At 52.3% G+C, this 273,968-nt stretch overlaps 16 protein-coding genes across 33 annotated transcripts; 6 read left to right on the forward strand and 10 right to left on the reverse strand.

Annotated features, from left to right (window-relative positions):
• The first annotated feature begins 6,826 nt into the window (after window positions 1–6,826).
• On the forward strand, window positions 6,827–84,876 carry AXIN1 (axin 1). Of its 4 annotated transcripts, none has more exons than XM_071444376.1 (10): window positions 6,827–6,953; window positions 14,920–15,891; window positions 53,418–53,558; window positions 60,981–61,077; window positions 68,952–69,089; window positions 74,502–75,055; window positions 77,330–77,506; window positions 78,092–78,337; window positions 83,482–83,652; window positions 84,425–84,876. In XM_071444376.1, exons 2-10 carry the CDS (start codon window positions 15,014–15,016, stop codon window positions 84,549–84,551), a joined length of 2,529 nt encoding a protein of 842 aa, XP_071300477.1. In that variant the 5' UTR covers window positions 6,827–6,953; window positions 14,920–15,013; the 3' UTR covers window positions 84,552–84,876. The 4 variants fall into 4 exon arrangements, with proteins under 4 accessions (XP_071300477.1, XP_071300476.1, XP_071300479.1 ...); XM_071444375.1 differs by lacking the exon at window positions 6,827–6,953 and adding an exon at window positions 12,722–12,926; XM_071444378.1 differs by lacking the exon at window positions 6,827–6,953 and adding an exon at window positions 12,722–12,926 and having other exon boundaries at window positions 83,485–83,652.
• A 1,815-nt stretch (window positions 84,877–86,691) lies between these two features.
• PDIA2 (protein disulfide isomerase family A member 2) lies at window positions 86,692–90,054 on the reverse strand. The gene is made up of 11 exons (XM_071444382.1): window positions 89,711–90,054; window positions 89,105–89,311; window positions 88,671–88,804; window positions 88,457–88,594; window positions 88,267–88,383; window positions 88,063–88,188; window positions 87,790–87,984; window positions 87,362–87,482; window positions 87,075–87,256; window positions 86,912–86,995; window positions 86,692–86,816 (listed from the first exon to the last, which is right to left on the reverse strand). Exons 1-11 carry the CDS (start codon window positions 89,943–89,945, stop codon window positions 86,736–86,738), a joined length of 1,620 nt encoding a protein of 539 aa, XP_071300483.1. The 5' UTR covers window positions 89,946–90,054; the 3' UTR covers window positions 86,692–86,735.
• A 146-nt stretch (window positions 90,055–90,200) lies between these two features.
• Window positions 90,201–94,150, reverse strand: ARHGDIG (Rho GDP dissociation inhibitor gamma). Of its 2 annotated transcripts, XM_071444388.1 has the most exons (6): window positions 93,855–94,144; window positions 92,584–92,769; window positions 91,583–91,666; window positions 91,416–91,492; window positions 90,815–90,878; window positions 90,201–90,722 (listed from the first exon to the last, which is right to left on the reverse strand). In XM_071444388.1, exons 1-6 carry the CDS (start codon window positions 93,925–93,927, stop codon window positions 90,523–90,525), a joined length of 684 nt encoding a protein of 227 aa, XP_071300489.1. In that variant the 5' UTR covers window positions 93,928–94,144; the 3' UTR covers window positions 90,201–90,522. The 2 variants fall into 2 exon arrangements, with proteins under 2 accessions (XP_071300489.1, XP_071300490.1); XM_071444389.1 differs by having other exon boundaries at window positions 91,416–91,666; window positions 93,855–94,150.
• Window positions 94,151–94,940: 790 nt separating this feature from the next.
• RGS11 (regulator of G protein signaling 11) lies at window positions 94,941–100,236 on the forward strand. Of its 3 annotated transcripts, none has more exons than XM_071444383.1 (17): window positions 94,941–95,084; window positions 95,862–95,958; window positions 96,275–96,325; window positions 96,400–96,506; window positions 96,579–96,630; window positions 96,731–96,789; window positions 96,934–97,010; window positions 97,123–97,204; window positions 97,325–97,393; window positions 98,034–98,063; window positions 98,146–98,207; window positions 98,426–98,539; window positions 98,622–98,737; window positions 99,343–99,430; window positions 99,534–99,672; window positions 99,737–99,819; window positions 99,891–100,236. In XM_071444383.1, the coding sequence occupies exons 1-17, from the start codon at window positions 95,025–95,027 to the stop codon at window positions 100,015–100,017; spliced, it is 1,413 nt and encodes a 470-aa protein (XP_071300484.1). In that variant the 5' UTR covers window positions 94,941–95,024; the 3' UTR covers window positions 100,018–100,236. The 3 variants fall into 3 exon arrangements, with proteins under 3 accessions (XP_071300484.1, XP_071300485.1, XP_071300486.1); XM_071444384.1 differs by having other exon boundaries at window positions 98,040–98,063; XM_071444385.1 differs by lacking the exon at window positions 94,941–95,084 and adding an exon at window positions 95,099–95,209.
• A 1,131-nt stretch (window positions 100,237–101,367) lies between these two features.
• Window positions 101,368–122,157, reverse strand: FAM234A (family with sequence similarity 234 member A). Of its 3 annotated transcripts, none has more exons than XM_071444391.1 (12): window positions 122,109–122,157; window positions 115,276–115,577; window positions 114,060–114,173; window positions 113,728–113,916; window positions 110,070–110,200; window positions 107,104–107,236; window positions 106,529–106,667; window positions 106,092–106,232; window positions 105,657–105,735; window positions 105,077–105,229; window positions 104,198–104,300; window positions 101,368–104,029 (listed from the first exon to the last, which is right to left on the reverse strand). In XM_071444391.1, exons 2-12 carry the CDS (start codon window positions 115,532–115,534, stop codon window positions 103,818–103,820), a joined length of 1,653 nt encoding a protein of 550 aa, XP_071300492.1. In that variant the 5' UTR covers window positions 115,535–115,577; window positions 122,109–122,157; the 3' UTR covers window positions 101,368–103,817. The 3 variants fall into 3 exon arrangements, with proteins under 3 accessions (XP_071300492.1, XP_071300493.1, XP_071300491.1); XM_071444392.1 differs by lacking the exon at window positions 122,109–122,157 and adding an exon at window positions 119,676–120,133; XM_071444390.1 differs by lacking the exon at window positions 122,109–122,157 and adding an exon at window positions 118,470–119,394.
• A 118-nt stretch (window positions 122,158–122,275) lies between these two features.
• On the reverse strand, window positions 122,276–141,758 carry LUC7L (LUC7 like). 4 transcript variants are annotated; one of them, XM_071444395.1, is made up of 11 exons: window positions 141,560–141,636; window positions 140,529–140,967; window positions 139,713–139,807; window positions 134,643–134,741; window positions 133,851–133,961; window positions 133,110–133,253; window positions 132,536–132,712; window positions 131,759–131,847; window positions 127,369–127,398; window positions 126,042–126,206; window positions 122,276–123,765 (listed from the first exon to the last, which is right to left on the reverse strand). In XM_071444395.1, exons 2-11 carry the CDS (start codon window positions 140,536–140,538, stop codon window positions 123,624–123,626), a joined length of 1,062 nt encoding a protein of 353 aa, XP_071300496.1. In that variant the 5' UTR covers window positions 140,539–140,967; window positions 141,560–141,636; the 3' UTR covers window positions 122,276–123,623. The 4 variants fall into 4 exon arrangements, with proteins under 4 accessions (XP_071300496.1, XP_071300494.1, XP_071300495.1 ...); XM_071444397.1 differs by lacking the exon at window positions 140,529–140,967 and adding an exon at window positions 124,981–125,042 and having other exon boundaries at window positions 123,564–123,765; window positions 141,560–141,758; XM_071444393.1 differs by lacking the exon at window positions 140,529–140,967 and having other exon boundaries at window positions 141,560–141,757.
• A 2,731-nt stretch (window positions 141,759–144,489) lies between these two features.
• PERCC1 (proline and glutamate rich with coiled coil 1) lies at window positions 144,490–147,026 on the forward strand. The gene is made up of 2 exons (XM_071444684.1): window positions 144,490–144,752; window positions 146,299–147,026. The coding sequence occupies exon 2, from the start codon at window positions 146,331–146,333 to the stop codon at window positions 147,024–147,026; it is 696 nt and encodes a 231-aa protein (XP_071300785.1). The 5' UTR covers window positions 144,490–144,752; window positions 146,299–146,330.
• A 675-nt stretch (window positions 147,027–147,701) lies between these two features.
• On the reverse strand, window positions 147,702–168,118 carry CLCN7 (chloride voltage-gated channel 7). Its single transcript, XM_071444398.1, has 25 exons — window positions 167,901–168,118; window positions 160,949–161,020; window positions 160,313–160,384; window positions 160,015–160,080; window positions 159,294–159,426; window positions 158,812–158,921; window positions 158,074–158,154; window positions 157,554–157,616; window positions 156,807–156,890; window positions 156,587–156,680; window positions 155,623–155,687; window positions 155,091–155,207; window positions 154,725–154,779; window positions 154,174–154,234; window positions 153,568–153,706; window positions 153,232–153,325; window positions 151,888–152,057; window positions 151,526–151,577; window positions 150,684–150,811; window positions 150,455–150,540; window positions 149,823–149,955; window positions 149,671–149,730; window positions 149,156–149,332; window positions 148,974–149,054; window positions 147,702–148,843 (listed from the first exon to the last, which is right to left on the reverse strand). Exons 1-25 carry the CDS (start codon window positions 168,027–168,029, stop codon window positions 148,757–148,759), a joined length of 2,409 nt encoding a protein of 802 aa, XP_071300499.1. The 5' UTR covers window positions 168,030–168,118; the 3' UTR covers window positions 147,702–148,756.
• Window positions 168,119–168,828: 710 nt separating this feature from the next.
• Window positions 168,829–170,510, reverse strand: PTX4 (pentraxin 4). Its single transcript, XM_071444399.1, has 2 exons — window positions 170,312–170,510; window positions 168,829–170,186 (listed from the first exon to the last, which is right to left on the reverse strand). The coding sequence occupies exons 1-2, from the start codon at window positions 170,438–170,440 to the stop codon at window positions 168,936–168,938; spliced, it is 1,380 nt and encodes a 459-aa protein (XP_071300500.1). The 5' UTR covers window positions 170,441–170,510; the 3' UTR covers window positions 168,829–168,935.
• Window positions 170,511–171,356: 846 nt separating this feature from the next.
• Window positions 171,357–177,476, forward strand: ECI1 (enoyl-CoA delta isomerase 1). The gene is made up of 7 exons (XM_071444400.1): window positions 171,357–171,463; window positions 171,721–171,867; window positions 172,824–172,951; window positions 173,528–173,674; window positions 174,537–174,658; window positions 175,416–175,594; window positions 176,975–177,476. Exons 1-7 carry the CDS (start codon window positions 171,424–171,426, stop codon window positions 177,139–177,141), a joined length of 930 nt encoding a protein of 309 aa, XP_071300501.1. The 5' UTR covers window positions 171,357–171,423; the 3' UTR covers window positions 177,142–177,476.
• A 232-nt stretch (window positions 177,477–177,708) lies between these two features.
• LOC139598248 (deoxyribonuclease-1-like 2) lies at window positions 177,709–180,930 on the reverse strand. Its single transcript, XM_071444402.1, has 8 exons — window positions 180,781–180,930; window positions 180,397–180,485; window positions 179,324–179,407; window positions 179,107–179,207; window positions 178,915–179,027; window positions 178,493–178,647; window positions 178,262–178,358; window positions 177,709–177,759 (listed from the first exon to the last, which is right to left on the reverse strand). The coding sequence occupies exons 1-8, from the start codon at window positions 180,928–180,930 to the stop codon at window positions 177,709–177,711; spliced, it is 840 nt and encodes a 279-aa protein (XP_071300503.1).
• Window positions 180,931–182,489: 1,559 nt separating this feature from the next.
• LOC139598364 (deoxyribonuclease-1-like) lies at window positions 182,490–185,535 on the reverse strand. The gene is made up of 8 exons (XM_071444685.1): window positions 185,389–185,535; window positions 184,875–184,963; window positions 184,637–184,720; window positions 184,399–184,514; window positions 183,526–183,638; window positions 183,104–183,258; window positions 182,927–183,023; window positions 182,490–182,631 (listed from the first exon to the last, which is right to left on the reverse strand). The coding sequence occupies exons 1-8, from the start codon at window positions 185,533–185,535 to the stop codon at window positions 182,578–182,580; spliced, it is 855 nt and encodes a 284-aa protein (XP_071300786.1). The 3' UTR covers window positions 182,490–182,577.
• A 2,605-nt stretch (window positions 185,536–188,140) lies between these two features.
• INTS15 (integrator complex subunit 15) lies at window positions 188,141–197,023 on the forward strand. Of its 2 annotated transcripts, XR_011681841.1 has the most exons (7): window positions 188,141–188,421; window positions 189,297–189,518; window positions 191,176–191,341; window positions 192,980–193,507; window positions 195,093–195,132; window positions 196,285–196,672; window positions 196,711–197,023. XR_011681841.1 is itself a non-coding variant. In XM_071444403.1 (6 exons), exons 1-6 carry the CDS (start codon window positions 188,230–188,232, stop codon window positions 196,454–196,456), a joined length of 1,320 nt encoding a protein of 439 aa, XP_071300504.1. In that variant the 5' UTR covers window positions 188,141–188,229; the 3' UTR covers window positions 196,457–197,023. The 2 variants fall into 2 exon arrangements, 1 of the variants encoding a protein (XP_071300504.1); XM_071444403.1 differs by having other exon boundaries at window positions 196,285–197,023.
• Window positions 197,024–198,935: 1,912 nt separating this feature from the next.
• NAA60 (N-alpha-acetyltransferase 60, NatF catalytic subunit) lies at window positions 198,936–219,015 on the forward strand. 2 transcript variants are annotated; one of them, XM_071444411.1, is made up of 7 exons: window positions 198,936–199,073; window positions 210,170–210,285; window positions 211,966–212,095; window positions 213,263–213,359; window positions 215,449–215,683; window positions 216,407–216,590; window positions 216,967–219,015. In XM_071444411.1, exons 2-6 carry the CDS (start codon window positions 210,176–210,178, stop codon window positions 216,561–216,563), a joined length of 729 nt encoding a protein of 242 aa, XP_071300512.1. In that variant the 5' UTR covers window positions 198,936–199,073; window positions 210,170–210,175; the 3' UTR covers window positions 216,564–216,590; window positions 216,967–219,015. The 2 variants fall into 2 exon arrangements, with proteins under 2 accessions (XP_071300512.1, XP_071300513.1); XM_071444412.1 differs by lacking the exon at window positions 198,936–199,073 and having other exon boundaries at window positions 212,025–212,095.
• Window positions 219,016–219,546: 531 nt separating this feature from the next.
• On the reverse strand, window positions 219,547–222,334 carry NUDT16L1 (nudix hydrolase 16 like 1). The gene is made up of 3 exons (XM_071444410.1): window positions 222,060–222,334; window positions 221,424–221,684; window positions 219,547–220,495 (listed from the first exon to the last, which is right to left on the reverse strand). Exons 1-3 carry the CDS (start codon window positions 222,282–222,284, stop codon window positions 220,097–220,099), a joined length of 885 nt encoding a protein of 294 aa, XP_071300511.1. The 5' UTR covers window positions 222,285–222,334; the 3' UTR covers window positions 219,547–220,096.
• Window positions 222,335–222,760: 426 nt separating this feature from the next.
• On the reverse strand, window positions 222,761–273,345 carry MGRN1 (mahogunin ring finger 1). 5 transcript variants are annotated; one of them, XM_071444407.1, is made up of 18 exons: window positions 273,128–273,345; window positions 265,714–265,832; window positions 263,391–263,479; window positions 256,475–256,621; window positions 246,857–246,974; window positions 243,331–243,397; window positions 240,462–240,514; window positions 238,215–238,262; window positions 235,151–235,219; window positions 234,949–235,020; window positions 233,091–233,250; window positions 230,161–230,270; window positions 226,758–226,981; window positions 225,644–225,767; window positions 225,121–225,170; window positions 224,443–224,543; window positions 223,875–223,919; window positions 222,761–223,404 (listed from the first exon to the last, which is right to left on the reverse strand). In XM_071444407.1, the coding sequence occupies exons 1-17, from the start codon at window positions 273,213–273,215 to the stop codon at window positions 223,879–223,881; spliced, it is 1,680 nt and encodes a 559-aa protein (XP_071300508.1). In that variant the 5' UTR covers window positions 273,216–273,345; the 3' UTR covers window positions 222,761–223,404; window positions 223,875–223,878. The 5 variants fall into 5 exon arrangements, with proteins under 5 accessions (XP_071300508.1, XP_071300505.1, XP_071300510.1 ...); XM_071444404.1 differs by lacking the exon at window positions 223,875–223,919; XM_071444409.1 differs by lacking the exon at window positions 234,949–235,020 and having other exon boundaries at window positions 273,128–273,344.
• Between the last annotated feature and the right edge of the window lie 623 nt (window positions 273,346–273,968).

Here is a 273,968-nt window from a genome sequence, read left to right on the forward strand (position 1 = left end):
TGCCATAGTGACGATGGGATGGAAGGACCAGCATTTGGTCCTGGCTGCAGCCAATCAGGCTGGGAAGCCCAAGCTGCAATATAAAGTAAAGATTCCCATCTTCCAGCCACGCACTTGCCAAGAAAGGGAAATAGGTTCAAGAGTCTGGGGAAAAAAGTGCTGCGGCCGGCGGCAGGCAGGCAGGGCGGCTGCTCCCGTCATGGCGGACTGCGAACGCCCGGGCAGGTGAGAATCCAACTCTCCCCATCTCCCGCTCATTGTTCTCCCGCGCCGCGCTCCCCGCGCCGCCCCACCCCACCCACGCCGCCGCCCCGACCCCCTCGCCCCGGCACCCACAATGGAAGCCCCCTTCGGGTGGGAGACAAAGAGAGGCGGGTGGAGAAAGGCTCCACCATTCTCCCCAAATTGCCATCGTAGGCCTTTCAAATCAAATTTCGCAAAGCAGCTTCATCAAAGGCCCCCGGCTGAGAGGCACGAGCCCCCATATTCCTGCCCCCCCGGCAGGTCTGGGGTGGTGCGGTGATCCCATACAAAGTCGGCACCGCTCCAGAAGTGTCTTTGCAAAAAAAAAGAAAAAAGGAGGGAAAAAAAAGGGGGGGGATATGGAGATAAAAAACGCAAGCGAGAAAGAACGGCGCCTAAATTGCTCATCGTCTCCCCATCTCATTACTGGCGACTTCTGAGGACGGATATTTCCAAAGGCTGCAATGAAAGACTTGTGAATGGAGCCCCCCCGGATGAGATCAAAGCCCAAGGCTGGGACGCCAGGGTGTGCCGGAGGAGGGGGCGAGGGCCAGCGGCGCCGCAGGATGCTGGGGGGAGCCTTCCTCCCCTGCTGCCGCTGCCCTCCATGTTTCCCGGTGTCGCTGCCGCTGCTGCCTGACCCATCTTGCAATGGAGACCAGGGACAGTGGCCAGATCCCAACAGCTGGAACCGAGACGAGCAAACTCCATTGGCTCACAGTTCGACAACTCTCCCAAAATTCATGGTTAATAAAGGAGCTTATTCCGTCCGGGACCTCTCCAGACACCTCGAATTGCAGATGAGCGGGTGGCTTCCCCACCGCTGGAGCCCACTCCTTGGGTCTCATCTCTCCTCACACCGCAGCATCGCCAGCCTGGTGAGCCACCAGCAGAAGGGCCGAGGACAAAGGCAGGAGGACAGAAGTTGTGCCACTTTCCCTTCTTGCTGCCTCCCTTCAAACGCGGGCTGCTTTCTTCTGCTCAGTGATAAATTTGGCTGCGGGCGGCGTTCCCACCACCGGCACCACCGGCAGCCCCATCAGCGGCACCGAGAGCAAACTCACAGATGGTAAAATAAGAGAGTCGTGTAGGGTTCAAAGAGACCTTCAATGTCAATTGTTATATTATTAGGTAAACTCCAAGAAGAAAATCTTTTAATCCACTGTGGCTAATCCAGTCCACTTTTGTTGGCCAGGACATATTCAGCATCAACAAAAGGCTCTGGCCGACGGACACCGGCATACATAATGTATTGATAACTGCGGGAGCCGGCTCGGCGGCAGAAAGAGCCACTGCTCGGGCCAGCAGCAGGGGCCAGCAGAAGGATTTGCCCGACTTTCATCAGTTTTGTTTTCATTTCAAAGAACGCGGCTGATATTTGCACTGTGCTGCTTACCAGGGGAGCACAAAGAGGGCAGGGATGTTCCCAGCTCCGGCCAGCCCTGAAACCTCACCCGGATCCTGCCAGGACCTCAGTGGGACCCTCTCCCCTCAGTGCCTCCCCAGGGCAGCGGTGGCACAGAGGGCTGCAAGGCCAGGTTGGTTCCGGGCCTGGTTTTGGGGTGGTGGTTCCCGTGGGGAGTTGGCAGCTGGGATGGCTCCCCTTAAATTAGCCATGGCCTGGGATTTACCCTGGGATGGTGCTGTTGCCCTGGGATGGGGGAATCACCTTCCTCTAAGGACATGGGATACAAGTGATGTGGGAATAGAAGTGTCCATGCCGTGAAGAGCCGGCGCCGTGGGGAGGAGAAGTGGAGATCACACCTGGACTCGCCTTGTCTTCCCAACACGGCACAGCAGAGACCAGAGCCAAGGAACCTGGAAAGGAAACAAAACCAGCAGCAGCAAAGGGCAGGTGGGACACGAGTGGGGACCACAGCCTGGCTGATGGGGGTGTTGGGGCAGGAGAAGGTGGGAGCTGGTGGGAATGAGCTGAGAGGGGTTGAGGTGGCAGCTGTGGGTGCTGCAGGTGAGCAGGGCACCCTGGCCACCCACCCCTCCCGGCACTGGGTATGGCCTGTGCTGAGCAATGGGCTCCCCTGGGGCAGCTCTGGGTGAGGGTCCACACCTGGCCCACAGCAGGGCAGGAGGGCCCACAGTGGTTGAAAACAGCTCTGAACTACATGGCTGGACAGGCATTGACAGGGCTTGCCCAGGGTTTTGTCCTCATGACAAGGGACAGCAGAGGAGTCCCTCTCCAGAGGGTGGGGAGCTCACTGCACCCCCAGATGCTCTCTGAGGTGGGCACAGGCATTCATCCACTGGGACAGTGCTTACAAGGCACTGACAGGCACAAGTGACCCAGGGAGGAAACAGCCTCACAGGGATTTGGTTGTTACTGCGAGCTCCAGGTCAAGCTGTTCTGCTCTTACTGCACTCACAGACACTGGGAATCCTCCAGAACTCCTCCAGCAGGGTTAAATGCCAGAAGCTCCTGCAGGGAATGGATGCACAAGCAGTGATTAAGCTGAGAAAGCTGTGAGTCACCAGCCCTGGACAGACCATCCTGAGATCCACCAAGGCATCCAAGAGACAGGAGTCAGGGATGTGGGTGCCACCCTGAAGCAGAAGCTCTTTGGAAGGCTGAAGAGCAGTGGGGGCTCACTGAGCCTCGCTGCCCAGCCCAGACAGCTGCTCTGATCATCACCAAGGCATTCCCAAAACTCCCAACTGCTCCACATGGTCCATCCAGAGGTCTGCCCAGCACAGAAGCTGCCAGGCCACATTGACACATGAGGAGCACAAATCACCTGGGAGACAGAGGACAAGAATTCAGGCTGAATCATTCATTTTCATCAGGCAGAATTTTCATGGCAGGGGTCTCTGGGCAGCTGTTGAATGCAAGACTAAGATAAATGGGCTGAGCTAAGATATTCAGCTTTGGAGACCTGAAAATACCTCTCTGTTGTGAAGAGGGAGACATGGACCTCCTGGGCACACACCTCTGCTGCATGTCCCACTGCAGGCCAAAGCTCAGGTGGGCTGGGATAACTTCTGGCATTGACTGGTGTCTGGTGGGACATTGCCCACAGGGTGGTCACCCAAGACCATGGGCACTCACCTCACAGCCCTGGAGAGTCACAGAAGTGTGGGAAGAGGAACCAAAGTCCTCTGTGACACATGTTCTCCATGACATGTCCTTGGCACACTAGGGAAGATGCTGCCAACAGGAAAAGTCTAAGTCCAAGGTCTGGAGATTCTGGAAGATCTACAAGTCCAAGATTTGGAGTTGTAGATCTGTTTCCAGATGTGTTTTCTCCTGTTTTGAGCCTCTATAACTGTAAAGAATCAGGATGAAATACAATACAAGGTTGGATTTGCTCACATTTGCCAGCTATGGGTTGTCTGGAGGCTGGACACTGTGCCAGCCAGCATGTGTCCATGGAAGGACTTCTGACAGGAGGTGCACTGGTAAGAGAATGCCCAGCAGGACAATCAAAGTGGGAATCTGTTCTCTGGGAGAGCACCAGGAGAGCCCTGAGGTGAGATGGCCAAGGCAGCAGGGGTCTGGATGCTGTGAGCTCCTGCTGTGGGGAAGAGGAGCTGCCCAGGCTGAGGGCCACAGCAGGGGCACGAGGGGTGGGAGATGGTTGGACATGAGGTGCTTGGACACGACCTGGTTGGACACCAGGTGGTGTCTTCAGCCCTGCAGAGCAAGGGAGTGGCAGGAGCCTCCGTGTCCTGATGGGGACAGGGGACAAAGGGCTGGGAAGCAGCTTCTGTGGAAGACAGCCCAAGGCTTGGCTTCTGGAGGAGATGGGGCACTCAGAGAGGCCTGGCCTGATGCTCACATCTCCAAGGAGCAGTTCTGGTAATCTCTTCCCCAGGAAAGTGGGATGCTCATGATCACAATTCCACAACTCCCCCAGCTCCCAGGCATTCTGTCCTGGAGAGGACTTGGCTCTGCTGTGGTTCACCTGCCTGGCACAGGAAGGGAGATTTTAGGAGAGAGGCAGCCAGGCAGAGTTGCCAAGTGGTGAGCATGGGTGACAGGCCCAGAAATGCTGGCAGAAGGGGACAGGGAATCCCATGGCTGACATCCAGTGCCTGTTTGCCTTGGCTGTGGAGCAAGTCCTGGATCCCTCCAAATACAGAGATGCCCCACTTCTCTGAGCTTCCTCCCACAGTAAATGATTTTGTGAGCAATTTCTCCAGTTTTCTGTCAGGATAAGACTAACACTTTTCATATCTGTTCACCTCATGCTGGAAAGCCTCAAGATGAGTCAATGCCAAGCCCTGGGCTGGGCTTGTGTTAGGGCAGTTAAAGCAGCAGAAGAGTTTGGAGATTCTCCCCTGAGTGTGTGGAAAAATGTCACCCCCAGCTCATCAGCCAGGACTGTTCCCTGCAGGAGGAAGCAGGTCAGCCCCAGGCACTGATGGGTTGTGTCCAGCATTTTGGCTGGTCAGGACCTCAGCTGGTGTCCATCAGTGCTGAGCCTTTCCTGTTCCACCCACTCCCACCATGGAGGAGGAACGCCCCAGGGAAACCTCCAATGACCCTTGGGCAGGTCACTGGGGGTGGAGGGGCTCCAGGACCTTCTGGTGCTGAGCCCTGGCCACCTTCACTGGGTGCTGGTGACAAACCAGGGGTCCCAGCTCAGCCATGAGGGGTGGCCCTTGCTGCAGAGGTGGCACAGGATGGTTGCTCCAAGGAAGGGCCACCTCAGAGGGAAGATAGCCAAGGAGAGCAGCCCCACCTGCAGCTGGGGATTTTCAAGGTGCTGCTGGCAAGCAGGAGGTTGGGAAAGGGGTGCTGGAGGCTGGAGTCTCTGTGTGGGTAGAGGGAGATCCCAGAGGCTCTGTGGCTATCCTACAGTGAGCTGAAGGAGCAGAGCCTCCCAAAAGTTCCTGCCAGGACTGGGGGTCCCCCAGCTGGGGCTGGCCAGTCCCCCTGGCCTGGAATACACGTGGTCCTGCAGCACACACGACGTGTTGTGCCACAGAAGGGCTCTGGCTGGCAGACTGTGACCTCCTGCCAGCACAGCTGTCCTGCCTGGCACAAACAGCCACCAAGGAGCCCACGACTGGCAATTAGCCGCCAGTGGCAATTAGATTGTGGCTGCTGGGCTGCCTGGGCACCCAGAGCCAGCACTTCCCCAGAGTATGGGATCACTCAGAGGAGCGTTTGGGGCACCCAATGCCCTGTCTGAGGAGCTCGAGGCTGAGAAAATCATTCTGCAGGAGAATTAAGGGGTGGAAATGCTGTGGGGCTTCCCTCAGCAGTGCCCAACGTGATCACAGGGACCCTTTGCCCAGGGCTGGACCCTGCTGGGGTTTGGACCTCAGCAAACCAGCCACAACCTCAGCTGCTGTTGTCACTTCATGGGCTCAGAGCTCTCCTGGTGAAGGACAACGGTGAGTTGGGACCTAAACCGTACCTCAGGCACCGTGCAGAGGTAAAATTCTTTCTGGAGCTTGCCCTGGATGCATGAGCGTTTCTGAGATGTCCTCACAAGCCTCCCTGCACCCAGCAGAGCCGACCATAAAGCCGTGGGCCACTAGGTGGACTCACAACAAACCAGAATTGCGGGACAGAGCAATTCCCTGACCGTCTGCCTCAAAGCCGGGGAAAGCCTCATCCAAGCAGAGGCACCGTCAGCGACAGTCGTCCCAGGAGAGAACACAGAAACAGCGGCGTGTCCAACTGGCCACTGCCTGGCCGCCAGAGGTGGAAAATTAGCCAAAACATAGACACCAGGCCTGCCTTGTCTCAAAAATTTTGCCATCTCTAAGAGAGAGGTGACCCTCCAGGAGGAGTGAGCCAGGACCGTGGGGACCAGCTCTCCAAGCTGCTCTGCTGATGGAGATCACGTCCAAAGGGTCACACTGGAAGTCCTGGGGCTGCAGGACACACATCAAGGCACCACCAAGCACCGAGGGGGCTCTTGCCAGCCGAGCTGGTGACCCCAGTTAAGCCAGAAGATCTTGCCCAGCATTACAAATCAGGTCTGTGAGAGTGGAGCAGGCAATATTTCTGCACTGACCAGCCTTCCCTCACCTTCCAGCAGCCCAGGTCACAGTCACTGATGGCTGGGTAAAGGAAATCCATCTTTCCCAACAGAATTAAGCAGGTTGAATTATCACAGGCTGCTCTGGGATAACCCTGCTGCAGGAACCAGCTGTTTCCATGGAGCTGCTCCTTGTGTTCTTCCCATCCCATCCCATCCCATCCCATCCCATCCCATCCCATCCCATCCCATCCCATCCCATCCTACTGTGGGGACACTGGAGCAATGGCCTGGGCAGGTGGGTGGGCCCTGGCTCTGCAGTGGGGCTCTGGAACAGGGACAGGGTTGTTCCCACAACTGCTGCTCCCTCCTGCCTCAGCTCTGTGAGCTGGGACCATTCCAGCAGGGATAACCCCTCCAGAGGCCCTGTGCTCCAGACAGAGCACACCCTGCTCCAAACATCTCCCTCTGACAGAGAGGCAAGATGTGAAGTGTGTCCCTCAGGACCACAGGAACAGGTTCCACTCCTGTGAGTGGGGAGCACAGGGTGTCCCTGCCTGGCCCAGCTCCCCTAGAAACATCTCCTGAGCAGGGTGGTCCCAGCAGGGATGAGCTGACCTCTCTTCTTTCTGCAGAGCGACATTTCTGGGATGTGTGTGGATGGCATCCCAGCCCTGGCACCCCGAGAGGAGCAGCGAGCCTGGTGGTCTGGAGCATGGAGAGGCAGCAGTGCAGGGCACAGGCCCGGGCTGGGCCCCAAAGGTGGGTGCAGGAAGGTGTGTGGGGTGTCCCTGGGGGTGCTCACCTTCACTGGCTGGGGATGAAGAGTGCTGGGCATTGGTCGTGCTGGCTGAGCTCCTGTGCCATTGCTTCTGGCAGAGAAGTTTGATCAAAACCAGGGGAGCTGTAGGGTCTGGGATGTGGCAGGGATCTTTCAGGGTCATGGATGTGGCAGGGTCTCAGATCTAGCAGGGGTCTGTGAGGGTCTCTGTGCTCTGTCAGATATGGGAACCTTTCCCCAAAAGCAGCACACTGGGGAGGGTTGGGGGACACACCAAGGGCCTGGCACCCTTATCAGTTCATACAGTTCTATGCCACAGCCCTGAGCTGGGATGGGAGCCCAGAGCTTATCTGGGGTGGGACAGGAGTGAGAAGAGAAGCCCATGTGAACAAACTGGGCTTTGCCCAGCCAGGGCAGAGGAACATGAGCTGATATGGTCACTGGCTGTTCCTGGGGTTATGAGTGGTGCAAACCAAGCAGAGGAGAGTGGCCATGAGCTGCTGTGACTCTCCTTAGGCTGGCTGGAATGGAGGAGAAGGAGTATGGGGAAAGCTGTGACCAAAACTCCAGTCCTGAGCCCAAGCATGAGGCTAGAGGTGGCTGACAGTCAGAAAGGACCTGGAGTGGGCTGAGGGCTGGTGGCAGGAGAGTCACAGAAGTGTGGGAAGATAAATAAAAGTCCATGTCAAGCTCTCTGTGAGGAGGGTGCTGGGTGAGCAGCCTCTCAAGGCATGGTATGAGCTTGTCTGTAATCTTTTTTTTGGGGAAACATCAGGTTTGGAGGCTCTATAATCCAGCAGGAAGGACAAAGCAGAGCTGGGGGAAAGAGGCTGATGCCAGGGAAGCACAAAGAGGAACACCTGGAGATGAAGGCAGAGCAAACCCCTGGGAGAACAGGCCAGGGTGCTGGGACACTGCAGGGGCTCAGGGTTATGTACTGGGGCTTCCATCTGCCATTTGGGCATCTGCACCACCATGGGCAAACACTGGCAGCTGCAAAACCCAGTTCAGACTGCTGCCTTAGCTGGTCCAGGCCCTTCTGCCCCTACATTCCTGGAAGAAGGTCACCCTGGCCACAGTTTTTGTTATTTTTATGTGAGCAGTAAAGGTTTTGTCCCATTCACCTGCTCCAGGCCTGTACCCCAGCATAAACAGGGGATTTGCAAGCAAGCACCCATGTGGGAACAGGAGTGAACAGGGAAACTGGGATGATTTTTCTGGAGGGGAAGGATCTGAATGCCCAGAGCAGCCAAGCCCTACAACCTTCTCACTGCCTGGAACAGGCTCCACCATGGGCTTTATGAAAGAGCAGGATCTGAGTGAAAAGGCATAAACTTGGGGTCCAAACAGTGCTTCATCCTTTTTACCCAGTATTAGAAGAAATGTGTTTGCCTCCTTGAGCTGGGGAATCCAAAGAAGGAGGCACACCCAGGCCACCTGTGGGACCTGCACCCGCAGCTCCATGGATGCTTTGGCAGGCTGGCATGGCCAGGGTGGGCAGATATCTTTATGCCCTGCAAGAAGGGATGCTGTAGTGGTTGAAATCAGCATAACTCACTTCCACTCTTGCCCCCAGCCCTGGCACAGCTGTTTGTGGGCATCCTCACCGCCCACAATGAGATCTGCTCCATCCATCCCTCCCAGTGAGGCAGGCACTCTCATCCAGCCCCATCCATGGCCACTTCTCTGCTTTGTTCTCCTCCCAGCCTACCCTGTGGCTCTGCTTGCTTGTCCCCTCAGTGGCAGTGCTACTGGGCTCTTGGTGCCTCATCCCATCCAGGCTCTTTGGGATACTTTGGGTTCCAATACTTTTATCTAGAATGCTAATACATTTTCTTCCTCCTATTCTGTAAGCATCATCTTGCCACTGGTCCAAGAGAGAGCTGTCAGCCACCTCTTGCACCCCAGGATATTATTTTCTTGGCATCATTTTTTTCTTTAAATCGTTAAATTTTTAAATCATTATTTTCATTGTTGGTCATGTAGTCAAACCCTGGGTCCTGCCTCAGCACTGAGGGTGCTGCAGGCCCGAGGTGGGAAGCAGCACATGTGCTTTGCCTCTGTCAGTGATCAACGTAAGACCTCATATTTCAGAGTATTTCTATTTATCCCCTAGTTCCAAAAAGCTTTTAGAATAAAACCACCGAATTTCGGCATGGCTGATGACCTTGCAGGATCCTTTTAAATGGCAGCCAAAGGTTGAACAGCACCATCTAGTGCACTCCCTCCCGAATCCGCCAGCGCCACAGGGACGCCGGCTACACCCACGCACATCCCTGCGCTGGAAGGGAGCGCTGCAGGCTGGCAGCCCACCAGGCATCACCCCCCGGCACCGGTCAGACCCACCTCGCCCTGGAAGAGCCAGTGAGCCGCTACAAAGAGGAGAATTCATTTGGGAGGACTCTAGTCAGTGCTGAAGCTGATCCAAGCGGTTTCAGGCTCTGCAGATGGGATGTTGGAGAGCTTGTGGGTCCCAAGCTACCTTGGCAGGAGGGGAGGTTGTTACAGAGCACATCCCTTTGCAAGGAGGCTCTGGATTTGCACCAGGGCTGCCTGCATGCAGCACAGACTCTTCAGACCAAAGGCTCAGAGCAGTTCCTTTTCTCCAGTGTTTGCTGTTTGTTTCTTCCAGGCAGACAGGAAGGTGTGCATTGGGAGCTGGAAGTGCCCAGCACCCCAAGCTCACATGGGGCCAGCCTCAGTGGCAGGGTGACACCAGGGGTGCACAAAACACCACTGCCATCTCAGTGGTGGCAGTTTTGGTGTAAAGGTGATATTTGGGGTGAAAGGCAGAGAGAGCTTCATGGTCAGCTGATGAAGAGGCAAAACCAACCAGGTTTGGCTAATTGGCCTCAAAGACCTTGCAGTCTGATTCCTCCAGCACACAGCCAGGAATGCTCAGTGTGGTTTATCACCTGTTTGATGCCCTCAGATAAATCTGGAAGTTATTTTGGCCCCTGGTATAGTGCAGGGTTAAGCCTCCTCATCATGAGCCACCTGAGGGGTAAAAGGCACGGAAGGGGCTCCAGAGGGAGCCCAGGGCCCTCTCAGCCCCAGGCATCCCTGCTAGAGGACCAGAAAATAATGATGCACCATGAAGGCTTGGCATCAACCTGTGGAATTTGCTTCTTGTGGCCTAGGAAGGGGCAGCTGCCTGGCTGCCTTTGCTGGAGCAGGGCAGGGGTGGCTCTGCTTTCCCTGGGAGCGTGCACAGAGTGATCCTGCACTGCTGGAAGGGACATCCAGTTGTTCTGGAGATCCCTTGCCTCTCTGTGTGCCTTGGGGGTGGAATGGGGGCTGATCCTCACTCTGGGCTGTGTCCCCTGAGCTGGGGGAATGTGCCAGGAGCTGGTGGGAGCAAGATGAGCCTCCAGCACTTCTCCCACCTCCCCATGTCCAGCCCAACCCGAGGAGCAGTAAGGAAGGTCAGGGAAGGATGGCAGCATGAGGGAGGGCATGTCAAGCCCCAGCACTTCAACCACCTGCATCCTGCTGCACCCAAGCTCATTGCCCACCACCTCAGGCTCTCCCTTGCCACGGAGAAATCTTGCTCTGGTTTCTCAAATGAACTCAGTTCAAGCCATGAATCTTGCTGGGCCTTCCCCTGAGAGGTGAAAAGCTCTCTAACAGCTGATCATCTCTCATCCATGAACTGGCTGAACTGGAGACACATCTGGGGCTCCTTTAAACTTGCTGGGGAGGCTGCGGGCCTCAGCTACTCCCCTGCAAAGCACTTTTAACTCTCCTCCACCTTCTCTCGATTTCTCAGCATCCTTTCCACAACACAGATGCTGGAACCCTCCTGCTGTGGCACCCAGTCCTGTCCCAGCTGGACATCCCCCCTGCTGCTCCCACATTATCCCTCCTGCCTCCTAAACTGCCCCCATCCTTGCCAGATCCCGGGTTTCCAGCAGAAGGGCCCTGTGTTCAGTGGACAGACCCTTTCACAGCTGCTCGCATTCAAGCACGTTTTATTTGCCAGGGACTCAGCTTGTGAAGTTTTCTACAGCTGTCTTGACCTCGTCCATGTCTCCTGCCCCTCTCATTTCCCTCGCCCCGGCGTTTTTCTCAGCAGGGCTTTTTAATCTATTTCTAGACCATTGATGGAAATACTGAATAGCACTGGGCTTCCCATCCAAGCCTGGACACCCACTGAGTGCGCTCCCATTCTGCAGGGATTCCCCATTGATGGCTGTCGGTTTGCCAGCTCCCAGCCCCTTTAAGGTGTCCCTCTTGATGTTGTATTGTGCTAATTTTTAATCAGAATAGTATATGGATTAAGTCACATGCCTGAACAGAGCCCAGGTCTATTATTTCTATGCCATAACCTTTATCAGCCAAACTTGTAATCTCTTCAAAGGATGACATCACAGTTTGACAAGAGCTATTTTCTGGAAACTAGGCTGATTGCATTAATTATATTCCCATCCTTTAATTCTTTACCAGCTGAATCCCACATCAGCTTTTCTATTTTTATGCCTGAGATCAGCATTGCACTGTTATGTGTAAATCAGCTCCGAGCATCGTTCACATGAGTGCAAGGAGCCACATCATCCTGCCAGGCTCTGTGCTGGGGTGGGAAGGGGAGTGGCACTGCCCAGAGTGAATATTTGGGAGCTTCACAAAGCTGGAAAAAAATGTTACATTTTCAAAAGTGTTCCCTAAATGCATTGAGGCAGGCAACTGCGGCAGCATGACCACATAAGAAAGCAGAAACAGTCCCTGTTGGAAACTATACTGAGTTATTTCTGATTTTCAGAGGATTGTCTATTGGCTTGTTTGCATGTTCAGTTTTTAGGATGGGATCTAGGGTCTGCCTGGCTTGGAGTCTATCACTGCTTTCCAGGGAAGACACTTGCTTTTGCACTTCCCTGTCATGCTACTCTCATTTGATCTCTGCATCTGGCAATTCACTTCTTCTCCCTTCAGTGTCCCCAGTACTGCAACCTCAGAGCTGGTGCACCCTGCTGCACACAACCAAACACGCCCGATTTGGGGAGTCTCCACGTGGTGTGACCCTTTCCAGTCCATGCAGTGCCACCTCTTGGCCAGCCCCTGGTTTCTCCCCGCGGCAGTTGCTTGGCTCAGAGAAGCAGGACACACATTGCAGGAGACACATTGCAGATTTCAAACCAGCTCCAGTTGTTGTTGGAGGCAAGAGCGCCTGCTGGACCGGTGCCCCTACACCCCTAGGCCATGGTGCGAGGTCCAAACTGCACAAAGCTCAGGTGTGTCATGGTGTTCGACACGGACAGAGCCGTGGAGGCTGGTGGTGTTTGAGGGTTGATGCCCTTTCTGGGCAGAGCCCTTCGACGAGACCCCGGAGGTCTCCGAGGTTTCTCTGGGGCCGTCTCTGCCCGGGATGCTCACGGGCTCCCCTCATCCAGGGCCGGACGAAGCCCCGGAGGTGCCTGCCCAGCCGGGGCTCTGCGGGAAGCCGAGCCCGAAGCCTCGGCCATGTGCCGGAGCTGTCCGGGGAGCTCAGCTCGTGCACTTCACAATGTGCGGCGGCTCCCGGCAATCGAGGCCTCCCCGAGCCGGGACCTCCGTGCTTCCCCAGGCCGGCCCTGCAGGGGTGCGGGGCCTGCAGCCGCCCCGGGCCCCGCGTGCCGCCGCGCCGCCTCCCCGGGCCGGGCCGGGCGGGCCGGGCCCGCTCCGCCCCGCTCCGGCCGCCGGTCCCGCAGTACCGGGCGGGGGCGCGGGGGGCGCGGCTGAGCCGCCGTGCCGGGCTGGGAGGCAGCGGCGCAGGCGGAGCGGAGCGGAGCGGGGCTCGGCTCGCTGCTGCTGCTGCTGCTGCTCTCGCTCCCCGCCGCCGCCACCAGCCTGCGGCCGCGGCCATGGGCGTCCCGGGCCGCCCGCTTTGTGCCGCCGCCGCCCCTCCGGGCCGCCGCCGCCGCTGAGCCGCATGGGCCGGGCCCCGCGCCGCCCCGGGCCGCCGCCGCCGCTCCGCGCGGGTGAGTGAGGCGGCCCCGGCCCAGGCCCTGCGCCGAGGCCGCGCCGAGGCCGCCGCGGGCGGGAGCGCGGGGCCGCGCCGGGGCCGCGGAGCCGGGCTAGGCCGCCCCGGGCGCGGGGGGGAGGCCGGGCGGGCCGGGAGGGTGAGCGGGGCCGGGGGCGGCGGCGGGGGGGCGGCGCGGGCCGGGTCCCGCGAAGTTGCCCGGGGGGCGGCGGGGGCCCCGCGCGGCGCCCTGTCAGCGGCGGGGCCGCCCCGGAACCCACCCGGCCCCGCGCCTCCCGCGGGCCGGCCGGGGGTCCCCTCCGGAGCCGGGCGGGCGGCTCGGCCGGGCGCCTCGCGTGTCCTCCGGGAGGCTCCCCGGGGCTGCCCCGGCCGGGGCGAGGAGCCAGCGCCGCCCCGCCGCAACAATGCCCGGCGTGGCTTTGGGGCTGCGGTGCCGCTGCCCCGGGGGTCCCCTTCGCCCGGCCGGGGGTCACCGGGGACCTGCACCGCAGACCGGGGGCCGAGTCCTGCGCTCGCTTCCAGACGCGGGGTGAAAAGCGCCCAGAACCGCCCCGTGGTGCCAAAGCCTAGCCCCGTCCCGCGGTGCCAGGGCAGGGGCTGCGTGCCGGGGGCTCGGGCCGGGTGTGAGCGCGGCGCTGGCTCCTGCCGCGCTCCTGGCGGGGCCCAGCCATCCTCGCTGGCCGCTCCTGGGCTCCCTGGGTTGTTTCACGATGGACAGGTGGGCTGTAAGGTACAGCATCGGCGGCGGTTCTTGATTTAGCCAGGATCAAGAAATGGGGGGGAAATGGCAAAGCATCCCAAAGATGTTCGTTGGTATGGGGTTTGCTTTGAGAGGGAGGGCGAGCTAAAATGTGTCTTTCCTGCTGTGTTTTTACATGCAATTGAGTTAATCCAGTGCAAGGAGTAATTTGTGATGCTGCTGGTGCTCTGCAGTACTTGGGGCTTAGAGGCTGAGGCTGTTCTGTAACACAAGGCTTTTGCTACTCGCTTTAAATGATGAGGTTAATTTGTTGAGCAGCAGAAGTAGCAACCCAGGGATTGCTCTTTTCTTCCTTCCCTGCCTTCCCCATACCTTCCATCCTCCATATTGACTCGTTTCTCTTCTTTAAAAACATCGTACTTGATCAGGTTTCCTTGTCAAGGTGGTTTTCTCATCTTCCTTTGATGACCTGAAATTTTCCCAGGCTTGTAGCATGCAATTTTGTTAGCGTAAATGAACCTTTTCTCAACGGCTTGCCTACAAAAAGCAGTGCTAGAACTGAGCTCCTGTACTAACATGCCCATCTGAAGCAAGAATGCAGTCCAGATGCCCAAAATATTAGGGTCAACGATGCATCTGGATTCCCCTAGAGCTAGACGAGGCGACGCGGCGTATTTCTGAAACAGCAGAGATTTGTGAGGAATGTGGCGCTGGTATGTCACTTGAGCATACGAAAGCCACCTGTGTTTGATTAAGGTGCAGCCCTGCTTTCAGCACTAACTGGATGTTCTTTAATAATAATTTTCACAAGCCTTAAATTCCTGTTTAAGGATAAGAATTTCCTAGATTCACAGCCAGATAAAAACGTGTTGCCTTTGTATGATCCGGTATGCGTCCTGCACAGGTAGGCAGTGCAGAGGAGCTGGTGGCAGTGCAGAAGATGGCATGTGCCCTGTGGTACCTGGGTATGGATCTCTTGGATGTGGGCTGCCACATGCCAGGGTCATGTATAAACCACTGGTGTTGGGAAATTGGCTGATGTTTTAGCATAGTGTCAGCTGTATCAGTGATGCCAAATTCTGGATGTAAAGTTTTGGGATATTCTGTAACTGTCATTTTTAGCCTCTGCCTGCTTTGAGCTCGATTCTGTGCTCTCAGAAGTTACTAAGCCATTGATTCTGCTGAAAAAGAGGTGTTAGTACAGTAAAGGTGCAGAGCATGACCACTAGTTTGTTTTCTTAGGGTGTTTGTTTCCAGTGTTACTCACTTACTTTTTCCTCGTCTGTTTCAGCCAAACAAACTTGTTCACCTTGGAGCTACAAATATTGGTGATTTGAGATTGGCGCTCATCCCCCACTGCTCCCACGCAAGCAAGGACCAGAAAAATGAATATCCAGGGGAAGGGCTTCCCCTTGGACCTCGGAGGAAGCTTCACTGAAGATGCTCCAAGGCCACCAGTTCCTGGTGAGGAGGGGGAGCTCGTGTCCACAGACCCAAGGCCAGTTAGCCATGGTTTCTACTCTGGTAAAAGTGATGTGGTCAGAAACGAGACGTCCACGGCAACACCGAGGCGCTCTGATTTGGATTTGGGGTACGAGCCCGAGGGGAGTGCTTCGCCAACTCCACCCTACCTGAAGTGGGCCGAGTCACTGCACTCCTTGCTGGATGATCAAGATGGCATCAACCTCTTCAGGACTTTCCTGAAACAGGAGGACTGTGCAGATCTGCTGGACTTTTGGTTTGCCTGCAGTGGCTTCAGGAAGCTGGAGCCGTGCGTGTCTAATGAGGAAAAAAGACTCAAGCTGGCAAAAGCCATTTACAAAAAATACATCCTCGACAACAATGGCATTGTGTCCCGGCAGATCAAACCGGCCACAAAAAGCTTCATCAAAGACTGTGTCATGAAACTGCAGATTGACCCTGACATGTTTGACCAGGCCCAAACGGAGATTCAGTGCATGATAGAAGACAATACCTACCCTTTGTTCCTTAAGTCGGATATTTATTTGGAATACACAAGGACAGGTGGGGAAAGTCCAAAAATTTATAGCGATCCGAGCTCAGGGTCTGGGACAGGTAAAGGGCTACCTGGTTATCTGCCAACTCTGAACGAGGATGAGGAGTGGAAGTGTGACCAAGAGGCCGAGCCCGAGGCCAGCAGGGACTCGGCTCCTTCCAGCAGGCTGACACAGAAGCTGCTTCTGGAGACGGCCACGCAGCGCGCGGCCTCGGCCCGGCGCTACAGCGAGGGCAGGGAGTTCAGGTAGGTGGGGAGTGGGCCAGGGAGCTGCCATGGGGGATGTGGGAAACCTTGGAAAAGCATGGGGAGCACCCACATTGGTACAGGATGGCATTGCTGAGTGGGTCGATGGAGTGCAGAGCTTTGTTTGAAACTAATCGCAGGTTGTTTTAAAGGTATCTTTGGCTGTTCCTGTCTGATAGTGCCAAATCATCCCTGCAGCATGTTCTTCACCTGGAGAAACTGCTGCTGGAGGTGTTCTGGAGGCAGGTAGGGCTTGGTGGGCAGTGCAAAGCCATGGGTAGCCCTCATGCACTGCAGGTGGCTGGACAAGCTGCAGTGCCAGGTTTGCTGCAGCCTGCACCAGCAGAAGGTCAGTGTTCAGGTACTGTAACATGGGCAGGTAAGCTGGTGGTGACACTTCCTGTGTAGAAATTGTCATGAGCCACAACTGGGAGCTCACAGGAGATAGATACCCTCACCTTGGTGATGTGGGTAGGAGTGAAACAGCATTGATGGTGCTCCCTGATAATGGTACTGCTTTGCATATGCGATTTCCAGCCCTGAATTCTAACGGTGTCAGAGTCAGAATCCCCAAATCCAGTTAAAACCATGCCCTGCTGAAGCTCTTCCCATCATGAAAGTAATTGCTGGGTTTTTTTAACTGTAGGACTGGCACAGTTCTGCAGCCTGTTTTTTTCTGGGTCCCCCACCCACTTCCAGCCAACATGGATTTTGAAACTTGCTGAGAGCTCAGTTAAAATTCCAGACAATTAACTTAGCAGGGAGCTCTCTGCGATCAATAAGCATGTGTGTGTCTAACCCTTGCTGAATCAACAGAACCCAGCCAGAACACATTCCTACTTTTTTTCCCCCCCTTTTTTAAATAAAATCTCCTTGTTTTAAGACCTGCTTAGGCTAAAATCTGACGCTTTGTGAAGATTACGAAATGAAGTAGCTGAACTGTCCTCTTCAAAGGCTCCTGCCTTATGAAAAGCATTTCTGTGTTTAATCTCCCTCAGCCGTCCCTTTAGGCTGGCAGCTGGAAGCGCATCCCCCCCCACGCAAGGTCTCGGCGCCTTTCAGCTGGCAAAATGTTCTCGGTTTGATTCTTGTTTTCTTACAGATTTTGAGGAGGGGATGTTGCATGAAACTCTTGGGGAGGGGGGGAAAAAGGGAATTCATGTGGGCTCCCGCTGCTTTAATCAGGAGTCAGAAAAAAAATATCCCAGTGTCTTGGGACTTTCCCATGGAATTAATAAAAACCTTGAAGTGCATTCCACTGAGCAGTTGGGTGCTCACCATAAATGAAGGATTAGAAAAGTCTCTGATTTAAGTATCTTTTTATTTAAGCAATAATGGTGTTAAGATTGAAAACAACTTACTTGAGGGTCAGCTGTGTTTAGTTTCCTTACCAGAGCAGGTAGTAAGTAAATCCTCTGTGTGACACTGAGCTGTTTAGCTCCAGCTTCAAGAAAAAGGTGCACTTCACCCATTATCTGAATATATCTGTGCCAGGTTGTAAAATTGTGTAAGAAATGTGCTGTGAAATAGAAGTGTTTTGAAGTAGAGTTCATCAGTCCTGGGCATTTTCATAGCAGATTGGAACAACGTGAAATAAATCTTTACCTGGAGGATGGAGATCAGAGAAAATGTGTGGCTATTAATTTGTAGTGTCCAACAGCCTGTCATTGTGGCTACTGACACTCTGCTGACCTGTGGGGTAGGGAGGCGAGGAAATGTTTGCCCTTCTCACCAGAGCAGGAGTCACTTCTCAGCCTGGAGAAGCTGAAGATAAGGAATTTATTTTATTTTTCAAATGCTGGTCTGTCAGCTTCTGTGGTGTCCAGAGCATTGCCATGGAAGATGTTGCTGAACTGCATAAGTTCTGCATTTTTTAATTCTAAAGACTGCTCAGATATTAATTTATGAGGTGATTGTTCCTCTTTGAGCAAGCCCTTGTGGTTGAATTAACCTTCTTCCTGGATCTTGTATAGCAATAGCTGTCTTGAACAAGCTGGTTTTTAGGGAGTTGTTGTTCATTTACTTTCTCACCTGAGGAAGTGTGCTGGAAGCTGGGGAAGCTGCTTGCAGCAGGAAGCAATGGCTGTGTGCAGCATTTGAAAAACTGGGGCCCAATTTATTTTGAAAATTTCCACAAACCCCTTTTTTTTTGGCATGTGTGTGGAAGAATTTCTCATTTCTCTTCTTTGGGGAATGTTGAAATAAGCTGTTTTGCATTATATCTCAGGGCCTGTTTAATCTTCCCAAGATTTAACTTCTATTCCTTGGCTTCCATGGAAACCCTAAATAAAGAGGAATCTAAGCAAATGCAGTAGAAGTATTTCTCTGTTAGCAAATGAGCATCTTGAATCAGCTCCAGGATTTTTTTTCAGCAGAAAGTTCATAAATCTTGATGCAGTAGCTCTGCTCTCAGGAGAACAAATGTAAAAAATTCCTCAAATGGCAGAAGACAACCCATTATTAGCGCTGGATATTTTTGAAGGTGTGCAAATGTGCAGGCAGATTTGAGAATACCCTGAAGCCAAAAGCATCACTGTTACCCACTGTGTTTTTGTATGCGTCGGAAAAGGCCAATAGTCATTATCGTTAGGCTCCTGGAAATTAATTGGACATTGGTTATGGATCAGTGAACTTCAAAGAGGGCAACCCCCGAAGATCTCGGGCATTAACTCGCAGCTTCCGAAAGTGACACTAACATGGTTGTGAGGGCGGCTAAATCGTTCATTAACCTTCTTCCGACACGCCGGGACGGCGTTCCTCGGAGCTGGGGAGCAGAAATTAAACCTGTGCCTGAGAGCCGCCTGCAGCCTGCTCTTGGAGCGCTCCAGGAAAACGCACAGCCCCTGAAACAGCTGGAAATGTGGTGCTCAGTGGTTTGCTCGTGTCTTTTGCTGGGGTGGGTTTCTCATGCTCTCTGTGTAGCTCTGTGTGGGAAGGGGCTCCCATCCCATTCTCAAAGCATTGGAGAGCAGCACTCTCACAGGCCTTGCCTTTGCTGTCTTCTGTGGTGGGAATAGCATATGGTGTTACCTTCCAGCAGCTGTCATCTCTCCTGAAAACCAGGCAAACTGAGAGATTTACATTAATTCTGCCAATTGTTTTGGGTTTTGACCCATTCCATGGTGTGTATAGTATTGAAGAGGAAGCCCGGATGATGGTGATTAGAGGACACATGGTGGTGGGTGAAGTCTCCAGTTGCTGGATCTTGAGGAGTGTTGGTGGTGGAGCTGCTGGACATGGATGGAGAAATTTCTCAGCCTGGGAAATCTCTCAGCCAGGCACACTGAGAGACTTACATTAGTTCTGCCAATTGTTTCGGGGTTTGACCCATTCCATGGTGTGTATAGTATTGAAGAGGAAGCCCAGGTGATGCTGATTAGAGGACATGTGGTGGTGGGTTAAGTCTCCAGTTGCTGGATTTTGAGGTGTTGACCCATTCCATGATGTGTATGGTATTGAAGAGGAAGCCCAAACGATGGCGATTAGAGGACTCGTGGTGGTGGGTGAAGTCTCCAGTTGCTGGATTTTGGATTTTGGTGGTGGAGCTGCTGGACACAGATGGAGAAATTTCTCAGCCTGGGATTTGATATACACAGGGGGTTGGTTGTTTTTTTAAAGAAGTTGGCTCCAAGCTTTAATTTCCACAGTGCTGAGCTGACTAAGCTCACCGCGTTTCACAAGTGTTGGTGGTTCAAATGAAAAGGGTGGGTGATGTGGTTCTCCAGGCTGGTAGGAATCACCAGGAGAGTCCTTGTGCCTGTGCCCACGCACTGGCAGCCTCTCCGGACACGTGGGAGAGCAGCTCTCCCCAAAACACACAGCCAGCACTTCACCATGGGGTGTGCAGAGGAGGCAAGAGGAGAAAAGCTGAAGAAGCTTTAGAGGGATGTGATAACCTCTGGTGTGGGACAATGCAATGACAAACTAACGTGTAGAGGCTGGTTCAGGGAAAGTAAGGATCTCTCTGTGGCTTAGGCAGCATAAACGGTCCAGCGGTCAGAAGCTGGGGCTGCATCAGGAAGGAGCTGGCTGAAGTTTAGCTGGCAGCCCTAATTTTGAGGTTGGCAGCTTCGTTCATAATTAAATATTAAATTGCACACCTCTGACTCAAGACTGTGTGGTGTTGAAGGAATTGGTGTTAATTGTACTGACCGGTTGGAAAACTGAGGATGCAAAATCAAACACTGGTACAGGAGGAGTCGTATTTAGAAAATTTAAAGATGTGTTACTCTCTTACTGATGCTTCTTTTACCTGGAGAGGCAGCACATGCATCTTGGACTTAGGCTGTTGGAGCTTCGTGGGAACTTGTTTGCAGGAAGAAATCAGCTGCTGAATGTTAGATCCATATGTAAAGTTGGGAATGCTTGTCTTGAATTAAACTTGCTGGGCCCACAGTATCATTTGTAATCAGTACAACCCTGTTTGGAATCCTTGTAGAGCAGTGGCTATTTCCAGTTTTAAAGAAAATAAGTTGCAGAAGAATAGTTTGGGTTCTGCATTGTTCTTGAGAGAAATCAGTGAATCCAGCAGGGAGGGGGTCTGGTGCTAAGAGCTCTAAGTGGTAATTTAGTGGCTGAAGCACTCTAAGATACACAGGACAGAGACTGATGGTGTTTTTGCACAAAAGTTAATGCCAGCTTTTTAAAATATATTGTTAAGCTGATGAAACTTCTGCATGGAAATGCTTACATTACATTAGCAGTGTAAAGTATTTATGCTAGTGGTTGCCAAATTTTAAAATAGATTTTATTTGAAGAAGAATACCTTTTGTGCCCATAGCTTTGCCTCCACACACAAATCAAGATGAAGAAGTGGTGTGTTTGTGTTTGGTTATAGATCAGTGCTTTGGCTTCTTATTAAAGACAGGTAGTTAAGCTTTTAGCACTCTAATTTGATAAATGAGTAGTGTTTTCTTCCCTCCTCCAGCAAACAAAGCCTTGTTTTGTTGTGATTGAGCTTTATTTGGGTTACAGAATATTTTCTTTTAAAAGCCCAAGAGGGAAGTTATGTCCTCCTTTTTGGTCCTCGGGAGATTCAGGTTGGACATGGTGAAAAAAATCTTGGGAGCATGAGGGGTGGGAATCTCTGTCCTTGGAGGGCCTTGTAGCTGGGTTAGACAGAGCTGTGGCCTGCCTGGTCCAGTCCTGGTGATGGTCCTGTTTTGTTGTGTGCTTACAATGATGGCACAGAGCACGAAACTCTATATTTTGAGAAGACTGGTTTGAGTTCTGCCTGGTTTCAGAAAGAATGGGATGTTAAAAGGTTGAGTGGGAGCTGAACCAATGCCAGGATGCTGAGAAGTGCACCCAGGAGGTGGCCACGGGGTGGGAACACCTTGGTTTTGATCTGCCGTTCAACTTGGCTTTATGTTTTAAGAGTTTCTTTGTTGTTGCTATAATGGACTAATCCCTTGAATAATTAGTTGCCATTGGATGTTTTAAAAATGACTGCCTCTTGGATGTTTTCCTTTAATAGTCTGTTAGATTCTGGATTTATTAACTATTGAGACAGACTGTGAAATCCTGTTAGGGCAGACTTTCTTGGTGGAAAAGGGACTGAGAGTGGTGTGGGGGTGCTGGGGGAACACATGCTGGCCCCATTTTAGGTTTGAGCTGTTGACTTCCCACCTTCCCAAGAAGTCCTGGCTGTGTCCTGAACTGGGTCAGTGACTGCTGGAACACGTTATGGTCTTGGGTCTTCCCTAGATTTGGGGCTTCAGAAGGTGCTCCAAGAAGTTACAGCACTGTGGCTGGCTGGTGCAAGGCCAGTCATGCAGTCACCACTCATTTAAAATAAATCATGGACCTGGTTTTATTACAATTGGTGGAAAAATCTGGTTTCAGAAGTGACTGTGTGTAATGCAGAAAATTGCTATGTTTAAAAAAAAAATCAGAACAGAGGTGCTGATATCCTAAATCGGTTCCTGGATATATCATTGGATTATTAGGCTCATCCTTAAATCCATTAAGCAAATTACAGTTAATCAGTCAAATAAAAGAAGAAAGATCTTTTGCAAGGCCCTGTCTTTTGAGCCAGGCAGAAGCTGTAGTAATATTTTAATTTTCCATCTGTCAGTGAATGTATTCAGTCACTTTGCTTCCTTATGTGGAGGATTTGAAATTAGAAACTGAGGTTAATTATCTGCATTAAATGAAATATGTGAAGACCACAAAAGCAAAAACCTTCACAATTTGGTATGGTCTGTTAAGCTAGGCAGGCTGCTTCAGAAGGAGAGGGGTTATTTTTCCCTGGTTTTGTTCCGATTGAAGGGTTTTAGTCACAGTAATTGAAATGATTAAAAAGTCAAATTGCTGGTGAATATAATTCTGAGCATCTCTCTGAAAAGCTGTGACACTTGTTTGAGAGCAGGGGTTTGCTCAGCCTGGCCTGGCAGCGCGGAGCAGCCTCTATTGTGCCACCCGGGCGTGGCTGAGGCTGATTGTCCTTGGTGCCACTTTATCCACCTCTTCCATGGCAATGGGATGTTGGAGCTCTGCTGCAGGGATAGTAGAGATGATTTGGAAGTGGAACAATGCCAGATGAAAGCTACACTTTTGAACTTATCAAATACAAAGTATGTCTAACACCATCTATCCTAACGCTATAAATTAGTTAATTAATGCCTACTTCACTTGAAAGTGCAGCTTTGGACTTTACAAAGGTCATGCTCCTGGAAATACACATTCCCACAGCAGTCAGCTGGCTTTGAGGCGATTGGTTTGTGAAAAGGCTCATTTATTCCTTGTTTGCAGTACACACATGGCTCAGGTTTGAGTTCCTCTGGGGGACTGCAGTATCCATCTCCGCTCATCAGGTGCAAAGCTGCCCCTTCCTTCACTGGTGCAGCCCTGAATGCCCAGCTCAGGGAACTTCAGGAAAGGTCTGACTCTTCTGGAGACCCACACATCTTGTTCCCCTCCTGTGTACCAGAGTGAGCTGCTTTGCCTGAAGTCATACTCAGAAATTAAATTGTTGCAGGTCACACTTGTGTGTAAAAGCAAAACCATCATTCCTCACAGCCCTGGTCTGGATCCCTCACTGTTGTAAGCCAGTAATGAATTTAAGTAGAATCACTGCAGTTTTCAGTCTGATAATCCGAATTCTATAAAACCCACATGGAAATTGGATTTTACCTTTGAAGACTCCAGAGTACACTTTTGTGGTAAGACCTGGAATTTCTTGGTCCCCTGGCTCCCAAGATACAACCTGTCCTCAAAGTAGCAGTTTTTTGAAGGTCTTCATCTGATCTAAATCGCTAATAGATGAAGAGCTTTCATCTATCCTGATGATAAGCAGTGGAGAGAGGCAAAGCTATAGCTAGAGGAAAAAACCTCTTTGAAATACCTGAGTGAGACCTACTGGTTAGCAGCACAGCCTCATGTTAGTCCCTGGATCTACCTCCAGAGCTAATGACCAGAAACGACTGGGTTTTATCCTTCATCCTTCCCACCCCCACATATTCCCTGTCCTGTTGTAGACCACAGAGTCAGTCCTCTCCCTCTCTCCATTTCTTTTCTGGAGGTTCAGTTTTCTGTCCTTTATCTCCAGCACATGTTTAGAGGAATGCTGGTGCTGGAATAAGAAGAGCAGTACAACTGGGCAGGTGGGATTGCCTTTTTTCCAGCACTCTATGTTTAGGTTGGGTTAGGTCTGCTAGAAAACCATGTCTGCAGTGTTTAACAGATTCGCCCTTTTGGGTCATAAATTTTGGTTGTTTGTTTGTCTGGCAGTCAGCCTGTTGGACTGGGAGAGGTTTGTCTGGAAGAGGAGCTTCCTTGTTCTGCCATTGCTGCCAGCCTGGTCCATTGTGGGATTGATTGCTTGGATAGCCAAGGACCAGACAAGCTATGGCTGCACCATCCCTGGAAATGTCCAAGGCCAAGTTGGACAGGGCTTGGAGCAATCTGGGATAGTGGAAGGTGTCCCTGCCCATGGCAGGAGATGGAACAAGATGAGCTTTAAGGTTCTTTCCAACCCAAACCATTCCATGATTCTATCAACCTCTCCAAGGTTTCACAAGCAAAGTGTGAATCAGAGCCAAGTCACTGAAGAGCTCCTAGGAAATACAGGTAGGATCCATGGAGGGAGGTGTGGGGACTCAGGATCCAGCTGTAGTTTCTGCATTTGATCAGTTTTGTCCTGGCTCTGCTCCACAGAAGTAAGAGCTGTAAAACCATTTGGCACCAGACATGCAAATGAGAGCTGGGATGAAGCTTCTGTTACCCTTGAGGATCCCAAAAGAGGAATCAACAAATAGAAATTATTCTATTAGCAGGGGCAAAGTTCACAGGTTAACCATCGTGTCAAATCAATGAAATACAGCCTTGATCTCCTGCACAAGGCCTTTATTGTGTACAAATAAAGACTGCCTGAGCAAAGACAGCAAGTTCTTGCACTGTAACATTTGCAGTGTGTTGGAGAAAGGGAAGCTCTGTACAGATGGCAGCACGAAATGTCTCCGTTGGACATCGGCTTCATTCCTGCTTCAAAAGATTGTAAAACATGACCTTGGAACCTTCTTACTCTCCTTATGGCCCTGCTCAGATTGGATTTCCAAGGGGCATGTACTTTTTAATTTTTTTCATAAAATTTGGAGTCTCTGGCTAAGAGGTCTGGTCTTTGTACTTTTAATTCAGTCCATGTGACTGTCGTAACATTTATTTCTTAGGAAATGAAAAGTGTTCCTTCTTGAGCAAAGCCACAGACAGAAGCTGTTGGGTAGGCTGGCAGCCTCAGGTGTGCAGCATGTGTCTCCTGCTCATCTAGTGCTCAACCAAGACCATCACCACAAGTCCTTTGTTGCTTGGTCCATGACTCTACCAGGAAAAGCAGTGAAAGAAAAGCTGCCTTCTTTGTTGTGGAAATACTGAGATTTCGTGTGTTTCTGAACATCTGCACATTCAGTGGAACTTGGCTTTCTTCTCTTGGGAAAAGCTACTTTGAAAAGGCTCCTTGAACTTCTAAGACAGACCAGTGCTAGCAAAACGAGATGGAAATGGGCAGCAAAGGATGTGTGGATGTGTCACTACAGCAAAGGGTTTGTCACGTTGTAAAACAGCCGGGCTGATTTTCCCCTCTGGATATATGCAGTGAAGTTTGTGACCCGGGGGGTTTGAGTGCTGCCGGCTGGGGAAATCAGCCCAGCTGGGAATTTAGGAAGGCAGAGCATCCCACTGCCCCCAAGCATTGGCTTCGGGCCTTCCCCAGCCAGGGCTGGCACAGCCTGCAAAACTGATCTATATAAACCTTCCTCTTTCTGAAGAGGGGAAGCTTTCCAAATGGGCATGGGAAAAACTTTCCTTTGGTAATCCTGGAGATAACAGGTCATGCAGCTTCACCCAGTGATCCTTGCACAATAACTTGCGGTCAGGCTGAAGTGTCTATTTTAGAAAGGCATCCAAGTGATGAGAGGGAGGTCATGCAGCATTTTTGTTATCTCTTCCCATGGTTAGTTACTCAGTGTTCCCAGTGTGTTCCTTATTGCTCACTTTTTTTCCCAGCTTCAGTTTCTAGCTGCTCTGTTTTGGTGTTCTTTGCTGGCTTTGGAGGCTCCAAAAACCTCTGCATGTTTGAAAAAAGCCCTGCTGAATGGGTGTGAATGTTCTCCTTAAGTGGCAGCAGCTTTGTTATGGGAGGCCTTTTGGTTTTATTAGACTTTTCAACCCTCCGGTCGACTGTTAAACAAGCTGGAGCATGTCATGGTTGACAAACCTTCGCTCTGGTCTCAGACCTAACCTACCAGTTTAAAGGCAGTATTCTTTTGTGCGCAGGTTTCTGGGTGGGGACCATCGGGCTTCTAAGGGAAATTAATTGTGGCCTTTCTTTATCCCCCCCTACCCCCCGCCCTCCACCTCAAATAAATTAAGTTTTGTGCTAACTGTTCTGTCACTTCCAAAGGCCCGGAAGAAATGTCAGCCTTTAGGTTTTCTGCTACCTGAGGTACTCAGCTGCACACTGAGAGTGCAAGTAGGTGGGAATGTGTAATTACATTATAAACAAAATAGCTGCACGATCAGTGTCAGCAACTAAAGATAAAATGTAGGAAGTTTTTTCAAGTGATTCATCCATAATTATTTAAAAACATGTTGAATTTATTCTTAAGCTTTGGAGGAGAATTCTTGCAAGGCTGGCGTTTGCTGCCCGTGATGTTTATACACCTGAGTAAATGCCTGTCTCAGCAGTTTGTCCATGTTGAGTGCTCCAGATCTAAATCCCTTCAGAGGTAAACTCAGCACACCTTTGTCTCTGCTGGCCTTGCTGTCTCCAGGCTTTTCACTGGTGAGGTGGAATCTCTTGTAGCAGTGGCTGGCACCAGGATGGGCAGAGAGACAAGGCTCACACCATTCTAATATTTGTTGTAGATTAGTTGTCTGTAGGTTTAGGTGGTGGCAAAGGCTGGATGGCACAAACACACTGATGGACTAGTGGAGAGATGGTGGGGGAGCAGCTTTGTGTGCCCACAGCCACGACAGCCAAGCTGCATCTGCTTTCCTTTTTCTACATTCTTCCAGCAGTATGTGTTGTGTGAATTGTTGGGGTCTGGGGGAGAAGGGAGGGAATTCCTTTGGATGATCCCTCTCAGCTGCAGCAGTCTCATTTTAGAGGTGCTGGAAGTCATGGTGCTTTTCCTCTGATAGTGTCATTGCAGGTGCTGGTGCTTTCTGCCCAGCTGGGCAAAACTGAGTATTTTTATTTTCAGTATTTTTATTTTATTCAGCCCTGTGCTGTAGAGTAGAGGAGTACTTGTCCCATGCTTCTCTCTCAGTGATTGCCAAGAAGTCGGAAGTGTGCTGCACTGCCTGAAAGCAGCTGGGGGTTGTTGTTGTTGTTTTTGTGCTAAGCCAGCACTCTGCCCGGCTCACCGGCCCAGATAACATCCAGCAGGGCAGGGCCCGTGCCCGCGTGGCCGGGAGGGCAGCTGGCACCGCAGTGGGTGGCACTGTGAGCAACCAACGCCTTGCAGTTTCATCAGGTTCAGGGTGCGCTTTCCTGCAGCCAGAGGCGCGGCACGGGCACTGCTCCACCGCAGCACAGCTGGCAGAGGTGGGGAAGGGTCTCCACAATGGGCACCTCGAGTTGTGTCTCTGCTCCAGAGATCAGCAGGGCACCCCTGCTCCCTGGGATGAGTGATCAGTCAAGCTCCGCTGCTCCATCGTGCTGTGTGGCTGGAATAGATGAGCAAGTTTGAGGAAGGCAGAGACTCCAGCGCTTGTTCTAGCCCCTCTTCTGCCAAAGCCTGCTGCCAGTAGCTGCAGCTTTAGTCAAGAGCTCAAGGATGCTTTTAATCTCCTGCAGCAGCCTAGGCAGAAAGATCAGCTGGCCCTACCGTGGTCTGTTTTCATTTCTAAATGCAGTGCTGGAGCCCCTTTCCTCAAGACCTGGCTATTCTTTCCAAAAATCCCTGACTTGGGTGCTCCCCACCTGACTGCTCCAGTGCTTTTTGGAGCTCCCGGAGAATGAGCTGATATCCCACTGGTTTTATAGTGAGGGTGCTGGCCCTGCAGTCCTCCAGAGCCTGCCCACAGCTATTCCACATGCTAAGAGGGGTAGGTGCATCCTGCAGCTCACTGGATTTGCCTTCCCAGCAGTAGGATACACTTGAGAGGCAGCAGTTGCTTGGCCTCAGCGAGGTCACTTGGGTTTTGGTCGCTGGTGGTGACGCCCTGAGTCAGCTCCACATGGATTGCTGTGTTTCTCACCTGGTGTAGGTTCTTCTGTCCAGAGCCATCAACCACGCTGCCAGCAGTCAAGCTAAGAGCAACTCTTTTCCTTTGTTAATTGCTGGCTGTGGCTTGGCACCAGCAGTGTCAGAAACCCTCCCAGTAGCCCATCTTGGGCTGTGGACTCCAGTGTAGTGTGTTGCCTCGGGTGGTACAGAGTGGCATCATCCTCTCACTTCCCAACTTTTGAAATCATCCTAGAAGCTTGAGCTGAAGAAAGGGGGTGGGACTGGAGCCAAACCTCATTCCAGGTGGGACAGTAGTGGCAGGAGCACCTATTGTCCACAAAAATGTTTCCAAGCCACAGAAGGCAATTAGCAGGGAAGAAAAATCTGGTTCATTTAAAATTTGAATTTTTAAAATAATTATTCTTTTTTAATTTAATGAACGCACATTGATATGCCAAGTAGACAAAATTGGGATTGCAAAAGCATCTGAAATCATCTAACCAGTGTAGTTACTGACTTAATAAAACAGGCAGGTTTGTCAAACAGGAGTATATTCAGTCCTGAGCAATAGCTGAGTGTGAACAGGGTGTAGAACCTGGAGTTGCTCTGCCTTTGGCACAGAGGACAAGGAAAACAGTTCTGCAGAAGGGCTGAGGGATCTCCTTCTAACCACATTGTTACCAATGCAGTTATGGTAGAGATAGAGTTTGAGAATAACTTTTTCCTTCTTTTAGGATCTCCTGTTAGTGTTGCAGATCTAAACTTTGTATTAAGCTGTCAACCCCTTCATGCCTTCACAAGGAGTTCATGAGGTCTCCCTTTGATACAGGGGACCCTTGTGCACCAAGCCCCCTCTCCAGCTGACACTGCAGCCATGGTTTATATTCGTGTCAGGCTGCTGCCTGTCCCAGGCTCTTTCAAACAAATTGATGGCTTTCCTTGAGTTAATCTTTCCTCCTTGCTCTTCCCATGGTGTTTATGATGCAAGATCACAAAAGGCTGTTTCAGTATCTGGCCACAGCTAATCAGGGGTTTACCTCTCTCACCAGATTTCTCAAAATATTCATGTTCTCAGTAAGAACATCAGCAGTGGTCACCTTACCTGGTATAGACAGTAGTCCCACTTCAGACTGGAGGTTAGACTACTCTGCTCCTCCAAAGCTCCTTTCCAATGAATACCTCTGTGATTTTAGTCCTTAATTGACTGCCAAGGAAATTGTGAGAGACTTCCAACAGTTTTTATGCAGCAGCAAGCCCTGCAGAAATTCATATGCTCCTGTGGTTAAGTAAAGGCCGTAGCAGCTGAATTGGTGGCCGGAAGACAGGGAGCCATCACTGCAGAGAACCTTGAAATACAATACAAGATCCTTGCTCTGAGGTAAAATTCCAGTTCCAACAAACCATATGAGCAAGGAAAACAATCCCCCCCACCAAAAAAAATGCATTGAAAGTGAGGGATGCAATTGCTGTACTATATCAACCTATCTACATAAGGTTGCATCCTTATCTGTCTCTCCTCCTCAGTTCCTCTTGGGATGCTTTTAGATCTCCTGTCTAAAAAGCTGTAAATGAAAAAGGCATGTTTTCTTTCCTCTCCATCATTTAATGGTATTTAATTTGCTGTTTGATCCTGATTCTCCTGCCTTGACTGTGTGCAAGCCACAGTACTGGGTTGCAAATAAAGGACATGACAGTTCCTTTAAAAACTATAAGGCTTAAATCAAGTTATGCACTATTAAAATCAAGCATATTTTTCAGATAACATAAATAAAAGCAATAGATAATTTTTTATTCTTGTTTAGATTTGGTATGTGTGTTATGATCCTCCCATTCTTTAAATGAGCTAAAATGTGTTCTGATAGTTAGTTTATCTTTACACTGTGGTGACCAGAGTCCTACATCTCACCTTCGAGGCCAGTGAAGGTAGAAATAGGTAATGAACTATTTTTAGAAATCAGCAGTGCTGCATTCCGAGAATTCCTGCAGTATTTTTCAGAACCAAGTTTGCAGGTTTTGAGCACAGATAGGGAAATATGTCATCTGTGTAAATTGCTCTAAATTACCTGCAATTTGTTGGGAGTTGCCATTTCTAAGTACTTACTGCAACTCTAGATATTTGAGGAAGCTTTTGATTATCCTGTGCTTGTAAAATGTAATTGGCTATTTCTTAATTGTTGTTCTCTGTGAAGTGTAATTACCTGTAATGTAGAGCTTTTTATTTGTCAATGCCACAAACAGGAAATCAAGAGTGTCTGATTGAGATAAGTTTGGGGACTCCACCACAACTTGTAATTGCATCAGATGACCTGTTTGCTATGGGACTGGTCTCTCCTGTAAAGTCCTGGAGTTCTTCAAAGAATCTGGAAATCTTAAATACCATCTTTATATATTGTTGTGCAGAAGTCTGGCTTGTACTTTCCTAAAACTGTCTTCAGAGAGCTGCTGTCTTCTTAGCACGGTAGTGGCATCTCTTTATTCAGTCATAGTGCATGAAGTTTCAGGAGGAATAGGCTGATTTAGAATTAATTTCTTGGATGTAGTTAATTAGAAGAAATTGCAGAGCTTGCTGATGTTCATGAATACCTTAGAGAAGTCAGTTAATTAAAGCTTAGCAGCCTGAAGGAAGCTGATAGAGACAGAGAATCCCAATCCTTGTTGGTATGTGATGGTACCTGGATGTAGAGAATAGGGTTGTACTGAACTTTGGTTTGCTGCAGACTGAAGGCATGTCTGATCCCAGTTGGACATCTCTGCTCAGGGAGTTGGTCCTTGTGTCCCATTGCTGCTTGGCTGCCCTTGACCCAACTGTGGCAGCATTCCTCTAGGATGAGGGCATGTGTGGGAACGCCTTGGATCCTGGGGTGACCTGGGCTTGGGGGATATGTCACACGACCAAGGTCTAAACTCTTGTCTCACTGGCTCTGTGCCATGCACAGTCATGCTCAGGCTTTTGTTGTCGTCATCTTCCCAAGCTGCATCTGTCCTGGCGGGGACATTAAACGTTATTACTTAATTGAACTTAAATGAGTCTGGGAACTTACTGGGAAATTCTTTGAAGTTCTGGGTGGGTTTTGTGTTTTACAGCAGGAATAGAACCAGGTATGTTCACCTCTCCTTTATCTCCACCTGGGTTTGGCTGTGTTGACCCAGTGCAGCGCTGGGGAGCGGCGCAGGGAGACATAACATAGACTGACACATCCAGGCTGGGGCTCTGCATTCTGTACAAGGGGTTGCAGAGACACAAAGGGAAATTAGAAGCCCTCTCATTGCCCACTGCAGGCCTGGGAGGTGCTGTGCCAAGGCAGGCTGGTGTATGGACAGCTCTGCTTCTCTACCTGGGGTTCCCAGAGCTTTTTTGTATGTGTGTTTTCCTTACATGCAGTCTGTGGGTTTCGGTATCCTCCTCACTGTGCCTTTAGAGCATGACTGAAAAGTGAAAGCCACTTGAGTGTGCCCTCCAGGAGCTCCTGGCCAATTCTTTCAGGAGCTTTCTCCAAGCTTTCTTTGGAGGAACCTCCTGAAAACAAAACTTGAAAATAAAATCCATCTTCTTGCTAAATTAACTGCCTGCAAACACAGAATTATTTAATTTTAGTTTTGCTCTTTTGATGGTGATCCGGTGCCGAACAGTTCTCAGGGAAAGGAGTGAGTCAGCTTGCCCAACAGTGACTCTATTGATAGATGGAAGGAGTGGCCCTCAAGTCTGTCTAGTCATTGTTGGTGCTTGGCTGGAGCGCCAGGGGCTCTGAGGGCAGGCTCAAACACCTCTCGCCAGCCGGGGGAGATCAAACGCTCTGAGTCAGGCCACAGAAAATCATGATAGGGCCCAAACTAATTAAACCTCTTTTTTTTTTTCCCTTTTTTTTTTCCCCGAACCCTGTTTTGGGAACGGGAAGGAAAGGACACACACACACTGGGGTGTGTGGGACCTGCCAGCTCTTGTGTCCTTGCAAGTTGACTTTTCTTGTGCCTCCCAAGCTGTTGTAATGGAAACTCTTCCTAGTCCCTTCTCTGCTCTGGAGTGATGGGATCTGCCAACTTTCTCCTCTCTTGATATCCTCTCATTTCTCACCTCTCTTTTGTAAGGGCATTGAAGCAGACCTGGAAAATAAATCCACACCATTCTTCTGTATCCCAGCTTCTGGTTATTTTTTAATTCAAAATGCACATTAGCCAAAAAATGTTTTAAGAGAGGCTTTAATTATTTCAATATTTTTTTGTCATTTTGATCAAGGTGGGAGAGGCAGGAGGTAGCCAGATGGTGACAAGTGCAGCTGTGCTTCAGCCACACCAACACCTTTCCTTTGGCTTTTCCCATCTCCTTTCCCAAGGCATGGCTTGCTGTTAAACATGAGGAACCACATCCATGAAGCCCACAGCTTCCAAGAGAACTTTGGCTATAAACCAAACCTTAAAGGTTATGGATGTGAAGCACCATATCCTACTAATGTCCCAGGTCTCATGCTTACAGTGCTGTCCCATGCCATTCCTTGAGTTGGTACTGTCCCCTGAGCAAGAGAGGGTTACAACAGGCACCAAGAGCCTCAAACTTCACTGTGGGCTATTAAATGCAAGTGCCACACACTTCAGTACCTCAGGCCATCCTGCCCCAAGCTTTCTTCAGGTGCTCTGAACATGTGGTGTTCACCTCCCATCTCCCAGGCACCAGGAGCAGGCCAATTTTCAGCATAACGCACAATCTCAACTATTTTATTGCTTAATTTAGGCCATAAAGTCCCTTTGATGTGTTGTGTAATGCAACGTTCATTCTGAAAAAGTGGGTGGAGTAGCTTTATGGTATTATAAAAATAAATAAAATGCCTGGCAGGATTTTGAAACCACATGGTCATTCCTCCTCTCTCTGCAGATAAGTTGATTGTTGAGAGAGAAATCTTGCTTAATATCTAACTTTGGGTGATTTATTTCTCCAGAGTCCTTTCATCTCCAGCATGTATTGGGTTATCTGTGCCTTCTAATCTGATTGTTTTAAGTGTGATCAAAGAAACCAAGAGAATGCACTTTATTTTCCCACTGTATGAACAGAATGCTGTTTGTACAGTGCATTACATCACCTGTTCCTGCTGCTCCTGAGTCCTGCACCAAATGGCTGCGGTATAAATAGAAAACAGAATGGACTTGTAGGGGGTGATGAAATTTGTTCCACTTGCCGAGTAAAACAGAGTTAACTCAATGAATGCTTTCTTCACGCCCAGCTCTACCTCAGCACACAACAACACAGGGCTGAAAATGTTTGGAATAACTCACTTGTGTATGGAGCTGGCATTTGGCAGCCTCAAGGAGCTGTGCTGAAAATCCACGGGAGATGGCAGGCAGGGAGTCTGCCCTGTCGTTGAAATTGCTGGGATTCTTTCCAGGCTATGCAAAGGAAGTTTGGGTTTGCATCAGCACCATGGTGTTGTTGTAGCTGCCACGGTCCACAGGCAGGGTCTGTTGGCAGAGGTGGTCACCATCCTTGCTCAGGCTTGGTGCTGCAGGATCCCTGCACACCTGGAGGGCTTTGCCATCCCAGACAAACCCCTCTGTCAAAAGCAGCTTGCTTTTGGAAGGTCTGAAGGATGCAGAGCATGGAGACCCACCTGGCCGTTGCAAACTGTTTATTTCTGGGGGATAAGCAGGAAGGAGCAGCTCTGATTTTCATGGAGGTCCAGGAGATGCCTCTGATGTTAAGCCTGGAAGCTGCATTTCTCTGCTTGATTGTAAAAGTGCCAAATTGAAGAAATATTTTTTTTCTGACTTGTCTTAGTGCTTCATCACCCCATAACATCAGTTGTGTCCATGGAGGACAGTTGTCCTCTCTGCAGCTTTGCCACGTCTCCCCTGACTAATGTCTTCTGGCCTTTTCAGGGGCACTGAGCAGGATTTTCATTCCAATTATCTAATTGATTAATGTATTTAACTTGGAACATTTGCTCTCAGCCTGTGTTTGACTTTCAGTTTCTGACTTCTCTTGTAGACCAGGAGGGTGATCTGAGGGTCTGGACATTTCCTTGCTGGCTTTTCCAAGCAGTAGCTGTTGGCCTTAAAAAAAAATTAAAACCAAAAAAAATTCTCTCTCCTTACTGACCTTGCCTTGACACACCTACAGGCCCTCATGAAAATCCCACCCTGAGTAAATAGTTCACGTTTTTATTCAGAGGAGAACTGCCATGCATCAGAAGGTCAGGGAAATCATTTGAGAGATAAGGTGTTTTTATCTTAAGCAATTAGTCCTTAGTGTTTGGTTGGGTTTTTTTCATTTTCTAATTGGATTGGAAGTTGTTCTTGTCCAGCATGTGTTTGCTGTAGGAATACTGAACTAAAAAAATGCCTAAAGCCTGTGCTCCCCTACCCCATCGTGCTCCTGCCACCCTGGGAAGCAGAAAGCCAGGGCATTTCTGACATGCCATTCCAGCAGGATGAGCTTGGGGGCCACTATCTCCCCATCAGCCTCCGGGTGCTGATCATCTGATACTCATCAAAGTTTTGCCCATCCATCGCTGGGCTGCTGGTGGTTTTCTCTGTCTGTAGTCCCCAGGATGGAGGAGCAGGAAGGAACTGGGGAGAGGACAGAAGCATGGAGTTTTCCCTTTGGATGTTGCCACAATGTGGGTTAGGCAGGATTAGCCTGGACTGCTCAGACATGGCTGGGTCTTCTCCTTGCTGAGCCATCACCTGTGCAGTGGGGAATTCTTCTCTGAGCAAACCAAGCCACTCTGCAGTTTCTTTCTGGTGAATTATAGGGGCAGGATGGCCTGAGGTACTGAAGTGTGTGGCACTTGCATTTAATAGCCCACAGTGAAGTTTGAGGCTCTTGGTGCCTGTTGGAACCCTCTCTTGCTCAGGGGACAGTACCAACTCAAGGAATGGCATGGGACAGCACTGCAAGCATGAGACCTGGGACATTAGAAGGATATGGTGCTTCACATCCATAACCTTTAAGGTTTGGTTTATAGCCAAAGTTCTCTTGGAAGCTGTGGGCTTCATGGATGTGGTTCCTCATGTTTAACAGCAAGCCATGCCTTGGGAAAGGAGAGAAAAAGCCAAAGGAAAGGTGTTGGTGTGGCTGAAGCACAGCTGCACTTGTCACCATCTGGCTACCTCGTGCACCAATGTAAGATTGACCATGGCTTTCCAGTGTCCCTGCAGGGTGTTGGGCAGTAGGAATGACTTACCTGGCCTTGCCCTACACACAGGTTTGTCACCTCTGGGTGCAGTGGGACGCCAAGCTGGCTCTCCACAGACTCACCAGCAGCCCTGTGTTCCTCACCTCAAGGTCATACTGCAAAGGTTGCCACAGCCAAAACCCTTCTGTGTTGTTTGCACAGTGCTGGTGTTTGGAGGCCCCTGCTCCCTCAGCTGAGGAGGGGAAACGCTGGGACTTGTGTTAGGGTGGGGATTTTCCAGCCCCTGAGGAACAGCATCTTCCTTGGTGACATTTCAACTTTCCTTTGGTGCGATTGGATGGTGGGCAGGGACATCCCTCAGCAGTGGCTGGGAAGCTCCTGTGTCTCTGAGCCCTTGTGTGTGACAGGGACTGAATTCTGGGCTACCCACTGATGATGATGAGCTGAGCTCTCTTTATGGCTGTTTTGTTGCTGTTGTTGCAATCGTAGAGGTGTCTGGTTGAACTCTGCAAGCTGATGGACACAGTCCTGCACTGAAATAAACTGCTTGAATTCACCTGTTGGGGTATAAACTCTAACCCTAACCCATCTTGTGCTCCTTCCACAACAGAAATCTATAGTTCAGTGTGATACACTATTAGATTTTTTCCCCCCAGCTGCCTTATGAAAAAGCACTTAAACACATCCAGAGGTGTGAATTACAGCTGATGTAATTAATTTGTGTTTGTGGGCCTGGCCCCCTGCAGTCTAGCTGGCAGTTAAGAAGAACAAAAATCTAATCTTAGAGAAGATTAGGAATTCTTTGACAAAGGTTGAGCCAGGGCATAGTGCCTTATCATTTGTATGATGTCCTGTGGCAAATCTGTAATTTAAGTAGGCAGGTTGTTCCTAAACCAGCAGTATCTCTAGTCACCTACCTCGTTTTTTTGCAAAAAGTGTTTAAAATGGGCATAAAACAAGACTGAGGCAACTCTAGATGCTTGTCACTGCAGAAGTGCCCATTGCAGGACAGTCAGAGCCAGAGCCCACTGTCACTTCTGAAGTCTGTCCTTCCCCAGCCCATCTCCAGGCTTGTCCCAGCCCTTCTCATCCCTCCCACCCTGGGGTGAGTGAGCAGCACAAACACTGTGCATTGGAGAGGAGGCAGGGAGGGGGCAGATGGGCCAGCAGGCAGTTCCAGCAGGCAGCCCTGCCCTCCCTGCAGGCTGCCTTGGTGTGCTCAGCCCCAGCCCGGCTTCAGGAGGATCTGGTCCCAGCACACTTCCAGCCAGCATGTCATGGCAAGCTTCCCCAAGCAGCAGTTTCCACTTTTCCTCTTTGGTGTCTATTGTTTTCTTATTTGGGGAACTGGAATCCATTACTGAATTGGAAATGTGGTTGGCATCAGCCTCTGATGCAGGATGGGTTTTTACCTTTCAGATTGGTCTGAGCTTGAGCACATCTTCCCCTGGACAGCTCAAGGGCTGCACAGCTCTCCTGTGACCCACTCACATGGGCAGTGATGCAGCACTCACTGTCTTCACTGCTGAAAGACCATCCCATCCAGTCTCAGGAGAGCTGCAAAGAGCTGGCTTGGGCTAAATCAGGCAAACAGGCCCTTGGTCACAAACTGAGTTTCCAAAATGAGGAGGTTGCCTGAGTGCTAATGGTTTACATTTAGTCATTTAATGCATCAGGAATAGGTTACATTCTGAATTATTTTGATTTCAGTCTAATAACGTCAGATTTCAGTGTTAATAATGTCTCTTTGAATGAAAATGTATTTCCAAGTCGCTTTAAGTATTTGCTAGCACAGTAAGTTGAACACATATGTGAAAGAAAGGGCCATCTGATGAACTGCTATTGTTCTCTTAATTCAACCCACCCCATTTGGGCCACTCGGCATGAATGGCTTTGTGTTTGCTAATAAAATCATGCTATGTTCCCTGCAACATATGTTCTGCATGTCCCAGCTAGTCAGCAGCAGTAAAACCTTATTTTTATAGGTTTATAATGTTACCTTCTCAACTGTGGCTTCTTTTAGATACAGCAGTGCTCCCAGGTTTGGCCTTGGCACACTGGAGCACTCAGAGGTGGCCACAAGCCCCTGTTTCTGGCTCATCTCCTCCCTCTCCCCCCTGGCAGCTCAGGCACTTGCTCCCTGCATGGCTCATCAGTGAGTGTGTGCACCTCCTCACCTAAAGGGTGCTGTGTCAGCAGCCACTGGATGAGAAATAGGAGTGTTCTCCTTGGCCTGCATCCTCCTCTCCCCAGAATGTTTGGATGAGGCCAGGTTGCTTCTTGGACTGTCACAGAGAGTGGCTGTGGGCTCCACAGCCCTTTTACCTGCTGGGCTTAGGAGACACAAAGACAATGTGGGAAGTGCTCTGCTGTTTTATCATCCCAGGAGAGCTGCAAGCTGTCCTGACAGTTTCTTTGGGCAGTCCCTAAGACAGAGGGATGAAAAGCAACCTCTTCCTTAGCACAGCATCTCAGAGAGGGCTGCTCTCAGCAGTTGGCTGGCAGTGGTCCTCCACAAGCTATGTCCAAGCTGCAGGGAATCAGTATGCAGAGCAGTTGCTCCCTCTCCCTGGCACATTGTTTTTTAAGGACTCTAGGGTAGAGGGGATTAGACCAAGTTCTTGGAGGAGGAGAATAGCCAGCAGGGGATGGCTGGTCATTTTTGTTCCTTTTGTAGCACAAACAATCTCTGCCTTACTACTCATAGGGCTTGTGAGCCTTTGTGATATTTATTTGGCTGAAAGATTTGGAGACCTCTGGTCTAGATAGCTCTCCAACTGAGAAGGGGAATTTAGGCACTTGTGATAGTGTGGCCAAAGAAATTGCAATAAATATTTGGGAGATTTTAGTGTTGGCATTCATCAAGAATGGTTTAGCAGAACAAAATCTTTAGTGGAAAGGATGGAAGTCCAGCTGAAATGACAAAGATGTGCCTGGGCTGGCGTTGGCACATCTTCCACACTTCAGGGATTAGAAGGAATTGTGTAATAGCAACATAATGATCTGCAGAATTGGCTCATTTAAACTTCAGCTGCTTTTGTTTAGGAGATGGACTTAAAATCTGAAACTGGGTCAAAATCTTTTCTTGCTCTAGAACTAAAAGTTCCACACGTTTTAGACTTAAGTTTGAAGAGCCCTCTCTCACTGCTGTTCAGCCAACCCTCCTGGGCTGAATTTCAGCCAGACAGGTGACCTTGCCCTGCTAGTTCTTGTCACTTGGGACAGTGTTGTTGATCAGAATCAGATTTTCTAGGGTCTGATGATCTCCAGCGCATCCTCTCCTGCTGATGGAATCATGGCCCTTGGTTCCTCTTTAGGACTGATAGAAATGTCTTCTCTCTGAGGTGAGGAGCTGAGCAGGCACAGTTCTGGTCTGTCTCCTGGATTCTTACCACGTTTGCACTGAAGGTCAGAGTTTTGTCACTTTGTGAACTTGCCCTAAACTACCAGCAGGACACAAGTCTTCCTCTGCAATGGCATTCTCCCCAAAACTGAAGCCCAAGTCGTTGAGAGCTGTTGTGGGTCTGTTTCTTCTCTGTTTGCAGCAGAAAACAAAATCCCTAAAACATTTTTTTTGAGTGCAACTGCATTTCCAACAGTAGAAGAGGATTATTCTTCCTCATTCCAGGGTCAGCTTGTTGCAGACATGCATGGCCTTCTCATCTCCTGGGGTTGGCCCCAGTCAAGGAATTGTGCAGATATTTCTTTGCTCCAAAGTTCCCTAACTTTTCCCAGATAATACAGCCTGCAGGGAGAAGGGTTTGCAAGATCAGTGTCAGGAAATAGCTGACACTATGAGAAGTCCTCTTCTTTACTTCTGGATAAAGCAGCGTGATAATTTACTCTGACTGCTCACCTGGAGTGAGGTAGGCAGTCCCACCAGGCAGTCACCCTATTGCTCACAGGAAAGGAACAAAGTGATCCTGCACATGGAGAATCCATGGCACCAAGTAACCAACAGTGGAATTCATAAATTCCTTTATTATTTGCTAGAAGCTGCAAATGCATCTGCAGAATACACAGATATCTGTTACCATCTCGAGCGAGGAGATGATGCCATTGAATGTTAACAACACACACACAACAGAGCAGCCTCTTCACTGCCTTGCAGAGTGAGTTTTACATCACCCTGTGGATGTACACAGAGCCCAGCAAGGTCACTGCTAGAATAAAAACCACTGGCAAATACTGTCCTCTGTTGCCTGGATGTGACAAAGTACCAGCAGCAAAGGTTGGCAGCAGTGTCACTTTGCTGTCACATCGTGTCCCACCACTGCAGCTGCAAATGGGCAGGCTCAGACAGACATTGGTGTCACAAGTTCCTGCATGTTGTGATTAATTCATCTAAACAGTTTTCATACATGGGTTCAGGGACGGGTGCTTTCATCAACTTTGTGATCAAAATGTGTGCCAAGGATATTATGAGTCATATTCCAGACTCACTCGTAGTTTTGCAGAGGGGATTAATGGGGATGTTATAATATTGCTCATTTATGCTATAGGCAGAGCTGGCAGCAGTGGCTGTAGTCATGGTTGCCCAACATTCCCCATTATATAGAACTTTGTTGTAGTTGCTCATATCTTTATCAGACTGTGTTGTTTGGTGTTCTTCCATGCTGAGATTCTGCCTCAGGCTGAATTATTTTGGCAAATTTTAGTAAAAACAGAGGGGGAGGAAATTACATTGTTTTGTTCATGTCAGAGTCTTACAATTTATTTTACATTGATAACCTTCCAGTTTTCCCACTTTGAAGCAGGGGTTTGGCAAGTGGGTTGCTGGAGGTGGGAGGGATGCTGGCAGCTTGAACATGTATTTTGCCATCCATGTGAGAATTTATTCAATGTGACTGAATTATAAGCTTGTGAAATGGCAAGCTCTATAGAAGATGGTTTAAAATTTTGGCAGTTAGAGTATCCAAAAAGTGTATTTACTCTGATGGTGCTCATGGCTAAGACTTCAGAGACAGGAAACAGCAATTCCTGCTGCTGCTGATCATGGAGCCTTCAACACTCATTGTTAGGTGAGCCAGCTCTCTTCTCACAGCCTCCAGAAAAGGAACTCAGAAAAAAAAAAAAAAAAAAGGCTTTTTGTGCAGTGATGGGGAGGAGGTGAAGAGGGGGAGTTCCTCCAGCAGTGAGCAGGTGGTGTTGGGAGCTAGCAAGAGAAACTGTACAGGGTGTTGGAACTGGGAAGGGGTTTTCCAATCCCTCCCAGAGCTTTTGGGTGCTGTAGCTGAAACTGCCTGTACTTCAGCCTTCTTGCTTTTTCCATGCATGGGGTGGCCTGAGCCAGAGGAGCCAACAGAGCAGGTAGGAAGGAAAGTGCACAGGACATCTGCATTGCTTCTTGTGTCATTGCAAGGCCCTGTAGGAGCAGAGACAGAAGATGCAAGCAGCAAAACAGAGGTATTTCTGTGCTGGCTTTTGCCAGAGCAATGCTGGAAGACACAAGCTCTTCTCCCTGGGAGAGAGTCACTGTGTGTGCCTCAGCTTTGTCTGCTGTTTGAGACCCAGATCAGACTTGCTGAGCATGCATCAAGGCAGAACTCTTTAAAAACACTGAGTATTAGGCCCAGAGCATTTCAAATTGAGCACCCATGTCTTAAAAAAGTTGTGACAATTTCAGCATTGCAGTTGGCTTTTTGTGCATTAGAGAATGATGGATTTTCCTCTCTCCAGAACAGCAGCACAAATAAATACAAGATAGACTTGTGGAAATTGCCAAGAGGAATCTCCAGCAAAGTGAGTAATGCTGCACTCAACATAAGATTTGGGTGATGTTAAAGTACAAAGAGGGGGAAAAATAAGGATGTGAATCTATTTATCCTATGCCCTGAGCAGATGAAGTTCTGCAGAGAGGAGATGAGATACGTGAGCAGAAGAGATATGTTTTGAGCAGAAGATAAATTTTTTTCTCCTTATAGATTGCTTTTCCCTGCTGTCTTAAGAAGAAAGCATCTAGAGCAGTGATGCATTCCTGTAGTACCTGCCTGGTCAGTGGAATTCTGTGTGTATGCTATGGCCCATATGCACTCAGTAACAGATGGTGGGTTTGTGTCACACAGATGGGCTCCAGTGTTTCACAGCTCTTGTGCTCCAGGCCATACACAGAAAACAGCCTTTCCCTTCATCTGTGGAATTTCATTTCTGGTTATGGCACGTGGCATGATTGCAATGTGGCAGTGGGTCAGACAAGCTCCAGTGCTCTGCTCCTGCTCTAGAAGAAGAAAATGGTGTCAGCAACACATGATGTCAACTGAGAGTGATTGTAGGCTCACACACTGCCATCCAAAATGCAGAACTAAACCAGGTCTCACCTCTGGGGTGACAAAAATGTGCCTTTTGCAATGGTCCTGTGCTGTATTCAGTGTCTGGAAAGTTGTCAGCTGGAGCATTTGAAGTGATTGTAAGATCTTCTTTCCATGCAGCTTTTCTGCTGAGTCAGTTATTCAGAGCACTTAAGAGTCTCTCCACACTTCCCCATTTTCACTAATTATCACAGTGTCTCTGGGGCATCCCTCCCATATTGAATTTGGTTGGGTGTCAGCAAGCACCTTGTACTCAGAATTTCTGGAGGGATTAAAAAGGCATCAATGGAACACACAGTTTGCTCATCTAGCCTTGTGTCTTTAAGAAACTGAGGTAAAAACCAAATACAGTCATCTTTTATCTGAACAGTGGTTAATTTGTTTAGAATAAAAAGCACATTGCTTGCATTGTCACTTATTCTTCCTATGTGGAGCTGTCAACTGGTTTTAATTGTATAAAGATAAACAGGAATGGAACAAGGCTTCAAACAGTTCTTTTATGGCACTTGGAGTGGACATGGTACTTCATCTATATACCACAATAATGCATACCAGATGAAAAGATACTGTGGAATTTGTGCAATAAAGGTAAAAGCCCATATATCTGCCTGTTCCAATGGATGAGAACCAAAACAGAAAAAATCTTCAAGGCAAAAATAACAACAAACCCCAGCACAGTTCTTGAAGTCAAATTTCACTTGCTGTGAAGTGCCCCCAGGAAAAACAAGTACAGGATTTGCTGAAGCAGTGGCTAAACCTCATAAGGGGATGGACCACAAGTATCAACCTCCCAAACAGTTAAAGGTGTTTCACCTGCCCCCAGGTCTGGAGTTTAGCTGGACCCTTTGGTACTGCTGTGTCCCAGGAATGCCCTGTGAGCTCCTGTGCAATTTGCCTATGAGCAACTCTTTTATTTTTGATTTTTCCCCCCTCTCTTCCTCCTTCAGCTGATTTTCTCAACATTTTAATACATGTTTCAATGAGGTGAGCTGGTTCTTGCACCTTGGATTATTTAGAATGTCTCTGGAGATGTGTCACCCTCAGCAGCAGAGCATGTCCTTGGAGTTACAGTCAAGGGATCACTGAGCCACCTGCCCTGGCTCCCTTTGGATGCTGGTCTCCTCCATCTTTCTCACTGCTCTGAAGTTCTTTGCTCTTGGATTGCCAGTCAGACACCAAATTTAGATCCATTTGTAAAAGAACAGCCATGAGAAATGGGAAACTGAGTCCACTGACTTCATTCCTTTTTAAATATGACTTTGTGTGACCTCGGTGCAGCGATTGATGGTTTGGCTTCCAGGTCTGGCTGGAGATGCAAGGTTTGGTGACTGTCCCAAAACTAGGACAGTGAAAGAATACTTCATGCTCACCATCTAAGGAAAAGTTACTTTAATCTTTGTTTAAAAGGAGGTCTGTTTGTAGCAGCTTCATAAGACTGTCTTCCCTCTGTATGCCTATTTTCCAGGGACAACAGCAAGTTGTTTCCTGCTAGTCTGCTAAACTCTTAAAAAAGAAATAAAATAAGTATCTCTAGAAAAGGAAATACCCTTTTTAACAGCATCTGTCTCCCTTAAACACAGTTTCTGTGTTTTACATTCCTTCTGGTGGTTGTTATTACAGTTCTTCTGAGGATTTGTCATTGCTGTCAACCTCTAATAGACCTTGTCAGAAGGACAACATGACTTAGCCCACCCTCCTCTTGCCCCAGCCCCTGCATTATATTGGCCAGGTCGGCTTGAGCTGTGAAAGGAAAGTCAAGATTATGAGCTCCCAGTAGTGACCAGCAGACTGAGTTAGGATTTATACTTTTGTTGTGATGCTGACATCTCTGTGGAGCTGAGCAATAAATAATAGAGCAAGTTTAAAAGCTTTTTGCAGCTTGCCAGTATGTTGTTGTTGATACAGCCTGCCGTTTGTTAACATCTAACAAGTATCCTTTAATGACCCCATTTGGGGAGCCTGTGAGGCTCCAGAGCACTGCTAGAGAAGCTCTGTTTTGTGGTGTTGTGCTTCTGAGACCTACTTATCTGTCATGGTTGCAATCAGCTGATGCTTATGAACTCTTGCTCATTATAAAGTACTGATTGGAGGCAGAAGTCTTCTGCAGGGGTGCTTCTTTTCTGTCCCAATCTAATGGTCTCTTGACTTTTAAACTTGAATGTGTTCCCTAGAGGGAAGTAAAGTTAAATAAGACTTTGCAGGAATTTTTAATGTGAAGGTATGAAACGTCTTTGTGAAGGTCTTTTGCTCGACTGAGTTGTTTTTTCATGTGCTGCCAATATCTGATCCCACTTCTTGACCTTTAATATACACTGAGAGAGAAGATTAGGATGCTTCTAATCAGCTGAATCTCCCCTCTGGGAGCACTATTAAATCTTGACTCTCAGCTTTATCTCTGCCAGGTCTTGCCAGCCCTCCATGGTTTTGGTTTTGTTAACAGCTGAGGTCAGGGTTCACTCACCTCAAAGGTTCTTGTTCAATGGGGGAAGTTTCTTGGATCATTTTTGTAGGAGTTAAGACACCAGCGAGCAACTCTGCTTGGAGGCAGACCCCTTCTCTTCATGTGCCTTGTGAGCCAGACCTTAATCAGTGAAATAAAGTCTTTTATTTAGTGCAGGATTACTGCTAATTCTGCCCACCTCATCATTAGCAGGGCTTTGTCAAAGGTCTTCATGAGCAAAGCTGAGTGGTTTTGAGGTGCTGAGTTAGGTGCCTCATAGGCATTCAAAATACTACCTCAGCTGGTTTCCTCTGCCATCCAAATTTGTAATTTCATTAAAATTCCAAGTTTGTTGGCAATGAATTGGTAACAAGTATTGAGTTTCATACCATTGTTTTGAGGGGAATTCATGTGAGGCTAGCAAGTCTGTGGTTGTGCAGCTCAGCTTATGTTACACAGCCCAGTGGTACAGGCAGGCGGTTTAATGTCAAAGTCCTTGTAAAACAGAGCCCCCCTGAGCTGCATATCTTCCCCTTTCATTTCAGCCATCTGCAGTACCACTGTTGTGATTGAAGTATTGGGAAATTTATCCCTGAAAGCAATACAACAATTGCAGTGCTGGGGTTGATGCCCTCCTGAAAAACTCTGGTGGTCCAAGGAAGGACTGAGCACCCATGGTCTTGTTTAGCCCTTGGATTCCCGAGGCTCCCATTCCCTAGGGTGCTCCATGTACCTGTGGATGTGCCTGCCCTGTTGTACCTTTTTGAACGCTCCAGAAGCTCTGTAGGTATGCAGGAAGGCAGGGAATGATCTGGAGTCATTGGCCAAAGCTGGATGCTTTGTTTCCATCCAAAAACTTACTCATTCTACAGACCTTGGTCTTAAGTTACTGAACTTGCAGAGAAATCTGCTTGTAATTTCTTTCTTGTAAGCCCTTTCTTGTTGAGCAGAAATTTTGGCAAAGAAGAGTCAAGTCACTGGAGAATCCCCAGTTCTGCCTGGTTATACCAGGCCTCCTCAGATCTTTCCTTGGAACAAGCAGGCAAGAGGAAATACTTTCCATTTCAGAGAAGCGTGGACAAACAACATTGCTTCAGACAGAGAAGAAAAGTGGCAGACGGAGTTACAGTGCTGAATCCTGCTGGCCAAAAGCATGCTCTTGCCTTTATTCAGTCATTCCTGGAACACAGTGTTCTTATTGTATTCCTCCTCACCCCGCTCAGTGCCTCTCCTCGGGCTCAGGGCTCAGAGATGCCCCAGCCACGGTGCTGGCAGGTTTGGGGGAGTTAAAAAAAGCATCAAACGCATCTGAGCAATGGAACCTCTCCCTCCTTGCCTGACGTCGGGGAAGCAAGCGTGTGTTCTGAAAACCTGGATCCCGTTAGAAACGTTCCTGCTGTCTGGAAAACAAAGTACTCGCTCGCCTGGTTTAGTCATTAAGTAAATTTGTGGTTTGGTTGAGACAAAAAATAATGAAGAAAAGCTGTTGAAATCCTGGGATTAATTTGATAGTTTGCAGGCAGTTGTGTTTTTAAGTGGAGCTGCTGCCTTCTTTGTGTTGTGAGCAGACCCAGGTACAAACCTGGGCTTCCCTCTTTCCCTGTGCCTCAGAGCCAGGCATTTGGAAGTAATTTGTTCCACGAAGGCGCTCTCGGTGCGGGCGAGGGGGCGAGGGGCCGGGAGCCGCCGTGCCGTGCGTGGGTGTCGGCACAGCCGGGCTGGAATGCCGGGACAGCTTCGGGCTGCCCGCTCCATCTGCACAGGGAGCACAGCCCGGGCTGCAGGCAGGGATGGCTGCCTTGGCATGGCACGGAGGGCTCTGAACCTCGGGAGGTTCACTGCTGTTACTCCGTCTGTGGCATGGTGGCCCCTTCTGGGAAGGATTATTTCCTCTGGATCTCCTTTGTGTCTCCCGGCTGCTCCGCCTGCCTTCCCAGGGAAGTGAAACCGTGGGGCTAAAAGCAGAGAGGCCCATGTAAAGACTCCCACAGCACTTTGCAAAGTGTTTCCCCTCTCCACCAGCCCCAGTTTACCTGGGACAGTCACCAAGGAAAGCAGAGAGCAGGGAGCTGGCACTGAAATGCTGTCTGAAATGCCTGCTCTGTGTGTTCATCCACTTAACCACACATATATATGTATATATATGAAATCACTTGTATTAAACATAGATGTCATTTCAGTCTGAGAAGCCAATTAGCAGAATGGAGAGCTCTTGCCAATCAGCCTCTTGCTGAATTTTCCCCAGCTCTCAGTTTAAGCAGGGGAAAGGAGACTGCATTATCAGCCCTCTCTACCTGTCTCCATGCTAGTGATCCTGATGCCCCAGGGACAGCACCTTTGGAGGGTCAAAAAATCAGGGATGAGGACTCAGGTCCCACTCATTTCAGGGGTTAACATGCTTGGATGTTCAGCACATCCCTGCACAAGCTTGATTCTGTCCCTTCCAATAAAATATTAAAGCCAGTTGTCCTGTGATGTGCTGTCTGGCAGAGGCAGGACATGGAGGTGAGTGTGGCTCATGGGTGGCAGCAGTGTACCCTGGATATCCAAAATGCACACACACTGCTGGGTTTGCCTTTCTTTTGTAGCTTCTCTAATCACTACAGCAGCTTTTGGATGCAGCCTGGCTGCTCTAAAGCAGTGAGGCGCTTGTTCAGCTGCAATTAATGCAGCCAAATATCCTGTATATTTTATAGAAAATTTCCCTAATATTGTCAGCATTTCATGATGGATAAGGATTCATATGAATCATGTCATCATTTTAAAAACCAAACAAAACTACTATGTTATGGTATAAGCTCAGGCTAATATATTGAAATTAATCTAGGCAGATACCTGTTATTGCTAGATATGGAACAGAATGTTCTGCAACATTTGCTTTATTTCAGGAAGATGATCCAATTGTCCTGTTAATTGTTGTGCAGACATTGTGTTGCCCATTTTTTTTCTTTTTCATTTTAATGAATATCTTGTGCTTTGAGCTATTAAATAAATGAGGTTTGTGGTCTTATTCTAGGGAAGACATGCATTGTTTTCAGGAAGGACTTGCTTTTATTGTTTGTCACACTCAGATTTTTGCAGTTTTGATTTTAAATCTGTAACTAGAGGACAAAATCCTTTATTACATTGGGGTGATGAGTGAGCCCAGCCTCGCCCTCCATTGGGAAGGAGGAGCTGGGAGGGCTGGTTTGGAGATTCACAGTCAGATGAAATCTTGAGGGACTCGTTCTGCAGTTTCCTTGGAACACAGTGGTTTCATCCTGTTGTCTGAAAGCCTTTCCTAAGAAGGTTAGGGTGGCGATAGGGCAGTACAGCCACAATATTTAGCCTATCTAGTCCTTATTTGCCTCCTAAGGCAAACATTTTATTTCCTGTATTTCAACTTCCTTCCTAGATCCTCTCCCCCACCTTGCTGTATCCTATGATCTTAATTACTGGTTGCAATTAATGCATCCTCTGTAAATTAGTTCTGCCTGAGAAGTAGCATGTCCTTGGTAAATGCAAAGGAGTTAGAAACTGGAAACTCAGTCTGGTAAATCTTGGATTTAGCTTTTGTAACTGTGCTTTAATACTTCACAATAATTGCTGAAGCTCCCCATAAAATAATCTTCATGTAGTCCTAAAATGGAGTTGAGCGCCTTAGAAGAAAAAAGAAGAGCCCTTATCTGTACTTTTAGTTACATTTTTATTTATTTCCCTTCTTCCTCTGGTGTGGGAGGATGAATAGGCAGGGAAGAAGATACAGATTTGCAAAGGCAAGGAGTGCTAAAGAGCGTCGTTTTTTTCATCAGCTTTTAAAAGCCAGACTGTAATCATAAATTCCCTGATAGCTGGAGCATGCAGAAGTCGTCTTTAAGCCTACAAGTGACAGGCTGCTGTTGCTTTTCAAACTTCAGATTTCATTTTTTTGTAAGACACAACTTTGATCTGGTTCCTTTGTAATGCTCTGCAGAGCGCTGGGGCTGCTGCGCTCGCCGGCTGCAGAGCTGGAAGTGAACTTTCTTGGCAAGAGCCATCTGGAGACCTCAAAGAACAGATTAACTTGTCCAGAATTGATGTGATCTTTGAAGAAGCTGCCCTTGCCTGGAACACATGTGATTAGCCTGACATTGGCAGTGATAAAGTTGAGATGCACAGCAGCATCTGAGTACCCAGAGTAATTGGGAAGAGTGTTAAGTGGAGAAACCCCAACAATCTGCAATCAGATTATCAGGTAAATCCCCAATTTTAACCTCTTGAGCCAACTTTGCATCTTTAGCATAGATCAAATCCAGTCAGGAGTGAAGGTTTTCAGCTTTGCATCTTCATAGACTTTTTGTTCTTAGCTCCAAAACATTCCCATGATAATGGTTTGGGAGAAGCTGTATGATGCAACTTCTGTGATAGTTGTTGGTACCACGGATTGGAAATAGACTTTTCTGTTCAGGTGGTGGATTAATGTAATCTTGTAAACTGGACTCTGTGGTGGATGCTGCTGTAATCCCTTGTTTAAAGGGGACCCTGCTGCTGGGACACTCCTGTCAGCACGTGCTGTTTAGAAATGCTGAAGGGATTTGCTTTGGCTTGTACATCATAAACCAAGATGTGCAGCTTTTCATTTGATTGGCTGGTTGTGATATTGAAATCTGGAACTGCATGAAGGATATGACAGTCACCTGCTTGTTGGTGGATGTAAGTTTTGGAAGTAAGTGGCTAGCTGGAGACTCAGCAACCTGGGATTCTAGAAGGACTTTTTGTTTCTTGCATGGAAGTAAGTAACTTTTTTAATTTTTTTTTTTCCCTCACTGAATAAATGGAACATGTCAAAATAACGAGCTGGAAGGATGTCTCAGCATTAGACTGCATCCTCCCAGTCACAAATGCAAAATGACCAGGGACACCAAATAAGAGTAATGCATGCTTAGTGATGGTTTCCTAGAAATAGTCATCTTCAGAAACACAGGACTGCAAAAGCTTGAGCTAATTTTTCAGAAGTTGGTGTGAAAAAGCAGGGTGGGAGCACAGAATGAGTAGTTGGGTCCCATTGAGTTGCAGCCCTGATCTGTGGTCTCAGGGCACCATCCTTCAGCCCAAACACCACCCACCAGAAGAGGAAAGGAGGAATGGTGTCCTGCTGTGAGGCTGCTCACCACAGTGCAGGAGGGAGGGCATCTCAGCTCCTCCACCTGCCATCAGCTCTGGTGAGACATCTGGAGCTTCTCCAGAGCCCATTTTGGGCTGTCCTTCTGTGGGACTTGCCAACATCCCCAGAACTCCTGCAGCTCAGAACCTTCCACAGTGAAAGTTCACTTCTCATGAAGTTCAGGGGTTATGGCATCTGGAAAATGGGATTTCTCCCATGTTGAAAATGAGCTGCTTACCAAAGCTCTGGTGACCAAAACTTCAGACTATGGCATGGGAGGGAAACTTCTGCAAGAACTGTTTAGGGAGAGTGCATTGGAGTTTTATGGTCAGCTTTGTGAGTTTTTATCTTTTTGATTTGCTAATACTGTGTCTCAAACAGCTGCTTCCTTGGTAGTGCAGGGGTTTGGAGGAGCATCCCATGCCACCAGGGATTTTAGAGTTTCTGGATCAGGGAGGTGGGGCACCCTTACAAAAGGAGGCCTGCCTGGATTCTATCACAGCTTCAATTCTTTTGAGGAAAAGTTGTCTTCCAGAAAATGTCAGTGCCATAAAAATTTAGTGCTGGAGCTGGAGAAGGTGGTAGCAATGAAAACTTTGGATTGATCATCTTCCCTGTTAAACTGGGAGCTGTTCCAGCCATGCTGGAACTGCTAGCAGGCTTGGGAAGACCATGGCTCTCAGACTTGCCAGTAGAGTGTTGTGCAACTTATTCCCTCCAGTGGAAATTTAAATTCTACAGAAATTAGTTGCCTAGAGGCTTTTCATCTTCAAGGAAGTTTTCTTCTTGCCTTAGTGTTTTTTTTTTTCCCATGCTTGATGAAGAACATCAGTGAAGGAGGTACATAACTGGTGAGAACCAAAGGGAGTGCCACTTGGATTTGGCTTTGGAGGCAGGATCAGTGAGCTCTTCCTCCCACTGTGGGTGCTGAAGGTGATGCAATTCTTCCCCAGAGCACACCAACCCTGGGGATTTTGCATAGAGCAGAGTAGCATGTTTGGCAAAGGTTGGGGACTTTGCATCTTTGATTTAAAATTGAAATAGCCATTGGGGGAAGTTGTGTGAGGGAGACTGGGGTTCCCAGCTGGAAGGAAAAGGATGCCCTTAGGGACTCAGGATGCAGTGGGAACTCCACATAGAGGAAGAGTACTGAAGAGGACCTCACCTCTCTGCTCACTTGCATTGATACTCCAAGATCTGATGATGCTGAGGTCCCAAGTGCTGGGTGCTTGGTCACAGGAGTCAGAAATCTGGAGATGGATGGGATGCAGCCAAGGCAACACACAAAATAAACCCAGAACAGGTAGAAGGAAGCCTTAAGGAAATTCCTGCTGTTTTTCTACAACAGTTTAGGCCCTTGTCAGCATTACCAGAATGTGCAGTGATCAGCAGAGGGCTTTATGCAAAGAAAAGGCAGCTGGTCAGGCTGACTTACTCAGGTCGCTGTGATCTCTGTTATAATTGTTCCCTATGTGATTATTTTGAGGGTTGAGCAACTGAGAGCTGCAGAAGAGACATGCAGCTTTATTTCTGCAATGTATGAAACGTTCTGTGTTCATTTCAAAAATGCTCATTGCTCTTTCTGTCTTAAAGAATGAAATAAAATTCTGGAAGACTGCAGGAATTTTTGTGAAGTCTAACTTTAAATGCTCACCTTTCCTTTTATCGCCCTTATCAGTGCATAGAGCTCAGTATGTGAGGTTTTTAACTGACATTTCAAATCGCTCTGAGGGTGCCTGAATCCCTTTTAAAGCAGCCTCCCCTCCCAGATCAGAAGTGACCAGTTTTTTTTGTTAGACTCCATGTTCCTTTAATGTTTTCCTCCTAATAGATGTTGAAAGCGTTCTTCAGAGGCACGGCACAAAACATTCAAATAGTGATACGAGCCAGCTGAAGAGAGTTGTCAGGGAGAGAGAACATTAGGAGAAGGATTGAATACAGATGGATTCCTCAAAAGTAATGTAACCTGTTATGATTGCTTTGAAATCCTATACCCTTTCCATCTCCTTACGCTTACCAAAAGTTTACATTTGCATTGATGTATTAGAGGCAGGGCTAAAATGGAAGTAATCCCTGTTGTATACATGCTTAAGTGTGTAATTTTAGCTAAATACAACAGTTGTGACCAAACCTGCATCCTCAGTGAGGAGACCACAGCTGGGGAGTGCTGTGGGAGAGCCCAGCCATTCCAGCTCCTCCAGAGGTGTCAGGGACCTCCCAGGGCCCATCAGCTCACTCTTGGTTCCTTCAGCCATCACAGTTGCACACCCAGCAATCTCTTCAGGTGCTCTCTGCTGCTCTGTCTTTGTATCAACAGATGCAAAGGGGAAATTGATTGCCCTGTGCATTTTATTCTGTATATCTGAGTGCTTTCTTAGTATACTGCTAGAATAATCCATGCCTCTTGCAGAGTCCTGGAGAAAGGTCCACTAGAAGTTGGTGCTATATTTTAATTGGATTGTCCAAAAATCATCCTTGTCTTTGCCCTCAGGGAAGGCCTGAGCTATCCATCATTCCTGCCTCAATTTAAGAGGTTGTCTCAGCCTCCATCACACTGCTGTCATGTTGGATTTGACAGGAGGGTTGCACTGCACAGCTCTCCTTTAATGTTCAGAACTGACCGTTCTGCACAGGGAGAACGGCTGAAGGGGGCTGGTAAGGTTTTCACTTATTATCCCTTGCTTTTTAGGGTGAACTTGTTCCAATTATTTCCAGTACTTGCCCTAGAAAGCTGTTCAGAAATCTGATGGAATATAGAAATGAGTTTGCTCCAGTGCACATCTGCAGCAACTGACAGAAAGTTTACATGCTAGAAGGTGTCTGTGGTGACTCACCATCCCAAAGCATCCCTGTGCTCATCCCCAGCTGACTCTGTATTGTACCTGAGCATGGAGAAACCTCACAAGGCTCCCTTCTGTCAAACAGCCATGAAAAGCCTCAGCTGGCTCAGTTTTGAATGCTCTTTGCACCATTCTGCAGCTATGCTAAGCTTCATCATCCAAGGAGAAAGAGTTTGGAGTTTTGGCTGGTTTGTGGCACACAGAATAGTTTTCTCTTTTTGAGTAGGGGAGTCATTTGTTTCTAACTGACCCCATAATGGACCTGAAACAATGTGATTTTTCCTAGTGACCAGTGAATATCCATGACCCCTTGAATTACAAGGAAAACAGGTTGTATGCTGAGGACCCAAAGAGCAGGTGAATAGGAGCTGGCTGAGCAATGCATTAGCTGAAGGCTGTAACCCTGTCCAGTTCAGGTTTTAAAATACTTTGATAATGCTTCCATCCTGGTGCACCATGTGCCATATTTTACATAACAGCATCCACAAACCTCTGCCTTAACAGACTCTCTGCCAGTCCCAGTTCCTGCAGTGCCTTTCCTGCATTTATACTCCTTACAGATACACACAAAATGCCAGCTTTGCCCTTTGCTGGTGTCTGTCCTGCATTTATACTCCTTACAGATACACACAAAGTGCCAGCTTTACCCTTTGCTGGTGTCTTCCTCACCTCTGGTCCCTCCATCTGTGTGTTTCTCATGGGTTTCCTTGTCTTGTCTAAATGTAAACTCATTGGGGCAGGGGCTGTTTTCTTTTGTCTGTAGGACTTTAACCACTACAGTAGAACCAGAATCACTTTTCTTGGCAGAACACAGAAGCACACATTGCACAATGTGCCCTCCATGGAGGTGTTAGCACAGGGCCCATTGCAAATCACCTCCACCAGGTGCTGATTACCAAGTTACTAAATAAAGGATGATGCTGATGAACTTTGTGATCTGAACTGAAGCAGGACTCTGATTTTCAGAGCTTGGAAAACTCAGGAATTCATCAGCTTCAAGATATCTTAAAAATGCTGCTCTTCGTGCAGAGGGGCAGGCAGGGAGAGCAGGGGATTAAGTGCTCTTTGGTTTATGTGAACATTTCAGCTTGTTCCTTCTTCTGGCACATTACAAAATAACTTGCAGGAGAACAAGATGCCTGCATGGCCTGTCTGTCCTGCAGGGTGGCAGAGCTGGAGGCACGTTGGCAGCCGTGGCTTTTCTATGATGGTGGCAGAGTGAGCATGAAGGAATTTGTGCCTTCTTGGTTCACAGGCTGCTTCACCATCAGGTCTCTTCCTGAGCAAGAACTTAATTCCCAGGCTAGCTCCTGCAGGCAGCCTCCCTTCCTGACCTCTTGCTGAAGAGAAGGAGGTTGGCCTGCATGTGTACTTGAATAACAAGGCATGGATTGTCTGCAAAGCTTTCATAGATCCCTGAGCAGACTGTCCACTGGAAAAGCTGGTGTGATTAGGTGGTCCTTCCTAGTGGAATTTGCAAGTGTCCAGTGTACCTCAGTGCAACACTGGAGATCAATTTTAGGTACTGTGCTGTGAGCAACAGCTGTTTCTTGCTTCACCTCCTTCCCTCTGCAAACGTGTTGGAGGGATGTTAAAGTAAGCATAGAATGAATGGGTGACCTCTGCTACACATCTCTCCCTGCTGGAAGAGCAGAATCCTATTTTGATTAAGAAGAATGCTGTATTACTGTCTAGGTATTGCTTTTAGATTCTCATAGAATGACAATGCTATGCAGCTAGCCCATGGACTCCATAAACCCTGATGGAAACAAGACTTCTTCCATACAGTCTCATTCCCTCCCTTATCTCTAACAGTGTCATCTTCATTACTCCATGAATTCCCTTTTTCTTCCAGTTATGAGTCAAATGCTTCATGGCTCTGTCAGTGCAACTTAGTGTGAACACAGCTTATTCTGTAGCCCATCACTGGGGCTGGGGCTCCAGGCAGAGTCCTTCTGCCTGGTGATGCAGAGCATGGTCAAGGTTGTGCCCTTCTAACCTAACTCTCATTTTTCTCTCACAGGCATGGCTCGTGGAGAGAGCCTGTTAACCCCTACTATGTCAACACGGGCTATGCTTTGGCACCAGCCACCAGCGCCAACGACAGCGAGCAGCAGAGCATGTCCAGCGACGCCGACACCATGTCCCTGACAGACAGCAGCGTGTAAGTGACTCCTGGGGGACAGCCACACGTGCCTTCAGCACTGCTGCTCTTGGGTTCTGCTGGGAGAGAGGCTTGGGATGGGGGGGAGTGTCTGAATGGACCGTGACAAGGTCATTCTCGCTGTCTTTTCAGTCACTTTGTGTGACAGTGTTCACAGGGCTCTGAGGATGAGGGAAGAGATGAGGATCTTACTCCATGTTTCAGAAGGTGTGATTTATTATTTTATGATATATATTATATTAAAACTATACTAAAAGAATAGAAGAAAGGATTTCATCAGAAGGCTAGCTGAGAATAGAAAAGAAGAATGATAACAAAAGCTTGTGTCTTGGACAGAGAGCCTGAGCCAGCTGACTGTGATTGGCCATTAATTAGAAACAACCAACATGGGCCAATCACAGATGCACCTGTTGCATTGCACAGCAGCAGATAACCATTGTTTACATTTTGCTCCTGAGGCCTCTCAGCTTCTCAGGAGAAAAAATCCTAAGGAAAGGATTCTTCATAAAACATATCTGTGACAACTTTGTCACTGTGCAGGATACTCGGCCTTGCCAGTTCTTGTGAATGTTTGCAGCATAAAATATTTTTGAGCAATCTAAAAAAATTTTGAGCAATCTAAAAATATTTTTGAGTGATGTAAATGGTGTTCTGTCAGAGGTTCTGCAATGTTTCTTAAGCCGGGTGCAAGAATTGGTAATGTTGGATGACTTTGTAGTAACTGATTTGAGATACATTATCTTCTGAATTTTAGACAGAGTCTTCTGCTTACCTGGGTATTTTTCTTGAGATTTTATGCTGCCAAATTCTCAGAATCACAGAATGGGTGAGGTTGGAAGAGACCACAGTGGGTTATCTGGTCCAACCTCCCTGCTCAAGCAGGATCATCCTAGAGCAGATTTCACAGAATTGTGTCCAGATGGTTCTGAATTACCTCCAGTGAGGGAGACTCCACAGCCTCTCTGGATGATCTGTTCCAGTGCTCAGTCACTGCAGAGGGAAGTTCTTCCTCATATTCAGGTGGAACTTCATCAGTTTCTGCCTGTTGCCTCTTGTCATGTTGCTGAGCACCGCAGCGCAGAGCCTGCTCCATCCTCTGAAAGCTCCCTGCAGGTGATGGCCACTGATGAGGTCCCTTCTCAGCCATCTCTTCTTGAACCTAAACAGGCTCAGTTCCCTCAGCCTGTCCTCATAAGAGATGCTCCAGTCCCTTTGTTGGCCTCCTCTGGACTCACTCCTGGAGCTCTGTGTCTCTCTTGTCCTGAGGAGCTCAGAACTGGGCACAGCACAGCAGATGGAGTAACAGCTCAGACTGTGATTGCTCTGCAGCAGGATTGGTGACTGACCAGTTCTAGTTTGTCTGGTGACCACTGCACTTTAACACAACTTGTGCTGATAAGCCCCAGCCAAATATGTTTTCCCTTTCTGTCTCTCATGACAACACCCTGTATCTCACCCACGAGGTGCCTTCCTTAAAGATGGTCTGCAAAGAAAGAAAAAAGGGGTTGTTAGATTTTGTTGTGACTGCATCTCTGTGATACAAAAAAAGGATTTGGGGAAAAATATTCACTGTTTGGTCTGGTTTTTAGTAGTGCAAATGCAAAGTGTCTTTCTGTAGAGTAGAAACCCTTTGATTCTTCAGGCGAGAGATGACAGGTTTACAGAATTAGGAGAAGATTTTATTAATGGCAGTGCTGTAAACACAGAGTCCTCCAAGAGACTCATTTAGTGTCACTGTGTCAGCAGCTGTCAAACCTTGTTGGAGAAACTTTCCAGCCTGTGCCATGGATGCTGTTAATGGGTGCTGCCACAGTTCCCCACCTGCCCCGAGTTCATACAGTGACACAGGGAGTGTGTAACATGGGCAGGGGAGTTCTGTGTCTGTGGTGGTTGCCCTGCCTGAGCCTGTAGCTTGCTCTTCTCTGGCTCCATGGAGGCTTGGGGCCAGGTAGGAGCAGCTGTGAGTTCATTCTGCACCCTGATACCAGCTCCTCAAACATTATGCGCAAGTCAGACCTTGGCCAAAGGGGCCTGGGAGGAGGGGGATGCCCTCAGGACAGAACCCTGTAGATGACCACTAATTAAAGGCTCCATTTGATACAAATCCAGCTGCTCTGCCACATCCTTCTGCAATTCTTCATATGCATCAATTTATATGGAGGAGTGCTCTGAAGCTAGCAGGAGTCGTGTAACTTCTTGTTATCAGGAGAGACAGATGTAAGAACTCTTCAAAATTAATTAGCTTTTAGCACTTCCTCTCCCACTGGTCCAGTGGGCTCATGGGGCTGCACTGATGGTTATACCTGTGATAAGTTGTGATCATTTATGCCAGAGTTCTTCACCCTCCTAATTTTTATTTCACTAGCCACAGTTTGTTTTTTTCACAGGCAGAATAATTTCTTACTGGCCATCCTATGCTTCTTTTTCCTTTAGGCATTTTATCCCTCCTATGCTCACCATAGGCTGCCTTTAGGACTTTAATTACCACCAATATGTGCACTGCCTTCTGCTAATAACTAACCCAATCCTAGTGGTTCATTTTAAGTAAGATTTGAACTTCATAAGGGTGATCCATTCTTTCTATGCCTCTCAAACTGGATCCATGCAGAATCCAAAATTGGGATTCTGGAGGTACAGCCTTGACCTTTGGCTTACACAGATTCTGGCTGTTTTCAGCACTTGCTCTTCATTACATGATCTAAAACTCCAGCACCAGATTTTACTCGGATTTTACATGGCACTGCTGAACCTATCTTCTTCCTGAGTTTCAAAGGAATTTTTGCAGAATTGCTCAAGGCAGCAAAAATGAAGAACAACCAGATGAAGTTAAAGAAGGGACTCCTGCTGCTTGACAAGACTTACATGTCTCAGTGCTTTGAATTTAGGCCTTCTCTGAGGAAAATGGCAATAAAAGCCTCGTTTGCTGATGAGCGAGGTTCTTCCCTCTGTGTGCTGTTTACACACAGCAGTCACGCTCAATAATGAAGAAATCTGGCTTCTGCTCCAAGGCAGCACATGAATGAGGTGTGATCCAAGGCTCAGACCCTCCATCAGAGGAAAATCTGTCTGGACAATTGGGGTGCAAACACTGGCTAACTGAGGAATGCTAATAAACCAGGAGAGCAAAGCAGGATCTTCAGTGCTGGCCAGCTCAGGCCAGTGGAGAAATCAGGCACGGAGCATTTGCTGCACCAGTTCCCTTCCAAGCTTTGATGTTGGATTGATCCCAGCAACATGGGGTTTGGAATTGGCTGCATGCAAAGCCTATAGCAAAGACCTGAGTGATGCTCTGCCTGTCTCAGCTCCTGAGCTGGGGTGATTTTCTGGGAGTGGCCAGCTCACCAAACAGATTGTAAAACTGTGATGTTACAAGCACACTTACCTAAAAGGCCAGCTTTCAACAGGATGTCTTTCCAAGCACTGTTAAATATTATTGTAATGGGTTGAATTTATATAACGAGTATGTTATCAGTCCCTGTTGTTTGAGTAATTTGCTTTTTGAGTGGCTTAAAAAACATTGCTCTTAAATGCCTGCGCTCCGCTGATTATTTTTCAGTCTTCCTGTGTCATAGGAATTCCTCTGCCCTTGTAGGCAAAACAGCTCTGGTCCTCTCTGCTGAAACCTGTTTTTATAATCAGCAGGGCAGCTGTGTTGTTTTAGCTGGTTTGTGTGAGGCAAGGTCTGGGGAGGACACAGTGAGAGGCTCTGGCGAGTGCTGGCCCAGCCACAGGTGGGGTCGAGTCACTCACCGCTGATGTTCCCTGCAGGGTCAGTGGTCAGTCAGGGATTTGGGGCTCTGCCTGCCCCGTGGGCTGCTCAGAGCCTGCCCCAGACTTGCAGCAACATTTCCAGCACAGTCCTAAACTGCTCTTGCTGTCTCAGATAACCCTTCTTGAGGATAGCATCTTCCCAAGTGGAGGAGGTGAGTCTGTGGGTGGGAGGGGTTGTCACAACAGAGATGCTTGAGGCAAGTTAAGGCAACTGTAGGTAGGAAGGCAGCAGCTGAAACCATTAAATCTCCATGTGATGTTCCAATTCAGATGCAGAAACACCTTAGGTCCATATCTATCTTGATTTCTTCAAGAGCTTACATGGTAAACAGGAGATAATGTCTCCTCTTCAGCCCAGTGTTGTGCTCCAGTTGAACAATACTCCTTCCTCTTGGTCTTATCAGGTGTTCTGGCTTATCTTAGTTGGGAGACAGCTTTGCCTTCCCCCAGGCACTTGGGAAGCCCTTGGTGCCTGTGGGCTTGGCCAGAGGGATGCTCCTTCCCCAATTCCTGTCAAACCTGCTCCAGAGTAGGGATGGCCAATCCCCCAAACAAAGGGCTTTAGGACAGTGGTTATTCCTTCAAAAAGTCTTGCAGATTAAATGCTATTCCTTGGGTGACTGGCCTTTAATCACAATGCCTGGTGATTTTCCTATCATGCTTCTTCATGTGAGAAAAGTCTCTTGTGACAGAGGTGCTTTGATAGGAGTAATTGATAGAAAATACCAGTTTGGCTGTGCATTTGTTTCCTATCTTTCCTAAGGCTAGTGATCCAGAATTACCCCAAGTTTCCTACATTTAAACAAGTTCATCAGCTTTTTAATTTAAAAGATCCCAAACGATGATTTCCAATGTGTTAGGCATAATGATTGGGTTTGAAGCCTGTCTAGAGGAGCAAAGACACCTCTTGTCAGAAGAGTCCAATGTGCAGAGCCATAGCCAAACCACTCCTCCCTCACCAGAGGCTCTTGCAGGTCAGATTGGAGAGGGGAGGAAGCCTCCACATTTCCCCAACAGTAAACTCATTGCATTATCACTAAATAAGCAACAGAAATACTCTTCTTCCCTCGTTGCCTTTCAGTGCTGAGCTTTCTGGTGCTAAAGAGAATCACGTGATGAAACAAGGAAAAACAGTTTGGGAAAGTTTTATTTTAAAAGTAGATGTGCTGTAAAAAAAAGTTTAATTTTTTTCATATATATATATATATATATTATTTCTCCATCTATTGAAAATATCTCAAAGCAAGTTACCTGACAAAAGGAAAACAAAAGTATGGTATTGGTTTTCCTTGCTTTCCCCCCATCTATTGAATAAGGTTTTGTTGGGATAAAATTAAAGTGCTTATCTTTGAATTTGCTTCCTCTGGTTGAGTTGGCACAGTACATTGAACGAAGGAATGTTCCAAGTTCAGAGGTGGCATTGGGGAATCTAGTTAAAATGACATCAAAGGCAGCACAGCGGGGCTGAACATGTGTTTGAAGCCGGATAGATTAGAGGCCATTATCAGCCTTTCGCTACTGTGCTGGGAACAAAAGTCGCTCTTTCCGCTGGGACTGCTGCTGGGGAGAATTAAAAAAAAAAAGAGAGAGAGAGAGAAAGAAAGAAAAATTGCACTTTCTAACATAATGCCGCGTTCCCTGCGAATGGCCGTGTGGCTTCAGTGTGAGAGTTGTGTTCTGGCACCCAGGTTTTGTGCACTGGTTAAGCTGAAATGTTGACTATTGATACCGACAAGCAATGGCTAAAATAATCCCCCAGGTTTTTTATTTTTCCCTCTGAAAACTTGCAGTTGTTTTGTTACCATCCAGTCTAGAAAAGGCCGCATCACAATGCGGTGAAACTCTTGAACCATTGTGATTCTCATCATTAAAGAAAATTAAGCCACCTAATGAGCACTGTCATGATGCCTGTACAGCAACGTGGGGAAGTTGTCCTGTTCCCAGGCCGTGTCACTGCAGGCACAGCAGAGATGATGCTCCCAACACACTCCTCCTCCTCCTCCTGCATTACCTGCAGCCACTCACCAGAGCTGTAATTAGCCTGGCTCATTTTCTGTTCCCTCGTTTGTCTTCCTGCTAAAAAGCACTTGTCATTAATCATGGGGTTTGTTTTATTTTATTTTAATGGTGTTTCATTTTGAATGCCTTGGTTATTGCATGAAATTAGGTTCTTCTGATGTAGGTTGGTGGCAATTCTGCCTGCACCTGCATTTCCAGGGAGCCAGCATGATGGGAATGAGAATGAAAACTGGTGGTGACCATCCTCACACAGGCTGGTGCTTGAAACTCAGGAGGTTTGCAGGCAAAACACCACAGTAAATTGTGTTTTTCTTGCCAAATGGCACCTTGACTTTAAAAATCTGTGGGTGAAACTGTTTGGTTTATGTTCTGGGGAAGCAGCTGGGGAGGGGGATAGGTGTTAAGGACATTTGGCCTGTGCAAACATCTCATGTTGTGAGATGTGTCAGGACTGGCTCGTTTTCACAGCTCAAAGGGGTGCAGAGTTGGTAGAAGATGTGCCTGGGAATTACATGGTAGCTGGGACAAACCAAATCCCTCCATTCATTTCTGCCCACCTCTGTGGCATTGCATGGCCCTCCCAGGCAGTTACCTCTCCTGAGTCAGGGAAATGTGTAAAATGAAAAAGCTCAACATTGCCAAGCTCCAGCCTTGCATTTGTTTTTGAATTGGTTGGTTTTCCCCAGATAACACAAGGTCACCAGGAGGTGGGTTTGTGTCATTTCATAACTGGGCTCCACTCACTCCTCTTCTCCTGGTCCCTGGGTGTGAGCAGGGTGGTGGCAGTGGTGAGAACAAAAATGCATTTCCTTTCTTTGCCTGAAGTCACACTTAGGCAGTGGTGCTTTGCCATTTGGGGTGGTTAGCAAAGCCTGGTGCCTCTGACCCACTGACCCCTGTGTACCAAGGATTGTGGCCATCACTGTCTCCCTCTCCTGCAGAGACCTCTGTCACCTCCTCTTTCAGCACAGGCACAAAGCCAGGCAGAGCTGGTTCACTTGGATGTGACTGCCCATGACATCCCTTCCTAACCTCATCCAGCCTCCTCTGGGGAGGGGGCTGATTCTTCCCTCCAGCAACTCCAGTATCAAGCCCATAATTTCAGACTGAGCTAGAGATTGCCTTGGGTGCAGTGGAGCCTCTACCTCCTTTAATAAGCCATTTGAGCAGCTGTCACGCTCTCTTAAAAATATATACCTTGTTCCCTGACTGAGCTCCCCTTGGAGTAGATGCTCACTGAGCTCCCACTCCTCCTTCTCCCCCCTCTCTTAGCCTGCCTTGTGGTTTAATGTGTACATTACAGGCTCTTTATAGAAAGCAACCAACTATAAAAGGTACCAGGATGCAGTCCAAGTCCTTCTCCCTGCCCTCTGCCTTGAGCAGCAGTGGCAGGAGCCCTGCCTCACTCTGCTCCTGGTGGATGCTGTGTAAGTGCTCCTGGCCCCCCATGCTAGAGCTTTTTTGGTTCAGGGACCTGTGTGAGCATCATTCCCTACATGGGTCCCTCGTACTCTGGCCATGCAAACATGAAGGGGTTTCCTAGGGGCCACTCTGTGTCAGCAAGGCTTGAATGAACATAACATGGCAGAGAAAGGCACTAAAGCAGGGTGTGTTGTTGTTTTATTCCTGCAGAGATGGGATCCCACCGTACAGACTCCGAAAGCAGCATCGCAGAGAGATGCAAGAAAGTGCCAAAGCAAATGGACGCGTGCCACTACCTCACATTCCTGTAAGTAGCACTATCTCCTTCCCAGGGGTAAATATGCAAAATATGTGAGATCTCTAGCAGACAGTTGCTCTGCTTGTGCTTGAGTTTAATCCCCCTTAGTGCTGTATTCGCTTGGGGGTGCTTCAAGATGACATACATTGTGCTAAGAAAAGGTTTGGAGCCTTCTGCCAAACTCACCATTCCGGGCTGCCCAAAAGACAGAATTTTTCTTAACCATTCAGTCAGTAGCTGATTGTTTCTCCTGGGTGAGAATGGAAGCACTGGCTGACATTTATCTGCAAGCAGTTCCATGCCCTCAGGTGAGCTGGAGGTGTTTGTGGAGGGTGTAGGAGGCTGTTGGACATGGAGGCTGATGCAGCTCTTAGACAAGGTCAGCTGGGGAGAAGTGCAATGGTCCCCAGCAGTATTTCTGCACTGAGCAGCCAAAGGAACTGTATCCTGTTCCCAAGGACTCAGCAAAGCTCACCTGGGGACACAAGGCAGGAGGGAGAAAAAAAGGTGCAGGATTAAATATTTCATTTATCTGACACTGTCTCTTTGGTTGCTCCAGGTAAGCAAACAGCCTTTGGAAGATGAGCACAACTGCTAGGGCTCTGCATCACCATCTGCAGCTCTGCTTGTTATTGTTTCCTTTTTCTGAGAAGTTACAGGTGACATTTAATATCTAGTAGGGAATAAAGGTGCTTCTTTCCCCTTTGGACAGCTGGACTCCAGCACAAATCAAATAGGGAGAGAAAAAGCCTCCATCTGTTTTTTCCAGAAGTGTCTTCAAACTTGACGCAGCTGTTCCCATCCTGCCTGCTCAAAGCAGCACAATACCAGCAGAAATACACCCTTGTTTTAATCTGATTTTAAAGAAAAAAAATCCACACCAAAACCACCACTCTTTGTTTTGCCTTTTAAATTAGATTATTTTCCTTAGATTTAAGAGGGTCTCCTGTGCTTTGATCACTGGGTTGACAATAAAAGCCCTGGCTGCAGACGCTCATAGCCATCCTAGCTCAGTCACCTCTCTTTTCACACAGTTGCTTTCACAGTGTGGTTGCTGTTGAAAAGGCTGGCTGGGTGCCTTTTTATTTCACTTGATGCCGTTTTTACTGTAAGCATGGCTTTGTTAGAGTTGAAGTTTGAAAGCTTAGCCTTTATTTTTTGTTGTTATTGTTGTTGCTGTTCCCCAACAGTGGGAACTACTGACTGAATATTCTCTGACTTCAAAGCTTGTCAGTGGCTTTACCTTTTGGATAAAAATAATAGTGGCTTTCTGTTGATGGTGTGCACTGGCAATGCCTCGATGAACTGCAGGTTATAAACTCAGAGTATGGAGCATTAAATATGTATAGTGAGCTCTACTTTAACGAACTTCCATCTGCCAAACATTTCTTTTGTTGAACTGAATAAGTGTCATTCCAGCAGCAGTTCCTTGCAGGATAATTAGTTTTACTTAGCATTAAATTTTATCGACCCTTTTGGAAACCAGCTTTAAAAACGGGGTGAAAAACAAAGTTTCAATTGCCCACCTGCTGCTTATAAATTTTTATATTATCCTACTTACCTACACAGTCTTTTAGAATTACATATTCCTCCTAAACTACACACAGATGCCTCACAAGGATTTTTTTGTGAAACATCCACTGTTCCCATTAGGTTCTGCACTGTAATTTTAGGTCCCAGGGGAAAAGGCATCTTGACACATATTTATATGGGAGCTGAGGACTGAGAAGTTGGGTTAGTTCTAGTCTTTCTCCAGGGAATAAAAGTTCAGTTCAGACACTCTGGCACCTCCTGCCAGCCAATTACTGACACAGAATTGGCATCGACTTCAGAGAGGCACTGTTCTGCCCTCTCTTATCAATCAGCCAAGAAAGGAGAAGGTAATTAGACAATGTGTTTTGACAACACCAGTGTGAAATGTTATAAAGTTACTCTTTAAAATTCAGCTCTAACTGCACACTCTTTGAATTAAACAGCACAAATTAGCAAGGAGCCATGCAAATGTTTCTTCAAGTGTTGCTTTCTGAAGCCAGTGGTTGGGCTATCCCACAGCCCGCGGCTGAATCAGGCTGGACCTGGGGTTAGCGGCTTCCAAACGTGTGGCAGTGATGAAATCACAACCTTTGAGTGGAGGTCTTTATGGACTCCTATCTGCAGCATAGCCAGAGTCCATGCTGATAGTGCCTGCAGAATGCACAGCATGTTTTCCTACTGATAACAGGGAACCTCCTACTTCCGAAAGTCATTTCAGAAGTCCTTTACAGGCCTTCCCGTTCCCTGACAAATGAGTTATGGGGCTATTATGCAAAATTCTGAAAGGACTTACATTGCTTTTAATAGCAGCACTTGTAGTTAAGTCCAGAAGCTATAAACTGCAGTGATTATATGTTCAGAGGAGGCTGCCCGCTGGTCCCAGCAGCCGTGCTGCCTCCAAGTAGTGACAGCATGTGCTAGCTATGTGGAACACCCTCTTGAGCAGCAGGATGTGTGTGGATGGCCCTGATCTGCATCTTCCACACTTAGCAGCTCACATCTTCCACACTTAGCCAGTCACCAGTGCTCTAAGTTTGGAAAAGTTGTGTTCTGTGAAGTGGCGCTCTGCCCAGGAATGCAGTGGGGGAGACTCTCCAGCAAGCAGGGAGACCTCTGGTTTGTGCCTCTGGCAGGAACACATTACACAGAGAGTGAGTGTTGCTTTCATGTGGTTTTCCATCTCTCTCTTGGATTTGAGCAGTCTTGGAGCACCAAGGAAGGAAAGAGCAAGCAAGTTCCCAAAGAAAGGGAGAAAGCCCAGAGCACTCAGGGCTGTACCTGGCTCTGGCATTCGTCCCTTCCCAGGAGAGGATGGAAGATCCTTCTTTTCCACAGCAAATTCAGAAAAATCCGACCTCAAGCATTAAGAGCTGGTGTTTGATTGGTTTGTTAACTGCACAAAGAATCCATTTTGTGATGTTCTTGCTGTAGCTTGGTCATGGGGTGGGAGCTCTCCTGTCCTGCCGCACAATCAAGGGTGCTGCAGGGTGGATTCTGCAGCGTTCCTGAGTGGAGCAGAAGGTTGTGAGTGACCACTGTGCTGTGCTGTACAAGTGAGGAGTGCACAGGAGGAGCCTGGTCTCGTGCTGCCTGGATAACTGCAGCTCAATGAGCTTTCTGCTCCTGTGAGTTGGGAACCTGCTCGGAATTCCCATCGGCTGTTTTATGCCATTTTCCTCAAACACCTTCCCACAGCAGGACTCCTTGCTAATCCCTGGATGCTGAAATCCAGCTATCTGTGAGCTCTGCCACTAGTGTTTCTGGTATGGAAACACCATTTATCCATTAAAAATTTATGTCACAGAGGAATGCATTAATCTAAGAAACATGGAGGTTCAGAAGTTCTTTTCTCTTGGCTTCTCTAGCCTGTCATCTTCCTTTCATTTCCAAGACTGACTTGTGATCTAACAACAGCCCCTCAGGCATCATGGAGGCATCAAACCTCTTGTAGAAGAGGGAAATTTACCAGCACAGAATTCCTGGGCCCAGTCGCATCTGTCAGAAACAGTTCAGCCCAAATCACAGATCCCTGGAGCTGCTCAAGGAACCTCTCCCCAGTGTAATGTTGAAAAGCTTCCTGTTTCATCTTAGAGCAGTTGAGGCTGATGCTTCCCATGGGGAACCTGCAAACTGCAGTGAGATTCTTCCCTTTCAGCCTTTTCACATTTCACATGCCAGTGTGTTCTGATGTGCAGCATGGTCCTTAAACCTGTATTTCTCAAGGAAGGTGAAATCCATCAAAACCCAAGAGCTGCATCTGCCTCATGGAGCAAAATCTATGGAATTCCCACTCCACCAGCTCCAAGAAAAGAAGGGGGAAACATGAGGGCAGCTGCCTAGTGGAGCTACTGGAGAGCTTGTGTGTCTCACATTCTCTTAGCAGGCTGCTTCTTCACAAAGGTACCAGAGCTTCAGACACTTCATGTGTCAAGGACAATGTTCTAGTGATAGGTACCCCAAGAAATCCTTCTTCAGAGCTGTCACAAGGAAAGATTGCTCCATCTAAAGCAGGTCAAGCAGTTTCTATTTTTCCCAATCCACCTGGCGTTCAGCCTCCTGTCTGTTGTCCTCTGCAGCCTCCCCAACTCCACATGGTTTGGTTCTGGACAGACCTATGTAACTAGTGCCATTGAATAAAAGTAGGTAGGTAATTAAATAAAACATTAGACAAACAGTACTTTAAAATTAAGCACTTCATTTCTGAGTTTTTGATGTAGAATGTCCAGAGACCTCATTCTGGTCCAGACTGAAGGGCTGGATCCTCAAAACCCAGCCAGTTCTTGGACAGTGCTGCACCCTTTACTTGGAACAAAGGCATTTGGAGCCCTTCTGATTTCAGAACAATAAGCAGCTTATTTACAAGTCCCTTGGCAGGACTCTGAATGCCCATGGGAAGCTGGGGGCAGGTTCAAAATCCTGAAGCCCTGAAGGATCCTGCTCTGGATACAGGCTCAGCCTGGCTGGTCTTTGATGGAGCATATTTCCCCTGTCTCCCTTCTGAAGTCAGGCCCATCATTTGATAAAGGCTTCAAACACTTTGTTGTCTTAAGTCTTTTGAACCAGGTCAGTGCAATCCATGTTTGCTGTCTAGGGAGGCAGAGAGAGCCCTCAGCAGTTTTCTGTATTGTTTCAGCACAAGGAATTTGCATTCATTATTCTGCTATACTGTTAGTTTTGGGGAAGTCTGTGTAGCTCATCCTTTGAGCTAGGAATAAAGTCAGACCCATGGTGATGTTCAGAGCATCATCCTGTCTCCAGCTCTCTGAGTTACCCTTACAGGAACCCTCCAGGACAGCAGAGGGTGTGTGCAGCTGGTATCCATGGGGTGAAGTGAGGTTTATTTCAGTTGCACTGATCGTGGATGCTCAGGGAGACCCTTGCAGAGGGGGCTGCATCTTGCACCCTCAAACAGGTTGCTGAGGCCCTCTGTAAGTTGTTGTGCTGAGTGGGAAGCTCCAAGGACAGGGCAGTGGGTTTTGCAGCTGCAACTGAGAGAAGAAAACAAGTTCATCCTAAAGATTCTTGGGTTCAATTATTGTAATTTCTGTAGTTGAGCTTCAGTCACCTCCAGACTTTGAGAGACTGTGGATAAACATGCTGAGGTATCAGTTGTAAAAGACCCAGAATCACCTTATTTTGAGTTCCCTGGATACAGCAGGGAACCACCTTGTGGTGACAGGACTTGGACATTCAGGTGAGCAAACTTCAGCCCTTGCACCCACTGCTACCACAGGTTCAGGAGAGACTTTGGTTTAGGGTGCTGCCCTGCATCAAAGGCTAGGGAAACAAAGGGTAATTCTTTCCCAGTTGTGCTTGTCTGTGGTAGCTGCACCAGGGAGACCCAGGACTGTGAGTGCTGAGCTCTGAGCTGCCTCTGAGCTGGCTCATTAATGTCTAACGGAGCAGGGCTTGGTAGTTCCATCCATAAACAACCACAGGGTGCAGAGTTGGCATCTGAAGTGGCAGGAGGGAGGGAACACATCACCCAGCAGGTTGGGACTTGTCAGGCAAGGGAGAGAATTCCCTCCTTGGGAATTGCTGCCATGGCCTCATGAGGAAGGGTGGTGGTGGTGGTGGTGTCACGGGATTGGGGTTTCTGAAGGAAACAGGATCCCTTAGCCAGAAGGGCTTCCCAGGGCTATGCAGGGGAGCAGGGAGACATCCTGAGAAGCTCCTCAGGGAGTAACAGAGCAGGAACCAGCTCTGCCACATTTTCCCCCGTGCTGGAGCACATCTGGAGCCAGTTTCTGCACTACACAAAGGTGAAACATGCTGCTTTGGCCCTTCTGCCAATATTTTAAGACAGAACATAATTTTTGTTAATAAATTTTTTTTGCAGTTTAGCTTTTTGTGATACAGGCCTTTGGTTTGCAGAGCTGGAGGTCCTGGTGGCACTAAAGACATCATCCCAGGGTGGTGACATCACTTCCCACAAGTTGTGCCCTCTCCAGTGGCTGCAAGGATGAAGGGAATGGTTGCCTGGGGCTGTTCCCAGCTCCGATGGGTCAGTGGGATTGAGATTTGCTGGCAGGCTGAGGAAGACCCGTCCCTCCTGGCACACAAAACAAGCAGTGCTTTAACTGGGCCCTCTGCAACCCATCTGGGGTGTCATGAAAAAGTCTTCAGCTCCTCAGTGCCATCAGTGGGTTCTTGCTGCCTCTGCTTTTCTTCCCTGCCTTCCAGCTGGCAGAGACAGAAAAGCCAATGTGATTTGCATACTTTTGTCAGGTTTTGAGGCAAAGCAGCATTTTAGTGTTCTGCTTTGATCTTCTGGCTGGCCTGGGATAAATTCGGGTGGTCTCTCATCCTCCTTTAAAGTTTTCAAGCTCAGTGTCTGCTTCTGATGCTGCATTTGTTCTTTTGCTATGAATTATCTCACATCTTCACGTTTAATTTTGTCTCTGGTCCTACAGAATGTATATTTCTCCCATGTTAGGATTGAAATATTTGAATGCAGAGTTTTATGCTGTTGAATTTCCAACTATTTTTCCTCCAAATTAAATTTTTTATCTCTGCTGTGTCATTTAACTTTTTCTACTCTTTTAAAAAAATAACACAGAAAGGATAAAAATGAGGGGGAGAATGCAGCAGCTGATAGCTTCATACTTCACTACACAAACTTCTTATCCCAGAACCCAGAAATTTAGAGACAAAGTAACTCAGCATAAGGAATCTAGAATGTCCTTGAACTGCCATAAATATTCATTTATTCACCCAGAGCAGGCAAAAAAATGGCACCTCTGTGCTTGTAAGAGTGCTGTATTGATAAAGCAAGCGGGGAATCATTGCACAGCTCTGAAAAGCTGAGATGCAATCCTGTAGGATCCTCCAGCAGGAGAGGATGCTTTGTGGGAATTGGGACCTTGGGCTGTGGGCTGGGTTTGCAGAGATTGGCTGGCACACACTGATCCTCCTGTAATAAATTGAGTAACTGTGCACCAGAGTCCTCCCTTCTACCAAACTGAAACCATAACTGCTATAAACAGGAGGTTTGAGAGGTTGAAAGGTCTGTACATCCTTTTGCCACCCTTTGAGACCAGGATATTCCTGCTGACCGTGTGTCCACTGGGAGAAAAGCAAGCACTTCTATCCCTGAGTGGAATTTGGTGCCGAAAGAGCTTTTTGAATTGCAGCTCCAGAAAACCTTTCCCTTAGATGGGGTGGTGTGGTGGTGTTCACAGGGGTCTTAGGACTAGGGAAGAGACGAGGATCTGACTCTACCATAAAATCAGCAAATACCTATGTGCCAGAGAATATATTTAAGTCTGTTTAAACACATTTTTGTGTGACTTAATCTATTTTTAAACCTAGGACTCCTATGTTTCAGAAGGCTTGACTTATTATTTTATGATATATATATATTAAAACTACACTAAAAGAATAGAAGAAAGGATTTCATCAGAAGGCTAGCAAGCAAAGGAGAAAGAATGGAATGATAACAAAAGCTCCTGACTCTCAGAGAGTCCGAGCCAGCTGACTGTAATTGGCCATTAATTAGAAACAAGTAACATGGACTAATCAAAGATGAACCTGTTGCATTCCACAGCAACAGATAATCATTTTTTACATTTTGTTCTTGAAGCTTCTCAGCTTCTCAAGAGAAAAAATCCTAAAGAAAGGATTTTTCATAAAACATGTCTGTGACAGGGTGGTGTGTGGAGCTGGTGCCAGCTGAGGAACTGGTGGAGGTGGTGGCTCAGCTTCCAAGCCCCCAGGTGCTGAGCTGCAGCTGAGCGCCTGCCAGCCTGTCCTCCCCCAGCTCCCAGCAGAGCAACAGGCATTTCCAGTTCTCAGAGGCTCCCCAGAAATGTGGGATTTCTCATTGATCCTGTGCTGTGCTCTCCCTGCAGCGAACCTACCGAATGCCAAAGGATATCCACGTGGAGCCAGAGAAGTTTGCTGCAGAGCTGATCAACCGTTTGGAGGAGGTGCAGAAGGAACGTGAAGCAGAGGAGAAGTTAGAGGAGCGCCTTAAACGCGTTCGAGCGGTCAGTGATCTTCTCATCTCCTCTGCCAGCCTGGCACTCTGCTCACCCTCCACCACAGAGAGCTTCCAGCTGCTGGGCAAGCAACTGGGGCGGCCAATTCCCTGCTCCACTGCTGTGGGCATCAGTGGCACAGGGCTCCTGGAGGCTCCTGTAGCCCCTGCAGCTTCCACAGTGCTGTTCCCCTTCCATGGAGGGCTCTGTGAGCTCCAATGCTCCCTCCTTGTGTAAAATCCCAGCCATGGCACAGCAGTGCCCATTTCTGCCATCACTCAGGGGCTGTGGATGCTCTCCATCACCTTCTTTGGTACCCTGGCTCTCCTGAGTTAGTGAGCAATCCCTGGGGACTGTGTAAGAGGGTTTCACCTTCCCGTAGGAGGTTTTGTGTGATCTCTGTTTCCCCCACAAACAGTAACCAGATGACAGATGATGTTATGCTTGGGGGTGTTTGTGTCTGCTATCAGGCCATTTCTACCACAGCCAGAAGGGTTCTGCCCATCAGTGCCTAGCACACCCTAGACATTTTGGAAGTGGTCAGGTGTGGCATTGAAAAACATTCCTGGGCAGAATAAGCACACTGACTCCACTGGGATGCCTAACCAGTGGCACTGAGTGCTGAGCCCTGCTGCTGCTGCTGGGGCCCCAGAGCCTGAGGATTTGTTAGATGAACCATGGGAAATGTGCAAGGCCTTTAGCTCCACAACAAGCTCCAAGAGGGAGAGAGTGAGGTCCTGGTCCTATGGTATTCCCTGTGTGAGACCCCTGTTCAGCAGTGTTCACACCATAGCTTTTCTTCTGAGACACTGCATCTCATGGCTACCTGCACATCTTGTGGTGGGGATGGAGGAGACATCCCAGAGGACACCATGGTGTTACTGAGCATCACTAGTTCAGTGTAACCTGCTCTGTAACTTGCAGCCCTCCCTTAAAGCAGAGGTGTTGGTGCCTGGCTCAGCTGGCTCTGTGCTTTCAGGGAGGTTGAGCTTCTGGGGCTCCAGGAAAGAACCTTCAGCCCCGTTGGAGTATTTTAAAATGCTCATCTGGTAGCTCTTTGAACAGGAAAAAGCTGTAGGTTGTAGTCTTGGCTTTAAACTGCATCTGCATTTCAAATGCAGAGAACAGAGGAAGGCAGAAGGTCCCATCCATCTGCAGGTGTTTTCCAGCAAACTCCCTCCACCTCTGCATCCAGCCAGAAAAGGCCAGCCAGGTGCTATTTTGGGATTAGATTCCTGTTCTTCTGGAATTACACTGTTCTCCTGTCTGGTTATTGCTTTCTAGACAAAGGCAGTGTAATCAGCAGCATTTTCTGCTAACACAGTCCTAGAACAAACTTCCTCCTCCTCCTCCTCCCATGGCTCTGTTGCAGCCCCCACCTGCACTAAATTACATTATCCCAGCCCTCTGCCTCCTTGAAGAAGCTGCCAGTAGCAATACCATAAAATCAGCAAATACCTATGTGCCAGAGAATATATTTAAGTCTGTTTAAACACATTTTTGTGTGACTTAATCTATTTTTAAACCCAGGACTCCCACTAATGCTATATATTAAACCTCTTTGCTGTCTCCAGAATGTATTTCATTGACTGGCTGGCATCTGGCATTAGCCATTCAGGAAAAACTCAGAGTAAGCAATTGTAGCTTTTTTAGGTCAGCACTCAAGGTGCAAGAGCTGCTGGTATCAGCAAGAGGGAGAACTGGAATCCTGATAGATCACAAGGGCTTTTTTGTGTGACCTGAACACCAGGGCTGCAGGGTAACCTCTTCCCAGGTCTGCATGGCTCACTGCACAGCAGCACAGAGAAAACCAGGAGCATTAGTCACACTGGGCAGTTACCAGCCTAACAGAGAAGCTGGAAATATTTTGCAAAAGCCAGAGGAAAAGAATTTTTCTCCCCTCTAACGAGCAGCCTGCAGGTTCCCTTTCAAAGCCTCATCATGCAGTAACATTGAGAGGAGGCATCTGATTTGAAGCCAAATGCCTTTTACTGAAAAGCCTGTCAGGTTTTTGCTTTACAAAAAAGCAAATGCTGAATTCACTAATTATTCTGAGAAACGTGGGAGAAGATTAGAGGGTGTGCATGTTCCCATATTAGTTTTTGAGACACTCTAGCCTCGTGTCCATGAATGGAATCTGCTGTCACAGGGATCCGTATTGGATCATACAGATCACTCTGAAATGAACAAATGGGAAATATGCCAGGGGTTAGCAAAGCCACCAGTGAGATTCTCAGTATTTGAACATGAAACATTGCCTGACTAGAGATCATTTGCATGATGATGGAAGAGGCTCTGGTGCTTAGCAGAGCTGTTTTCCCTTCCCAGCAGCAGCAGCCTGATGGGTGGGACCGGGGGGAGGCAGAGCAGGAGATTTCCAGCGAGGAATCGCTGCCCGTGGCTCATCAGCGCAGCTCTCAGCTCCTCGTTCAGAGGGAAGGGCACCCCCAGCCCTGCTGGGGAGTAAAAATAGCTCAGCACTCAGCGAAGTTGGAGCTGCAGCTCTGCCTGCGGCTGCCTGTGGGAGCTGCTGGAGGAGCTCTGTGACAATAGCGCGTCAACAAAGCACCATCTAGTGGCGATGGCAGCGGGGCTCCGTGCCCGCCCCGAGTGCCACCTGCCCGCCTCGAGTGCCACCTGCCCGGCCGGGTCACTGCCAGGCTGTGCCAGCATCACTGCCCAGGCTGTGCCAGGGTCACTGCCCAGCTGTGCCAGCACCACTGCCCAGCTGTGCCAGGGTCACTGCCCAGCTGTGCCAGCATCACTGCCCAGCTGTGCCAGGGTCACTGCCCAGCTGTGCCAGGGTCACTGCCCAGCTGTGCCAGCATCACTGCCCAGGCTGTGCCAGGGTCAGTGCCCGGCTGTGCCAGCATCACTGCCCAGGCTGTGCCAGCATCACTGCCCAGGCTGTGCCAGGGTCACTGCCCGGCTGTGCCAGCATCACTGCCAGGCTGTGCCAGGGTCAGTGCCCGGCTGTGCCAGCACCACTGCCCGGCTGTGCCAGCATCACTGCCAGACTGTGCCAGGGTCAGTGCCTGGCTGTGCCAGCACCACTGCCCGGCTGTGCCAGGGTCACTGCCCAGCTGTGCCAGCATCATTGCCCAGCTGTGCCAGCATCATTGCCCAGCTGTGCCAGCACCACTGCCCGGCTGTGCCAGCACCACTGCCAGGCTGTGCCCAATTCCCTGCCAAGCTCTTCTCAGCTTCTTGCCAGGCCTTGTCCAGCTCACTGCCAAGCTTTGCCCATTGCCTAGTCTTGCCCAGCTCACTGTCAAGCTATGCCCAGATCTCCACCAGGCTCATTGCCAGGCCTTGCCCAGCTCACCACAGCAAGGTCCCAGAACACAGCTCTGGAGCCCACACCATGTGTGTTGTTTCTTTCACTGCAGCCTGAGCACAGTGAAAAGATTTAGCAGAATTGGTTCCTACAACCTTGACTCAAACTGTTGTCCTCAAGGAAAGACAGCAAGTTGGGATAAGCAGCCCAATTCCTTCACTCACTGCTGTTGTGTCACTGTTGGGGTGTTCTGCGTGATGGGAGGTTGAAGCCAGTGCTGGGGGTCCCCACAGACCCACCCCAAGAGCAAATGTTCCTCCCTGTGGTCCTGTTTGGGGTTCACATCTGCTCAGTGACACAGATGAGCTGAGCTAACATGAACTGAGAGAACCTTGTCTCCCTTTAGCCCATCCTGATCTCAGTCTTGAAGCAAAAGTCCACATTACCTGCAAAATGGAGTTCTGGGCAGCCAGAGGATGTCCCAAATCCCAGGCACCCATTTGGGTGGACCAGCCAGGCTCTCACTCTCATGCCACCCTGCTCAGGTGTGACAGCACTGCCAGAGTTCTGGGCTGAGCAGAAAGGACATGCTGCCATTCCTCAGGGATCTGTGCCAGGGTCAGGTCCTGCCCTGCACATCAGTTGATGTTTAAACCTGGGAGGTACCAGCTCCTAAAGCTTCCCAAGTGCTGAGGGTGTCACTGGGTATCACAGACTGCTAATAAATGCTCTCCTCAGTGGCAGGGATGTAATCAGCACATCCCTCACCGTGCCTTGTCCCTGAGCTCAGTGCCCAGGGCTGGTGGCTGGCAAGCTGTGGCCTGTGGCTGTAGATGAAAGGTGCCTCTGAAGCTCCTCAGAGTGATCTGTAAGTGCTGTGTCCCCTCCAGACACCAGCATCGTGTCACACCCCCAGGCTTACAAAGCCTGGCATTGTCCCTGCTTCAGGCCTGAACCCCCAGGTGTGACACTGGGAGGAAGTTTGTTATTTGCTTTCTTGCTGTGTGGTTGGCAGCTGAGACTTTGAAGCTGGTTAGCAAGTGGTGGGTGATGGCATCTGACAGGCAGAGCTGATGGGAGTCAGTGTTTTCCAGTAGATGCATTTATCTGGCAGGGCAGAGATACCCTGGGCTGCAACTGATTTCTTTACTGTGCCAAAGGAGGAAAAGAGCAGGATTAAAGGACTCACTGGAATCCTGCTTATGTAATTAAAACAAATAGGAATCCTGACTTCCAATAAAGAAACTTCATAAATACCTGAGTTTGTGTTGGAGCGTAAAGTAGTCTGTCAGCATCAAAACTGTGGCTGTCAGCATGGAGGAGTTTAATTCTTCCTGGCAAGGACTTAAGAGTCACTAACACCATGTCCTAGACCAGTGTGAGCTGCAAGAACAAGCAGTTAGTTCCAACCCATTTCTTTATCTGCACCAAGTGTTTCACTCCAGCCTTAGCATGCCCGGGAGAAATCAATGTTTGATTTCCAAAACCATTCATGCAGCTGTCGACCTTCACTTGCTCCCTCCTGTTTCAAGCCTTCTCTTGGCTTTGCCTTGTGAAACAGTCATTTGGGTGAGAAAACCCCCCTGGTCTCACCTGACTCAGAACTGATTTGCTGCATATCCTGTAGCTGTGGGCTTTATCTGATGGGCTTTGAAGCAGTGCCTCACCAAAGGCACGTAGGAAGCTGAAGGCACTCTGTGGTAAGTTTTGTTTCTGCTGCTGGTGGTTACAGAACCACCTTCAGGGGACTTGGAGTAAGGCTGTGCCTGCTCCAGTTGAGTTGTTAGGCTTGTCAGCTGTGTTTGTAAGCCTGGTTGTGATGTGTGGGCTGCCTGGCACAGCTCCTTGGGTGGTGTGTGGAGAACATTGCTAATGGTGGCTCCAGAAGCAGATACAGAGACCTGAGCTGCTCTGCTCAGTGGCACCCAGACTGCACAGGCTTGGCTTGAGCATCCTGTCAGTTTGGGACAGGTCTCCAGAGGGATGGTGGATCTCCATCATCTTAAAGGTTTTCAGGATCTGAGTGGCCTAAAGCAGGCCTGGCCTAAGGGTTAGCAGCAGTCCTGCTGCACGCAGAAGGGGGGACTAGGGACCCCTTCCACCACTCTGCTGTCATTCTCTGATTGTCCCTGTGTTTCTTGCAGGAAGAAGAAGGTGAGGATGCAGATATCTCTTCTGGTCCCTCAGTCATGAGCCACAAGATGCCTTCTGCCCAAGCCTTCCATCACTTTGCTCCTCGTTATGCTGAGATGGGCTGTGCTGGGATGCAGATGAGAGATGCCCATGAGGAAAACCCCGAGAGCATCCTGGATGAGCACGTGCAGCGTGTGATGAAAACTCCAGGCTGCCAATCTCCAGGACCTGGCCGCCACTCTCCTAAGCCACGGTCCCCAGAAAGTGGCCACTTAGGGAAGCTGTCAGGGACACTAGGAACAATTCCTCCAGGGCATGGCAAGCACGCTACAAAATCAGGAATGAAACTGGATGCAGCTAACTTATACCACCATAAACATGTCTACCACCACATCCACCACCACAGCATGATGAAACCAAAAGAGCAGATTGAGGCTGAGGCCACGCAGCGAGTGCAGAACAGCTTTGCTTGGAATGTAGATTCTCATAACTATGCAACAAAGTCACGAAACTACAGTGAAAACTTGGGCATGGCCCCTGTCCCCATGGACTCTTTAGGCTACAGGTGAGTCAAGGAACACCCAGTGGGATTCCCAAAGCCATGACTTCTGTAGGAAGCTCTTCCATGAAGAGGCTGTAGCATGTCAGGGAAACAGTAGTTCAGCCTTTTCCTGTGTGAGCTTATGCTGGGAGGTCATTTGAGGGCTCTTTCCCTTCAGAAATGGATATGCCCTTTTTATCTCTGATCTGGTACTGAAAGACACCCTCTAACCAGGATTTTTATTTGCCTTGGTTCTAAAATAGATTTTCTGCTCCTTAAAGCAGTGGAGATGCTTAGAAATTGCAGGTGCTGATCTGCTTCTCCTTGCACCTGGAGTTGGATGTTGGGGCTGTGTCTTGAGGTCTGGATAATAGAAACAGATCTCTTAAGGTGTTTATGAGGGGACAAAACTCCCACCTTATTTGTTGCAAGGCTGAACCCATTCACCAGAAGGGCTCCTTTCTGTTCCTGACAAAGCAGTGGACACTGCAGTGCTGCCCTTGCAGCCAGTCCCAAGGGGATGTTCTCCAGGGTAGAGCACCCTCTGCCCAGAAAAGCCATTTGGCTGCATTGCTGGCTGTTGTCTGTCTTTCTTTGGCCATTTGAATTCGTCCATCCCTTCCATGCTGCAGGCAGAGGGGGGAGCTCCTTTTCTGTGGCAGGTTTTGCTGGTCCTGTTGCTGGGTGACTGCAAAGGTGGGAGTGCAGCTCAGGGCTGCCCATGGTGAGGGATGGGGATGGAGCAGCCACAGGGGAAAGCTGTGCTCACCCTGAGAGTGTCTGGCTCCCCAGGGCTGAGGCTTTGGGATGTTTCTTTGCAGTGTACCAGGGGTGGGACAGTTAGTGAGGGCAGGTTGGCTGGGTCTGCAGCAGTCAGGATCAGCTTTCTGGGGTGGCAGGAGGGAGGCAGAGTGCAGAGCAGCCAAAGCAAACCTTCAGGAGGTAGAGGCACTTAAATCCACCATGCTTGTATAGGGAAAGGGTTGTTGCTTCAACAGAGGTGAGCATGGCTATGCTGGGCCAACCCAAAGCCCCATCTAGACACAAGATTTCCTCCTAACAGCAGCTACAGCGTATATTTAATGAGATTTTTAAAGGACACACTCAGAGCTGTCCTTCCTCTGGCACAAACTCCCAGTTCCTGGCAGTCCCTGAATTAGAAGCTTCACAAGACAAGGATTTGCATCCAAATGGTCTTGTTTGGCAGCCAGCAGTCTCTTGTGATGACTTCTCTCACTCTTTGTTGAACCCAGCTGGTGTTCTGTTCCCCCAGCCCCCCACGACTGTGTCTGTGGGTCAATGACAATCTGCAGAAAACAGCATTATTTTGTTTGCACTGAACCTGATGCTGTGGAGTTGCATTTGATACCCAGTAGTCCTCATGTTAGGAGAAGCAGAGAAGTTGTCAGCTTGCCCTGCCTTTGTAGATCTGCAGCAATTCCTCCCAGGGTTTTTCCAAAACAAAACCAGCAAAGTTATCCGAGGGATTGCTGCTCCTCAGTGGAGTTCAGATTGTTTTTCCTGTATTTTTAGTGACCATGCAGGAGCAAGGTCCTGTGCAGTAAAGCAAGAGGATGATTAAGACAGTGGGAATCTCATGGGATGACACCCAGCACAGGAGAATTCTGCATGGCCTCCTGAGCATGGTGCAGCTTGGCTGGGCACGTGGCCATGTGTGCCACTGTTCCTGCAGGAGCCCTTGCTGCAGCCACAGCTGTAGCCAGAGTGTTGGCTACTGCCTGGCTTCCCTCTGGATGTGGTGGTTGAGGTGGCTGGGCTTCCCCCTGGGAGGGAGCCCACCCTGCTGGTGTGTGATCTTCCACCATGAGGTGAAGCCTCGTTCAGTTGAGGGTGAGAAGCAAACTCTGGGCATGGCAAGTCAGAGTTTGGGGTATCACTGAATCTGGGGGTGATAGGAAGGACCCAGGTTTCAAGCAGTGGTCAGGCATGGAGAGACAGACAGTGGATAACCTCCTGCTCTGAGCAAAGAGTTGGGGATTTAACACAGCCCTTCTCATGGCAGGAGATTTTGCCATGGCTCATTTGACCAGAGGAGAACCTCCCTCTCTCCCCAGGTTGTTGGGCAGAGAAGTTGCTGTGCCCAGGTCTAGGCAGTCTTACTCTTGGCCTGAGCTAAGAACTCCCAGGTTGTGCCACAAACCATCTGTGGCATGGGTGGCTTGAGCTTTGGTAGAGCAGAGAGCTGTGGAACATGCTTGGAGATAGATGTGTCCATCCTCTGCCCCTCTGGTGGTTGGCATAAGCAAAGCACTAATGTCCCAGTCTTTGTTCTTGCAGTGGGAAAGCAAGTCTGCTCTCAAAAAGGAATGTTAAGAAGACTGATTCAGGGAAAAGTGATGGTGCCAACTATGAGATGCCAGGATCTCCTGAAGATGTGGAGAAAAACCAGAAGATCCTTCAGTGGATCATAGAAGGAGAGAAGGAGATCAGCAGGCATAAGAAAACAAACCATGGGTAAGGGCTGGCAGAACAAGAGATAACAACAACACTCTTGTATTGCACCCCCTGCACAGTGGAGATGTGTCAGCAGGCTGCCTTCCTCCCAGACATCTTGGGAAGGCAAGAATCCACCACAGAGGGGTGGAGACCCTTATGTGGTGGACTCTTCAGACCCTTGGGAGACTGAGGATTACTCAGGGGCTATGAGGGCTGTTGTTTCTGAAGGATAACTCAGGGGAATCTTGGAAATCACTGCTGTGGTTCCAAGGTGGATAACATGGCACATGGTAGGCAGGGGAGGGCATCCTATGGGAGAATGCCACAAAAGATGGAGCTGCCTTTTCCTGAGTTCATTTTTATGTATGGGATTGATGGGAGCCCTCACATTTATCTGTGGGGTTTGTTTCAGGGTTTGTGTCAGGGTTTGTCTCAGGACTTGCTCAAAATCTCCTTTAGATTTTGCCGCTGCACCCTCGAAAGCAGTGCTGTGAGGAGCTTCCCAGTGGTGCCTGTACCCAGCAGCATGTCCATCTGGGAATGGCTGTGTGTCTGTGCAGAGCATCTGAGTGCTCCATGTGAACCCTTGGTGTTTGTGTGCAGCTCTTCAGGTGCTAAGAAGCAGCTGTCCCACGACCTGGTGCGGCCCCTGTCCATCGAGCGGCCGGTGACGGTGCACCCCTGGGTCAGCGCCCAGCTCCGCAACGTCGTCCAGCCTTCCCACCCCTTCATCCAGGATCCCACCATGCCACCCAACCCGGCCCCCAACCCTCTCACCCAGCTGGAGGAAGCTCGCAGGAGGTTGGAAGAGGAGGAAAAAAGGGCTGGAAAGCTCCCCCTTAAGCAAAGGTAGGATGATATGGTCTGGTTCTGTGTGGGAGGGACTGCTCTGAGGGGTGGCCATGTCCTCTGCTCTGGTCTGCAGCATGCAGAGAGGTCAGAGGAGTCTTCCTCTGTCCTGATGTGGTGGTGCTAATGGCAAAACCCACCTTGAGGCCATGGGCTTGTGATCTGTGGCTGGAGAGGCTGGAAATGCTCCTGGCCGGATGGGAAGGGGCTGGGAAGAGGGAGCACATCTAGAAGAGGCATGGCTGGGACAGCTCTGCCCCGGTGCTCGCTGGCTCTCCACTCATTCACAGTCACACAATGACTTCAGAGCTTGCTGCAGGAGCAGAATTCATCAGGATGCAGCAGAATTAAGTGCAGAAGACAAATCTGTCTCTGCTCTTTATCTCCATCTCACACAAGCTTCCAGCAAAGGCTGCTGGTGGCCTCTGGATGAGAGCTCTGTGCTGGAGCCCTCCTGCAGCAGCTCTGACTCTGCGTGACCATATCCAAGTCACTGCATCTTCCTGTGACTCAGCTTAATGGCTGTTGCAGAGCTCATTTTCCTGCTCTGTGTTATCTTTCAGGAGGCATCATTTGCAAGGCACATGGAGCTCTCTGGTGAAAAGCGTTTTGGAAGTGCTAGATAATTACTGTTAACAGCTAAAAGCACTTTGTCCATTAAAAACCTTTCACAGCTCTCCAGCTGTCCTCTGAAAACTTGACACTTTGTGGTCTGACTCGTAGAAACACAAATGTAATTTTAAAAAGAAGCTCTTAATTGACAGGCCCCAGTTATTTTTGCTTGCAGTGACCACGTAGCAGATTTCTGTGTATTCATGTCAGAGCATTGATTGAAGGCCAGGTAATTAGAGGGCTTTCCCAAGCCAGGTTAAGCCAAGTTTATGTGATCTACCTTTGGCGTGTGTAATTGGATAGGGTTTATTGGTAGAGCCATTTATAGTTGTACTAAATTCATGCACCTTCCCCAGAAATGTCTGTACACACTTTGAAAAGAGCAGCCTGGGCTATGCAATTAACATTCTGACACTAATTTGGCCTGTATTATAGGAGTGGCTTACAGAGGAAGCCCATGGTGTGTGGTAAATGCCAGGCATGCCAGCAGCAGGATGGGCTGAGCAGTCCCAGTGCTGGGCTGCTCTGATTCCACTGCCTCTCCGTGAGCTCTGGCTCTTCTCCCAGTGATGCAGTGATCCCCCAGCCCTGCCCCATGCCTGGAAAACCAGAGAGACATTCACCAGTGGGGAACTGCTTATGAAAAGTAGATGTGTCTGTGTCCAGAAGCAGGCAAAAATGGATGCAGTGGTCCCCAGGGAGCCAAAGATTTCTGGATGTTGAAATCTCTCTGCTGGATTTTGGTAGGATTGGCTGCTACAGCTGAAGCACACCTGAGCTGGCAGCTCTTAGAAAGCTCCTGCTCTGGTTAGCCCAGGAGCCCACCTTCAAATAGATCCCACAGCTCAGTGAGAACAAAGCTGAAACTGAGAGAGGAGCTCCCATGAAAACACCATTTATTTGAGTCAGGAGCTTTGGAGAGCTCTGGGAAATTGGAGCCAGTGTCCCAGGTTTGTCAATAGCCTTGGGGAAGCAGAGAGGTGGAGGTGAGCCCAGGGGTGTCCTTGAGGCTCCAGTTGAGCTGGCTGTGGCTGGAGAGCACACTGTGCCAGCTTCCTACAGCCAGACTGGCCTTGCCAGCAGGGTTCTCCAGCTCTGCAGCCACTCCCCTCTGGCACAGCCCTCCCAGCAGTGGCCTTCCCCACCAAACTGCCCCCTGCCAGCAGCCCTGCTCCCACCCCAGCACTGCCCCACTGAAAATCAGTGAGGCACCTGCAGTGACTGTGCTGGGAATTGTAAATACTCTTCCAGAAAAAGCATTGCACTCCCTATTTCACAGCATTTGCAATGACCCTGATCTCTGAGATAGCAACCTGGCTGCTGCTGGCAAGCGATTCAGGATTGACCATGCAGTGCTAATGACCTGCAGATCCAGCAGCACACCAGGGCCCAGCATTGGTGTCCCAGTGACCATCAGGTTGTTCCATGGACAGACAGGTTTTGAGCCATTTCCTGTAGCTCACTCTCACATTTCACAGCTGGATTGTAGTAATTAATACCAGCTCCTCAGAGAAAGGATTTTTTGCAAGCAGGGAGAACATTTAGCGTGAGATCACTTTGGAATTAATTGTGTTGGCCCAGGATTGGAAGAGGAGCAGAACTGGTGGTTGGTAACATTTGCTGGGTGCATTTTGGGCTTTCCAGAGCTCTCCAGCCTCAGGGTTGAGTTGGAGCCAGCTGAACACCTTTGCATCACAGCGAGGTTGGATTGGTGCTGCAAACCAGACGTGGGTTCCTGTCCCAGCACTGGTGGGATGCCCAGCTTGGGTCAGGACTGGGATGCAGATGCAGTGAGGGGGATGAGTGCTGCTGTTTCCCTACTGGATGGTATTTTGTGCTTGTGACAAACACAGCAATGGGAGGTGATCTCAGAAGGGGCAGGGTGTGGTACCTGGCAGTATTTCTGGGTCACACTGACACCCAGGAGATGGGTGCAGGTGGCAGATTTAATGAGGCAGGGCTCAGAGTCGCTCTGATGGCCTTTATGTGCAAGCCAAAGTCTCAGGAGATCTCTTGGCAATGACAAAAGTGGAGACAGTTGTGTTGTTTCATTCTCCTTAGGGGAGCTGTTGGAAAATTACATTGTCAGTGGATGTACAATGTAATCACTGTGTCAGTGATTCCATATTCATCAGCTCTGCTTCAGCCTGCTAGAGCTCCATGGCTACAGTTTGGGGTGTGTGTGAGTTCTGCTGAGAGAATTAAAGCAACAGGAAAATCTTCACTTGGTACATTGGTGATAAAAGGGAGACTGGGGAAAATGTGGGCTCTGTCTGGGAGGAAATGGGAGAGCTGCTTACCTGGGGCATGCACAAGGCTGAGGTACTCAATGGCTTTTCTGCTTGGTCTTCAGCAGTGAGTGCTCCAACCACAGCACCCGAGTCAGAGACAAAGGCAGGGACTGGGAGAAAAAAAGCCACCCACAGTAGGAGAAGATGAGGTTTGAGACCATCTAAAGAACCTGAAGGTGCACAAGTCCATGGGACCTGATGAAATCCGCCCACAGGGCCTGAGGGCACTGGTGGATGACGTGTCTGAGCCACTGTCCATCATATTTGAGAAGTCATGGCAGTCTGGACAAGTTTCCACTGAGTGGAAAAGGAAAAGCATAGCCCCCATTTTCAAAAAGGGAGAAAAGGAAGGCTTAGGGAGCTAAAGGCTGGTCAGTCTCCCCTCTTTGTCTGTCAGGATCATTTTTGGGCATCGCTTCAGGCATCATTTTCAGGGCACATCTCACTGGAGTCAGGCTGAGTACATTCAGGAATGGCCTTTCAGGTGTGAAGTGCACAGCAGGAGGAAGGACAGTGGCACAGACCCCCTCTTGCTTCTGCCACAGCAGAGCTCAGGGATGTCCTGTCCTCTCCATCTCCCCAGGCAAAGGAGAACAGCAGCCCTGAGGAAGCAGCTCTGCTCCTGCTCCAGGCTTGTCACCATGTCCCCAGGCACACAGCAGCCCTCTCTTAGTCATGACTTGTCTCTACCAGGATTAAGAGAAGCTTAGGGACTTTGAGGTTTTCCAAACCCCTTCAATTAACTTCTGGCTCACAGGATTCACTGAATTTGCCTGAATTTATGACCCATTTTCCCTTTAAATGCCTTATATTATTTTTTTCCAAGGATGACTCAATTCCTTAATGTTTTTCTAGCTAAAGGGCATCCTGTATTTTGATACAGGGCTGGGAGAGGCTCGGGGAGCCCTGCTGGCACCAGGAGCAGACCCTTCCCTCTCAGAGTGCTGCATCTTCTCCCAAGGTCTCACAGGCAGAGCAGGCACCCGGAAGATTGTTCAGCTGAACTTTAGACCTCTCATGCCTGTAGGAAGAGGTGGAAAGGCTGTGTCTGGTGTTGGTTTGCAGTGCCAGTGTTTATGTGGGCACACCATGAAAAGGTGCTCTGCCCGCCAGCCACTGTTTAAAGGTTAAGGTCAGAGTCATTTCCAGAACTGCGATTACCTCATGTGCTTGGCAGATTCTATGGTTTTTACAGCAACTTTCCAGTCATGTAAATACAAAATCATCTTTTTTTATCCAGTGTGCTTTTAAAATATTTTTTTTTAAAGCTGCCAAATGTGTTTTATGTGACTTTGAAAGGGAAGGCTGCCTCTGGCTCAGACCACGCATGCCAAGGTACCAATTTGTGTAGGCTGCTCCAATATTTGTGCAGCGTTTTCAGCACCCGAGATGAAAGGCTCTGAGAAGGGCAAAGTACCCTGAGCTGAATTATTGTTGCTTTTGTCTGTCTCTGAAAATGGGGTGAGGGCTGGGCTGATAGTTTCAGTCTAGTGATGGCACCACATAGCTGAACCTGGTGTGTGGGCTGGAAGCAAAGACCAGACCAGCATTTTGAGAGCTGGGAAAACACAGGAGGTGTAAAGTCACTGAGGTTTTGGGGATGGCAGCTGCCTTGGCACCCTGCATGGACAGGGCAGGCAGCAGAGTCTCCAGGACATGCCATGCTGGGAGCTCCATCCCCTCAGACCTCCAGGTACTCTGGGACAGGTGCCATGGGGAGCTGTGGGGTGCAGGAACATCCTGCCTGCAGATGTGGGCCACTGGAAAGTCCTGCTGGGCTGTTCTGGCCATAGGGACAATAATCCCAAGCAGTCTGGGCACTGTCTGCATGGTCATGCCCTGTAGGATGGTGCTCCAGCCCTGTGTGCTGGTGGGCACTAGGAGCATGGTGAGATGGTGATGGAGATGATGGTGACCTGGCTCTGCTGCCTTGGCCTGGGCTGCTCTGGTATGTGAGGAGGGCCATACCCTCCCACAGCCTGGAGACAGCACAAGGGGGCTGAGTTAGAGCCTGTACCCTCCTTGTAGCTTTGTCCTGGCCTCGTTCAGCCTTTCCAAGTGCTCCTTGATCAATCTTGGTGTGTCTGTGTGCCCAGAGAGCTGCTGCTGCTGGGAGCAGGGACTGCACTGCATTCCTGAGCTGCTCCTTCACCCAGCAGCCCTGAGCCCTGCCAGGTGCCCAGCAGGATGGTTGTGAGCCCCCTGGCTGGCCCTGAGCAGGTCCCCTGTGTGTGTGCTCAGCAGGTTGAAGCCCCAGAAGAGGCCGGGCAGCGGCGCGGCGCAGCCCTGCGAGAACATCGTGGTGGCCTATTACTTCTGTGGGGAGCCCATCCCCTACCGCACCCTCGTCAAGGGCCGCGTGGTCACCCTGGGACAGTTCAAGGAGTTGCTGACCAAGAAAGGGAACTACAGGTAAGGTCTGCTCTGAGCCTGAGCCTGCCAGCAGCTTTTGGTGACCCCTGGCAGATGCCAGTGCCAGGACACAGCGGTGTTGTCCCCACAAAAGGGAGGGCGGGTGCAGGTGGGTCAGGAGGGTGGGTGCAGGTGGGTCAGGAGGGCTTCCTCAGGACATGCTGTGCTGGGGATGTGGCAGGTGAGCAGGGGAGAGGGAGGTTGGGTTTTGTAGCAGAAATGTCCTGCATCATGGTTTGCACCTCCAGCAGGAGCTGCTGAGCTGCCCTGCAGGTTCCTGGGCGGGTGCAGTCAATGCTCAGTGATGCTGTGGGGACCCTCTTAATTCAGAGCTGGTTTTGCTCCTCTCAAAGTTCCCTTTGGGTGAGGACAGGGAGGTTGGATCTTTCCAGAGTCCTAAAGTGGTGAGATGTGGGGTGTGGAGCTCTCCAAGTTCCCGCTTTCAAGTAGAAGCTGCCATGGGAAAGCCTGCCTAGAAATGCTCCATCCACACAAGTGCCTCAACCACTGCTTTTGGGAGAGCTGTGAATGGGCTTGGGTTCAGGGCTGGAGCTCCTGACCATGCTAACAAGGATCCTGACCACTTCTTGTGGTCACTGTTGAGGGCAGGGGCAGGAGTGTGGCCTCAGTGCCAATGGGGGAGTAGCTTCCTGTTCTCCACGAGCTCAGAGCCATGGAAGGGCTGTACCCAGGTTTGGGGATCATGGTGCCCTATGACCATTCACCTGCTTTTTTTTCCCCTCTCCCCCTTCCCCATTTCTGTTTCTTTCAGGTATTACTTTAAGAAAGTGAGCGACGAGTTCGACTGTGGTGTGGTCTTCGAGGAGGTGCGGGAGGATGACACCATCCTGCCCATCTTTGAAGAGAAGATCATTGGGAAGGTGGAGAAGATTGATTAGGCTCCAGGGCAGTGAGGACAGGACTGTGAAGGACTCTGGGACCGGAGGAGAAGGCCTGGGGCAGAGCTGCCACCACGGGCACCAGGCAAGCCCAGGGCAGAGGGCGGCAGCTCCGCCTTCAGCACGGATCTGGGCGAGCTCCAGGATGCCAGTGGATGCCCTTCCACCCCACAAACCTGCCAGTGGGAGCCTGGGCTCCCTCTCCATACCGAATATAAGTGTAATGTAGCATTGTACAGTGCATTAGAAAGTGTAATATGACCTTGTTTACTAAAGCTGCATATTTTTGATATATTGTAATAAAAGGAAAATATTTCCAATGTCACAGTGCTCTTATGTAAATGTAAAACATACAGGTACTGCAGAACTCACCCAAAGTGTACAGCCATCCATCAGACTCGGCTGCTCCGTGCTTTCCTGGCACCCTGCCCTATTCTCCTGGCATGGATGGCTCTGGAGCACCACGGGGTAGAGCTGCCCTCACCCCACCAGCATGGAAGGGGTGACCCTGCTCCAAAGGGGCTGTGAAGATCATTGAGCCATTTGGAAGGAGTCACCTGTGGCCCCCTCGGCAGGCTCAGCTGCTGGACGTGGTAGGATGGGTCTTTTTTTCTCCTCCTGAGTTTCCTTGCAGCCGAGTAATCCCCAGGGGACAGAAGGGTCAGTGCCTGTTGGGGGCTTCCAACAGAGCAAGGAGCAGCTCAGAGCCAGGGTGGCAGGCTGGGTGCTGGCATCCCACAGCTTGCACACTCCTGTGTGTCCCCTGTGTCCCCGTGGAGAAGGGATTGATTCCCAGGAGGGTGCTGCAGTTCTGGCTCTTGCGTGCCTGGTGCAGACATTCCCAGACCCCTAGGCCAAGCTCTGGCTTTAGGGAAGGCCATAATGGGGAAGCAGACATTAAAGCTGAAGACAATATATGTCTTTTTATGAGTCTTGCATCTTTTGTCAGCCTCTGTGTCTCAGGGGAGGCAGCAGGAGGGCAGTGCACCATGGGGGTCGTTGATGCCAGTTTCCAGCCCTGGGAAGCCTCCTGGCCTTACTCAGCTGCAAGGAAGCTGGGGCTGTGCTGGTGCTCCCCCATCCTGTCCTCACCCAGCCCAGGCCCTGCTGCTCCAGCACAGCCACAGCTCTGTGCCAGCCCCTTTAGGGACCCCTTGCCCACCCACCCGGGGGTGGCCCCAAAGCCTGGGGGCCCAGGGTGGCACTGCCCTGCTCAGAGCCCAGCCCCAGCAGTGTGGAGCTGCCGGGAGCCCATGGCACCGTGCCAGGATGGGCTGTGCCTCTTGTACACCTCACCGAGTGCCTTTAAACACGGGCTGGACTTGCCCAAAGCACTGGGTGAAGTCCAGCAAAATCTGCAAATGTTTTCAGCCTGGGAACAGTGTCACGAGGGGTTTGACTCCGTTTTTTGAGGTTCTGATGGTGGTGTGTCTGGTGAGGTTGTTGGCGTGCCCGGGATTTCCGTCCCCCCCTTTTTTTTGGGGGGTCCCTGTAAATATGTACAGTGGCCATGCAGCCCCGGCATTTCCTCTGCATTCTCATGTGCTGACTTGTACAATGATCTTTTCAAAGGTACTTGGATAAAATGAAATAAAACCCCACATCCCACTGCCTGCTGCTTTTTTTCCTTCCCGGTGGAGCAGGCCCAGGCCCTCAGCAGCCTCTGGGATGGACAGAGGATGAGGAAGGATTGGTGAAGGGCACAGGGTGGGACTGGGGCTGCTCTGAGCTCCCTGGAGGGGTGGCTGAGCACATCCAGGCCCAACAGGACCAGCATGTTGCCCCTGAAGGAATGGCTCAGCAGAGAGGGGACAGTGCTGGAGTTGCCAGAGGCTACGAGCCAGGCCTACATGCCAATAGAACCCCATGTTGCCTGCCTTGGCTGTGGCAGCAGCTCCTGGGGATTGCCTGGGTCTGGTATGTCATGAAGGAGAGATGCCAGCTGGTTCTCCATCACCTGAACCCCACCAGTGCAGCACGAGGGCCAGCATGGAGAGCTCCTTGGCCACCTGGTGCCATTGCAGGGTTGCCAGGATCAGTGCAGTGGCACGGCTGCCCCAGGGGGACACAGGCCCTGCTGTGTGCCCAGGACAGGTGGCTGCTCCCAGCACATAAACACAGACACAGACCAGAGCCCACATGGTTTCCAGGTGGTTTATGGCACATGCCTGAGTAGGACAGGGCTCACAGCTCATCCCGGGGTTCATCCGTCTGCGGCACACTCGGGTCCTCCTTGTCCGTGCCGTTCCCAGGGGCCTTGGTCACCTGGAGAAGGCAGCAGTGAGGCACGGAGGGACACACACTCCCTGTCCCTGTCCCCATCCTGCAGGATCCATCCCCCAGACCCTGACCTCACTCACCGGAGGCTCCTCAGGCAGTGTCCCCCCGTTTTCCAGGAACTTGGAGAAGGTCTCCACATCTCGGGTGCTCTTATACTCAACCATCTGGAGCCATGGGAGTGGAAGGCACTGAGGATGCCACCATCCCCCAGGTGCTGGTGACCCCACAAGTGCCCACACGTACCTTCCTGCCTGGCCCTGCAGGGAAGTAGTGCAGGGTGGGGTAGCCGTGGATGGTGATGTTCTCCAGCTCGTTGGCCGTGGAGTCCATCTCAGCGATGACGATGTCCTCGCGGTCCTTGTAGCGCTCGGCCAGCTCCTCCCAGGCGGCCTCCATGGCCTGGCAGTGGGGGCACCACGGTGCATCTGTGGGGTGGGCACATTGAGCAGGGGGCTGGGACAGGGCTGGGGCTGTCCTGGAGGGGCTGAGCCCCACGACAGAGCTCTGAGACGGATGTGGGTGGCACTTACAGAACTTGACAAAGACGTTCTTGGTCTCATCGAAAGCCACCTGCTCGAAGGTCTTCCCCACCAGGACTTTAACAGGCCGTGTGTCCCAGTCCTCAGGGGGCTCTGCACTCAGCAGGCGAGGCTGTGGGGACAGTCAGGACAGCCACAGCCTGGGCTGAGCAGTGCCAGAGGCCCCTGGGGCACAGTGCAGGCTGGGATGTGTTCCTGTGCTGCCTTTTGGACCACATCTTCCCCTCCGCTGCCATCCCAGCTCTGTGTGTCTCCACAGCAGCAGTCTCCTGCCCCCCTTGCCCATAAAAAACCCCCAAATCCTCAAGCCTGGCAGCAGGATCATCAGCAAACAGGTCCCTGCTGTTCACCACACAACCACATTATCCTTAGGCTCCTGAGCCAACAGCCCATCTCTCCCCACAGGGCAGAGCCCTCACCTTGACCTTGCCGTCCAGCACCGCCTGGATGAAGGTGCGAATGGCCGACTCCGAGAAGTTGTCCTGCTCCATCTGGTACTTGCGGTTGTTCTTCATCCTCACCAGGCGCAGGGTGGGGGCATCAGCAGCGGTCATGCCAAAGAAGGGCAGCACATCGGCGCCATGGCCGGTTACATCCACCACCACGAAGAGCACCTGGGCAGGGAACAGGGGACACTGAGCCTGGGGAATCCCAAAGCCACCCTCGGTGTCCCTTCCCTGGGGCCACCTCACCTCACCCCTGAAGCCACCGGCAGCTGCCCTGAAGCCATCCTGCAGCGACAGCTGCTCCGATGAGGACTTGTTGAGGAAGAGCAGCATGTGATGGGGGATCTTGGCACTGAAGATCTGGTTGGAGGTCTGGGAAGGAGGAGGAGAATGAGGGCAGGGCAGCCGTGGCCCTCAGGGGACAGTGGCAGGGCTGGGGACGGGCTGTACCTCGTTGGTGAACTCCATCACCAGCTGCAGGCTGTGGACGCGGAGCAGCCGCGTGAGCTCGGCCGTGTCCAGCCCCCGTGCCGGGTCCACAGGGAAGTTTGTCTGTCTCTCATCAAACTGCCAGGGCAGGGGCCTGTGAGGGCTGAGGGGAGGACAGGATGGCCCCACCACTCCCCTGCCACTCCCTCACCTTCTTGAACAGGCAGACGGTGTCAGCTGACAGCCCATATGCCTGGAAGAGCTCAGCTGCCTCTGCCACGCCGAACGTCAGGTCCACCATCTCAGCAGCCACCTCGAAGAACGCCTGGGCTGCCTCAGCCTTCAGGTCCTGCACAGCCACCCGTGAGTGCCACAGCCACAGCCGGGCCATGGCCATGGTCCAGCCCCAGCCAGCCCCAGCCCACCTTGAAGAAGCCAATGGCCACCAGGTCCCGGGAGTTGATGAAGGCTGCGGTGGTGTCGGTGTCCTGCAGCAGCGTGGCGCTGGGGCCAGCCCGGCGCTGCATCCAGAGCACGATGCCCCGGCTGTCCATGCGGCCTGGCACACAGATGTCACCTGACACCCCTCTCCAGGGTGCCACCCCTCCCTGTGCCACCAACCTCAGCCACCCACCACAGCACCGTGCCACTGCTCACCATCATCAGCTCATCCATCACACTGTCACCTGTCTGTTATCACCACCAGGACATGGCCACCCCTCTCACCATCACCACCCTGTGACCCTCAGAAGGACGGTGCCACCCACCATCGACCATCAGCCCCTGCCACCCGCCCCAGCCCCATGGCAGTGTCCCCCTCGATGTGTGCCAGGGACACTGTGTGGTGCCGCAGCCCTACCGGTGTATTCCAGGGGGTGGGTGCGGTTGCCATCACGGAAGAGCTTGAGCGTGGGGTAGGAGGTGATGCCAAACTCAGTGGCCAGGGCTGTCTGTGCCGTGGCATCCACCTTGCCCAGCCGGGCTGGGCTGGACTCATTCCTCAGCTCAGTGGCTGCCTGGGCAAAGGCAGGAGCCAGCCGCCGGCAGTGCCCACACCACGGCGCGTCTGTGGGTAGGGGACAGCATTGATAACGGGGACAGGTGTGGGGACAGCCCAATGGCTGTGTGAGCCCACTGGGCCCCAGCCTGTGCCCCTGTCCCACACCCACACCAGGTGTCCTTGCCTTGTGTCCCACGCCCGTGCTAAGCACCCTGACCCACGCTCTGCCTGTGTCCCTGCTCCTTGTGTCTGTCCCCATCCCATGCCCTGGCACATGGCCTGTGCTCTTGTCCCTCTGTCCCACAGCCTTGCCCCTGCCCACCCCACCTCCTGTGTCCTGTACCCTGCTGTGCCTGTGTCCATGTCCCTGTTCTGCCCACACTCAGCCAGGCCAGTCCCCCCTGCCAATATTCCCTGCCCCACCTCTGCCCTGCCCGCAGCCCTGCCCGCCCTGGGGGCACTCACAGAACTCCACCAGCAGCAGCTGGTGCTCACTCAGGGCACGGGCAAAGTTGTGCTCGTGGAGCACCAGGACATTGTCCTCCTCCTTGATCTCATCTGAGAGCACTTCATCCTCTTTCTTCTCCTTTTCCTCCTCTTCTATCACCTCTTCATCCTCATCCTCGCCCCCCAAAGCCGGGCCCAGCCAGGCCAGCGACAGCACCAGCAGCCAAACCAGCCGGGACCCGCAGCCGCGCATGGTGCCGGCGCTGAAGATGTTGTCCAGGAAGGAGGACGAAGATAAGGGACCTGGGGGCGGGTTGTGCCGGTCCCCTGGGGCTCGTGGCCCTCCGCTACTGGCTGCCCGGCCCGGCCGATAAGGCAGCGGGACCAGGTGGCCGTTTTCCAGAGCTCGTCCGCAGGGAGACCTGGCCCTGCCGGCGGGATGGGGACAGGGAGCAGAGGGACGGGGAGCAGGGGACAGGCATAGGCGGTGGGGACACAGAGACACCAGTAAGAGACCAGTCTGTAGGGTTTAATGGCGATGGAAGAGCACAGCCTGCGACCGGGCGGGTACCGGGCACGGCACCACCACGGCAGGGTCACAGCCCCGGCCCCAGCGATGGGGACGCCGTGAGGACCAGGCGGGCGTCGATATTTAAAAAAAAAGAGCAATTAAAAATAACTTTGGTTGCGAAGACCACGACCACGGGCTCTCACTCGCTAAGGTACCCCCCTGAACCCTTGACGCGACTGGGGCAAGCGCGGCGGTGCCGGCGGGGGCTCCCCGGGACCTCGGCCCCGAGCGCCGGGGGGAGCCGGGGTGCGGGGCGGGCTCAGTCCTCCCAAGCCTTCTTTATGCACAGGCCCCACTCCCAGCAGAGGTGCTCGGTCTTGTCGTCGTCGGTGACGAGGGAGCGGACGCGGTAGGAGCCCCGGGCCAGCCATCCCCGCGGCGCCTCCTCCGCCGGCGTCACCACCTCGTACTCCTCGGCCCGCGGCGCGTAGCTGCCCACCATGAACACGTCGCGATCCACTGGGCCAGGAGGGGACAGGAGGGACGGGTGAGTGGGGCCAGGGTGGCGTGGGGACCCCCAGCCCCCGCCCCCAGCCCCCAGCCCCACTCACCGGGCCGGCCCCGGCGGTAGGTGAGGTGCAGGCACCGCAGCCCGCAGACGATCTCCCTGTTCACCTGCGGGCACAAGGCAGGGGGGACCTGGGGACTGCCCCCACGGCATGGGGACCCCTGGCACCCTGACATCCACGGCTTCCAGGGTGTCAGAATTCAGCAGCATCAAAGGTGGCAGGGACTCCAGGCTGGCACGTAACTCCAAGAGGGGCAGGGACTCAGAGATGGAAGGGATCCCCCTCAGGAGGGGCAGGGACCTCTAGGAAACCCTTGGATAGGCAGCACTGCTGGGATCTCTGGGAGAAGCGAGGATGCTGGGGTGGCAGGAACCATGGGGACAACAAGGACCCCCAGGGTGGCAGTGACTCAGGAGGGAACTCAGGGTGGGCAGAGACCCCCAGAGGGGCACAGAGCCCAGGGGTAAAGGGTGGAGGCAGATGTGCCAAGGCAGAGACCCTGGGACAGGCATGGGCAGCAAGAGGGACCCAGTGGGGCAGGGTCCCAGGGTAACAAGGACCCCTTAGGGTGGGGACCCCGTAGTGTGAGGGCAACAGGGCCATGCCCAGACAGCGGGCACAGGGCACCACGCACTCCCCTCACCTTGAAGGACACCTTCACTCTGTAGTCCACCCCTTCCTTCAGCACAAAGGCCCGGCCTCTCAGCTCTTCCAGGTCTCCTGCACAGGCAGATGATCCATCAGCCCGGTACCCCTTCCTCCTCCCCCTCCTCCTCCTCCTCCTCCCCCCCCAGGTGTCCCCAGGCTCACCTGTCAGGTCCATGGTGATGGGCCCTGGCGCCTGCTCGCACATCAGTGTCAGCTTTGTCACCTGCACGTTGGGCACACTGGCATCTGGGGACAAGGAGCAGGGCCCAGACCTTACCCACCGTGGCCAGCCCCACCATCACCTCCATCCCAAGGGGCTGCCCATGGCCCTGTGATGGAGGGAAGGGCCACAGTGTCCATGGTGGGGGTGTTAAAGTGAGTGAGTGCCAGGCAGGGCACAGGAGAGCAGGTGCACCTCAGGTCACTCCACCACTGGCAGCAGTGCCTTTTGGGGTAAGATCACGTTTAAAGGACCCAGACATGGGTATTTCCCAGGGGGTACCACTCCCTGGCTCAGGAGCAGAACAAGGGGAAGCAGAGGAGGAGGATGCACCACGTGCAGCCGATGAATGCATCCCTTGAGGCGGGCACTGGTCTCATTCACGCCACCAGCCCAACCTTTCACACACACCACAGTGCACCCCATGGCCCCACTGCTCTGCCAGCCCTCCCCCCCACAGTTTGCACCCTCCTCGATGCATTCATGGATGGACACTGGTGCTGGGCCCGTGGAGCTCCCCGGGGACCTCCAGCGCAGACCAGCACCAGCCTGGGGTGGGGGAGCCCGTGGGGGCCATGGGGGCACGGTCTGGTCCCCGGCAGTGCTGCCCCGGTGTTCCTCCCCCCCGCCCCCGCCGTTCGCTCCTCTCAGTCATCCCCATGAATTTCCCGGTTCCCTGTAGCCGTTCCTATGGAAACTGCGGCGGTGATCCCGTAACCACGGCAACTGCCGGGGTCCCCGGGCACCGGCACTGTCGGCAGGGAATGCCGGGGTCTCTGCGCGGGTGGGGGGCACAGGCGACACCCACGGGCGATTCCAGCCGGGATGTGCCCTCCCTGCCGGGGATGCCCCCACGGGACGCCCCCTGCTCGAGCCCGCCCGAGCTCCCCGAGCTCTCTGAGGCTGCCGGGGTGCCCAAACCCGCCTGCAGCCCCAGTCTTACCCACAGCAGCGGGGATGGCACCCAGCAGTGCCTGCTTGTACTTCCGCAGGCTCTCATCCCCTGGGTCCAGCTCCTGGATCTCCCGCAGGCTCTTCTTCTCCGGCGTCTTGTACGCCAGGGCCACGTCGGCATCCTCCTCCTCCTCCTCCAGCGATAGCGTCACCCCCTCCTTGTCAGCCATGATGTCTGCGGGGGACAGGCAGTGGCAGCTCCGGGGACACCCCGGGGGACACCCCCTGCCCCCGACACGAAGGCACCGGTGGGCAGGGGGCGGCTGGGCTGTGACAGGGGAAATCCCGTGGGGAGGCCAAGCCGGTCCCCTGCCGGAGCCGAGGCAAGGCTGCCGGGCTCGGTGTCCCCGGGCCTGGTGGCACAGCTGAGAGCAGCGGTGTCGCCGCCGGCTGCATTTCCGCACGGTCATGGAGCAGGGCGAGCTGGTGCCTGCGCCGTGGGCTCGCTCTGGGGGGCGCTTGCAGACCCCTCCAGCCCCCAGGGCCCCTTCGTGTCACCCGGAGAAATCCCTGTCACTGCCCCGCAGCCCCCTCCAACCCCACTGAGCACCCTCCATCCCCATCTCCCACCCCAAACCCAAACCAGCGGCAGCTGCAGGGCAAAGAGGCATCACTGGGATGGTGGCTCCAGTGGCTCTGGTGCTGCCAGACTACTTGGGGGGCACAAGCATGGGTGATGTCCCCACAGTCCCTGACTCTCCCTGCCCGCTGCATCACCACCCCACTCTTGTGACTGCAAGCACTGAGCTCCCCAAAACCCCTGGAACTCCATCCCTGGGGACACGCTGGGAATACAGCATGGGGCAGAGGACAGTGCCTGCTCAGCCCCGGGGCTGCAGGGCCAAAACTCTGGGTCTGTCTGGCCAAGCTGTGGGTCCCAGGGCAGTGGCAGTGATGGGACACAGCAGTGGCAGTGATGGGGACACAGCAGTGGCCCTGCTGCTCCTCTGGCCCCCAGCGAGGCCCTGCCCCTCGGCTGTCACGGCAGCATGGGGGCACTCCCAGCCCAGGGATGCGCCCACCTCGGGACTCGCTGGCTGCCCGCGGGTGCCAGGGCAGGGTGGCCTGTGCCAGGTGCCACAGGCTGCGAGGGGACAGCGGGGATGTCCCCCGTGGGACGCTCCGGTTCCCCGGGGCCCAGGGTGCTGCTCTCTCATGGATGCACCGGGCGCCCGGGAGATGCTCACTGACGCTCGCCTCCCTCCCCGGGCACTGCCCCCCGCCGCCCCCGGGCGCTGCCCCCCGGCCGCCGCCGCTCACCTCGGTAGCACAGCGCCAGCCAGAGCAGCTCCAGCAGCTGCCCGCCGGCCTCGCACACGTCCAGGCCGAGCATGGCCGAGCCGTGCCGGGCCCGCCGCCCCCGGGGCCGGGCGGGGCGGCCGCTGGCGGGGCCCGGGGCGCGGCTCTGCCGGTGCCGGCGGCTCCTCCCGCCCGCTGCCGCCGCGCTCGGCGGTGCCGGCTGCTCCCGAGCGCTCCCCGCTGCGCTTCCCGGCGCTGCCCGGCGCGGCCCGGCGGGGCGGCGGCGGCTCCCGCAGACGCGGCGGCTCCGCTGCCCGCCCCCGCCCGCCCCCGCCCCTCGGCGGCTCCAGCCCCGCCGCTCGTGGGCGGCGAGACTGCAGTGAGCTCATCGCCGGGCGCGCCCGCCCCGCGCTGCCCGCACCCCGCGAGCCTCCTGCCTGTACCCTCAGTGCACTGCGTGCCTCCCAGAGCATCCTCTCGGTACCTTCAGTGCACTGCGTGCCTCCCAGAGCATCCTCTCAGTACCCTCAGTGCACTGCGTGCCTCCCAGAGCATCCTCTCGGTTCCCTCAGAGCACTGCCTGCATCCCAGAGCATCCTCTCTGTACCCTCAGGGCACTGTCTGCATCTCAGAGCATCCTCTCTGTACCCCCAGGGCTCTGCCTGCATCCCGGGGCATCCTCTCTGTACCCCCAGGGCTCTGCCTGCATCCCCGAGCATCCTCTCGGTGCCCCCAGGGCTCTGCCCCCGCCATGCCCGCACCGCCCGCACCCTGCCCAGCGCCTCGCTCACAGCGCCCGCACCCTGACCGCGCTGTCCGCAGCCCCGCACGCTCCCGGCGCATTGTCCCACCCTGCCCGCACCCTTCGAGCACCCCTCCTGTCCCCTCAGTGCCCCGTCCGCACCCTGACCGCACCGCCATCCCGCAGCCACAGCGGTGTTGGTCCCCTCCCGGGCACCGGCCCAGCCCGGGCACCCCCGGCCCCGGGAGGCTGCGGGGGCGGCGGGGGCCGAGGGTGCCGGGGTTGCCACGGGCAGGGGGCAGATTGGCCCCGGGGGTCGGGACCGGGGTTTGGGGCTCCCGGTGGAGGCGGCAGCAGGAGCGGGGGGGCAGCGGGGCGGGACCGGGCGGGGCCGGGCGGGGCCGGGGCGGGGCCGGGCAGGGAGGCGCGGAGCGGGGCGCGCACCCGCGATGACCATCGGCGGCCCCCGCGGCCGGCACCCCCGCCTCCAGATGCCCTGTCTGCGCAAGGTGAGCCACAACGGCACCGGCACCGGCAGCCGCCCCGCGGGGAGCGGGCACCGCGCCGGGGCACGGCGGAAACGGGGCGCCGCCAACGTGGGGAGCGGGCACCGCGGGCACCCGGTGTCGGGACTGTGAGGATCGGGCACCGGCATCGCGGGGTGGGGGTACCGAGGGCACCGGCACCGTGTGGACCGGGTACCGGGGTCTGGAACTGTGCAGACTGGGGCATCGGCACCGTGTGGACCGGAGACGGGGCGCGGGAACCCTGGGGACCGGGCACTGACTCTGCGCTGGGTTACGCGGGCATCGGGGGCCGGCGGCGGAGCGGGCATGGGATGGCCGGGGAGCAGGGGAGCAGCACCGCCCAGCGTACGCGGGACAGCGGGCACAGCCCGGCCCCGGCGCCGCCGCGGGCACCGGGATCCGCCCCACGAGGGAATACCCGCGGGCAGCGCCCCGGAGCTGCGTGCTCTGCTCCGCACGCCGGGCTGGGCTGCTGCCAGAGCCTCGGCAGAGCTCGCTCCCTAAAACCGGGGTTCCCCGGGCCGGGGATGCCCGGAGGATGAGTGCCTGCAGCTCCAGCATCGGCTGTTGGGTGCCTCGGTCAGGCTGTGGCATGCCAGGCTGTCCCCAGGCTGGGCACTGGGTGCCCCTGTCGGGTTGCAGGGCCCAGGGTTGTGTCCAGGTCACAGGGTGCCCGGGGTCACAGCGAGGGGAGCCAGGCTGTGCCCAGGCCCGGAGCCGCCGTCGCGGGGCTGAGCACAGCGGTTCTTTGCCCGGCAGATGGAGCGGATGATCGTCAGCATGCAGGACCCCGACATGGGCATCAAGATGAGGAACCAGCGCTTGCTCATCACCGTCATCCCCCACGCCATGACAGGTGGGTCCCCGCCATGGGGTCCCCGCGAGGCGCGTGGGGAAGGCGTGTAGGAGCTCCCCGGGTGTCCCCAGCCCGGCAGCAGCGGCCACCGCCGGCCCCGCGCCGCTCCTCTCCCGCACCCCTCGCTCAGCGCTGCAGCTGGGATCGATTACGCATCGTCTGCGCGGGGCGGGCGCTCGCACGTCCTTGTCAGGGCCCCGTCACCCGGTGTGACCCCTGGCACTGCCATGCTGTGCCAGGTGCCCCGGCCAAGAACCCCCCCGTATCCAGCCTGGGGAACCCCCCTGCACCCCACTAACTCAGCCTCCATCCCCAGGGAACGACATCGTGGAGTGGCTCATCCAGAAGTACGGCATCTCCGAGGAGGGTGAGTGCCCTGGCACGGGGGGGGGCGACTGGGGCTGCCGAGCCTCCACGCAGCCCCCAATCCCAATCCCGCAGAGTCGCTGCACCTCGGCAACCTCATCGTGAAGCACGGCTACATCTACCCGCTCAAGGACCCGCGCTCGCTGGTGCTGCGGGCAGACGAGTCGCCCTACCGCTTCCAGGTACGGCCCGAACGCCGGGGCTGCCCCGCCTGGGCACCCCAGGGCAGCTCCTCAGCCTCTTCCTCCCCGCAGACCCCCTATTTCTGGACCAGCACCAAGTGGCCGGCGACGGAGCTGGACTACGGTAGGAACCACCGTGCCGCCGGCACCGGCGCGGGCTGCGGCCCCTTCCAGCCCCTTCCAGCCCCTTCCAGCCCCCCTGAGCGCCGCCGCTTCTCTTGCAGCCATTTACCTGGCCAAGAAGAACATCCGCAAGCAGGGTGATCTGATCGAGCACGAGAAGGTGAGCGGTGCCCTCCCCGCAGCTGCCGTGAGCTGGGAGAGTCCCGGCTCACCCAGGAGCGGGCGGGGGACACCGGCTGTGCCTGTGCTGGACCCAGGCAAGGAAGGGGACAGGGCCACACCGTGCCTGCCTGTCGCTCCCCAGGACAACTACAACCTCCTGCACAAGCGGATCAACCACACGTGGGACTTCGTGGTGATGCAGGCGCGGGAGCAGCTCCGGTGAGTGCGGGCACGGCCGGCCCCGCTGCGCCCGGGGAGCGGCCGGGATGGAGCAGCCTGGGTGCCGGGCAGGCAGGGTGCCAGCACCTCCCCGCTGCCTCTGCACGGCCAGGGCAGCCAAGCAGCGGCGCAAGGGCGACCGCATCGTCATCGACTGCCAGGAACAGGCGTACTGGCTCGTCAACCGGCCCCCGGTGAGCGCGGGGCGGGGGGGTCGGGCTGGGGGTGCAGCCCTGGCACCAAGCACGGCCCCGAGCAGCGGGGCTGAGGTGCAGGGGGTCCCCCCAGCCCCCAGCATGGTGCTGTCCTTGCAGCCAGGAGCCCCTAACGTGCTGGAGCAGGGTCCCGAGCGCAGGAACTGCCACACCACCCGTGTCCAGCTGGTGAGTGGGGGTGTCCAGGCACCCCAGCGGGCACAGGGCACACTCAGTGCCTGTGCTGGGGTGAAGAGCTGCCCTGGTGGGTGCCCATCCATCTCAGCCCAGGCTGTGCCCACATTTTGGGGTGAGGGGTGAGCTCCAGCTCTGCTAACATCCGTGTGCCCCCCACCCCGAGCATGGAGGGTCCGTGTGTCTGTCCTTGCACCCAGCACCCCTCTGTGCCAGCACCTCTGATCCCTGCAGGGCAGCTGTGCTGCAGGGAGCCCTCGTGCCCTGGGGTGCCAGCAGCAGCCACCAAGCCCTTCCCAGTGTTGTGACCCCACTAATGCTGCCCCAGCACCCCCAGGCTGCCCTCACTAACCACCCACTTTCTCTTCTCTGCGCCGTGTGCCGTGTCCTCTGCCCACGTAAGTGTCACTAACCCAGGGATGGTGTCACACTGGGGTGTGGAGGGGGGAAGGCAGGGTTCATTCCATGGGCTGTGCTGGCCCCAGGAGGGCTGGGGGAATGAGGCTGGAGGCCACGGGGATGGGATACAGAGTTCCAGGGTGGGGGAGTGGGTGCCTGGATTGTCCATGGTGGTGGGGCAGGACAATGTCCCGGCCGCACCGTGCCCTGACCCAGCCCCGTGTGTCTCTTGCAGACCAAGAACATGGATTATTACAAGCGAGAGGTGAGTGGGGCGAGGGGTGGGGGCAGCTCTGGGGGGCACGAGCTGCCAGGCACCCCAACATCTCCCCTGCGCCTGGCCCCAGATCGAGTACTGCAGGAAGGCCATGGCCAGGACCAGGGTGAAATCCTCCATCTGCCTTGAGGGGTGAGTGGCAGCAGCTGCCCCAGCCACGGCTGGGTCCCTGTCAGGGTGACAGGGGCACCCACATCCCAGCAGTGCTGGCACCACTGCACCCCAGCCCTGAGCAGGGAGTGGAGCTGAGGCTCTGCACAGCTCGGGCACATCCCCACCACGTCCCCATCATGTCCCCACGGTGGCTGGGGTTGGTGGCCCTGGTCTCCTCCAGCCACCACTCCTGGCAGGTACATCAAGTTCAACGAGCAGTATGTGCCCCACGACCCCATCATGTCCGGCTGCCTGCCCAGCAACCCCTGGATCACGGATGACACCACGTACTGGGCCATGAATGCCCCCACGTAAGTGCCCCCAGGGCCCAGGGTCTGTGGGGTCATGCAGGCTGCCATGGACTGCCAGCCCCAATGCCACTGTCACCCACAGAGTGACAACCCCCACAAAGCTGCGCGTGGAGCGCTGGGGCTTCAACTTCAGTGAGCTCATCAACGACCCCCTGGGCCGGACACAGCTCCTGGAATTCCTCAAGAAGGAGTTCAGTGGTGAGGGGGCCCAGCCCCAACCCCGAAACACCTCAGTTTTGGCACCCCACACCCACCACTCTGACCCAGCACCACCAAACCCACCATGTCCCAGTAGTGCCCAATCCACTGCCCAATCCCAGCACCACCAAACCCATTATTGCCTAATTCACTGCCCAATCCCAACACCACCAAACCAACCATGTCCCAGTAGTGCCTGATCCACTGCCCAATCCCAGCACCACTAAACCCACTAATGCCTAATCCACTGCCCAATCCCAACACCACCAAACCCACCATGTCCCAGTAGTGCCCAATCCACTGTCCAATCCCAACACCACCAAACCCATTATTGCCTAATCTGCTGTCCAATCCCAGCACCACCAAACCCATTATTGCCTAATCCACTGCCCAATCCCAGCACCACCAAACCAGCCCATTACTGTGTCCTGCCATTCCTCAGCCCCGCCACATGCCAGTACCTCCCAGCTAATCTGCCCCAGTTTCCCTGCCCCAGCTGGCTCTCCCTGTCCCAGGGGACACATGCCCAGCCATGGTGGCCTTTGGGGGTTGCCCATGAGGGGTGCCCAGTGTCCCCATTCCCAGCACCATGTCCCCCTCCCCAGCTGAGAACCTGAGCTTCTGGGAAGCGTGTGAGGAGCTGCGCTATGGGGAGCAGTCCCGCATCGCCGAGATCGTGGACTCCATCTACCAGTGAGTGCCACTGGCTTCGGGAGGAAGCTTTGGGGCTGGTCAGGCCATCGCGGTGCTCTGCCCCAGGGCAGGGCCGGGCTCAGCGCCGCCTGTGACTCCCCAGGCAGTTCCTGGCGCCCGGGGCCACACGCTGGGTGAACATCGACAGCAAGACGATGGAGAGAACCCTGGAGGGCATCAAGACGCCCCACCGCTACGTGATGGACGATGCCCAGATGCACATCTACATGCTGATGAAGAAGGTGGGTGAGGGCGGGGCTGGGCAGAGCAGGGCTGGGCAGGATCCTGACCTCTCTGCTCGCCCAGGACTCCTACCCACGCTTCCTCAAGTCGGACCTCTACAAGAACCTCCTGGCCGAGGCCATCATTCCCCCGGAGACCAAGAAGCGGTGAGGGCAGGGACTGTCCCTGGGGCCACCACGGGTGATCCCCGCCGGTTCTGACCCCGTTCTGCCCGCAGGGTTTTCCCCTTCATGCGCAAACAGCGGCATTCCAGCCCCAGCCCGGCGCTGCTGCTGCCCGCGGGCGATGCCGAGGAGAGGAGCAGGAGCCCTTCCACCGCCCCGGTGCCCGAGGAGGAGAGCTGAGAGCCCCCGGCAGCAGCGGAGCGCCCCGACCCAGCACAGCCAGCCCCTGCCGGCAGTAGCACTGAAGGAGAGAAGCCATAAAAACCCCCGGAGCCAGGCTGACCCCGCTCACATCCCCACAGCCCCTGTCCCTCGGGGAGCCGCACCCAGCCGGCCTGGTGCGGGGTCACCCCCTGCTCCCGCCCCCGGCCCGGGCACAGTAAAACCCCCGCGGAAACACCGGAGGCTCCCGTGGTTCTTGGGGAACGGGGCCAGGGCGGCGTTGGCAGGGTGGGAGGGGCACAAAACGCTGCCCATTTCTCCGGGCCGGATTGTGAGCTGCTCTCCAGGCTGGAAGCGATGTCCTCCCATGCCTGCAGCAGCCAGCCAGGGTGCAGGGCCGGGAGGGGACCAACCCTGCCATGGCACAGCCAGCACGCACCGATCTCGGGCTCCGAGGGGCAGCACCAGCCTGGCACGGCCCAGCTGGCACTCAGGGTGTGCCACCCACACCTGGCAGGGACAAAAAGGCCTCTGGAATGGGGCTGGCCCTGTGGGCTGGCAGCTGAGCCACTCTCCTGCCCATGGGCTGTTAATCTGAGCAAGGCTGAGCATCGCAGGGCAGGATTATTCCCCTGCCGGGAGCACAGCCCCAGCTGCAGAGGATTATCGCTGGTGTTACATAAAGGAGAGGGGGGCTGATGCCCAGCAGTGCTCAGCCCTGGAGCCCAGCCTGCTCCACACGTACCCACAGAGCAGAGCTGGGCACAGCTCCAGCCCCAAACGGACAAGGAGGGGCCGTCCCGTATCCTGGCTGACACACACGGGAGGTTGGGATGCTGGGGATGATCCTGCTCTGCCGCAGAGCCTGGCACAGAGCGAGGGGCATTCTCAGCTCTGTTCTGGGCAGACAGAGCCCCGGGGCAGGGGAAGTTGCTGGAGCCCCGGTCACAGGGTGGAGCTGGGGCCCTGGGGCAGTGACAGATGGCCCCGCGCTCCAGGAGACAGCGCCCGCCACGCTCCGGCTTGATCCAAATCCAAACCCTGGCATGAGATTTTCGTGCTGATGGACTGCAGAGGGAATCTGGGGTGTAAAAACCAGGTCACAGAGCCCCGGGGGGGGCAGGGACGGGCTGGCCCGGCCTTGTTATCTAACTCCAGCCTCTCTCCACATGCTGGCTTCTCCCTTTTCCTGGTCCATCACCTGCCCACAGCAGGACAGGGCAGCAGGCAGCACCTCAGCCATCAAAGCATCACCAGGACTCCTGAATCCCGCCCAAGGAGGGGGGCCCTGCATCGGGGAGGTCACTCAAAGGGCTGACAAAGAAATCCCAAATCTTGTATAACCTGCAACATCAAAGCAGGGCACCATTTACAAACAATGCAAAAGAGGATTTATTGAAACCCTTCTGGTTAGAGCGAGTCCTGTACGGCACAATTTGCAATAAGTTAAAGAACCAAACCAAACAGTCTCAGTGTTAAAAACCACACTAACACATAACACAGTGATATAGCCATTGCCACCCAGCTGAGTTATTGAATCAAGGCACAAAGTCATCCATCAAATACTGCAAAAAAAATAAAAAACCAAAAAAACCAAAAAAACAAAACCAAAAAAACCCAAACAAAACAATTACACAGGAAACAAGCTGGAAACAGACTGGTTTTGTTAAGAAGGTGCTGGTTTGGCACTGATGCGTTTAGTTGAGCTGCCACGGCGAAATCTGCGTTTCCAAAGTGTTCAGAAACATTTCTGGACAACTTAAAGCCAGGAAAGCTCCTCAAAGCTGAAAATCCAGCTCTCCTCAAGGAACATTCAGTGTGCCTATGGGAAGGTTAGGTCTGGGTAGGGATCTGAGGAGGGAGAGTGTGATGAGAACACAGCCCTGGCACTCCCCTTGCTCCCGGCCAGGGGAATCTCAGCAGGAAACAATCCCCACCCAGCACTCAGGCTGGGCTGCAGTGCAAGCCTGGGGTGCCCTGCCCTGTGCCCTGCCCCAGCTGGCTGAAGGGCAGCCTCAATCCAGCCCTCTCATGGCTGCAACACTGGCACAGAGACCTGGGGGGCTGTCAGGCCTAAGGTGCTGAGCAAAGAGGAAACTCAAGCTGGGGACACAGCTGAGGAACCTCCCTGCACTCCTGGACTCCCTCAGGAAACAGCTGGGAAGAGAGGCACAGGGGCAAGCCCATCATTTTGAGCCCAGGGTGTTCTGAAGGTTGTGGAGCACTCCTGCACAGCCAACAGCCCAGGGCTGGCTCCCCTGACTGCCCAGGGCATGGGGCACAGGGAGACAGGGCTGGAAGCAGGAGGTGCCCAGGCAGCCTGGGAGGGCTGGGGCTGTGCTGTGAGCTGGTGACAGCAGCTGCCCAGGGGCACCTTCAGCCCAGCAGTGCCTGAAGGGAAGAGCTGATGCCTGATGCTGCACATTCCCATCCTACAGTGTTTCTACACATCCCCCAGGGTCAGACTCAGCAAGGGAGGGAGGCACTGGCCAAACCCCTCCAGCACTGCAGAGCCTGAGAGAGGTTATTTTTAGGTCTATTTTTTATTTTCAGGACTGAGTAGCTGGTTCAAACTGTTTTCAAGGCTCTGCACCTTGTTTCTACAGCCTGCACTGGCACCCATCAGGGCAGGGCAGAGCAAACACCTCATGGTGCTACATGGATCTCCAGGAGACACATCTCATCTTCACACAGCAACCTGTCCCATCCCCTCAGGATAGCAGGCTGGGCAGAGAGGAGAGTGCTCGAGGATCCTCACCCAGCATCACTTCAATTCCAAGGGCAGGGAGGCAGCACAGAGCTCCTGCCCACCTCCTGGCAGCAGGAACAGTGCTTGGAGAAGGCTCCTCAGCAGCTGCAAGGCTGAATGAGCAGGGTGCTGGCACTGCCAGGGCTTCCCAGAGCAGCAATCCCAGCTCCCAGAAAAAGGTTAAAGTGCAATTCTACTCAAGCCAGATCCTCTGGTTCCTTAAAGCTGGAGAGGTGGTGGTGGTACCTCCATGGACCAGCCAGCCTGGGCTCAGGGTGGGTCTCTCACCACCTATAAGCAGGCTGAGGGAAGGGAGGAGCATTGATGCACCCATCAGGGGGAAAACCAGCTCCCTCCTGGTGCCACCAACTCTGCACAGCCTGGCTGGGCAGGAAGCAGCAGAGGACACAGACACAGGCAGGCTGGTGACTGCAGAGTAGGACACAGGGGGCTGTTCTTGGAAGAAAAGGCCATTTGCTAAGTAGAATGACACTTTAACCTGTGCTTTGCTGGCCAAGTGACACCAGACACACCACAGCCATGGCTGGGGTCACCACACTCTCCCCCCACTAATGAAGCATGGCCCAAATCCAGGAGAGGGTAATTGCAAATCAACTTGCAGCCAAGCACCTCTCCCCAGCCAGGAGAGCTGACTCAGAAAGGAAATCTAACACCACACAGCAAACTCCACTTCCCAGACATCCAACTCCACTTCTCAGGCATCCCAGAAACCATCAATTCTGGCACCTCAGCAAGCACATGTTTTCCTCCAGACACACTCCTGAGTCAGCACAGTTCTGTGGGCACAGAGGGATGGAGGGGAAAGCCCTCCTCCCCGAGCTGATGACACTTCAGTGGTGGCCAAGCACTGAAGTCCCATCAGCTCTGAGGACGGACACTCTGGAGGCTGCCCCCACAGCCTGGCTGTCCCTCGACACTGGGGGTGCTTCCCTGCCAGCCACACTTTGGTTTGTGGATCAAGAAAGGCAGCTTCCCATGGGACTGCAGGCTCTGGGCTTGTTGAGAGCAGGGCTGCAGAGCAGGGCAGCCTCTCCCGTTCCCCTTCAGCTCAATCTCGGCTCTGGAATCGCATCCTGTACAGGCGGTCCCGGATGTGCTGCTCCTCATCCCCGGGTGTGCGGCGCAGCCAGAGCACCCTGCTCACTGCCACGTCCTCCTTCAGCTTCCTCTTCATCAGGGACACGGGGCCTGGCCCCTCTCCAGGCTGGGGGCCCCGCAGCAGCACGTAGCAGGCGTGACGGCTCCGCTCAAACAGCGCCGCTGCAACAGGAGCACACGGAAACACAGCCTGAGCCTCGTGTGCTGGGCTGGCCACCACACCCACCACCCCACGGGGACCAGGAGGGACCAGGAGGGACCAGGAGGGACCAGGAGGGACCAGGGTCCTCCTGCAGCTCCTGGCTGGAGGGCTGCAAGGAGAGGACTCACCAGTGAATGCAATGATTTGGTCAGTGCTGTTGCGAAGCTCCAACACGACATTAGTGTAGGAAGGATGGAAAAGGTAAAGCTTCTGGAGAGGAGCTCCAGGTCTCTGCAACCAACAGGACACGATCAGGACACACTCACACCTTATTCCAGAGACAGCAGCAGCACCAGGCTCAGCTATTACTCACACTGGACAGGATACACCCAGCCAGACACTTGTCCGTGTCAGCCCAGCTCAGCCTGACTGACGCCATCAGGACAAGTGCTGGAATTTTGCTTATTGCTCTCCTTCCCACCCCAAGCTTCCTGCAAATAGCTGGCCTGTCTGCTGCAGGCAGGAGACAGATTTCTGCCTCAGGGCTGGCAGAGCAAGCAAGGAAAGCAGAGGAAGTTCAGCTGGTGCTTCAGCAGCCTCTGAGACACAAACTGTCACCAGTGCTGCCTGTCACTGCCCCGAGCACTCTGCAAGCAGCTGAGCTGTGCACCGAGGCTGTCTGAGGCTGCCTGGGGCACAGAGAGGATATTCACGTGGCCACAGAGATCACTGCAAGCAATGCTCCCAGGAAAACAGCAGCAACTCCAGAGGTGCCAGGCCAGAAGCCTCCCACCTCACAGACAGTGCCACACCAAGGCAGGGCAGTGACTTTGCTCACAGAGCCACCAATTTCATTTTCTCTACATAACTAGGCTGAGGATGACAAAAGCTGCCAGTGCCACCACCACCTGCAGGGACATGGCTGTGGACACGGACCCCACACCCACGGCATGAGGCTGCAGGGTCAGTGGCACAGACAGATGGGAATATCAACACTGAGAAAAGGGTAATTCCACCCAATTCTGGCCCAAAGCCTGGAAAGAGCAGCCCCCAGCAGCAGCACTCACCGTGTCATTGCCTGGCTCCTGGAAGTCCCCCCACATGAGGAAGGCAGAGCGGTGATCTGCAGTGGGAAGGGTGGCTGGGCCAGGGCTCCCTGGTCCTGAGTTCAGCTTCAGCTCCCACTGGACTGCTCCAGATTCACTCTCAACAATCATAACCTAGCAGGGAAGAAAGAAAAGGAACTCATGACAAAGGCAGCTCACAAGCCATGAGAAAGAAGTCAGGTCAGCTGTCTCTCCTCACACTGTCTATGGGAACGAGTATGTGACACATGGGAAGATGGGGAAATATTTGAAGCAGAGCATCACAGAGATGTGAGACCTGGGGTTGGCCATGTTTGAGTAAAATCACAAGTTCTGCAACTACTTCAAGGGGTTCAAAGTTCTGTCATTGAAGCCTCTTGCTGGGAAGAGAATTAAAGTGCCTGAGCTGGCTTCAATAACCTGTTGAAAGAGATCCTTTCACAGCTTAAAGCTTCCTAAAATCAGCCAGAGGGAACACATCCCACCAACTGTCCTTGGCTCAATTCCTGCTTGAGCTGTGACATACAGAGAAATGGGAAGTTAAAAGGAAGAAATTTCAAACCTTCTTCCTGTTGGGTCCAATTTCACTCTCCAGGACAACACCATGGGCATCAGGTTTGTAGTAACCGAGCAGTGGCTCACTGAGGGAGAGAAAGAGCAGGGACAGACCTGAACCCACCCTGATGGCTGGGCACACTTTGCTTTCCCAGCTGCCTCCATCCTCCCACACCTGCCCTGCTAAGAGACTTGACTGGATAACACTGGGTTGGCCTGGTACCACCCCAACTCTGAGCCCAGCCACATCACAGCAGGCACAAAATGAGCAAGCAAAGCTCTGAGCTCCTCCATCCTGAAGCAGCTCCCAGCATTTGAGGGGACACAACACAATAAGCGAGATCAAGATATGACCCAGGCAAAAAAAGAATTGAATCTGCCAGGACATTGCTGCTGCTGGGAACCTGGAAATGCCACATGTAGCCCACAGTGAGAACACTACCTCAAAACACGGGACACATTGAGGGTCCACACAGTGTGGAGATCTTTTGTGTTGATCAGTTTGGCCATCTCTGAGTCCACAACCAAGATGTTGTCCCGTGAGTGCCCAGGAACTTTTGTCAGGTAGCGAATGTCTTCAAATCTGAACAAGGACAGAGAAATTATTAAACCTTTTAGGCCATGGATGGTTTTACTGTGAGGTTTGGAGTTTTTTTTCCCTGCACAGTAAATCCAAATAGGAAACCCCAATGTGCTTTCTCTGCTTTTCTTTGAATCCCTGATGAAGCCAACATTGACAGCAACCCTTGTCCTGAACTCGGGATGTGCTCCTAGTCCAAAAACCACACAGCCAGGAGAGAACAAAGTCCCACCAGGCCACCCTGTCAGGAACACCAGCCCCCTCCCCACTCCACCAGCCTCCAAGACATAACCTCACACCTGAGAGGGGATAAGAGGTGCGTGGCACGGTCAATGTTCTTCTCCAAATGAGAATCCAGCTGGAAGCTGGAAAGCTTAACTTCCACCCCAACTACTGTACTGCACAGGTCTTTCAGGGAATATGCATAGACAGACTTCTCTGTGGGGAAAAAAAAAAGACAAGAATGAGAGAGATAAGTTATCCTGCCCTTGCTCTGAACTCTATGATTTTCCAGATCTGCCAGATCAACTATATTTTTAGGGCTTGCATCATAGAGTTGTAGTGGTATTTTGAGACTCAAGCCTGCTATTGAATGCTTTTAACATTTTATCTGTTTATAATCCAAGTGTTCCACAGTAATCATTTGCTATAAATGACTGCCTAATCCTTTCATGCTTGACATTTGTTAAATAAAATCACTACAGTGCATAACAAACTGCAGTTTAAGCAGAAGCCCCCCCTCGAACAGCTCTCTGACTAGGTGAAAGCTCCACACAGCTTGTAAGAATGCAAAACACACTGTCAGATGATGTTTACTAACCCTGATCTCAGCTACAATCCCTCTTTCAGACTGAATTCCCCAGCAGAGCTGTACCTGTGTAGAAAAGGAAGTAGGAGGAGGAGGAGTGCAGCTGCAGCCTGACGTAGCGAGCGGCTCCATCCACCCTCAGGCTGCCCGTGGAGCCAAGCTGCTGGCCAGTTTTTCCTGAATAGATGAAGACCTTCACCTACACAGGGAAGGGATTACAGACAACAAGCAACAAGGTTAAAGCTGGTACCAAACAGCAACTGAATGGGAGCAGCACAGGCTTGGATGGGAAGTCTCTCCCTAGTTTTGGAGGAGTGGGCGTGAGTTTGGTGACACCTCTGCTCTGAATTCTTCTGGAAGTTTGAAAACCACTTCCAGCACAGCCACCTGCTCTGAGAATTTGCTACCCACCCTCCTTACAGACTGGGACTGTGGAACAGCAGCCCCAGCTCTGTAAGGACAGCAAAGATCCAAGATCCAGCAAGCTTAAGATGGAGATGACCTATGTCAGCAACAATGCAGCATATGGACATGGGGAATTTGGATTCACATGGCAGCTCTGCTAAATGTTTTAAGTGCTTTAATCTACTCCTCCTCAGGCTCATGTGAGTCCAAGAAGATAAAAAAGCTGATAGGTTTCTTTCTATTCTTTGTGCAGGGTAACAAAATCCACTAAAAACATTTCACCCAGGAGAATAAAGGTTAAAGTCAGGATCAGATTTAAATGTCTGAGCAACAGTCAGAGTCTGGGGAGTGCAATGGACTTTAGGGACAAATGAAACATCTGACCAGGAGAAACAGCATCCATCAGAGATGCTGAGTCAGGCAGGAACCCTTCCCTCTACCTTGAGAGGGAGGGACTGGAAAGCAAAGAAAATCCAAAGCAAATCTGGAGAGTCTGGCAGGTGAAAAAGGGAGAATGAGAACACACCTGGAGAGGGAGAACACCACACATCCACCAGCTATTCCCAGGCTCCTGCACTGGTAGGAGACACACACCAGCTCTGGTAGTCAGCTGTACCTTTACTGCTCCAGTGGCTGCCCTGGGCAGTGACAGCCAGGGTTATTTATTTACACAGGGGGTGAGAAACACATTTTCCTTGCTGCACTGGCAACCCCTCTGTGTTGCCACAGGAGATGGATCCGAAAAACCATCACATTTTCTGGGATGTGCTTGTGCTGAAGCCTGCAGCAGGTAGGGGTCAATGGACTCTCTGGAAATGCTGCCACCTCAGCCCCTGCACACAAACCCTTCCACAGACTGCTCACAGCTCTCTCCTTTCAACTGCAGCCCTGGATAGCAACAAAGCTCCTCTACTTTAGTGCTGAATCTCCCTTCTGACCAGCCCTTTCCAAGCTGCAGAGCTCCACTCCAGCTCCTACATTTGCGTGATTCTCAAAAGAGAACATACTTTTCCTTAAGTTGGGAAAGTGCTTGCCAAATCCAGAGGGAGGAAGGGATTTCATACCAAGATAGCAAGAGAGCTAAAATGGAAAACAGATCAAAAGGCAGTCTTGCAGAACAGAGGCTACATTCAAACTTTTCTTGGCTGCCTAAGATTAAAAAAACAAAAGTCTTGAGATAACTGGGATAGCAAAAGCAAGGAGGAAAGAAAACAGAGAGAACTGTAGGAGGTGGAGAAGATGGAATTTCTGATGACTCTGGCAACAACAATGCCTTGGACAACAAAACTCTATTTTCTTATGTAGGACATTGGCCAAGAAGGCCAATGGCACCTGGCTTGTACCAGCCACAGGGTGGCCAGCAGGGCCAAGGAAATGCTTCTGCCTTTCCTTGTACTGGGCATTGGTGAGGCCACACCTGACTGCTGTGTCCAGTTCTGGGCCACTCAATTCCAAAAGGACACTGAGGTGCTGGAGCAGGTCCAGGGAAGGGTCTGGAGCACATGTCCTCTGAGGTGGAACTGAGGGAGCTGCGGGGGCTCAGCTTGGAGAAAAGGAGACTCAGTGGGGACCTTCTCACTCTCCATAATTCCCTGACAGGAGGGGGCAGCCAGGTGGGAATCAGGCTCTGCTCTCAGGGAAAAAGGGATAGGACAAGGTGAAATGGGCTCGAGCTGTGCCAGGGGAGGTTCAGGTTGGACACCAGGAGGAATTTCTTCCCAGAATGGGTTGTTAAACATTGGAAGAGGCAGCCCAGTGAGGTGGTGGAGTCACCACTGTGGGAGGTGTCCCAGGAAAGCCTGGGGGTGGCATTCAGTGCTCTGGGGTGGTGACAAGGAAGGGAGCAGTCACAGGTTGGACTCGATGATCTCAGAGGTCTTTTCTAACCTCAATGACTCCATGGCTCTGCTATGAGGACATGGGGCTCCCACTGCTCCCATCAGACCCAGAGGGAGCTGGAACTTGTGTGCTTTGAACAGGACAGACTGGGCATGCAGGCAGTCTGTGCCACTCCATCATGGATGCAGATGTTTTAGCAGAAAAACTGCTCTGGGTACATGACTTTCCCCCTGTCAGAAATGGGAGAAGCAGTATTTGGAGGGAGATATCTAACACCACCAGCAGCTGTTTCACTAAATGAACTCAGATCAGAATTAACCAGCACAGTGACACTGGGAAGAGCAGTGCAAAGCAGACCACAGGCAGAGAGAGGGAAGGGATCAGAAAAGGGCAGTGCTGGTACAAAAGCACTGACTGTCAGCTGTGCTTTGATCTAAGAGCCAAAGCTGTCAGGGCTTGTTCACTTCCACTTCTCTAAGCAGAGAAGCAGAAAACTGCAAGCTCATCTTGCCCCAGCTCACTCCCCAGACAGCACAGGAACATGCACTGAGGAGAGCACACTGAGAAGGGGGAGGGATTACTGCCCAGCTCTTTGATTTATTTCATTTTTTTAAACCATAAAACACTTGTGCTGATTTGGGAGTACATCTCTGGAGGGACCCACCCCAAACCCACAGAAACCAGAGGCCTCTGGACACTTCCTCTGAGACTACAAGGTGGAAATAAACAGCATTCCTGCCATCCTCTGTGGCAGCCACCGGGCTTATCAGAGCTTCAGCATGACATACCTGGCCTTCTTTAGTAATAAAGATCATCAGGTCCTGAACTTTATCATTATCCACATCTGGAATCACTGATAAAGGAGTCAGCACAGTATAATTAGCTCCAAAGTCACGGGATTGCCTCCACAGAACTTCCCCTGGAACACAGTGGGAAACAGTCATTAAAAGGCATCTTAGGTTGAAAGGTTATTAATGCTCCTGTCCCAGCCCATCAGCACCACAAACCAACCACATTTATGCTGATCATGGGGTATTTCCTTGCTTTTCTGCACTCCCAATGAATCCCAGCATCCACAGTTTCATCTTACATTGGAAAGCAATCCCAGCTGCCTGCAGGAATGCACCCAAACACCCTGGCACAAAGAACAGCTTGCTTCCCTTGTGCCTTTGGTTAACAAGCTTCCCGGCACGTTCATGGCATGGAGAAGCCTTTGCTGTGATCTAAATCCCTGCTGCTGTGCACTTAAATCTGCACAGACATTTTGAGACCATAAAGCAGCTGAATTCTCACCAGGGCTGCTGCAACTCCTGGCAGAACCTTCTTTGCTGCAACTTGCCCTCTGCAGATGTTCCTGCAGATGTTTCCCCACTGACATGACCAGCCACAGCTCAGGCCACATCCCACCTCTCCCTTGTTTGAAGAACACACACCCCAAACTTGTCTGTACACTGAGGTAACAAAGATTTGCTTTTTAACAAACAGGGGGTGGCTGGTGTTTGTTTCTCTTCAACAGCTCCAGACCAGTTGAGTGGCTCTATCCATCCACTGTCCACAGCTGTGGGCCACTTTCCAGTCACTGACCAGTGGAATTTGCAGTGGAATCTGGCAGAGAGGACACTGCTGGGGGGTTTTCTTTCTAATGAACGTTTCAGTGTCTGATTAGGTGCTCCCAGGGCAAATGTTTACCCTCCCCTTTACCCAGCATCACACACAGCAATTAGCATTTAGGGAATGCAAAGTAATCATCTGTTCTTTGTCAGGAAGGCAGCTGGACTGAAAGCCAAGGAATTACTACTTGATGCTGTCTGCAATAATTTAAGGCAGGCTGTATTTCTAGTAGAATTGCTCCAAAGCTTTTACTGCAAAGCTGAAAAAACCACGGATTTGTTACTATGACAACAGATGTGAAGTGAAGAGAGCAGATTTCCTAGTTTCCTTAGGAAATCATGGCCAGGCAAAGAATTTTGCCCTCGAAGAAAATAAGCAGGCAGAGGAAGAAGAGAAGTTTTTTAAAATTACCACATTCTAGCTCCAGGACTGTCCAAAGGTACAAGAGTAAGACCAGGCTAATGAAATTCACTTGTCAGTGAATTTCTAGGCTCTAATTTTCCAGGCTCTAATCTTTGGTGGTTAGACAGCTGACAGAGCTTGGGAGAAAATATCTTATTCTCTTAAAAGAAGAGTCTGAGTTAATAGGAACAGGTGACACTGAGCTGGATTCAACACCAAGCACTTGAGGAGTTTTCCATGCTGTAACCCAGCCCAGAGAGAGCACAGGAAGCAGCTCTCTCCTGCTCCATCAGCAGGAGATGGGACTGTCATCTCTGACATCTGCAGTGCCACGGTGCTTCCTCAGAGCCCAGGGTCACAGCAAGAGGAGCCACGATGGAAATCAGGCAAGTGCCCAGACTGCAAATCTAACCTGGGTGAAAGGGCTGGATTGTTTTGGTCTGGAAGGAATAATAAAATCAGAACTCAGAAAACTGAGCTCAGCTCTCACTTCAAGCAGACGCAGAGGACACAGGAGTTTTCTCCCTGTCAGGTGTTCTCCAGGTTGGAGTTCTGGTTTATTTATTTTGTGATTTCTCACACAGAAGCAGTACCATCATCTGATCATCATGATGCCCTTTCTGCCCAATCCCTCAGGAGACCAGAACCACCCACAGGGCTCACAGTTCAGGCTGCTGGAGGATCAGATGAAGAGAGAAGATGTAACAAAACTCTTACTCCTGTCCTCTTTCTTGAGACTCTGCCTCAGGCTGTGGCAGAGATGGAATAATACACAGCTACAAAGACTTTTGCTCTGACCTGGAACAGTTAATCTTAAGCTCCTATGTGTCCCAGTTTGCTGGGAAGATAAACATGCAGGAATGTTAGATGTCCCACACAAACAGGAGCATGCACTCCTACACTTCCCTTCCTGCCCACCCTGGTCACTCCTTGTGGCAATGAAGAAAGCAGGACTTCGAACAACTTCAACTGATAAAAAACCCACTAACTTTATCAGCATTTAAAGATCAAAACCACATCAGACACATTCAGATGATAATCTGCCTATCTCTCCTTCAATCTTCCTACAGGCAGGGGCTAGACAGCCTGAGAGCCCTGGAATCTCACCAAATCCTCCACGATGATGAATCATTAACAGCTAAAGATTGTGCTGGCTACTGTTTTTAGCACACTGTGATGTAAGTTGGACTTTGCCTCTTTGAATACATTTAGCCTATTTAAATACATTTTATTCTGCTCTGCCCTCCTAACCCCCAGTCAGCTAAGCTCAGAAAGCATTTTTAACCTACTTAATAGCAAAAAGGCATTAAATACATAAACTCCTGGGTTACTCACTTTTCTGATGCATTTTTTCCTCTCTTGCTTTGAAGTTATCTATGGAATGTTTTCTTCCCTGTGTTGCTGTGACCTGTAGCTTAGCCTGGCTCCTCCTCTCCACACTTGCCTTTATGGCTGTCTTTAGTTACAAGCCTTTGGCTCCACAGCCAACTTTCTACACTTTGACCTGAAAGTACCTACTTCATTAATAGTCTAAAAATAACCTGTGCTAAAGCCTATACATGAGGGAAATGGTGATAAGAGGTCTCTGCTGGTACAGAAACTTTCTAGCTCTGTGTGTATCTACACTTCCAACTATACACTAGAAATTAAAAGCTACCCCTGATTTTCCTCAGATTCCTTAGAGCTGTATTTCTTGCTATTTCTTTTTTCCAAATTTTGGAAAACAGGATGTGATACAAAGAATGGGATCCTAGGGAGAATATGTATTGTTTAGATCTTTGAAATAGTGACCTCCAAGATGGAAATGTATTTTAGGCTTCACCAGCAAGGAGGGTTCAAGGTGCAGCAGATGATCACTGTTCCTAAAGTAGTACAGGCACTCCTTACCCCCACCCACGTCAGGCAAGATGATGATGATGAATTTCTCCACCTCCAAGTTTGGAAAGGAAAAAACCTTTCCAGAGGAACTAGGCAGAATTGTAGACTACTGAAACAGACTGGCAAACACTTATCCTAAGTGCTCTCCTTGACAACTTTAAAATCATAAATGCCTGGAACTCCCACTCCTCCTGCCACAGCAGGCACTCCTGGCACGCACACACAAATAACTGGGAAACATTGCAGGTGCAGGTTTGTGCCTAACCCTGGGGAGTATAAACTAACACAGCTAGTGACTGCTCCTCCTGTTTCAAAAGCTCTTGGAACACAGGTCTTATGAAACAGTGGCTGGCACAAACCCCCACAAACCTCTGGAACAGCGGGGCTGAGAGCACACGCTCCTCAGTGCCCAGCAAGCGGCTCTGGCAAGGCTTCCAAACAATAAATACCCAATGCTCATTGTCCATGTCACACTGACATCCCCCCTGGAGGCCACCAGGTGAGGAAAGCAAAAGGCCATGCCCTGTGTGGCAGCAGGGCTCTGCTGGCACTCACCTGTGTTCAGGCTGAGTGCTGTAAGGGCCAGTGGCTTCTCCACCACGAGGCAGCCCGGGGATGCTGCTGTGCCCAGCTGCTGGATGTCACACTGCAGCCACTGCACCTCCTCTGCAGCTGGGCTCTCCCAGAGCACGCTGCCGTTCCTGCCAGACACTGCAGCAACGAAGGCACAGGGAGATGGCAGCCCTGGGGACAAGAGGGGTCAGAGGGAGCTGCCCCTGCACCACCCAGGAGCTGGGACTCACCCAGCTCCTCCTCCCACCCAGCTTTCTCTCCCAGTCACCGACTGGAACTGGAAGAGAAAGGACAGCCCTTTGTGGAGCAGGTACCTTCATCCAGACAGGACATGTTGAATCTGCTGCTGTTGCCAGATTTGAATGCAAAGAGCACATCCTGTACTTTGTCTTCACTCACATCTGCTATAGCAAGGAATGGGTAGGGCACTGCAAGAGAACACAAGCCAGGCTCTGGTGAGGATTTCTTTAGCCCACAGCAGAGAAAGTTGGAGCAGAACACAAATTCCTAGAGACCTACTCACTGCCTCCATCCTGGACAGTGTAACATCAGGACAAATTGGCTTTTATATGAAAAAAAATCACATACACAAGTACCAAGGACAGGAAGTTAGTGCCAAACAATTTTTTCAATTTGCTGTTCCCCAGAGGATGTCTTTTTTTAAGAGGCAAGCAGCCAGAATTTGAACTATGCTGAAAAAAGAACAACTGTGATCTTGGAGTGGGGCTGCTATTCTCAAAGTACAAAGAAGCCCCACCCAAGCCCCACAAAACCCAGATACTCCATATTTTTAGCAGCCAAAAGCAGCTTTCCTAAGCTGAGAGTAGCAGCACCTGGGGTGTCTGCAGCACCACACGCAGCTCAGTCCCTGCTGTGAGCACTATCTCTGCATTTACAGCACAGCCAGCACAACCTACAGCACACAAGGTTAAAGAAAAGCTCTCCCAGAAACGACTGCAGAGCCACTGGGGAGCAGGACCCAGGCTGAAGAGCCAACTAAAACAACCAGAATAAAAATAGCTATAATAACTACAGAGCAATTTATTAAAAAAACAAGATGGAATTATTCTTCTTTCCTTCGTGTTGGCCATGGGGAAAAGGGAGAAAGTCAAAATGACAGAGGAAAAAATGCCTAATTGCCTTCAACCTCAGCTTGAACTCCAAAGGAACATTTTAAAGAGCAAGCTTCAACAGAGGTTTATTCCCAGATATCCTTTCTCTCTTTTTTTTTTTTTTTTTTTTTTTTTTTTTTTTTTTTTTTTTTTTTTTTCTGTGATTGAGGCCAGCCTGCTACCTTGTTACCACTTCAGAGCAGAAGCTAATTTCTCCACTAGATCCTGTAAACACCTCCTGGAAGGCCACTCCAATTATGATGGGCCATTGCTTATCCAGGTCAGGTATTCACAGCTCTGGCTCCCAAGGGTTGCATCCCTGCAGGTCTGGGCTTAGGCAGAGGTCCACAACCCAAATCCATGGCACAGAAAGGAAAAGGACTCTAGGTAAGTATTTATCCTGCTGCAGCAAGCTCACCTGTTTTGTTGTAGTATTGGAACCATGTTCTTTCTGAAACTGGCCTCTCTGGGCAGGGAATGATGAAGGAGAAAGCAAACACAATGATCAGGCAGAGGAAGAGGGAGATGAAGAAGGCAGCAGTGCGCCACCGGGACAGCCGGGACAGCCCCGAGGACTTGATAATCCTCCTCTCCACATAGTGTTCATGGTTCTCCTGAGCTTTTACATCCTCAGTCTTCAGAGGGTGGATCTCAGCTTCTGAGTCCTTGTTATCCATCACAGCTCATTCATGGGTGTTCACACACCCCTCTCCTCCTTCACTGCAACAATGGAAAAAGAAGTCAAAACACATTTTGAAATATATTTTAAAAACACCAATTAAAATATTCTGTTACTACCTGATATTCACTCTGGAAACATTTAATGGGAGGTGAGCAAAGCAGTGTACTGTCACAGAGCTGGATACAACACACTGCTGGTGCTGGAGGTCTCCCACACAGAGTTCATGGAATGCAGGAACAGCACCAATTCTTCCCCAGAGGAGGAAATCAACTCTGCTAGAGCTGGACAAGGAAGGTACAGAGCCCACACAGAAAGGACTGACTGGTCTGCAGGTCTCCCTCAAGAAAAACACCCCAAAAGCTCCTTTTGTTGCAAAGACTTGTTGCCACCTCCCGTGTATGTCAGCCTGGCTCCCACTGGAGAGGTGAAAGGAAACACTTGTGACCTTTATATCCCAACATAAGGCTGTTCTCCACTGTTATGTGCACTTGAGCTTCCCCAGAGAGAGAGAAACAAACACCAGAGTTTTCTGTATAGGAGCAAACCAAAGCTCTTCAACACCTGCTTACATGAGAAACCACTGGGTAAGTTCAGCAACCCAGAGCTGCAGAAGGCAAAAGAGTGATGACTTCCCTCCCCAGAGAAAAAACAAGGCAGGAGCTGAGACTAAAATCAGGCAAATCTGATTTCATCAGACTGGAAGAGTTAACAACTGCTATTTTAGCTTCTCCTGCTATAAATCATAACCTTGGGCTACAACTAAAATAAACAGAGGGGTTCTGCTCTAATTTGCTATCAAAAGTGGGGGAAAGAGCCCTAGTCAGTTAGAGGAGCCTGTAAGTCATTACCCACAACAACAGTAAAAAATCCATGTTTTATACAGATTGTCTGATAGTGCTTCTTTAAAAAAAATACCACAAGGGAAGAAATAAAGAATAACACATTCCAGTAGGCTTGGAAAAAGCTGCTTGACAGTGTTATGAAAAGTTCTATCAGAGCAAATAACCACAACAACCGAGCCAATTTTCCATGACTGTGCCCCAGCAGTCACGTGTCTGGGTTGTCCACTGCAGCCATTTACTTCCCCAGCAGAAAAGAGCTTTAAAGTCAGCACCAACACAGTGCAGAGCATGGGATTTCAACAGCAACAGGGCTCATGTGTCTCACGTTTCTACCCAAGCTCATTTACAGGTTCTGTGAAACACAAGATGAGTCACCCTGGGGAGGTTCAGCTCATTCAAGCAGCTGTGGCTCCCCAGGCTGTCCCTGTCCCACTGCAGAGGCCTCTTCTCTTCTGGGGACAAATCACAGGGGGACAGATCCATGGCAAGGCAGCCCTGAGGCACAGAATCAGCAGGTCAGCCTGGCACTGCCAACCCCTTAACCTCAAAGCCTGCTGGACTTAAAAGCACTTACTCCCACCTGAGCACTCTGGCATTTGTTCTACATCAAGTATAGGATCTCACTCCAGATAATTTAATTCAACCTGCACAATACCATGCAAACAAATCAATAATGCAGAAGTTGCATCTTATTCCAAAGATCTTACTCCAAGGACTTCATCTGCCCTTCTCATCATCCCACCAGCCACACCAGGGACAGCTACACGAGCCTGGCTGTTCCCAGACCAGCAGCAGGCACCTGATGGGTGGGAAGGCTCCATATGGAAAGGGGAACAAGAGATCAAGTGGTGCTTTCAGCCTCTGCCCTGAGCATTGCTCCTTTAGTGCACCAGGCCTTGAGCAGGTTCAAGGTACAAGACTCCAGGCTCAGGCTGAGCAAATGATTTACCTGGGCCACAGAGATGGGGACAGTGGCAGGAGTGAGTTATGTGACCTCCCCTGTGCTGGGGCAGCTGGCTCATGTGTCCCTGCATCTCCAGCAGATGGGGAGAGGGATCTTCTCACAACCAGCACCCACAGCATGGGCTGCAACAGGGCTCCAGCACAATCCCACCAGCCTCTCCAGCAGAACAGCCTCCCAGTACAGAGCTGGGAAAGATCCAGGGCATAGCAGTGCCCATGAGACTTCCCAAAACAAACCAAACCCAGGTTTCTCCCCCCTCTGTCCAAAAGGGACACCACCTAACACAGCACTGATGGCATCTTTTTATGACTCACTATAAATCTCAGCACTGTCATCTAGCCTGGGCTGAGAACACTAAAAAAGCAGTAATTATCCTGACAACCCCAGTAATTCCCCTCTTTTCTGCAGCGATGACCCCACAGAGCCACTGAGCACAAAGAGCCCTCAATGCCTTTAAAGCAATTCTCTCTCTTTTCTTGCAGGGTTTGAATAATGCCCCCTGCACCCCTGCCAGAGCAGAGGCAGTGCCAGAACGAGGACCACGAAGGTCAATGGCCAAGACTCAAACAATGCAGGAAATCCCAGGGCCTATGCTGCCAAAGTACATGCTGGCAGCATGTGGAATGGCCTGAGCTCAACAACAAAGAGGGCTGCTAATCAGTTTAATTGAAGACAAGCAGAAAATTATAGTATGCATCTGAGATGGTTTTACTGTCCTCTAGCAGCTGACATCTTGTCTCCTGCTGGTAGAGGACACAAAATAACTCAGCTGGGAAGTTCAACACATTCCTTTCAGGGGAGCAGGCATGACAGGATTCTGTCTTGCTGCAGTGTGACAACACACCGCCTGCAGCAGATCTGGGGACAGGAGAAAACATGGGAGAAAGACCTTGCAGAATGAGAAATAATTAGAAAACACATGTGACAAACCCAAACTGAACCCACACAGGCCAGGGAGTGTGGCAGCACAGCCAGGATCTGCATCTCAGACTCACCTTTAAAGGCTGCTTCCCCCCAGCCATGGGATGAGCTGGGAGCAGTCCCCAGCCCAAGCTGAGGGGAAACAAACACCCCTTCCTGTACCACAGCAACAACAGGGGCAGGACAAACACAGCTGTACTCACCTCCACTGTCCTGTTTCCTGAAGCCACAGTGCAGATTTACAGATCTGATCTGCCTCAAACCAGAGACTCCTGCATAGCTAAACCCAAGGGGCAAACTATCAGCAGCAGTCAGACAGAACTGCCTGACAAGCACAGAGAACCACAGACAGTCAGGTGGATGGAGACTGGTGACAGAAATCATTTAAGGATCCGTGCATTGGAAAGGTTTAACTCATTTTCCACTCATAAAACACCAAACCACAACATCTGGAATGTCACCAGGCAGCAGTTCTTCCCAGAAAATATCTAGCAATGTACTGTAACTTAGATTTGATGTTCAACACATTTTTTTATCTTCCACAGAATGATGAAATCAGGTTCTGACTGGACATTTTAGGAACACAAACACAGCATTTGGCTGGTTTAGTTCTGTTTGGTTGGTTAGTGCAAGCACGGCAGAGGTTTCCTTCCTGTCAGTCAGAAATGGTTGAAGCCCCAAGCTGCAATCAATAAAGACAAAACAGCCAGGTTTTGCTCTGAATAAGATGCAACATTCCCATCACAGCCTATTTTCCAGGAGCAGACTGTTGGGGGTTGATCCCATGCACACTGTGACACTGCAGCCAACTCACTGGGCTGTGACATTTAGTCACACTCACCTGCTGTGAATTCAGCCTTGGGTCATTTGTTCCTTTCTCTGCAGTCCCACTTACATCAGGACAAGAAGAAATAACATGTAAGATTTCCCAAAATGAGCTCTGCTCTCCCAAAGACACTCAGGCTGCATGCTGCACTCAAGCCTATCATTTTGCTGGGTCATCTGCAGCTCACAGCTCCCTCCTGACACCAGGTCACAGCCAGGGCTGGCTGGGGACACTGACCTGAGGAGACCATCCCTGTGTGACAGGGCACCTCTGCTCCTGGCATGTCCCTAAGGCCTTTCTGAGGACACAGCTTGTAATCCAAACCCCACCCTGGCACAGGTTTCCCAGAGAATCTGTGGCTGCCCCATTCCTGGAAGTGTCCAAGGCTGGGTTGGACAGGGCTTGGAGCAGCCTGGGATAGTGGAAGGTGTCCCTGCCCATGGCAGGGGTGGAATGAGATGAGCCTTAAGGTCCTTCCAAATTAAACCATTCTGGGATTCTCCTGCTGGAGCTGTCCTCAGGTTCTTCTGAAATGACATTTAACCCTCCAGTTCAGACACAGCAGGTGCCACAGAGCACTCACAGCAAGGGAATGAGAAACTCCTCCAGAGCACAACCACCTTCACATCTGTCATTTGTAGGAGAAAACTCTTATCCAAGGCAGTTTCCACTACAGACAGGAGTTCAAATACAGAAACTCAAACTGTTCAGGGAAGAGCAAAACAAAACCCAGCATTATTTCCATGAGAGTAATGGGAAGATCAAAATTCTCAGATGAAGAAGAGCATTAAAGCTGCATGAGACTGATTACAGGTCAGGGCAGTAATAACAACTGTGCTGAAGAAACAGCAGCCATTTATTATCCCTGGGCTTACAAGCTCCACTGCACCCAAGCCACTCCTCTCACCAACTGTTGTTGATCCCTTGTGCCAACTCCGAGGGCAGCTGTCAGTGGGGTGCTTGAACCTCCCAAATCACAGACAGCCTCATCTCTCACTGAGACACCCCCAGCTCACACTGAGACACCCCCAGCTCTGAGACACCCCCAGATCTGAGACACCCCCAGCTCTGAGATACCCCCAGCTCTCACTGAGACACCCCCAGCTCTCACTGAGACACCCCCAGATCTGAGACACCCCCAGCTCTCACTGAGACACCCCCAGCTCTGAGATACCCCCAGCTCTCACTGAGACACCCCCAGATCTCACTGAGACACCCCCAGCTCACAGAGACACCCCCAGATCTGAGACACCCCCAGCTCTCACTGAGACACCCCCAGCTCTCACTGAGACACCCCCAGCTCTGAGACACCCCCAGCTCTCACTGAGACACCCCCAGCTCTGAGACACCCCCAGCTCTCACTGAGACACCCTCAGCTCACCCACAGGGCTCCCCTCTTGCTCAGAAGTACAGTGAATCCCTCACTGCCAGAGACTGAGCACACAAGGGACTCTGCAGAGATCTCTGTGCATGAAAACCCCCTGGAATTTGGTCATTTCATGTGGATTTATTCAAAAGACAAAAAAGTACCATTTTTAGGTGGGGCACTCACTCCACAGGTCAGAATTCCATGCTGCCTCCTACACAGCCTGGAGAGATTTATGGCAGGGTGAAAGGAGTGTTCAAAGGCTGGGCTGGATGGGGCTTGGAGCAACCTGGTCTGTGGGGCAAGATAATCTTTATGGTCCCTTCTAACCTAAACCATTCCATGATTCTATGAAATAACAGCCTTCCTCCAGATGCTGCTGTCCTTCACAGATACCTTCAAAAGAAACCACTTTTCTTCCCCCAGAAATGGAATTTTTCTTTCTGTCACTTACACACACACAGAGCAAAGCTCCCTCATCACACATCCATCCCTGGGGAGCCCCTGAGCTCCACAGGCACCCCAATCCTGCCCTGATACAGGGAAGGGCTGGCTCCAGTCCCTCCCTGCTGGACAGACTGCCCCTCTCTCTCCCAGCTGTTACACAAGATGTTTCTGCCTTACAAAATAAGGAGAAAAGGCTGGAAATGAGGCTGGAGTTGAACACATTGCAGTGTTTTTCTTCCAGCAAGAAGCCCTGTAATTCACACCTGCAAACTAGGCTTGTGGGCTCCCGAGAGAAAGAGGAACAGGGCTTTAACCCTGTCCAGGAGGAGAGTGTGGCTGTGCTGGGCTCTGCAGAGGTGAGGGGCTCACTGTGAACCTGTCCAGGAGGAGATTTGGGCTGTGCTGGGCTCTGCAGAGGTGAGGGGCTCACTCTGAACCTGTCCAGGAGGAGATTTGGGCTGTGCTGGGCTCTGCAGAGGTGAGGGGCTCACTCTGAACCTGTCCAGGAGGAGATTTTGGCTGTGCTGGGCTCTGCAGAGGTGAGGGGCTCACTCTGAACTTGTCCAGGAGGAGATTTGGGCTGTGCTGGGCTCTGCAGAGGTGAGGGGCTCACTGTGAACCTGTCCAGGAGATTTTGGCTGTGCTGGGCTCTGCAGAGGTGAGGGGCTCGCTCTTGCTCTGACTGAAGCCCAGCCCCGCAGTCCCAGCTGCTGCGTCAGCAGCTCCCCAGGAGCCCTCACAGCCGCCCAGCCTCGGGATAAAGGAGTTCGGATCACAGGGAGCACCTTGGGCTTTGGAAGAAAGGACTGAATTCTTTCCCGGGCCTCTCGCTATGGTGTGGGGGCACTTCTGGGGACAGCAAACCCCTCCGAGAGGGCAGGGCAGGCCCAGGGCCGGGCTGCAAGCGCTGACAGCCGCGGGCTCTCACCGGCCCGGCCCCGGCCCCGCGGCTGCACCGAGCCCAGCGCTGCCGCTGCCAGCCCCGCGCTCCCGGAGCCGGCGGCAGCGCGCGGGCAGCGCGGACGCTTCGGCAGCCGGCTCCGTTCCCGATCGCCCGGTGCCAGCGCGGGGACGCGGCCCGGGGACATTGCCGCGTTCTCGGTGCGCCCCCACGGAGGCGCCGGGAGCCCATGGTGCGGCGGGAGCGGCCCAGGGCACCCCCCGGGTCCCCCCCGGCCCCCGCCCGCCCCGCTCCGCACTCACCCCGCGCCGCCGCCGCCGCCGTCACTTCCGCCTCCATCCCCGCCCCGCCCGGCGGAGGTGACGTCACTGCGCAGGGAGCGCTTCCGCTCGGTGCGGCGGGGCCCGGCCCGGTTCGGGCGGCGGCGCGGGCGGAGAGCCCGCAAAGAACGAGTCCGGGCAGCAGCGGGAGCCACAAACACAGATCTTTAATGCGCTCAGACCGCGGGAGAACAGCACGGGCACGTACAGGCACCCCGAGCGCGCGCCCGCCGCCCCCCGCGCCCCACACGGAGGTTACAAAAACAACACGTGAAACCGCGGAATTCATCGTAAAAACGGACAGGGAAGGGGGGCATGCACTAGGGACCGACACCGGGGCAGCACCGCGGCGGAACCGGAGCCGCGTACGGGGGGAGGCAGAGAATGGAGGGAGGGGGGAGCGCTGGCCGGAGCCCGGCCCTGGGAACGGCAATTACCGGCGGTAATTAACCGCGCTAACGAGCAGCTGCCCGGCTCCTGCCTCGGCGGGTGACAGCGGCTGCGCTAGCACCGATCCCACAAGATGCCGAGCCCGGGGTCGCGGCTGGGGCTGGCACAGCCCCTCGTGGGGAACAAGAGCCGAGGTACAATTAGCGAGTGACAACGGCAGCAGCTCCCACGCCGAGGGGACACGGCCGGTGCCGCTCTCCCGGGAGGGACACGGGCTCCAGCCCCGGTCACCTCGGCACATTCTGCCTGACTGGCCTTGGAACACAGCAACGCTTTGGGCTGCAGGTCAGAAAGCCCCGCGGGAAGCTCTGACTGCAGAGAGCACAGTAAAGAGGCAGAGGAGCTGTGGCTGTGCCTCGAGAGAGAGGAAAGCAGCCAGGTTTCCACTGCTTTGCTCACACCAACTCAGCTATCTGAACTGTAAAGGTACTAAAACCAGACTTGAGCCCAGCTTAGGAACATGGTTCAGCTCATCTGGTCATCCTCAATGACAAACAGCTTTCAGAATAGATCAGGGCCAAATTTCATCTTTTTTGCCTTAGCTGGGCAAGTGAGGCAACTTTCAAGTGCTGGAGACATAAAAATGAGATGGCTAAGTACTAAAAGGAAGAAAAAAAAGAAATCTGATTTTTTTTTTTTCTAACATATATAAACAGAAGGAAAAAATATAATTGAGAACCAGTGGAACTGGTGTGCTCACAGAGGGTCAGGAGGGTTTTTTGGAAAGGGCTGAAGCGTTACAAAGGTCAGGGCAGCTCAGGGCTCCAGGCACAGCATGGCCCTGACCACTGAGTCAGGACAAACACAGGGTGTCCACGCTGGCCTGGACTGAAAACCATCCATCCAGATTTATTTACTCCTACTAAAACAAAATCCTGTTAAACAGTACGTAACTCTTGTGTCTCTACAAACTCACAGCTATCTGCCAAACAATAAAAATCCCAAACTACAAAAGATGAGTTGTATTCAGTAAATATAAATGGGAAATTTAGGCTTTGTGTAGAATGTTTATCAGACTATTTACAGTGCAACACAGATCGTTTGAGTTCAGATCTCGCCAGCTTCTCTCTCTTCTGACCTCTTGGAACGAGATTTGCCATTTGTGCTCTCGTGCCTCCTCTCAGAAGAGCTCTTCTCTTTCCTCTCTCTGTCTCGGGACTTTTCTCTTGAAGATCGATCTCTAGAAGATCTGCAGTACAAAGTAAACCATTGCTATCAGCTTCACAACTAAACACTGTCAGATACCCACCAAGCAGCACCTTTCTTTCCCTGGCAGGGCTGTGGGATGCAGGTTCCCTACAGGAACGTGCCTGGCTGCTGTGCCAGGGGGAGCAGGTCCCCCATGAGAGCAGCTCTGGGCCCTCTGCGAGGTTTCCATGCACTGCACAGCCTTTGTTCCTCCTTCCTCTGAGTGATCCTTCCAAGCTGTTGCCACAGGGGCTCTCTCAGGTCTTCCCTGTGCCCCTTATTAATTTTCTGGGCCACCCTGAAGTGCCTACAATCTCTTCTTCCTTGTCTCTGACTCAGCTCATTTCATGGCTTCCAGAGCAGTTTTTCATTATGCCCTAAGCTACTGGCTTTCTGCTCAACTGCTTTAAATACCAACTGGATTCTTTGCTGGCTCAGCCCTGGGCTTCTCACTTTGCATCCTGACAAATGCTCGCTTTGGCAGCATCCTGGGTTCAAAGTCAGGAAGGTACAGATTTATATTCCCAGCCCACAGCACATCTTTTCACAGCCACAGATTTTCAGCAGCGCTTCCCTGTGTCAGCCCACGCAGAATTAAACAGGAGGCTTCACATTAGGTCTAACCTAAAAGGCTGTTCCTTGTGTGACTCCTGCCAGCTTAGGGAATAGCAGGATTCAAAAGGAGCTGACCCTGAGGGAGCTCAGCAGAGGCTCCCACATTTTACTTCAAGGCTCAGTACACAGGGTTTTTTTTACAGTCACAACAGAAGGTACCTTAGAGGTTTCAATTTCATTCTTGTTGATTTTAAGGCTTGAAAATACTGCAAAATTGATACATCAAAACCCAACAGCCATTTCATTTTCATTCAACTGTGTCATTTAACATCAGGCTGTCAGATGACATTAACTCTCTACCTTTTCCACAACAATTCCTGCTGCCTGCACACCTCCTACCCTGAGCTCTCCGCATCCTGTGACACTCTCTTTCAGCAAGTGAGACCTCAGCCCAGCAGAACCTGAGGGCAGAGTTCATTAACTCTCTTTCAGGAAACAGGGTTTTGCTGTTTGTTCTCTTGTATTTGTCATGTTTTCTTAGACTGATCTGGCCTGTCCCCAGCTCTCAGCAATTTTGTGCAGGTGTGTGAGCTGGCCAATCCCCCTGCAGTCTCAATGGGCTGGTTTGGATGTGTTCAGGGGTTCCGAAGTAATCCCTTACCTGCTCTTTAGTAATAGTTAATACAGGATCTTCCTCACTTCCTAATTGTCCAAACTTCTTTTCTTTATTTTTCATGTTCAAGACAGATTTAAAAAAGCACTTTAGTATCTCAGCCATTGGAGAATCAACAGTATTTACACCCCCCCTCAATTATTAACAGACTTATTTTTCAGACCATTATTTCCCTCCCCTTCACCAGGTGTCTTTAAAAGAAAAGCTGTTCTTACCCCTTAGCTAAAGTGACACAAGACACACAACAATAGGTTTGTTTCTAGAATTGTACTTGAGTGCTGGTGCCTTATCAGGTGACAGTGCTAAAGCACTCCCCTGTTAACCAGGAGGCTTTAAGAAAATCCAGGTCTAACCTCAGCAAGCACCTGGAGGCAGACTTGCTGCTTGGCTTAGAAGGGTTGTAAGGGAACACAATGATTCCAGTCAATTTTTCTAATACCCTACACACACTTGCCTCATCCTTCCTCCAACACAGAGGCTGTTTTGCTGAATTTCAGAAAGACTTTAAGCCCTTCTTTGGACTATAGTGCTTCTCCTCAGAGACAGAAGAATGGTTTACTCCTCCTGTACTTCTTTTTCAGGAGGAAAAAGTGCTGATTCCTAAAGAATTCTGTCTCTCTCAAGCAGCCTTCTAACAGAAGACTCCCCTCAGATCTCAAATCATAGACTCCTTCCCAATGCCAGCACTGAGAGAAGGAATCTGGGAAGCAGAAAATATCCAAACTGCCTCCCAGGCACTTGGCTTCTGAGGCCCAGAGAAGTTCAGTTAGCTCAGGGAGGCTTCACGCTGCTTCCCATCCAAGGAGCATCTCGAGGCCTCAGCACTGCAAACCAGGGAACCTGTTCTATCTCCTAGACTCTCCTCTCAGCTGGGATCTTGCTGTACAGCTGAGACCCCTGGAGAATCCTGCTTTGGCCCAGGAGCTGGCACAGGCCAGCACAGCTACTCTGGAGAACCCTGCCACGCTCCTGCTCGCTCTACGGGCCAGGGAGAGCACTGTGAGCCAAGGACTCCCCTTTCCAGAAGCACTCCACTGGGGAACACTTACTTGTGTTTTGAGCTCCTGTCTCTGGAGCCCCGGCGGTGCCCTCTGCTGTGGCTGCGGGAGCGGCTCCGGTGGCGCCGGTGTCGGTCCCGGGAGCGCGAGCGCGACTTCCGCCGCTCCCGGGAAGCTGATCTGGAGCGTCTCCGCCTCCGCTCCCGGGAGCGCGATCTGCAGAGAACACACACGGGCTCAGTGCCTCACACCTGCACCCTCAGCGCCCTCACGCCTGCGCCCTCAGCTGCCTCACGCCTGCGCCCTCAGCTGCCTCACGCCTGCGCCCCCTCAGCGCCCTCACGCCTGCGCCCCCTCAGCGCCCTCACGCCTGCGCCCCCTCAGCGGCCTCACCTCTGCGCCCCCTCAGCGGCCTCACCTCTGCGCCCTCAGCGGCCTCACCTCTGCGCCCCCTCAGCGGCCTCACCTCTGCGCCCTCACCTCTGCGCCCTCACCTCTGCGCCCTCAGCGGCCTCACTCCTGCACCCCCTCAGCTGCCTCACGCCTGCGCCCTCAGGGCCTCTCAGCCTCTCCTGAGTAACAAATACCCAAAGCATCATCATAGTCCAGCCTCTGCTCCCCACATCCCTGCCCACACCCACACACAGTGGGCAGCTGCCTCCTCCTGGGCCTTGTGCTACCCACAGAATGCCAGTGGGTTATTCAGTTTGTTGGAAAGCTTATAGAAAAAGCTCCCACCATTATTGTAAGCATGTGGCAAGGGCCAGAGCAGAGCTTACAATGCTGCATTGCTCACAAGTGAGGCCGGTGTAAGTAGAAGAGAGCCCAAAGGAAATGGCCTGTGATATTACCATAACTCTAAGAGAATCTTCCTTGTGAAAGTCCTGCACTTTAGAAGCAGATTTATTTCACCCTGCTCTCAAAATAAGAAAGATGCCAAAGCAGTAGGCAGGAAAATCTCCAGGTCCATTATCACAGAGAATGTTGCCATAGCATTAAGGCAAGCTCTCCCCAGAGATGTGGGGGTTTTAATCTCAAATCTCTCTCTTTAATCTCAAATCTATTTTCACATCTGAGGTATTATATATATAAAACAGATACTTAGACATTAGAATCATGGAAGTATATCAGTATTTATGGAAAGAGGCCTTGGGGACATCCATGGGCTCACAGTGGAGCACACAGAGCCCATCCTGGCCAGGCTACTCAGCGCCTGCTCTACAGCCCCATGAGCCACCCCAAATGAGCAGCACTAGGGAGCAGCAAACCTGACACTGAGGCACTGAGTGAACTCTACTGGTGAGACCCAGGAAAAACCTCAGCAGCTAGAGAGAAACACAAAGAGGCATTTGGGAGAAGTGCAGAACTGGGCACTCACCTTCGACGATCTCTATTTCTTGATCCAGACCTAGAAAGGAGAGGAGAGTTAAGTGAGAGAAGTTATGATACAGCAGCCAGTGGGTTTTAAGAAGGAAAATTCATCCACCCTGGCAGCTCTTCACAGGAATAATCAATACCTCAAGTGATATATTACTTTAAAAAAAAAAAAAAAAAAGCTTGCAAATAAAACATTTAGTTATCTTCAATTTTAGGATCAAGAATTTGTCAAAAAAAAGGAAAACATTAATTTCTGCACACTGAGCTTCCTGTCACTACAGAAAAGTCTTGAAATCAGATACTATTAACAAAGCACCCCAATGAACCTTTCCAACTAATTTTCTCCAGGTGCATATTTGTTACATACTCTTTACTCCCTGCAGTCTAACACCAGCTGGATCAACTCTAACATTTTCAAGAAGTGCCACTCTCCAATCAGAAAGACACCTGCCACTTTTCTGATTTTGGTTCCTTTGAGGAAGTTGCATGCTAAAGGCTGTTTTGGTTTTTTTTTTAAATAAAAAAAACCCAGCCTTTTCTCACTCCTTGTATTTGTTAACCAAACATAAGAAGGAAATTTGCATCAGTATTTTTTTGCTTTTTGGGAAAGATAACTAGGAAAAGAAAGGGGGGACAGCCACAAGGGAAGAACTATTACTGACAAGTGACAGAGATAAACTGAAAATCCTTAGAAAGCACTTGAGAAGAATGATCCAGGCCTTGCTCTCCTTTCTCACATTCCACGAGCTTCAGAGTTCATGTGTGGCACTCTGAGCTTACTGCTGTCAGCATTAGCTCCTGACAGTTTGTAAATAACAACGGCAGAATTCTTTCAACTTCAGCAGCACCATTACTCAGCACCACTTAAAATACCTCTGCACATGGAAGCTGCACCCTCCCTCTTCCTCTGTGGCCACATTTCAGAGCCAGCTGAACATCACACACTGTCTGAACAGTCTTGTTTTGCTTTAATTAAGAAGTGCCTCCTCTCCCTGTTTAGTGACTTAAGAGTCTCACTCCTGTAACTGCTCCCCACTGCACACAGACTCACACACAGTAAGTTCCATTTATACCCCACAGAGTTGTTCTGGCACCCTGACATGAAAGCTACACACAGACAAGAATTTAAGAAGCAACAGAGAAGCATCTGTTTTAATAACATAATTTAAAACCATGCCTGGATAAGACAAGATTAAGAAAATGTATGTGCACTGACATTTCTTCAGTGAAATGGGATCGTTCAGTCATGGTAGAAAGTTAAAAAAGCCCCCAAATTTAGAAGGGAATTCAGGTAAGGAGTGTAAACAAAGTGGAGCTGAACTTGGGAGTCTGCAAATGAAACATGCACTGTGGCAACACACATGAGCAGCTGAAGGAGCTGATGAACCTGGAGAGGAAGGCAGTAACCACACACCTCCATTCCCATGTAACAGAACCTGACAGAGCAGCAGGACCTCCTGCAGATACCTGGCAGGCAGCTGGATTTTTTTGGTGGTTGTAATTACTCCAAGTTCTTACTGTTCTTTTTCCTCCTGATCACTTTATTCTGAACCACCAATGCACACATCCACAAAAGCTCTTCCACATCCCCTGAAAAGCCTGGCTGCCCTTCCATGCCTATCATCCAAGCCGGGGCATGCACAAAAACCATCTGATAATCACTCCCTAGAACCAAACTTCAGGATTCAGGAAATATCCAACAAAACAGCATTGTCCTTACTAGACTGAATCATTGCAGGAGACAGAAGACTGTTCTCCATAGGAGCAAGAGGACTGAGCAAGTCTATTTTATTTATTTTTTCCTCCTTTTTTTTGGTCCCTGTATCACAGAGACTTTCTGCTGAGTTTCATAACCTGTCTTTCATCCAGCTTAACACAAAGGAAATCCATGTGGCACCTCCCCTTGTTGGCTGGTGTACTGTGGAAGCAAACACTGAGGTCTGCACTCCCAGCCTGCCACTTCTCCACAGAATTCCAGTCTCAAGAGATTACTGGGTAATCAGCCACCAGGAATATCACACAGGACTTGTGTTTATTAGCACTAGGGTGGAATCCAGTTCATTCATTCCTATGTGGAATCATAGCTTATTGACAAATTAATTAACTGATGAATTGAGAGGCAGAGTTTGACAAGGGAATGCACAGGTTTGCAGGGATGCCACAGTGCCTGTCAGTCACAGACTCCCCAAGTCAAGCCATACTCTTCCTCCTACTGAAGTAACACCATGAAGGTGCTGTATAGGAGCTGACAAGAAGAGTTCTGAAGGAAACATTTTTCCTGTGGTTCCTTAGAGTACCAAACTCTGGGTAAGACAGGCTGGCTGGAAGGTGGTAGACATCATCAATTTGGTTTTGATGGAAAAAGGCCTCTGTGAGCATGGTGTGCACAGCTCCCAGCAGATAAGTGACCATGAAATCTGGACTGTAACCTCAGTTCTGACACTCAGTGTCCACTGGGAGAGGCACTGTCCTCCCTCAGGTCAAGTTCTCATTTTGGAGAGGCAATTGATTTGACCTCTTCTGTAGGGCACTCCTGACTCCTTCATAACAAGTTTTCCTGTGGAGCACACAGGTGCCTCTGCACAGAGCCAGAGCAAAGGCCACAGTCTCTAAGTACTGTCACATATGGTAACAGCAAGAACTCAGACTTTAGGCCAGCTCCATGCAGTTCTTAAAGCTTTCCTATTTTAAGCCTTACATAAACATTCAAAAGCAGCTTTCAAACCCCCTCATCAGATGCATCCACATATGGACTACCTGTGAACACTAGAGGCTCTTTAGCTCTCAAGAATTGAGGGCTTGAGGTTTTTTGTTTTAAAAACCACTAAAACAAAAGCACAGCCACACCACAGGAGGAAGAAAACCAGCATTGTGAGAAGATGTGGATCAACAAAGAGATCCAGAAGGTTCTTCCTGAACAAATCTGCTGAGCAATTTTTACAGAGAAATGACCTCCAGGAAGAAGAGGCACCATGGAGACAAACTGAGCCCATGTTAGGCAGGGTCCTGCTGTGGGTCTGCCTTGAAGCAGCTGCATGAGAAGACACTTCCTATTTCACTTCCACATCCCTGACCACAACAGCAGCAACAGCAGCCCCTTCTGATTAACTCCTGCACTCAAAAGCTACTGCCAGATCTGCAGCTCCCAAACTCAACTGCATTACAGTTGCATGGGTAACAGAAAGTTGTGAGGCTGTCCATGAAATGCTGCAGTTCCACAGAAAGCTGTAGCATGAACTGCTCCTTCAAAACACACCAGGAAATCCCCAGGGAAAACCCACATTAAACACCCTAACTGGAGTTTTGCATAACATGTATAAAATTATATGGATAATGAGTAACAGTTTGGGGCTCCCATTTTCATAATACACAAAAATGACCATGTTGGTATTTGTCAGCAATTCCAGCAATGTATAGCCAGAGCCAGCACCATCTTAGAGTACACTGCAGTTATAAATCTCATGTTCCTCAGACAAAGCCACTCTTCAGCTGACTCTGAGTTTCAAAAATAGCTCTGCAAAGGCAGCAAGGTTGGGGTCTTTTTGATGCAAGAAGTACACGAGGAGAAACACACAAGGTAAACAAGCAGGGAGATGCTGTGACAATCAGAACAGCATTCCTACCCAGGCACTTCCTCTGCCTGAGCCCTGCAAATAACCACCCTCCCCACACCAGGCTGCCTAACTGAGCTGTTTAAACACAAGATGCCACTTCAGTTTAAGTACAAATTGTTTGTCCAGTTCAGCTTGGCAAGATGCAGAAGAGCTTGTCCTGAGAAAACCAATGTTCCAGCCCCTCCCACTGCTCAGGAATTACAGACATCTGAGCAGAAGGTGACACACATAGCTACAAGCACCAGAAGCAGCCACTCCTTGGGATCCCTCAGCTTCCTTAGGAAATGCTTGCCAAAACACCTCACTTATTGTAGGAAAGTTACATGCAGTCCACTGTTTGGCACATAGACACCAGCCTGTTGTCACCTCCAAATCCCAAAGCAGTGAGGAAGGCTGTCCAGGGAATTTCTGCCTTTTGAGAAAGCCTAGTCCTCACTCATCCTAAACTTTCCCACTCAAGTGCTCTGGATGAGGGTATTTCATCCAGATTCAGATTCCCTAAGACAGGGGTTAGACCAATATAAGCCTGAAGACTACAGGGAACTCCCACCTTTCAGCCACACAGTGGAGGTCAAAATACCTGTACAATCACCCTAAGATGGAGGAGTAGAGCACTTGTGCATTGGTTTTATCTTTAACTGAACCCCAGGATGCTCACACAGCATCTGGAGCACATCCAACAGCCACTCCAGAAGCAGCTGCTGAACTCCTGCAGTGCTCATGTACAAGGAAGCTGATATTTCTAAACTTCACAGGCCATACCCAGGTCCCACTCACCGTCTGCCCATCCTCTCCTCTCGTTCTCTCTCCTCTCTCCGTCTCAAACGATCCTGGTTTCTCTTCTCTTGCTTTTCTGCCACTGTTTTCTAGGGGGAAAAAAAATAAACCCACATCATATTTCAGCCCTGCAGTAACAGCCATTATTTACAGCCATACAGTAACAGGTCAGATCTGCAGGAAGACCATTCCAATAGCAAGACAAAGAACCATTGCACTGCATTTTATGTGCTGAGTTAAGACCTCTGTCAAGGTTCTCATTTTTCTCAGTTGAGGCACTGACCTCAATCTACTGTGAGTGAGGCACAGGAATCACAACTCTGACTCAGCTAAAGGTCTCTGTTTGCAAGCAAGGCCAATACCACAACCCATTATGAATAATTTCAGCAAACTCCTAATGGCTTCAGCTAGTCAAGATCTTTTCACTGACAGAACCATGTGAAACTTCAGTTCAAACATTTCACTAAGAAGGTTCAAAGTCAAAAAAGTACCCAGAGTAACAAATTTCTGTCATGTTAATGAAAATGACTGTACCAAAGCTCCAAGGAATAAATTATAGCAGTGACTGATTCTGAGGCAACACATTTAGTTACCCAGAAAAGAAAAAAGAGAACCCAAGACAAGGCTAAACAAAGCTCTGTTTGATGCTTTAGGGATTCTGCAGTCGGAAATTTCTGAGCTTTTACAAGCCCTCTGCAAAGAATTCTGTATTAATTTAATAGAAGTGTTCAAGGTCTTCAGAACTACAAAGAGGTGGTTTAAAACAGAGAGGATTACCCTCAGCTGATCCAGTTTCTCACGAATCTGAATGAAACCCAAGTGTAATTTGCCTCCAAAGTGGTCAGCAAGACGCCGGTCGTTGTCATGGAGACCCAGATATGCTGAACAGACTTCACACACACGCAGCTTCTGCTGCTGGAAACTGGAGGCAGGCATTGAATTTCGGTATTCTTCCTACAGGGAGGCAAGAAAACCCACACAAATGTCAGGGAACCCTTACACAGACACAACCCTCCAGGGAAACCCCTGCAAAGAATTGCTTTGAAGAATCAAAACCCACCCTCACACAAAGGAGGTGCCACACAAATGCTTTGTGGGCACAGCTAACCCAAACTCTATCCCTGCAAGGGACTGGTGACCAAGTATTTCAGAGGATGAAGCCTTCCCCACCCCAGTCAGCTCCCTGCACTAAAAGTTTCTAAAAATCTTTTCATCGACCACACCACACTGCCACCTGTTTGCTGGCACATGGCTGGAACTGAAAAGGAGGTGCTGGCACACAGGAACAGAGGCAGAAACCACCCAATCTGGCCCAGGCTCCTGTGACAACTCACAGGAGAACCAACACTACCTCTGCCTCTTTCTTTTTCGCCCGGACTTTCTCCACTTCCATCAGGATCTTCTGAGACTCATCAACATTTCCTTCAGCTCCCAGCTGTTCTGCTTTAGCTAGGAGTTTTCCAATATCTTCATTCAGCTCATGGACTTTCTCTGCCTGAAGAGAATAGGTAGTTTTTAGTAAGATAAAAATGTGATAAAGCTTGCAGGACAACTTTTCATTTTTTTAAAGAAATACTGTGCAATGAAATCTGTTGTTGGAAGATGACCATAAATCTCCAAAAGTCCCCAACAAAAGGGACTGGTGGACCAATGTCAACGTAGTCACAGACATGTGGAGAGATCATGATCTGCCAGTCATTTCTGGCTTACAAGTCAGCATAGAGGCCACAAAATCAGCTTCAGAAATGTCTTGTATTGGCCCAATTAGGTGAGTTTCCAAAAAGGAAATGAGCACTTGTTAAATGAAAGAAAAATCATAGGATGATGGATTTACTATTCTAAATTATTATGGTAACATTTCATAGCATGGGGAAGAAATCAATATGCTTTATTTCCATGCTAAAGCAATCTCTTTTAGATTCCGTGGTGCTCTTTGTCTCCAGAATGGCCAGAGCAGCCATTTGGGGAGGATGACTGGAATCCCCAAATCCTCTGTGGAGCCTTATTCCTCAGTATCACTGGTGTCAGAGAAACAGAGCCCCAGTGCTCCCAGTGAGACTTTCAGAAGCAATGTTCAGTGAGAGGCCAATACCTTTGCAGACACTTCAGCACTGATCTCTTCCTGTGTCTCAGCCAGGCGTTTCTTGGCCAGCTCTGTTCTCCTGTCACACTCTGCAATGAAGGATTCCAGGTGATCCATGGCCTGCATGATCAGACAAAGAATTATGAATGAAGCTGCTCTCTGTGCAGATGTAGCTTTGACAGCCAACAGCTGCAATCCTGTATAATGCACAAACAACCTCAAGAACAGATGCTTTGAGAAAAAACCAAATGACACTTAGCAGAACAAGTTACATTTGACCCTTGCCCTGTAAACCTGACCCAGTTCCTTTATTCTGACAATCAACATTGCTTTGCACTGGAACTTCCTTCCTATGCAGGAGCACAGGCACAAAGACAAAAGCACTAGAATAACATGAAAGGGAAAGACAGAATTGTGCTTCCCCTTAATCTGTTCCACCACAGAAAGATTAAATGAAAGCTAAATCTGACAAAAGTTACCGAGCAGAAGGCTTTTAATGTTAAATCTCTTTCTGGGACAGGGCAGCAGGTTACAAGAACGTGGTACAGAGCAGCAGCTGTGGGATCCAAGGAATGCCAGGAGCCTCCCAGCTCGCTGGGCTAATGGGGTGGCAAAGGCCATAATTAGTTCTGCATTCTCCAGTCAGCAGTCAGGCTGACATTCAGGGAGGGGCTGCACATTCTGGACAGGTAGCACATCAAGCAGCATGATGAGCTGAAATGGCCACTGAGTTCTACTTTTCAGCCCAGTAAATTCAAGAAGCAGTTTCCCCAGAAGTAACTAAAATTTCTCCATACTTACATCCAGCTCAAAAAACAGGTCTCTCTCTTTACTTGCAATCTCATAATCTGCTCTCAGAGCCAAGTCATGGATCTTTGTACATTCTCCCAGGTCCATTCTCTGTTAGAAGAAAAAGGAGAACCTACATAAGAACTCTTCATTACAGCAACAAGCAGCAGATGTCTCTTGCCAACTGCATCATATCAAAACAAAGTATTTTCAGAAAAGCAGCTTTCTCTTAACCTCTTGGTACCAGAACCAGCCAGAAGAACCACATGCTTGCCAGAACTTGTTTTGTAGATGTTCTGGCAACATTAAAACAGCCCAAATGCTTCAAGTCCAGTCTTACTCCTGCTTTAAGTCCCAAGACAGCCTCAGAAATGGCTGGGAGGGAGATGGGTCCCCTTCAACAGGCACCAACTGCAAATGCCTCCTATCCTGGAGCCACAGCCCAGGAAAACATACCTGCACCCTGTTTAAAGCTCCTCTGGAAATGCACATCTGTGTTAGGATGAGCCCCAGTACCACAAGGCATAGCCAATTGTAGGATACACACAGAATGCTCCCTATCAACAACAAAAGGACTTAAAAGGATTAAGGGCTACAGCCAGCAGCAATGCACAACCCCACACTCAGCAACAACAGACAGTGTTAATTCCACAGCCAGACCCTTCCCATATCCAGCTGCAGCCTGGAATTTGAAAACCTGCCCAGCAAAGCAAAGTCCAACACACAGACCCATTTAATGAGAGACTTAAGAGCATCTCCCTTCCCAGAAAGCTGCCCTTCCCTCCCACTGCACTCCACTATTGGAATTTGTTATTTTTTCTCCCACCTAACAGTTAGCAGCCACATGAACCCAAGTCAATTAGGCTCTCAAGACATGGAAGCTGCATTTCAACATTATCAATTTGTAACAAAGAACCTTCCTCTTACTCCTAAAGTAGAAAATGACATTTTGAAAGCCAAAATAATAAAAGCCCAAATCGTGAGCCACTGTAGGAATGGCAGGGTACATGTCATTGCATGAAGGAACACCCCAACTCACCACCCTCTTCTCTCACTGTCACCACCAGTCCCCAGGAGCCCAAACCTCAACATGCACAACAGGTGTCAGCTCAGTGAACTGCAGAGAAAGCTGAGCTGGGATAACACTGAATCCCTGTGGAAAATCACAAACTAAAGCTGGGGATGCTCACATGAAACAATGCACTCAACACAGCAGTGTTTAGAATGAAGCAAAGCAACTAAAGCAAACTCTACCAGTTTATGCTCAGGTTTTCAGCAGGTGCCTATTACTGGATTTTCTCTTCTGGAAAATGAAAAAATCCAGATGACTTGCCACTATTTAGCCTTCCTCATTTTGCTTGGATTTACCAGAAGCAGGAAGCCAGAGGCAGCAGGCCACAGAAACAGACACTGCATCCAGAATACTCCTGCTGAGCTCTCTAATGATAGAAATGTAATGCCTATAAAAAAGGCACTTTGGTACTTTTAGAGCTTGATCATGTTCAACTTCAGGTAAGCCACTTCAAAGAATGCTAGAGAGTTCCTGTTATTTTACCACAAAAATAACTTTCTGTGATGTGACACATCTTTCATTCTTCTGGTCATGCTACTGAGATCACTTTCCAAGATAGGGAGAAAATAATGGTATTGGATGTGATTGTCAGACATTATAAATATTCTTATCTGAGCTCTTCCTGCAAGCTGAGCCAATAACCCCACTTCAGAGAAGGGGCTCTCACCACTTTAGAACAGCCAACAATGCTTGTTCTGAAGCTCCCTATTCCTCTCCCTGCTTGTTAACAAATCCCTCAACCTTCCTCAGGGAAGAATATTCAGTTCTCCCTAGCTTATGAACCTCAAATCTTCCTCCACATCCTTTGAAATGTTCAAGTGCAAGGAGAATTCCACAGGTATTGCTCACTCAGGGTAGAACCACCAGCCCTTCTGCCTCAAAGCCTCCCCTCATGCCAAGGAAGGCTGTCACAGAACACTCACCCTTTCTACAGAGACCACAACCTGCTCCACTCAACACTGGCTGGGTTATAACACAGGTATGTGAGACAGGCAGAGCCTGAGCAAAGATTTCACTCCACATACACACAAAGATTGAAGACATTTAGATGTCACTGATAATTAGTGATTATAAATTATAACACAGGTATGTGAGACAGGCAGAGCCTGAGCAAAGATTTCACTCCACATACACACGAAGATTGAAGACATTTAGATGTCACTGATAATTAGTCCTGCTCACATTTGCTGACAAATCCACATTCTGAGGTATCTCCTATGGTCTCCACTGAACTGGCAACTCACCACAAAATGAAATTTCCACAAAGATGCTTTAACAGTGATCAGAGATGAAGAGTTTCATCCAAGCACAGACCCCCCCTCTCAACCCACAAAAAACATTTCTAGAATCTACAGATCTCAACTCATATTCCCCAGCAGGGTACACAATTAATTCCCTGGATGTAATTTCCAAGGTATGTTCAGTCTGGGCAGCTTTGAGGCTCATCTGTCCACCTCTTAGTGGAGCTGAGATTCAGGAGAATTGCCAGCTGATGCCATCTCTCAATGTGCTACACTACTTTCACTGACAGAAATACACTCACCATGAGCTGCAGAGAGAACTCAGCACTCACCACAGAGGATGTGGATGACAAAGTAACAGCCCATGGGCTCACTAAACCAAGTTCTGCTCTCCCAGAATGTTCCTCCTTACCCACAGAGACCAAAGAGAACAACTGTAGGTTATTTAGTGGCAAGTTTAGACAGGCTTCTGAAGCCAAAAAGAGAATAATCACAGGAACAAACCAACTTAAAATGACAACTCTTACAATCAGGAACACTCGTGCACCTAAACAAAGCAAACATCAACAGGCCTCCTACAGCTCTCAGGAATATTCCAGAGCTTTGCTTACAGTCTGGGCTCCTTTTCTTACTCTGCACCTGAAGGTCAGTGAGTGGGACTCCATCACATTTCACTGAGCACAGCTCCCCAAGGGATCAGCTTCCTGCTGCCTTCAATCAGCTTCCCACTAAGGAGTATCTGCACACATGAAGGATGCAGCAGCAACAATGCCTTAGGGGAGGGCACAACACAGCAAGCACCAGAAGGCTTGGAGCATCTGTTGGAAGTTTCCAAAAGGTCCTGATTTCTGCAGTAATACACCCAGAGATGGATTATACCCCACCCAGCTGAGACAGATTCACCCATAGAGCTCTTCCCTAGCAGAGCACTGTGAGCTGCCAGTGAAGCTGCCTGAGATCACGAGGGAGCTGCATATTCCTGCTAAGTTTCACTCTGTACTGGCAGCAGTGACAGCTGAAATGCTCTTCCTGTTCTGGACATCACATGTTCTTTCAACACAGATCTGCAGCACAAACACTTGCTCTGGCCCCCAGTAACCTGCTGAGAGAGGTGCAGAGCTCCACACCCACTCCCAGGCCGCCACACAATCATGTGAGTGAGCCACAGATCACTTGTGCAGGAGCAGTCTTTCTGAATGCTCCAGCAATTTCTGAGCACAAACTCCACAGTGAGAGGGAAAGGACAACTCAATCAAGACAAGTAACAACAAAAGCAGAAGAAACAAATTCCTCAAGGTGCTTCTCTGCCCCAGGAGACTCAGGACCCACCTGAAACACTTCACACTTCCTGCTTGCTTTGGCATCAGCTCACACACATCACTTATGCTGAACTAGCCCTTCAACTCACCATTTACCCCCTTGCTGAAAACCTGCCAGAAGAGGTAGAAGGCAGCCTTCATCTTCAAAACACCCTTTGGGTCCCAAAAAACTGTTGTAGAATTTCATGTCAAAAAACATACCCTGACCACAGTGATCTCTACAAAAGATGGAAGTTAAAAATTCTGAAATGGAGGTGAAGTCAGATGGAGGCTGATGGAGTAATCACTGCAAAACACATCTGAGCTTCAAATGAATTTTAAAAAACAGAGGTACAGAGCTTGGTATTCAGCTTTTCCAATCTTATTCTGCAAAGGCAGACACTGAGAAGCTAAAGTCTGAGTGCTCAGAGCAGAGGCAGCTTTTGCTAGAGCTCCTTCCACCAGTGCTGCCATGCTGCTGCTATGGTGGTGACACAAGCAGGGGCAGCAGCACCAGCCCTCCCTTTGCTGGAGAGCCACTGTGTCCAGCCAGCTCCCTCAGGAGCAGCAGGAAGGGCTATAAACAACCACAGCATCTCCCAGCAATCTGGTTTAAGAGGACAGACACTGAACTGCCACAGTATTTCATGCAAACAGCAAAGGCAAAGATGGATTTCAAACATCCATATTCACCTCCATCCTGTGACTGCTGCACAGTGATGGTGACAAAAGACACAGTTTTCTTTCCAAAGTCAGGCTGCAGCTTTCATCTGGGAGCCTCAAATGAACACTTCCTTCACAAGAGCTCACTGCTAAAAGCCCACATCACCTTCTGCTCTCAGAGGCAGCACGTGAGGCAAACCTTTGAACACTGGCCAGCTCTGTTCCCACAGAGGGAACAGCAAAGGAGCTGAGACAACTGTTTGAAACCAGTCAGGCAGAGTGACACAAACACCAAGCAGCTCAAACAAGCAACACTCAGCCAGAGATGTGACCTGCCACCATCATCACAGTAACAATAGAAAAGCTGCTCTTCCATCGGGGCTGGGGAGAGGAGACTGAAAATCTCCAAGGATTTGTGCAGGAAACATTTGCTAACCTGAAGATGCAGCAGTGAAACAGGGCAGCAGCCCAGCTACAGCCTTGGGACCACCATAGGGTAAGTTGCAAGCTGTGACTACCTCAAACTGCTAAAACAGAAATAATTTTGCAACTTCCCACAGGATTGTGAAAGAAAAAGCATTTCAGGTGAACTCTGAGAGCTCCTGGTTTGGTTTTTTGTTAGTTTGGGTTTTTTTTTTGAGAAGTGAGCACAGTTCCATACACAGGTGACAGGAAGGGGCATTAGGATTGTGACTGCCCCCTGAGCACAGAAAGCCTGATCTCTCCTAGAAGTCACCCACCCTGCACAGACAAGAGTTGTGCCAACATCCTCCTCAGCAGAACCCCTCATTCCAGAGGACACACTTACTGTTCCAGCCAGGATATCGTGGGGACAGCAATCCAGAAGGTGGCTCTTGCACACACGATCGTCTGTAAACTTCACCCTTTGTCTGGTTTCATCTCCTGAAATTCATGTGTGGTTTAAATAAGGAGACATTAGAACACCAAGAAAACACAGGCATCAGCATGAACATTTCACCTCAATATGCAGATTAAAATATTTGGTGCTCCTGCTCCCCAAAATTACTCCAAAAAAAAAAAAAGCTTAGAGGGTAACAGGATATTCTGGAACATTTGTAATTGGCAACAAACACTATTTTAGCATTTATTCATCCAGGACACCATGTTAAACACAGTGCTGGCGAGCCAAGCAATGTCCAAGGCCTGTCATCCACATAAAGAAGCAGCACAGCCAGAGGAAAAAAGGAGACAGACAGGCTGGCTCCCAGCCAAAACCTGTTTATTTTTTTCCACCCTTTCTTTCTCTTAGTGTGAAGAAGGGGCAGGAGATACCAAACCCCACGCTATCAGATCATAAAACAGGGCTGTGCTGGGCAAAATTTACAGGCAACTGCTCTTTGCTCAGGTGATAATTGAGCCATCATCAGTTCATTTCTTTGGAACCCAGCTATGCAGGGTGTGCTCTCCAAGGCCCTGCAAGGAAGGAGCTGGCAGGTCCTGGCCTGGAACACACCACGTGCTGCCCACCCCCAGCCCACCCTCAGAGGACATTTTACACTCAGGAGCCACTTAAACGAGACAATATCAGAAAAGCAAAAAATAAATAATAAAAAAAGAAACAAAGTTAGTCAATACACACTGCGAGCTCCAACACATACTATACCCATCTGCATTCTTCAAGACCTCAGCTGCAGAATTTTATGCCCATTGTTGAAAAGTTTTAAAGGAAAAGCTTTCTTGCCCACACCTGCAGTAAGGAAGTCAGGGGAATGATACATAAAAGTAAAGGCAAAGTGGTAATGGTATGTGACAATTTTAAAGCTCATCTGTGCATATGACACAGGTATGTGTAATACTAAAGTATGAATATAGTTTAGGATTCACAAGCATCCAGGAATAATGTTGTGTCTACTGAATTTTTTTTAAATTTTTTTTTTTCTTTCTAAGCTACACTTTTAAAGTTACTTGTGAAAAAAAGCAAACACTTTTTTTTTTTTGTTATAACAGCTTTAAAAATTGGTTGTGACTCACGGCTCGATGAACATGAGGCTTTTCTGCAACTCCCTTGCAGATTGATGTAGGCAGGCAAAGATACACTGAACCTTTATAAATAAAATAGAGGGGCCACAATTGTTCAGTTTGTATGAAATAAAAATATGGGAAGCAATTCAATAGCAACTCAATACACAGAGAAAGAAAAGCACTTATTCACTTACGAAACAAAGTGCAAAGTGCCTGGACAGCCCTGTTAACGTGCCAAAGGGAATTTAAGTACCCAGCGAGTCGCAGAAGGGAGACACAAACCGCAGCGGGACCGTATTTTGCACGGGCTGTCACATTTCTCGTCCCGGACAGCACCGGGCGCTGCGGGCACACCTACCTACGCGCCTCCGGACGTGGGGCACCGAGCCGGCCCCATGCCTGTCCGCGGCAGCGGGGCCCGGGGCGGCGGGGCGGCGCCGGGCGCTCTGTGGGGCCGGGGGCGCGGCGGGATCACCGCCGGCCGGGCGCGGACAGGCCCAGCCCGCTCCGCCGCCCCGAGGCCGGAGCCGGGAGGGCGGGGGTGGATCGCGCCGCAGGTCCGGAGCGGCGGCAGCAGCCGGGCCGAGCCGGGCCGGGCCGGGCTGGGCCTCGCGCGGTGAGGCGGCCGCCAGGCCGCGGCGTTTCCTGCAGGCCCCGCCCGCCCCTACTCACCGTCCCGGGCCGTGCCCATGAGCTGGTCCAGCAGGGCCCGCATCTGTGCCTGGGCCGACATGGCGAGGCCGGTCCGGAGGCGGCGGCTCCGACCGAGACCGGTACAGGGGCCTGGGGCGGCGGCGGCTCAGCGGCCTCAGCAGCGGCGACGCGCGGCGAGCGCTGAGCGGAAGCGGCCCCGCCCTGCGCCGCGCTGCATGACGGGAAGGGTAGTCCGCCAGGGGGCGGGATCCGAGGGGGCGGGCCTAGTGGGCGTGGCCTGAGAGAGGCAGCGGTGATGTCAGAGAGGCGTGGTCTGGCCGAGGGGCGTGGTCTAACCGAGGCGGTGATGACAGAGGGGCGGGGTCGGACCGAGGGGCGTTTTCAGGTCGAAGGGGCGGGGTCGGACCGAGGGGCGGGGTCAGGTCGAAGGGGCGGGGTCGGGCGGGGGCAGCCCCATCCCGGTACCGGTCCCGGCCCCGCTGCGGCGGGACCGGATCCCAGCACCGCTGTGGTAGCCGCCCCGGGGCTGGCCGGCCGTGGGCACGGTAGCCAGGCTGCAGCGGCGCCCCGGGCACAGGCTGATGCCCGCCCGGAGCAGGGTCGGGCTGCGCTGGCTGCCGTCCCCACCGCGCTTCGGCAGCTTGGGGCCACCGTGGGGAATGCGGGGAGGGGATTGCGGGGCAGGGAAAGCCCCTGCCGGGGTGGGAGTGATACGTGGCCGGGGCAGGCGGAAGCACCACGAGGCACGGTGGGCGCACGGACAAGGGGACGAACCCCTCTGGCCACGGGCACAGCCCGGAGAGAATGGACAGGGCAGGGCAGCACTGCGCGGTCCGTGGCTGCTCCCCCAGCTGCTGAGGGGAGGACGGGCCGTGGTTTTGCAGGAGCTTGGGCCGTTGCGGAGCTCTGCCGTGAGCTGCGTTCCCTGCCTGGCTCTCTGAGCTCCAGCTCGCACCACGTTTTACCTCTTGTCTCTTCACCTTGAGCTCCCGGCGCCGGCTGCTCTCTGGATGCTCCCTCCCCGTACCGAAGAAATGCCACCCATCTCTTTACCGGCACAAAGCTCCAAAGGCAGCGAGGGTTAGAGCCGGAGCCCCGGTGCAGGATTTGCCACAGCCATGCCTGCTTTTCCCCCATCTTTGAAGCTCCGCTGGCTTTCAGGGAACGGCAGCGTGAGCCAGCCCCGAGCAGGGCTGTGCCGCCGGCCCGCCCCGGTGCGGCATCCCGGCTGAGCAGGATCAGAGCGGGGTCTGCGGGGGGCTCTGCAGGCAGGAGACCCCTGCACTGTGGGACAGGAGCTCCTCATGCCCGGCCCGGGCAAAGTTTGGAGCAGGGATGGCCACCCTGGGCACTCCAATGGGTGCAAAGCCACATGCCCACGGCTGCTGCAGGAGCAGTGGAGTTGTCTCTCCCCGCTGCCCGCCCTTGGAGCAGTCCTGCTGAGCCCCGAGTGTTCCTTAAGTGCGTGATTCCTCCCCACAAAGGACAGACACCTCATCGCTCCCAACTCTGTGAGCCAGCAGCCAAGTCACGGGCTCCCCACACCTTGTCCCACACCTGGAGCTGTTCGCCAGCATGGCCAGACCCTCCCCAGCTGCCCAAAGGATCAGCGCAGCCCTTTCCTCCGGCCGGACTGACCCTGTGGGAGCTCTCCCCATCTCCTGCACTGCCTGGGGCAGAGGTGCCTGGGGACAGCAGAGGGAGCTGCCTTTCCCCGGGGATCAGGGTGGCTGTCGGTAGCCATGCCCAGCCGTGCCAGTGCCGAGCCGTGCCGGGCGGGTGGGTGACAATGGCTGACGTCAGGGAGCAGAGCGAAGGGTGCCCGTGGTTAATCAGCTCCCATCCGCCGTGTTTGCCCAGCAGGGCCCGGGTGGCCGCTGCTCCCGCCCCGCTCCGCCGCTGGGAGTGTTTGGAGAGAGGAGAGGGAGCTCTGCGGAGCCGGTGCCCAGCCCTGCCCCCGCAGGGAGCCCCAGGGCCCGGGGAGCGGGTGGGTGACAGCCCTGCCCAGGCGGGGACACTCCCCTCGGCAGGGCTCTGCACCCTGCCAGGAGCTGGGGACCCCTCTCAGCACTGCAGACACCTCAGAACACGGTGCTCAGGGCAGGGAGGGCTCCGAGGGAGAGACCAGGAGCTGCGGTAACCCCAAAAACAGGAGAGCAGGGCAGCTCTGGGGCAGGGCTGTGGCTGTCCCCAAGCCCAGTGGCTGGTGTCCCACTCCCTGAGTGTCCCCAACACCTGTGACAGGGTCTGGTGCTGTGCCAGGCCCCTGCCATCCCTTCAGCAGTCAGGGGCAGGCTGTCCCATGTCCTCTGGCCATCCTGTGTCCTGGTCACCCTGCATCCCCAGCCATCTGTGTCCCCTGGCCCTGTTCTGTGCTGCCCCAGATGACCCCGCTGGCACATCCTGCTGCCAGGGCAGAAATGGCACCTTTGGCACAGCCTGTCTGTGAGCTGGGCTGAGTGCCATTGTCCCTTCCTCGCAGAGGAGCCACGGGCCATACTGTGGGGTGAAAATGATGTCACCCAGCTCTGTCCCTGCCAGGGGGCTGGCCCAGACACTCTCCACATGGCATGCCCACCTTTGCATCCACAGGTTCCAAAACCCCTCCCAGGGCTGGTCAGGGAGCCCAACATCCATCTCAAAGGAGCACAAGGCTGGAGATGAGTGCTCTGAACCTGCACGGGTGTGCTGCAGCACTGAGGGGTACCCCAGAAAAGGCTTTGCCCACTGCAGTGGCAGCCCCTGTTTGCAGAGGCACGGCTCGATACGCAGTATGTTCTTCAGAAGATCCCTACTCCAGGAGTCAAAATAGCATGAAATTTAATTTTACGCCTATTTGACAAAGCTTGATTTCACCTCCAATCAGCAGGGAGATAAGAGCCCTCGGCACAAGTGTGCGGGCAGTTTGGCAGCTGGGGCTGCCGATTTAATAGGTGAATTTACAGGGACAACACTTGAAAATCCCCTGGCGAGTGAACCATTAAGGTGAGCCCTGCCTTCCGTCCCCGCGTCCCTCCCCGCGCCGCTCTCCCGTTGCTGGGCGCTAAAGCAAACCCCAGCTCTGTTTACCGAGTCTACTATTACAATACGGCTACCAAATATTTGCCAGCCGTCAGCTCGCTGCTCCGCTATAAATACTTCAGGCCCAGGTGGAGGGCCGGGCAGGGGGAGCGGCGCGGGAGCCTATGCATGGCCGGGCGGCAGCGCCAAGGTGAGTGCGGAGCCGCTCCGGGCGATGCCCTCCGGTCCCGCGGGTTCCTCCGGCCGAGGGTGGCGGCAGGACAGGCTGGGGTGGCCCCGCTGCCCCCTCCCCGCAGCCCGGAGGTGAGGCTGAGCCCCCACAGCCCAGCCCGGGGCAGCACCGGGGGTACCGGGGTGGGGACGGCACAAAGAGGGACACGCAGAGATGGCAAGGACGATCTTAGGCTGGGTGCAGGTCCCGGCACCGTGCTTGGTGTGGCAGGGGCAGGTCTGGCTCCCCAGGATTTCAGGATTTGGTCCTGCCCTGAAACCCTCTCAGCATGGCCTGGGGTGTCCTGCAGCGAGGCAGGGCTGGGGACCCTTCAGCACAGGTAGCACGAGCTGCAAAGGGGCCACATCCAGCTCTGCTAAACCCAGCTGTGGTCAGAGCCCACCAGGCCAGGGCAGGGCAGGGCAGGGAGGCAGGGACGCTGCACCAGGCTCAGGTTGGCCCTTTCCACAAAAACCTGGGCAGGAAAGAGAGGGCTGGGGACTGTCCCACAGAGCTCACAGGCACCAAGACAATGCGCAGGGCCAGGGAGGGAAAAGGGCAGAAGGGTGGGACAGATGGACCATCTGCAGAAGCACAGCCTGTTGCCCACTCACTCAGAGTTTGTGAGCCCAGAGGGGTGCAGGATGGTGTGGGGTAACCCTAACATGAATGGCAGCACCCACCATCCCCCTGGGTGAGCTGAGGGAAATGACAGGGACCCTCTGCCAGCTGAGCAAGGCAGCAAGGGGCCTGAGACAGGACTCTGTCACCAGGAAAGCCAAGGGCCATTGTGTGGGCAGGGCATGGGGCTCTGGGGCCCTGAGCTGCAGGGTGGGTGCTGAGCCCCCATTCACCTCCATGCACAGCCCCGGGGTGAAGGGGAGCATCCCTCTGCCCCACATCCCCACTGCCCTGCATCCCATGACTTAGTGTGGACATCCATGTCCCACAGGTCAGTGCAAACATCCTTGCTGCCCCACATCCCAAGACTTAGGAACATCCCCACTGTCCCACACCCCATGGTTTGGTGGGGACATCTCTGTTGCTTGATGTCCCAGGGTTCAGTTAGAATATCCTCACTGTCCCATGTCCTGTTGCTTGTAGAGGGATGCCATCTCTGCTACTCCATGTCCCACGACTCAGGGTTGTGCTTCCATTGCCCCATATCCCATGTTTTGGTGGGGACACCCCTGCTGCCTGCTGTCCCAGGGTTGAGTGGGGCTGTCCCAGGGGGAATACCCCCACTGCCCTCTTTCCCACAGCTCGGTGGGTACATCCCACACCCCGTTATTTGTGGGGGACATCCCTGCTGCCCTGTGGCCCCACCTTGGCCATGGTGTGGCACAGCATGGGCTGCTGGGCTCCCAGGGCAGCTGGGCCAGGGCTGGTGCCGGGCTGTGTCACCCTGACCCCGGTGCCCCTGTGGCCCCACCTTGGCCATGGTGTGGCACAGCACGGTCCCCTGGGCGGTGTGTCAGGGCTGGTGCCAGGCTGTGTCACCCTGACCCTGCTGTCCCTGCCGCAGGGTGACTCCCGGGGGTGCCTCCGAGCGCTGGCATGGCCGCGGGTGTCATCCAGCCCCTGGCCGAGCTGCGGCTGCCCTCGCCCTTCCCGCACGGCCTCCTGCTGCCCACGCACCCTGAGCCCGACTTCCCCGACCTCTCCGAGGAGGAGGAGGAGGAGGAGGAAGAAGAAGAGGAGGAAGAAGAAGAGGAGGAGGACGTGGAAGCGGTGGAGGAGAGCGTGCGGCCGGAGCTGGCCGGTGTCTCCAGCACTGCCGAGACCACTCTGCGTCTCCTCAAGTTTTCGGAGCTCATCAGCTGCGACATCCAGCGCTACTTCGGGCGGCCGGGCCGGGAGGAGGCGGCCGGGAGCCGCCCGGTGCCCGGGGACTGCGGCTCGGCCCCGAGCGCCCCGGCCGTGCCCGAGGCCCCGCGGGGCAGCGCGGGGGCCGCGCACAGGCTGGGCCCGCTGGCCGAGCTCTTCGAGTACGGCGTGCACCGCTGCCTGCCCGGCGGCAAGAGCCAGCGGCTGGAGAGGAAGTACGGCCACATCACCCCCATGCACCGCAGGAAGCTGCCGCCCTCCTTCTGGAAAGAGCCGGGCCCCGCCGGGCTGCTCCACACCGGCACCCCCGACTTCAGCGACCTCCTGGCCACCTGGACAGTGGAGCCAGGGCCGGAGCTGCCGGGCGCTGGGCGGGAGCTGCTGGGCCGCCCGGGGCTGGAGGCAGAGCCCTTTGCGGGGCTGTGACCCCAGCGTGGCCCCGGTGCCGCCACGTGCCACCCGGTTAATGATAAACCCGGTGGCCCCAGTGCCAGCACCGGGGCACCCGGAGCGGCCGGCTCGAAGCCGGTGATGGGACGAGTGAATAAATGACTCCCGCCAGGCAGCAGCGTGTGCGGTGTCCTTTGCCACCCGCCACTGTGCGTCCCTGCTGGCAGAGACAAAGGGCACCACGGCTTGGCGTGACCCGGGGGCTGCTGGCTGCAGCGGGAGGAGCAGGGCAGCGCAGAGCCGGCGGGAGCCAGCAGCCCGTGTTTACTCTGGGCCCAAGGCGGTGGATCCCATCCCTTATCTCGGCCGCGCCAGGGCAAAGGGCGAGCGGGGCCTCATAAAGCACCCGGCAGTCAGCACACGGGGGACCCAGCACTGCCCTGGGGACCCACTGTGCCCTACAGCTCCCCTGCCCCAGAGCAGGGCTGGCTTTTCTTCCCCACGGCCTGGTTGTTACCAGGGCCCAGCTGAGGCATCCTCTGCTTTGTGTTGGTGTTGAAAGGGAAAAGAAGCTGGGAAGGGGCAGCCAGCCCCTGCCTTGAGCCCAGGATGCAGCCACCCCCACCCCCCAGCCTGTGCCCTCCCAGCAGCAGGAGTGGGGACAGAGCTCGGTTCAGCCTTAAGGGAAGCAAGAGACAGGCAGCACCACACTAAAAGTACAAACAGACTTTATTTCAGCACAGATCCTGCAGTCAAAAGCCTCTCCAGGCACCAGGTGAGGAAGGGGCAGTCCCAGGGCAGGGGGCAGGGCAATGCTAAGGAGAGGAGGAAGGATGGGGGAAGACAGGAAAAGTGAGGTGCCAGGGCTGGCTTTGCTCCCACCCCCGGCCAAATCCAGGACTGGTGGTGGAGTTTGGGGTGCCTCGAAGGGCCCAGGCTGCTGGAAGGGGCCAGAACATACCCCAGGAGTGACTCTGGCTCCCGGTGTGGGAGCAGCAGTGGTGGGAGGACTGCAGGACTGGCAGAAGGGCACAGGCTGCAGGACCAACATCTCCCCAGTGCAGGCAGCTCTCCCCTCCCCATCCCTGCCCCAAATCCCAGGGGTGTCTCCCCACACATGGGTTGGGGTCAGAGTGCCTGAGGGAGCCAAGAAAGAGCCAGAGGCAGCAGCTGCAGAACCAGGGGAGCCCTTTTATTGCACAGCCAAGCAGGGCACGTCCCCCTCCTCAGTGCCAAGGAGCAGGGAGGCAACCCCAGAGCTCAGCCCAACCCAGCAAGCAGGACCACAGGGCAGCAGGGAATGGGGGCCCGGGGGCAGGAAGGAGCCCCAAGGTGTCCCCTCTGCTTCTCTCACAGGCCCTGCAGCCGAAGCTTGGGCAGGACCAAGTCCAGACAGCCCAGACTGGGTGGATGAGGCAACAGAGGCCACGTGCGGTGTCAGAGAACTGTGCCCAGCTCAGTAGGGCAGCCCTGCTCCCCATGGAACACTCCAGCCTTCACCCAACCATCAAGGAGAGCCTATTCCAGGAGCTAACAGAGCCAAGAGTGAATTTTGATCCCTCAGGGAAGCAGAGGAAGGGGTGACAAGAGGAGGCAGTAGACGTGGGAAGGCAGCAGCAGGCAGGAGGGCCAGGGCAGCACGGCCATGGCAGTGCTCCAGGCACTGTGACACCTGCAGGGACTGGCCCAGTCCTCTCCCCACCTCCTGCAAAAGGGGGACCCCAGCTCCCAGGGGCCGGGGTACATCTCTGCTGGGCCACGCTGCCTCACGTCTGTGCCAGAGAGAGCTCCTCCAGGCCCTCCTTCCCCAGCCGGTACCTGGCGAGGTCCTTGCGGGTCACCATTCCCACCACCTGCCAGAACAGGGACAGGGTCAGCCTGATGTGGACAGGGAGCTCACAGGCTCACACAGAGCCTGGGGACAGCGTGTCCCTGTCCCCTGGAGGAGCCCAGGCTGCTGGGACACAGCGAGCAGGGACTCACCTCGTTGCGATTGTCCACGACCACCAAGTGCCGCAGGCCCAGCGCTCGGAAGAGCTTGAACACCCGGGGCAGGGACGCCTCCTGCAAGGCAGAACGGGCTGGGGGGGCTGCAGCACCCCCAGGCAGCCCCCACTGCTCACCCTGACCCCTGGGGGGCTGTCACAGGGGTCCCTGGGCGTTACCTGGGGCACGGTGTAGGGCGAGGGGTTCATGAACTCGCTGAGGTCAATCATGCACTCGCGCTCATCCTGAGAGACGTGGATGGACTGGATGGGGGGGAAGCGGGGGTAGGCGTCCCGGAAATCCTTCAGCTTCAGCCGCCGCTGCACCAGGCTCAGGTTGGCCCTTTCCACAAAAACCTGGGCAGGAAAGAGAGGGCTGGGGACTGTCCCACGGAGCTCACAGGCACCAAGACAATGCACAGGGCCAGGGAGGCAAAAGGGCAGAAGGGTGGGACAGATGGACCATCTGCAGAAGCACGGCCTGTTGCCCACTCACTCAGGGTTTGTGAGCCCAGAGGGGTGCAGGATGGTGCTGGGGTAACCCCACCACCGAATGGCAGCACCCACCATCCCCCTGGGTGAGCTGAGGGAGATGACAGGGACCCTCTGCCAGCTGAGCAAGGCAGGCAGCAAGGGGCCTGAGACAGGATTTGGAGAGCAGACACAGCCCAGAGTCTCCAGGCAGCATCACCCACCTTGTGCTTCAGCAGGACGATGAGCTGGGAACGCAGGATCAGACCCCGCAGCCCGGCAACCTGCAACAGGCACCGTGTGAGAGGGTCCCCACTGCAGCCAGCCCTCGGGGGCCACCCCAGCTGCAGCCCCTCCCCAGGGACACCCAGCCTGCCTGTGTGGTGTCAGGGTTGCTCTCCACCACGGGGAAGCCGTTGTGGTTGGAGGAGGTGTCACTGAGGATGTCCACAACCGTGCCCACGCGCTCGATCCTCCGCAGGCAGGTGACAGGAGTGCTCATCACCTCCCTGCAGGGAAAGCTCTGGGTGAGCTCAAGGCAGCACACGCTGAATCCTGCAATCACACACTGGCTTGCTGGGAAGGGACCTATAAGCTCCTCTCATTCCAAACCCTTTCCATGGGCAGGGGCACCTTCTACTGTCCCAGGTGGCTCCAAGCACCATCCAACCTGGCCCTGGACAATTCCAGGGACCCAGGGGCAGCCACAGCTGCTCTGGGCAACCTGTGCCAGAGCCTCAGCACCCTCACACCCTAAATATCCCCCCCACCACAGTTCACACCCTAAATATCCCCCCCAACACACATTAACTCCTCAGTGCTGCTGCCTCCTCTGTCCCCAAAAGCTGCCAGGGAGAGAGGAAGGAACACACTGCAGATCACATCCCTGCTGGGGAAGAAGCTGGGCTGTGGTACCAGGGGACAGCAGGCTCCTGCAACCTCCACTCCCAGCTCAGGCCAACATTGGGCTCCAAAGGCTGCTGCCACAGCCATGCCCAGCCCACCTACCTGGCTGTGAGGGAGTGGGATGTCACTGGGGCCTCCCAGTGCAGGAAGGGGACACTTTGCAGCTGGATGTGCATGTCATACAGCCCCTGCAACAAGAGCCAAGCCATCAGGAGAAGCCTGGTGAGGTGGCAAAGGCCACAGCCAGGCAGCAGCTCATCCCTTAGAGCGAGCACATGCCTGTCCTGGCCCCCCATGGCCCCCCAGCCCTGGGGAGCACAGCAGCCCTCACCTCCACAAAGTAGTCTCCCACAATCTTTGCTGTCATCAGCACCAGCATGATGGGGAAGCCATAGGTGACGTTGCCTGTTGCCTCCATCATGATGACAGTGAGACTCAGGGTCATCCGCACGATCCCGCCTGCCAGAGGCACCCAGGGGGTTTAGAGGGGCAAGGAAACACAGAGTGAGGGCATCACAGAGCACCTGAGGGCCCTGGATCTCCCAGTGACCCCCAAGTGACCCAGTCAGAGTGAGGGCTGTAGCCATGATATTTTCCGAAAAATCCTTTCTTTAGGATTTTTTTCTCTTGAGAAGCTGAGAGGCTTCAGGAACAAAATGTAAACAATGGTTATCTGCTGCTGTGGAATGCAACAAGTGGATTTGTGATTAGTCTCATGTAGTTGTTTCTAATTAATGGCCAATCACAGTCAGCTAGCTCAGATTCTTTGTCTGAGACACAAGCTTTTGTTATTATTCTTTCTTTTTCTATTCTTAGCTAGCTTTCTGATGAAATATTTTCTTTTATCTTTTTAGTATAGTTTTAATATAATATAGATCATAAAATAATAAATCAGCCTTCTGAAACATGGAGTCAGATCCTCATCTCTTCCCTCATCCTAAGACCCCTGTGAACACGGTCACAGAGGGCATCACAGAGCACCTGAGGGCCCTGAATCTCCCAGTGATCCAGGACTGCCTCCCCAGGGGTTAGCCCAGCCCTCACTGTGCCTGGCAGGGTGATGAGGAAGCTGACAGCCAGGCTTCAGCTGGGAAGGAAGCTGTCAGGGAAGCAGGGAGTGCTTTTTCCCATGACATCTTTCCCCCAACCAACACTGTGCCATGGGGAACTCACCCAGCTGTGCAGCAGCTCCCATCAGGGCGTATTTCCCAGGATCAGCCCAGATCTGAGCACAGGAAAGAAAAGGAGCCAAGTCACCTGCTGGCTCCAGGGCATTCAGAGATAGTCAGCAGAGTCCTGGCCCCCAAACCCCCTCCAAAGCGGGGAGAGCTGCCTGAGGCTGCCTGAACAACCCAGCTGCTGGCAGCGCTCCACTGGGAGGTGGAGAGGTCCAGACCCAGCTCATGAAGACATCAAGCAAGGAGCCAGCCCAGTTCAGAGCTTTCAGCCAGCTCCAGGCACGCTGTCTGAGCATGCCACCAGCCCAGCAGCGAGGGAGGAGGGCAGGGTGCCAGGGCTGCCCAGGCAGGACTCACCGAGCCCTTGGTCAGGTAGGACAGGGAGATGCCAAAGAGCCTCCCCCAGGCTGCCCCGATCAGCAGGGAGGGGATGAAGACCCCTGCAGACACTGTCAGGCCATAGGTCCAGCAGGCCAGGAAGAAATACATCAGTGTGAACATGCCCAGTGTCATGGGGTTGTAGGAACCTGGGGTGGGGACAGAACAGAGTCAGTGCTGGTCCCACAGCCCAGGGGACACTGTGATGGGCTGTAGCCACAGATCAGGCAGCAGCAGCCCCACAATTCACTCCCAGCAGAGAGAGCCTCTCTTCTTGGGCAGCACCTCCTGCCCTGGCAGCACGGGTACAGCCTTTCAAACTGGCTGTTCAGGTTATTTCTGCCCCCTCCAGCACCCCCCACCCAGCCAGGGCCATCCCAAGCCCTCACATCCCATTCCCCCATCTCATGACTCGTCCCCTCCCAGCCCTGTGGTTCCCAGACTCCCATGATGAATTTCAAAGCCCCAAGGGAGGGACTGCCAGGGCTGAAGGACAAGGTTGGGAGGACAGAATCCCACTGCCAGCTTTGGGATTAACTGAGCAGGGCATGTCCTGCAAAGTCCCTCCCATCCTGCAGCTCCCACAGCAGCTCCAGCCAGTGCCACACTGTCCCACAGCACAGGCTGTGCCACCCCAGTGAGACCCTGCTGACCCCACAACCCTGCTAAGTGCTATTTTGGGATTGCTGAGCAGCTCAATCTGGTTTAAACAAGTACTTTGCAACCCCTCCTTCAGACAGAAGCCTTGAGCCAGGGAGGAGCCAGCACTGCAGGAGCAGCCCCAAGACACAGGATGGTCATCTTGGTCATCTCCTGGCTGCAGGTGGCCAAGCTGCACCCCCTGGGCTGAGGATCTCTGCTCCCCACCCATGTGCAGCTGGGTACAGAACTCAGATTCCACAGCAGGCAGAGGAGATGCTGGGGTTACACCAGGTCCAAGGAAAGTGGAGCTAGAACCTGGGAACCAAACTGCATTTCCCAAGCAAATCCAAAGCCCAAGATCCACCTCCACAACCTGCCCAGAGGGTAAAGTCATTATGGGGCAAGTGGCCCTACTAATTAAGAAAACATCCCAGTGACATTTCCAGAACAGACTTCAGACAGACAGCAAGGGTCAGACATGCTCTCACACAACTCAGAAGCAGCACAGCCTGCAAATGTGCAATACCAAAACCAGGTCCTTGGCCCCACAGCCCTTTGGCTGAGCTCCGAGGTGCCACCAGGCACAGCACCCATCCCTCCTCCTCCTTGACCCAGCAGTGGCCAAGGCACACATGGACCCTCTCTGCTGACGTTCAAGGCCTCCCTGCTGGGTGCACTGACCTGGAGGGTCATGGAAGAGGTTGACAACGCTCTTCTCAGGTGTGTTGAAGAAGGCAGTGGCCATGGAGTTGTACTCTCCATCAGCACAGAAAAGCTGAAAAAGCAAGATAAGGAAGGGTTAGAAGTGGCAGGGAAGGCTGGGGGACGTGTGCCAGCGAGGAGGCAGCTCTGGGCAGGGAGGACACCTACAGCATCCTTGGGTCTCCAGCTCTGCCTGCACTGGAGGGCATCAACTGCAAGGTGCAGCGTCCCAAATCCAGCAGGGTCCTGTCTCCCTGCTGAACCCCCCAGGCTCAGGGTGCCCCCACCCTGAATGCATTCTGCATCATGTCCTACCTGCAGGGGATATGCCACAGAGCTCCCCTGGATGGGCTGGCAATCTCTGGAGCAGTAAATCATGACAAAGCCCACAGTCGCTGTCACTGCTGCCACCAGCATGGCCTCAACCACCTGCAGGCAGGGCCTGTGGATGTACCTGTGAACACAGGAGTGACAGTGGCACCCAGGGGTGTGGGCAGCACCAGCACAGCCTGGCTGGGCATGTCACATCAAGCACATGACAGTCTGGCTGCCTCTGCTCCCTGCCCAGACCCTGCCACACTGTCCTGCTGCTTGAAAAGCTGCTGACAGGTAATGGCTGGGTCAGACTGGTCTCAGTTGGCTTTAGCAGCTCTCTCCCTTTTCTTAGTCCTTTCAGAGCACATGACAGTCAGGTCTGCAGTGTCTGCACCTCTCTGGGCCCTCCAGTCACTGGAGGGAAATATTTGGCAGGGTCAGAGCAGTGCAGGTCACAGCCACAGGCAGTGAGAGGCACGTGGCACCTTTCAGGAACTGTTGTTGCTCACATTAAATGAGAGATTACAGCCTTGCTTCATGTGGGAATGCCACTTTGAGGGAATGCAGAACCCACATCAATCCCCTTCATTACCTGTGGGCTCTTACCTGATCCGGAACATTGTCAGCCAGTAATTGAGGGCATTGAACAGGGCCCCGAGGATCCCACCTGCAAATGGGAGGGAGGAAAAGCTCAGCATACAGGCCCCAGGCTGCCCACCACACAGGGAACCTCTGAAGATCATCCACACCCATCCAGAGTGACCAGCAGCACATGTGAGTGCTGTCCCTGCAGGACCTGTCACCAAGAGGAGCCTGGCACCAGCAGCAGGGGCCAATGTCACAGTGCTGGCACCAGGCAGGCAGAGGACAGGCCAAACCCATGGGGATAAGGGCAGCTCACATGGCAGCAAGGGGCTGCCCAGGACTGCAACACACTGACCCTGCTCAACATGGGTTAAAGGGGCTTGACTTGCTCCTAGGGCTGGGCCAGGATCCAGCTCTCATCCCTGCATAAGCCCCACAAGCAGCCTCTGTTCCAGAATTTAATGGATTCCCCATTTTCCCCAGGAAACTGGACACCAAAGCCCTTTAGACCCAGACAGAGAACAGAGGAAATTATTCAGACAAATCAAATGGAAAGAGCAGCATTCTCTTACCAACCACTCCCATAAAGATGAAGATAGGAATTTCCTGGATTGTGTATCCCATTTTCTGCAAGCAAGAAAGAAGTGGGTTTCACATCTCCTGGCCCATCTGCAGTCCCACAGTCAGTGACTGACTGCTGGGACAGCACAACTCTGCCCCAGAGCTGCCCCAAAGTGTCCCCTGAACATCCCACAGCCTCCAGAAATTCCTTCTGCTGGGGCTGGTGGAGCTGAGATCTGGCCAGACCCCACTGGCTGCTAAGGCAGAGCCTGCCTCAGCCCCTGGGTGAGCTTATAGACAAACTGATGTCCCCAAAGCTGCTGAGGGCTGTGTCCAACCACTCCCCAAAGCCCTCCATGGGGAATACCTGTGCCTACCTCACTGTCAAATCTGCCAAAGTTGATGAGCCCAGGGCTGGAGAGATCCCAGGCATTGCCATGGTAAACGCTCAGGACAGAGTTTAGAGTGAAGGTGGAGATCATGGAGGCAAAGAACTGGAAGGAGATGCAGCCCAGAGTCACTGCCAAGTTCCCCCAGCCCCAATTCCTCACCACATGCTCCATACACTACCCCAAACAACCCCCAAGGCCCTTGGGCAGGGCTTGGTGCCCACAGTGTGCTGGGGACAGGAGGTCACATTCCCCATGGTGTCACTCTGGGCAGCTCACACTGACCAGAGTCTGGCTTCTCCTTTTGCCTCTCTGTTGCCCTGGGGCACAGCCCAAGGCAGCTCCCTTGGAAAGGAGCTCAGCCAGGCCCAAATCCAGCCCCTGAGGAGAGGGCACAGGAGGGGAGCTGGGATGCTGCTCCTGGAGCAGGGCTGTCAGGAGGCCTGGGGCTGCAGGGCACCCAGAAAAGGCAATGCCTCACACCACACCCAGCAGCTCTCCACTGTTTTCCAGCACTTACAATTCTCCATGTCAGGAACTGGTTCCAGAAGGAAGCCCCTTCCTCCAAGCTGAACAGGACACCCCCTGCAAACACAAGATACAACATCTACACAAGGGGCACGTGCCACAGCCCCTTGGCTCCAGCACCAGCCAAGCACCCAGGCCATGTGCCCACACTGCCCAGACCCTGTCACAGGCAGGCTCACCAAGCCATCACTGAGGCACTGACCACAGCAAAGCCCCCCACTGCCATTCTCCTCCCCAGGGAGGCAACATTTGGGATCTGGGCAGGGCCAACACCTGCACGGCCTGGCAGGAAAACTTGGAAGGCCCCTGCAGTGCCCCATGCAGATCCCAACAGCTGCCTCCAAGCAGGTGGGAACAACCTCCTGAGGAAATCCATGTCCAGGCACTGCTCAGTGCCAGAAAGCATCAACTCAAAATGAAATTGAACAGACTCAGGACAATGTCATCAGTGAAGTTCAAAATACTAGACTAGAAATTTCAACATCAAAAATACAAGCAATCTCACCCTAGAAATATCTAAAATAGAAGATGACAGAACAAAAAAATCAAACCACAAAAAATACAGCTGCAAAGTCAACATCTTACAAAATTACAGCAGCTTTTAAAAGATATCAATTAAGTTCAATCTGTTTTAAGAATTACAAATTATAAACTTACTCCACTTTTGAACATACCTAAGAGAAGACTATAACATCAAATCTTCAAGAACTTTGACCTTTAAAACTCAAAAAACCTTAAAAAAATCACTGAAACTCTTCAAAAAAACCCCAAACACATCTTTGTACTCCAAAAAAACCCTTTTCCCTCACAGTGTTAAAAAAAATACAACTTTACAATTTCATATTTTCAGCAAGACTCTTCTGTAAAAAAACCCTTTGTTGATATAAAATAAAAATAATATAAAAATAAAAATAATATTAAAAAATCCCTTGTAAATAATAAAATAAGACACGCACCCACGGGGGCACCGAAGGCGGCCGAGACGCCAGCGGCAGCTCCAGCTGACACAAAATCCCTCTTCTCTGTGTCCCTGCGGAAGTACTCGAAGATCTGAAACAGGACAGAGGGCACCTTCAGGGCTGAGCCAGGGTATGACAGGGATGATGCCAAGCCACCAGTGGGAGCAGCACAGAGGGGCACCTGCAGCACAGCAGCCCCTGGGAGCTCCACACCAACCTTGAAGTCTCGCTTTAAGGACGTGGATCTTCCCTGGGAGATGCCAGCAGCAATCACGGATCCAGAGTGAATCATGGGTCCTTCCTAAGGGCCAGAGAGCACAGTCAGACTGGGGAAGGAAGAACAGGCATGGCTGGATGCTGCTCACCAGCTTGCAGTTCTGAAGCTGGATTGGGAGCATTTCTCTCAGGGAAATACAGACCTTGACATTTTCCCCCTTCCCATCCTGGAGGTGTTCAAGACAGGTTGGACAGAACTCTGAGCAACCTGGTCTGGTGAAAGGTGTTTCTGCCCATGGCAGGGGTTTGGAATGAGATGATCTTTAGGATCTCTTCCAACCCAAACCATTCCATGGTTTTATGAAATCCTTATCCTAGCATGTGCCTCCCTTACCCACCTCCTGTGGAAACAAGTGTTTCCCTTGCCTGCCTTCAATCCCAGCCTGCCAGAAAGGTCCCAATGGGACACCCAACTCTCCCCCATCTACTGTTTGCAGGGACAGCCACTGATGGACAGGGGCTGCTGCTCTCTGCCCTCAGCCAAGCCACACACAGGCTGGCACGGTGGCACCACGTGCCATAGGGGCTCCCCAAGCCTGGCAGCGCCAGTCACCTTGGCCAGGGAATAACACTGGGAAGTCACCACAGGGCCCCCAGCACCCCGTCCCCAGCACAGGACCGGTGTCAGGCTGTGACACAAGTGCCAGCAGCGGGGACCAACAGATCAGCAGCACTTTGTGCACATCACCTTCCCAACAGCCAGGCCGCCGACCACCGAGAGGATGACCCCGCAGACTTTGATCACCAGGGTCTGCACAACAGAGAAGGACACAGCAGGTCACAGGGGTGGCAGAGGAACAGAGAAGGACACAGCATGTCACAGGGGTGCCATACAACAGAGAAGGACACAGCATGTCACAGGGGTGGCAGAGGAACAGGGCCATGGCAGCCACAGGGGACACAGACCCAGTGGGCCCCAGGCATGGGAGGAGCCAATGAGCCCAGGGAACTTGTGATTCTCATCCCCCCCACTGTGGCAAACAGGGTTGGTCAATTTTCTTCTTGGCCAGAGCAAAAGTCTACCCAAAGCTGCTCTTCCCAGTGCCAGCTGCTGGTGCCAGGGCAGGAGATTTAACCTCTGGACACTGGGGAGGAACAGCTGTAGAGCTGGGAGTTCCTGCCAGCTCCTGCTGGGCCACAGGGTGGGCAGGGACCACTCCAGGACCACACAATGTGCCCAGGCCATCCCAACACCTCCTGATTCCTACCTTGAGCCGGACAACATGTGGAATCTTCACGCCATTGAGGTAACATTTGATCTGGGGAATGCCACTGCCAGCTGCCACGGGCTGCAGGGAGCAGGGAGAGCTGTCACACACAGGATGGGGACACAGCAGCCACCTTACCCCTGTCACACAGCACACCCTCAGGGTGGCTCTGAAATGAGGCCAAAGCTCATCAACAGGCTCTGGAGATGGGCTTGAGGGAGACACCCACTCCCTAAGGGCAAATGTGCCAAGGAAAAGGAGCTGGATGGGTTCCTGGGTACACTGAGGTGTTCCCCACCCAGTCACAGCTACAGAAAGGTCACACTTGGTGGCCAGGGAGAACAAAGGCAACGCCACAAGGAAGGCACTGTGGATTAGAGTGATCAACAGGGAGTCCCAGACCCTGGCTTGTCCTCCAGAGGCACCCAGCCAGACTGGTCAGTGCTGGTGCTCGGGTACACCCAACACAGAGAGGCTGAGCTAGGGCCAAGGCTTGGGAGAGCTGCAGCCCCGCCCAGGGCTGGAGCACAGCCTCTGCCCCAGGCTGCCAGCACATCCCAGCAGCCTGCCAGCCCCACAGAACCCCCCAGCACAGCTGGAGCCAACACCGAGGAGCTGGGGCTACCAGGAGCCAAACTGGCAGAAACACATTCACTGGTCACAAAATTTCACATTTTTTGTGGAAACATGACCCTGCTTTGCCCATGTAAAGAACCCAGAGCAGTTTCTGACTCTTACCTCTATGAAGGCAACGATCAGAGAGCCCACCATCACCACACTGGCATTCAGGGTGGCCCAGAGTAACAGGGAGAAAGAGAGGCCTCCTTTGGCTGTGAACTTGTCAATGTCTGGGGCAGCAGCTCAAGGAAAATCCAGTATTGCTTGGGTACCATCCCTCCCACCACAGCATCTCACAGAATCACAGGGTGCTTTGGGCTGGATGCCACCTTAAAAACCATCCAGCTCCCCCCCTGCCATGGGCAGGGATGCCATTCACTAGACCATGTTGCTCCAAGCCCCTGTCACTTGGAGCACCCAGAGCAGCTGAAACGAGCCTCCTCTGTCACAGCAGTGTCCAGGCACAGCTCAGCCCTGCAGAGCAGCAGAGTCTGTGCCACCAAACCAGAGCGAGGAAGCGCTGCCCTCTCCCCGCAGGACCCCTCTGTCACAGCTCCCAGGAGATGCCAGAGGTCCCAGCTGGCCATGCTCTGTGAGGATACTGTCCTTCACCACCCGGTACTTGAGGCCAGCCAGGTTCTCCACCACGATGTCGATGAAGCAGGCGACAAGGCCAGTGAGGATGCCGATCATGGCGCAGATCACCCAGCGCTTGATCTCCACCGTGCGGAAAGCCTGAGGGGTAGGAGCCCTCAGAGCCTGCTGCCAGCCAGCCTGGCACCCAGGGCACCCCAGCACACCTGCCACCTTCCCCAGCACGCTCCCAAGCCTGGGAAGCTCTGAGGAGAGCCAGGGAGCACCAATGCTGGCTGACCCAGCGAAGCCTGGACACAATTTACTCATTTTAAGCAGTGCTCCTGTTCCTCTGTGGGATCCCTAAGGTGCTTTTCCAGCTTGCCTGCCTCCATTAGGCCCATCCTCCTGGGGTTCCTGCTGTGGCACTGATTCCCAAAGCCCCCAGGGCAGATGTTTCACATGATTCCAGAAGTCCCTCTGCTCAGGGACCTGCCCCATGCCACCAGGCAATGCCACCATGTGCACCCAGATTAGCTCCCATTCCAACCACCTCATGCTGGGTCCTTGATCCTGGGGTTTCACAGCTTGTCACCAGCTGGTCAGTGCCCATAAACCCATCCCAGCTCCACCTAGGCTTTAAGCACAACCTCCTCTGGCCCAGAGAAGCCCCCAGCAGCCAGGCAGGGGGAACAGCTTCCCTTGTCCACCCCAGCTGAGATGATCTGTGGGCAGCCCAGCAAGACTCACCGCATGGTTTATCCTCCTCTCCTCCTCCAGGAAGAGCTGGTTTTCACTGTTGTCATAGTCCAAGCTCTAGTTTGGGAAGGGGAGATGCTGTTATTGTCTAAGACCAGGTGAAGAGACCCCCATGTTGAGGAGTGCTGCCCTCTGCCCCTCACCCTGCTCTTGTTATCATTTTCCTTCCTCCATTCCACTCCTTCTGCACTGAAACCACCCTCATGGGGCAGCTGTGAGCCCTGGCCCCTCACAACTCACCTGCTGCAGCCCAGAGGGCAGACACAAGATGTGGCAAATGGGCACCTACCTCATACTTGAGTGACAGCAGCTTCTCATTGTGGGGGATCTCGTTGGGACGCTGCCGAGGGACCTCTGTCTCCTGTGGGATGTGATGTACAGCTCAGGATGGTCAGGTCAGAGTCCAGCCCTCCCATCCACGTGCAACTGTTGGTTTAACTCCTTCTGATGCTCAGGAGATGCACAGAGGAGTGCAGGTGCAAGCTGCCTGGCAGGCAGGGATGTGGGATGCTTTTCCACCACTTGGATGTGTGGGATTTAAGGCAGCTGGACCAGGGGTGCACCCTCAGCAAGCACCACTGCCACACTGACTGGCACTGAACACAAGCAACTCCATGCCCTGGTGGAAGGCAACCTTTCACCTCAGCAGGAAATTCCTCAGGCCAAAAGCAAGGAGCTATTTCAAGCAAACCCATGTTTTTGGGCAGAAACCAAATTCTGTTTCCCAAACGCCTTTGACCATTCCCAGCTCCGAATTAGGGCATTTCCTGAGGATCCCAGAGGGGCCCCTGGGCCAGAAGCAGCTGAGGTCACCCAGCCCAGGAAGACCTGAACAAGCTGAATGTGAAGGAGGGAACAGCAGCAGCTGTTTCTGGAGGAAGGGAAGGGGTCCCAGTAACAGGAGGCCCCTCTCTGGGCCACTCACCAGCTCATGGGTGTCCTCATTGAGGTCCACATTGCTCAGCTGCCCGATGCGCAGGAAGGAGGAAGGAGTGAGCTGAGGAGAGAAGGGGAAATGAGGTCAACTCCTGAAAGCTCTTCAAATCTCTCAGGAGGATGGAGCAGGGCTGCAAGATGCTCGTGCTCTGCCTCCCTCACTGAGCTCTGCCTGCCCCCCAAAACACAGCACCTGCTCTCAGAGGACACACCGAGGAGGTGGCATCCAACACCCTGGAGGGAACCAGAGGCAGCAGCAGCCTGCCAGGGTTTGGGTGAGCTGCTCCAACCTGTCAGGAGGCAGAGCCAGCTCACCTGGGGAGGTGCCAGCAGCAGTGGCTCCCTGGGGACTGGCCACCACCAGCCCCTGGCACGGAGAGCCGTGCTGACAATCCTGTGCTGAGCAGCACGTCCCACACTGCCCTGGGGCTGGGGAGGGACAGAGCCCCTGCACAACCTGCCACCTGCACAGCCACAAGCTCACCACGACGTGCCCTCAGCTGCCAGGCCCAGCCAGCAGCAAGGGACAGCTGAGGACACGTCTGGCTCTGCCATCTGCTCCACAGCAGCGGTGACCAGCCAGGAGAGGAGCACATCACGTCAGCTTGTCAGTTTGTCACCCCCTGAGCAGCTGGGACCAGAGTGACAGCCAGGCTGGCTGCCAGCCAGGAGACACAGCAGGAAGTGGGCACACTGCTCCTGAACAGCCCTGGGGACTCTGGTGTCTCTCTGAGCCAGCCCTGGTGTGATGCTGGGAAGCAGCAATTGCATCTCCCTCCGGGGAGCAGCTTCTCCTTTCACTGGTGATCACTCGGGGTTTTTGCTGCCAGTGCAGTTGCACAGCATGGGAGTTTTTTCTTTTTGGGCACCTCCATCTCCTGGATGAGGCAAGCAGGGGCTTGGGCTGCAGCTGAGCAGTGCCACAGGGGGACCCAGCTGGAGCAGGCAGGCTGCTGTCACCCCTCCAGCCCCACAGGGATGCACAAGGATCTGAGCACTGTCCCCAAGAACAGCCCAAACACCATTCCTCAGCATTAAGATCTTCCCCTCCAGTGCCTCACCCCTCCCCAGCTGTCAGGTTAAAGAACTAGAGGATAAAAGAGGGATGGTGAGAGCAAGAGCAGGGCTGTGGCCTGTTGGTGTCTCTCTGCTGGCAGGTCCCAGACCCAGCCCCTCGCTGCTTTAATCCCCACGATCCCGTCTGGAACGTGAGGCCAGAGCTGCTGGGAGCCCTGCACTCACTGCAGAGGAAGAATATCCCTTTGTGTTTGCAGTCTGACCTATTTTCCCTTTTTTCCCTCTGCTCCACATTCCCCTTCACTCCCTGACCTGCAGATGGGTTCTGCCCCAGCTTCTCAAGCCCTCTCTGGTGCCCTTTAGCCCCCAGCAGTTCCAGCCCTCAGTGCTCCATGCTGCCATTGCCACACACTGGTTTGGCAAAGCCTGGGCTTTGCTTCTGGTCCCTCATAGCTCCACACTCCCAGTGGAAAGGATCCAGGTGGAGCCTTTTCCCAGCAGTCAGAGCAGACCACAGTGGATTTCTAAGAGCTGGGTACACACAATGCTGTCACCTCCCTGAGTTTAGGGTCATGAGCTGGATACAAGAACTGCCTGTTCCAGTGCCTGCCAGTGCCCAGCTGCTCTGGAGGCAGCTGAGGTTCCAGCCAGGCCCTCACCATCCCAGGGAGAGAGAAGGACACATTGCAAAAGAACACACCTACACTGGGACTGAGGAAGCACAAGGATTTAAGGCTCCTGTAGGTGCCACACATCCAGGCAAGATCAAGGAGATGGAAAATGTCACTCATGCCATGTCCCTTGTGTCCCTCAGGCAGCACCAGCCCTTCAGGGAAAATTCTCCTTCTCTTAGCAAGGGGGTCTGCAGACACACCAAATGTGGCTGAACCAGTGACATCCCACCCTGTTCCCTCCTTCCCTGTGCACAGAGCAGTCAGGGCACAGCAGCTCAACTCCCCATTGACTGAGCACCAGCAGGACACAAGGACAGATGCAGGGAAAGGAGGTGCAGTGGAACCTGAAGCTGAACTTAGACAAGCAGCACATTTTTAATATCCTCCCCCTGAGTCCGGGCACCCCTGTGGCATCTGCAAGCAGAGGCCTGGCTCCTGTCTCACCACCACAGGGATCACATGCCAGGAGGGCAGGAAAGAGCTACTTCCAGCAGCACCCAAGAAGGACAAGAGAAAAAGGAGAGATTCAGGCAGCCTGGAGCCAAGAGAAAAGGTTATTTGTGCACAGCTCAAAGACTCACTGAGCAATGCCCTCCTTGGGATGTTTTCAAACTCAGCCAAGGCAGCTGCTGATCCTGGGGACGTGTGATGTTGGTGTGACTGTGCTGTGATTATCTGCACATAAAAGCATGCACTGCTGCCAAAACCCAGAGGGCACAGAGGGGTTAACAGCTCTCCTGCCCCAGGAGAGGCTCTGGGACACTCTGAGCCTCACTCTGCCAGTGGCACACGAGCACCCAGCCCTCAGCCCATTTGGGTGGTAATTTCATCCTTTCATCCTGAGCTCTGCAAAGAGATGTCTGGAGCCTTGGTCTGAATTAAAATAAGTTATCATCAGTGTTAGTGGGCAGGAATGTTGGCAGGCAGGGCTGCTCCTCCAAGGGACCTCACCAGGCTGCAGGGAAGCCCCCAAATGCAAGAGAGGCAAATACAAAGCCCTGCACCTGGAATGGAGGAGTCCCAATGGTCTTAGTTGAAAAAGTCTTGCAGTGACCTGGTGGGTGAGGGAAGAGGTGTCAGTGGCACAGACCTGGAGGGGAGGTGGCCAACCCCCTCCTGGGTGGTGCCAGAGCACTGCCAGAAGGTCTGGGGAAGGGATCCCACACCTCCACCTGGCACCTGCAATAGCACACCTGGGACTTGGCATCCAGTTTGGGCTTCCTGGGACAGAAAAGGCACAGAAAGTGACCTCAGCAAGAGAGTTAGGGGCTGGAGCACATGGCAAGATACACAAGGAGAAGCTGGTGCTTCTCAGGGAGTTCTTCATGGCATCTCCAGACACCCAACAAGGGGTTACAGACAGCACAAAGCCAGACTTCCCTGAAGCTTTGCACTGATGGGACAAGGAGCAGTGGATAAACTGCAGTAAGGGAACTTCTGCTCAGATATCAGAGCCAAACGTTCACCCTGTGGCTGGTGACACACTGAACTTGGTGCAGAGTAGTTCCCAAAGCTCCTCTGGGTGTGTCCCTCAGGGATCTGCTCTGAGCAGGGGCTGGACTGGAGCTCATGGCTGTAGCCCCCTCAGGGACTCCTGAGCTCCCCTTCCCCTTTGCCATGCTGGCACCCACTCTGAGACCAGCAAGAGCAAACTGAGGATCAACCTCAACATGAAAAAAATCCAGCAGAAGATCTCAACCACCACCTTCCAGTCATGCCCTGGATGCATGATCTCCATGACCCAGGCCAGGCTGGGGGATCCCCAGGATCCAACCCCAGCTGTGTGCACAGTGACCAAGCCAGGCCCCCACACATTGCCCTGGAGAGCCATCAATAGGGAGTATCTGCCTCTGCTCCACAGCCCATTTCCACAGGGATGAGCCTGCAGGACAGGACCCAGCATGAGGAGAGGCCCCTGGACACTGTCCCTTGTCACCACCCTGTGCTCAGTAAGGAACTGGCAGCACGTGACTTTGTGTTATCGATGAGATAAAGCCCAGCACAGACCACAGAAGCTATGGGAGGGAAGGAGGAGGATTTCCAGCCCTCAGGGCCCCTCTTGGCTTCAGAACACTCTGCCCCTCATACCAGCCTGGGTGGAAGACTCCAGGCTGTGTCACTGGTGTGTCACCAGCACGAGGACCCTGTCACTGGCTCTGTCAGGGAACAGGGGAGATGAGCTGCAGGGCTTTTGAACCCCCCTCCTCTGACACACAGCCACAGCTGGGACAGGCTTCAAACCCACCCAGCATCATGCCCAAAATGCCTCACAGCAGGACAGAACAGGGCTCTTCACCTCCAGGCTCACAACAGGGGAGAAAACACCAGACTCTCCCCAAGGTGTCAAGACTCAGCTTTTGCTTCCAGGTTCCTGCTGCCACTGCCAGGGCACAGCTCCTGCTTGACCCTCACCTCCACCAGGATGGGAAATGCTGGCATTGCCCTGGCCTTTCCCCTGGCACAGGAGCACACAAGGATGAGGCACTGCCACAGCCCCCAATAGCTTGAGCAACCTGCAGAAAACTTCCTGAAGTTCCCGTGCTGGGGGAGGCTCCTGCCACCACCCCAGGGCAGTCACCTCCAGGCTCAGAAGGGCAGGCACAAGCAGCCTCTCTGCCAGTAACCTGGGGTGTGCAATCTGCAGCCCATCTGCCAGGAATCAGGGCTCACCCAGCACTCACACTTCCCTTTTTCTGCCTCCTCCCACCAAGATTTCTTGACTGGCCACTTTTGTGCACCTCGTTACTTGAGATGGAAGAAAATGAGACCAGCAACATCCAGAGATGCAGGATAAACACACAGGGGCTAAGAAGGACACCCTGCCCAGCAGCAGCCTGGTTTTCATGATGGTGAGCCCTTGCTGCAGGCACCCTTTGAAGCAGGAGCTTCAAACCAACCCCAAAGTCAAGGCACTTCAGCACAAATATCTTTGATGGTAGCAAAGGAGAAATGTTCCTTCACAAAAAATGGCTCATGATGGAAATTGGCTGCTCTTACTAACATTTTCCACCCACTTCCCAGCCTGAGAACCACCACACGTGGCTAAGGAGAGGGACAGCCCCCAGCAGGCACAATGCTCAGAGACACAACTGCCTCTCACCCCTTGCTGTGCTCCAGGCACCAGAAAACCCTGTGAGAGGATGAAGGCTTGGCCAGCCCAGCTGGCCCCAAGCAGAGCAGACCTCAGGGACAGGCCCCTCACACCCCTCCACAGCCACAGGGGTGTTTATCCAGCCTCTCCTCACCTCCCACCCAGCAGACCTCGATCTCAGTCCCTCTCAGCGGGGAGCTGCAGCCCCGTGTTTCCTCTGGGTGCCTTAAGATCACTTTCATTTCCATTTAACAAGCATGTGACAAAGGGAACAAGTGATGTTAGGGGATGGTTTTTTTTTATTACCACAACCCAGGTTTAAATCTCCCCTGAGCTAAGCAGCCCCAGCCTCTCTTTATCTCTCCCCCAAAGCTGTCCTGCCTTCCTGCTCCAATCCACACGATTGAAAGTCATCTGGGGCACAGGGAGAGGCACTGCCCAACACCAAAATACAGCCCCAGCCCTACAGACACACCCCAGCTGCCACTGCCAGGGGCACCTGTGCTCTGGAGCTCCAGCAAGGTGCTCCCTCTCCTCCTGGCCAAGGAAAATGCCACTAGTGCCATGTCACAGCTGGCACCTGAGCTGCCTGCACTGTGGCAATAAATGACATTGGCAGGCCTGGGCGTCCACCTCCAACTGCCCCTCCTGCAGCAGGCCTCAGGCACTTCTTCCAAACCACCAGGAAAAGCCTTCCCCAATGACCCCCAGCCATGAGATCTGGTTAATCCCTGCTCTAACACCCTCCAAACCCCCAGAACTCCCCATGTGCTGTAAATATACGGGGTCCTGTTGCACTGCCAAGCAGGATTACTTTTATTTTCACCCCAGAACGGCTGCCATGGCACAGCTGCCTCCTTGCAGCTGCCATTCCCTGCTCCCAGAGCACTCACAAGGCTCTCCCAGCCTAACGAGCCCTGCATTTCCCTCTAATTAGCCCGATGTTCTGACTTGCCCAGGAGCAGGGCAGCACAGAATTGTGCTGGGCCAGACAACCCTGCTCACAGCTGCCACAGTCTGGCACTGCTCCTCCCTATCTAAGCTCAGGCCTCCCAGAAAACTCTCCACAGGGAATTCTAGGATGCCACCTGGAAGCAATGCCTGTCCCACCTGGTGCTGGCACAAAGTGCTCCATGGTCCCACCCTGCCCAGCCCAGCACCCTCAGCTTCACTCTGGAACAGCTGCTGAGTGCCTCAGTTTTCTTCACTGAGCTGCAAGAGGGGGAGAGAACACCAGGCAGGTGGCTTGAGGGCACACTGGAGAGAAGTTCTCCTCACTTAATTACCCCAAATTAACTTGGAAGGAAAACTGGAAGGAGAACTTGGAAGGAACTGGCCTCCCTCTGTGACAGGCCCACCTTGGACCTGCTTTTTGCCAGAGTAGCTCCATCCATCCCACAGGACACCTTGCACCACTGCAGTGTTGGAGGCTCTCGTGTCTGAGCCCTACCTGGTGATCAGCAGCATGTCAGGCATCAGGCTCTCACAGAAAGACATTTTTAACAGAAATTCATTTAGCACAAATTAATTTTACATGGACAGATACAGACAGGACAAGGGGGAATGGCTTCAAATGAAACAAAAGAAGATTAGATTAGATATCAGTAGGAAATGGGGGTGGGCAGGCCCTGGCACAGGGTGCCCAGAGAAGCTGTGGCTGCCCCTGGATCCCTGGAAGTGTTCAAAGCCACACTGGATGGGGCTTGGAGCACCCTGGCCTAGTGGAAGGTGTCCCTGCCCATGGCAGGGGTAGAACAGGATGGGTTTTAAGACCTTTTCTAACCCAATCCACGCCGTGATTCCCTGAATGAGGAGCAGCCCCAGCGGGCAGGAGCAGGGCCCTGCTCAGTATACGGTGCTGCTGCCAGGGACCGTCCCAGGGCGGGGGAGCAGCAGGGATGGAGCCGGCTGGGCACTGACTCAGCCCCAGCTCAGTTTTTCCCCCGTGAGTGCCCCGTGCCCCGGCCATGGCTCCCCCCGGCCCGGCCGGTTCTGCTTTCCCAGCCCGGAGCGACCCCGACCGCCCCCGCCCAGCCCCGGGGCAACGAACGCGGATGAACACGACAGGGGAGGGGGCGCACACTCGGCCCACAGCCCCGGCCCGGCCCTCTCCGTGCTCCCTCCGGCGCGGAGCCCCCGCTCCCGGGGGCGGGACCCACCTGCCGGCCGCTGCCCGCCGCACCCGGGCCGCTACCGTTGAGCAGCGGGGTGGTTTCGCCAGCACGCCCGTCCTCGTCGTCGTCGCGGTCGCGGCCGGACCAGGACACCTTCTTGGCGACGTTGGCCATGCGGGGCGGGGGCGGCGGCGGCGGCGGCTGCTCCGCCGGGCCTGCCCCGCCGCGCGGTCATGTGACCGCCGCCATCACGTGCCCGTTAGGGCGGCCGGAGGCGCCCCGAGGCACCATGGGAGTTGTAGTTTCGGTGGGGAGGCCGCGCCCGGAGCGGGACGGGACGGGACGGAATGAATGGAATGGGATAGGATAGGATTAGGGTAGGACAGGACGGGACAGGATGGGACACGACAGGACGGGATGGGATGGGATGGGATGGGACGGGCTGAGCGGGACCCCAGTGGCGGCGGCCCGAGAGGTTGCGAGGCTTTGCCCCACGCACACCCAGCCCCCCGGGAACACGGCGCTCCGGGAACGGCCGGAACCGACGCTGCTCCAGCTCTCCAGGCACAGAATTCCCCAGAGTGTGCTTGGCCTTATGGAGCAGCACAGCTCGGCCCGAAGCCCTGCCCCGCCAGGAGCCCCGCGGGCACGGGCAGCTCACGGCACCGCCGGCGGCGGCGGCGCTGGCTCCCCCCGGTCACGGCTGTCCCGTGCTCCGCTTCCCTTGCTCTGATCAGCGGCAGGGAACGAGCAGCGCCACCCGCTCGGGCTGCACGGGCTGAGCAGCTCCTGCCCGGCTGTGAGCGGCACCGAGCGCGGCAGTGAATGAGCAGCACAGAGATAAATTGGGTTTCTCTAACGTTCGGAGCGTTTTAATAGGAACCATGAGCTGTGCATCCTCTAGGAGCAGGTGACCTCTGCCTTTGGTCCCACCTCTGGCTGCCAAGACCCTTTTCCTCCCTCGGTGGTGGCGGTTCTGAGATGCGCTCCCTGCTGGGTGTCCCATCACCCCGGGAGGGTTCAGCTCGGGTCGGGAGCGGCACCGTGAGCCAGCCGTGACCATTCCCGCTGTCAGCCTCGTCAGAGGCAGCGCTGGAGGCACGGACACGCCACCCTCCGCACCCCGCCCCGCAAGGAGGCATCGGCCAGCGTGAGGAGGGGGCCGCGGGGCAGCCCCCGCCCTGTCGCCATTCTGGCCACCTCCCCGGGCAGGAGAGCCCGTCTCCAGAGAGCGAAGCCAGCCAGGTGACCCACAAAAGCTTCTTCAGTGCCCAGGTCCATGTTGGGGCCGTGCTGCCCCCAGCCCAGCACCAGCGAGCCACCAGCGGGGATTCCATAGCCCTGCTGGAAGCCGGAGCCGGCAGCCAGCAGCCTCCTGTCCACGTAGAAGCGGTACCGGCCCTGGCCCGAGGACCAGGTGAGGCACAGGTGGTGCCATTTGCCGTCCAGGAGCGGCGCCACCGGCAGCTCCCGAAACTGCCCGTGCCCCAGGATGAACCGTGCAGAGCCGGGGCGATCCCCACCGTGGCCAAGCACGGCCAGCTCGCTGTGCCCGTCCCCGGTGGCGTAGGAGAGGAGAGCACCGAGGCGAGGGGCTGGGGTGGCCAGCCAGGCACAGAGCGACACCGACCGCAGCCCCCGGTGCGGGCCCAGCCCCAGGACGGCCCCGTGCCCAGCGGAGGGGTCGGGGAAGAGCAGGACGGCTCCGGTGCGACAGGCGGGGGAGGCGGACACCGGGGCGGGGGGGCTGTGCCTGCCCTGTCCCGGCTGCCGGGGGGCTGGGGGCTGCTCCTGGGGAGCCGTGGTGGGGAGCATCGATGCCACGGTCGGGGGTGCTGGTGCTGCATCCTCAGGGCTCTCCTCATCCTCCCGGGGCGCTCCCCCAGGCCCGGCAGCAGCGGGCAGCCAGTGTCCTTCCTCCTGCCGGTGCTGCTGCCACCGCCGCGTCTTCGGGGGGCGAGGGCTGGGGGTGCTGAGGACAGCCTGGCCCGGGGGCTGCTGCTCCGGCCGCCTGCCCCGGCTCCGGGCGGTGTCTGGCACACCGTGCGGGTTGGTGCCAGCCTCCACCAGCGCGGCCGGGGGGTGGGTGAGCAGGGGCTGTGGGGGGCTCAGGGCACCCACCGTCCCCTCCAGCCTCTTCAGCCTGCGGCGTAGCCGCCGGCCAGCAGTGGCCAGGCGGGCCAGCTCGGCACCCAGGGCGGCCCGGGCAGCGTCGGCCGCCTCCGCCTGCTCGGCCAGAGCCTGGAAACGTCCATCGATGTTGTAGGAGATGTTGTAGTTGCTGGCGATGCTCTGGAGATGGTTCACTGTCAGTTCCTGGAGCCGGAGAAACTGCAAGGGAGTGGGATGATGTGGGGCGAACCCACGGCCCCGTGTCGAGTCCCTGCCCCGCCCAAAATGCTGGGTGTCCCCCTAGCACAGGCTGGCAGCACCCCGTCCCCGCGCCGGGCACCCACCTGCTCCTCCAGGCGCCGCAGCCGCAGGAGCAGGGGGCCGGGACGGGCCAGGGGCGCCGGGGCCCGAGTCAGGCCGCCCTGCAGGGCAGCAGCGAGGATCAGGCAGAGGGGCAGTGCCATCCCCGCCATCCCGCCGCCGGACGCTTTCTGCCTGCACGGCAAGGCCGGCCCTGGCCCCCCTGGTGTCCCCCCGGGCAGCCTCCACCGCTGATGAGATCCACAGGCACCGCTGGCACGGCCCCGCACCGGGGCTCCCGGCGCTCTGCGGGGGCGGCTGGCCCCGGCCCAGAGCTCCCGGGGCTCCGCGGCTGGGGCCGGGCCGGGGGTGCTCGGCTGTGAAAGGAAAGGTGTGCGGGGGATCCTGGGCACGCGGCTGGATGTGGGGCAGGGGGGGACAGGCTGGGCAGGGCCGGCAGGACAGGACAGGGGAGGTCGGACGGAGTGGTCGGTGCCGGCTGGATAGGACAGGACAGGGGGGATGGAGTGATCAGTGCTAGCAGGACAGAACAGGGCAGAACTGGACAGGACGGGGCACGGCAGGGCAGGGCAGGACACCACAGGATGGGACAGAGCAGGTCAGATGGAGAGATCAGTGCTGGCAGGACACGACAGGGCAGGGCAGGACAGGACGGAGTGGTCAGTGCTGGCAGGACAGGGCAGGACAGGGCAGAACCGGTCAGACGGAGCAGTCAGTGCCGGCAGGACAGGACAGGTCGCACAGAGCGGTCAGTGCTGGCAGGACAGGGCAGGACCGGTCGGATGGAGCAGTCAGTGCCGGCAGGACAGGACAGGTCGCACGGAGCGGTCAGTGCCAGCAGGACAGGACAGGACAGGTCGCACGGAGTGGTCAGTGCCGGCAGGACAGGACAGGACGAAGCGGTCAGTGCCGACAGGACAGGACAGCACAGGACAGGACAGGACAGGACAGGTCGCACGGAGCGGTCTGTGTCCGCAGGACGGGGCCCTGCCGCAGAGCCACCACGAGGGGGCAGCACGCGCGCGCAGCAGCGCCCGAAGTGGGCGGAGCTTTACAGCAATGGGCGTGGCTTCATGTGCCGCCGCAGGCCCCGCCCTCTCCTTAGCCCCGCCCCGTACCCTTGAGCCCTCACAAGATGGCGGCTGCAGCCCTCGCCCGTAGGATCGGCCGCACAGGTGCGCCTGGACCCTGCCCCGACCGCTCCTGCGGCGGGCTCGGCTGTCCCCGAGCCCTCGCTCCTCTCCGTGACCCTCCCTTACCGTCAGGGTGTTCCACGTGTCCCCCTGCCGTGGGGTGGGGTGTCCCTGTATCCTCCCTGAGCGGGTCAGGGTGTCCCCGTGTCCCTCCGTGTCCGTGCAGAGCGGTTTTGGGGAGCGCCCCTCACACCTGTGGGGGCTGTGCCCTTCCCGTCCTTACCTGTCTGTGTCCCCAGGTGTGCTGCCCCTGTGCTGCCGCCTCCCAGCGTGGGACAGGGCCAGCCGGCCGTCCCCCAGCCCCCTGCAGCCCCCGGGCCTCCCGCTCGCCCCGTGCCGCTCCTTCAGCAACAACAAGATCCAGGTGGAGCTGGACGAGAGCTCAGGTACGGCGGGGGGCACGGCCGCGGGGTCACCGTCGACCCACGGGCACTGTGGGGACATCCCTTCCACCCCTGTCCCGTGGCATGTGCGGCTCTGGGCATGGAAAGTCACCAAAGCCCCAGGTGTTGCAGCTGCTTTGGGGGCTCAGGGAGAAGCGCTTGGGGTTGGGAGTCGCACCAGTTGTGGGCACTTCAGGTGGTTGGTGCTACAGACAAATCCTGGCTGTCATTGTCCCCTGCCTGTGCATTGTCCCCTCTCTGGGGGTCCCTGTTTTGGGCACCTGGTTGAGTGGCAGTGCTCCATCAGGGAAGAGCTGTTGGGAATTTCTGTGGCCTGGCTAGCAGGAATAGCTGTCACGTGCTAATGTCCTTGCACTGAACAAAGGTGTCCAGGCCTCTTCCTGTGGCTTCCCAGCTCCTGCTTTCAGGTGTCTGGGTGTGTCCTTGTGCTGTTCCCAGGTGGCCATGGCTGCAGCAGTCAGGGAGAACATCTTGGGTAGGGTAGTGCAGTGTGGGCAGGGACAAGGGCTCAGAGCCCTTCCCTGGTGCTGACAGGCTCACAGCAGGTGTGTGACCCCTGGACACAGGCTGCTTGCTGTGACAGAAGCCACAGGCTCGACCTTCCCCACTGAGGCCAGAGAAAAGGGAACTGCTGGGCACTGTGACCCAGAAGGTGACTGGACTTTAGGACACATGGGGTGCCACCATGCATGGTCTGGTCTGTGCTCCAGTCCACCACCCCCTGAGTGACCCTGGCTTGTGGGTGGATTTGGGCAAAGACAGGACCTTGCCCTTGGCTCTGCTGCTCTGGAAACTTTTAAACAGCCAGGAATGTTGTTGAGTGGGAGTAGGAAGCCACAGTTTGGTGAGGGAGACAGGGAGGTGGGTGAAGCTTCCCTGGGCAGGGCACTGTGAGCTGCTGGGGGGGAGTCTGATGTCTCTGTGCTTATCCTGCTCAGGTGTTGCCATGATGAAGTTCAAGAGTCCCCCAGTGAACAGCCTCAGCCTGGAGTTCCTCACAGAGTTTTCCATAAGCCTGGAGAAGCTGGAGAACAACCGGGCCTGCCGGGGTGTGATCATCACCTCTGTAAGGGTTTGCTCCTGTTTGGGTCACTGGTCACTGGCAAGGGAGGGCCCCAGGCACCTTGGATTGGCTCAGGGAGGAGGGGAGGGGGCTCTTGGAAGGGCCATGATCATTCTTCTGTGCCCTTTTCTAGCAGAGGAATGACAACCAAGTGTTGTGCTTTGTAATGAAAATCAAATCAAATCTGGTTATCTGCCAACCTGACACATCCTGTTACGACTCCTGGCTCACCCACAGGGAGCTGCTGAGAGATGCCAGTGCTTATTTTCAGATGTGGTGTGGGGACAAGGTGATGCCTGGCAATGGGACAGGACAGGTTTTGTGCTGTGTGGGTGATGTACTCACACAGGCACCATGACAATAAGAAATTGTGTTGCAAGCAGAGTCCCAGCACTGCATGCCATGGTAATGGGATAATGCAGGCTGTGGGAGCACTGGGGAGATATTTTCAGAACCCCAAAAGACCCTGATTTATAGCACATATTTATCACCTTCCCTTCCTCCAACTGCCAGGCTGAGAGCTAAAGGATCCTTCCTTCCCTGTGACTCTCAGTGACCTCTGTCTTTTCCCAATTCCAGGCTGTTCCCAAAATATTCTCCTCTGGCCTGGACATCACTGAGATGTGTGGGAAGAGCATGGAGCACTACACTGAGTTCTGGAGAGCAGTGCAGGAGATGTGGCTGCGGCTCTACGGCTCCAACATGGTCACAGTGGCTGCAGTCAACGTAGGTCCCTTGGGCCCACCTTCCTCAGGGTGGCATTGTCACCTGCTGTGGCTGCTCTGGGCTGTGTGGGCAGGGACAGCTGAAAAACCAGGCTGGAATTCATCCAGGGATGTGTCTGTTCAGGGTGTTCAGGCAAAACTGGTGTCTGTCAGTTCTGTGGGGTGTGGGAAGGTATGGGAGTGTGGGATGCTGCAGGCTCTGTGTAAGCTGCAGGCACTGCTGGGTTACATTTCAGCATTTCCAGCAGGTTTTGCTCCTCCAGCTGGGGTTCTTGGCCAACAGGAAAGTGCTGCTGGAGTCTCCATGCCCATGGATGGGTCATTACATTTTTGGTGTCTTGTTTTCATTTTCCAGGGAGGTGCTGCCCTGGCAGCTCACAGTGGTGTCTGTCCACAGCCCCCCCTGAAGGCACTTGGGTTTTCTCTCAGGCATCCTGTGCAGGGCTGAGCAGCACTGAGCCGTGGAAAAGATGGAAGGGAAATCTTCCCTGTGAGGGGGGTGAGGCCCTAGAACATGTTGCCCAGAGAAGCTGTGGCTGCTCCATCCCTGGAAGTGTCCAAGGCCAGGCTGGATGGAGTTCTGAGCAACCTGATCTAGTGGAAGGGTTAGGGTTAGGGTTAGGGGGCTGGGGCTGGGAATGAAATGGGCTCTAAGGTGCCTTCCAACCCAAACCCTCCTGTGGCTCTATGAAACCCTGATAAACATCAGAAACCTTCTTTAGAACCGTTTTGAATCAGGTGATCAGAAATTTAGGGGACATCTGCTCTGTCTTCCTGGTGTCTTCTGCGCTCTGGAGTGATCAGCAGGGCTGGGGGGTGTTTGTAACCATGTCCTGGTCTCACTGTGTCCTTCTCTCTGCCAGGGTTCCAGCCCAGCTGGGGGCTGCCTTATGGCCCTGTCGTGTGACTACAGGATCATGGCAGAGAACCCCAAATTCAGCATCGGCCTGAACGAGGCCCAGCTGGGCATTGTGGCTCCCTTCTGGTAGGACACTGCCTCCCACTTGTAATATCATGTGTAGATCTCTAGAAAGAATTCATCTCCAAGTCGTTAATTAGTCAGTTTGCCAGGTCATGGTGGTGTGGTTTGTGTGTCAGGGGTCAGGTATTTGCAGCTGCAGGAGATGACACCTCATTTCTGTCCTGTCCTGCAGGAAAAGCTGAAAAGCTTTCAGGCTGCAGAATGTCCTCACATCCTGCACCAAGGACCTCAGTTCTGGCCCTGCAATTAGCTCCAGAACTAGTGCTGGGAGGTCTCATGGGTCAGGCTCAGTCTGGGAATAGGCTTTTCTCTGAGTACACACTGTGTACCTGCAAAATCCAACAGTGTGGAGATCTCTGAAAGCATGGAGGCACCAAGACACTGACACACAGGCCCTTGTTTGCCCTAGGAATGTGTAAATGTACTGTTGGGAAGGAGCTTTCAGTCACAGCAAGTGGGTACCCACAGGCACTGAGAGTAAAAAGAGCAGCTTTCTTACAGAGGAGAGGGAACTCTCTTGGGGTACTCCCAAAAATGGCTCTTCTCACACCATTTTCACATCATGACTGAGCCCACAGCTGCTGTTCAGAGCCCTGAGCCTGGGGAGTGGGACCAGGATGTTCTCAGAGCCCTGAACCTGAGGAGTGGGACCAGGATGCTCTCAGAGCCCTGAGCCTGGGGAGTGGGACCAGGGTGCTGTCAGCTCTTGGTGTCCAGGTGAGCTGCCCCTGAGCATGGCTTTCCCTCCCATCTCTTGCAGGTTTAAGGACACGTTTGTGAATGTTGTGGGACACCGAATTGCTGAACGCTCCCTCCAGCTGGGCTCCCTCCACCCTGCACCTGAGGCCCACAAGCTGGGCCTCGTGGATGAGCTGGTGCCAGAGGAGAAGCTCATGGAGAAGGCTGCAGCTGTCATGGCACAGTGGCTGGCCCTTCCTGGTAAACCTCTGTCAGAACAGGAGGGGACCTGGTCTGAGTGGGAAGTGCTGGTGCCTGGGAGCTAACAGTGTAACAGTTTCCATTGAAAGGGGAGGTTTGGATGGCTGGGAGGTAGGAAAGCTCAGCCCAGCAGCCTTGGGCTAAAGGAGAGGGACACTGTGCTAATGTTCAGGGCACGTGGCTCCAGCTCAGCTCATCCTGCCAGACCTGCTGAGTCAGTCTGGAGGTGTCTGAGCTCCACAGACAAACTGAATCTCTGTCAGTGGAGGTGTTAGCCCAGGAAAGCTGCCATGGAGCTGAGTGAACAGGCTGGGTGAGAGCTCCTGGGTGGCTGCCAGCCTGGTTCATGGTCTGAATCAACTCTTGGCACTCTGGATGGCAGTGATGGGGCTGTGGATGAGGGCAGGCAGACAGCACAGGCATCATGTGTTTGGGCTGCTCCATGGCTGCAGCACAAGGCTCCTGGGCTGGGAGAGGGCTCTCCACAGATCTGCCCATGCCACCTCTCCTCCCTGCTGTCCTGGTGTTAGAGTGACACCTCACCCCCCAGACTAGGGAGCAAATCTGAGCTGTGCCCTCTCCTGACTTCCAGGAGGTCCCATGAAGATCTTTCCCCTAAATCAGACCCGTGTCTGGTTGGAGGAGGCTTCAGCACCTGGATGCTGGAGCAATTCGGGGTTCCCAGTGTGTGGATGGAGGGGGTCAGTCCTCATTTCATTGTCACAAAGTGCATGAATAAAACATCTGTGCCCCAGATGTGCTGCACATCACTGCACCTGGCTCTGTGAGGGGTGTGTGCACCTGGCTCTGTGAGGGGTGTGTGCACCTGGCTCTGTGAGGGTGTGAGCAGATATGTGCTCGAGGCCTCAGCCAGCTCCACCAGCCCCTGCTGCTCCAGCAGCATCCACGTGTCCATGTGGAGTGGCACAGGCCCAGGGATGAGCTTGAGGGAAGTGTTGCTGGCTTTGTACAGCATGGTTGGCAGGAGCAGAACTGTCTTGCAGGGATTGAAGGGGTTGGTTCAGGGGAACTTAGAGCCACAGCAGTTTCAAATAAGAAGGAATTTTGGTTGGTTGCTGGTATGTATTGGAGGTGAATATTGGGCTCTGGAGGGCACAGAGAGAAGGAGGTATGAAACTTTTGTCATCTTTGCCAGTAGATCAGTCATTTCCCCACTGAGCAATACAACCATAATTTATTGTGTGAGAATTTATCCAGTTCAGCTCCCAGCTGATGGGTTTTTTTCTTACTCCTCTCCCTGCTGCTTTCAAGAGCACTTTGCTGTGTGAACTATCCCGTTAGACCTGCATTTGGTGGCATTGAGAGCTGGTCAGGGGTGAGACCAGGGCGTGTTGCTCATCCTTGCTGTCCTCTCTGCAGACCATGCCCGCCAGCTCACCAAGACCATGATGAGGAAGGCGGTGTTGGACCGCCTGGTAGCTCACCGGGAGGAAGACATCAAGAACTTCATCAGCTTCGTCTCAAAAGAGTCCATCCAGAAGTCCCTTCGCATGTACATGGAGATGCTGAAGAAGAGGAAGAGCTGAGGGTCCAGCTGGTCCCTGGGAGGTCAAGTCACCCTCTGAACCGCTGCAGGAGCTGTTGGTCTCACAGCGAAGCCACCCGCAGTGCCACCAGTTGGTGACGTGCCACCTGCTCCCACAGCCAGCCAGCTGCCCCTTCCCTTTGTGCCTGTAGAGTGCCTGACACCACTGCTGCCTTCCCCAAGGGCAGGGAGAGTCCACCCAGCCCCCCAAGGAATGGACAGGGACAGGGTCTCAACACGCCGTGGCCCGAGCCTGACGGTCCTTGGATGTCCTCCCTCCTGTCCAACAGTTAATCGTGAAATGAGGTTTGTCAATAAATCTTCAGTGAGGTAGGAGATGGATGCTTTGTTCCATGGCTTGTCTGTGGTCACAGTGTCCTGGCTGGTGGCCTGTCCCCAGGCTCTGGTTCGTGGTGGGCTCTGGGCACAGCCAGCTGCCATCCTTCTCCAGACTGGGATCTGGGGCAGCCCATGCATAGCACTTGTGGGTGGGGCTGAATGGAACACCTTCATGGGGATTGGTGGTGGGAGCTGGAGCTGGATCCTGGTCTGTGGCTGCAGGAGGAGCTCAGGCTGCCAGCTTCACCTCGACTGGGTAGTGGTCACTGACTGCCAGGGCCTGGAGGAGGACAAGAGGTGGGAGATGTTCAGTGAGCCACTCACCCCACACTCTGCTGCTGGGGCTCACAGGGCAGTCAATTGCCCTGCCAGAACCTTCTGTGTGCTGGAGGGGGCACACTGTCCCCAGCCCCAAGACACTCAACACACAAGACTCTCATGGAGAGGTGGCCAGCCGTAGCTTGGGGTGGGCACTGGCAGGGGGCCACCTCCCCTCCAAGCCCCCATGTCTCAGCTAGGGGCTCTGTGCCAGTGATGGGTTGTTGAAGGTTGGCTTGAGTTACCCCATACCTTGAGTCTTGCCCATGGAAGACAATAAAAAGCCCTGTGCGTCTCCTCTCTTCCCAATGGGGACAGGCAGTGACCCCAAATCCCTTGTCCTGTTTCTACCTTTGGGTCCCTTGTCACCTTGAGCCCCTCAAAGAGACAAGGACAGCCCTGCCAGGCTGGGCCAGCTCAGCTTTGGTGCCTGCTAGAGCCCCACATGTGTGATCCTGGCTCACCTCCTCCTGGTCCAGATGGAAAGCACACTGGAAATTGTAGATACCAGCCGAGTTGGACAGGACGCTTCTCTTCAGCTTGCTGCCACACACCACGATCCTGCAGGGGAGATGTGCGTGGATGGTGGGTGCCACTGCTGCCCCTGCTGGCAGTGCAGGGGGTCCCTGGGGTGCCAGGGAAGGGGACAGTGGTGCCAGGGAAGGGGACAGTGGTGCCGTGGTGGCAGTGCTGACCTGTCATAGGCGCAGTCTGACTTGCCCACGGTGGTGTCGGCGCTGTCGGGGATCAGCCATTTGAAGATGTCGCTGGTGCGCAGGCGGATGGAGGGCCAGTCACCGGGCTGCACGTACGAGCAGTCGGCATTGAAGTCCCCCAGGAACATCATGTTCTACAGGGAAGATGGGAGCTGTGGTGGTGAGCTGTTCCTGCCACCAGCCCTCCCATGGGGGTGGCAGGGACCACCCTGTCACGGAGCAGGAACAGGGTTCTCACCCCACCACTCCTGCACTGGCTGTGCGCGCCTCGAATCAGGGTCCCAGTGTGGGTCAGACAGTCCCTGAGGCTCCGTGCCCAACCTCTGTGTGCCCCCCAGTGCTGGTGACGCTCACATCAGTCCCCCAACCTCTGTGTGCCCCCCAGTGCTGGTGACACTCACATCAGTCCCCCACTTGTTGATGATGGCCAGGTAGACGTCGTAGAGTGCATCAATCTCAGCAACAGCATTGTGTGGGGCTGAGTGCAGGGGCACCAGCACAAACTCCTTCACCTCTGCCACGGGAGAGAGGGATGTCAGCCCTACAGCCACCCCATGCCACAACCCATGAGGGCCACTTGTTCCCCCACTTACTGGTGCTGGGTGCTGAGACCCTCAGGATGAATGGCTCCCTGCTGAAGACATCCTGGGGGTCCTCATACTGGTAGGTGTCCACCACAGACACAACATCTGTCCTGTGGCAACAAAAGGATGGTGACCCTGGGACTTGGCACAGCCCCTGTGTCCCCTCCCTGGTGCTGGTGGCCCTGCAGTGCCATGTCACAGGCTGCAGCACTGCCAGCCCCATTACCTGTAGATAAACAGGTACATCTCCTTGTAGTTCTCCCGTCCCAGGGGGCCACTGATCTCGTAGTCGTACTGGGATGTGGATGCACTGCAGAGACACAAAGGCAGGACAGTGACGTGGCTGGGACCGTCCTGGATTGGCTTTGGCATGTCTGGGAGCTGAGTGGCCCCAGGGTTTGCACCAGCTGGTCCTGCTCTGGAGTCCCCATGGTTCACAGTGCCCTGGTTGTGGGGTGACATGAGATAGAGTGGCTCTGAAGCCCCCAAAGCCTCTCCCCCAGGGGCTCCTTGGGCACAGCATGACGTGGGGCGGCTCCTGTCACCCTTTCTCTGCAGGGACATTCCTTACCTTCATTTGCAGCAGAGCTAAATTAGGTCAGTGAGTAGCCTGGGGCTCTGCAGCACCCAGCGTCACCCTCCCTGCCCTGGCTGCTTTGTGACCATGCTGGAGGGGACACGGGGTGAGGACATGGGCTGGGCACACCTGCTCAGGAGCATTAGCTGCCTTTCGACACGGCAGCAGCAGCAGCTTCCGCATGGTCCTGAGCTGTGCCCTCTTCCAAAACTGGGTCAGCACCCAGCTGGTGGGGGGCTGCCACCCTGCTGTGGCCAGTTTTAGCCCACCTCAGCAGCCCCTTTTCCTCCCAGGGTACCAGAACCACCCCCTCAAAGCACCATCCACTGCTGGGCCCATCCTGGGGTGCCCTGGCCACTCACAGGGTGTTGGGGTGCAAGGTCTGCCTGTCCCTTCCTCCCCCTCTCTTGCTTCTGCCCTGTCCTGTTGAATTTTGGAGACTGAGCTTGCCAGAGCTGTAGTTCCTTTCCATCCTGCATGCTCTGGTGAGCTTACAGCTTTCAGAAGGGATTTGTATCCCTTGTATCCCCATTCCCTTCACTGGATTATCCCCAGTGTTGTTTTCAGTGCCTCCTCCTTGCCCCAGCACGTTTCTCCTAATATCCTATTTTTTTTTCCCAAAAATAAACTCTCTGTTGATGGGTAACTTTTTTCCTCTTACTGCTCAGGCAACCTGGCTTTCCCTGCTGGTGCTGCCATCCCAGTCCCAGCCCCTGTTGTACCTGTTGAGCTGCTCCATGAGCTGGGTGACGGCGCTGAGGTCGGAGTCGCGCACCTCCTGCACCAGCACCACGTCGTAGCGGCGCAGGACCTGCGGGGCCGAGGGGCACAGCTCAGGGCCACTCTCCCAGCCACCTCCCAGCCAGGGACATGGCTTCAGCACCATGGGGACTTGCATGTCCCTTGGAGCCAGGGCAGATGCCCCCAGGGAGGGCTCAGAGGGACTGTAGGTTGTGCCTGACACCCCAGCAAGCCTTCATCCACCCAGGCCATCCCCAGCACTGCGATGCCATCCCATCCTCAGCCACATCCCCATGTCTCTGACACAGGAGCCCTGTTGGGGTCTGTCCCAGCACACAATCCCATGGTCCACTGGCTACACTCACATTGATGATGATCTCTGCCACTTCCTTGTTGGACATCTTGGTGTCACCAAAGGACTGGATGTTGAAGGCACCGATGCGCAGCATGGCAGTGGCTGGGCACAGGAGGAGAGCCACAGCCAGCAGGGACAATTCCAGTGTCACAGTCCCCATTCTTCCAGGATTGATGCTGGGTCACAGGGGTGCAGGGATGGGAGATGAACTCGGAACACTATTTTGAGTTTGAGGTGGAGGAAAAAAACATATAGATCCTTCCAAAGTCCTGGTGTGTGACAGTGTGTCATGGTGGGCATTGCCCAGAGCAGGTTGCAGAGCTGGTGTGGGCAGTCTGCCAGCTCACCACTCCCAAAGAAGATAAATCCTGTCTCACCACTGTGAGCCTGCCTCTTCCAGCTCCAGCGATCACCCAGCTCCACTCCCCCACCAGGGTGTCTTCACTGCCCACCAGCCCCATCCACCACTGCCAGCATTCCAGGCACCCCAGGCTGTTCCACATCCTTAAACTTCACCACACCCCCCCCCCCCCCTTACTGCTGGGGTAAGGAGCCTCATCCCAACTCATCCCAGTTCATCCAGTCCCACCTGGTTGCAGTTGAAGGTGCTGATCCCGGAGCCGTCCTTACCTGGCTGAAGGTGCAGCACCTCTGCCCTGCCGGCAGCAGGACGGGCAGCTTTATTCCCGGCAAAGCAGGATGAGTCTGACACCCCCTGGGGGTTTTGACATAACTTTGAGCTCCTTCCCACATTGGGAAACCAAAAATCCCACAGGGTGACAGGGTGGGGCCAGCACAGCCATCCCTGTGCTGACGCAGCAAAGGACAGACAGGGAGACTTGGAAATGCTGGGGCATCCCTGTGGGACTGGGTGGGTGTGTGGGACTTGGGGGCTGCCATCTGGGGTGGCACCTGGACCATAGAGTGGGCACGGTGGCCAGGCAAGAGGTGAAGGGCGCTGGCCTTAATTGGATGATTCAGACAGTGTAATTAGAGGGAAGAGAAGGAAATGGCCAGTGTGTGGGTCAGGCAGGTGAGCACCACCAGCCATGGCAAGAGGGGATGGCTGCAAACCCCTGCAGCAGCCCCAGTGTCACCCAGAACAGCCCCACTGGTGACCCAAAGTAGCCCCAGGAGGGCTGGCATTCCCCATGCCAATCCATGGCATTCCCATGGCCCATGGCATCGCCCCAGGATGACAACAGAGCTGGCTGTGGCGGCTGCTCATGCCAGGACTTGCCAGACTCTCATGTGCACCTCCAGGTTTTGTATCCTCACACCCAGTCTCGGGATGAGTCCCCTGTCCCTCGGTGCTGTGTCGGCACCGAAACCCCTGGGAAGCCCCAAGCCCCCTAGGAGCTGACTCACATCCTCCCTGCACCCTGTCAGTGCCCTGTCAGCAGCCCTGCAGTCAGAGCCAGGCAGGCTCTGCCAGAATGTGGCCCTGTGAGCTGGCAGCAGAGCATCCTGCACCCTGGAAAGGCTGGAGCTCCCCAGCCCCTTCCCAGAGTCCTGGCTTTGCCACCATCAGCTGAGAAGGAAGCAGAGCTCACTTGGAGCCTCCCTGGTTCTCTGGCAGGGGGCTGAGGGGCTTCTGGGGATACTGAAGGGACCTCTCTTCCAGAGCTGCAGATGCAGGAAAAGGCTCATTTTTAATGGAAGCAGAAAGCAAAAAACTTCCACAGGAGCTCAAGGACTCCTTGCAGGGACAGTGGGCAGCTTGGCTGGCACCAGTGGCGCGTGGGCTCCCACGAGGGATGCAGGTGTTTGCTGAGGTGTCCTGGTAGCCACTGGAGTGGGGACAGGCTCAGAGGGCTTTCAGGGTCACCTCCACTGGGAAATGGTCGCTGACAGCCAAAGCCTGCGTGAGGGAGAGCAGAGTCACCCTGACCACAGTCAGCTCATAAATCCTGAGCTCATCTGGACCCACTGCCACTGTCATAGCTGGCTGAGACTCCAGCGTTCCACTCCAACCCCCAAAATTTAGACCATACCCCAAAATGCTCGATGTGGAGGGTTGATTTGGTACAACAGCTGGGGTTAGGCCACCCTTAGGGGCACCCTTGGGAACAGGGAGCCCTCCCATGCTCCCAGGAGCTATGGTGGGGCACATCCCAATGCTGGTGGGCTCATGCCCCAGCCAGCCCCTCACTCACATCCTTCATCTGGAGCTGGAATTTCTTCTGGAAGTTGTTGACAGTGGCAGAGCCAGGTTCAATGTCTTGGCGCAGGGCGGTGCCGCAGGCGACGATGCTGCCGAGGCATCGGGGGGGTGTCAGTGCCCTTCAGTGCTCCCCATGCCAGCCCCCCGTGCCCCCTGGCACGGCACCCACCGGTCGTAGGCGCAGTCGGTGTCGGCCACGGTGGTGTCGGCGCTGTCGGGGATCAGCCACTCGCAGGCGCGCAGGGAGCGCAGGCGGATGGATGGCCACTGGGAGCTGGGCACGTACGAGCAGTCAGCGTTGAAATCACCCAGGAACATCATGTCCTGCAGGGCACTGCACTGAGTCCCTGTCCCTTTAGGGAGCAAGGACTGCCTAAAATCTTAAGGGAGATTTTTTAATCTACAAATCCCCCTGAGGTGACCCATCATGCAGGGACAAGCCCCCAGGAATGGCCGGAGGGCCATCCAGCAGCTCCCTGCCTGGAGACTGATGGCATGGCCCCTGCTCTGATGGGTACAAGAGGCCTCCTGTGGGACCTGCTCATCCCCTTGCTGCCCTGGGGAGGAGCCAAGCTCCCCAACGCTGCTTACATTGGTCCCCCACTTGTTGATGACATCGGTGTAGACATCATAGAGCGCGTCGATCTCCTGTACTGCGTGGCTGGGCTCCGAATGCAGAGGCACCAACACGAACTCCTGCACCTCTGCAGGACAGCTGGCCATCAGCCCCTGGCTTGGTGCATCTCCTGAGCAGGGAATGGGAACCCCAGGAAACCACCCCAGACCAAGCCCCAGCTAATGGCCAGGAAAAGTATTTGAAGGGAAAGGGTGTGATGAGTTTGGTGCTCTGCCTGTCCCTCAGACTGGAAATTCCAGTGGGGAGCTGCATGCCTTTGTGCATTGTTTGGGGTTTGCTCCTTGTTTCCCATTAGCATTTGCAAGCCAATATGGTTTTGGGCAGGAGATGGGATAGTGTGTGTGCCCTGAGGAGGTTCCCAGGAGATGGAGGTGATGGCATGGGGTAGGCAATGGAACGAAGTGGGAAATGGGACATGATGGGAGACACAAGGGATGGGGGATGACAGGTGATAGGAGATGGTACATGATGGGAGATGGCACCCAGCCAGAGGAAGCAGGTGGTGGGATATGGCACAAGATGGGAGGTAGCACATAATGGGATGTAGGACACGATGGGAAGCAGCTGGAGATGGGAGATGGCACACAACTGGAGAGAGCTCATGGTGGGAGATGACAGGTGATTGGTAGGAGATGGTACATGGTGGGAAACAGCAGGGGTTACTGGCCATGCTGGGCAGGGACATAGGACCCCTGGGCACCCATGGGTGGGACCCTGGTGAAGGATTGCAACCCCCCTGTGCTTGGCAGGCACAGCTCTGGGCTCAGCCCTGCGTGGAGGGGACCCTGTGCCAGGTCTGGGCATCCCCCAAGGTGGGCTCTGCTCACGTGTGGTGGGTGAGGAGAACTTCACAATGAAGGGCTCCCTGCTGAAGGTGTCATTCCCACAGGGTTCACAGCCATCATCGTAGTAGTAGCTTCCCAGCACGGAGACCATGTCTGACCTGAGGGAGGAGAGCAGGGCAGCCCCCAGCACTGCTCCTGCACAGCCCAGGCCCCCAAAGGTACCCATCCCCTTTGGGGGTGCTGGGGAGGGTGGCAGGTGACACCTGGCAGCATCCCTTACCTGTAGATGAAGAGGTACTGCTCCTTGTAGGTGCCCCGACCCAGGGGGACGCTGATCAAAAACTCGTATGGGCGCTTCCCAGCACTGGGAGCAAGTTATGGAGAAGGTGAGAGGAGGCTCCTGGTGCTCCCCAGCATCCACCAGGCTCTCTCCAGCTGAGCCAGAGGTGCCCTGGCAGGGCTGGAATCCACCCCAGAGTCCCCTTTGCAGACACTCCCACACCAAGCCATTGGGTCACCTGTTGAGCTGGTCCATGAGGTCATGGACGGCGCTCAGGTCGGCATCCCGCACCTCCTGCACCAGCACGATGTCGTACTCCGACAGGATCTGGGGGGACAAGCTCAGAGCTGCTCTCCCCTGGCCAGGAGCTGCTCTGGGGTTGCTCTTCTGGGCTGCAAAGGCTCCCAGGCTGGCAGTGGGAGGGCAGCAGGGACCTCCGGGCCAGGGAGGGACCCCGGTGCTGGTGTGCCCTTTGTGTCCACCACCACCTACCCAGCAGCTGCTCCAGGGGAGGAACCTGGGCAGCATCAAATTCACCCAGCCTTGACTGGGGACCTGCAAGGGTGGAGATGGCCTGAGGTGGGAGATGGTGATGGGGGAAGAGAAGATGTATGGGTAGATGAACGGATGGATGGATGGATGGATGGATGGATGGATGGAAGGAAGGATGTAGGAAGCAGGTGTCCCACTGCCCAAGCTGGCTGCATCCCAGAAAGCAGAGCATGTCCAGGCCTGCTCCTCCCCACACTCACAGAGACAATGATGTTTGCGATGGTCTGGTTGGCCATCTTGGTGTCCCCAAAGGCTCTGATGTTGAAGGCACCAATCTTCAGCGTGTTGGCCACGTGCAGCAGGAGAGCTGTGACCAGCAGCGACAGCACCGGCCTTGAGGCTGCCATCCTGTGCAGAGGTGCAGGAGGGGCTCAGCTGAGAGGGGGATTTAGGACAGACAACAGGGATAGCCAGGGTATTCCTGCTGGCCATACTGGTTTCACTGGGAGCCATCTGTTTTCTGGGGAACCACCAGGATGCAGGGGTTGTACCTCTGTTGCATGGGGCCTCATCCTACCTGTCCCTCCTGGAAGGAGACCAGGCCACTCACAAGGCTGGAGTGGAAAATTCCCTGGCCAGCGAGTAAGTGTCATTTCATAGTGACACAGAGCAGTCACTTCCTCATTCCCCATGAGGAAGAGCTCAGCCTGGACACCTCTTCTGGCCCTGGATTGATAGCAGTGGCCAGGGAGCCCAAAATCCCTTGGCTTGTGCCTCTCCCACCTTTCCCTGGATCAGTGCCAGAGACCCCAAAGACCCTAGAGCAGCTGTGCTGGGACAGAGCAAGGGATAGCTCCTCCTGACACCCCACCTTCCTCACTGCCTGGAGCATCCTCACCTGGGTAACCTGCCCCTCCCCTGCCCCCCCATCCTCACCCAGCAGTGCCCCTGCCCCATCCTCACCCAGCTGGCTCCCTCAGGACCCTCTGCAAAGGCAGTGCTGCAGCTCCCACCCGCGGGGAAGGTGTTTGGGAAGGATTTCCCCTGGCACTCGACTGCCTTGGGGTAATGTTTCACCAGCCTGGGCTCCTGAGTGCCTGATAAACGGGCTGAGAGAACAGGCAAATGCTCCAGCTTTTGGTACACCAAATCTGAGCCTGAGGAAGGATTTGCTGGCCTCAAGCTCACTTTTCCTTCTGGGGCAGCTGCTCTAGTTAAATCCTCACTTTTCCCACTGGCATTCCTGCTCCAAACTCTTCCCTCTAACACCACAGTCCCTTCAGTTGATAATGCAGCCATTTGGCAATGCCATGATTTGGTCATGCCAAAAATTGCCCAAAGCCCCATAAATCCTCCCCACTCCTGGAGACCACAGCAGCCTCTGATACTCCCAGGCAGAGGCACCTGCAAGGGGCATGTTCACCCCTGAGCTGCACCCAGGTTTGGCCCAGCAGAGCATTGTGGTAGAATTGAGCTGGAGGAGGTGACATTGTCAAGGGAAGCTCCTGGGGGGGTGGGAAGAGAGGAGAGCAGGACCTACCTTTGATGTCGTCCGAGGACTCTGGAGGGGGAAGGATCTGCACCTGCATTTATGGAGAGGGACACTCTCTCCTTGCCAGGTGGGTGCCCAGCCAAGGATCATGTGAGGCCGCAGGCTCCATATGGCATTTTTCACGGAAGCAAAGGTCTGCTCAGTGAAAAAAGAGCTCTTTCAACCTCTGCCAATGCCTCCCACCACAGGTAAGGCCGAGAGGGATTAAAATGCCAACAAGAGCTCTGCAAGGTGGAATGAATGTCAGAGATCTCTTGTGGGGATCAGCGGCTTCCCAATACATGGCATGGGCAGCTCTCACTCATCACCAGATACAAATTCTCTTAAAAAGCGTTTATTTCACCAACACAAATCATTCCCACCCAGCACCCCACATTTCCAACAAGCTGTGAGTGTGCTGGGGCCAGCAGAAGCCATCCCAGTGTGGTCTTTGGGTGTGAAGCCAAAAGCTACAAAAGAATAACAAATCCCTGCCACGGTGCCCACCCCCAGACCCTCCCCAGGCGGTGCCCTGCCTCAGGCCCTGTCCCTGGGAGGGCCATGCAGTGCTGGGGGGTGGCAGCCCTCCACCCTAGCCACTCACACAGCGGCCTTGGCTGATGTCCCTGCCTCCAAAAGCAGCTGCCATGGTTCCCAGAAGGTGTGCAGTGATCCTTAGGGGGCTGGGGGCCCTGCCAGCCTCTCCCCTGGAGCCAGGCACCCTCCAGAGAACGGGTGCTCCCCACAGTGGGATCAGGGCTGGACCTAGACCCCCCCAACAGGCTCCCCAGGTTGGACCCAGGTTTCCCCAGCCAAACCCTCCATGGTCAATCCCTCTTCAGGTCAGGAACCCCCCCAGGGGCCAGACCCAGGACCAAGACTCTCCTGAGCCAAGGTCCCCCCAGAAACTGTCTCACCAGGCTAAGATCCCCTCAGAGTAGAGTCCCAGGGTTTAACACCACTTCTGGGCCAAGACCCCACAAAGATCAGAGCCCTTTCATGCCAACACCCCCAGGGCTGGACCATCCTCAGGGCCAATACTCCCCCCAGGGCTAAACCCCACTTCTGCACATCCCACAAGGGCAGCAGGAACAAAGGTGCACTTCCCAAAGCCCACAGCCAAGAGCCAAGCTTCTCCCAAGCCAGGAGCCCCTGAGCCAGCCCAAGGAGCAGCCCCCAGGGCCGATATCCCCTCACGCCCAGACCCCTCCATGCTGAGACCCCTTGACTCAACCCCAGCACCAGCCCCCGGGGCCAAGATCCCTCCAGGGCCGAGACCCCCTCAGGGCCAGGCTCCTCCCAGGGTTGGGAAGCCTGTTTGAGTCCCTCAGGACAAGCTGTCCCCATGCCCAAGTGCTCCCGCCCATCCCGGGCCCGGTTCCCTCACGGCCGAACTCCCGTTACCCCCGCGGGCGGGCCCGCCAGGGGGCGCTGTCGGCGGCGGCAGCGGCAGCGCGTAACCATTTTTGTCCTGGCCGGGCCGCCGTAGCGCCGCCCGTCCGCGCCGCCGAGGGGAGGCCGCGCCGAGCGGGGCCGGGAGCGAAGCGGGACCGGGAGCGGGAGCGGAGCCATGAGCGATATCCGGCACTCGCTGCTGCGGCGGGACGCGCTGAGCGCCGCCAAGGAGGTGCTCTACCACCTGGACATCTACTTCAGCAGCCAGCTGCAGAACTCGCCGCTGCCGCTCGTGGACAAGGGCCCCACAGATCTGCTCGAGGAGTTCCTCTTCCAGGTCCCCAAGGAGCGCGGAGCGCCGCCCAAGGTGCGGCACCGACACCCCGGGCGGAGCAGGACGGGCCCGGCGGGCGCGGGGGACAAGGAGGGCACGCCCAGGAGCTCAGGACAGGATCCCTGCTGGAGCCTCAGGCCTCAGAACGGGACAGGGTCCCTCCGGCGCGGGCTGCTGCTGCGGGCTGAGGGCTGAGATGGGCAGCACTGGGTCCCTGAGGCTCTGTTGCTGGATATTGAGGGCTCAGATGGGCAGCACTGGGTCCCTGAGGCTCTGCTCGTGGAGGCTGAGGCCCCAAGACTTCAGCCCGGGGTCCCTGGGGTGCTGGTGACTGTTTTTGGCAGGGAGAGGGCTGCTGGCCAGTCCCTGATGGTTGCCCAGGATTCCGGGTGTGATGGAGGCCCTGGGCACTGCCCACAGCCCCTGAGTGCTGCAGCTGGGCCCTGCCAGGGTGTTTGGGGGGTTTGGGATGGAGCTGGGGCTCAGAGATGAGCAGTGAGAAGCCACAGCTGCTGGTGGCTGTTGGGGTACGTGTCCCTGCAGCTCTCAGTGCTGCTGAGGCCAGCTCTGCCCCCAGCTGCCGTGCAGGGCCCTCAGTGCTGCTATTTGCAGAGGGAGGAAATATTTCCTCCCCCAGCAATGTCAGTCTCATCTCTCACTTGGTGGGCAGCACTTGCAGGTGCAGCAAGCAACAGCTTTGGTGTTCAGATGAAACCTGGAGCTCTTCAGTGTCACCAGATAGATGCACTGGTGGTTCAAGAAGCTTAGATGTGTGTGCTGTGCATAAAGATTGAGTCCCTCAGCCCAAAATGAAGCTCTCAGCCTTTGCTGTTCCTGTCTTTTCACTTGTTTTATGGTCCTTCAAGAGGCTCAGTGTATTTTACAGCTTTGCTTTTGTTTTCTTTCAGAGACTGACCCCACTTCAGGAACTTCAGCTCCTTGAGATCATGTGCAATTATTTCCAAGAGCAGACCAAGGATTCAGTCCGGCAGGTCATCTTTTCATCTCTCTTCAGCCCCCAGGGGAACAAAGCAGATGACAGCAGGATGGCCCTGCTGGGGAAGCTGGTCTCCATGGCAGTGGCTGTCTGCAGGGTGCCTGTGCTGGAGTGTGCTGCCTTCTGGCTGCAGGTACAGCTCCTGTGCAGGCAGGGGTGCCTGGGGGAAGGGGTCAGGGTGTGCTCCAGGCTGGGCACAGTGAGCTGGGGCACAGCTGGTCACAGTCAGCTCCTCCTCTCTGGCAATTGCAGCTGCCCCATGTCTGTGCTCATGTCCATTCCTGTGCTCTGGCATCAGGGAGAGCTTTGCCAATCCATTCATGTGCTGCAATGGAAGAAAAAAATGATTTGGGTGGGTTTTTTTACTGTGAAAGTTTTAATAATCCCTCCAAACCCTGCATATTGAAAGGGCTCAGTGGAGGGTTTGACCAAAGCAGGGAGCAAACCTTGCCTGAAGAAGCTGACTCTGGAGTGTGGGAAATAAACCCTTCCTGATGTGCAGGTTTGGGTGTGGAAGAGGCAAACCCCTGTCTGAAATTTGGGCACAAAATACCTGTGTCTGTCCTCTGTGAATGCAGTAGGTTGGAGATCTTCTCCTTCCCCACTGAGGGCTCTGGGAAGTGCACCTTGTTCCTGCTGCCCTTGTGGGATGTGCAGGAGTCACAGCTGACACAGGGGCAAGAGCAGGAAGGCTGTGCTGGGAGGGAAGGGGGGAGGAAGCAGATCTCCTGTTTGCTGAGGGTCCCTTTTCTCCCACATGGTGAGTTTTTGGGAGGGCAGGATGGGATATAACCTGGACAGCAGGACAAGGTGTATTTTTATTTCAGATGGCAGCTTTTAAGTGACAGGAGGATTGCACAGAATATTTTCCACATTAAAAATATCAGGCATGGCAGCTGAACCATTTAAACTACAGACCTGTGTTAGAATCATGGAATCACAGAATGGATTGTGATGGAAGGGACCTTAAATCTCATCCCATTCCACCCACTGCAGACACCTTCCACTATCCCAGATTGCTCCAAGCCCTGTCCAGTGTGGCCTTGAGCTCTTCTAGACCAGGTTGGAGAGGCCACAGCTTCTCTGGGCAACTTGTGCCAGGGCCTCACTGCCCTCACAGGGAAGAAATGTTGCTGAAGTAGTAAAAAAAACCTCTAAGTCAAAATATTGATCTAAAAGGTTTTGGTTTTAAGCCACAGCTACTGTAAATGGTGTTCACAGGGGTCTGAGGATGAGGGAAGAGATGAGGATCTGACTCTATGTTTCAGAAGGCTTGATTTATTATTTTATGATATATATTACATTAAAACTATACTAAAAGAATAGAAGAAAGGATTTCATCAGAAGGCTAGCTAAGAATAGAATAGAATAGAATAGAATAGAATAGAATAGAATAGAATAGAATAGAATAGAATAGAAATGATGACAATCTGTCTAAGCCAGCTGGGCTGTGATTGGCCATTAATTGGAAACATCCAACATGGGCCAATCCCAGATCCAGCTGTTGCATTCCACAGCAGCAGATAATTAATGTTTACATTTTGTTCCTGAGGCCTCTCAGCTTCTCAGGAGGAAAAATCCTAAGGAAAGGATTTTTCATAAAAGATGTCTGCGACATAAACTCAAGATACCACCATCTATTTTGACATTGCAATACAGTGATTTTATTTCTGTGAGAGTGGGTGTTTGATGAGCTGAGAGAGAGCACCCACAGCAAGGCAGTGCCACGAGGGGCAGGTGGGGACACAGTGACAGGTGTGATCTGTGTGCCCTGTGTGCTGTCCTTGCAGAGGACCCCAGCTGTGTTCTGTGTGAGGCTGGCCCGAGCCCTGGTGGATGATTACTGCAACCTGGTGCCAGGCTCCATCCAGACCCTGAAGCAGATCTTCACTGCCAGCCCTCGCTTCTGCTGCCAGTTCATCACATCAGTCACAGCTCTCTACGACCTCTCCTCAGGTAAAAGTGCCTCTTTCCTAGTGAGAGGTGCAGTGTAATGCACCACGAGTGAACTGTTGCAAGAGATGTAACTGCTCGAATGCTGAAGAGGTGTTACCATGTAATTATTGCCAGAGGAAGCTCAGGGGTGTGGCTGTTGCCTCATCTGGCACTGGGCTGAGAATAAAAATAACCCCTCTGTGGCTGATTTAGAATTCCAGCCTGGTTTGGGTTGGAATGGACCTTAAAGCTCAGCTTGTTCCACGCCCTGCTGTGGACAGGGACACCTTCCACTGGACCAGGTTGCTCCAAGCCCTGTCCAGCCTGGCCTTGGACCCTTCCAGGGATTTGGAGTCCACAGCCAAACAAGGGAGAGTCTGTGCTGGAGAAGCAGCCAGGAACACCTGACACAAAGGGCGTTGTCCTCCACAGGGGGCAAAGGACATGGCACCTTGTTGACTGAGCAGCTCTGGGAGTGAAAGTTGATCTGTCTGGGCTCAGTCAGCCCTGAGACAGACTCAGGGCTGCCTGTCAGTCTGATCCCTTCCAAAAAGGGGTTAAACAAGTTCTGAATGTTGGCAGGCTGGAGCAGGATTTCTATGGAGCAGTGGTGAGAAACACAATCAACATAACTCCAGTGCACTCTTTAACTGTGTGTGTGACCTGCCAGTGGTACAGCCTGCCTCAGGTTGTTGCTCAGACACTTTTAGGTGTCTAAAATAAGATTGATTTAGCTCTACTCAGCCACAGAAAGCTCATGGTAGACCAGAGAACAGCCATACACTAAGTACCAACACCACCTACAATCCAGAAAAGCAAATGCTGTTATTGATAAAGGAAATGCTTTGCACACTCTTCTCCAGATAAACAGCTTGGCATTACTGAGGGTGAAAGAAAGGTTCAGGCTTAGCCTTTATGTTGTTTTTATAAAGTATTTGGTAGAGCTCAGGGCATATTTTATATCCCATCATCATGTCAGAAAGACATGTCAGAAAGGAAATAACTTGAGTCATAGGAAGTAATTTTTTAATTCCTTATTTTATTTGAGATGTTTTTGGTGACACAGGAAAAGGGAGCTTGCTCTTCCACTGCAGCATTCCCCCTGTGAGAGGATGATGTGTCAGGGTTTCTCTTGTCTGTAGTCAAGTTCATGACCATCTTTCACTTCTCACCTGAAGCTTTACATAATCTTATAATCCTTTATATGTCATGTAATTGTGTTGTTGCATTGTGTTTTTCCACAAGACACGTTTGTTTAGTATGTAAGTATTAAAAGAAATGAGTTATTTGCACTTCCTTCTCTTCACCCAACAATCTTTTGCTATTTCCCTTGCCCATTGTACTTCCTGTGGCAAGGAACAAATGGAGACTTAAATTAGGGAAAAAATGAGCAGATGATGGGTGGCAGAGAAGAAAATGACAAGAGAATCTTGGCTGGGAAAGGGGATAAATATCAGTGTTTGGTGGTGTCTTTGGAATAGGTGGGGAAGCTGACAGGAACATGGTTGTGTCTTGGGAAAAACAGCAGAACTGGGGAGGTTCAGAGATTGTAATTGGGACAGTGTAGGATGGGAGGGTGTGAGATCCTCATTAGAGCCTGAATTAATAAATAAAGTAACAAAGGCTCAGCTTACCCACCATTAACTCTCCTATCTGCAGATGACCTGATCCCTCCCTCAGACCTGCTGGAGCTGATTGTCTCCTGGATCTTTGAGGACCCTCGTTTGATCCTGATCACCTTCCTGAACACTCCCATCGCAGCCAACCTGCCCATGGGATTCCTGGAGCTCACCCCGCTCACCGGCCTCATCCGCTGGTGCGTCAAGGCCCCCCTGGCCTACACCAGGAAGAAAAAAGCCTCTCTCTCCAATGGACACCCTCCCAACAAAATTGCCAAGGACTCAGCTTCAGGAGAAGACAGGGATTGCCACCAGCTCTATTCCAAGCTGCATCTGAGTGTCCTGCAGGTTCTTATGATGCTCCAGGGGCATTTAACGGAGAAAAACCTTTATGGGCGCCTGGGGCTGGTACCCTTTGACCACGTGGTTCCTCTGGTGGAGGACATTAACAGACTGTCTGATGAACTCAATCCTCTCAATGCATCCAAAGAGATTGAACTTGCTCTGGACAGGCTGGCTCAGGCTTTGCAAGTGGCCATGGCATCAGGAGCTCTCCTGTGCACCAGAGGTGAGTTGTCTGTGGGGCTGGCAGAGACCTGGCATGGGATTCTTCTCCTCCAGAAGTTGTAAGAGGCAGTTTAGGGGTGAGGGAATAAAGATCAAGGTGTTCACACCATAATCAGTAGTTTGCCCTTGTTAGAAAGTGATAGTGCACAAAATAGTTCAGAAGAAATAGCTGGATGGAGAGTAAGAAAGGAGAGTTCACTGCTGTGGGTGGGTCAGGCCTTGCTTTGCAGAGTGGGGACTGATGCACAGCCCTGCACTCTGCACCAGGGGTTGGATCTGGTGTCTGGCATGGGGACACTTTGTTCCCCTCAGAATTGCCTGTAGCTATTTAAAAAGCATTGTTTGATTTTCTTCAGTTTAAGTTCTCTGAGTCTGCAGCTGGAGGAGAGGCCATGAAGCACATGAACCCCTCGGTGGGTGTGCTAGACAAAGAATGTGAAAAGCAAATAATTTATCTTCAACTGAAACTTTTGTGACTTCAGCTCACCTATAATGAGACCCCATTACAGGGTGTCCAAATTCAGCTAAACTCAGTAAAAAAGGGCTGCTAGCATGGCTTTTGTCTGGCTTTCCTGTCTCCAAAGCCACTTCTTTCCAAAAGACATGCAGAGAGATAAAAGGGAAGTGGCTCAACACAGGGTCAGCCACACAGACTCTTTTCTTGTGATATTCTCTTTAAAACCAGACAATTTTAGGTTATACCAGAGGGCTTGAAGCTCTCTAACAGCTGGGACATTAAGTGCAGACCAAAACTGCCTCTGCCTAAGCAGGGATCTGATCCTTTTGTCCTGGCTGAACCAGTGCTGCTGGTCAAATTTCACTGTTCTTCCTCCTCATCTCTCTGAGTGTTATAAGAACAAACAGGAATCAGAGTTTTTTGATCTGAGGGCTGATTTTAGCTGTGTTTGTTCTTAGCTGGAACATTCTGAGCATTGCTCTTTCTGTGGAAGGTAGTTCAGTGTAAGGGGCTGCTGAAATACAAATATTTCAGTGTTTTGGGGTTGTGTGTGTCTACAAAGGCAGGAGATTGTTCTTAAGCTATTCCTGAAAACACTTTATCAATGGGATATGTTAAATTCCTTGGTTCTAGCTTTAGCAGAAGTTTGGAGATGGTAAAAAATGTGCAATTTCTAGTTGATAGTTTCCAGCAAGAAAACCCCAACCCTTCTTTACAGTAGCAGGGGTTAAAACCCCAAAACCAATACAAAACAGGTACTGGGCAGAGTCACACCTTGTGCTTCCTGTGTCTCAGTTACTTCTTGTTGATGTATTGCTATTGTAAAATCCACCCTAAGGCTTATCTCTCTTAAATATCAAACATATATAACAGTGAAGGGGCTGGTGGGGAGAGTTGGTGAAATGGAGAAACATTTTCTCTGCTATGAAGGTTTTGGGTCTGAGAGAGGAATTCTGGATCTCTTGCTGACTGATGATGATGACAGGTTACTGACAGATTCAGTAATCACTAATTAATCAGTAAAATTAATGATTATTCAGTGATCTGACCTTCCTAGACAGGACAGCAGAGAGGAAAACCACTCTAATTTCTGCTTTATCCTTATTGTTCATCTTGTGTCCTCTTTCAGATGACTTGAGGACTGTGTGCTCCAGGCTACCACATAACAAGTAAGAAACTTTTTACAGCTGTGTTGGCTTTGATGCATGTTCCAAGACACTCAAGGGCTGCTGAGACAAAATCTCCTCTAAAAGTTTATCCTCGTGGAATTTGGCCTTTATTCATGTGCACTTTAGCAGGAGAATGAAGGTGACACAGTGCTGGCTGCTTCTTCCCTGATTCCTGACAGAAAGGGCCTTCAGTGCTCCCACCTGTGGGTGATCTTTCCCATTGTGTGTTACAACAAAGGCACAGGAAAGGGAAATGAAATTCCAGCAAGGAACCTGCCCCTAAATTATCCAATCTCTAATTCCCCACTGGTTTTACCTGACTCTAAGCTCTTGCCTTTGCAATTGCTTTTTGCCTTTGCAATTGCTTCTTGCCTTTTTGCTAAAAGAGCAGGGCTTAACAAAAAGGGGAAAAAAATTCTCCTGGCAGCTGTAAAGAACAGAATTGTGTCACTGTTCTCCTGGTGCTCAGCAGTGTGAAAAACGCCAGTCACTTGTTTTTAAAATTTTTAAAGTTTAATAGTAATAAAATGGTTATAAAAATAGTAATACAATTAGAGTAATAATAATTTGGACAATTTGAATTAGGACAATATGAGACAATAGAGACAAAGAGTTACAGACAGTCTGGGTACCTTTTCTGGGCAGCACGAGCCTGAAAAAGGACCCACGTTAACAGAGGATTAACCCTTAAAAACAACAGCCTGTTGCATATTCATACATGATGCATAAATTCCATTCAAATACAGGATTCTGTCTGGTCATCATCAACTTCTTCCTTTTAATCCTAACAGCACCTTCGAGGTGGGAAGAAGTTCATTTCTTCTGATAAGAGGGCAATAATTATTTTTCTCTGAAAGATTCAGGTGTCCTGTGGCTGCTATCTGGTGCTAGTGCCTCATTCCTTTCCTAAAAAAATCCCACTAACATAGTTCTTATTTTAACTACAAAAGTTACCTTTTAATTACAAGACTACATTTATTAGTAAAATGTTAATACAGCACTGCTAATCAGAATTCATATGGTAAATATCTGCGTAGAGCCATGTAATATGCACTTTTCACAGCAGCGCTGTGAGTTGCATGTGAATTATCCTTAGAGCCACAACAAAAGCTCCTCTAATCACGTCTCTCCTGTGTGAATTTCGTCCCACAGCCTGCTCCAGCTGGTGATTTCGGGCCCGGTGCAGCAGCCGACGCACGGGGCTCTGCCCCCCGGCTTCTACCCGCACATCCACACCCCTCCCCTGGGCTACCCCGCGCTGCCCGCGCACCCCGTGCAGACCTTCATCCCGGGCGTGGCCTTCCCCTACCGGCCCATCCGCTAGCCCTGGGTGCCGGCAAGCCCCAGAGACAAAAAACAAACGCCTGGGAAGCGCCTTTTCCTCTTGGGAGCAGCAGAGCCGAGCTCCGCCCGCGGCCCCGGGCAGCGCCGCGCTGGGGCTGGGGGCGGGATGCACATCCCGGGACAAAAGGAGGGGATGGGAATGGACAACATCAATTCCTCTGCAATTCCTCCATCCAAACCTCTGCGGGCTCTGGAAGTTTTTCTGATGTTCCTAAACCTCTGCGGGGTGTGGAGGTTTTTCTGATGTTCCTAAACCTCTGCGGGGTGTGGAGGTTTTTCTGATGTTCCTCCATGGGGTTTTGGAGCTGTTTACAGCAGGGTGAGCCCGGCTGCTCTGGCTCTGGGAAGGCCTTCTGTGATTTATTTTTTTTTTTCCCCAGCTATTCCACTCCAGCCTGCTTGTTTCTTTGTAAATGTTTGTATCTATAGCTACAGAGGATGTGTACACTGTATATTTTTGGAAGGCAAACGTTTGTTTCTGAAGCACAAGGTAGAGTAAAGCAGCACTTCCTATTAAAGGAAACAATTTAAGAAGCATCAAAAAAAATCTGCTGCTTTCTTTTTTTAAGAATTAGAACAATTTCAAACAATTGGATTCTTCTCTTTCCAGTGATTAGAAGGTCCAACTTGTCAGGCTTGTGCTGGGGTGGGGACAAAACCCATGTGGGGCTGCAGTGACCCATTGGCATGTGCTCTGCATTTTGATCAGCTGCATAACTTTGCTGGGATATATTCTTGCCAGTGAAGAGTGTCAGATTTTTAAACTGCACAAGAGCACCTGGTTTCTGCAAAAACCAGACATGTTACAGCATGGGAAAATGAATTTTTGTTGAAATGGAATTTCACCAGCCTCGGTATATTGGGTGTGTGGTACAGAACAGCAGATCTGATGGAATATATTTCCAATGGCTCCAGGTATTATAGCAGAAGCCCAGAGAAACTAATACCAACAGAAACTAAAAGAGATTGGTTGAAGATCTGTCTAGGATTTTCATGCTAGGATTTTCATGCTGGGGAAATACCCTGTACACACCTCACTCAGTGCTTCTTGAGAATTTGGGGTGAGATTTGGGCTGTTTTGTTAATGCTGGCTGGAAAACTGGCCAAAGGCTGGCAGGGCTGTGCTGGGCAGCTCTGAGTGCAGCACAGGAATGCATGGAACCATCCTGGGATGGACAGCAGAGCTGGCCAAAGGTGTGTCCAGCCCTCTACTGTCCTGCTGTGCTTCTCTGAGCCCCCTCTGCAGGATGGAAAAGCAGGAAAAAAGGGTCTCTTCCTACACATCAGAGGGGTGACAAAGATCTCTGCTGCTGCTGCTGTCCTGTGTGAGATGTGGCACCTGTGGTTCCACACTGGCTGCAAAAAAAAAGGCAAATTAAGGTGGGAAAATCTGATTTGAATGGAACAGCTGGCAAGGAGACTGTGGAAAGAAGTTATTAATTATTAATAATAATCATGGAGTAATTAGGGTTGGAAGGGACCTCTGGAGATGCCCTAGTTCAACCTCCAGTTCAGCTGAACCCATAATAAAAACAGGATCTTTAACTTTTGGTCAGGCAGTTGGACTAGGCAATCATTGTAGGTGCTTTCCAACTCAGAGATCCTGCCTCATCTCACTTTTTAGAGCTTCAACAACAAGGAAAAACCCTTCAGAACTTCTGACTTCAGGATTAGAACCATGAATAGCACCAAGTCCTTACACTGTGACAGTTCCCCTGCCTCCTTTCCCTTTGAAGGGCTGAGGCAACTTCCAGCCAGGTGACCCAGGGGCCATCTCCTGTTTCCCAAGCGCTTGAGGGGATTTGTGGGGGTCCTGGGGGGATTTTGGAGGTCTTGAATCCTCCTGAAGGGTCTGTGAGGAGATCGGGGGTGCTCCCTGAGGGGTTTTGGAGGTCCTGGGTGGGATTTTAGGGGTCTTGGGCAGATTTTTTGGGCTCCCGAAAGGGATTTTGGGGGTCCCGAGTGGATTTTTGGGTCCCATGGGGGGATTTTGTGGATCTCAGATCCTCCAGAAGGGTCTGTGAGGAGATGAGGAGATCGGGGGAGTCCCTGAGGGGTTTTGGAGGTCCCAGGTGGATTTTGGAGGTCATGAGTCAGGAGCTTTTGGGGTCCCGGGGGGGGGGTTGGGGATCCGGGGTTGGATTTTTGGGGTCCTAAGGAGATTTTGGTGGTCTCGGGTTGGAATTTGGGGTTCTCGAGTGGGATTTTGGGGGTCCCGGGGTTGATTTTCGGGGTTCTGAGCGAATTTTGGGTGTCCCTGAGGGGATTTTGTGGGTTCCGGGGGGAAGTCTGGGGGTCCTTGAGGGGATTTTGGAGGTCCCGGAGGGATTTTGAGGACTCCTTTAATTACCTCCCCCCCCCCCCCAATTACGGACCGCGTTCCCCCGCTCGACGCTGCCCACGTGACCTCAGGAGACCTGCGCGCCCCAGTGCGCATGCGCAGCACCCGCGGTCATGTGTCCCGCGGCCAGCCAATGGGGAGGCTCGTTACTGCGCGGTGCCCGGTTGAGGAAGTGCCGCCGGTGTCCGTGCCCGCCGCTCTCCGTCCGGTTCCGCCGCCCGGGATGTGCTGAGGGCGCGTCCGCCGCCCCTCCCAGGTCAGCGGGGAAGGGTTTGGGGGGCGTCTCTGTGCTGGGGAAGGGGGCTGGCGTTGTCATGGCGGTTTCGCCCGGGACGGGCCGGGCCCGGCGCAGTCGCCATAGCAACCCGGCCCCCCCCGCCCGTCGGGTGCGGGGCCCTGGGGACGCGCTCCCGTCCTTCCCGGTAACGGAGAGTCCGGTGCCGTTGTTGTCGCCTGTCCGTCCCCATTTCCGTCCCTCGCGGCCGGGTTTCCCGGGGAAGGCCGGGGTGCCCCGTACGGCGGGCCCGGTGCTCCCCGCGGCGGAACGGAGCTGCTCGGCCTTGCTCCGGTTGGTTTGTTGGCTCGGCTGGGGGTGTGTGGAGCTCACCGGCATTGCTGTGCCCAGCCAGGAGCTAACACGAGTCATGGACAATCCACTCTCGGTCACAGGCATCAGATTATTTCTGTATTCCCCTGCCCGCTGTGTAAATGTTCAATTGTGGTAGCGATATAACCGAGTTTGAGCTCGGCCTGCTCCCTGCCTGTTGGTTTATCCCGATTCTGTTGTGCTACAGAAGCTCCCAGCCCGTTCTGGGTGATCTTGCTGAGCTCCTGACCCTTGGCCACGTTTCCTTCCGCCCAGGTGTTTAATTCACAGACACAGAGTCAGTAAAACCTGCACCTACCTCAGGCCAGACTCTTTTAGATGGATCTTGTCCCCCTCTGTTCTGATAACTCCCAGTGTCCTCCTTTGCTGCTGGGCACAGATGTTCTCACTGTGAGCATGGATGCTTTCCCCCCTTGCAGTGCTCAACACAAATTGGAAATGTTTGCTTTCCTTCAAGCTCCATTCCTTGTCTTATCTACCAGCCTCCAGTTTTACTTGGCTTTTGGCATTGTGGGAGCTTTCTGCAGCTGTCAATATTTTAGATTTTCCCATCCTGGAGATCTGTGCCCTGTCCCAAAGGATCCTCAGCCACTTTTGTATTTCTGTTCCTCTCCTCTTCCATCGAGTTGTTATGAACCTGCTGAATGGACCCTCTGTTCACTATGGATTCATCCTAAATGATTTTAATCTAATTAATTCTTGTAATTAATTTATTTTAATCTGCCACAGACTCCCCTTAGTCTAGGTTAGTATCCTCAGAAGTCTTTATGGGAGCATTTTGGGAGCACTAGAGCTTGGTGTGTTTCCAGATTATCCAATTGTCTGTTGGAACAAACTCTAGCAGATCTCTCACAAGTGAAGTGAAAAAGAAAACAAACCAAAAAAACCCCAAAACCTCACTGCTGGGTGTGCCCTAGAGTGTGATAATTCATGTGTGAGCTCATTTACAAGATAAACCTGAGCATTTATAAGATAAATCTGATAAACCTGAGCAGCCTCGCCCCCCTCAGCAGCCCTGACAGGGACCAGGCTTTTAAAGCAGGTGGTTTTCTTTTGCTAAAAAATTACTACAAAGTTACTCTTTTACATTATATAAACTGCTCTAATTAGTGTTTCCACACCTGGTGGCAAAAGAAGAACCATTTCTTAGTGCTGCTGAGACAATATTTATTTGCTCTTTGAAGCTGCTGCTGTTCCTCTCAGCAGATTGTTTGATGTGCTTAAGGCAAATTGATTTCTTGTGTCTGACTCGTTGGGAAGTGGCTGTGCTGGGAATGCCTCTTAAAACCTGTGGCATTCTTAATTTTCACTTCTTTTCCCAAACCAGTGTCACCCATCCTGACTCCTGGTGTCCACACTGGAGTTGGATGTGATGAAACTTTGTGGGAGCTGCCAGTGGAATTCAGAAAATGCTCTTTAGCATTTAACAGAGCATCTGCATTTATTTTTATTGACAAAGTCTGCTGCTTCTCTCATGTCTGGTGTTATTTATTTCCCAATAAGGATGATCTTTATTTGCATGTGGGGTTTTTCTCCTGGTGGAGGGATTTGGGGGGCTGTTCTGAGTGCAGGGGTTGGGCCAGTGTGGTGTGTGAGTCAGTGCTGGGCTCAGAGCCTGCAGCTGATGGGAGCTGGTCCTGCCACCCCAAAGCCATTCTGTCATTTCCTGCCTCTGTTCCCCCTCTCTGCCCCCTCCCCAGGCACTCCCAGTGTGATCCATGGGGAGGCTGTGCCTGACTCAGGTGCCAGCACTGCTGGAAATACCTGAGGAATTCCAGCTGCCAACTCGGGCACTTCCTGGCAGGGCTGATCAGAAATCCTGCAGCTCTGCCCTGCTGCTGCTCCCAGCCTGGGCTGGGCAGGGATTCCCTTCTCTGACCTGCTCAGGTGCTTTGAGAGAACCAATTCCTGTTCAGGGTGACAGCAGAAAAATCTGCCTTAGATCTGCACCTTGCCTACAAACTGGGAAGCCAAGTGCTGTCCAAACCAAAACTCTCAGAGTGGGATCACTCCTCCCTCCCCATGTCTGACCTGTCTGGCAGCTTCAAAAAGACTTTGCAAAAAAAAAAAACTCTTCAAAAAGTGTTGCAAAAAGAATCTTCAAGTTTCACTCTGTCCCCTCACCCACTTTCCTCCCTGCAGAGAGGTAGGAACAGGAGCTGCTCAGTTTTCCAACATCAACCTTATTGAAAGTTTTTAATTTCTGCTTCTCAGCTTATTGCTGTGGCTGTCAGAGCAGACAGCTGTGCCAGAATCCATTTTAAATGTTACTAGTTTAAAACAGCAGCAGTGGGGTTTTTGAGTTGAGGAAAGGAAAGGAAAGGAAAGGAAAGGAAAGGAAAGGAAAGGAAAGGAAAGGAAAGGAAAGGAAAGGAAGCCATTTTGGCTCACATTTTAAAGTTGGGATCTTGGAGAGGTGTTCACTTTGGGGCACTTGTGTGACACCTGAGGAAGGAATGTCCTTTTCAAGCTTTTTCAAAATAGGTTTTATTTGAAAGCCCCTTGTTTGCAGTAACCTCTGGGCAGTTGTGTTGGTGTCTCCTGTGAGGGTGGAGGGGCTGGGTTTTGTCACTGCTGCTCCATAATGAGGACAGTGTGCGGGAAATGGAGGCAGCCTCAAATTCCCTTCCCCAGGGGTTTGCAGGCTGCGTTTCTGGCTGGTTTTTCAGTCACCACACACATTTTCTGTGTGGTCTTTATTCTAATTCAGAAAGGGCAGCGGGTCTGCAGGTGTGATGGATTGTTTGGGGATTTTTTGTTTGTTTTTTGGAGGAAGAGGAAACTTGCTGTGTATTAAATCTCCCCACCAGCCAGGAGCTTGTTGTCAGTGTGCCTCTTTTGTGATCCCTGGGTTTGAACTCCCCACAGTGCCACTGTCTCAAAGCAGATTTTCTCTTCCTCTTCTTAACAAGAAAAGATTTAACAGCAAAACCCTCTTAGAGATTCTTGTTTGCCATTGCCCAGAGGAATTGCTGGATCTGGGGCAGCAGGAAGCCAGGCCTTGTGCAGTGTGCTTTAGAGACACTTCCTTTGGGGACTGGCTCCTGTGAAATCCACAGCTCCAGTAATGTTTCCAGAGCTGTAAGGTGAAAGAACAGCCCAGAAAGTGACCCACATACAAAACATTAATGATTTCTGCTGCTGGAAGTCTGACAAGTCCAGCTCTGAGTGTGCAGAAGATCAGGGGTATAACAGGATTTTCACTAACAGTAAGTGTTCTTTATTTCTAATAAATAACCACTGCTTGCTACAGAGGTAGAAGTCCATTTTGCCTTCTCACCTTTTAATATCCTTCTGGGGACTGTTTCAAATCCTGATCCTTCATGGCAAGAGGCCAAAGTGTTACTGACAGTGATTCTGGGTGTTTGGCTTGGAGGCTGTGCTGTGCACACCTCGATGAGGGCAGAGTGGAAAATTGTGTGGAGCTCTAAACAAGGCACAAATCTGTTCTTAGAATGGTGTTTTCAGAATTTCAGAGCTGAGGAAAAATAGTCTGAGCTATCTGGGGTGAATCTTTAGGAGGAGGGCTGATTGCCAGGATGGTTTTGCCAGGCTGTGTGTGACAGTGCTGCCTTCCTGGCTGTCAGAGTTCAATGTGCTCTGGCCAAGCTGTTCCACACGAGGAGGGTATAAAATCCAACTGTATTTGGTGTTAGGTGGGAGTCTGAAATCACAGCAGGAGCTGAGCACAGTGATGGCAGTGTATGGATGGATCCAAATCCAGGTGCCTGTTCCTGGTCCCTGTGTGCTCAGGAAGGAGTACACAGATTGAAGCCTGCTTTGCTTCCTTCAAAATTTACTGTTTTAAAGTAAATTTGTAGAGTAAAATTGTCCAGTTGTTACACTTTGGGCTCAGCTCTGTGTGTGTTCCTGCCATGCTGGTCTGGCTCTCTCAGAAGATTTGATTCTTTATTAATTGGCTCAGGACACCTGGTGCAGATGTCTCATCTCAGCCCAGGGTTACCCTGCAGCCTCCCTGGGGCTGAGGTGAGTTCAGCTTTCCTTACAACACCCTGAGCTCACTGGGTGTTTCCATCCTCCACTGTGGGGTGCTATTCAAGCACACTGCCCTGGATGCATTTACTGGACAAGAAAGTCCAGGCACTGACAAACTCCTTTCTCCAGAGTGATGTCCCCAAGAGAATCCCATTAGTGCTTGGGATGTGCTTTGGGGGCAGATGAGATCCACATGGCAGGGCTGGATTAACCTGGTGTGTTCCTCATGTGCCAGGGCAGTTTTCTGCACAGAAAGAAGCTGCTATTGAAGGAATTTAAATATTGAGGAGCTCCAGTATTGAGCTGGTGCACACCCCTGAGTGACCTGGGGTCCATGAGGGGCTTTGAGGCTCAGTGCTTTTGATTCTGGTGGAAAAGGCAGAGAAACAGGGATCAAAAGGTGTTCTGGGCTCTTGTGAAGTCCCATAATCAGAGCCTGCTTCCCCCCACAGTACTGGGTGTTTGTTTTTCAGACCAAGGCACAGAATTTTGTCCCAGATTTCTCATTAAGAATCTCACTCACTCCAAGCTTTTGCCAGAGCAGGGAATGAAGTGCTGGCAGTGTAGGGCAGCACTCCTGTGGGATGTGCTGAGTGCACAGGGATGGAGGTGAAACAATCAGTGCTCAGTGTGTGACCATGGGCTCCGGGCTCTGTGGGTTTGCTTAACAAACTGGGGATGGGGGAGCTCTGCCTTGTGGGGTTTGTGTGCTGCCTGCCCCAAATGAACCCATGGGCACTTCTAGAAGGAGCAGGAGCATTCCATGGATGAGCAGAGTGTCACAAATGCTCTGTCAGGTGTGTTTCCATTGCACACTGGCAGGGCTGGGGGTGTTGGTGCAGGCAGCACATTTGATGTCCCAGCTTCCAGTTGTGCCTTTAGATCCAAAGGGACTGCTCTGATTCCAGGCAGGGTGAAGGGATTTGCTCCTCACTGACATTGTGTGGGTCTGAGCAACCTGATCTAAGTTGGGTTAAACCCCAAAGGGTCTTTCCAACCTACATTTTTTATTCTATGACCATACTTGAAGTAGTACTGAGAAGCTGTCAAGCCAAGTATTTAAATATCTTTAAAAATTTGGCTCCTGTTGCTTGGATAACATTGCCCTAAGTCCTGGAAGTGCCTCTTTGAGATTCTTGGTAATGAATCCAGGATGTTTTGAAATGCAGTTGCACTTTCATTGTATTAAATGAAAGGAGCTTGGTGACAGAGGTGTCTGTGTGGAACATTCCCTGCAAGACCAGTAACCTAAAAACACAGTAAGCTGAAAATGAAATGCAGCAGGGAAATCTCTACTGCTTTGTGGAATTAGACTGCTTCAGACTGAATGGTTTCATGTAAATCAAATCCCCAGTGCCAGACGGCACAAGGTAGAGAGACTTAGAGCTGTGAAAATTCCTGCTCGTGTTCTGGAAGATGACAGCAGGTTGTGGCTGGTTTGGGTACTGTGGTGCTCAGTCACAGCTAAAATCCTGCATTTTGGTAGCTCTCTGGGCTTTGTTTGATCCTAATTACTTACAAGTGAGAGAGGATGTCAAATGTTATTAATTTTTCTTTCCTGGAAATGTTGTGTTACCGGGATTTGAGGGCTGTCCAGATGGCGCCTGGAGCCGCAAATAAGGATTTGGTGGTGACACTGCAGCAGCACCTCTGCTGTGAGGGATCCAGGCACAGGGAATCCATCTCTGTCCCTGTGTGCAGATCTCCCAGGGAATGTCTGAGAAGTGAAACAGAGGCCCTGTGACATGTCCTGCAGTGCTGGGCAGGAGCTGCCAGGACAGGCCGGCCCCTCCTGTGCCCCGTGCGTTGTTTGGGGTCACTGCCCTTCCTCTGGCACAGCCCTTTGTGGGTGTCCTTGGGAGTCACTGCAGACACTTAATCTTTTCCTTCTGTGCAAGGATAGCAGATAATCCTTAATAATCCAGCAAGAGTGTGCTCAAAGTGAATGCTTTGAATTCCTGAGGGTGAAAATCTTCATCCTGAGTCTTTGAGGATCTGCACTGTTTAATATTGGGGGTGCTGGGACACGGGGCTGCCTGGGGGTGCCTTAGGGACAATTATTGGCACCCTGAATTATGGCACCCATTTATAAACACCCACAGCCTGCCAGGGCTCCTCTTTACTCTTCCCTGCAGCTCTGCTGCTTTCTGTAGGATGAATTGATCTCAATTAGCTTTTAGGTAAAGTAAAAGGTATTGATGGACTTGGATCCAGCTTTGTTTCTGCAAGTGAAGAAGATTCCTTCACTTTGGTTTTTGTGTGAACACTAAATTTAAAATCAATACATCCCTAACTGGGAATTAGAGTTGTAAACAATCCTAGTTATTATTTGTTTGACTTTAGTCAAACCAAGATTACCTGGCTTTTATTCTGCTAGGAAATTCAGTGATATTTATTGCTAGATGATAAAATTTTTATGTGGGAATTTCATGAGTTTATCTGCTTGGAAGCTGAAGTCAAAATAAAAATTAATGAAACCAGCATCTTGTTTGCTGGTGAAATCCAGCTCATTTTTGCAGGATGCACAAGGCAAAAACATTGTTAAAACATGTCTAACAGTGCTAAACAAGGGAAATCTCAACTTGTGGAACCACTTGGCCAGGTGTTTGTAGGTATGGAAGTGCTGAAGGGATTTTCAACCACGTTTAAGCAGCTGTCTGCCAAAGCATCAGGCTTTATCCTTCATTGAACACTGTGCTGGTTCTGCATGGCTGCCTGTCTCTCTAGAAGTGTGATCTTATGTACGTTTTATTATGATTTTTTTTAAATACAGGAGCTCTAAGAGGGAGTGAAAACCTCCTCCTGCTCTTGAGAAAAGCTTGAGCTGAGGTGTCTTAGCTGTGAAGCATCTGGTCCATGTAAATAAACTGCTCCTGCACCTGGCTCTAAACAAGAGCTGCTCCTTCTCCATAGGCTCAGGAGGTGCTGGTGGTGGGAATGGCAGTGCCTGTGCTTGGCTCCATGTGCTGAGTGAGCAGGGACAGCCCCTGGAGGCCCAGCCATGGTTCTGCTGCCTTTTAGACACAACTGTGAAATGCTGTTCTTTGGCTCATTATAGCTTATTGATGCCAAAGATTCATGACATCATTTCTAAATAGCAAGTTCAGGCCTCACAATGTGCTTTAATTTAAAATTATATGTCAAGTTGGCTTATTTAGTGATGCATTTTCTATTTCTTTTCATCCAACTTCCATTACTGCTAAATATTTGTCATAAGAATTTCCCGGGTTCCTCTGAGCTACCCAATACATTTGAGGCCAAAACATTTTGCTAGATTTGTTTCAATAGAGCAAGGCAGAAAACTAATCAAAATGCTTACAACTTTTATGCTTTCCTGTATTTTTAAAAATGAATGTTTTATGCATTAATATCTGCAGGTTTTAGGTAAGAAAGGGAATTAATGCTCAGTTTCTAGTTCTACTTGCTCCTGACTGCAGTATTTTGTAAGAGGGTGTCCTCAGAGCTTTTTCAAATGTTTATCTGCCTTATCCCTTTGTAAGCATGAAATATTAAATAAAATATGAAATGTTGGCTCATTTTCTAATCCTCCTGAACAAGTGCTCCCTGTTTGGACAGAAGGTGAGGTCACTGTGCCCCCAGGAGGGGACCGTGGGTGATGTTGGCCACGTCCTCCCAGACCAGGGCCAGCATGTCAACCAAAGGCTGACCCCTGAGAAAAAGATATTAAAAGAAATAAGATAATTTCACTTTGGCTTTCCCAGGTGGCCATGGACAGCTTTGAATTAGCCACATGCCCCTGGAGCCTGCATTTGGCTTCACAGGAGCCACCCTTTGGTCTCCAAGGTCACAACTTGTGTTTTCAGTGTTGCTGCCTCTAAACCCCTAAAGGCCCTTTTAACTTCCAGGGTTTTGTTTTACACTGATACTGTTTCTGGTTTATTTTGTGCTTTCAAACATGTATTTTGTCCTCTTAAGCTGACTGTAAAGATGCTCCTTAGGTCACTGTGTTGGCTGAGACTTGAGTTCAGGAGTTTGGCTGTGCTGAGGACAGCATTGCCACAGGCTGTACCCAGGGCCAGGATCTGCTCTTTTTTCCTGGGGGTTTTTCTAGGTATCCCAGCAGACCCAGAGGCTGTCACCTGGCTATGAAGGGAATTGATTTGCCTGGAATTTCTTCTCTCTTGCTCATAGCAGCCACTTCCCACAGCTCCTCCAGCAGCAGTGACACCTGGCCAGGAGGAAGGGACACAGCTCTGCTCTCCTGAACCCCAGGGCAGGACACAGTGCCAGATGGGTGTCCCAAATGTCCTTTAAATGTGCTGGAGCATCTGGCTGAGTCCCTGCAAACACAACCAGCCGTGGGTGTCTGAATTTGAGGGGAGGGGGATTATCCTGTTCAACAAAACAACCATGGATTACTTGATGGAGGCTGGCTTCAGCTCCAGGATAATGTGTAATGCTTGCCCAGCTCTTTGAGAACATGGTGTTAAATACACATGGACTAATCCTCACAGGAATGTGTCCTGTGCTGCCCTGCCTTTTCTACTCATTAGCAAAACCATGGCTCTGGCATGGTGGTTTCATTTCTCTCTGATTTATTAATGCTGAGAAGGGGTGTTTCCTTACAGGAGCACTGAAACTTTGCAAGGAAAACGCTCCTGTGGTGTCACAGCTCTGCAATGGCTCAGCAGGGCTGAGACTGGGGTCCACAGCATCCAGAACCAGTGGTGTGGGTCAGATGAGCCTCAGCCAGCAAATGTTTGTCCTTCTTCCTTCAGGGTCCCATGGGGTGAAGCTGAGGATTTTAAAAGGTCACCAGAGGCTGGGGTGGGGAGTGTGTGCACCACTGTGACAGGACACAGATTCCAAGTCTGGCCTCTGAGGGCTTGAGCCAATTCTGGGAGTGTAAAAAAAGTTGTAAAGGCAGCAAGGAGTGCAGGTTTTGTAGGGGTTTAAGTTGTTTTGAAACTGGCACCTGGACTGAGTGTGAATGCTGTGGGCTGCTCAGTAAACAGGCAGCCACAGCCCTAGAACAGCTGTGATGCTTTTTAAGGAATTCTTTGGAGAGGAACAAGTGATCCCTTTCTGTACAGTGACTGTAACTGCCAGAGTAGAATCACAGGATATGCTGAGGGGAAAGGACCCATCAGGATCACTGAGTCCAACTCCTGGCCCTGCACAGGACACCCAGGGAATCTCACCATGTGCTTGAGAGCTTGTCCAAGTAAGTTTAGTAACTTTATAAAATTTATAATTAATTGCTAAATTATAAGTTTGGCAACGTAAAATTGCCAAACTGGCAGTTGTAACTTTGCCAGTTACAATATTTGTGTAGAAGCTGCTCAAATGGCACATGCAGTCCAAAGGGGAGTGTGTTTAAATCTGCTCCTCCTTGAGCTCTGAGCCGTAAATCAAGAGCACTGGAGAGCTGAGCATCCCTTTTCACAGGAGGGCATAGACAGACACTGCTCTGTGCAGCTTTTCCCTTAAACTTGGCCCTTTGAAACCAAGACTTGAGACTCTTAAAATTAGGAAAAGAAAGTAAAAATTTTAAGTGATTTATTTTTGTTAAGGGCGGTGGCTTTGGTTTTTTAAATTTGCATCCTGGTCTGCTTCTTTTACCAGGGAGGGTCGGGGTGAGAGGGATGAAGGAAACGACTCCTCCTGTCTCCACTCACCTTGTCTGTCTCATGTGGGCTCTGCCATGCCTAAAATGTGTTCTCCAGTCATCCCTCAGTGCTACAAATGCTTTTACAACCACTTTAGCTATCACTTGCTTTTTTCCCTCTGGTGCTTGTTAGAAAAGGCTGAAGGCATTGCAGCAAGTGTTCTGTGTGTGCTCAGTACATGGTGGCAGGGCTGTGGAGAAAAGGTTCCTGGGATTCCTGTATGTGAGTGCTCTGTGCTGGGCTGGGAGGAGCTGTGGCACTCAGAATGAGGGGAAGTGAACCTAGATCTCATTTCACCAGCACAGGTTAAACAAAATGAACATTTTAGAGTTGGAATCCTCTGCATATGTACTCACTGGAGATGGCAGGGTTCTGCAAGAGGACTCTAAACGTTCCCCTAGCAGTGCTTCCTTTTTAAGCTGTTTGTTCAGGTTTGTTTTAACAAAATGTTGGTCCTGCATGGACATTTGAAGAGCTCCATGCAACATAAGGTACACTTGGCAGGCTGCTGGCTCATTTAATGCTCTTTTTGGAAGGGCTGGTGGCCACGTGCTCCTCACACACACAGAGCCACCAGGCTGTGCTCCCAGGGGTCAGGATGTGCCTGGATCTGGGGCTGGAGGGATGGTCAGGCTCAGCTGGGAGCTGGGCTTGCCACTTTTACAGCTTTGAGTTCCTTCTCGGGTCAATGTTTCTGTGTTTTGCTTCATCTCCCCTGAAAACTCACTTTCCTGGGAAATCCCTTTCTCCATGAGAACCCCTGGAGGTGCTGTGGATCAGGCCCTGGAGGGGGTGTGGATCAGCCCCTGGTTTTGGTTCAGCCCCTGGAGGGGCTGTGGATCAGCCCCTGGAGGTGCTGTTGGATCAGCCCCTGGAGGTGCTGTGGATCAGGCCCTGGTGTTGGATCAGGCCCTGGTTTTGGATCAGGCCCTGGAGGGGCTGTGGATCAGGCCCTGGAGGTGCTGTTGGATCAGCCCCTGGAGGTGCTGTGTTTCAGCCCCTGGTGTTGGATCAGGCCCTGGAGGGGCTGTGGTTCAGGTGCTGTGGTTCAGGTGCTGTGGTTCAGGTGCTGTGGATCAGCCCCCGTGTTCCAGCTCTCCCTGTGTTTCCTCCCTGCAGGCGTGAATGACAGAGGAGGTGCCCCCGAGTGCACTGACGGATGTGACGCTGCGCCTGCTGTGCCACGATGACATAGACACGGTGAAACAGCTCTGTGGAGACTGGTTCCCAATAGAGTATGTGTAGAGTATGTGTAGAGTATGTGTATGTGCCTGCTCTGGGGGCAGAGGGGCTGAATCTGCACTGCTCCAGCTCTGTGCAGCCTCAGGGCTGTTGCCAGGACAGCAGCAGGGGGGGAATCTTCTGTGCACTGTGGTTAAATAACTAAAACAAAAAAATTCCCTAAACTATAATTTTTTTTTCTTTTTCTTTAAACCTATTTAAACCTATTCTAAACTAAACACCCAAAATAACAACAGCAACTCACACCTATAACCCACCAAACCAAATCTAAACCACATTTCCAACACCAGAAAAACGAATAAAAAACTAAAGAAACCCAACTACAACCCAAAAACCAAACTTTCTAAATTTATCATCTCTTTTAGAACAACAAAAAGTTTTATTATTTAATATCATTTAAATATTATTATTTAATAAATTTATTTATAAATTATTAATTATTATATTAAATGTATATTGAATTTAATAGAATAATTTAAATTTTATATTTAATTGATATTTAAAGTTAAATATTTATATTTAATTTAAATATTTAATATTACATTAAATTTATAATTAATATTTTTCCACTTTTCTCCAAAAAAAGATTTTCTCCCAAGCCAATTAAAAAAAACAAAAATCAATTAAATCTACTTTCCTAAAAAAAAAAAAAAAAAAAAAAAAAAAAAAAAAAAAACCTTAAAAAATTCTCTCCAAAATTTACCCTAAACCAAAACAAATACATCTATTGGTGCCCAGTGTGGGTCCTTTGATCCAAAGGTCCTTTGCTGCCTGTCCTGCAGCCTACTGGAGTCATCAGAAACATCCAATGTGCACATTGGGGCAGGAAAATGGGTTCTGTCATTAAAGGGATGGATCAGCTTCTTGAGAAAGACTGAGTGAGGTGGGGAAGGACAACACTGCAGGAAGAAGGATCCCTGTGCTTGGGAAAGAAGTTGTGTCCTGGGGCTGGGGCAGCCCCCTCAGAGCTGAGCTGAGCCGAGCTGGCACAGAGCTGTTCCTGAGGGCTCCCTGAATGTCCTGGGGATCTGAGCACTGCTCCTCCCATGCTGCTGATCTCAGCCTGCCCCAGGGAGCTCCCAGACCCACATTTGCTCAATGCCCATGGCTGCACAAGCACAGGAGCTTTTCTGGGGGACACTGACAGATGTCTGGCCTAAAGCATCCATACAGCTCTAGACTTCATGGATGTTTAACTTTGGCTTCATAGAGAATTCTAGCAGATTATAATTAAGATTGAATAAAATGTAACAAATCAGCAAAAGCATTCATAATATTTTGAGTTTGTAGATTTCTTTTAAAAGCAAGACATGCTGAAATAATGAAAATAAATGAACATACAGTAGTTTCCCTTTAGTAGCTGCAGAAGGAGGAGGAGAACTGGAGGCTGGTGGTGTGATGATTTTTTTTTTCCTATCAATATGCAGCATTTTTTTTACATGTGTATCAAATTAATGAGATCCTTAAGCTCTTAGATGAGGGCAGATTGATCTTGCATTTAAAAATAACTTGCTAAAGATGGATGTGAAAGCTCTGGGCAAAGACTGAGATGAAAATGTGATTCTCTTAGCAAGGCAGGAGGCCATTCCATGAAAGAACCCACTAAAGGGGTTGCAGTGCCTGTTGCCATGGGCTTTGCTTGCACAGACATTGGTGTTTGTGGTTCCTTGCAGGTACCCTGACTCATGGTACCGAGATATCACTTCCAACAAGAAGTTCTTTTCCCTCGCAGCCACCTACAGAGGCTCCATCGTGGGGATGATCGTGGCAGAGATCAAGAGCAGGACCAAGGTGCACAAGGAGGTATGTGATACCCTGGCCTGTGATACCCTGACCCTTCTGTGCTGACCCTACCCAGCACAGAACCCACCCCCTGCTCTGGGAATGGGCATGGACCTCTTTGGGGTGGGCTTTTCCTGCCCTGTTCAGACACTTGGTCTCCGTTCATGTCAGGAGTGAAGCCCATGCTGATTTCCAGCTAATGGAGCAGGGCTGAGGGGCTGTGTGGAACCACAGAGGCTCTTCCTGCTGGAGCATGGCCCCCACAGGGAGCTGAGGGATCAGATCCTGCAGGATAATCCCTGGCCATGGCTGGTGTAGCTGTGAGAGCACAAAACTCTTTTTATTCATAAAAGCTTCCTTGGCTGTTCTGGGTGAGTCACTCTGGTGACTTCCTGCAGAAACTCCTCCCTTTGCACAGTCCCTGTCCCAAGCCCTGAGGGGGGCTAACCTGTCTGCAGAGACTTCAGAGATAACAGAGCTGGGAGGCCAGGAGAGAGGGAAAGAAGAGATGGTCAGTGAAGACAGCATGGGAGAAGAGCACTAAATAAAAAGCAGGGGCAGTGCAGGGAGTGCCTAACTCCTGGAAGCCCTCAGTGATGTGGTTAAACAATAACCCAACATGCACAGAGCAGCACATGAGTCTCTTCACCTCAGCTGTCTGGCTTCATCTCAAAGCTCATCACAGTCAGGAGCTGCATCTTCAGCAACTTCTACAAAAGGCTCTTGTTCCAGAGCAGCTGAAAGCCAAGGGCTTATTCAGGCACTGCTCTGGGCAACTGGGGCTGTGGAATGTGCTCCTTGTCCTCCCCAGCTGACACAGCTCAGGTGCAGCTTGCAGGGCACAAGGACTTGCTGGGTTGATCTAAACCCTGCTGGGTGGCTCCAGAACTGGCACTTTGAATCCTTCTGGTAAAGAAAGCAAGCAGGTTCTGTCCCTAAACCCACAAATCATGTACGTGGGTAGGAAATAGCATGGTTTGTGTTCTGCCTCTGGGAGGATGATGTGAAAACAGGAATAGCCCCATGCTTGAATATTTTAACTTCTATCCCAAAAACTTCAGCTAACACTGTTCAGTTAAGAGAAGTTTCCTGCTTCAGCCTTGTTTTCAGGTGTTCCAATGCAGGATTCTTGCTTTCTCCTGTGCCTCCCCAGGTGCCCTATTAAAAAACCTGTCCTTCTCTATGCAGGATGGAGATATCCTAGCTTCCAATTTTCCTGTGGACACTCAAGTTGCTTACATCCTAAGCCTTGGAGTGGTGAAGGAGTTCAGAAAACATGGAATAGGTAAGATGCTGCTCAGTGCCAGCTGTTGGTGCATTTGCCAGGTGTGACTGAAGGAGCTCCAGTACCTCCCTGCAGGATCCCTGAGGGAATGGGAAAGGGTTACCTGTGACTGGTACCAGCAGGTGGGACAGTGCAGGTGCACTGGGAGGTTTTTGCTGGTGTGGGCACAACACAATGTGCAAATATTTCCACAGAGCACAAGCCTTTGTCTTGTTCCCAGGGGGCAGCTGAGCACACCATAAACTCACACTGGTGCTGCTGAGAGTGTCTGAAAGTGTAAGAACTTCACCCCAGAAGCAGGGTTTGAAATTATTTTCTTTCTGGGTCTCAGCAGTCTGATCCCTGAGGCAGAAAACAGAGCTGCTTTTAATCTTTCATCTTCAACAGATAGAACAAACTGTGAGGAAACCACAAAGGGAACTGGAAAATAGTGTAACTTGTGCCTGATTAGATCTCCAATGTACAAGTCAGCTCTGAATGTCTGCTGCCACATGCAGCTCTCCTGCAGCCATTTGAAATCCTGGAGTCAGAAAGGTTTTCCTCTGTTTAGAGCAGTTGTGTTCTGTCACCAGGTGCTGCCCTTGTGGTGCCATTTCAGGCAGGATGTGGATCTCTGATCTGCAGAAGGGAATGGGCCAGGTTTGGCAGAGGATATGGGTATAACTCAGCACCTCCAAGTCCTCCCTTCTCCCCCAGGCATGTTTAGAGAGGTACAAACTTCAAGGATACATAAAGAAATTACCACAGAGTCATTGGTGAGAGCATTAGAATGCCACTGGAGGGGATTTTCCAGTACAAAGAAGAAAGTGGTAGCACAGAATGGTCACAGAAGCTGGTAAAGAGGTCCTTCTGTAAAATTATGGTGGTTTTCAGTCTCCTCCTAATTTTCAAATCCTATTTTCCCCCCCCAGTTCTATCTTGCTGGAATTTTCCCCTTTCAGAGTCAGTATTTCCTGTATCCATTCCATCTGCACAGCATGTTGCTGTGCACTCTCAAAAACTTTGAGCTTGCACCTGTAGCAACACAACCTATAAAAAGCTGCTGCTGCTTTTTCTGAGACTTTTCTCTTGAGTTTTCCTAGTGGTGTTTGAAGCTGTAGCCTTTCATGCAGGAGGCTCTTCACTCCAGCCATGCTTCCGAGCACTAAAGCTCTGATTTTTGTAAAAGGGTTTGGTTTTCAGTTCTCTGCTGTTCTCAAACCACAGGACAGCTGGATTTCTCTGAGGTAGAAGATTGAAATATCTCATAACAAAATAGAACTGCTCTGTTGTTGATGTCTCAGTGGTTTTTTGGTCTTGGCTGATACTGATTCTCACTAAGTATCAAGAGAACGTGAAGTCAGCGCTGTTGACTTCTGCTCTGAAATCCTGTGGGTCCTCCAGGGAGTCCTGCAGGCCCTGGGGTTTGTGAAACAGCAGCAGCCATCTCCCCTGGGTGTTAATCAGGCTGATTCTTTAGCCTGGTGTTGCCACACCTGCTGGAAGAAGCTCCCATGCAGGTTCTGCTGGGTCCTTCATGTTGAGGTGATGTGGATGAACCCCAGGTTTTGTCTCTTGGGGCTGGAGTATCCTCTGTACCCTTCTCTGGTTTTTCCTGCTGGCTGCAGCAAATCCAGGTTGGATGAGGCTGTCTCCACTTCTCCTTAGGAGGTGTCTTAAAATCCCAGCAGTTCTTTAGATTTTGATTCAAGCTCAGCAGACACAAGACAATAACCTGCTTGTGAAGTCCTGTTTTGACACTCTGCTGTATCAAATGGCTTTAAAATAAATACATGTATGGGGTGCAACTGATACCATTGAGAATGAGTCACTGAGCTTCCCCAAAGCCAGTTATCTGCTGGGGATGAGCAGTATTGACAAAGTTCTGCCTCATCCTTGTGGTTATTGAGTCAGAGGTTTGTATCTTTAAAACCTCAGGGTTTTGAAGCCATGCTCATAGGTGAGACCATGTAAGAAAACCACGTAGAAGGTCCCGTGAGAACTGGGTGGGGTTTGGGGTCTCCAGGTGTGTGCAGCAATCCCTGATTAGCAATCCCTGGTGCAGGAGGGCCCCACACCCACTGTGATCCTGCTGCCTTCCCTTCAACAGGTTCCCTCTTGCTTGAGAGTTTGAAAGATCACATCTCCACCACTGCCCAGGACCACTGCAAAGCCATCTACCTGCACGTGCTCACCACCAACAACACAGCAATAAACTTCTATGAGAACAGAGACTTTAAACAGCACCACTACCTGCCCTATTACTATTCCATCCGAGGGGTCCTCAAAGATGGCTTCACCTACGTCCTGTACATCAACGGCGGGCACCCACCCTGGACAATCTTATATCCTTTCCCTGCAGGCTGCTGAGAGAGGCCAGACTCTGCTTTGGGTTAACAGCAGAGTGTGGGTAGATGTGGGAACTGAAACCTGCTCAGATGTGGGTTTAATCTGAAGCTGGAAGGAAGGAGATGTCAGAGTTATTTGATGTAGGATGGTTGGAGTAAATTGAATGCCAGTGAGAGCGAGTGCTGGTGTTAGGCCAAAGTTTTGGGTGTGCTTTGGCTTGTAGGGTGCAGGATTTAGCCATGAACAGGGCAGAGAAACCCTTGGTCTTTCTTCCTGTGACCTGGGATCCCCTGTGAGCCTGGGCTGGCCTGGATCTCAGCAGGCTGCTCCCACACTGACTTAGGGGATTTGTTTCAGGTCAACGGATCATGGAGAAGAAACTTGATCCTTCCTGGGTGTAGCTGGTCAGTTCCAACCTCCCTGGGCAGGGGGAGAGATTGCTCTCCTCAAAGGATCTTCTGTGGAATGCTAAGGGAACTGCTTAGAGGAGGTATTTCCTACACAAGCTGGAGCTGCCATTCTCAAAGTGCCATCCTGTACAGGGCAGAGCAGAGCTGCTTTTGATAGAAAGGTGGAGGCAGTGATTGCAAGGAGCAGACCTGACTGAGCTGAGTAGCTTCCAGTGTGTTGGGGTCCCTGCAGGCAGGGCAGCTCCAGGAGTGCTTTATGTTCTTTGCTAAGTTACAGTGTAGGTGTTGCTGTCCTTAACTGGTGGCCACTGACTACCTACAGCACATTGGCTCCACACTGGCCAGCCTGAGCCCCTGCTCCATCCCCCAGAGGATATACAGACAAGCCCAGAGCCTCCTCTGCAGCCTCCTGCCCTGGTCTGGCATTTCTGCCAAGAGCAGCATCGAGTACAGCCGGACCATGTGACGGCCGGGGGGCGCACGGGAAGCGCAGGTGGGTGCTGGGGACAGCTCCCGTCCCTGCCACGGCCACTGTGCTGTGACAGGTCCTGGGGTGAGCTCATCTGCTGCTGTGCAAGGGGTCTGGGCATGGCTGTGCTCCAGCTCAGCCAGCAGCTGAACTCCTGCAGGTTTCATTTAAAGGGATATAAAATCCTGACCTTGTTTACTGGAGCCCAAACCCAGCAGCAGGTGGAACCTGCTGTCCCTTTCCTCTTCCCAGCTGCTGGAGCAGCGTGCAGGACCCACAGAATCCCAGCACTGGAAGCCCCAGTGCTGCCAGTGCCATTGCAAGTGTCCAGGACCGTGGCTCCCCTGCACACCTTCCCTAAGTGTTTCCCTAAAACATCTGCCCTCTTTTCTTTCCACAGGATTGTTTCTCCTTCCACCTGACACCTGGCTCTGCACTGGTTCCAGTGATGACAGCTCTTGGCCGGTGACCCAGCCCCTGGATGGGATTCCCTGTTCCTCAGGGCCTGACCTTTGGTAGAACTTCACCCTGGGGCTGCAGCCCCGGCTCCCCCGGTGGGCGGGGCGGGCCCTGGGTGTCACCACTCACTCGGTGTGCCCCGGTGTCACCACTCACTCGGTGTGCCCCGGTGTCACCACTCACTCGGTGTGCCCGGGTGTCACCACTCGGTGTGCCCCGGTGTCACCACTCGGTGTGCATGCTGCACTGTCCCCGCCTCTCCCCTCGCCTCGGTCTGCTCCTCCCATACCCGCGATGTCGGGGGCTCAGCTGCTGCTCCCGCTCCATCCACAGCTGCTGAGAGCAGCTGAGGGGCGTTCATGGATCTGCACTGAGGAACCACTTAAATGGACTGGGAGAGCCCTGGCTGCCAGGGTAGAGGCTGCCCCTGCTGCTGGGGAAGGGGGCATCTGGGCCAGGGGAAAGGGAGGGATGGGAATCATGTTTAGGTCCTGCCACATCAGCTGCTGGTGCGTCCTGTGGTAACTTCCAGGGAGAGCAACTGCCTCGCATGAGAACCCACCCAGCCCCACCAGCCCTCTGGAGTGATGTAAAAAGAAGCATATAATTCAGGATGCATAAAGTAGAAGGCAGGGAATGAAATTGCTATTTCATAGTGAAATATATATGTATTATACTGTATAGATCTTTCTGCCTTTGTCCAGGATGGAATGTAGCAGGGGAGGGGAGCTGGGAGTGTAGAGTCTGGTCCAGAGCCCTTCTCCCCTTCCTTGGCACCAGGCTGGACTTTGCAGGATCTGGAGGGATGGGATGGGATGTGTGCAGAGCTCACAGCAGCTTTCCCTTGCTGAGGAAGGTGCCCCAGCTGCTCAGTGTCCTGCCTTGGGCTGTGCTCTGGGCTGTGCTGGGCAGGCTCTCAGTCTCTCCCTGTCCTGTCCAGGAGCCTCTGGCTGAACTGAGTGGCTCATGTGCAGCCAGGCCAGGGGCCCTGCTATATTCCCATGGCAAATCCCCCTTCCCTGGCCAAGGCTCTTCCTCTGCTCAGCACCATGTTCATTATTCCAACCTCATTTTTTAACTGGGACTGGAGCAGAGGGATCCATGCCAGTGCAGGGCCTGGATGGGCTGGCACTGCCAGCTGTGGCAGGGGCTGGGCAGGCCCTGGGGGTCACACATGGCTCAGGCTGGGCCTTAGAAAAGCCAACAAGCACCTTGCAGCCTGGCTGGATGGGCACAGAAAGCCCTGTCAGTGACCAGCTCTGGGGTGGGAGCTTATTAATAAAAAGGATGCAGGAGCTGCTGTGAGTGGTGCCAGGCTGGAGAGCAGGCAGCCTCAGGGGCTGGCACGTTGGGTGTCTGGGAGCAGCACCAGGCTCTTCTGGGAGGTGCTGGTCCTTCTGGGGCTCAAAGACAAGGTAAAGGGGTGTTTATGAGGAGTCAAACAGGGCAGTGATGGAAAGCCCAGCCTGTGAGACCTTCAAGATCCAAGGTGCCAGGGCTGCTGCCCTCGTAGGCCTCTCCCATCCCACGTCATCTCTGGCTCCCCTCTAGTTCAGCAGTGCCAGTGGCACTGGGCAGGCAGCTCCTCCCCAGCCCCAGTGCCTCCTCAGGGCCCCTGACACCCTTCCAGCCTCACTTGTTACCAGTTTGGGGTATTTTTGCTTATCCACTATTACTTATCACATCTGTTGGTTGAGTTTCTTTAGCAGCCCAAGTCCATTTTTTTCTCAGCTCTTGCTTTCTCTGGACCAGAATGAAGCTCTTCTCTCCTGACTGCCTGGGGCTGATGTGTGTCTGTGTCCCCAGTTTCTCCCCTGCCCCTTACACAACCCAACTCCACTACTTGAGCACGTCCCAAGGGAGCTGTGACTGGTCTGTGTGTCCTCCTACCACCCTGTCCTGAGGTGTCAGCCCTGTCCCCACCTTAGTCCGTTATTTATTGAAGAACCTCTCTCTAAACATCTTCAATTAAACCAAACCTCTTTTTTGAGTTGTCTGTCCTTGCAGAGCCTCCACCTCAGAGCTGCTTGTGCTCTGCCCCACAGCAGGGTGAGCACAGACCCTTTTCTGTGGGGCTGGGAGCATCCTGGGGGAGCTGCTGCTCCAAGCCAGGGAGAGGGGGGACAGGGAAGGGGAAGCAGCTCCACCAGGGCTGAGCCTGCCCTTCCAACAGGACTGCAGGATGGGTGGGTTTTCCTTGTAGCCCTGTGCAGCTGCAGCTGCAGTGCTGGGCTCCTCGCTGGCTGTGCCCACTTCAGCCAGGCCTGAGGCCCCTCAGGCACAGCCTGTGCTGGGCAGGTGCTCCTGCACCTGGGACAGGCTGCTCTCAGCCCCTGCCTGGAGCCCTGGGGAGCACAAGCCCTTCTGCAGCACCCCAAACTCTCAAGGGCTGTAGTGGTGCAGTACCTGAGCCAGCCCACACCTCCCCTGCCAGCCCCAGCTCCAGCCCCCCATCTCTGCCCTCTGTGCTCCCCCACACCCTGCCCAGCTCTGCACCAGCCCTCAAGAATGATCCCAAGTGTTAAACTTTCAGCAAAGCCATTTATTCCACTTTCCTGCTCCCACAGATCTCCAGGTAGGGACCCATATGAGCATCCCCAACGCCCCAGAGGGAATTCATGGCACGGCTGCCCCATTGTGCCAGCACCCTGGCCACTAACATGGGCAGAGGTGCTTGACCAGAAGCCCCAGGCCTCAGCTGTGCCCAGTGTCAACACAGCCACGTCCAAGTCAAGACGGGGCATTTAAAAAATTGGATGTTTTGTTCCTTACAAATGAAAGGGGGACCTGACAGCAGCAGTGTGTCCCTGAAATCAAAGCGTTATTCTAAGGCTCTGGCGCCCTCACGTAAGCGCATGAACTCTCTGCAGGGGCTGTGCAGGTTGATCTGGGAAGCTCGCTAAGAGTTTAATGGCCATAAAAATAAAATCGCTTTTCCCTGCTTTAGACAAACCCAACCCCTCCCGGCTGGGCAGTGGGATCTCGTGGGCAGCCACTGCAGCCAGCCACGGGTCGCAAAGTTAGAAGTCTCTCAGCTCACCCACTTTTAATGGAGCACCACCATGGCGCCGTCACTCCATCCCCTCGCCCTGCTCGTCACCCAGCCCCACCTGCTGCTCCAGCGCCTCAGCCTCGCCCTCCAGCCCCACCAGGTGCTGCTCAGCCCCCCCGTGCAGCATGCCCGGGTGCTCTGCCCTCTCTCCCAGCTCATTGCCCGCTCGAGCCAGCTCGTTGCCCGCCTTGTGGTGGTGTCCTGCTGCCCCTCCGGTGTGGTCGAGGGCCCCCTTCTTCGGCCTCTGCGTGGCAGCCACGGCCTCGGCCAGCTTCTCCTCCGGCACCATGTTCAGGATCTTCAGGGCAAACAGGAGCTGGAACTTGGCCGTTCCTACGAAGGAGTTGGCCAGGAAGTTGGGCAGCCCGCCCATGCGATCCTTCTGGGTGTAGAGGGGCACGCGGACCATGCCCATCACCTGCAATAGCACGGGCACAGCTCAGCAGGGGCTACAGCAGCACCAGCCCCCCCTGCCCCGCACCCCCTCTGCCCCACACCCGCACCCAGTGCCCGCCAGCCCTCGGCCCAGGCTCACCCTGCCCCTGCGCCAGGTCCTGCCCCTCCCTCCCACACCAGCCCCTGCCCTTGCTGCCCTCAGCCCCCCTGAGCCCCTTCACTGCCCCTTCCCAAACCCCCAGGGCCCTGCTCTCCCTGCCCAGCCCCTCAGCCCAGCCCTGGCTCTGCTCCCCCTGCTGCCCCTTTGGAGGGATCCCGCTGCCCCAGGCCACTATGGGGAGTCCCACTTGCCCCTCCAGCCGTGCCCTGCGTGGGGACACCACGGCTGACCCACGAGTCCCCCTCTACCAGGCCACAACCCCGAGCCCGCTGCCTCTGCAGCTCGCACGGCTGCCGAGACCCACCGAGCGCCCCGGGGGCGCGGGGGGAGGCCCTGGCTCTCCCGCTCTGCCCCGGCCACCAGCCGGACCTGGCTGCCCGCGAGCAGGAAGGCGCCCCCCGCAGGGGAGGAACTCGGGTCACAGCGACATCACCAACCGAGGTCACGGTCCAGTCCGGGGCACTCAGCCCGGGGCAGGGGGAGATCCCCCCAGCTGCAAACGGCCCTCGCCCACATCCTGAGGCCGAGCGGTAACACGGGGCTCATCCCTGCGTGGGTGGACACCGGGAAAAGCTGGAGCTCAAGCTCGCTACGCTCTGGAGCCTGCGGCACGACCCCGGCCACGGTCCCTAACGCCGATGCCACGGGCGGTGCGGGCACCTGCCCCGGCAGCTCTACCTGCGGTGCATTCCCCGGCCGGGCTGGCAAGGGCAGCCCGGCAGACCCAGGAGGGAAGCGGCGCCTTCCCTGGGCTAAGTGAGAGCTCGCACACCCCTCCCGGGTGTCCCACCTCCATCCCGTGGTCTCGGGAATGCACCGCGCTGATCTCGATGGTGTGCAGCTCCTCCAGGGTGAGCTGCCTGGCGTAGAAGTGTGCCACCACGCGATGTGGCCCCTCTGTCAGGTGCGAGCACAGATAGTCAGCTTCCGTCAGGCGCACACAGCCTAAACCCAAGCCCAGCACCCGATTCAGACCGTCCTCCAGGGACCAGTAACGGCGATCCACGAACCCCCCGGGAAAGCCCAGCAGTCCGTCAAATCGCATCTGCATCTGCAATAGAGGCGCAGGGTGTTAATGGGGCACGGCGCGGCCCCCGGCGGGGGGCGAGGGGGCGTCACGGAGGCCTTCGGAGGAGCGCGGGAGGCGTCGCGGCCGCTCCGTCGCGGCACTACCGGCTCCGGCGCATCCAGGACCATTCACCGACAGCGGCCCGGCCGTCGGGGCTCCGCGCCCCGGCCGCACAAGCCCTCGGGCCCAGCCTGATTCTACCGCCCTGAACGGGAACTACCGCGGAGCCACCGCCCCTCAGCCCGCCGCCCCCGGAGCCCGCGGCCCGACCCAGCCCCGTGGGCCCCGACCCAGCCCGAGGGCCCGCCCGCCGCCGCCCTGCTCCCGGCCCCGGCCCGGCCTCGCCCCCCCCCTCACCAGCACGGCGTAGCGCAGCGGGATGCGGCCGAACAGCATGCCCGGGTTGGGCGCGTATAGCATGGCGTGGCAGGAGTGGCTCCAGCCCGGGCCGAGCCGCATCGCCTCGTAGCGCGTCAGCGGTTTCAGCTCGGGCACGCCGGGCACGCCGAGAGTGGGCAGGGGCGGCAGCGCGCCCATGGCGGGCAGCGGGCCCATGGCCGCCATCGTCCCCACGGCCGCCATCGCCTCGCGCCACCGCCGCCCGCTCCGCGCACGCGCCGCGCCCACGACGCCGCGGGGGCGGGACCGCCGCTCGCTTCGGCCAATGGGAGCGCGCCGCGCGCCGCAGAGCCAATGGGCTCTCGGCGGCTCCTGCCAATCGCCGCGCGCGCCAGAGGCGGGGCAGGCGGCGGGCCGTCAATGAGGGGCGGGCGGGCTGCGCGCGCCGCTCGCCTTATTAGGGCAGCGCCGCGCGCGGGGGCCGGTGGCGCGCGCGGCCAATCGCAGCGAAGCGCGGGGGGAAGGAGGGGCGCCGAAGGGCATGCCGGGAAGGAGGCGGGGGCGGGAACGGGAACGAACGAGACCTCCCCCCACCTTGGCCCCGCCCCAATTCCCGCCCCCTGCCCATTAGCCCCGCCCCCCGGCCCCGCCCCCCGGCCGGAGCCGCGCTTCTCCCTCCCGCTCCCCCCCTGTGCCCCCGGTGCACACGGACTCGCGTGGCTGCTCCACGGGTTTATTACTACAAACATAGACGGGGAGGGGGGGGGGACGTGCCCCGGGACCCCCCGCAGAAGCAGAACAAGGCACACGGCGTGGGCAGCGCCGGGCTCTGCGGGAACGGGGGGCGTGGGGGTCACCCCGAACGGGCCGGGGCGGGGCTGGACCCCCCCGTCCCCCCCGTGACTGCCTCGGGCCGGGCCGGGGCTGACCCCCGCATTCCCCCGCTGCCGCGGAGCCCTGCGGCCCGGCAAGGCAGGGAGGGCCACAGCTATGTACAGGGCAGTGACAGCAAAGGGCTGTGCTCGGTAAGTACAAAATATACATCGTAGTGTCCTTCATCAGCCGACTCGGACCAAAAACCCCGCCCCGGCCCCACAGACACCTCCCACGGACAAACACGACACCAGCCCCTACCCACCGCCAGGAAACATGCACAGGCTGTGCCGAAACCGTGTCCGTGCCACAGACACCCCGCGCTGCGTCCCGGAGAGCCCGGCGGGCCCGGCGGCACGGGCAGGGCCCGGCCCCGCTCACGAAAGGCTCTGCTCGTCCTCCAGGTGCAGACGGGTCTGCTCGAAGAGAAGGGGCTGCGTGGGGCTGCCGGTGCCGCGGACGGGGAGCGTCTTGGTGAAGTCGGACGACCCTGGGTGAGGACAGGGAGTTCAGTCCCAGCAATGGGAGCCCTGTCGGGGCTCAGCATCCCTCCCACCCTACACTGAGCACAGGAGATAGGGCTGGAGCCAACCGCTCATCCCCTCAGGTGCAGGCTGAGTGACACAGGACACTGAGGGGGGACACTGCCACAGCCTGGGAGAAGCCAGCAGGGCCTGGATGTTGGTGGTGCACAGGAGGCAGCAGGGCCCTCGCTCAGCAGTGGGGAGAGGTTTCTGCTGCCCAGCCTGGTGTCCTGGCACTCAGGGGCAGCAGGAATGCTGTGCCAGGAATGGGAAGGTAGCGAGGGCAGAGGCAGCAGTGCAGCCTGGCTGGTTTGCTGCCCCTCCTTCCCTGCCCCGATGGCCAGAACCAGCCCCGTCCCTGCTCTCTGCCAGCACTCCCAGGAGGGCCCTGTTGCCCCACACAACAGGGATGCATAAGAAGAACGAGAAGACGTACCAGCTTACTCCTCTATACCAACAGAGCAGGAATCAGGACCAAGTGCTGCCCAAGACAGGAGGGAGGAAGGCAGACAGAGAGGGAAGGAGACATTAGAGAGGTAACTCAGAACAGACTGCAACTCTACGGAAGAAAACAGGCTGCAACGACAACAGTCAGAGGTGAGGCCAGCGCAGGGTCCCACGGCACCCTGGGACCCTCCCTGCCGTGACAACACTGCCCCAGCCCCCAGCTGCTGGCCCAGACTGCTCCCCTCCCTCACCCCAAAGCAGGAGCACACTCGGGAGCACACAGGAGGCCTTTGTCACACAGAGCTGTGCTGGGAGCAGCTGTGGCCCAAAGAGAAGAAAGGAGGGGAAGGACAGAGACACGAGGGTGAGGGAGGAGGAGGAGTGAGAAGGGGGCCAAGTCACCTCTGTGTAAGCCCCCCTTGCCCACCACCCACCCAGCCCACTGTTGGTGCAGGAGCGTTCCAGACCCGTTCCAGTCCCGTGCCAGGGCTGTGGGACACAGCTGCACAGACCCCCGGCCCTGGGGGCAGCCCCGGCCCCAACGGCGCGGCCGTTACCTGGCAGGAAAACATCGACCGGGGCGTCGCTCTCGGAGCGCGTCAGGCTCCGGCTCTCGCAGCCGCCGTCCTGCAGCACATCTTCCACCGAGGGCGGGCGGCTACCTGGAACCAGCCCAGAGCGCGGCCCCTCAGCCCCCAGCACGGGCCAGGGCGCTCACAGCCAGGGTGGGTCCAGATCTTGATGTGAGGAAGCTCCCCAGGCCCCCCCCAGCCCCACTGATGTGCCAGGAGTGCTGGTGACATTGGCCCGGGTCACAGTGCCACAGGGCCACCTCCTCATGTGCAGCCTCATGGCCCAAACCGTGCCCACCACTCCTGTCTGGGTGCTGACTGAGCACCAGAGACCCATCCTGTGTGCCCAGTACCGTGGATGTGCTGTCCCCAGGACCCCAGTGGTGTTCTCCACAGTGCAAGGAGAGCTCATAGCATGGAAAGCTCTACTCGAGTAAAGCTCAGAGCAAGGTGGGATGCTTAGCAAATAAACCAGGGAGACCTCTGGATTTCACTCCCTCACCTCCAAGAAAAGACCCTGGCACCCTTCCCTGGTGAAGAACAGAGCCTCAGAGATGGACTTAGGGGGCTGGATGTTTCTGAACTCATTTGTTCATTCCCCAGTTGTCCCTGTCCCACCACAACAGCACTGAACACCGAGCTGAGGTCTGGCTGCACCCACACCTACCCTGCTGCACCGATGAGGCCTCCTCCATCTCTTCTCCTGCCACGCTCTGTAAGGAGGGACAGCACAGGTTATTTCTGCAGCTGGAGCCTTTGCTGTGTCATTCTTCTGCTCTGGCTTCCTCCAGGGAGCTGTGCTCGGGGCCAGGGCTGGTTCCACAGCAGGAGCAGGGGGCTGCCCCAGTGCTGTAGCACCACAGGCTGGGATGGAGGGGTCTTACCAGCAGTGGGCACTGGAAGCTCCTAATGCCCAGCTCCCACCCTGCCCCAAACACTGCTGGGCTTGCCCAGGATGCTGGAGAAGGTGAGCTCTGCCATGGCTCCATCTGAGTGGTTTTCCACTCCCCAAGAGGTGTCAGGAGCACAGGGAGTGGCTACATCCTTCCCCATGGAGCCTTAGGGGTAAACAAAGCAGCCAATACTCTTGGCTCGGGGCAATGGTTCTTCAGGAGGCACTTCCATGTCCCAGAAGCCCCCCAGAAGAGCTGGGGCTCAGAAGCCCCCCCAGCAGAGCACATCTTACCTCTGGAGAGCTGGTCTCCCTCAGGACCAGCTCACCCCCGCTCAGCACCGCCTGCGAGTCGGAGTCCTCGGAGAGCTTCTCCTCATCCTCCTCGTGGATTGGGGATGAGGGAGACCGTAGTGTGCTGCAGCAAGAGAAACTCCATTTGCAGGGAGTTCCCAGCACCCTGGGGCCTGGAGGACATGGGGGCAGCACAAGCCAACTCTCATGAGCAGGAGCTCAGACTGGGGAGCTGAATTCACCAGGGCCTCCAGTACTGGCCACACAGAGAACAGCAGCAGCAGGGTGGGACAGAGCCAAGAGTGCCAAACTCCAGCACAGCAACAAGAGCCCAGGTCCCACACTGCTTCTCACACTTTCAGGGCCCCCTTCCCAGGTGAAAATCTGGGCTGGAGCACAGTGAGGAGTGCCAGGAGCAAACCCAGTCTGATCTGAGCAGCCCCATATCCTCACCTAACCTCTCCATCACAGGGCCAACAGGAGCCTTCAGACAAGAACTACAGGATCTCCATTCAGCACTTTGTGCTCTGAAATCCAGGTCACCCCCCATTCCTTTGCTCCTGAGGAGCCCCATGGAAAGCTGAAATCCAATGAGGTTTGGACATCAAATGTAAATTCTAGAACTAAGTGCATTGGAAAGGAGACATTTCCATCTGAAGTCTTTACTCTGGGGGTGGTGAGGCCCTGGCACAGATTGCCCAGAGAAGCTGTGGCTGCTCCATCCCTGGAAGTGTCCAAGGCCAAGCTGGAGAGAGCTTGGAGCCTGGGATAGTGGAAGTTGTCTGTCCACAGTGGGGAGATGCAATGAGATGAGCTTTATGGCCCTTCCCAATGCAAACCATTTTGTGATTCTACGATTAAATTCTCCTTGTTAAAACTCCTCTTTCTTTCGGTGACAGAGCCAGCCCTCAGGACACACGAGCTGTAACCTCAGGCTGAACACAGGGACAATGTCCCCATTCCCTCCCTGGCACAAGTACCTGCTGTCCTCCTAAAACTCTGAGTTAGCTGTGCTAGCAGTGACAGGACCAGCCAGAGCCCTCTCCTGGCTCCCAGCGCGTGTGGCCACCAAACCTCAGGGCCTGCAAGAGGAGTGACCCCGTGCCCTGCTGACCTGTCTGGAGACTTGCTGCGCTTGCCCTTTTGGTGGGCACCCTCCAGGGCTCTGTCCATGGCCCCGAGGGGGCGGCTGGCAGGGGCCATCCCATCCACCACCCCCGAGTAGGAGATCTCGTCGTAGAGAGGGGCCGAGGGCAGCGAGGGCGACACGGAGCGCAGCCCGTTCAGCGCCTCCAGCAGCGAGATGGGCTCGTAGCCTGCAGGGATGTTGTCAGAGCTCTGCACGTGAGAAACAGGGGAGATGTTAGGGAAATACCACCAGGATGGAAAGCCCCCTGCCCCCCAGGCAGCCCATCCCCACAGCCACCTCGGCTCCTTCCCTGGACAGCCACAAAATCCCCTCAGGGAATGCTGGTGATGCTCCAGGCAAGTTCCCAGAGCAGTGCTTGAGAGATTGGGCATCCCCCTGATGTGCTTTCAAGAGCTGGGCAAGGAGGGTGAGGCAGCAGGCTCCTAAAAAGCTTCTATAAAATATGTTTGGATTTTTTTTTTCCCCGAAAGCTCTTCCAGTGGTTCAGAGACCTTTCCAGCTCAATGAACATCCCACTTGTGCTCCCAGCCATGGAACATGCAGCTGTTTCACAGCACCACCAGTGTCACCAAGGCAGAGCTGAAGGAGGGGAGCATGTGTGCACCAGCTGAGAGATGGTTCTTGAAGCCTACCCCACTTCTCCCATGTGCTCTCAGCTGCTAACACTGGCTCCATGCACATTCACCTCTGCTAAAAGGCAGGAAAGGGATCACAGAACCACTGACCTTGTAAGGAGGAAGGAAAACCACACCAATTCCCATTCCCTCTGTTAATCACAAAGCTGCCTCTCAAAGGGACCCTTGCAAATCAACACAGGTTTAACTCCAAAAATCCTCCTGATCATAAAGACCCTGTGGACCCAGAGAAAAATGGGGTTTATGCTGCAGCCCAGGAGGCCACAGGCAGCTCAGCCCAGTCTGATGCAAATCAAGAGGTGACACTCCCACAGTTGAGGCTACATTAAATTGAGATGTTTCAGCCCTGTGTCCTCAAGGAGGTGGTTCTAAGTTGTACAGAGGATGGCACCATGCTGCTAAGGCTGGCCATGAACCTCCACAGCTTGTGTGTCCCATGTCCCAGTCACACGTGCAGCTGAACCTGCCCAGCAGCCTGGTCCAACACAGCCCCTGTTTGGTGAGAGCTGAGAGCTGAACTGACTCACCTGTGCTCACAGGAGGAGTTGGGTCTGATGGGGAGGGAAGAATGAGTGGGGTCAATCCCCAACCCACATCCCAGGACTGGTTCTGTGAGGGTTATGAGCTTTGAAGATAAACAGCTCAGCTAAACAAGGAATGGGTTCCCAGCTGCTGCCAGCTGTAGGTGGTGGGGCCAAAAGCCATCTCCAAAAACTTTTCATCTGCAGACAGCAGCCCAGCTGTGCTATTCTGTGTAGAGAAAAGTCAGGGAGACAAACCCCCCCTGGATTCCTGTTTGGGGCTTTTTCTCCTGGCTGTGCAGAGCAGGCCCTGAGGGCTCAAAGGCTGCCTGTTGCTGTGGTAAAAGTTCAGGTTGCACAGCACAGCTCAGAGGCTGGAGGAGGATTTCCCACCAATGGCTAGGACACCCTCACTGGGACACCACTCCCTTGAGGGACACTCACACCATGACCCCAGGAACACTGCCAGTGCCTGTGGGAGCCTTGCAGAGAGCCAGGTCAAGCCAGAATGGGTTCAAACCTGAACCAGCACCAGGTTTTCTGCAGACCCTCAAGCCCAGCAAGTCATGTTCCTACAAGGCTGAGCATCTGAGCTGGCTTGAGCAAAAGAAAACTGCAACGTCCTTGATAGAGATGACAGCCATGGCTGCATTTGATGGGAGTAAACAAAGAGGGCACAAACAGCCTGCCTGGCCTGGAGGCTCCCTCAGGTTTCCCCTTCCCAGCTCCTGGAGCCCCACAATTGCCATTCATGCTGTCCCCAGCACAGCACTCCAGTTACACACTGCCAAACCCACTCAGAGGCTCCCCAGCCAAGACAAGCTCCATCCTTCCTGTTCCTGTAAAAGCAAACCAGCCTGAATGCAAGACCAGCTCCAGCTGCACCTCTACATGCCAGCACCACAAACCACACCAAGATGTGCCCACACCAAACTGCCAAGGGGATGAGGTAAGTGCAAGGAAGCTTTTGGGTGAGCTGTGGGGACTGCAGCTTGCCCACAGTCCTATGAAGCTGTGAAAACATCTTGGCCAGGAACCATAAATCAGCCAGGGGACAGTCCCTGAGAGTCAGCATCAGAGCCCTGTGCCAAGCTGCTTCCTTCTGGCTCGTTCCTCCACAGGCAAACCAGGGATGTCAGTGATCATCTGTGCAGGGTGTGAGCATCTCACTGCCAATGTGAGGGACGTGGAGTGTCACAGCCTGGCAGGGGCACAGGCCAAACCCAGCGTGTCAGCAAGCCCTCGTGGTGACACTGCCACGTGCAGGTGACACTGCTGGCACAGAGCTGCCAAGTGCAACCAGCCAAGTCCACTTACTGTTCTTACTTCCCTCCTAGGCTTCCTGCTGGGCAGGGAGACAGAGCTCACCTTAAGGGGTTTAAAGGGGTGCTGTCAAGAGAAAACCATGTTTTAAAGAAGTTGTTTCTTGAGGTTAAGTGACAGGAAGAGACACACAGCATCTCCTCACCTCGCTGCAGGTGACAGCACCCGTGTCCTCCACACACCACGCTCTGCTTCACAACCCTCAGGCCTTCACCCCCCTATTCCTCAGCCCCAGCTGGAGGCAGCAGAGGGCAGATGGATAAACCCAACCTTTTTCTGTGACAGTATCTGTTCCCATGCAAGCCTGTAGGATGATCTAGATACACTTGTCCTTCTCTTCATTCTAATCTTGGTGTCTCACCAGAGCCAGATGTGCAACAGCACTGCTCAGGCAGAGAGCAGCTGCCCTTCCCACACTGGGACATGCAACTGGGCCCTGAGGCCACCAGCACAACACTTCCCATCCCACACTCCCTCAGATGCATGCCAAGACACCCAGGGAAGCTGCCACAAGGAGGCCTTTCTACTCCCATGCTGGGAACCCCAGTGCCAAGGGTATTTTATCTGTGTGCTGCCACAGAGATGTGTGTGCAAGTCAAACTGGAACCCCTCTGCCCTGTTTTCACAGCTCCCACCCTGTCATGCCCAGAGTTTGCCACTTTTCTGTTGGGCCAGGCAACAAGAAACCTGAGATTTCTGTGGGTTTGTTTCCTCTAATCCAGTTGTGTTGATAAGAAAAGGCAGCACTGCTTGGGAAGCCCTCAGTGAAAGGTGTGACCAAACCTCCTGAGGTCCCAGCCATCAGCCCAAGCAACTCATGCACCCAGCAGCTGCTTGCTGAGGCTGAGAGCAGCAGGCAGGCTTTGTACAGGGGCCAGAGGTACTTACAGAGTGCTCATCATGGTCCACACTCTGTGCCAGGACAGGGCTGAAGGACACTGGTGACAGAGCCCCCGGCTTCTTCCTCACTGCCCGGATCTGCAGCAGGGCACGGAAGGCTAGGAGAGAACAGGAGGTGGTGACTGCACAGCCCAGCAGGGCCAGGCCAGGCCAGGGCTCCTGCCCTGCCACAGACACACTGTGGGCATGAAGGAGCTCCCCTGAGTGTGGGGAGTGGGGCCATGGAACGCCCCAAAGCCAAGTGATGGGGTCAGGCTCCCATTGATCTACACAGGGAAGGATCTTCTGGCTGAAAGTCTGGATGCACAGAGCCCTTGTGGAGAACAGGCACTGCCTGCCCCAGTACACTCATGGACAGGGTGCTTCAGCTACTCTGCAAGTGCAGAGGCCCAGAGAAGTTCTCCTTAAGGGTAGGTCACAACAACACAGTAAGAAAACCATGAGCTTGCCCTCAGGAGTGCACTGCATGCTACAGGTTGGGTGGGGAACTCATTAAATCCCCTCTGGGTTCCTTCAGACGCCACAAACCTCAGCCCTGGGGTCCAGCTGTGGTGGTGAAAGGCTCCAGCTGAAGGGTTAGTGGCTGCACTCTTGTCTCCAGCACAGCCACCCCTCAGTCCTAACACCAGCAGAGCTTTGATCTCCACTCCCTGCAGATCTTGACTATTGCTTGTTCCTCTGTGCCAAGGGCACACACAAACGAGCCAGACATCTGTTCTGATGCAGCTGTGAGCACCTGCCAGGCATCCTCCTAGTTCTTGTTGCACCAAACCCCTTCAAGATCAGCCTAGAGCCAGAGAACAGAGGTACAAATCTATCCTTGCTGCCTCTGCACTCCCCAGAAGCAGATTCCCAGGAAGTCTGAGATATGGGGACATTTTCCAAACAAATACAACCTACTCCCCTCCAGCCTGCAGATGAGACAATGCTGTTCCTCTGTTTTATGATGTGCTACTTATAGTCAAAGCTGTCTGGCACTTCCTCTGGTGAGATCTTGCTTTTGGTTACTGCTCTTTGCCATGTTTGGACTGTTTGGACTTAATTTCTCAGGCCAAACATCCGTCTTAGGCTCTTTATTTCTTTCCCTGAGAATTGTCAGTTAGAAACAATCAAATACCTCAGAGACCAGGGGGTAAAACACACACTCTGCCCCTTCCAGCAGAAACACAAAATTCTCAAGGGCCTCCTGTGCTTTTGAGAAAAAACACAGAATTCAGCAAATGCTGCCTGAGTGCCAAAACATATATTTAAGTTTTTCCATCTTTTGGGAGCTGAGCAATGCAGGGGTTAAGCAAATCCTCCTAATTCCTGGCAGAGCAAAAGACTCCAAACTGACTGTTACCTCATCCCTGCCTCCTGGTGAAATCCAGGTAAGGTTGCCAGAAGATTAAAAAAAATCATGCTGTGTACTTGGACACCCCTCCAGTGGTGCTGGCTGCTCTCTCAGCCAGATACCCTCAGGATAAAGCTTCTCCAGCCCTTCCTTTGGGGATTTTCCATCATCTTCACCAAAACACAAAAACTCCTGATATGGCACAGCCCAGAGCACCTGTACCTTCACATCCACCCCAGGGAGAGGCTGAGTGGCCAGGGAGGCACTGGCCAGAGCCATTCTCCTCTCCTGACTGAGGACATTTATTCTGGGTTCCAGTGAGAGCAGCAGCACAATGCTGAGCCTTGGGGTGGGGTACTGAAAAGAGGCTCATCCTCCCAGGAGCCAGGGCAGGGCCAGGTGTCTTAGGCTGGAAGTGGGGGTGTGTGTTCTATTCCTGTCTGATGGGGCAGTTCTCTGCTGTTCTTGGGGCAGTTTTTTCTTTATCTCTCCCACAGCCAATCCTCCCTGCAGGAGATCTCTGCTGTCCATGGCCACTGAGTGTCCCTGCAGTGCTGATCCAATTCCATCATCCCATGGGGAGATGCTCTGCCCAGGGGAGGAGCCAAGCATTCCTACCTGGATCCAATCTGAGCTTTGGGACAGCACAGCAGCCTTTGCCCACTGCATTCCCAGAGGAGCAGCTTTCTGCTGCCCTGCATTGCCAGAGGAGCAGCCCTTTCCCACTGCATTCTGAGGAAGACCAGGCCCATCTACCCAACCCCTGGACCTTCAGAGGAAAACTCCACCCTTCTACAGGATCACTGCTCTGACAGAACCACAGCTGGCACTGCAGGAGGGCTGAGCCACCATGGGATGGGGCTGTGCCACCACCCTGACACACAGGGGGTCAGCTCCTATTGGGACTCTGCCAGTGTTGTTTTGTATTATTGCATCTTTATTTTATTTTTACTTTCTTCCCTAATAAAGAACTGTTATTGCTGCTCCCATATCTTTGCTGAGAGCCCTCTTAAATTCAAAATTAGAACAATTCAGAGGGAGGGCGTTTACATTTTCCAGTTCAGGGGAGGCTCCTGCCTTCCTTAGCAGACACCTGTCTGTTCAAACCACGACACCAGGGCACTCAGACCCTGCAGATGGGGCAGTTGCTGGCCTGGTGTTTGGGACACTCAGACCCTGCAGATGGGGCAGTTGCTGGCCTGGTGTTTGGGGCACTCAGACCCTGCAGATGGGGCAGTTGCTGGCCTGGTGTTTGGGGCACTCAGACCCTGCAGATGGGGCAGTTGCTGGCCTGGTGTTTGGGGCACTCAGACCCCACAGATGGGGCAGTTGCTGGCCTGTGGCTGGGCACTCAGACCCCTCAGATGGGGCAGTTGCTGGCCTGGTGTTTGGGGCACTCACGCAGCCTGCAGATGGGGCAGTTGTTGGCCTGGTGTTTGGGGCACTCAGACCCCACAGATGGGGCAGTTGTTGGCCTGGTGTTTGGGGCACTCAGACCCCACAGATGGGGCAGTTGTTGGCCTGTGGCTGGGCACTCAGAGCCCACAGATGGGGCAGTTGCTGGCCTGGTGTTTGGGGCACTCACGCAGCCTGCAGATGGGGCAGTTGTTGGCCTGGTAGCGCAGCGTGTCGGCGCAGGAGTTGCAGAGGCAGAGGTGGCGGCAGGGCAGGATCAGGGTGTCCCGCAGGTCCGACAGGCACACCACGCACTCGTTGCTGTTGTCGCTGTTCTCGTCGTCTGAAGGCTGCAAGGAGAGGCAAAGGGTTGGCATGGCAGTGCTGGGGGCTGTGCCAAGCTGCCAAGGGACAGGAGCCTGGGGGAATTTCCCACCCAAAAGTCTGGAAATTCTCTTTTTGCAGCTCTCAGCAGGGGTTCCTTAAGGAGGGCAAACTGTCGCCCACACAGCCCTGCTCACACTCCTTCCTCTCAGGGCACTGGGAATTCGTGGCAGAGTTGTCCTTCCCCACAGCCATGTTCTGTTCAGAGGGGGCCCATTTTGGGGCAGGGATCTCCTTGACTGAGGCTGACCAGGAACAAGCTCCTGCCTCCCATCCTGGTGGCTCCAGGGTCAATAGGGAAGTGAACTCTTTGGAACTCTGGCCTTTCTTCCCCACAGACAGAGCAGCCCCAAAAGGAGCTGTGTGCTGCCTGTTGTTCCAGTCATGTCTAGCCCAGCTTCCACAGGTCCCCTGAGCAGGTGAGTGATTCTCCTGCATCCCCTGTGCTGGCACAAGCTTTGATGCAGCTGCAGGAGAACCAGCACAGGGCACTCAGCTGCCCACAGCTACCCTGGTAAAAGGCTCAGTGTGCACCCATTCGACATGAGCGTGTTTCACACCCATCTTTCTCAGAGCCCCACAAATTGGCTCACAGCCACTGATCAAGCTGGGAGAGAAACTCCCTCTCCAACCACAAGACTGACACCAGAAAACCCCACAGTCTCCCCACTGATGTCACAGAAGTTGTGCCAGAGCTCACCACGATGGCCCAGGATGGGGTACCTTCCACCTTCACCTGGGGCCCCTTTGGTCTCCAGGGCTAACATGTGCCAGACCAGGGGCAACCTCAGTGTCAACAGCATTTGTGCTGCTGCCACATCCTCACCCAGCCTTTTTTTGGAGGGAGAGCAGGCTCTTTGCTGTCCCACTCACATGGTTTGCTGAATAAGGAAGAATAAAAATGGCCCCAGGCCACTTGTCTGATGGGCCAGGATTGCTGGATCATGAGAATCATCACAAGACCCAAAAAGAGGCCCTCAATCCTGTTAATTCTCTCCCTCAATCCTGTGCAAGAAAAATCTTAGCAAACACTTCTCCCTCTTGCCTCTTCAGGTGCTGTTGGCAGACAAGGACCACAGGATGCTCTGGGCAGGACACTGCAGAGGAAATCCTGCATGTCTTACTCCATGTGTGCAAATAGCTCACTCCACACCCCAGAGCTGTGTGATCCCAAGGCCAGCACTGGGTACACTCCACAGCCCAGGTGGCAGCAAAGGGCAGCTCTACAAAGGCTCCACGAAGAATAAATCAGTCACACAACCTGTGCAGGGCTGTGCAGCAGGCTGGGATCCAGCAGCAGCTCCTGCCTCAAGTTTCTGGCTTTGGCATTTGCATTCACATCCCTTAAGGGTGCTGTGCTCCCTCCTGCTGGGGAATGCAAGAGGAATGCAAGAGGAATGTCTCTGGACACTGGCAAACCCCAGAGAGTTCTCTGAAACACTAAAGGAACATGCAGAACCCCCAGCCAGAACACAAAGGAGATACAAGAACAAAGCACAGACACCAGGCACCACTGCCTTGACTGCAGAGAGACAGCAACACTGGCTCTCTACAAGCCCTAAAAATCAGTGCTCTGACACACCCCTGGGGCATTGATCCCCTTCTCTCCTAGCAATCCCAGCCACAGGGAACATCCTCAAGAGCCTCATGTTGCCTAAAATTACCTCAGCACAACTCCACTGAATGCTTGGGCCTGACACCAGGGAGGGTCTGTCATCCTTGGGCTTCTTGGGTGCCTGCAGGAATCACACAGCCTGGACTGTGGGAAGCAGCTCCACACTGCCCTGCCAATCCCCATTGTTAGGCTCAAAAGCAGAAGGTGCAGGCTGGGAACTCCCAGCTGAGGGAGCTGCTGGGCACCTTTACCTTAGTCTCCTGGTTGTTTTTGTTCTCGATGCCGTAGATCTCCTGAAGCAGGTAGCTCACCCGGTCAACCTAGGGGAGAACACCACAGCTGGAGTGACAGCTGCTCTGGCCTTACTGGTTTAGGACCACCTTCCCTCCCTCCCTCCCTCCCTGTGTCAAATGTTACACCCAGAACTCCCCTATAGTGACATGAAAAAGGTAACAAACAAATACTGCAAAGGACAGCTGGGACAATGAGCCTCTCCTTGCTCAAAAAGTAGAGCCCATCCTGCCTGGTCTGAGCAGAGAGTAACAGAAGTGGTTAGCTGGGCTATCAAAAAATCAAAATCATCTAAAAACAAGTACTCTGCTTGTCCCAGACATTGGGAATACAGCTCAAATAATCCAGAGGCAATCAGCCTTTTACACTCCTCTCCTCTCTGAGGTCCTGCTTAACTTCAACCAAGATGAACTTGCACCCATTTTTGCAACCTCAGAGTTGTGCCAACAGCCCCTTCCTGGCACACCAGTGGCAGCAGATCACCTCCCTGCTCATCCCCTGGGAGCATAAGGTTAAGTTACTGAGGACAGACAAACGGTGTCCCTTAGCAGGAGGAGCACTCAAGGAATAACTCTGTGTTAGTGCAATGTCATTTACTGCCATGCCCAGGCCCTTGGTGGCATCTCTAAATTGGGGGTGTGGTGGCAGAAGGTGCTTGAGGCACAGGTGGAAGGTGCTCAGAGCCCCAGCCTGGGACAACTCCAAGCCATGACTTCTGCAAACTGGCAGCTGCCTGCAAACCCCACTGAGCAGCTGAATTTCAGCACTGAGGTCGATTCAGTCAAGATTCAGTCCTGTTTAGCATCTTCATTGATGATCTGGATGAGGGGATCAGATGTACCCTCAGTAAGGTCACAGACAACACAAAGTTTGGTGGGAGTGTTTATCTGCTGGATGGTAGGAAGGCTCTGCAGAAGGATCTGTAACAACAGGGGAGGCTCAGGTTGGACACCAGGAGGAATTTCTTCACAGAAGGGGTTGTCAAACATTGGAAGGGGCTGCCCAGGAGGTGATGGAGTCATCATCCCTGGAGGTTTTCAAAGAATGACTAGGCTGGGTGACATGGTGGTGACCACTCACAGGTTGGACTCGATGATCTTGCAGCTCTTTCCCAACCTAAATGATTCTGTGATCTGGTGCTACACAGCAGCTTCCCCAGAGCAGGATGTGCTCCTCCACAGAAACCCTCATAACAGGTAAAAGGCTGAGGGGGCTGCAAGATGTGCTACTAAACAGGCACATCTCCCAAAAAGTGAGAGGAAACACTTTCCTGCTATCTCCAGTAACTGTCCAGCTCCCAACACGTAGTGAAGCCAAGCCACCAGCACCTCATGTGAGAAGAGATCATCAATCCCAGGGCCCTTGTAGTTTCCATGTCAAACTGGCCTCTCTCCTCTCTCTTGTCACCACTCAGCAGAGGAGTGGCTTTGCCATGGCACCCAGTGCTGCAGAGGGTGACACACGGCAAGGTGGGGGCAGGAGCTGGCTGTACCCGTTTGCCAGTTCAGAAATGCTCTGAGCTGGGACACAGCAGTGATAACAAACTAATTCCAGAGTGTCCCTGTGTAACTCAGTGTGCAGCTCACAGACAATCTGTTCTAGGCCTGCATTTCATGGCAATGAGATCAGCTGTTGGACTGCTGAGCAAAACCCTCTGCAGCGGTCACAACTCACCCAGGAAGTTTGGGAACAATTATGTGGGAGATGTTCTTTTGTAACTTGGCATTTCAAAGAGAGCCTTGTTCCAGCATCCTGACTCCTCAGAGGATCATGATGAGCAACTGTAAGTGCAGAAGTCAGCTCAAAGCACAGAAGAGGTCAGGAAGAAAGAGACCCAAGTCTCTGCAGGAGTCTGTGTTCCTTTTGACTTCTTCCCTCTAAAAATCCTAAGGAGCTTCTGTCCCAGTAGGGAAAGGGTGAGCAGTGCAACAAAGCTCTTCCTGGGAAGAATTCTAGGTTTTCAGAGTGGGAGTAATTCAGAAGGAGCAGGTGGTTGTATACAATTCTTCATCTTCATGCTTCTCCAACCTATCCCACACCACATCATCCTTCCAAAGGCTTCTGCTGCCATTTACAGCCTCAGCAGATGCACATGGAGCCACTGGCCAAGTCCAGGTCATGGTTTTCTGCTGACCCAACTGTTTGTATTCATCCATGCTGACTTTCTTCAGACAGGCTGGTGCTTACACTACAGTTGATCAGCTCATGCACTGCTGCTTCCTGATCAATGCCCACAAAAGGTACCCACAACCCTGGCAGTGGCAGGGAGGGGAAGGCAAAAGAAAAGCAGGGATGGCAAAGAATGTACAGTGTTATACAGATGGTTTATTCCAGACACAGGCTCTACACCTCTGCTCTGCTCTCCTAAGGGTGCAGATGCTATCTCAGATTCAGTGGTGCTGGGTGTTTTCCCAAATGCCATCTTGAGCTATGATTACTGACAATGCTTGTAGATCTCTTCTGACCCAGGGACTGGAATGGAATGACCATCTTTAGAGCAAAAAGTGTCTTATTAAGGCACTTAAAGACCTTCTTGGTAGCAAAAGGGACTTAATTCAAATCAGAAACCCCTAGCTATCAAGTAAGCAGATGAAGTAAAACTCATTTAAAGCTAAAACACAGCACACAGCTAAAGCTGAAAGGATCAACCACCAAAATTTCTTCTCTTTCTTGAAGACATTTCAAGCTGATCCTTGCAGCAGAATCACTACCAGATTTCCTTTCAGAAGCTGAAATTCTTGACAATCTTACCAGCTGGTTATGTATTTCTGGCTGTGCAGGACTGGATGCAACCTCAATCCTGATAAGACACTACCCAGCTTCTGCACATCACACCACACCAGCATGGGGGACAAAATGGCAAAATGAAGGGTTGGCAGCACCTTGCTGCCTTTGCTTACAATATCAGAGCTAAGGAGGTGAGACTCAGGCTCTCAGTGAACACCAAACCCTCCCTCTGGGTACAGCCAGGCACCTGAAGGACACCAGCAAGGCTTTAAGAGTAGAAAGGAAACAGGTACTTACAATCTGCTTCTGTTTTAGTGGTTTCACAGAAAAACTGCCATCAACGTGCTAGCAGGAAAAAAAAAGACATTAAAGCATGAAATAGCTGCAGTGTACAAATCAGAATGGACTCGTTTCAGAGCTGGTGCCTGCTAGCTAAGGGGACAGTGGGGTGTGTATCAGCCTGGATGGCAGCAGTCCCTCCCAGCACAGTTAGTGGAACAGGGTATTGGGGAGCTACTGCTCTGCTCCAGAGCAGAGCCAGGTGGGCTTGGCTCAAGTTAAACCTGGCTGAAGTGGGTCAGAGCCCACACAAAACTCCCTTGGCACACTGGATGCTTTCAGGCTGCAAGCAGTCCAGCTGGGTACAGACACTTTCACCCAGTCCAGCAAGACTTGGGGGGAATATTTGTTTACACCCTAACACCAAATGACAGAGCCACTCGAGGGCAGAGCCCTGACAGAGCAAGGGGCTGCCATGAGGCTGAGAACAAGGTTTGTCCACTGGATGGAGTCAGAAACAAGTCCCATGTGCTCCACATCCTCAGAGCTGTGAGCCTTTCATTTGCTCAGTGGCAGCAGGCACAGCTGGAACAATCCTGTGCATGCCTGGTGCCAGAATTAGTGATGGGAGTAGTGTGCCAGTTCTACTTTCCCCATCATCCACAAAACTGAAAGAAACCAACTCCCCTGCCACAGCCTAGAGAGCAGCAAAGGAGACTCAGGGGATGCTCCAGCAGGTCCTGGGAACATCTGCAGGCCTGCAGGAGGAGTCTCAGAAGGAAGGGACAACATCACACCCCAGACAAAACAGCCCTGTTTTCAGGCAAAAAAGTTTCTGCCTTTGGAGCAGCTGCAAGGTCAGACTACACACAGGATCAAGATTATTCCTCTGATCTTAAAGATACATACAAATAGCAAGTTACCAAGTCCTGCTGGTCTGTTTTTCCTCTGAACGAGCTCTGGGGATCAGCAGTGCTCATTTATCAAGGACCTCCCCTGGATTTATGGACCTACACTTCAAAAGCTGCAATTACTTTAAGGATGGGGAATATATTTTAACCAAACAGGGAGGATGAAGAACTCAACATGTACTTTGCCTTGTGACTTTTTATTAAAAGGGAGATTTTAATCTTGTTTTAAGCATTCAGTGGAAGATGAGAGATAAGAAGTGGCTGAAGTATGACTGAAGGATTCCAGTGCTGTTTTTTTACATCAGCCAGAGGAAACTACAATAACATCCCTGCCCTGGTCCTAGGGGTGCTGCAGCTGACTCCATCTCATTTCTGACAGATGCTCAATTGCCAGGCCTACAAAGCCAGTGCTCAGAGCAGCCTTTCTAAGAGAGAAAACTCACTTCCTTCACAGATCATGTCCAACAAAAAAAGCAACCTAGAACACTGAGAGCATCTCCCAGCCATATGCTTCCTTAGGACTGACTGTGCTTGCCATGCCCTCTGACTCAGCCTGTCACCATCCCCATTATCCACCTCAGAGGAACAGATTTAGGACCTGGCAGGGACCAGGCACACTGAGATACACAAGTCAGCCACCTGCCAGCTGGGAAATGGGGAATTTCCAACAGCACAGCACTGATGCTGCTCCACTCTACATTCCCAGCTCTGCTCCAGCAGCTCTTGCCTCACCTCAGCATGTCAGTGCAAGTATCACCTGCCCAAAAAAATGTGTCTGCAGTGTTACCACTACCAGACACAACAGGATTAGGTCCAGTTATGGATATTGCAACTGTTTTCAGGGTCCAGTTACCAAGGGAAGAGTTTGTTATCAAAGCTTGTGCACACAGCTTGGCCTTACCATGTAGGCAGGGGTCAGCTACATCAAACACCCCACTCAAAAGCAGTGAACTCAGCCTTTACACAGGATATACTCCAATCCTTGGTCCTGAGTGTAAACTCAGGCCTAACAATAGTGCAACAGGGTCTGGACACAGCAGACCCAGTTCTGCAAAACTTGTGAAGCCCTGTTAAACTGTATGGTAGCAGCCATGGCCAACACCTTCCCCCCTCCATGGGAGCACAGGAAACACCCCTGCCATTCCCTGAGTGACCAGCTCAGGTACAAATGATAATTACAGGCTGCACAGGAGCTGCTGCAAATGATTGCTTGTACTACAGCAGCAGCCAGGAACCCCAGGCACAGGCCAGGACTCTGCTGTGCCAAGTGTTATATAAATACAAACTAATGACCCATGGAAATGTTTACATACACAAGAACAGGGACAGAGGGATGAAAAAAACCCTCATTTACCTTTTCAAATGCAGCCAGAAGAACATGGGCATGACCAGTGACCTCAACCACCACTGCAAAAAGAGAAAGGGCAAAACTGGTTAAACATCTCAAGCAGTACCAGCATAAAGGTATGCTGAGCTGAATTTTAGTCCACTTACAATTTCTGAGCTTCCATCTGCTCTATTTTAACCTCCTGCATTTAGAACTTCTCTTATCTTGTCATCAGGTGGGTTCAGAACAGAGCAAGAACAATACCCTGCTGAGCCCTACACAACCATGCTTTCATTGTCCTGGGTGCTCCAAGATCCCACTTTGTTAGCAGAGCTTGGAAAGGGACAGTAAAACAAAGCACTCAGTGGGATTCTCCTGTCCCTGAAATTCCTGGGCTTAATTACCTGAATTTATCACAGATCTATCTGGTTTAACAGCAATTGGCAGCACTTCCAGCCCTGTTACTTATCATTTTATTTCAGTCTGGTCAGATATGCTTATAAAACATTTATTTCTCATACCAACTTCAGACACTGAAACATCTCTGTCCAGCTTTCCCCAAAGACAAGCATTTCCCCTCTTCCAAACTTGAGGGTTCCTTTTTAATTCCACAGCAATGGGAAGGGGCTGTCAGAGGTTTCAGTACTGCATTCCTGGCTACTTCAGCAAATAGAGAGGAGGCAAGGCACAATCCCAGCCTCTCTCACTCTGACTCTGAGGTTCTGTTCAGCTCCAGCTGGTTGGATCCTTTTCCTGAATCCTGTTCAGACTCCTCATATGGAAATGGGAGACAGAGCTTGTGAAGGAGTCACAGAGGGAAGGAAGGCATGGAAGCTCTCATGCTGCTTGGAGTGATGAGGGCTGTGCTCAGCACAGGCAGGAGAGCTCTGCCTGGAAGGGGCAGCTCAAGGAAGCAACTCCTGCTCTGTCTAAAAGGGAAAGGAGCTCCACAGCTTCCTTTGAGCTCCCAGAACAGCAGGGACAACAGAGGAACAATTCCCTGGACTGTGGCACTCAGGCCATGTTTGGAAACAGCTGTATGGAGAGAGGGGAGATTTGCTTGTAGATTTGCTGGGTAATTGAGGTTGGTCAAGGCAATTTGGGTGGAATCAGGAACACAACACAATGCAGAAAAGGGGGTTAAAACTGGGAATTCATCTGCTTGCTGCCCTCACTGCCAGCCAAGAGCAAGACTGCTCTGTGTCTCAGAGTAAGCAAAATTCAGGTCCCTTCCCTCAGTGTGAATGGCCAAGGAAGAGGTCACAGCTCAGAATGGTGAGATCTGCTCTGTGCAGCACCTTTCCTTCCTGTTCTGTGCCCCTCCCTGGGAACAATCCCATTGGCAGGGCTGTCACTGCAAGCCATGGCAGAGTTCAGTCCAAACCAGCATCTCCCTGACTGCTATTTTAATTTACCATTCAACCTTATTTAACAGCTGTCATTTTCCAGGTGCTCCAAACACACCACGCCAGCTCCTTCCAGTCCCATCAGTTAAAAAAAGAACCAAAATACACAATTTCCTCAAATCTTGCTCAAATGTCACACATTTTTGTGCTGATATTCTTTCCAGAAGGGGATTTAAAAGCAGTTGGTTTTCTAGGTTATTAAAATAGATGGGAGTAGATGATTGGCTAAGGCTGGGCATGGTATGTGCATAAATGTATGCTTCCCATACTGCCTCCTGTTCTATTTTTGATCCTTCTAGACATGCCCAACATTAGAGAGTATAAACACCTTGCCAGAAGTTCCATAAACAGAGGAAGCTGTTTTATATTTAGGGTCAAGAAATACACATATATGTCGATTTTACTAACGGTGCCTGAAATCACTAAAAATAGATGCACTTTGGAAGTAATTTCCTTTATGTTGCACTGTGCTTTGTTAGTCACACTTTAAATTGGCTTATTCAGTTCTATTTCTGTCTGCTTGGAAGACTGTAAAACAATGTAATGAGTTTTTGAGCTTTTTCACATTTACAACATAAGAAACTGAGCAAGTGACTGACCCGAACAATGTGACCAACAATGGATTTTTCTTTTCTTTTCTAATTATCTTAAAGTTTGTACAAAATGTTACAGAAGTGAAATGCTGGTCCTCCTGTCCATAAAAGCCCCCAATTTCAAAGAAAATGTGACTTCCTTGTGCCCTGTTCATTGCTGACACTCCAGATGAGCCCAAAAGCACACATCCCCTAAGGGAAATACCATGTATGGTGAATAATAATCTAAAAATAACAGTCTAAATATTCACTGGACTACCCTCTCCAAAAGAGCAGTGTGCTTTAAAAAATAATCATCAATTAATCATAATTTCAAATTATGATTAGTTATTAATTATTTTTAAACTTTAATCAATAATTATTTCTCCTGAAAGGTTATGTTGTTTTATTATAACCATTCAACATCCTCAGAAAAAGCATAATTTCAAACTGCTGAATGAAGCTGCCTTTGGCTGAAGAGTGACCTGAGTACTTTAAAGCCATTTCCTTTTCCCTGCCCATTTCCAGGTTTTTAGGAAGACAACTGACCCCTCCAAGAGGGAGAAAAGACCAGCTCCACCCTCCTTGACCCCTAAACTGCAAAAGCAAAACCCAACAAGCAAGGATGCCATTTGCTCTAATTTGTGTGCCTGGCACTGGTGGCAGAGCCAGGAGCTCTCCTAAACACTACTCCAACACTAAATACCTGGCCATTTTTCCTGTAAAACAATGAAGGCTATTTTTAAAAGTATGGTTTTTATGTGGTTAGCTTGGCCCTTTTAATAAAGGGAAGTTACGGTGAACTCCTGAAGTATTTTTCTTCTGGAAAGGCTCCCCAAGGAAGCCAGTCCTGAAAGGGGTCACCTAAGCTCAGAGAGAGCCAGGAGAAGACCATGGGAACAGAACATCAACTCTTACCATCCCCTTCATCCACCACTGCTCTGATGACCACAGGGAACACGCCACGGTCCAAGTCAAAGTTCAGCTGAGGAAAAGAAATGAGCTGAGGTTACACAACTCACAGCAAACCTGCCTGAAGACAACACAGCAAACCTGCCTGAAGACAACACAGCAAACCTGGCTGAGATCATGTCAGCTCAGTGAGGGATCCTTCTGACATACCCCCAGCTCCTGGTCTCAAAAGGATACAACAGAGCAGGAGTGTGGCCACAGCTGCCTTCACAGAGAGCATCAGGCACAACTTTCCCAGGATTTTTCCTGGGGAAGGCAATGAGAAAACGCAGAGAAGAAGAAAAACAATTCTTATCTCTACTTGCTGCATCTGTTCTTCAGCACATGCAGAATGTGTTATGAAGACTGTTTACCAAAGAAAGATTTCTTAATTGGACACTGGTGATGGTTGTTTAGATTGAGTGACCAATTAGGTCAAAGCTGTGTCGTGACTGTCTGTAAGGGTCAAGGGTTTTCTTCAGTACAGTTTGATATAGTGGAGTATGTAGTGTAATATAGTATAGTATAGCTTAATAAAGCTTTTCTTCAGCCTTCTGAAATCATGGAGTCAGAGCACATTATTCCCTAGATGGGGATCATCCTACATCAATACAGGAGGATTTAAAATTCCAGGCACCAACTTTAAAAGGGAGTCAACTCCAACATACACACACTGACGTGGCACTAAACACCAGCAAAGCAAGGCAAAGGATCTCACTTGGAATTCCAAATAGTATTTAATTCTCATTAATTCATGGATTCTAAAAGTCTTCTGAGTGATTTGTAGTAGGACAAGTTTCTCAAAATATATCCAGTGCCACAATTTTGCTTCCATACAACAGGATACATTGGCCTCAGCACAGCAGCACATTGTGCTCCCAACACCACAAAGAGACCCTGGCTCTGCTATGAAGTTCCTGAAGACATAAGAGAAAAATCTGCAAAACTTCAAGCTCACACAACACTTTAAGGAAACACAGGACTGATTTTCATCTCTTGGCATGTCATGAAATGCAGGTCCTTAAGTTTCTAATTGGTGAGAGTGAAAATTTGAGCGCAAAGGAAACAGTCTCAGTCTCTCCCTTTGCCCTACACTTCATTAAAGCACATCAAAAGCTCTGTGTCATCTTAGAAATACAAGGAAAAGGCAACCTTACAAACACTGTCCTAAGCCAGGAAAGGAAGTGGCTCAGAGACTGGATTTCTGTTGTTTTTGTTAATTACCAACTTGGGTGGTTTTGTCTCATCTCTTGCCAAGACTGAAAAAAAGATGTCATTTCACCCTGATGCTCCAGGTAATCTGTTTTCAGTTTCTCTATGAAAACTGAGACCCAATTCCAGGTGCTGCAGCAGTTCAGACAGTGCTTTGGGGTTTCCATCACTTTGCGACAGCCCCAACATCATCTGCAGCCTGATTTGCTCCAGTTCCTCAAAAGAGAAACCATTTGAAGGGAAAGTCACATCACAGAACTGAGGTTGCTTCACCATATAAATTCCAGTGCTCTTGAACAAAAGGCACCATTTCACATTCATTTTTAGGGCCCTGAACACAACTCACTCAACAATAGCCATACTCTGTAATTTCCAAGCAAATCAGTAAATGAAGAAGATAAAATAAACTTTTATAAAGCTTTTCACAGAACAACCCAACATAACATCAGTCTCCCTTCTTCCCCAGCCAAGATCTACGTCATATCCGAGTATTACACTAAGCAAAAATATGAAATAAATCTGGGGGTTTTGAACAACACCAATAACAAAGCTGGAAAGAAATCTGAAATGTCAATTGCACACAGCTAAGACACTGCCAGCTGTCTCAGATAAAAGTGCTGCATTTTGGTGGCCAGTTGGGAAGATTTAGGACAAGGAGCAATATGTAACACAGAGCTGACATGGGAGGGGAAACTCTTTGGAATCACAGTGCTTGTTCCACATTTTTTCCAGCTCCCAGTAACACCAATGTAAAAAGAGGAAACAGAGGATGCAGCAGAACAACCAAAGAGAGCTGGAAACTCATTTTTCTTTTAAGCTGTCAAAGGAATATGACTTTAGTACTTGAGTTAAAACCTTGCTGACAGGAACAAAAGTAAAAATTAAGCTTCTCAATTCTTTTAGAAGAAAGGGAACTGAGCTCTCTGAGACAACAGAAGGGATTGAAAAGCAGCTCTTCCAGGCTTTTGTAGGCTGAACTTGTGAAATCATCTATTGGCAGAGAAGCCAAGACATCAGGAGACCAGACTCTGCAGGCTCTTGGTAACCACCACGGCATTTGTTAAGGCACGGGACTGATTATAGCTGTAACTGTAACTTCAGGACAATAGCTATTCAATCTTTCAAATACATGAAAGATTACTTTTTTTTCCTTTTTTTCCCTTTTTTTCTTTTTTTTTTTTTTTAATAGGTAGAGTTATCTACCAAGGTTCACATACACAATACACTTGCACAGGCTCGGGTCAGGAAATGAGCACCATTATCAGTGTGCACTTCCTGGGAGAGGAACAAATATATTAGCAATAGCTACAGAACAACTATTCTGCCTTTGAAACATCTTACCACAATTCTGCACAGAGCAGGTGGAAGACCAAGGCTTTCCTTCCATATGCCATGTGCAGGGGAAGCCTCTGGGTGAAAGTTTTAAAGCTCAGAAATGAGAGGCTTACTGCCCATGTTGGAATTTTGCAGATACCAAAGATACCAAAATTAACAGGACTTCACAAGTCTTAGTATGCAGAAAAGCCACAAACCTTAATTAAAACCAAGCCCTGGTCTGTTTGCAGTTATGGGTTAAATTATGAAGAGGAAAACATTCCCTTATTCAGCATTGATGCACCAGTGTAAATCTGCCCCAGAAGGAGAATATCCCTTCACAACACTGTACTGATACAGACAATAGTGCAGGATGTGGTCCTTCAACAGAACAGGACTCTTGCAGAGCAGTGGTCTCCACACTATTCATCCCATCAGTAATGTGTTTTGAGTACACATTCCCAAGATATGTGTGCTTATCATCTGTGGGTTATATACATGTAGTTCTGAAGTCCTTGCCACACCCCAATGAATTTTATTGCCTGCACCTCACTTTGGAGACCACTGTTCTAGAGGCCCACCCAAAAACCCCCAAAATCTTGCAACTGAAACCCACAAAAACAGAGATCACGACAGACATTTGTTCCCACAAGCTCTTTGGATGGCAGAGAGAGGAAGGACAAGGAAAGCAGGTTTTCCAGGAAAAGCTCCAGTGGCAATCTCTGCAGCCTCCCTCCTAAATCAGCTGATCACTGATATCAAAAGTCACTTCTCTGGATTTCCTCCCAGTTGGCCTGATCTGCCTGCCAAGTTCCCATACTGCTCCTCTCAGGGCAGTACCCACAAAACACACTGGAGGAGCTGGGAGAAAGTGTCCCCCAGCCATAGTGGGGGACAGCACTAAACAGAGCCCAGTGCTTTGGGACAACAGGGTGTGGAAAGAAGGGGACACTGAGAAAACACTTACCTCATCATCCTTCCACTCTGAGAAATCAATCTTGAAGGAAGGCAGGGAGAATTGCTGGCTTACCCCTCTCTTGTAGTGAACTGTCTCAGACTGCAGAGAGGGATTCTTTGTGCTGTATCTGAGGGAAGGGGAAAAGAAAACTCAGTGTGACCAAGGACTGCTCCCTGCGCGGCTCTGGCTCACTCCCGCCCGTCGGCCTCTCAGGAATCACAAGTGGCAGCTCTAAGGGCAGAGCTGGCAGGGGCTGGCAGCCATTCAGTGGGGACACAAAGAGGGGAGGGAAAGGTCAAAGCAAGAAGGTGAGCACAGGAAAGAGAAAGCAGCGCAGACAGGCAAGGTCTGATCGTGTCCATACTGACCTGCCTGGGTGCTGAGTACAGGGGGTGCAGCAGCTTGGCAAAGGCCTGCTCCCTAAATCCATGGCCTAGCTTTAAGCTGGCTTGAAGCCCAGCACAGTCCTGATTTCTGCAGGAAACCCAGGAAGAACAAGCTATGACCTAACACTGGGAACAAGAACCCAACACTGGGAACAGACAGCCCAGCATGGTGCTGAAAGCTCTCCTGTGCCTCCGTGGGACAGCTCCACAGTGGGAAATGCTGCTTGGCTTCCACCATCCTGCTAAGCCTTCAATCCACTCCTCACTCCCTCCTGTGCTTCCCCAGGGGTGATGCAGGGCTACCAACAGCACCTGAGAGACATCAACCATCCTCCAACCCAGCCACCCAGAGGAGAGTCACAATTCTTCCACTGTCTCAAAGCTTGTCACTGAAAGACCTGCACTGCCAGGCTGGAATAACATCTGGAATGGGACCACAGCTGCCATCCACCATCTTCTGCACCCTGAGCCCACCTGGTGCTGTCCTCCCCAGGAGACATTTCCCTGCCCACTCCCCCTTTCTGGAGGCTGATGTCTTGAGCTGGATGTGCACAGGCTCTCCCAGTTCTGGCACAGGAGATGAGGCAGTGAACCCCAAAGCAGGGTGGGAACAGCTGAAGCTGCCTTTCCCACCGAAGCCTTTCTTGTCAAATGATCAACTGTGTGCTCAGAGCACACTGACAAAACTGGAGAGAAGGTGAGAGATCCCCTGCCCAAGAGACACTGCAGCAACATCCTCCCTCAGCACAGTGACAAGACAGGCTCCAGCCCCACAAGAAAATCCTCTGCCTTTCTCTGGAAAGCTCCAACAGTTCCTGCGCCCTCTGAGGATCCAGAAGGTCAAGTGTCACAAGATCCATGTTAAATGCTGGAAGGTTGTGACAAAGGGCAGGTTCACCATGTGCACTCTGCTCTTCCTGCCAAGGCAGGTGCATTAAGTTATTTATGACAATACCCTCAGAGCCCATCCTGTACTGTGCTGAAATTGTGCTGCTTTACTAGAAGGTCTCACTCCATCCTTTGCATTTCAAGCATGGTGTGGGGGAGATCAGAGTGACAGGTCTTTTATATGTGAATTACAGAGCGAGCAATTGAGTGAAGTTTTATTTACTGAGTTGTCAAGCACAATGAATAGAGCAAGCCTGTATCTAGCTCCTTTTGTGGTGCTCTCAAAGCTTCCCAGCTCTGCAGAGAGGCACAATTCTCCCTCCACAGCTGGGAAAGCAGGAGATGGAAGAGTGACTTATCTAAGGTGACAGCAAGTCAGGAACTTACTGGAAATAAAGTGCAGAGGAGAGAGTGGAGGTGGGAAAGGGGTGTAAACATGATGCTGCTGAGTGCCAGGAATGCTGGAGGACCTGCATTTACAGCACCAGAAACCCAAACTAGGCTGCAACAGAAAAACAAATAACACTCTTCCAAGGAGGACAGGGCAGAATAATACTCACATTGACTCGCTGCTCTCACCGTCCCTGGGAAAAGAAATAAACCAGGCACATAGATTTTCTGAGCTGAAGAGTAGGACAAAATTATTAAGGAGGCTTCCCCAAGTGAGCTTTATGCCTCAGACTGTGTGACTGCCTGGCTCCCACTGCCAAAACACATCAGACTTGGATCTGAACACCCAGATAACTCTGAGCACCTCCAGCCAGTGGCCTGGTGAATTCCCTGCAAGTCTGATGGCCCCTGACTGCCTCACAGAAATGGATCATCCTTTGGGATGCAAAGGTTCCAACGGGATGCAAAGGTTCTCTGCACAAGACAACACTCCCTGTGCTACACAGGAGGGAAACTAGACAAGCTGTTTCAAAGCAGATATCCTGCATATCAGGGTCTAAGGGGCCTCTACCCATCCCCTGCTCCTCTGGCTGGCATCTGCTCTATTCACAGTTATCTATTCCCTGCCTGTGCTGCTGGGGGCTCACAGCAAACAACAGCAGGGAAGCTCTGTAGAGCTGTGCAGATGTGTTACAGTAAAAAAGAACATGTATCAAAGAATAAAGGACAGCAGAGAAGCAACACGCTGCCTCTCTCTGCAGGAAGAATGAAAGCTGAATGTTTGAGCTGCTGTTGCTCAGACTGTACTGGGCCAGGCCTCCTCCAGAGGAGGACAAAACCACCTTGTGACCACTGACAGCTCAGGACAGTGGACAAGTGAGGGGGGTCTGTCCTATAAGGTCAGGAGCACACAGAAATCCGTGGTCACATTATTTTAACCCTGTTTGTTTGCTCAGGTACCCCTGAGAGCACGAGAACCACAAGCAGCCTGAGGTACCCCACTGCTGGCTGCAGCAGCAGCCCCCAGCTCTGTCCTCAGGGTTCATGCAGCCCATCTCCATCCTGTGAGCTCTGTGAAACACCTTTACTCACAAAAAGCAAACTACACTCTGTACTGACTCCTTCTTCCCTCATGTCACACCCTCCAAAGCCAGCTGTGTATCAGAGAACCAGCAGTTGAGAGGGCTGTAACCATATCCCAGTGACTTCTGAGAGAACTGGAACAAACTAAAATTATTTCCCAGTCTCACTTTTCCTCTGTTAGCAACCACTGCCTGCACAGAGAAACTCAGTCTGTGGCACCTGCAGACCCTAAGCAGCTCCCTAGACAGAAGTGCCATGCTAGAGTTTGGCTAAGCAGAATTAAACTTCTGTTGCTACATGCTTACTGGGGTGTTTGCTCCTTCCCTCATCCCTGGCCTGTGCCTGGGGAAGTTCTCAGCAGGGCACCAGTCCCAGCTCCTGCAGATCTCTCCACTGCTGTGCTCCCACTCAGCTGTGCCTGGCACTGGGGCTGTCCTGGGCAGGCAAAGGGCAGCTCCTGTTCCTGCTCCCACTGGGACCCCTGCCTGAAAAAGCCACACAGGGATCCTTGCCAGGCTGCCTGACTTACCCAGAACACTGCCCAGACCCCATTCCTCAGGAAAAGCAGGATGCATGGAGCAATGTTGCCCTTAGGTAACACTTTTGACTAGAAATGGCTGAGGGAATCTGTGCTTTGAAGAGCCTGTAGACAAGAGTTCTCTTTCTTTAGCAGCAGCTAAATGTGTTTCATGGCAATCTGTAGTGAACCAAGGACCAGGAGAGCTCCAGAGGCTACTCAGGAAACAATCCAGAGGGTACTCAGGAAACAATTCTATCACTGCCACAGGCTGTGACTGCCTGGCAGGCTCCATGTCCTCTTACAGGTGATGAGGAAAGAGTCAGTCAAGCTCTGCTGGTGTTCATAGGGAACAGGAGGTGATGTTGAACAAGCATCCTCTGCTCCTCTCTCCCACCTGCTCATTTCCCTTTCATTTTGAGGAGGATCCTACAGGTCAGCTTTTGGGGAAGAGGGAAACTGAACAAATGTTTCAACTCTAAGTGACTTTTACTGATAATAGAAACACTATCACACTACAGGAAGGCCATAGCCCTGGGTCTCAGTCAGAGTTAGACAATATCCACCCCACAGAGGCTCCCACAAGGAGTCTGGAGGTTAACCAGGTGCTAAGGCATTGCAATCTCTGAGAGTCTTCTCCTTCCCTCCTACTTCCTCCAGGACTGTTTCCACTCCAAGCCAGGCAAAGACAACCCCCTCCCCACGCAGCTGAAACCCCAGTGCCCACATTCCCCCCCAGCCCCTGCAGAGCTCTGCCTGCAGCTGCTGGGAGCACCACCCTCCCAGCTCCAGCCAGGCTTCAGAACTCACACAACAGCTACACACAGAGCCACAAAGGCCACAACTCTTAAGACAGACAGAGGGTTTGTCTGCTTGTTGCAATCTATAGAATTTGCCTCTCCAGCCTGTGAACTCTGCTCACTCCAGTGTTCCCTTGGGGCCTGGTGTGCGCCTGGATCAAAGCCACAAAGGCTTGTTCCTAGCAAAACCCAGCACTGCCTCTGATTTCTTCACACAGAAGAAACCTCTGCACAAAGAATTCATATTAATCACCACAGCCAAAAGCAGCAAGAGCACCTTTCAAAGGCCCTGAGCAGACAGAGGCTATTAAATAACCAAAGGGATAGCTGAGTGCCTCTGTCTCCTACGCAGGCTTGAATGAAAACAGCCGTGTGCTGATTTGGATTTCATTTTGGGACCCAACTCTTCCAACTTTCACACCAGGCAGAGCAGGGAATCATTGCAGGGTCATGTCTCCCATCAGCTCAGGAAACTGTGGGAGGAGGTTTGGGATGAGTGTAGTGGACATTGCAAAACAAACAAGGAAATGGGGTTTATTTTTTTAATAAATCCATTTGCACATCAGCAACACAAACAGCACAGCCCCAGAAAGGGCAAGGATTGCAGAGCTAGACTGACCTATTTTCATTCTGTTTTCTCTTTATACTGAGAAAATAGAACTTGGGAACAGCACTGGGATATGGGAGAGAATCTTTTGTGTCCAAAAAGGAAGATCTTTTTCATAAGAATGGGCTGCAAGGCTCCAAGCTCTCACGTCATATTTATCATGAGCTCCTGATCTGCCTGGATTGCTCATGCTTTCAGAACTGGCTCTTTTAAGTGCTTCCAGCTCCAGGCTTGGTTTGACTTCTTCCCCTGAGGAAAGAACTGCTGCTGTCATGTTTGAACTGCACAATCCTTCCTGCTAGTCAGCAGGACACCTACAGCTGGAACAGTCCCAGGGGCCCTCCCAGGAGAAGGCTAATGGTGTGCACATCCAGGATTCTGCCACACAAGGCAGGGATGCACTCATAAAAAGAGAATACAAATATCCCTGCAGCCTGCTCCAAAAACACACTTGTCTCCCAAACCAGGGTATCTAAGGTACAAACACATGAAGCAGTTACTGCAGGAGGAGGCAGGCTACAACTGGGAGTCTTTTAACTATTCTCTGTGAGCTGCTGCCAGCCCCACCATGGAAATGCAATGCAGAGTACCCTCTCCTTTATCTGGAGGAAAATTACATTATGGGCAACCACTAGTGAGCAGCTGAGGCACAGCTCACACATCTCCATGTTTCTCCTGATTTCCAAAACTAGAGAAAATGGACACAGCCAGAAAAAGAAATAAAATTGAAGATACTGAGGGGGGGTCTTGAGCTGTTCAGAGGCAGGTCAGTGCTAATTCCTTGCCACTAAAGAGACTTGGACACTGGCAGATCTGTTACCCTTGGGGTGATGCACTAGCTCATCCTCTGAGAACTGATCTCACCACAAAGTAACCAAGCAAAAGGCATTTCAAAGGTGAGAGGAGCAGTCCTCTCCAGATTCAAACTAATTTCTGTTTCATCCAAAAGGCTTCTACACATATCTGCACTAGCACCAGAAAGTGCAAGGTACCTTCCCCTGGGCATGGGGCTGCAGAGGTGAACACACCTTTAAATCACCAACACAATCACCTTCACCAGACCTTGCTGGTCATCTGTGGTCCCACAAAAGTGATGACACAGCTCCCTGTGAGTTCAGCAGTTCAGGACAAGAGGCAGGCAGCTGTTGGCAGCTATGTGTTCCCATGGCCAGGAAATACTGCAGCTGAGTGTATCTCCCAGCACAGTTACCTGGGAAAGTCTGCTGAACTTACTTTGAGACAGGTCAGGACAGGACTGACAAAGCCACCAGCTTTTAAATGGAGCCCAAATAACTCCAGGAGGAAGCTCCTTGGCTTGCAGAAAGGCTTCCCCTTGGTCATGGAAACCAGCTAATCCCAAAGCCAGGCCCAAGACACAGTGCTGTGGCTCTCAGGTGAGCAGAGGCTCCACAACAAGCAAAGCCACTGCTCAGGGAGAGTCACCTTCCCTTCCCTTCCCTCCCCTCCCCTCCCTGCTCTCACCCCAAAGTGCATGACCACAACCACGTTGCTGGCAGGAGTTTTGCAGGAGTGCTGATACTATCAGGATCAGTGGCTGTTCCAGCAGGGAAGCAGGAATAACTTGTTTAGCACTTCTAAGGAGCCATGCTGCAGGCTGAGAGCTGGGAGAAAATTCCTGCTTTTCACAGGGGGCCAGAAAGTTTCTCCCATTTTAAGATTCAGCATTGATTTAGGAGAGTGGAAAAAAAAAAAGGTGTTTTATTTTAAAGAGCATCTTCATCCCAATCAAGTGCAATAGAAGAAGTGTTGAATTTATACACAGGACAGCTTTTGCACATGCTTGTTCCATGAATGCAGCTGTTAGCACCAAAAGAGATTGAGGAAAAGGAAAATCCACCAGCCCAGGCAGGGAAAGCTGCATTCCTGTTAGTGCACTGAAATGCACTGCTCCACTCAGAGCTCGAAGAATGCAGCCCAGATTTTTTTTTTCCACAAGATTTTGAAAAGAATAAATCAAAGTAATTACAGCATTGCCCTTACAGAACTGCTTTGCAAAGCTGAAATCAGAGCTTCAAAAGGTTTTTACTAGCAGCCAGCAAATCCAGAGAAGCAGAGATGCCTACTTGGGCAGCTGCACTGGCCCCAAGACGTGCTTCAGGAGCCACTTCCACATGGAAAAATAGCCTGGGTTGAATTAAAGCAGCTTATAAAGTCTATATTTGTATCTGACTTCCCCCCTACACATCTGCACGAAATCAGGATCATGCCTTCCAAAAAGTTCCCTGGCTTCTGGTGCAGCCCCTGCAGCCACATTTACATAACATTTATTGTTCAAGCAGCCCAGAGCAGGCACAGGCAGTTCCTCATTCCTGTATTTTGGAGAATGGAAGTATGATTTATTAAATGAAAGGCCACAAGTGGAAGAAAGAGCTGAATGTGGGTGCTTTGACCTTTTAGAAGGTTTAGTGCACCAGGGACTGCTGCCACCCCAGCAGGACAGCACAGAACCACTGGCCAATTTTTCATTAGTGGGGAAATCACTGCTGATCCTGGTTTCATGCAGAGGGCTCAGGAACACAGGCTTCAATTCTGCCATCTAACAGAGATCCCTCTCTCACTGAACCATGGACAGGGTGGATTAAAATAACTCATATTTTTAAAAAAATATTTGAAGTCAACAGCTCTGTTCATGTTCAGAAACTCTACCTAGGAATTGTTCAAAATTAATTTAAAAGCCATTGGGTAGCTCATGTTTGCTGCACAAGTTTTAAAGGACAGATAACAGCACTGGTGACAGTCACTGGCTCAGTGAATGGCACTAAATTTCAGAAAAAAGTGGTTTTAAGTGAACCAAAACCTGTGTTTTCTTCCTCCAACCAACCAGCCAAGAGGAGAGCAACTGTAAGTTACAGAGGACTGAAAACACTCTCTGTGCAGAAACAGTTGGTTATATTTGGTAACTAAAACAATTCTATTAAGCAATTATTCTTCAAGGCACAATTTGACAAGAGAGTCTCTTAAGAGTCCAACATGAGCAGTTTAACCAACAAGAACAAACACTGCTGCTCTTGGGTCACTCAGGTACAATTCCAGCCCAACACAGCCTGGTTCAAGACATGGGCTGAAAAAAAATTAAAATATTTTTTTTATTGCCATTTTGGCATAAAATGTAAAAGTGGGAGTCTGAAAAATAGATTTTAAATTATATGGATATTCTTTACAGACTGTGGCATAAAAATATAGCAAAAGGTTTGATATGAAGCTCCCTGTGCTGTAGATGCAGATGTTTCATTGCTACTGACCAGTGACAATGAAATTCTCCTTCAGGGTAAACCAACAGGGAAAACAAGATTAAAATCAATTATTTAAACCAAGCCTTACAGATTTAAGCCATGGCTTAAGTCTAACAATGTAAATACATCCACCCTGGCCATAGAGGCCCTCAGCTCTCCCCATTAGCCCATGGATGGTTTCCTTCTGAGGTCAAAACCCAAGGAACACTGCAGGGCAGCACCAGGGACACTGGCCACCTCTCCACGTTGTACCTGTGGTAGGGAAAGAGGACTTCAATCTCCAAGGCTGCCATTCCAACACCTTCACTAGCACTAAATTCACAGGAAACCTAAGGACCTAAGAGACAGAACATGGAAACTTCATCAGGATTTCTAAAGCTGCATTCAGCTCTGCTCTGGAAAAGCTGGATCTAAACAGAAAGTGTATTCAGTTTGTTGAGAGATAATTTTCAAGCACTTTAAAAAGGAGCTCATTTATTACCTCCCCAAAATAAAGGCAGCCATAGGATTCAACAGAAGAAGGGAAAGGGGCCTGAACAAAAATTCTGGATCAGGATATCCTCCAGTTTGAAGGAATGCATATCTGGATTGGAGAATTGAGCCACTCTCATTCCTAAAAATACACTATTCATTGATCATTAGTGGGATGTTTATGCTTTGCATAAAACAAATAAGCCCTGTTATGGTTTGCCATAGATATTTCTCCCTGCTGAAGCCTCTGCAGGTCCCTTCAACCAAGGCAAAGTTCAGCCCCAGCTCCAGAGCATCACTGCAGAAGCCATCAGCACTATGTCCAGGAGCCTCTGGTCAGCCAAAAGCCTCTGCTAGAGGAAGCCAAGAGCTTCTGCAGCCTGAATCTTCCTTTACCCCTGGAGCAGAAGGAATTCTTTGTCCCATGGCATTGGAAGTGCACCATACCATAGCAGCAGCTCACGTGTACCCAGCTCACATCAGCAGAGCACATTCCAGCCATCTTTGTCTGAACATAGAGAGGAAATTTTCATAGTCTTGTGGGATACAGTGTTGACTGGAATGGTTTAAATGTGCTGATTTAGATAAAAAGGTTTTCAATTCTGGAGGGATGTACTATCAGGATATGAGAAGGTTCCCACAGATGTCATTTTGGTCATTCTTTCCACAGCTAACCACAGACTAATGTGTACATGGCAGGAAACACACACAGTCAGGGCTGCAGGAAGTAAATCCTCTCCCATCTCCCAACAGCCAGTGCTGAGCTGGGCATTTATCCCAAAATGGGCTTTGGGTGGGCCTCAATGCCACAGACTCACTCTGTAAATGTCAGACTGAACTTTACTTTGGTGGCCCAGATGCTCCTGTCACAGGGAACACAGAAAGGCAGTCAGTTGGGTGATCTGGGGGAAAAAATAGGCAGTATTTGAAGGGAAGGGTGGTTGGTTTTTTAATTTCACAGAACACTTCCCTGACAAAACATATAGCTGTGAGTTCCTCTCCTTTGTTGCACACAGAATGGTTTCCCTATACCTAAACTAAAAAGGGAACAAGAGAAGATATTGGCTATGTGAAGGAATTGAAAGTAATATTCGAAGTCATCAGGAAAAAAAAAAAAATTTCCCACTCTACCATGTGTGGCAGCCCTGCCTCAGGGGTGATTAATGAGATGTTTGAGAGCTCATCATCCCAGCTCCTGTGCCCCTCCTGTGCCCACCAGCCCAGGACTTACACGGCCATGCCACCAACAAACTCCTCTGTAGCCTGGCAGTAGATTGTGATGGCAACACGGGCATCTGCATCAAAGGTGAACTCCAGGCTGTACAGCACCTTCTGCTTCCCATTCTCCTCAGTAGGGCTGTCAACATCATCTTTGTACCTGAAAGGCAATGCCACAGGATTAGAACACATCTTATGAGATATCAACAAGATCACTCTGGAAATAGAGACAAGAGTACTCCAGCCCTGGTGTTCCAGGCAGGCAAAGCAGCCTGGGCTTCCACCTTGGGCTTCTCAGATTTCCATTCTTTCCCCTGAGGAAGGTTCTTCCAAGATGTGACTGAAGTTATTGAAGTGAACTAATGCTGGTGGTGAGGGATCTCAGCCAGCCCTACGGTGCCAGGACAGAGGATGACATTCAGGACCTCCCTTTCTTGTCTCAAATGCTGAGGAGAAGAAACATTCTCCTTCCTTTTAAATCTTCACATTAGGCTTAGTATTTGGGCTAAAGAAATCCTGCATGGACTTGAGAAATCTGAAGTGTAATTCTTTTAACTCTGCAATGAAATGGTGAGAGACAGGCAAAAAAACCAAGGTTTCTGTAACACAAAGAACTCCTGAAGCTCAACAAAAGGTACCTCCAGTATCACACAGAAGGTGACTTTTAGCTCAGAAAACATCCAGATATATGAACTTCAAACACTTTTAAATGTACAAATGATCAACTAAAACTCTGGTGCTGTGAGGGAGCTCATATGCATTTATTGTATGAACAAAAATTAACACATCCAGCTGCAAACAGACACATGATAACCAATAGAATGAGCTTAGAAGTTATTTCAATTAATGTAAAAGCCTAATTTGGCTACAGGCTCCTGCATAGCTGAATCCCACTGTGTGATCACCACTGCCAGGGTTACTCCTTTCCCCTTCTGCAGGAAAAAGCACAAATCCATTGAAGAAGAGGTCTGAGGCCAGCTCTGGGGCAGTCAGCTGTGGCCATGGGCCAGGGGGACTTAGAGAGTGCCAGGAGTGGCCAGAGAAACCAGCAGATCTTGGAACAAGCAGCCAACACAACACACCACAAGAAAATTACAGAGTGATGGAATATCCTGAGTGGGGAGGGACCCTCAGGATCACTCAGTCCCACCCCAGGCCCTGCACAGACCCCCCAACACTCCCACCCTGTGCCTGGGCATTGTCCAAGCTCTCCTGGAGCTCTGGCAGCCTCGGGGCTGTGCCCATTCCCTGGGGAGCCTGGGCAGTGCCAGCACCCTCTGGGGATGAACCTTTCCCAAAATCCAGCCTGACCTGCCCTGGCCCAGCTCCAGCCATTCCCTGTCCCTGTCCCAGAGATCAGAGCTGCCCTGGGGAGGAGCTGCAGCCCCCCTGAGCTCTGCCCTCAGTGTCCTCCTCTCCTGAGCTGTCCAAGCCCTCCCTGCCTCAAAGAGCAAAGTGACAGAGAAATGGATGTGATTCACTGGCAGGGCAGCAGCAGATTCTCCATAAATTCAAATCCCATGACCACAGGTACCAGTGTGAGCTCAGGCACTGTGTGGGAATGGTGAGGGCAGCAAGGCTGCCTTGGAGAGGTGTAACAGCACTGACTTGTCACCCAGCTCCAGCCTCACTTGTTCATCAGTAATACCTTAATTGCTATGATGGCTGGGTCACAGCCAAGCAGCTGAACTATTCAGGAAAAGCTTGGCATCCTCTTTATCTTCACAGAATCAGCCTCTCCCCTCACTAAACAGCCTTGATGAATACACTGTACTGTCAAAAATACCCAGAAATGGGTCAGACATACCTCTACAATTCAATCTAAAACTGTCAAGGGAATCCTTATTTACCAAGTTCACTGACATATAACAACTGCTGCCTAATTAAGAGGGTTCCAGCTTGAATTTTATTTAACAGCACACCGAACAAGAATGAAATATTCAGTTTCAGTAATTTAATACAGAAGGTGCAAAATAAAATTTAAGAGCAGTAGAATCAAATACCCAACAACACATGTACTTGTACTAATGTAACCCCTAACTAATGGCACACACCCACATTCCTGTCTGAAGGGCTTGGAGAGGCTTTTGCCAGAGGTTCACCTAGGTCAGGGCAGCAAATCAAGCTAAAAACACCCAACATGCCAGTATAAAAAAAAAACAATTCCCAAGAACTGGAGTGTTAACATCTGCAGAAACCTGGATACAATACACAGTACAGAGCAAGAGGGTATTTCACACAAACTAGTTGCACTGAAAGTGAAAATCATGGCATTGGAGGCTGTAAAGAAGAAATACTGGGCAGAAGGGCAGATTTACCTAGAGAACACAGGAACCATCAACATTTTGTGCTGGACTGACCCAAGAACACAGACAGCAACAATCCACTCACAAGTGTTGTGTGTGTCTGACAGAGCAGCAGCACAAGTCACCTCCTGCTGTGCTGCACTCTGTGGATCTGAGGCTCAGTGAAGGATCCAGGCTATGACAGACCTGGCACTTCTGCCAGAAGCAGCAGGGTGGGAGAACCAGCACCTCTTGCAAGCACAGGCTCCTTCAGCCTCACCTCATGCACAGGTAGGTATTAAATAGAGATGCCCAGCACAGACTGGGATACCTGTGACAGCACCAAGTAACAATGGGGACACCTGGGTGTGGGGCAGCTCACACACAAACACATCACTGGCACAACCACTGCCTGCTTTGTCTTCTCAGGGAAGTCACAAAAAGCACCTCAGATCATCCTCCTGCTCCCAACCTCACCCTGCAGCTCCCTGCCAGCACTCAGAATGTGCTTCCATCCTTCCAAGGAGATAAGGGGTTAAAGCTAGACTAGATCTGTTGCCCTGGGAAACCACTGAGGGGCCACTGCAGTGCCTGGAGGGAAGGTTTGTGAGGGATGCAGGGAGGAGAGGCTGAGCCTTGCCTGCCTGGAACAGCACCACTGGAGCAGAGGGCAAGGTGCAAGTGCCTAAAAGGTGACAGTCACAGCAAGGCTGTGCCCTCCTGCTGTCACACCCCCGCTGCTGGAGGCACAGAAAATCATTCACTACCTTCAGTACCTGAACAGTACAGAAAGATGCAGAGAGACTATTTACAAGGGCCTGGATTGATAAGGCAAGGGGCAATGGCTTCACACTGACAGAAGGCAGGGTTAGATTAGACATGAGGAAGAAATCCTTCCCAGTGAGGAGGCTGAGTCCCTGGCACAGGCTGCCCAGAGCAGCTGGGGCTGCCCCTGCATCCCTGGCAGTGTCCAAGGCCAGGCTGGACAGGGCTTGGAGCAGCCTGGGACAGTGGGAGGTGTCCCTGCCATGGCAGGGGTGGAAGGTGATGGGATTTGAGGTCCCTCCAACCCAAACCAGTCTGGGATTCTATGATCTGCCCCAGAGCAAAGAGTGCACAGATGGTAGCTGGCCTGAGGAACAAGCAAAGCCTAACATGGTGCATACTTTGAGAGGCAGAGACACCTCATGTGCCACCTTAATGTGCAGGAATGGTGGGATGTAACATCAGGGAAGTAACAAGACAAAAATCACACATTTTGCATTTCTCTTTCTTTGAAGGAGTCGTGGCAGACAAGGAGGTGGTTCAGGTGCTTCAAGAGCTCATCTGTCTCCACCTGCACTTGAATTTTACAGTGCCCATTTAGCCAAGTCCTACAGACAGTGTCCACGTGGGGTGGTCACAGATGCATGCACAGATTTGGGAACAAGTGACTTTGCTGGGTGTGCCTTTGGGTCATGCACAGAGGTGCATCAGAGCCTTCACAATCACAGGTACAGAGGAAAGAGACTGACCACCTTTGAGAACAAACAGCTGATCCAACATTTTGATGCAAAAGGCAAAGCAGGATGACCAAGGGAGCTGAGGCCACCTGGTCTGACATCAGTCCTGGATAAAACAATGGAAAGGCTGGAGCTTTTTATTGTCTGTTAAAGAATTAAAAGATAAAAATATAATTAACAGCAGCCATGACAGTTTTATAGAACTAGGTTGAGCTGAACCAAATTTATCCTTTGAGGAGATTCAAAAGTCTGACCAACACAGGAGACATGCAGGATAAATGTTAAGTATCCCTTGACTGAGTGCTGTGAGATCTGCACTTACCCAGTGTTTGAGCAGGCAATAAATGAGAATTAGTGACACCTCTGTCAGCACTGACTTCCACAGGGGACAGCATCACCAGACACAGGGGTGTTTGTCTCCTGTTTGGGGTTTCTGCAAAGATCTGTCCAGTTTAACACCATCCAGGCTGCAGAGCAGGCAGTCCCAGCCCCTCACCACCTCCAGCACAGGATGAACAGATCCAAGGACCAAGGTCAGCCCCCTGTGCTGCAGAGGGATGAGAAGGGATTTCCTTTCTCTCACTCCCTGCAACTCACCTGTCTCCCCTCAGCCCCCCCATCCACCTCTCTCAGGCCCTTATCAAAACACTCCATGACTATTCTCCATGACACTCCTGATGCTCCACACACATTCCCAAACCACCACAGCTGCTGATTCCTTCAATGCTGTCCAAAGCCCAGAAGCTGAAGCAGAGAAGCTGCCCCAGGGTGCAACAAGAGCCATTGTCTCCTGAGCTGGTCTTCCTCCTGCAGCTGGAAGTGCCTTCAGGAGAAGAAGGAACAGCCAGTACCAGCACAACAGGTACTGGAGCTCCAAAACAAAGCTTCCAATCCAAGGCCAAATGTGGGACACAAGAAAAATAGAAGGAAGGCTTTCTCTGTTAGTGGTTTACAGCACAATTCCTGCTACCCTGCTCTAAGGTTCACAGTCTCCTCCTGCCAGAGATCAAATACTCACACGGGACATTGAAGACTCAGAACTTCAACACCAATATCCACAGGTTTATTGTTTATCCTGTAAAAATTCAGGATCTGGCAAAGCTCAGAATTTTGTCTGGTCAGAGCTGAGCAGGAAGGCCAGAGTGGAACATTTCCCTGTATTCCTCTATGGCACCTCTCCTGTGAGGACAAGCTGGAGAGTTGGTATTGTTCAGTCTGGAGAAGAGAAGGTTCCAGGGAGAACTCAGAGCCCTTCCAGTGCCTAAAGGGGCTACAGGAGAGCTGGAGAGGGACTTTCAAGAGGGGCCTGGACTAACAGGACAAGGGGCAATGGCTTCTCACTGCCAGAGGGCAGGGCTGGATGGGATATTGGGAAGAAATTCTTCCCTGTGAGGGTGGTGAGGCCCTGGCACAGGTGCCCAGAGCAGCTGTGGCTGCTCCTGAATCCCTGAAATGTCCAAGGCCAGGTTGGACAGGGCATGAAGCAGCCTGGGACAGTGGGTGGAACAAGGTCCCTTCCAAACCAAACCAGTCTGGGATTCTATGAAAAAGCTTATGGGGATGTTACCAGCAGAACATCCACTTAGAACTTTACACCTGGACACTTGGCTCAGTATCACTGTATTTGGTGGAGGATGTGGTAAATTGATCAGCTCTGGAAAGAACGTGCAAACCTCAGCCACTGGTTGTGAATAAGCCAGGCTGGAGAGGGCACAAAGTGTCCTTTACGTGCACAGAGGGAGGAAGACAAAGCCTCTGGGCCAGAAGAGCACAAGACAGAATGTACCCTTGGGGACTGTCAATTAAACCTCATTTTGGGTCTACATCAGTGCAAAATTCAATAAAGTCATGTTGGCAGTGTTGTCGTCAGCACTGACACAGCAGCAGCACAAGAGCCTGTGAGAGCTCATGAGGCAGAAAAAGAACTGCTAGTAGCAAGAATTAGAGGGATGAAATTAGATACTGTCAATGTGCATGGACACTACATTCCAAATAGTCCAGAGCTGCAGCTCTGGAAATGGGACGTGTGAGCACAGAAAGCAGAATGACAGAACTATATGTACTAAACCACACCAACTGCTCCATTCACAGCCAGGCCTCTCTCAGGGAAAAAGCCATTTCCCATTTGGCTTATGTTCCTTCTCTTTTTTCCTAGAGAAGTACTTCACCCTTATGCTGAAAAACCAAAGAGCTTTCAGAGCAGTTTACCAATGGTCACTTATTTGGAAGCTCCATGAGCTTTGAAACCACAGGTTTTGCTCATTTAAAACAAAACAAAACAAACAAAAAAACCCACATCTGTTTTCACATAAAAACAAACTGAGGATTTTTGGTTATGACTCCAAGTGCTCATGTTACACCAGGCTCTCAGAGCCACCTTGGCTGGGAGCTGCAGCTGGAGCCTTGCCAGAGCTCCAGCCCCAGACACAGAATCCAGAGTGACTCCAGCCAGGATGGTTGGGAAAGGCTCTGCCTGGACATCTGCCCAGAGCTCAGACCCAAACAAAGCACTGAATGCTGGGCCCTGTACCTCAGCCATCTGTTGGAAAGGGGACAGCTGCAGGTCTGAGTGTGAGCCAGTGCTTTAATGCAGCTCTGCTGGTTCAGATCTCAGTGTGGAGCAGTGAGAGCGACCATCCCCATGACTGTCCTTCCCCCATGCATGGCACACAAGCCATCTCAACAAATGCATAACACTGGGACCAATCTTCATCCTGGCAGCAGGAGAAACCTGAGGAAGTTTCACTCAAGACCCATCAGCCTTCCAGGCCCATAACTCGAACCAGAATCAGCTCCCTTCTGGCTTCTCCTTGCACAGGAATGCAGGAAGGAATCTGTCTGTAAAGTTTATTGACCTGACTAATACCTTCCGCTCGTGCTAATGATTTCATGGCTTTGTTTACCACTCCAGTCTGTCCTGCAGAAACAGACACATCACTGGTCCTGTTTGGAAACAGAGATTGTTTGGATAAGGAGCATATAAACCACTTGAAAGCTCAAAAGAGAGCACAGAAACCTCTGGACATATCTAGCAACAAGGATCTGGATGTCAGCCATTCTCCAAAAGCTTAGCAGTACAGCTTGGCTGTGGCTGAGAGATCCCTGGGATGAGTAAAATGAAAGGTTCAGGTAAGGGCAGTACCTGACAAGTCGGAGAGAATCCTTGCGGATGTTCACCAAACTCCTCAGTGTCTTCACTGGCTCGTGTGGAGCTGGAGTTATGTAGGGAAACTGCAACAAAGAGGCAAATCATTCTTCTGTTATTACACTATAAAGGGTAGCAGCATGTTACCTAGCATCCAATTTACCCAAATCAAGAAGCATGTGGCTTTCAGGGTATTCAGTACAGCAGCCACAAGGAACAGCAATAGCAAATTTTATTTACTGATAAATCAAGTGTGTTTCAGGGTGAAAATCCTGCCCTGGCCCAGCAACAGCTCATACTGGAAATGCACACTTTAAGAAAGACCTCATGAAAATGCCCTTTCTCTCAACCCTGAATTCTCAGTCAGGAAAGCCTTGCTCTCCCAAGCTTTTATTTCCACTAAAGAATCCACCTTCAGCTTGAGCAGAAGAAATGCAGCTCTTTCATGTGTATTGCAGCATGCAAGCAGTGATCTGACTGCTAATCAGCATGCTGAAACCCTGGATTACTGGGGGAAACTCTTTTTATTCTGAAACAATGGGGCAAATGTTCTGGAAAAGAAAAGAGACAGGGATAGGGGGCCTCATTCTATTCTACAGTCAAGAAATCTTCTCTCACAGATTGTCCTTTAAATAGGGACAATAATGCTTCAGACTGTAATTCTCCTTAGTGGGCACAGGATCTCCAGTGAGAAATGCAAAGGAAACTGCTTATTGTGATGATCACAACCTGTACAGCTGCAGAGCTGCCTGCTGGGCACCAGGGACCACCAACACATTTCCTTAGAAATGAGGCAAAGCCTCCCTTACTCCAAAGCAAGAACTGGGCCCATGTCCAGAAAACAGTGCTGCTGCTCAGTGCTTGAGTGGTTTTTTTTTTCTTTTTCCTTGAAGATTAATCAGAGCTGCCAAAGGGCTTTAACTTTACATAGGCAAACTATATTCCACAACAGCCTCCTTCTCTTAAACCCACTTGGCAAATGTCCCATGGTGTTAATGGGCTCTCACCCACTCCCCTCTGGAGAAATGATGAAACCCAGAGCTGGGATGTCAGCAAGGAAGCCCAGGCTGGGACATGCAGGTGACTGAACGGTGCCAGCTCAGCCCCTGCAGGGAGGGCCCTGTGTGCAGAGTGGCCCAGGGGATGTGGTGAGCACCCCCAGGCCTGCCCAGCACTGACACAACCACAGAGCTCCAGCTCAACCCCCTCCTCCCTAATTCTGTTGCCCAAGTGCATTTCCTGGTTAAACAAAGACTTTCCAGATTCCTCCTTGTCCATCCTGTGACCTGAGTGTGGCTCTAAAATGACCAATGGCACAGCCTGAGGAGAAACTCAGAAAGCAGAACGTGCTTGTAACTGTTCCAACTCCAACTTGCCTCAGTTTCCCTCTTCTGTAAAACCAGGGTGATCCCAAACTGCCACCAAGCATTACAAACATGAATTAATTAATTAATGGTCACAGCTTTTCTGATGAGACATGCAGGTAATTAAATTAAATAATTAATTAAACTAGAACCATGACTTCTAGTTCTCATTTCATGTTTGGAAGCTGCAGAAACAACTAGGAAAATAGTGAACAAAGCAAGCAGCTCTTCCCTTTCCTCTCCAGCACTCAGAAAAGATCTCCAAATGGCTCCTACTCTGTCACCTTTTGGTTCTTTTAAGCAGTTCTGAGATGCAAGAGAAATCCAAAACATAACACTTTGCATAAAATTCCTGTCTTTCCCTCAAAACAACATTATTCCCTTTTCAAGAACAAGCCAACCACTTGAGCAAGTTGCTTTTCACACTCTCACAGACATCTGTGGGCCCAAAATTACATTTATGTTCCAGCTAGGAAAAGAGAAGGAGGGACTTTCTGAGCAGCCCACCTAGGTATAAACCCCACAAAATGTCAAGGTCTGTCTTAACACTGCCCCACACCCAGTCAGGTCACTCAGACACAGCAAACAGCATGTGTTGAACACAAAACCTGCCCAGGAGCCTTGGGAAGTTCAGGCTCTGCTTCCCAGCCCTCTCTGCAGCAGGTTTTACACTTGTTCAGGCAGGCAGGCAGAATCAGTCCCAAATTCTGTGCTCCTCAGTCCCTGTTCTTCCTCCCCCACCACTAATTCCTTCTGTCCTCAGTGAAAATAAGCCTCCAAGGTGAATTCAGCCTCTCAGGAAAACTCAGTTTGCATCTGAACAGACTGGAATGACATTCCCCAAACAGTGAGGACCTCTCAGGTCTGTGCCACTCTGCTCTACAAACCCTACCCAAGATTTTCCAAAAATGGCAGGAAACAAAAAAGAGTAAAACAGACAGAACGTAGGAACTTGCCTGAACTGGTCTATTTCCAAGGAAGTTTAAGTCCATGTTCTCACCAAAAAGGTAACCCTCAGGGTGAGGGGTGTCAAACTTCTCACCTCCCATAAAGAAGTGACTTGCAAAGTAGTTTCCTAGAAATAAAAAACACAAGAGAATGGGAAAAAAACTCTCTAAATGAGTGCTTCCTGGAAAAGTCTGTGCAGTTTTAAATTCACAAGTTTTAAGAGCCACAAGACACAGAAAAGACTTGCTTATTCACCCCTTTGCTGTAGTACTCACCACCAGTGCCAACAGTAGGAGAAGAAAGGAAAAAAACCAAACAAATGAAACAAAAACCTAGAATAAGTATTACAGTGGAGATAATTCCACTTCAACTTGTTTTCCAGAGAAGGAACAGGAAGCAGGAAAAGTCAGCTCTTTCCAATATTGCTCCATTCTGGTCAATTCTTCCTGTTTCCTCCAGTTCCCAGTGTGAAGCCCAGTCCCACAAACACCATGGGCCTGCTCAGAGAAGGATGAGGCTTCTCCCACTGCAAAGCTCAGCACAGCCAGAGGTCTCCTGTCACCTTTCATCCCCTCTTTGACTCCCATATCCCACACAAGAACCACTCCAAACCTTTACTGGGAGTGCTGGAGTCTGTACACCCTGATCTGATTCAATGAATAATGCTGACAGTTCTAAATGCAGAAACATGGATGTCAGGGACTGACTAAAGTGAAAGTCAGCTCTGAAAGTTTCACCATGAATTTGTTTCATTCCTCTTTAAGGTGATGCACTACAGTGAAAATTTCAGGACACAAAGTATCTGCAAGGTCCCTGGGATTCTGGAGCATGGAATTGAGTGTAAAATGCACAGAATTAATTCAGGTGTGTGAGAGCACCACAAAGTAGCTCCCTCCTAGAAAGACTTCAGGAAAGCACTCTCCCATGGGAACTTCACAGAGGTACAGTTTCAGAGAAATGAGTATCAGGAGAGAACTGAAATAAAAGGCTCCATCCAAGCCACTTCTCTTCAAGTTTCAGAGTGGGGGATGAGAGGACTGAGCCAAATGTACACTTGCTTCCCTGGGTGCAATGCATAGACAGCATAAATTTGTGTTCAAATGAGTCATTCCAGAAGCAGTAACTAATCATCTGAATGGCTGTGGAGGCATTCTGGAGGGATCTGCAGTCCCTTTGGTTAGGAGCAAGCAGGATTTACTCAGAAATTGAAGGGGTTTCATGAATGGCCCTGTTTTTTCCATTAAGGCTTTCTCCCTTTATGCTTCAAGAAAGGCTCTTTTCACTCTGCACAGATGGCAGTGCCTTAATGATGATGGGAGGGCTCAGCTACTGCTGAGCTCAGCTAACAAGCACCCAGATGTTTGTAGTACTGAAACACATCCTGCTTTCCAGATCCAACAATCACCTTCAGCACAGGTCCAGCAGCTACTTAGAATCTGTCCTACAGAATCATTTAGGTTGGAAAAGCCCTCCAAGATCATCAAGTCCAACCTCTGACCTATCATCACCTTGTGAACCAGATCAGAGCACTGAGTGCCACATCCAGTCATTTCCTGGACACAAATGGAGGTGCCCCAAATGACAGGGAATCTTTTCCCACTCCTCCCAGAAGCAACAAAATTAAAAACCTAATCTGTATATAATGTCCAAGCACAGCCAGCCTGACACTGCCTCTCCATCAGAGATACACCATGCAGGTTTGTGTATGCACTGAGGTTCAGAAAAGCACACTGAAGGCTGGAATAGATTCCACATTTTATGTGGGTCAAGCAGGATTATGCTTTGGAACATTTTATTCCATCAGCTGAGAAGACAATGCTTGTGCAGGATGTCTCAGTAGCACAGCAGCTGGTTATCCTGGATCAGAGGCAGAGAACTCCCTCTTATCCAGTGATGAGACACAATTACACAATCATAGAATTGCCTTAAAGATCACACAGATCCAACTCCCTGCCCTGGACACCTTCCATGACACTAGGCTGCTCCAAGCTCTGTCCAGCCTGGCCTTGGCCCCTTCCAGGGATGACAAAGCCACAGCTTCTCTGGGCAGACCTGTGTCAGGGCTTTTTCACCCTCACAGGGAAGGATTTCTTCCTATTATCCAATCTAACCCAATTCTCTGCCAGTTTGGAGCCATTCCCCCTTGTCCTGTCACTCCAGGCCCTTGTAGATAACCTTGCCCCATCTTTTCTCTAAGCTCCCTCCAGATACTGCAAGGCCACAGTGAGGTCACCCCAAAGCTTCTCTTTTCCAGGCTGAACACTTCCAACTCTCCCAGCAGAGCTGCTCCATCCCTGGGATCATCCTGGTGCCTCCTCTGGACTCTCTCCAGCAGCTCCACATCCTTCCTGTGCTGGAGGCAGCTCTGCAGGTGGGGTCTCACCTGAGCAGAGGGACAGAATCCCCCCTCTCCTGCTGCCCACGCTGTGGGATCAGCCCAGGACACGGCTTGAGAGCATCTCCAGAGATGAAAAGGTCTCTCTTGCTCAACTGGAACAACACCCAGACACAAAACCAGCATGTTCAAGGCACCTGCCACACTGTCACTGCTCCACTAAGAACTGCTTTTGACATCTCTACCCAATTGTTGGGATTTCTCACCAATACAGTAGCTGGAATCAGCTTCAGTTCCACATTCAGACTGAACTCTCTTCATCTTCCTGCTAAGTCACCTCCTGCAATGTGAAGGAGAGGTTTTCTCCCCCGAGGCACTTCCTTTATAAGCAAACAAGAAACGCAGTGCCAGGCACGAGGAGCACAGGGAAAACCACTCTGAGGTTCTCAGAGGGAACACACAGAACAACCCTGAGGCTGCTGCACACACAGAAACTGCCACACACACGAGGTCTCAACAGACAAACAAACCAGAATGGCAGCAAACTGTCTCCACAAATTTACAGCACGGTTTTCAGCAGCTATAAAAAGATATTCTGTTGCAAGCTTTCAGAAAGCTCTTGCTACAATGACACCCAAGTTCAGAGCTCTCAAGTGAGACCAAAGTTACGGATGAATCCTCTCAACCACGATCACAACCATCTCAGAGTTTGCCCAAGTTGAAGGCAGAACATTTTAAGAAAGCATTTCTTAAATACCACACCAGGGACTGAAATGAAAAGGAAAATTCCAGATGGAAAATATGAGGCATCCTCTTTGGCAGTCACTGTGACATTTAGGATTTTTAGTGGCTCTAGCAGGCGTGCATATATATATATATATTCTATGCATTGGAATCCTAGGTTCCATTTCCAAATCCAGTACAGAGACAGCTTTAGAACTTTAGCCAGGCTATCATGGCTCTGGAACCTTGTTCCCATATGTTCCCCCAGGCTATAAAACCACCTTAAGCAGGTGTTCCAAGGCCAGCTTTACACACAGCTCTGTAGCTATGGGCACAAGGAGGATGCTAAGTGCCATTCTCTTTGGCAGGAAAAAGAAAAAGCAAAAAATCCTTGGACTGATCCTCCACAGAACTGCTACAAACAGAAACCCTCCAGGAAAATGCAGTGACACGCTGACCAGGAAAGAATCACACATAAATAAAAAAGGATGGAATAGGATAGAAATGCCATAACAAAGAAAAACTGTGGCTTCACTTCCCCAGAGTAAATCAGCACAAAGCACAGAGCAGCATGAGATAAAAGAGAACATGACCAAGTGAGGCAGATGAAGCCCAAGCAGTGGTTGTAAGAGGAATTGTTGTGGTGGAAAACTTTACAGTGGCTGGAAAAACTGGGACCACTGGGACAGAACAGCCAAGTCTGACTCATTCATTTGTCCTATGCAAAAAACCAAACTGGAACCCAAGGCTCCTTCAAGGCATCAAATGACACCAAAATACTTTATATTTAGTACAGCATAGTGCTGGGGGTTTATTATCATAATTGCACCAGCATTAAGCACCAGATTGTCCAGTCATAATTACCTCTCCCTAATCCCATATCCATGCAACACATGGATGTGATGCACAAGAGACAAGCTGGGAAGGGACACAACCTACAGGAGGCTGAGCACAGCTGTAATCCCATCACAGCATGGCTGTGTCACAATGTTCATTAACAGAAAGCATTTAGGTGCCCATTTAGGCTTCTCACCATTAATGCAATTAACAGTGAAGTGATAGAAATTGGGTTCTGTTTAATTACTCAGCCAGACAGTCACCACCATGGCAGCACAGTCCCAGGCACAGCCTGAACCAGCACACAGGGACAGTGACACTGTCATGGTACCCAGAAGCACACAGATGGACTGGCTGTGACTCTGGATACTCTTCTCCTATTTAAAATTGCTCTTGCTTTGATTAAAGCCTCAATCCCAAACAACAAAGCAGTTCAGCTTCAGAGAGGAGCAATCCACTTCCTTTTCTTCCTCCCAGGAATCTCCAGGGGATCCTCTTCAAGAGCCTACTCCAGAGGAGAAGAGCCATCCCAAGGGCACGTGCTCCATGCTGCAGAGGAGCTTATGGAACAGGAGCAGAGCTGTGGGGAGCACTGGGGCATTGCTCACTGCCCCAGAGCAACAGGGGCATGGCACATCCTTCCACTGCTCCAAGCACTGAAACACCACAGAGATCACAACTCTAAAAAGGGGAAAAAATAACCATTTTTAGCCTGTTTCACAGAGGCACTTACTCTTCTGTACAAACCAGGCCTTCCTCCCAACCTGTCAGGCAGGCACAATGCCTAAAGCAAGAAATTTTGGTTAAAAGGTACCAGCAAAGAGGGTTCACACAAGGAAATTGGGTATCACCTTACAGCAGCCTCAGTCACCCAGATGGAGGAGGAAAAATGTAGGTGATACCCACCCAGAGCCTTGGAGGAAGAAGCAGGGCATTTTCTGAGGATTTCTGACTACAAAACTGCACACAATTTCCAACAAAGCTGTTAAACACCCTGCTTCACTGAGGACTGGCTCATGCAGACCAAGGTGGATTCCTCAGCAACCTCCTGCATCCTCCCCAGGGCATGCGACTGACCCAGCAACAACCACATCAAAAGGCAATAAAGGAGAAGTGAATATTCCCCCCTGCCTTTGCAACCAGCTGGGACTCACCAAGGCTCAGCCACCGTGTCCCTCTCCACAGGCAGGCTGAAATCACAGCCAGAACACCGGGATTTAGGTATTCACCTGGATTTAGGGTTTGTTTCCTTGCACAGTGTGTCCTTGGCAGGGGGGATTTGCTCCCTCATCAAACCCAACTGATGCCCACCATGGACAGCAGCTGAGCAGACATTTGTAGTTAAGTCAAGATCTGCTGAAACCAGAGACAAGGAGGGATGGAATGGAAAAGGAGAAGGACAGGGCTGCACACAGGATGGGTGACCTCAGGTAATGCTCCATCTCCACTTGTCCCAGACCATCAGGGGTAATCTCAGGGCCAGGAGTGAGAGTCAGGCTCACTCTCCAGCACACACACCCAACACAGCCCATGGAAAACCAGCTTCTCCCACACAGGGCTCACAGCAGCAGGGTCCAGTTAGAAATAATTAGCAAACATTTGGCCCAAGAACATTTTGTACTACTTGCAGCTTGCTTCCTGAAATCCAAACCATACCCACTCACTTCCAGTCATCCTCACTGCCAGGTTTGGTCCCAACCTTCCCATCTCCAAGACAATCACTCTGGAGATGGCAGGACCTCAAAGGACACTGTCCCTCTAACACACTGAAGGAGGGAGGGGAGCTGCCATCCTGACAGCCCTCACTGTTCTGGGCTTTGAACCTCCACCTCAGAGGTGTTCACCACCTCTTCTTCTGCCTAGAGCTTGAACAGCTCTGCTCTCTCCCCAAAGTCAAGAGGATCCTTGTTAGATAAACCCAAAGTATGTGAAGAGAAAGCCCTGGCTTAACACCAGCTTTCAAAAAGAGCACAACAAAATGCCATAGAGAATCAATTAACAAGCCTTTAATTGCACCCAGAGCCTTTGTAGGAAATACAAATATTTTTATTTAACCAGCTGCTTGAAAGCATTGGCTGTTCAGTTCTACAAGGGAGATATCACATGTGGAACACTCTTTGGGAGCATTATGGTCCACAGATCCCCTTCCAGGGAGCTTGGTAACACACAAACCCAACCTCAGGAGTGGGATGGGGTTACCTTGCCAAGCCCCAAACCCAACACACCATTAACTTCCAGTTCAGCAGCACAGGAACAACAGGATGGTGATGTGAAAGAAGTTTAATGTCCATTGCATATGGTGGTTATCATTAATCCACTCTTTATCTAAAATGCTGTCACACACAGATCCAGCTGCAGCCAAACTGTGACACTTGCCTTTCCCAGCTGCCCAAAAACCCAGCTCCCAAACCCCCTAAAAAAGCAGTTAAATTTCCTAAAAGAGACAACACAGCTGTTGGACTTTTCTAGGCAGGTTTCCCCCTTCCACCTCCTCCATGCCACCATTCCTGCTGAGGGCCAACCTGCAACAAGACAAGGTGTAATGATGACAGGACTCTGTTTGAGATGATCCTGCATCCCCTCCAAATTAAACAAGGGTCCTGGTCCCCTCTGAGGATGTCACAGCCAGCAGGTCATGGACACACACAGGACTTGAATCTCTGAATGACAAGTCTTTGTATTTCAGAGTGAGGGGACCCAAACTGCTGCTCTGCAAATTCTTCAGCCTGCCTGGAAAAGCCCTGCCAGAACCAAAACCTAGAAAAAATTGTAAGCAAATGGATATTGCAGGGGAAAAGAGTACCTGAATTTCCCTGACCACTTGTTTTCTGAGAAGAATAAGTAAAACTGTTTAAACAAGTTAAACCTGGTTAATCTCAAAAGCCAGCCCAAGACAAGGTGAGTCACGGGCTCATCCCACCTGCACACAAGTGGCACCCAACTCTCCAAGCCCTCAGAACAATTCCCTGTGCAAAACAGACACCCAGTAGGCTGTGTCAGCCCAACAGGTCCGAGGTGACAGCCACTGCCATTTTAAGGAGTTAAAGGGAAATTTGGCCATCGTGTATTCAACCAGACTCCATTCTGCTCCCTGTCCCAGCGAACTCCGCCGCGCTGCCCTTTACCGGCAGAGCCGCCGCACTGGCCCGGGACCAGCAGCTCGCTGAGGCCGCAAGTCCACCGTGGGGAGCGGTCCCTGAGCACCCTCAGCACCCCGGGATGACGGGCGGTCACGGTGCCAGGCGGCGCGGACAGCTGGATGAGGCCTGGATGCCGGGCACGGGGACACGGTCAGAGCAGGGCACCGACCCCCGGGCAGAGCCGGCCCGGTGCCACCGCTGTGCCCACTGACATCCATCCACCCACGGCCTGTCCGCCAGCGCGGCCGGGCAGGGCCGCGGGCAGAGCCAGAGTCGGTGACAGCCCAGACCGGTGACAGGCAGCCCTTTCCCCAGCCTCCCCGCCCGGCCCGGGGGGCACCGGGCCCGCCACGGCCTGTCCCCCTCCCCGGTCCCCGCGGCCCTCACCGGACTTGGGCGGGTAGCGGTAGGCCGAGTTGGCCTGGATGTCGATGTCCTCCACGCCCGCGATGCGCCGGCTGAGCAGGGAGCCCATGGCGGCCGCGGACAGGGCGGGCGGCCCGGGGGCGCAGAGCGGCGGCGGCGGCGGCGGCGGCACCGGCACCGGGACCCGCACCCACGGCGGCGGCGCGGGGCACGCCGGGACAGCGAGTCCTCACGGCCCGGGACTACAGCTCCCGGCAGCCACCGCGGCGGCGCCTACCAACGGTGGGGCGGGGAGGGGCGGCATCTACCAATGGGGGCGGGGGGGGCGGTGCCGTGAGCTCCGCCGGCAGAAGGCGCTGCGACGGGAACGGGAATGGAGATGGGGAATGGGAGAATGGGGAATGGGGAATGGGGAATGGGGGATGGGGGATGGGGAATGGGGAATGGGGATGGGAATGGGAATGGGAGAATGGGGAATGGGAGAATGGGGAATGGGGATGGGAATGGGAGAATGGGGATGGGGATGGGAATTGGGATGGGAATGGGAATAGGAATAGGGATGGGGACAGGAATGGGAGAATGGGAATAGGGATGAGGATAGGGATGGGAGAATGCGAATAGGGATGGGAATGGGCATGGGAGAATGGGAATAGGGATGGGAATGGGAATGGGGAATGGGGACGGGGTAGAAAAACAAAGATGGGAATAGGAGTGGGCCCAGGGATGGGCATGGGGCACTTTGCATGGGAAGGACCCGGGCATGGACACGGAGATCACCAGGGCACACCTTAGATGGAGAAGCCCTTGGGAGCTCCCACAGGGATGCTCGAGGACACATCCTGTACAGGGAAGCACGGGGAGG

This window comes from Agelaius tricolor, unplaced genomic scaffold, assembly GCF_023055355.1.
Source record: "Agelaius tricolor isolate 1412-34295 unplaced genomic scaffold, bAgeTri1.0.p SCAF_19, whole genome shotgun sequence".
Taxonomy (NCBI): domain Eukaryota; kingdom Metazoa; phylum Chordata; class Aves; order Passeriformes; family Icteridae; genus Agelaius; species Agelaius tricolor.

Coding starts and splice junctions, on each gene's coding strand:
- AXIN1 (XM_071444376.1), top strand. CDS start 15,014: ATGAATATCCAGGGGAAGGGCTTCCCCTTGGACCTCGGAGGAAGCTTC. Junction 53,559..60,980: donor TCCCTGACAGACAGCAGCGT/GTAAGTGACTCC, acceptor TTATTCCTGCAG/AGATGGGATCCCACCGTACA. Junction 69,090..74,501: donor GCCTTAAACGCGTTCGAGCG/GTCAGTGATCTT, acceptor TGTTTCTTGCAG/GAAGAAGAAGGTGAGGATGC.
- PDIA2 (XM_071444382.1), bottom strand. CDS start 89,945: ATGCGCGGCTGCGGGTCCCGGCTGGTTTGGCTGCTGGTGCTGTCGCTG. Junction 89,312..89,710: donor GCTGCTGCTGGTGGAGTTCT/GTGAGTGCCCCC, acceptor CCCTACCCACAG/ACGCGCCGTGGTGTGGGCAC. Junction 87,985..88,062: donor CCGGTGGCTTCAGGGGTGAG/GTGAGGTGGCCC, acceptor TTCCCTGCCCAG/GTGCTCTTCGTGGTGGTGGA.
- ARHGDIG (XM_071444389.1), bottom strand. CDS start 93,927: ATGCTCGGCCTGGACGTGTGCGAGGCCGGCGGGCAGCTGCTGGAGCTG. Junction 92,770..93,854: donor GCTGGCGCTGTGCTACCGAG/GTGAGCGGCGGC, acceptor TGTCCCCCGCAG/ACATCATGGCTGACAAGGAG. Junction 90,879..91,415: donor GAGTGAAGGTGTCCTTCAAG/GTGAGGGGAGTG, acceptor TTGTGCCCGCAG/GTGAACAGGGAGATCGTCTG.
- RGS11 (XM_071444383.1), top strand. CDS start 95,025: ATGACCATCGGCGGCCCCCGCGGCCGGCACCCCCGCCTCCAGATGCCC. Junction 96,790..96,933: donor ATCTGATCGAGCACGAGAAG/GTGAGCGGTGCC, acceptor GTCGCTCCCCAG/GACAACTACAACCTCCTGCA. Junction 97,205..97,324: donor GGCTCGTCAACCGGCCCCCG/GTGAGCGCGGGG, acceptor CTGTCCTTGCAG/CCAGGAGCCCCTAACGTGCT.
- FAM234A (XM_071444391.1), bottom strand. CDS start 115,534: ATGGATAACAAGGACTCAGAAGCTGAGATCCACCCTCTGAAGACTGAG. Junction 106,233..106,528: donor CACCTCTTATCCCCTCTCAG/GTGTGAGGTTAT, acceptor GTCCTTGTTCAG/ATTTGAAGACATTCGCTACC. Junction 104,030..104,197: donor CCAAATCATTGCATTCACTG/GTGAGTCCTCTC, acceptor CTCCTGTTGCAG/CGGCGCTGTTTGAGCGGAGC.
- LUC7L (XM_071444393.1), bottom strand. CDS start 141,620: ATGTCGGCCCAGGCACAGATGCGGGCCCTGCTGGACCAGCTCATGGGC. Junction 139,808..141,559: donor CATGGGCACGGCCCGGGACG/GTGAGTAGGGGC, acceptor CATGAATTTCAG/GAGATGAAACCAGACAAAGG. Junction 132,713..133,109: donor CGAAAAAGAAAGAGGCAGAG/GTAGTGTTGGTT, acceptor GCCTCCCTGTAG/GAAGAATACCGAAATTCAAT.
- PERCC1 (XM_071444684.1), top strand. CDS start 146,331: ATGGCCGCGGGTGTCATCCAGCCCCTGGCCGAGCTGCGGCTGCCCTCG.
- CLCN7 (XM_071444398.1), bottom strand. CDS start 168,029: ATGGCCAACGTCGCCAAGAAGGTGTCCTGGTCCGGCCGCGACCGCGAC. Junction 156,681..156,806: donor CCTTAAAGCGAGACTTCAAG/GTTGGTGTGGAG, acceptor GTCCTGTTTCAG/ATCTTCGAGTACTTCCGCAG. Junction 150,541..150,683: donor TGGGAGACTACTTTGTGGAG/GTGAGGGCTGCT, acceptor CTCTTGTTGCAG/GGGCTGTATGACATGCACAT.
- PTX4 (XM_071444399.1), bottom strand. CDS start 170,440: ATGGCGGGGATGGCACTGCCCCTCTGCCTGATCCTCGCTGCTGCCCTG. Junction 170,187..170,311: donor TGCGGCGCCTGGAGGAGCAG/GTGGGTGCCCGG, acceptor ACTCCCTTGCAG/TTTCTCCGGCTCCAGGAACT.
- ECI1 (XM_071444400.1), top strand. CDS start 171,424: ATGGCGGCTGCAGCCCTCGCCCGTAGGATCGGCCGCACAG. Junction 171,464..171,720: donor CCGTAGGATCGGCCGCACAG/GTGCGCCTGGAC, acceptor CTGTGTCCCCAG/GTGTGCTGCCCCTGTGCTGC. Junction 172,952..173,527: donor GGGGTGTGATCATCACCTCT/GTAAGGGTTTGC, acceptor TCCCAATTCCAG/GCTGTTCCCAAAATATTCTC.
- LOC139598248 (XM_071444402.1), bottom strand. CDS start 180,930: ATGGGGACTGTGACACTGGAATTGTCCCTGCTGGCTGTGGCTCTCCTC. Junction 179,208..179,323: donor ATGTACCTGTTTATCTACAG/GTAATGGGGCTG, acceptor TTGTTGCCACAG/GACAGATGTTGTGTCTGTGG. Junction 177,760..178,261: donor TCCATCTGGACCAGGAGGAG/GTGAGCCAGGAT, acceptor GTCCTCCTCCAG/GCCCTGGCAGTCAGTGACCA.
- LOC139598364 (XM_071444685.1), bottom strand. CDS start 185,535: ATGGCAGCCTCAAGGCCGGTGCTGTCGCTGCTGGTCACAGCTCTCCTG. Junction 183,639..184,398: donor GTTCTCCTCACCCACCACAC/GTGAGCAGAGCC, acceptor GCTGTCCTGCAG/AGGTGCAGGAGTTCGTGTTG. Junction 182,632..182,926: donor TCCAGCTCCAGATGAAGGAT/GTGAGTGAGGGG, acceptor TCCCTCACGCAG/GCTTTGGCTGTCAGCGACCA.
- INTS15 (XM_071444403.1), top strand. CDS start 188,230: ATGAGCGATATCCGGCACTCGCTGCTGCGGCGGGACGCGCTGAGCGCC. Junction 188,422..189,296: donor AGCGCGGAGCGCCGCCCAAG/GTGCGGCACCGA, acceptor GTTTTCTTTCAG/AGACTGACCCCACTTCAGGA. Junction 195,133..196,284: donor TCCAGGCTACCACATAACAA/GTAAGAAACTTT, acceptor TTCGTCCCACAG/CCTGCTCCAGCTGGTGATTT.
- NAA60 (XM_071444411.1), top strand. CDS start 210,176: ATGACAGAGGAGGTGCCCCCGAGTGCACTGACGGATGTGACGCTGCGC. Junction 212,096..213,262: donor GGACCAAGGTGCACAAGGAG/GTATGTGATACC, acceptor TTCTCTATGCAG/GATGGAGATATCCTAGCTTC. Junction 215,684..216,406: donor CACCCACCCTGGACAATCTT/ATATCCTTTCCC, acceptor ACTGGTGGCCAC/TGACTACCTACAGCACATTG.
- NUDT16L1 (XM_071444410.1), bottom strand. CDS start 222,284: ATGGCGGCCGTGGGGACGATGGCGGCCATGGGCCCGCTGCCCGCCATG. Junction 221,685..222,059: donor CGCTGCGCTACGCCGTGCTG/GTGAGGGGGGGG, acceptor CCTCTATTGCAG/ATGCAGATGCGATTTGACGG. Junction 220,496..221,423: donor CCCGAGACCACGGGATGGAG/GTGGGACACCCG, acceptor GTGCTATTGCAG/GTGATGGGCATGGTCCGCGT.
- MGRN1 (XM_071444404.1), bottom strand. CDS start 273,215: ATGGGCTCCCTGCTCAGCCGGCGCATCGCGGGCGTGGAGGACATCGAC. Junction 238,263..240,461: donor TTCTGGCTGCATTTGAAAAG/GTAAATGAGGGT, acceptor TTTTCCTGCTAG/CACGTTGATGGCAGTTTTTC. Junction 224,544..225,120: donor TCATCGGTGCAGCAGGGTAG/GTGTGGGTGCAG, acceptor GGTTCCAGGTAG/CCGCCCGCCCTCGGTGGAAG.